The sequence below is a fragment of the Protopterus annectens genome, chromosome 10.part0 (genome assembly GCF_019279795.1).
Source record: "Protopterus annectens isolate FY-2018-M chromosome 10.part0, PAN1.0, whole genome shotgun sequence".
Taxonomy (NCBI): Eukaryota; Metazoa; Chordata; order Ceratodontiformes; family Protopteridae; genus Protopterus; species Protopterus annectens.
The window spans coordinates 1,383,755,904-1,384,044,261 of record NC_056744.1 but is presented as its reverse complement, the minus strand read 5'-3'; positions in this window follow the sequence as shown (position 1 = coordinate 1,384,044,261).

Genomic DNA, 288,358 nt, shown 5'->3' with positions numbered 1-288,358 from the left:
TAAAAATAAGAATTTACATTCTCCTTTGAAAAAATATTTAGTTTTTTTACTGTGTTTTGCAGAGGTTATCAAATATGTGATGAATGAGGTAAGCTAATATAAGGAATCTCTTAGATTTTTCAGCTCTCCTTCTCCAAATTTTCCAAGGAATTTTCTGCTCCCTCATTCATATTTGGAAAAAATAAAAAAATAAAAAAATAAAATAAAAAATAAAAAAAATAAATAAACAGACTCAGCAATATTCTGGTAAGCAGATGCTTAAAACAATGGCAGGAAGGTTCTAAAATTAAAGCAGGAACCATCCAGAACAAAGGATAGTCAAATAAGACAGAATGACTATATAAGGTACCTTGTAGGCAGCCTCCACCCTGACAGTCCCTTATCCCCTCCCAAAAGTCTGAATCTCCATTTCTCTTCCTCTCTTTGGCAACATTTTTTTTTAGACAAATAGGTTCTGAGACTGATTTGGCAGGGTAAACAGTTGAGAGTAGGAAGAAATTCCTCCTTTCTAGGAAATTATTCACATTTATTTATTTATTGACATTTGTTAACTGGGTTAGTCCAACTGAGCCAGGGGCCCATTTTCAGTGGAGACCCAAGGAGAAAAGCTCCAGATACAGGTAAACAATATTACAGAAGTATCCCCCCAAAAAATATTGCTAAAGTACCTATGTTTACACTGATATAGTTTCAAGTAGTTATACACTGGAGGCAAATTATTATACAGTTTTGTATAAGATGCGGAAGAAGAAAAAATGAAACAAAATCAGGTACATAATCAGATCAGGTAATCAGATCAGGCACATCCAGCAGACCAAACTCCTCTGTTCCATTCTGTCCTACCGCAATTCTATCCCAAGGTGTAATAGAAACAGTTCTTCCTTCCCAGCTTTTAAAATGTTTTTATTCAAGAATGTTTTGGGTGCCAAAGAAAGAAAATACATGGAAACCAGATTTGAACTTTAATTTCCTAAACTAGTATGTGATAGTGCCCAAGTTTAAAATGCTTCCACTTCACAACCTGTGACTCCTTCATCCTTCTTTGAGGTTTTGGTAACCTTCGATTTAAAGTATGCTTATTATCACATTCCTATTCCAGACTTCAGACATGTCTTAAGGTTTTATGTATTTGTATCACATTATCTGTCCTCTGTCTTACAGTTTAGGCTATCCACTGCTCTAAGAGTGTTCACAAAGTGTCCAGCTCTAGCTTTTAGCTCATTGGAGGCCATGGGGTATCAACATTTTTCTATATTTAGACAACTTGCTTACCTTTGCAAAGTCTTTTTCAAAATGCCAAGACTCTCTCACTTCCTGGCTGGAATTTTAAGAGAACATTCAAAAGTCTATTTAGACTTGTGTGCCTGGGGTATCTTCTAGACACCTCAGTACAAAGAGCTTTTCTTCCACAGGAAAAAATTGATCTATATTTAGATCTCTTTCAGGGGTTTTCCACTCAGACATTGGTCACTCCAAGGAATACCTCAGGATTCTGAGTCTTATTGTATCTATGATTCTCATGATATCTGTAGCAAGACTCCACACGAGAAAGGCACAAAAGTATCAGAAGTATTTTTAGTCCCAACATCAACACCCATTATCTTTTCAGATTTCAGTTCTGGAATTTGTGAGAAGAGAAATCACTGGGTGGAGACATCAAATATTCCCTGAAGCCAAGTTTCCCCTTCTCCTTTCCTGCTCCAAAGCAGACAGTCACCACAGACACAATATAAAATTGATGCTTGCACTTATCAAAGCACTCAATGCTCTAAATCACCAGAGATCCACAGACCAGTTCAAGTTGTTATAGATAATACCACAGTGATGTGGTACATAAATAAACAAGGGGAACCAGATCTTGCTCCCTGTGCAGATTCCCATGTTAGCATGGATATAGCTTTACAGCACAATCTCGTATCTTATATTCCATTAGAGCAAAATTGTGGGGTAGCAAAGCTGAGCAGGATAAAGACAGACTCTCACATATGGAAACTAGATCAGGGAGATCTTTCAAGATTTTATCCATCTGTGAGGCATTCCTCAAGTAGACCTTGTTGCCTCCCCTCTAAACAATCAGCTGGCAAAATTCTGCTCCATGATTCCAGGCAAGAAGGCCTGGAAGACAGATGCCTTTTCTTTTCCTTGGAGAGGAATGTTTATGTATGCTTTCCCACCCTTCTAGTAATATCCTGGGTACTTCTAAAGATTCAGAAGGAATCCCCTAAGATTATTGTGGTGATTCTCATCTGGCCCAGGCAACAATGATTCTCCTATCTTTTGGAATTGGCCAGAGGCAATTACCATAAGCTTTTTCACATACTGATCTACTCGCACAAGAACAGGGTGTTTGATACACCCCGAAGCTGACAACTTCAGTTAACTACCTGGATGATAGGGTCTCTTAATTCCTCTTAGACACCAGCTTACAAAGCACATGCAGCTGGTACTAAAGGAGGCAAAGAAAGCCTGCTACTAGAAAATCATATATAAGTAAATGGAAAAGGTTTTCTAGTTGAAGCCAACAACATATCCAGCACTCATTCAGGGCTAAAGTTTCTCTGGTTTTACATTTGTGTTTGTTACTTTCCTATGGCTTGTCTTACTCCCCTGCCACATTCAGTATGTCTGCCCATCGATCCTTCTCTTTCAGGACATTTTCATGTTAAAATGTTCCATAAAGGATTGCATAAGAGACCCACTTTCCACAGAGAAAGGGTTTCTTGGAGAAGTAATTATTTCTTGTATGCTTAAAGTGGTGTCTAAGTTTACTTTAAGCCAAACTATGAATCTCCCTGTGTTCTTCTCTGGACCCAGAAATGAGGGAGAAAAGATGCTTCATCCATTGGATGTCCACTGACAACTCATGTACTATCTTGATAGAATAAAATCTTTCAGAACTTCCAATAAGTTATTCATTTCTTGTGAAGGTAGTAAAATGAGATAAGCTGCTATTTCCAAGGAGTTGTCTCAGGCTACTACCTTTTGTTATTCCACCACAATAAAATGATTCCAGGCAGGGACAAAGCATATTCTGCTAGGGCCTTGGTTTCATCTAAGGATTTTTGGAAAGGGTTGGACTCTAGAAGCATTATAGAAGCAGCAACATGGTCCTCTGTGCATACTTAAACAGACCACTGCAAACTGGATTCCTTCCCCAGGTCTAGGTCAGGCCATTTCTCCAGGGGTTCCTGGACCCTTCCCCTTCCACCTTCCATTTGTTCTAAGCTTTGGTGATTTACCAATATATAGCTTAGGCTACTGAGGCTGTGATCAGTATAATGAACATAGTACAGTTGTGTAAATAAACTTACTATAACAGTAGATGTTTGAATGATCACTGCTACAGAAGCTACTTCCTCCCTCCCTCTATACTCCTCTTGATTTGTGGCGCACATTTATTTCTAGGAATGTCCTTTCAGGGCTCAGACTCTCTCTTTCTGTTTCTCTCTCTCTCTCTCTCTCTGTGTCTCTCTCTCTCTCTCTTTTTGTCATGAAAGCTCTGAAGGGTTTAGTGTGAAAACATGTCTTTTAGTCAACTCAAATCAAGCTGACTAATGGTTTGGGTGCATGGACGGTGCCCTGACATTTTGGAGGCTGGCTGGCTGTTGTATCCTATGCGGGATATAACCCATATAATTTATGCTACTGCAGCAGCAATCATTCAAACAGCTAATGTTGTGGTACATTTACTTACACAACTGCACTTTCCCAGGAGGAATGTATATACTTATTATACAAACGTTTCTGCTTTTATTAAGTTTTAATAATGTTATCAGGATTTTTGATTTTTTTATGGAGGGGGAATGAGGGTGATTAAGTAGTTTTTGGCATCTCCGGGAGCTTTTTCTTCTGCTTGTCTAATCTGATTATATTATAGCCTGGTGGCAGGATTTCTGAGTCCTTTACATTCTGGTTGGGCCATGGTTCATTCAGCAATTATAATGATATCTGGAGTGTTGAGATATCTAGGTATGGAATTCTGGAAGTTTGTTACGAATGCTGCAAATGCTTATGTTATACATCCTAAGTCAATTTGTTTCCTTAGGATTGTTAGTTACAGTACAGGGAGAATTAGTAGGAGAGTTTTGTTTTGGGGTTGAGTGGCCTGGATCAGGGTGAACATCCTTACATAATGTTAAGAAGCAGAAGTCTTGAAGATGTAAGAGGGAACTTTTTTTTGTTTTTGGGGTCGGGGAGTAATTTTAATAAGGGGACTGATGGTTTATGATAAATTTCTTGAAAAAGAGTAGCATTTGGCAAACAGAAAAGACTGGCAGATATATTACTCTAGCATTTTTTGTTAGTGGTTTGTTCTGTTGAGGAATTGTGATATGGAAAATGGATCATGTCAGTGATAGGAGGGAAGGATGGGATATAGGAGGGAAGGATGGGATGTAGGATAGATACTAAACAAGGGTGAGTAAAGTCACTGATATAAGAAGTATTTTTGTAGGTTGAAGTGATGGTCTGGATAGTAATTATTATTTGGTGGGATTGGGATGGAAAGTGGAGATACTGAATGGTGATTACTCGAGAATATCTTGTATGGCATAGGAGAGGGTAGAGAGTGATAGTTTGAAACTGGTAACAAGGTGGTACTGTGAGAGTGTTTTGGAGAGGGGCAGCAAAACTATAGCCCAGAGACTAATTAGTGACAGAAACTGGGAGTGGGTTGATCTGCCTCGAGAGTTATGTTAGGGGGGGACCAATGGTTCTAATAGGTATGTAGCAGAAGACTGGAAAAGGCTGGTGCTAAGGGTATGGGAAAAGGGTAGTTAATATGAACATTAATTAGTGAAAAGTTGATTTTTAGGATAGTACTGGGTATGTGATAGAATGTGGGAAGGTAGAGGGTACAGAATGAGGGATGGTGATAAACTTGTGGTAGAAGGTTGGGTGACTACTGTGAGAGACAGATGGATGAATTAAAAGTATGAAATTACAATGCTAGTTTGCTTGGTGAAGAGAGGTGTATAAGCTGATATAGGTTCATACGTTCATAGGAAATTATTAGGCTTATGACCCTAAAGAGTCTTTTTTTATCATAACCATGCTTCCCAAATGTATTTGACAGGTTTCAATACCACTCATTTTAGTGGGGGTATTGCTTGAGTATGGGTGATCATGAAATTACAAGCTTCATCTTTGTAATAGGGACATAAGAAACAGACCGGGGTAAATTTATGATTCTCCACCCACTGATTCAATAAATGCAGGGAAGAAGTCTGCTTCACATGGAAGGGAAAACTGTTCTAGAGAACAGATAGTCTCTGAGAGACATACTTGAGCCTCCAACATGTCTTATTTATTTTGCAGAAAAGGTTTAGGCCCCTAGATTGGATGTTTCTGATGCCATTTGGTTTGTGGATGTGCAGCAGGTCTATCAGAGGATGCTTTGAAGGCCAATCATAGATCACCTCTCAGCTTTCTGTATGAGACAGAGTACCAGATAAGGCTTTAAGGAGGTACATGTAGAACATGTTGTCTACACATGTATTCTTTTTGTGAAGAACTTCTGTGGATGCTCCAGTTGATGCATATGACTAGTCAAGTGCATATTAAAGGAGGCATTGTACTCGATGATTGGTCTTATGAGGGCTGAGTACAATGGAACAATGACATCTTTGGACCTAGATACCATAGCCTTGCCTATACGTTGTAGAATACAGAATGATTTTCTTACTACAGTAGACATACGATGGTCAAAGTCCAAGTCATTGTCTACATGCATCCCCAAATCCCTGACCACAGGGTCAGTTGTGACACAATGTAAGGTAATCTATTGGATTGAAGTTAGTGGTGAGGGCTGAAGGTAGCTTCTACTTGTTAATATTAATTAGGGGTTAGAGATGGCTGAGTGTAAAAGTAGGAGAGGAAGGGGTGAGTGGGAATTGGGGGTAGGGTAGGGGAGTGACTTAAGCCCACTCATGGTGAGGTCAAACAGAGTGGGCTTGCCTGTACAGAAGGTTTCAGAAAGCAGAGCATGAAAAAGAAAAAAATATCCTTTACTGAATAAGAAAAGACAAATTAATGTGAGTGATGTAATGGGGCATAAGACTGCTGCTAATGTATTATAAAGAATGGGAAGTAAAAGAAATCAAATATTAATTGTTACTTTTGCTAAACTAAATAGGATTGGCAAAGTGGGACCAGGCACAGAGGGATTCAGAAGAGGAAGCCCCTGAGACTGCTTCTGTAGGCAGATGGAGGCATGCCCAGTATGCCCAGGCCCTGGCAAAGTGGCAATGCCTAGCACACGCACTGTAGGGACCACAGGGACTGACACCTTTTTCTCTGACTCGCACACACAGTAAAATAGATGGTGCACACATCATATTACCTGTAACTTACCATGTATAGGCAGTGTACTGTGTACATCCAACATAGGCAGCCCTCAAGCACCATCCTCACAACTGCCACAGGCACAAGGTAAGTCAGTCTTCTTAACAATAAATGAATGGATTAGTATGTTTTGGTAGCATATCTATGGTAATGCTGCAGGCATGCAAGGGAATGGGGTGGCCTACTGGGATAGCAGCAGACAACTGACAGCTATGTGTGACAACAGGAAATGTCTGCACAATACTGGCTTCCCTACACTATGCAGTATCATTTAAGGTGACAAATCTCACTGCAGTAAATGTGGGGGGCCAACTAAGGGAGGGTCATAGGTCACATGCATGGATGTTACTGTGGAAATCCCATAATCACCGCTCAGACTCACACAGCAAGGCAGCCATAGAAAACCATAAAGGAATGTCTGGCAAAAGCCCACAAATGGTGACAATGATGGAATACCACCCTGCAGACTTAGATAGTGGTATCACAGCAGGCCTTGCATTTGCAGTAAGGATCTGAAGAGTAAGAAGTCTGAAACTCAATTGTATGGCATTACAGTCTAACCTGTGGTCTCTAGTGATATGCCTCTATTCTCAGACAGAGCACAATACTATGCTAAATGGAACCAAAATGTAAATCCAATATTAGCACAGTCTGCTGAAATGTGTACTGTTGACAGGTGTGCCCCCCACACCCATATTTCCATAGGAATGTAGTAACATGTAAGTTTGTAGGGTAAGAGCAGCAGAGCACACATTTCCAGGGCTGTCCCAATCAACATGATAACTTGTTGCATGTTCACAATATGCAGGAGTCAATGAGTTATGCATATGTGTGGGGAAGACTGTCAGGATGTGGCCAGCAGCTTCTCATGGCTGTTGTGTCCTAGTGGCCTAGGTGCTGTACTGTGGTAGACAGGGCTATGTTCCATGAAATGCAGTGCCAACTATTTTGCATATCAGCTACAGCTATGGTGGGAATTGTACACTCTGTCCAGATGTCAATATCCATTACTGCCGGGAAGCTGGACACGTCATGTACAGGGACACACACATATGAATAATACACAGGTTGGAGTAACCTACACACTGCCTACCATATGTCACAACTGTACAAACCTTTTGCAGAATGTAAACAGGTTTGCATCATATTTTTGATGTCTTTATTCCAAAATAGTGGTTGTCTGGCAAATCATTGGCAAACAACAAAAGTCTAAACTCAGAAAATATTGATGGATTGTAGTGTCTCAGACTTCATACCCTATAGAAAAATGCATGCTAAAGCAAAATCTGTTATTGTATCACCCTTCCAGGTTTGTAAGACCAATAGTTAAAATGGTCCATATATTTAGGCCTTTGTCACCCAATTACTCATGGCTTTGTCCAGATGTCTGGCTCGCATACGTAGAGAGGTATGGTGCCTAGTAGCACATCAGTGTGTTCTGTCACTTATCATTGTCATCTCAGGGGGGTCCACTCCCTGGCAGCCTGGGAACATATGAGTGCCAGAATGCACTTCCTTGCTACAGATGGCCTGCAGCAGTCTCACATGGCCTACAGGCCTCTGGCAAAGGCTCATGCCTCACCCATAGTGCCTTTGTAGTGAATGTCATGGGGTCCATACTACCAATGTAACACAGTCAACAAAATGCAAATGTAAGGCCATGCTGCTAAATGCTAGTAGCATACCTCTCACCCTCATAGAGGAAGAAATCTGGTCAAAGCCATACATAATGGTGGGATAAAGGCCCAACTATAGGGACACATTTGAAATATTGCTCTCATAATGTTAGAAAGTTGATAGAATAACTGAGGGGGTGTGTAGTAGCATGGATGTCATGAAGGGTGTGAAGTCTGAAATTCTAATTATTGTCATTATTCCCTGACTGCAACCCTGAGTGATTTGCAACAAATGCGCTAGAAAATCATGATGTTAAGGGAAACTGACCAGATATATGAGGCATGAATCTGGATGATCTGTGAGAATCTGTACAGTTGAGATGTATGTCCACACCAGGATATGATATGTCAGGTAAGAAGAATACTGCACAACCAGGAGATCCCCAGCCAGTATATCACCAAGGTGCTGGACCTTTTACACAGCTTCATCAGTCAATCGGCTGTAGCCACACCTCCCAACTGGCCGGATTGTGCAAGAATGTCTAGCCTTTACCTCATAATATAGGTCTGTGCATCACCCATCTTATATTTCTCTGGTAAATAACTGTGATGATCCGATTATATCTGTTAGTAGGTAATGACACAATACAGTGCAGTGTCAAACATTACATATGTCAGAAAATGTCTGCTAAAACAAACCATGTAACTCAAGCGACTCATACATTGATAAGAGCAATAGTTACAGTACCACCCCTATGTTTGGCCCATTGTTTCCCCATATTGGCAGTCTATCTCCAGATATATTGCACAAACAGGTTGGAAGGTATGGCTGTAGCACACAACACCCTGGACTGGAGTACAACTATCTCTGGAATGGATTCCCATAGTTACTATAGAGGCTCATACTTAGCATGCTCCTACACTTAGAGAACTGAAGCCCATGTCTGAAACCACATAGGACTATATATCACTGTACTGTGCAAATGTCTTTGCATACACACAGCTATGTAACCCTAACTGTCTCCACACACACCCATCAGACAGGACTACCCACAGACAGCTGTAGGTGGCACATATGTGGTTTATCTGCATCTGTTATGTGTGATACACACACACACACACACACACACACACACACACACACACACACACACACACACACACACACACACACACACACACACACACACACACACATATATATATGGGCAACATATTACAATATTTCAAGCATACACTCACACAGACATGGGGAAGAGAGGGACAGATAATGATAGAGTGAGACACACAGGGAGACACACACCTAGAGTGAATCATATACAGGGATACCCTGAATGGCATAGAGTGATGTCCTGTTGCAGACAGTTGCATACCACTTGTAACCACTGGCATGTGCCAACATGAAGATGAGCTTCATTGTCTGATGGTACTGCGGTGGAGTTTGGAATATCACATCACCTACCATTTTGTGTGTGTGTGTGTGTGTGTGTGTGTGTGTGTGTGTGTGTGTGTGTGTGTGTGTGTGTGCACATGTGTCTGTAAGTTAAACATTTTGAGCCCGTTCACACCCAGTACACTTCCCATTGCCTTACTTTAGCAGTCCTGCTGATGTCAGTCACCTTAGAAGTACCTTTGGGCAGCCTACAGCCCTATAAGCTCTGTGACACACGTGATAATTGTGCAATACTATAGTACATATAGCTAGTAAGGTAGGGGTTTTAATCTCAGTCCTGGCAAGTGTGTGTGTGTGTGTGTGTGTGTGTGTGTGTGTGTGTGTGTGTGTGTGTGTTTGTAGGTTAAAGGTTTTGAGCCCGTTCACACCCAGTACACTGACCATTACTCTACTTTAACAGTCCTGCTGCTGTCAGTCACCTTAGAATCACCTTTGGGCAGCCTACAGCCCTACAAGCTCTGTGGCACATGCTGTAATTGCTTAACACTATAGTACAAATAGCTAGTTAGGTAGGAGTTCTAATCTCAGCCGTGGCAAATATAAAAGTGTGTGTGATTGTGTGTGTGTGTTTGTAGGTTAAAGATTTGGAGCCCAGTCACACCCAGTCCACTTCCCATTGCCCTACTTTAGCAGTCCTGCTGATGTCAGTCACCTTAGAAGTACCTTTGAGCAGCATACAGCTGTACAAGCTCTGTGACACTTGCGATAATTGCGTAACACTATAGTACAAACAACTAATTAGGCAGGGGTTCTAATCTCAGTCCTGGCAAATGTGTGTGAGTGTATTTGTGTGTGTATATGCTTAGGTTAAAGTATTTTGTGGCCTCTCTCACCCAGTACATCACCCATTGCCATACTTTACAAGTACCAGTGATGTTCTTCACCTTAGAAGTACCTCGGGACACCCTTCACCCTATAAGATCTGTGGCACATGTGGTAGATGTATAACACTGTAATAGCAATAATTAGATAGGTAGGAGCTCTAATCTCAGTCCTGGCAAATATATGCACATGTGTGTGTGTGTGTGTGTGTGTGTGTGTGTGTGTGTGTGTGTGTGTGTGTGTGTGTGAGCAGTATCCTGTGTGTGTTTGTGCGAGAACCATATTCATTGGGGGGTGGGTTTTGCAATTTTTTGCTGTGGTCCACCCAGTACACATTCCAATGTCTACTTTACAAGGCCCACTGTTGTCATCCAGTGTGGAGATAGCTGTAGACACTCTTCAGCCCTAAACGCTCTGTACCACGTGCAATAACTATGTAACAGTATGGAATAAATAACAGAATAAGCAGGCCTTCTAATCCTTGGATACCATTCCCCAATCCGGAATCATAGGCAAAGACACTCAGCTAGGCATCAACCCCTATATCACTAAGTGGCTTGTAAACTGGTTCACAGATAGATCCCACAGTGTGAAAGCAATGGATTCCATGTCAGACTGCTGACCAGTCATGAGTGCAGTCCCTCAGGGTTTGGTCCTGGGTCCCCTCGTAATTGGGATCTACACCTCTGAAATCTTGCCCAACACGAAGGGACACTGTCTGACAATGTTCGCAGACAACTGCAAGGTGTGTGCTATTATTACCTCTCACGTGATGTTGACATCCTGCTGAAAGGGCTCACTGACACCTACAACTGGTGTCAGAACTCTGGACTTTAGCTCAATGCCCGAAAATGTGACGATATCTCCTTTGGGAATAACATGGTTCCCATGAATCACCACATTGATGGTAGCCCACTGAACACTGACATCATTATAAGAGAACTAAGAACACAGGTTGACAGCAAGCTCTCTGTTGACCACCACAGTGCCACTGTGTTGAGAAAGTCCTTCTATGTGGCACATCTTATTGCTAAGGGTGCTGCATCCAGGAAGTAAGAGGTCATTGTCTCCTTCTACTCTCCCCTCATTAGGCCAATCAATGAGTACAATGGCCCATTTGGCATGTACCTCACTGGACACCTGCAACAACTGGAGAGGCTGCAAAAGTACCTCACAACGAGGATCCTAGGCTTTAAACACTTGTCCTATATGGACAGACTCCAACTATTCACTGTTTCATATTGGCTACTTAGAGGCACTCTCTGCCTGACTTACAAAGCCATGTCTGACCCAGCTCTGTCAGGAATGCTACATCTAAAGAACCCAATCCATCCACACCACATGCCTCAGAGACCTCAAACCCATTTCCACAATCAACAGAACATACTGGAGGGAGAGGTTCATAACCCAGAGACTGCCCATGTTATGGAATACACTTCATATACATGTCAAGCAGAGCACCTCACTGGCCCTCTTCAAGAGAAATCTGGATGTGTGAATGGGGAATAGAAATCCCACCCTGGGGATCACTCCAGTGGCTATACTAGTTAGACACACTGGGGACTATTGCCAGGTGGCACTATGCCAGGGTATTCCCATGGGCTAGGCTTGTAGAGGCTCCATGGCCATTTGCCTAGTACACATCTAGGAACCTATGAACCTATGGATCTCAGTACTGGCAAATGTGTGCGTGTGTGTGTGTGTGTGTGTGTGTGTGTGTGTGTGTGTGTGTGTGTATTAGTGTGTATAAAAGTGTTTGTGAGTGTGTAAATATGTGGATGAAAGTAGTTTGAGGCCCTTCTCACCCAGTAGACCTACCATTGCCATACTTTACAAGGGCTGGTGATGTTATTCACTATATAGGTACCTTGGGGCACTTTTCACTCTATACTCAGTGGTGTGCATGGTAACTACATAACACTATAGTACCAATGACTACATAGATAGGGGTTTTAATCTCAGTCCTGGCAAATGTGTGTGTGAATAAGTGTGTATATTTGTAGGTACAGCATTTTGAGGCTTCACTCTCCTAGTACACTGCCCATTGCCATACTTTACAATGGCTGGTGATGATGTTCACCTTAGAAGAACTGTGGGACACTTTTCACACTATAAGCTCCATGGCATGTGTGATAAACACATAACAGTGTATTAACAATAACTAGATAGGTAGGGGGTCTAATCTCAGTCCTGGTGAGTGTGTGTGTGCAAGAACTGTATCCTGTGTATGTGTTTGAGTGAGAATTATATCCATTGGGGGGTGGGTTTTATATTTGTAGGCTGTGGTACTTCCAGTACACGTCCCAAGGTCCACTTTACAAGGCCTGCTGTTTTCATCAACCATAGAGGTATTTGTTGACACTCTTCAGCCCAATAAGCCCCATACCATATGCAGAAAATATGTTATAGTATGGACTGACTAACAAGATAGGCAGGGCTGCTAATCTCAGTCCTGGCAAATGTGTGTGTGAGTGTATTTTTGTGTGTAAGTGTGTATAAGTGTAGGTTCAAGTATTTTGGGTCCATTATCACTCAGTAAATCACCCATTGCCATACTTTACAAGGCCTGGTGATGTTGTTCACCTTGGAATTACCTTGGGACTCTCTTCACCCTGTAAGTTTTGTGGCACATGCAGTGCATAACACTATATTAGTAATAACTAGATAAATAAGGATTCTAATCTCAGTCCTGGCAAGTGTGTGTGTGTGTGTGTGTGTGTGTGTGTGTGTGTGTGTGTGTGTGTGTGTGTGCATGTGTGTGCGTGTGTGTGAAAGAGAACAGTATCCTGTGTGTTTGAATGAGAACTATATCCATTGGGTGGCCATGGTTTACAATTTTAGGTGCCATGGTACCCCCAGTACATGCCACAAAGTCCACTTTACAAAGGCCGCTGTTCACATCCATCATAGAGGTATTTGTGGATACTCTTCAGCCCTATAAGCCCTATGCCATGTGCAACAGCTATGTAACAGTATGGAATGAATAACATTATAGGCAGGGCTGCTAATGCCAGTGCTGTCAATTGTGTGTACATTGGTGAGTATAGCAGCATTTGTGAGGGTGTAGACTCATAAGTGACAGTCTAATAAGACCTTCCACACCCAGTACACCCCCCCGAAGGGCACGTGATGTTACTCACTTCACAGGTACCTTGAAAAAGTCATCACACTATTAGTTCCATGCCACCTGCGATAACTGCATGTGCCAGCATGAAGATGAGCTTCGTTGTCTGATGGTACTAAGGTGGGGGTTGGAATATCACATCACCTACCTGTGTGTGTGTGTGTGTGTGTGTGTGTGTGTGTGTGTGTGTGTGTGTGTGTGTGTGTGCTGTGTGTGTATGTGACTGTGTGTGTGGGAACAGTATTCTCTGTGTGTTTGCTCAACACAATATCCTTTGGGGGTGTGGGTTTTACCAATCTGAGGTGTGTTCCACCCACTACACTTACCATTGTCCATTTTACAAGTGCTGCTGATGTCAACCACCATAGACTTACCTGTATATACCCCTCAGCCCTATAAGCTCTGTGGCATATGCAATAACTGTTACACAGACCTGGTAAATGTGTACATATACAGCTGTACCTCAGCTCTGACATGATTGATATGTTACCACTCTGCCATACCCCTCATTGGCAATGTCGCTAGGGCCACATCCTGCTGACACACAGACATCTCAAACACAATCAGAATACAGCATGTGAGACTACATTCTGTCATCATTACTAACACCAGCAATGCATCATGGTTGAAAAGGTACACACACCCTGAAGTGTACCCATTACAAATGCCAGCTGACAACACCTTACACAGTTAAATTGTACTTAATTCACCCTGTGCATCAGAACCATATTAGCATGTCCCTGCATTGGTTGTATGGATGACAGGGATGTGGCACAGGTATCATCATATGCACAGGGTGCTATGTGGGTTTGCCATAGGCCTAGGCTGGGCTATACAGTTGACATCATGTGTGTGTGTTTGGAGGGGTGTTCTATGAACGGGCCATGCAGAGGTGGTGTGTGAGTGTGTCTGGAGGTGTCCTAGCTGTGATGTTGATGTGTGTGTTTGTATGTACACAGTCATGCCATGTGGCTGCCCTACACAGAGGTATGTTGAACCACTGTGGACCATACATGGCAGTGTGTACAGTTCACCATTTCTGGCCACAGACATGTGAACATGAACAGGGGCACAGGAGAATAATTTTTTTGGGTGGCAAAAGCCAGGGTACCTTTTTGGCTAGGCTTGTATAGGCCCTAGGGCTAATAGCCTAGTACCTACCTATGAATCTATGAACTGCTCCTACCAGAGGTCTTACTGGCACCACCAGGTCCATGGCCAGATGCAGTGCTACTCCCTGATGGTGCCTGCTGTCTGCTGGATCCATGTCCTTGACAAGACCGGCTAGGACCACATGCCTATGGCCTGCTCCATTGTGGTGTGGACAGCAGCCACCCTTCGGTACTGCTAGTGGGACTGCCACTACAGGAGTGCAAAAGTCCATGGCCATGTAGACTCTCAGCTGATGTTGGTGCTGACCTATGTCCACATGGCCGATGCCCATCTCCGACCACACACTGCAGCACTGACATTCCATGGTCGAGGATTGTTAAGGTCTCATCCCATCATCTATTCATGACCTCAGTATTTTGATGTGTTGCCCCAACAAGATCGCGTATGTCATCATGTAAGCCAGGAAGAGTTGCATCCAGCAGCCTGAGTATTTGTCTGGTGTTGCATTCACTACATGCCTGTGCATCCATGACAGCCTGATACATGCATCTGCTGACACCTGCTGTGGCACTTGCAACAGGGGCTCGATGAGCAGCAGTCGTCCTTCAAGCACTCCTCTCCACCTGCCTGTGTGGGACCTCTCCTACACTCTAACAATGGCTAGTGTCTACACTCACACTTGACATAGTCACCACACTATCCTGTTCCATACCACCACCCGCCAACTGTCCATTATTTGTGGCTGCTGGGGATGGGGTATGTGTGAGCATTGTGACTGTGTGCGGGGACAATGTGGACAACTGTGGGATGCAAATGATGGCACAAAAAGTCAGCCCCTGACAACCCCACCTGTGCCACACTGCCAAAGAGACACTGACATCAGATTTTGAGCGGGAGGGACCACGACCACCATGTCCACCTGTGAGGGGAAAATACCATATGTGAATTAATACCTGCACTATAAGGTTTGCACACACACACACACACACACACACACACACACACACACACACACACACACACACACACACACACACACACATGCACATGGACACACACATACACACACACAAACACATACAGGGGAGACCTCACAATAGCCAACTGATGACATTCACGACACACAGTCAAACCACAGCATACACACTCTGGACAGGCCCTCAATGTCATGCAGTGCAGCCCTTTCCACTTAATGTTACTACTAATATACACCTCGGGATACGTGAGTAGTGTTAGTAGGTGATGGGCCTTCACCTAGCATACACTACACCCATGTACACATTATTGCTGTTCACCTGTATAGCACAGTGGAAACTCCTACAGAACATACCTCTCAACCGTAACTGTCTAGATGTGTGACTCATATTTTTGGTCTGTTCCTCATAAATCTTGTGTTTGTCTGATACATTATTGGGGTGATCTGTGGACTAGTACAACTAATTAATGACATAATTTGATTTGTAGACTTCATAACCTGCAGTAAATGTATGTTAAAACAAAGCTGGTTACTCTAACAACTTTCTAAGTTTACAGTGGATATAATAAGTGTACACACCCCTGTTAACATGCCATATATATAACATGAGACCACAGAAATCATGTCATAACATTTCCCACCTTTAATGTGACCTGCAACCTGTGCAATCCAATTGAAGAACATACACATCGGTTAGGGGTAATATATAGTAAATGAAATGCATACAATAGGCTGGTTGCATGAGTGTGCACACCCTTCAACTAATACTTTGTTAAAGCATCTTTTGATTTAATTTCAGCATTCAGTCCTCTTGGGAAGGTGTCTATTAGCATGGCATATCTTGAATTGGCAATATTTGCACACTCTCTCTTGCAAAAGCCCTCCAACTCTGTCAGATTGCAAGAGCATCTCTTGTGCACAGCCTTCTTCAGGTCATCCCACAGATTTTCTATTGGATGTAGGAGAGGGCTCTGGCTGGGCCAGTCCAGAATATTGAATGTCTTCTGGTGAAGCTATTCTTTTGTTGATTATAATGTATGATTTGGGTCATTGTTGTTTTGAAAGGTGGAATTCCTCTCCATCTACAGCTATCTAGCAGACCCTTGAAGAATTTGGGCCAAAAGGGACTGGTTTTTGGAACTGTTCATAATCCTCTCCAACTTGGCTAAAGCCCCAGTTCCAGCTTATGAACAGCAACCCCAAAGCAGGACACTGCCATCACCATGCTTCACTGTGAGGAGGGTATTCTTTTGGTGATGCGCAATGTTGTTATTGCACCAAACAAACCTTTCAGAATTGTGGACAAAAAGTTCAAGCTTGGTCTCTTTAGACTATAACACATTTTCACACGTTTTTGGGAGCCTTGATATGTTGTTTTTCAGAATTTAGCCAGGCCTGAATGTTGTTCGGTTTGAGAAAATGCTTCCATCTTCCAACCCTACTCCACAGGCAAGACATATGGAGACTACAGGAGATTGTTGACACATATAGTACACAACCAGTACTTGCCAGAGATTCCTGCAACTCCTTTAGTGTTGCTGTAGGTCTCCTGGCAGCCTCCCTGACCAGTTTTGGTTTTGTCTTCTCATCCAATTTGGAGGGATGTCCACTTCTTCACAATGTCACTGTTGTCCCATATCTTCTCAACATTTTGATGGCTGTCTTCACCATGTTCCATGATATATGCAATGCTATAGAAATATTTTTGTACCCTTCTCCAGGCTGTTACCTTTCCACAATGAGATCCCTTTGAAGCTTTGTAAGCTCTCTGCAAACCATGGCTGTTGCTGTAGCAGGCAACTGAGTAAATGTCTGGAAAAGCCTAGTAGGACATTTGACCATTATTCGTTGTTAATCAGAGTTTCTGTAATTGATGGCAGGTGTGCACCCAAGAAGGCGTAATGCTGTAATTATATCAAAAGCTGCTTCAACAGAGTATTAGCTTTAGACTGTGTACGCTTTTGCATCTAGATTATTGTATGTGTTTTATTTTTCATACTTGTTCCCCTAACAGGTTTGTTTGTTTATCAATTGAATTGTACAGGTTATAGGTCACATTAAAGGTGGGAAGAGTTGTGAAATGTTTTATTGTGATCTCATTTGTGTATGTCACAAATACCTGGCATTTTAACAGGGGTGTGTACACTTTTTATATCTACTGTATAAGACTACTTTTCAAATATGTCCCTAGTTTTGTCCCTTTGTCCCCCCATTTTGTCAGTCTTTTTCCAGATTTCTTGCACTGACAGGTTGTGAGGTATGCTACAGATATGTTACACCTCCTGCAAATAGGCCCCTGTGATTACCACTCTAATGCAATGCAGTTAACCTCACCACAGGTGAATGCACATTTTGCAACATGGCTAAGAGTAACAGTTGTGTGCATGGTAAAATGCATGACCTTAACATGCCTGGGGTATTGGTGAGCCACAACAGGACAATACCATACTTACTGGCTTCAGGCTGCTGTCCCACATCCAGACCAGAGGAACCTATGTAGTTGTTGGGGAGAGGTATTGTCAGCAGACTCACATTTGCTGACAATACCTGACTCAATACTTCATTTTTATATTTTCAGCATCTACATATTAGTATCCCCTCAAGTGTTTGGCAGTCCTTTGTACAGACTCAGACACTTTGAGTAACATTGTTCCTGTAAAAGGCTTCAGTAATTAATATATTGCGCTCATATCCAGGCATGTCTAAAGGTCAGTTCCCTGTGCTTTCTCCTGTCAACTGGTGAACTTGGGCATCCTGAGGCAATGTAGCAACTGCCTGATGTACACAGACAACCCTCTCCTCTTACCTCCCAACACTATGACTTGTGAGAGATGCACATATATAGCCAAACTGGAAGCCAAGCACTCTCCAGCCAAGACTGGATTAGCCAGTCAAGAGAAGAAGGTTAACACTTGCACTATGCCACATTCAACACATAGCCCTCCAGAACATACACCACCACAACCCTCACATAGTAACACAAAACACACACCTACTTTTATGGAGGCTCTCAATAAAAATCTGTCCAAACAACAGAGACCTCTGAGGCAGAAATGCAAATAACCATCACACCCCAGCACAAACCATGAGACACATAGCTCACATAAACCATGTGCCACTCGACCAAAGCCCATAAGGCAAAGTAACTTACCCAATACACTAGTCATAGGTGACTCAATAGTAAGTAACAGTGATGTCCCACTCACTAGGTTGAATAAGTAGAAAGTTACGGTCAGCTGCCTGTCGGGTGCCAGGATCCACCACACAACACACGCACTTAGGTCACTCCACAACAGGTACAAATATGATTCTTTCATTGTCCATGTTGGTGTGAATGACCTGAGGTGTACCTCCCTGGACTACATGAAAAGAGTCATAGAGGAGTTCTCAGATCCTGTAGCCCAGGCAGGTATGACCCTAGCTCTGAGTAGCATCCTACTATCACCCAAAATGATACCACAGTACCAGTAGAAAATGAGACTTCAGCAATTGGCTAAGTTTCTGGTGTCATTCTAAGGGGATCCAGTATCTGTCTGCCTAGGATGACATGATCGACAGACCTCAATGCTTCACCTGAGATGGCCTGCACCTGTCACCCCAGGGATTCTGGATACTGGCCAAGGCTCTTGACATCCTTATAGTGCCTTTTTTAGGCAATGTCCTGAAGACAAAATTACCACCATAACAGCTACAAGCAAACAAAATCTGAGGGTTATGCTACTCAACACTAGAAGTCTAAATCTCAAAATGCACTTACTCGAAGTACTCCTTAAAATGGAGAACATCGACATTTGTGCAGTGATCGAGACCTGGTTCAAGGCTCCGGAGAGCACCCCAGCACTACCAGGCTATAATTCATACCACACCTTTCTGCCCCTAAACCTGGACCAAAGCACTAAAGGCAGTGGTGTCTCCATATTCATAAAGGATATGCACACCTCCAGACTAGTAGCCCAACATAACACAACATAGATACTTCAGGTACAACTAACACTGGGTAAAACTGCTATCCGGGTTGTAACCTGCCATAGATCCCCCACCATGTCTCAAGACTCCCACTCCACATTCCTAAACACATTGGAAAATATTAGGATACAACCCAATACCCTTATATTGGGAGATTTTAACTACCACTCCATTAACTGGGAAAATTACTCATGTACCAACACACTTGCTCAACGTTTTATGGAATTCATTAATTCCAACGCCCTGGACCAACTCATTTTTACCCGCATCAGGGGTAGAAACATCCTTGGCCTGGTCATTACTAACATGGGTGACCATTGCTCTATGCCAGTAATCAGCTCCTCCCTGGTCAGATCTGACCACAAGCTGATCACCATGGATATCCACATCCCACCCTCACCCCCCAAAGGAAACCACTGTAAAAAAATTCTCAAAAGCCAATTTTGGATTTCAAAAAATAGAGGTGGCTAACCCATGCAAATGGAAAATAGGTGCATGACTGAGTCATACACCAATGCACTGTATGAGCATATACACAAGTGCATGGAATGGGCCATACCAAACAGAACCAAGATGCTCTTCTCCAAAAAAGGAAGCCAATCTGGTGGTCCCCCACCATAAACAAACACTACAACAGAAGGAAAAAAACTGTTGCAGAAAAAGGTGAAGTCCCAAGACTGGAAAAAACTCCCTTGTCAGCCTCAGCAAAAAACTGAGATCCATCATCAAATCCTCTAAATCTAGCTATGAAAACAAACTTGATGCAGATTCTAAAGACAACCACAAGGCATTCTATAGTTATGTCAAGAATCTACATGGCAATACTCAGATCTGCTCTGAGTTACAGCACAATGGCAATGCATATACAGAACCAACTGATATTGCCAACATATTGGCTGACAGGTTCAGTGTGAACTTTACCCCTCTTTCACCCCCAAAAGGGCCTATCACAATACCTGAGGAATGCCAAGTCCCTATTATCATGGCTACACAGGTAAAAACTGAATTGTCAAAAGCCAAGAATACAGCTTCCATGGGATCTGATAATATCCCTGGCTGTGTTCTATATGAATTACAAAGTGAACTGGCACCACATCTGAGTACCCTGTTCAATCACATCCTCATTTCAGGCTTTGTTCCTACCGAATGGTGCACTGCTATGGTCATCCCACTCCACAAATGGGGAGCGGCTACCGATCCTGAGAACTACATCCCCATTAGCCTGACAAGTCTGATATATAAGGCTATGGAGCGCATCATCATGGACCTTATAAATAAGGACATAGGGAATCTCCAAACTCTGGACCCCACAGAGTTTGGGTTTGTGAAAGGTAGATCATACCTGCTCAGCCTGACAGACTTCTACGAGTCTGTCACCAGAGCTGTGGATGAGGGCAAGTTAATTCACACAGCCTACCAAGATCTTGCCAAGGCTTTTGACACCATCCGTTACTCAGGAATCATAGATAGACTCACTAAACTAGGCATAAACCCCTATGTCATAAGATGGGTTGCCAACTGGCTCACTGACAGAACCCACACTGTGAAAGTAGCAGACTCCAAATCTGACCGCCGGCCAGTTACAAGTGGTGTCCCACAGGGATTGGTCCTAGGTCCTTTCCTGTTTGGCATCTAGTTCTCTGAAGTTCAAGCCAACACAAAGGGACTCTGGCTGACCATGTTCGCAGATGATTGCAAACTGGGAGCCATTATTGATTCTCCAACTGATATAGACATTCAACAAAAAGGCCTCACTGACACCAATGACTAGTGCCAGAACCATGGCCTTAAGCTCAATGCCAAAAAGTACATTGTCATTCCCTTTGGTAAAAATTCAGTGCCTATGAAATACCACATAGGCGGTAGTAGTCCACTAAACACTGAAGGTGTGATAAGAGACCTGGGGATATAGGTTGACAGCAACATCTCCTTTGATAACCACATTGCCATTGTAGTCAGAAATTCCTTCTATGTGGCACATCTCATTACAAAAGGTTTCTCATCCAGGAAGAAAGAGGTCATAATCCTTCTCTACTTGTCCCTCATTAGACCTATTATAGAATACAACGCTACATTTGGTATGTACCTCACTAGACACCTACAACAACTGGAACGGCCACAAAAATACCTCACTAAGAGGATCTTAGGACTTAGACACATGCCCTATATGGACAGACTCAAAACAATTCCAGCTATATTCTGTCTCTTAACGCCTACTTAGAGGCAATCTCTGCTTGACCTACAAAGCCATGTCTGACCCAGAGCTGCTAGATATGCTACATCTAAAGAAATCCTAATCTCTCAGTGTTACATGATCCAGGGACCTAAACCTCATTACTATAATAAATAGAACATGCTGGAGGGACAGGTTCCTAACTCAGAGACTTTCCATACTCTGGAACAAACTTCCCTTTCATGTCAACAGAGCACTTCACTGGCCCTCTTTAAGAGAAATCTTGACGAGTGGATTGGCAATAGGAAATTCACCCCAGGGATCATTTCAGTGGCCTTGTTTGACAGGGGCACTGAGAACTAGCTTTGGGCAGCATGATGCCAGGAATCTTCTTGGGCTAGGCTTATATAGGCTCCAGGGCCATTAGCCTAGTACACGCTGTTAGATATTATGAATATAAGGCTGAAATTAATTCTGTTGTAAATATGCTGAAAGAAAAAGCTTGCTTAAATGCAGAAACAGAGTTTAGTAATATGTGATCAGCAACCATACTAAATTACCATGGCTTGGAAAATAAGGGACCTGCTGAATGGACATTTTTCCCTTACAGACTTAAAAACAGGATGTATGCAAGAGCAAAAATGCAAAATCTGCTTTTAAAGAATGGACAATGACACTGTGGCAATGTGTTTCCTCAAAAATATGTTTTCTGCATGGAAAACAGGACATGTTTTATCAGCATTGGCACAAGAACAGATGTTCTTATACAAAAGACAAAAAACAGGATGTTCACACTGTCAGAAAAGCTGGCTTCTTATAAATTCAGCAAAAATGTGACAAGAAACAAGGACGCTGAAAAATAATATTAAGTCAGCAGTTTGCATCAGCATCTGCAACAATTAGTACTGTTTCTACAGGATGAGCAATTCTCCAAAATAGAATACTAAGGGGAAATGTATATGTTTATGCATGACTAAAAAAAAAAAAAAAAAAACAAATAAATTATCCTTGTTTCCCGTCTTTCCTAACCTACTTTGCTGTATTCTAGACTTTTGGAAAGTTCCTGTGTTGCCATTTCCTTTCTTGGATTAAGGGAGGCTTCTTTGTTCACCAGTGGCAGTGGGGAGCTTAGAGCAGCCTATCTATCCCTGGAGGAATGTTCCCAGCACAAGAATCTGGTAGTCTATTGGCCATTTTGGGCCACTTTCTAGCTCTTTCAAATCCCCCTGTATAAAACCCACTTTGGCGAGGTATTTGCGCTTGTTACTACTCAGCCAAGCTCCTTGTGGTCCTGCAGAGTGGTGCTAGCAGCAGAGAGGCTAAAAGAGCGACTGCTAACCTGATAAAAGTGTTTTTTCCTGCTACTACCTGGGCGACTGTCCGATCTAGCTAAACTGCAAATATTTCTGCTTCTTGAACTGTTTTAAACTGTCTAAAGTTGTTTTGCACTTGCACTTTTAAAGTTTGTCCTGTTTGTTGCATTTACTTGTTGAGGCTACACACTCATGTGCTCAAGCCTGTGTTACATATTTATTGCAATTTCCTGCTGTTTGTTGCAAAAAAGAAAAGAAAAAAGTTATCCTTGTTTCCCATCTTTCCTGACCTAGAGTAGTCCAAATACAGGCTTTGCTGTATTCTGGACCTTTGGAAAGTTCCTGTGTTGCCATTTCCTTTCTTGGATAGAGGGAGGCTTCTTTGTTCACCAGTGGCAGTGGGGAGCTTGGAGCAGCCTATCTGTCCCTGGAGGAGTGTTCCCAGCACAGGAATCTGGTAGTCTGTTGGCTGTTTTGGGCCAATTTCTAGCTCTTTCAAGTCCGCCTGTATAAAACCCGCTGTAGCGCGGCTTTGCGTGATTTTGTGCATAGCGCGGCATCGAGCAGCGCCTCTTATTTGGGTTTGAGCCTTGGAATTGATCTAGTTCTCATAATAAACACCCTATTCCTACGCCAAAGCCTAGCACTTGCTCACTAAAGCAATTATATGTCAGCACTAAAAAATTAAAAGCACTACACCCTCACAAACTCCCCTTGAGTAACTTGTTCCCCATTGGCCCTTTTTTTCAATTATAAAGGAATTCCCAATACTATTCTAGCATGTCCAAAAGTCAGTTGTCAATCTCCTCTCCGGTCCAGCTGGTGAACCTGGGAATCTTGAGGCAATGTTACAACTGGCTAATGTACACAGACAACCCTCTCCTCCTCCCAACAAATTCCAACACATGTGAGAGATGCAACCATATAGCCAAACTGGAGGCTAAGCTCTCTCAACTCAGTACTGGAGTAACCAGTCAGGAGGAGAAGGAAACCACACTCACTACAATTCCAGTCTCACATAGACCTACCACAACAGCAAACCAAACACATAAACACACAAAAACATACTTGGAGGCTCTAAATAAAAATCTGCCTAAGCAGCAGAGACCTCCAAAGCAGACACCCAAGCAACCAAAACAAAATACGTGCAACACATAGCTCACAAAGCCAGTGTGCTGAACAGTTACAGCCCTTAAGGCTAAACAACACACCTGATACACTTGTAATAGGTGACTCTATCATCAGGCACACTGACGTCCCACTCACCAGGCTGAACAAGGAGAAGGTCATGGTGAGCTGCCTGTCGGGCGCTAGGATCCGCCACATAACACAAGCACTCAGGTTACTCCAAGGCAAGTACAACTATGACTCAGTCATTGTTCATGCTGGTGTGAATGACCTGAGACGTACCTCCCTGGACTACATGAAAAGAGACATAAAGGAGCTCTCTGAGCATGTAGCCCAGGCCGGTATGACCCTGACCTTGAGTAGCATCTTACCCTTACCAAGAATGATGCCACAGTATGAAGACAAGATTATCAATTTCAACAATTGGCTTAAGTATTGGTGTCATTCAAAGGGGATCCAATGCCTGTCAGCCTGGGATGACATGCTCGACAAGCCACGATGTTTTGCTAGGGACGGCTTGCACCTATCACCCCTGGGCTTTCGGATATTGGCAAAGGCTCTTGCTACCCCCATAGTGCCTTTTTTAGGCAAGGCTCAAAAGACAAACCCACCTCCATAGGTATCACAAGGGATAAGAAACTAAGAGTAATGCTACTCAACACCAGAAGTCTAAACCTCAAGATGCACGCACTCGAAACTCTCCTTAGCATGGAGAACATCGATATCTGTGCAGTAACAGAAACCTGGTTCAAGGCTCTCGAGAGCACCCCAGCACTACCAGGTTATACCTCATACCATGCTTTTCGGCCCCAATACTTGGACCGAACCACAAAAGGAGGGGGATTATCAATATTCGTCAAAGATACCCACACCTCCAGGTTGGTGGCACAGCACAAAGCATCAGAGACTATCCATGTGCAACTAGCAGTGGGTAAAACCGCCTTCCAGTTTATAGCCTGCTACAGACCACCCTCCCAAACCCAGGAACCCCACTCGGCCTTCCTGAGAACACTGGAAAATATGAAGGTCTCTCCAAACACCATTATATTGGGTGACTTCAACTACCCAACCATAGACTGGGAGCATTACTCTAGCTCCAACACCCTAGCCCAAAGGTTCCTAGAATTTATAAACTCAAATGCTATGGAACAACTTGTTACCACTCCCACAAGAGGGGAAAACATACTGGACCTGATCATCACCAGCATGGGGACTCTATGCTCCAGACCAGAAGTGTATCCCTCACTGGTAAGATCAGACCATAAACTAATCTCACTGGATATTCACATCCCGACCCCACCCTATGCCCAGAAAACCACAGTGAAAAACTTCTCTAAATCAAATTTCACACTCCTCAAAACCGAGGTGGAATCCTTCAAAGCCCTCGGGCCTGTGGATAATACGGCCCAGACCACAAAATCCTTTATAAACACATTCTATGACACCTTCAGGAATGCATGGATCATGCAATCCCAAATAAAACCAAGACCCAATCCTCCAAAGGCAGACGTCCTGCCTGGTGGACCCCAGCCATAAACAAACTATACAATAGAAGGAGGAAGCTACTACATGACAGAGCAAAATCCCAAAAAGGGAAGGCATCTCTAATCAGTATTAGCAAAAAACTACGGGCACTCATAAAATCGTCTAAGGCCAGCTTCGAGAGAAAAATTGCACAGGACACTAAGGATAATCACAAGGCTTTCTTTAGTTATGTTAGGAACCTGGGTGGGAATTCCCAGATATGCTCAGAATTAGTCCAAAATGACAAAAAATACACCAAACCCACAGACATTGCCAACATCCTAGCTGACAGGTTCAGCAAACTCCCTCCTCACCAAAAGGGCTAATATCTATCCCAGCAGAGTGCTGCCCCCCTAACATCTCAGATGCTCAGGTAAGAGCTGCCCTCTCCAAAGCAAGAAACACAGCATCAATGGGACCAGACGGTGTCCCGGGCTGCATCCTACATGAACTCCAAGAAGAGCTAAACCCAAACCTAAAACTGCTGTTCAATCTCAGCCTTACTACAGGATATGTACCCAAAGAGTGGAGTACAGCATCAGTGGTCCCTCTCCACAAAGGTGGTGCCTCAATGGATCCTGGAAACTATCGCCCCATAAGTCTCACTAGCTTGGTCTGCAAAGCTATGGAAAGGATCATCATGGACCTTATAAATAAAGATATTGGGGACCTACAGACACTGGATCCTACCCAGTTCGGCTTTGTTAAGGGCATATCCTGCCTCTTAAACCTGGTCGATTTCTTTGAAACAGTCACCAAGGCCATTGACAAGGGGAAGGTGGTCCACACAGCCTACCTGGACCTCGCAAAAGCCTTCGTTACAATACCCCACTCGGGCATTATAGATAAGCTCACCAGCTTAAATATAAACCCCTATGTCACTAGAGGGGTTGCAAACTGGCTCAAGGACAGAACCCACATGGTTAGAATAGCTGGAGCCATGTCAGACTCCAAACCAGTTACAAGTGGCGTCCCACAAGGCTCAGTCTTGGGACCTCTCTTTTACGGTATATATTTCTCGGAGGTACAGGCCAACATGGAAGGACTGTGGCTGACCAAGTTCGCAGATGACTGCAAACTGGGCGCCATAATAGACTCTCCAGCCGACACAAGCATCCTCCAAAAGGGCCTCATAGAAACAGACAACTGGTGCCAGAGCCATGGCCTCAAGCTAAACACCAAAATGTGTATAGTCATCCCCTTTGGCAAAAACAAAGTGCCCACAAATTACCACATAGGTGGTAATCCATTAAGTACAGAAGAAGTAATTAGGAACCTGGGGACCCAAGTTGATAGCAATCTCTCATTTGGCAACCACGTGGCCAAAGTGGTTAGAAAAACATTTTATATAGCCCACCTAATCATGAAGGGATTCACATCTAGATCAGGGGAGGTCATCGTGCCTCTTTACTCATCCCTCATCAGGCCCATAATTGAGTACAATGCCCCTTTTGGGATGTACCTTACCAGACACCTGCAGCAACTGGAAAGACCCCAAAAGTATCTCACCAAGAGGATCAAGGGGCTCAAACAGATGCTGTATGCTGCCCGGTTAAAGAAACTCCAGCTCTACTCAGTGGCATACCGCCTGCTCAGAGGCGATCTGTGCCTGACGTATAAAGCCATGTCCAACCCGGAATTAATGGACATGCTGCACCTCAGAAAATCCAAATCCCATCGAGCTACGCGCTCGAGGGACTTAAACCTCAGCACTGAAATAAATAGGACATGCTGGAGGGACAGATTCATAACCCAGAGGCTCCCTTCACTCTGGAATAAAATCCCAGTCCAGGTTAGGCAGAGTCCCTCATTGACTCTCTTCAAGAGGAATCTTGATGAGTGGATGGGAGATCGTAGGTTTACCCCAGGTATCACTTCTGTGGCACTGTTAGACAGAGGCTATACTAACCTTGAAAAAGGGCATAGCAAAATTAATTTAAAATGGGTGGCGAAAGCCATACACACTCTGGCTAGGCTTATAAATGCCCTAGGGCAGATAGCCTAGTATGAACCTATGAACCTATGAACCTAGGAACTAAAATTGTATATAAAGAGCTGTATGAATCCAGTTATGTTAGAGGTATGGTAGGGACTCATTTGTCCTGAGGTAAATGTTATATCTCTCACATCATCTGTACTATATGAGAAGTAAAGTTGGAACAGTACTTTAAGCTGCAACGTTAGTCTGTTTGGTTTATTATAAAAAGTTATTTGTTATTGCTCTAAGTTAATGCTGCAAAGTATATTCTCTCATCAGTGTATATTCTGCAAGTTTCTGTATGCAACAGACTGTGAATGCAAATATAACCAGGCTTTGAATTTTAGCAGAATCCAGCCAGCAAGACTGAGTGTCTTAAAAAGACTTCAAATCCATCACAGCAAGCAGTAAGCTCCACATAATTTTTCACACACCTATGAACCTATGAACATGTGGCACTGGTACAGGATGGATGCTACTTTTCTGCACATGTACAGTACAAACTCTGATACTACATAATTTGCTGTCCTTCACCATAGATGTGCACTTGTGTGCATTACAAAACCTCACCCACAAATGCAGTATGACCTGACATATGCATCTAGCTGCTCTACAGAAGCCATTATGACTGCTACATTATTAAATTGATGTGCAGTGAGGCCTTACCTGTATGCTCCTTGCCTGTTGTCTGGGTGCCACCCACCTCCACGACTTGTGTGTGTTGGTTTTTCGGCATGTGGTGGCTGCCCCAAGACTGGCAAGGAGCTCTTCCATTGGTGTAAGTGGGGTCTGCATAGCAGGACCCCCACCTGTGGTGGAACAGTCCCTGGCCACGGCAGCAGCCCTTTGCCAGGCATAGCATATCAGGTCAGTCACCTGATGCCTGAGCTGATCGTATGTGCCTCCATGGTGGCCTACATTGTTTACTCTGTGGACAAGATCATCCCACAGGGTGGTCCGTTCCTGCAGATTCTGTTGGCCACAGCCAAACATCACCCCATGGTGGCTGATTATCATCTTGGTGATGGCCGCAGTTTCAGCTGCAGTGTATGCTAGCTGCCTTGCACGCTGCATGTCACCTGGAAGACATAAACAGGGAAACACATCACAGGACCTCATACATTGGTCAATGTTATTTACATAAACGACACATCAACATTGACTAGCATTAGTCACCATTTACAACCACATCATACCCCTGTCATCTATCAGCACAGTATGAGCTTGCATTGCCCTCCTGGTGCTGATGTGTCATATTCCCCCCATGAGGGCCAGTAAATTGCATAATCCACCATTCATCATTCACCTTTGTGTAGAGGGATGACAGTGGCCATCTTCCTTGCAGATGGGATGTCAGTGGTGCTCAGGCTTTGCTTGCGTACAGTGTGTAATGGAGCTGGGGGCATATGCCTGTGTTCATGTAGGATGCAGACAGGGATGTTATCAGCTCCCATGGAGACTTACATTTGTTGCCTTTGATTAGGCATTATGGACCTGCTCTCTGATGATGAGGAGAGGGGTGTGGGTGCTGTGTGTATCCACCTATACTGATGGTGGGACAGGAGGGTGATGTTTTCCCTTAACCTGTCTGCAGCGGGTTGGTTATAGCTATGTTGTGTGTGTGTATGTGGTGTGACTGACCACCAGTGCAGGGTGGGTTGAGTTGTTGCCTCTGAGATTGAAGAGATGTGTAAAGATGGCCTTGTGATTGGCGTTGGTGGATGTGTCCAATATGTACTCATAGCCAGCCTTGCAGTAATTCACTTGTGACCCCATATGCTTACTCAGACACAGGAAGACTTGCTTCCAAGTTGGTGCCTGCTCCTACTTGGCCCTGTACAGCCAATATAGCAATGGATTATGTGGCTTGTGTATTGCTGCCGTCGAGCAAAGAGGATTACTGTACCTTGGCGGAGGCAGGTTTTATGAGTCAGGCATTGCTGAGTCCATACAGCTATGTAGGTGCTCATACAGCTGTTGTAGTGGGCATGGACACAAGGTCATAACACAGTTGGACAACTCTCCATTTTCAGCCTGATAATCATGCTTATTCTAGTACCCATGTCTGTGTCAGGGCAATACAACAACCTGTCGCTGTAGAAATTTATGTCTGTTGGATGTACACAAACTACGATTATGCACATATACAACATGTACAGCTTATTTACATGACCTTTTGCATCTCATGTCTGTTGTTTTGAGGCTTCCAGCTATACCTACTCATACATACATACATGTGCACAGGTAATACCTTATATGCAGCTCTGTTCTATGTCAGTATGACACATTGTATTTATACGCTTGCTGCTCAGCCATAACTGTCAACATGTTAGAGCAGGACATCTGGAAGACAACACACAAAAATGGGGGGCAATGGCTCAAAATTAGTGACATTTTATTAATATTGCTGTGACACACTTAAGTCAGTTGATAGCACAATAGGCTTTCCCTTCACAGAAATACCCTGGAGGATGTCCGACACACATATGTATGCTATAATGTTCTAATGTTAGTCTTCACAGATTTGTCATTGATTTGTCAGACATAACACATCTCTATGAGTAAATGACTACAAATATGAGGCAAAAAAAGTAGAAAAAAATAATGAATTCAGAAACCAGCAAGAAGAAAAACAAATCCAAATGAGACAACCACTTTATTCGAGTTGAGCGCTTTCCTCTTCACTAAACAGACTTCATCAGAACAATATGCACACAACACCCAGCCATTTTTATACCCTCCCCAATTAATCAATCAAGCTTTAATAAAAATCAACTAAAATCAAAAAACACATTATGTCAAAACCCATTCAACACTAGTACAATGAATTACTATAATCAGATCTCATTTACAGACTTAAAATTCCTTATAAAAATAACAATAAAAAACATCTTAAAAAACTATGAAAATATAAACACTGAATTCTACACAGTAAGAAGTTAGTTCAGTTAGCCTAAAATATGGTCCATTTTTAAAACACTAGATATACTTATCATTTCATTGATGCCTGGATACTGCGAGGCATTTAAATACAATTGCCACCTCAGCTCCAGTACATCCAAATGAACATCCAATATACCTCCCTGCTCTTCAATTGTTGGACCACCAGAAATTTGAATTGGTGGCCCTGTTGTTTCTGCATGTGTCTATACAGGGCACTAGTGATTCTACAATGCCTAATGTTCCCCAGGTGCTCACCAATCCTAACTTTAAATTTCCTTGATGTTTTACCTATATAAAATATAGGACTGTTTTCACAACTGGCCATGTAAATGACATTACAGCTATTATAACTGTAGTGCCCTTGGATGTTAATAACCCTCCCATTGACTCTGAACTTTTCCTTGGTCTCAGGTATATAGGGACAATATACACAAGCATTGCATTTGTAATTCTCAATCTTTCTATTGGTTTTTCCATTCTTTTTCTCACCCTCCAAGATGTTCTTTAGGGATCTATCCTTTCTAAACACGAACCTAGGGCCCTTCCCAACCTTATGTGCAATATTACCATCAAACTGTAAAATCTCACAGTTCATTTTAATAATATCAGTGATGGTATCTGCCACTCCATTGTAGGTTATGATCAGGGTTGAACTAGGGTTAACTTTGTTGTTTGCCCTTCTACTAGATCCCAAAAATCCATTGCCTATAATAGGCCTATATATACCTTGTTCACGCTTATTCAACACTTCAACCCTGACCTCTTTTAAAAGGCCATCTGGGTACCCCCTTTGCCTAAACATCTGCATAATAAATTCTATTTCCACCAGGAAATCATCATGCAAACTAACCATTCTGGCAGCCCGCACCAACTGGCCTTTAACAACTGACTTCTTTTGATGGTGCGGGTGCCAGCTACCATAATCCAAATAGGAATTGGAAAAAGTCATCTTCCTATGAATTCTGGTGATAAACCTCTTGTTTGACTGATAAGTTTCCAATTCCACATCTAAATAATTCATCTTTTCCATGTTGTATTCGTGTGCAAATTTTAAAAATTGCACAGTTCCATTAATCCATACAAGGAACTCATTCAAATCTTTCTCAGTACCCTTCCAAACAAGGAAATGATCATCCAGAAATCTAGTATAATGCACTATATGGGACATAAATGAGGTTTTCATTAAATACTCCTGTTCCCAATAGGACATAATCAGGTTGGAGAATATCAGGGCACAAACCACCCCCATTGTCACCCCCTTTATTTGCTTGTAATATTGCCCTTCGAAACATATGTAGTTGTTCTTTAATGCAACCTCCATTAGTGCAACAAATTTATTCACCTCATCCTGATGGAAAATGTTAGTTTTATTAAGCTGCTGTTCCAACCAGCATAAGCCTTCCTCATGAGGGATCATGAAAAAAAGATTGACAACATCAATAGTTACCAAAATTAACTCAGGTTCTACATCAATCCTATTGAATTTATTTAAAAACTCCCATGAGCCCTTACTGATGTAGTTGAAAATGCCCAGACATTTCTGCATATTTTGGTCTAAATATTTGCTAATAAAATAGGTCTTTGACCTTAACAGTTGGCCTAAATTTTGGATTTCTTAGGCCCTTGTGGATTTTTTTGTATCCCAAAAATGTTGGACACCCTGGGATGCTCATTTTTCATGTAATAATATTCATTTTCATCAGTTTGGGCTTGGTACAACATGTCATCCAACAATAAATCTATCTTCCTATAGGACACTTTGATTTCACTTAATGAACTTTCCTCATATGCGTCATCCAACAATAATAAATTAATTCCATCTAAATAATCAACCATGTCCATTATGACTACTCCACTACCTTTGTCAGGTTTCATGAACCTGACCGTAGGGTCACTGACCAAATCCAAAAGCAATTTTTGCTCTTCATCAGTCATATTGGATCCAAAATTGCCCTGACCTCTTTTGTTTTTACCATAAATCCTCCTTATTTATTTTATTTATTTATTTTACATTTGTTGACCAGGATAGTCCATCTGGGTGTGAGCCTATTTTCAGCGGAGACCCCGGGAGAAAAGCTCCAATAAAAACAAGAACAACATTGACAGGTACAGTGTCTGTTTTACATAGAATTTAACAGAAATATCTAGAGACAGTAAAGAAGGAACAATATACAAATGAGAAAGTTATTAAAATATAGTAAAGTGATATATATATATATATATATATATATATATATATATATATATATATATATATATATACATATATATATTTTTTTTTTGAGGGCAGGAGTCCATCTTTAGTTGGTCATTTGAGTATACTTTAATACGTGTACAAATGTATACCCTTACAAAAAAAAAAGAAATTATCTTATGTCTACTTATTACTGTGTATAATTCAGTGTTTATATTTTCATCATTTTAAGATGTTTTTTATTGTTTTTTTATAGGGAATTTTAAGTCTGTAAATGAAATCTGATTCATCATCTTCTTTCGGCTGTTCCTGTTAGGGGTCGCCACAGCAGATCATCTGTTTCCATTTCTTCCTGTCCTCTGCATCTTGCTCTGTCACACCAACCACCTGCATGTCCTCTCTCACCACATCCATAAACCTTATCTTAGGCATTCCTCTTTTCCTGTTACCTGGTAGCTTCATCCTTAGTATCTTTTTCCCAATATACTCAGCATCCCTCCTCAGTACATGTCCAAACCAATGTAATCTTGCCTCTCTGGCTTTGTCTCCAAACCTTCCAACATGGCTGACCCTCTAATATACTTATTCCTAATCCTGTCCACCCTCGTCACACCCAGTGCAAATCTTAACATCTTTAACTCTGCCACATCCAGCTCTAACTCCTGCCTTTTTGTCAATGCCACTGTCTCCAACCCATATAACATAGCTGGTCTCACTACCCTCTTGTAGACCTCCCCTTTCACTCTTACTGGTACTAGTTTGTCACAAATCACTCCTGACACTCTTCTCCACCCAATCCATCCTGCCTGTACTCTCTTCTTCACCTCTCTTCTGCACTCACCATTACTCTGAACTATTGACCCCAAGTATTTAAACTCATCCACCTTCGCTACCTCTACTCCTTGCATCCTCATCATTCCTCTGTCCTCCCTCTGATTCACACACAAATATTCTGTCTTAGACCTACTGACCTTCATTCCTCTTCTCTCTAGAGCATATCTCCAACTCTCCGGGGTCTCCTCCACCTTTTCCCTACTCTCACTACAGATCACAATGTCATCTGCAAACATCATAGTCCATGGGGTCTCCTGTCTGATCTCGTCTGTCAACCTGTCCATCACCATTGCAAATAAGAAAGGGCTCAGAGCTGATCCTTGATGTAATCCCACCTCCACCTTAAACGCATCCGTCACTCCCACCGCAGACCTCACCACTGTCACACTACATTCATACATATCCTGTACCACTCTTACATACTTCTCTGACACTCCCAACTTCCTCATACAATACCACAACTCCTCTCTAAGCACCCTGTCATATGCTTTCTCTAAGTCTGCAAAACACAATGCAACTCTTTCTGACCTTCTCTGTACTTCTCCATCAACACTCTCAGAGCAAACATCGCATCTGTAGTGCTCTTTCCCAGCATGAAACCATACTGCTGATCACTAATCATCACGTCCCTTCTTAACCTAGCTTCCACTTCTCTTTCCCATAACTTCATGCTGTGACTGATCAATGTAATCCCTCTGTAGTTACTACAGCTCTGGACATCACCCTTATTCTTAAAAATCGGTACCAAAACACTTTTTCTCCATTCCTCAGGCATCCTCTCACTTTCCAAGATTTCATTAAACAATCTGGTTAGAAACTCCACTGCAATTTCACCTAAACACCTCCATGCTTCCACAGGTATGTCATCCGGACCAACAGCCTTTCCATTCTTCATCCTCTTCATAGCTATCCTTACTTCTTCCTTGCTAATCTATTGCACTTCATGATTCACTATCCCCACATCATCCAACCTTCTCTCCCTCTCATTTTATTCATTCATCAACCCCTCAAAGTACTCTTTCCATCTGCTCAACACACTCTTCTCGCTTGTGAGTATGTTTCCCTCATTATCCTTTATCACCTTTACCTGCTGCACATCTTTCCTAGCTCAGTCCCTCTGTCTAGCCAATCAGTACAGGTCCTTTTCTCCCTCCTTAGTGTCCAACCTTTCATACAACTCTTCATATGCCTTATCCTTAGCCTTTGCCACCTGTCTCTTTGCCATGCACCTCATCTCCTTATACTTCTGTCTACTTTCTTCATCTCTCTGACAATCCCACTTCTTCTTTGCCAACCTCTTTCTCTGTATACTCTACTGTACTTCCTCATTCCACCACCATGTCTCCTTGTCATCCTTCCTCTGTCCAGATGTCATCCCAAGCACCTTTCTAGCAGTCTCCCTTACTAGCTAATCTGATTATAGTAATTAATTGTACTAGTGTTGAATGGGTTTTGACAGTGAATGTGTGTTTTTTTATTTTAATTGATTTTTATTAAAGCTTGATTGATTAATTGGGGAGGGTATATAAATGGCTGGGTGCTGTTTACATATTGTTCTGATGAAGTCTCTTTAGTGGAAAGGAAAGCGCTCAACTCCAATAAAGTGGTTGTCTCATTTGGATTTGTTTTTCTTCTTGCTAGCTTCTGGATTCATTGTTTTTTTCTACATTTTTGGCTTGTTGATTTTTGGCAGGAGGATGGAAGAATCTACTTCAAATGGTGACATTGTCAAACTACTGCAACAAATTAATGAACAGTTAGCGGTTCATACATCTCAAATTAAAACTTTGATGGACAAGGAATCCAATGTCGGTGGTACATTTGGGAGTCTTCGTCTCTCCCTCACCCAGCCAACTCCTGTGTTTGTGGAACATTTTAAATCAGTATTTCCTGATCAAATTAACACTCAAGTTGATGGAACAATGAACAGTGAAAATGACAATAATGATTTAAGACACAGTCCCTATTCGTGTCTTAATGGTAATGACAATGTATGGAAAGAAAATAGGTTCCGGTTCTATGTGGGCAGCAATATGGAGAACTTGCGTGTTCAAGGGGTTTCTAATGTGCACGAGAGACTTAAGCATTTTGAAAAGGATCTGACAGTTTTTAAAAAACTGCAGTTGGAGAATGCATACCTAACCAGGAATACTGAAATGCAACAAGTACCCTGCGGTTTGAGGCTGTGGAGGTATCCAAATGGAGTTAGTGAAAATAGTGACTTTCTAAACGAGGTGCACCTTCTATTTGATAGAGCGGGAATCGATTTAAGGAAATTAATGGTAAAATATAATCAAATTAAGTTGGAGCACATGGTAAAAGACCTAGATGAATCCATAAAAAAATGACGTTGATTTTAACCGGAATCACAGTGCATATAATAACCTGTATTTTCAGGTCAATAGTATATGCAATATGATTTATTTGCGAAAGACAAAATAAAAAGGGATATGGACAAATATAACAAGGACATTGTTTATCCGCTATCATTAGGTCACTATGACAATGGTAAATAGCGTTCTGATAATGCGGCAAACCAGGAAAAAGAAGTGGCGCAAAATGGCAGATCTTATGAAAGGGAGCGGCATCAGCAGTCACAATCAGAGGTCAATGTGGATGATGCGGTTAGGTGGTCTGATAGGCTCAAAGACAAGGTGGCCACTACAACATCAGCTTATTCTTTTTCCGGGAAATGCCAACAAGATTTTGGAGGGCAGGGTGTGAGACCGAAGAGTTTCAGATCCAGGAATACCTAGACGGGCTGCCCCTGCCACTAGTAAGTGACTATGCGTCTGGAAATCCAGTAAGTGTTGCTGAAAATAATGCTTTATCGTTTCATGACTGTGACTGTCGAGATAAAGTTGCTCTTGATGGCGAATACAGTAACGCTAATGACAATAGCATGTCAAATTTGTTTTATCGCAGCAATGGTGACTTGGGCTGTTTGAGCTTTAACATTGGGTATGGTGAATTGTCCAATACTGAGAATGGAGGGAAGCTTGCCTTCACTTTCATTAGCGGACTTATCAATTCATTCCTTTAGTGAGGTTGAGTCAAAAATGATAAATTCAAGCAATTATGATGTTTGTAATGTTGATATTTGTTCACAGTCTAGGCTAAACAATGGTGGTAATGAAAATAATGTTTGTTTAGCAAATAATGGGCACCTGGACATGGAAAAGTATCCACCAGTTATGGATAAAGTATTTGAGATGACTGATGGTTATTTAAATGATTACATTTTCAAACAAGTAGGTCATTTAAACATGTGTGACACAAATGGGGGGGTCTGATTTGGAAATTTTGATTCAATGTTTGGATGAACAGCAAACTATTGAAACTGGATTACAGCCTGTTGTCATTTTTAATAAGAAGGGTGATTTCAAAATTTATAATTATTCCCAGTCATCGTTCAACAATAGACATGCTGATTTAATGGCAAAAGGTTTCACTTTTGTACCATGTAGAGGAGGTAATATGGTGGAGTCTATTATTAACTTGAAACGTTATACTAGAAAACTGAGCCTTAAGGTTTGGTTTAATCAAGGGAATGAGTTAGTGTATTGCCCTGGAGATAGTTGTAAAAGGCCCAGTAACTTTAATCCCCCTTTAAATAAAACTTTTGATTTATTTGAGTAAATTTATGAGAAAGACATAAGGAGGATTTATGGTAAAAACAAAAGAGGTCAGGGCAATTTTGGATCCAGTATTACTGATGAAGAGCAAAAATTGCTTTTGGATTTGGTCAGTAACCCTACGGTCAGGTTCATGAAACCTGACAAAGGTAGTGGAGTAGTCATAATGGGCATGGTTGATTATTTAGATGGAATGAATTTATTATTGTTGGATGACGCATATGAGGAAAGTTCATTAAGTGAAATCAAAGTGTACTATAGGAAGATAGATTTATTGTTGGATGACATGTTGTACCAAGCCCAAACTGATGAAAATGAATATTATTACATGAAAGATGAGCATCCCAGGGTGTCCAACATTTTTGGGATACCAAAAATCCACAAGGGCCTAAGAAATCCAAAATTTAGGCCCGTTGTGGATGGTAAAAGGTCAAAGACCTATTTTATTAGCAAATATTTAGGCCAAAATATGCAGAAATGTCTGGGCATTTTCAACTACATCAGTAAGGGCTCATGGGAGTTTTTAAATAAATTAAATAGGATCGATGTAGAACCTGAGTTAATTTTGGTAACTATTGATGTTGTCAATCTTTTTTCCATGATCCCTCACGAGGAAGGTTTATGCTGGTTGGAACAGCAGCTTAATAAAACTAACATTTTCCATCAGGATGAGGTGAATAAATTTGTTGCACTAATGGAGGTTGTATTAAAGAACAACTACATATGTTTCGAAGGGCAATATTACAAGCAAATAAAGGGAGTGACAATGGGGGTGGTTTGCGCTCCCATATTCGCCAACCTGATTATGTCCTATTGGGAACAGGAGTATTTAATGAAAACCTCATTTATGTCCCATATAGTGCATTATACTAGATTTCTGGATGATTTTTTCCTTGTTTGGAAGGGTACTGAGAAAGATTTGAATGAGTTCCTTGTGTGGATTAATGGAACTGTGCAATTTTTGAAATTTACACACAAATACACACGAATACAACAAGAAAAAGATTAATTATTTAGATGTGGAATTGGAAACTGATCAGTCAAACGAGGTTTATCACCAAAATTCGTAAGATGACTTTTTCCAGTTCCTATTTGGATTATGGTAGCTGGCACCCGCACCATGAAAAGAAGTCAGTTGTTAAAGGTCAGTTGGTGCGGGCTGCCAGAATGGTTAGTTTGCATGATGATTTCCTGGTGGAAATAGAATTTATTATACAGATGTTTAGGCAAAGGGGGTACACAGAGGGCCTTTTAAAAGAGGTCAGAGTTGAAGTGTTGAATAAGCGTGAACAAGGTATATATAGGCCTATTATAGGCAACGGATTTTTGGGATCTAGTAGAAGGGCAAACAACAAAGTTAACCCTAGTTCAACCATGATCATAACCTACAATGGGGTGGCAGATACCATCATTAAGGTTATTAAAGCGAACTGGGAGATTTTACAGTTTGATGGTAATATTGCACATAAGGTTGGGAAGGGCCCTAAGTTCATGTTTAGAAAATATAGATCCCTAAAGAACATCTTGGAGAGTCTGAAAAAGGATGGAAAAACCAAAAGAAAGATTGGGAATTACAAATGTAATGCTTGTGTATATTGTCCGTATATACTTGAGACCAAGGAAAAGTTCAGAGTCAACGGGAGGGTTATTAGCATCCAAGGGCACTACAATTATAATAGCTATAATGTCATTTACATGGCCAGGTGTGAAAACTGTCCTATATTTTATATAGGTAAAACATCTAGGAAATTTAAAGTTAGGATTGGTGAGCATCTGGGGGATATTAGGCATTGTAGAATTACTAGTGCCCTGTATAGACACACGCAGGAACAACAGGGCCACCAATTCAAATTTCTGGTGGTCCAACAATTGCTCAAAGATGAGCAGGGAGGTATATTAGATGTTCATTTGGATGTACTGGAGCTGAGGTGGCAATTGTATTTAAATGCCTCTCAGTATCCAGGCATCAATGAAATGCTAAGTATATCTAGTGTTTTAAAAATGGACAACATTTTAGGCTAACTGAACTAACTTATTACTGTGTAGAATTCAGTGTTTATATTTTCACAGTTTTAAGATGTTTTTTATTGTTATTTTTATAGGGAATTTTAAGAATTAAATGAAATCTGATTAAAATTAATTGTACTAGTGTTGAATGGGTTTTGACAATTAATGTGTGTTTTTTTAATTTTAATTGATTTTTATTAAAGCTTGATTGATTAATTGGGGAGAGTACATAAATGGCTGAGTGCTGTGTGCATATTGTTCTGATGAAGTCTCTTTAGTGGAGAGGAAAGCGCTCAACTTGAATAAAGTGGTTGCCTCATTTGGATTTGTTTTTCTTCGTACAAATATGAGGCACACATATGGTCATTGTGCATAACACTGGACAGTTGAATGGTATGAGCTCAGTATATCACATGCAGGTCAACACATACTTCTGTGACAGTAGTTTACTAAGCACATACCCTGTATAGGTCTTTTTGATTTGTGAGACAAACGTGTATCATAGTTGTATTCACAAGTAACATATGGATATTTAAGACATCCCACTAGCTGGCCTAACAGTGTCACAGTCAGTATTGTTCAACAGACACTCCAGTAGTAGTCATATCTGTAAATACTTAAAAGAAGCGACTTGTCAGGCAAAACAATAAAGCTCTGAACAGTGCAAGATAAAAGGAAAACACTAGGCAGCTCGATGCACATCTCCTCACTTTAATACATAAAACACAGCACATTAACACTCACCAATACGTTTTCGTTTGAAATAAACACTTCATCAGATGTGGGCTGTCCTATAACTTAGAACTTTTATACCATTTACTTAATTAAGTTAATTAACACAATCTAAGGCTTAAAGCTAAAGTGCATATGCATAATGAAATCATTTGATCATTTAGTGTTAAAAACATTTGCTATTTAAAAAACTTTTAAGTTTGATGTTTTACTTTGAAGCAGCTGTGAACTTTGAGGTTATTGGCTATATTTTGTTCATGGAAGGCGAAGCAAGCATGAACAGTGAGGGAAGGCACGAGAAAGAGGAAATGGGGCAAACTAGAAAGTTGATTGGTCAACTTTCGCAGTTGATTAACCTGGTGTTGCCCCTTTGCCAATCGATGATGCTAGCAGCAACACAGATGCAAGGAGGGCTGAACCAGGAAGTGGGTTTTAACAACGGAGCGAGAGGATGTCAGAATGAAAACAATGGCAATTCCAGTCAAAACGGGCAGGGCAGGATAACCACAAATGGAAGTAGAAGCCCTGATAACAGCTATACTCGTACACCAAGGCTTTTAAGGAGTTCCAACCAACCTGTGGACATTAACAATGTAAATTCAGCTGGTATACCTCCAGGACAGGAATCAGGGGCTGTTCACGGAGATGTACAAAAACTGACAAGGAATGGTTACAGGTTAGTTTCTCTGCAAACTTTCGTGACAAATTTGTTAAACCTGGGGCAGTCACCAACTCATATAAAACTAAACTGAACAAACTGCAAAGATTGTTATACAAATATAAAAGTCTGGACATTGAAAATAGCTATTTAAAGGAATGCATTAGTGAAGGAATAGTCCCTAAGGGGCTAAGGGTATTTAAATACCCTAATAATGTGATTGAAGGAAGTGTGTTTCTCAATGATCTTAGAGAAGTATTTAACAGATGTGGGCTTGATATTTTAAGATGCATGATTGAAGAAAACACTAGGGTTAAAACTGAACTGTTTAAATAAATTGATGTTTTAAATGAATGTATTAGAAACAATTTGATTTTTACTATTCCTGATGAGAAAGTGAAATATGACAATATTTTTACTGAAATAAATGAAGAATGTGATAATTTAGTTAAGAGGAAAATAAAAAGCTTGAAAGGGACCTTAATGATTACAGAAATAAGGTAAGTTACCCGAACCCAAAGAAGAAGGGAAGGGCATGGGGTAACAATACCATGGAAGGGAGGTTAGAAAATGACAACCAAGACAATGCAGTAGTTAGTGAGCGGATTACAGACCACGATGATGTTTCTGAATACCCTCCTTTGCGTAGGTCCAAGAGATTAAAGAATAGAGAGGGTTATGAACAACAATATAGGTATATAAATTTTCGAGGGGGAGCAAGAAGGGGGAGGTACTAGGACAACAGAGTACCAACCACCCCGATTCAGTAACTAATTCTATTCAACAGGACGAAACAAACCCTTACAGGTTTACCTCAGAACACTTTAGTATATATAACTTTATTTATATTTCTTTAACTAAAGAACATTTTAGCCTCCTTTCAAAGGGAATCAAATTCATACCTAGTAGAAAAGGAAATTTAGATAAAACACTTATGGACATTAAAACCTTTACTAAGAAAATTAATTTTCAGGTAATTTTTGACTAGAAAAAGAGTTACGAACCTGGAGACTTGGTAAAAAGAAGTACATACAATCCTCCACTACATCCTCAAATTAAAAATTTGGGGAATATGGTGGAGAAAGAAATAAGAAAGTGGTATGGGAAAGTGAATTATAAAAGGAATTTATGCCCTGCTGAACGTAGTGTCCTTGAAGAACTAAGGATTAACACAGGTTTGAGAGATATGAAACCAGACAAGGGTAGGGGTATAGTGTTGATGAATAGTTTTATGTATGAGGGGAAAATAAATGAGCTTTTGAGAGACCCTAATAAATATTCTACAATTTCAAAAAAATGAAATAAATATTGGGTACAGAAGGATAGAGAGAAAGTTTATTTTTAGAAACATTTATAGACAAGAAGACCTTGGAATATTTAAAAGTTGACAAACCCAAAATCTCTACTATATTTGGGATCCCCAAAATTCATAAGAATGGAACAGATCCACCTTTGGGGTCAATAGTTTCGGCAGAAGGGTCTAAAACTCTACCCCTAGCTAAATACATGGATGGAAAGCTCAAGGGACTGTGGTTAAAAAGAATAAACATTTTGCAAGATTCCTGGGATTTTCTAAGAAGCCTGAAACAAGATTTATATAGTGAGAGCTTATGTTTTCTAACCATTGATGTTGTGGACTTATTCTCAAGTATCCCCCATAGTGAGGGAATATGGTACTTGGAAGAAGTCAGTTTTGAAGATGATTTGTTAACCCACGATGAATGTACTGCGGTGATGGAGCTTATAGATTTGGTCCTAAAGTTCAACTTCATTTATTTCAAAGGTGAATTTTTTCACCAAAAGAAAGGAGTAGCGATGGGTGCTGCTTGTGCATCCACCTACACCAATTTGGTATTGGCCAAATGGGAAGAGAAGATGGTAACTGAATCTTTATATAGCAATAATTGGACACTTTACAAAAGATTCCTGGATGACATATGTATTCTCTGGGAAGGGCCAAAAGAAGAAATATCCAATTTTATTGAATATATAAATAATAGTACTGATTTCCTTGACTTTACCTACAAAACAAATTGCGAGAAGTTGCAGTATTTAGATATAGAAATATACAAGGACAATTCAAGGTTTCATTCAAGGGTGTATAGGAAAAGTACATATTCTAACTCTTATTTGCACTTTGAAAGCTAAATGCCTCAAGCTAAATGCCAAAAAGTGCATAGTCATCCCTTTTGGAAAAAACAAAGTACCCACAAACTACCACATAGGTGGTAGTCCCCTAAATACAGAAGACATAATAAGGGATCTGGAGACCCAAGTAGAAAGTAATTTCACCTTTGATGATCACATTGCGAAAGTGGTTAGAAAATCCTTCTACGTGGCCCACCTAATAGCAAAAGGGTTCGCATCCAGATCAAAAGAGGTCATTGTGCCCCTCTACTCATCACTCATCAGACCTATCATAGAGTATAATACCCTATTTGGGATGTACCTTATAAGACTCCTGCAACAGCTGGAAAGACCACAGAAGTACCTCACCAAGAGGATCACTGGCCTCAAACAGATGTCCTATACAGTTCAACTGAAGAAACTCCAGTTGTACTCCGTTGCATACTGCCTACTCAGAGGTGATCTCTGCCTGACATACAAGGCCATGTCCAACCCAGAATTGATGGACATGCACCACCTAAAGAAAACCTTATCCCCTCGAGCCACAAGCTCTAGGGATCTAAACCTCACCACAACAATAAATAGGATGTGCTGGAGGAATAGATTGCTGTCCCAGAGACTTCCCATGCTTTGGAACAAGATCCCAATCTACATTAGGCAGAGCTCCTTGCTAACACTCTTCAGAAGAAACCTTGACAAGTGGACGGGAAGCAGAAAGTTTACCTCGGGGATCACTTCAGTGGCTCTCCTGGACAGAGGCACAGGGAACTAATCTAAGGGGGCGGCAAAAGTGAACACATTCTGGCTAGGCTTATAAATGCCTTTGAGCAGATAGCCTAGTACCAACCTATGAACCTATAAACCTATGAAAGTGCACACCCTGCATACACTAAGAAACATATAGTAAAGGGGCAATACATTAGGTCCTGCAGAATGACGTCCAGAGAGGAAGATTTTGAGGTGGAAAAAAGTCTGTTAAAGAAAATGTTCAAAATGAGGAAATATCCTGAAGTTTTAATTGATAAAATATAGAAGGAAGTGTCAGAAAGGAGATTTAATGATTTTAAGCCAATACTAGGGTCACTGCACTTGATACAGCAGGCCCAAGAAAAAAGGAAAGTGATAACATTGGCAGTGCACTTATTTTGGAGTATAATGCAAGTGCAAAAATGGTAAGAGAAACCATGGACAGGGAATGGAGAAAATTCCTATCCTTTACTGATATAGAAAAACTAAAAAATGAAAAGTTAGGATAGTTTATAAGAATTCAAGTAATTTAAAGTATTTATTGGAAAGTGGTATTAATGACCAGGAAGAGGAGGAGGAGTGTGAAAGCTGTGCCAAGGATTAAATGGTGGAAGTTAAAAAAGGGTGATTGTGAAGTGGAGTTTAAGGAAGAGTTAAGACAGGCACTGGGAGGCAGTGGAGAGTTACCGAATAGCTGGGTAACTACAGCAGAACTAGTAAGGGTGACTGCTAGAAAGGTGCTTGGTGTGACATCTGGACAGAGGAAGGAGGACAAGGAAACCTGGTGGTGGAATGAAGAAGTACAGGAGAGTATACAGAGGAAGAGGCTGGTGAAGAAGAAGTGGGATTGTCAAAGAGATGAAGAAAGTAGACATGAGTATAAGGAGATGAGGTGCATGGCAAAGAGAGAGGTGGTGAAAGCTAAGGATAAGGCATATGGAGAGTTGCATGAGAGGTTGGACACTAAGGAGGGAGAAAAGGACCTGTACCGATTAGCTAGACAGAGGGACAGAGGGACAGAGCTGGAAAAGATGTGCAGCAAGTAAGGGTGATAAAGGATAGTGAGGGAAAGGTACTCACAAGAGAGGAGAGTGTGTTGAGTAGATGGAAAGAGTATTTTGAGAGGCTGATGAATGAAGAGAATGAGAGAGAGAGAAGGTTGGATGATGTGGGGATAGTGAATCAGGAAGTGAAACAGATTAGCAAGGAGGAAGTAAGGGCAGCTATGAAGAGGATGAAGAATGGAAAGGCTGTTGGCCCAGATGACATACCAATGGAAGCATGGAGGTGCTCAGGAGAAATGGCAGAGGAATTTCTAACTAGATTGTTTAATGAAATTTTGGAAATTCAGAGGATGCCTGAGGAGTGGAGAAAAAGTGTTTTGGTACCTATCTTTAAGAATAAGGGTGATGTGCAGAGAGGGATAAAACTGATCAGTCACAGCTTGAAGTTATGGGAAAGAGTAGTAGAAGCTAGGTTAAGAAGGGAGGTGATGATTAGTGATCAGCAGTATGGTTTCATGCCAGGAAAGAGCACTACAGATGCAATGTTTGCTCTGAGAGTGTTATTGGAGAAATACAGAGAAGGTCAGAAGGAGTTGCATTGTGTCTTTGTAGACTTGGAGAAAGCATATGACAGGGTGCCTAGAGAAGAGTTGTGGTATTGTATGAGGAAGTCGGGAGTGGCAGAGAAGTATGTAAGAGTGGTACAGGATATGTACGAGGGTAGTGTGACAGTGGTGAGGACTGCAGTGGGAGTGACAGATCCATTTAAAGTGGAGGTGGGATTACATCAAGGATCAGCTCTGAGTCCTTTCTTATTTGCAGTGGTGATGGACAGGTTGACAGATGAGATCAGACAGGAGGCCCCGTAGACTATGATGTTTGCAGATGACATTGTGATCTGTAGTGAGAGTAGGAATCAGGTTGAGGAGACTCTGGAGAGGTGGAGATATGCTCTAGAGAGCAGAGGAATGAAGGTCAGCAGGGCTAAGACAGAATATATGTGTGTAAATGAGAGGGAGGGTAGAGGAATGGTGAGGATGCAGGGAGTAGAGTTGTTAAAGGTGGACGAGTTTAAGTACTTGGGATCAACAGTTCAGAGTAATGGTGAATGTGGAAGAGAGGTGAAGAAGAGAGTACAGGTATGGTGGAATGGGTGGAGAAGAGTGTCAGGAGTGATTTGTGACAGACGGGTACCAGTAAGAGTGAAAGGGGAGGTCTACAAGAGGGTAGTGAGACCAGCTATGTTATATGGGTTGGAGACAGTGGCATTGACAAAAAGGCAGGAGTCCGAGCTGGATGTGGCAGAGTTAAAGATGTTAAAATTTGCACTTGGTGTGACAAGGCTGGATAGGATTAGGAATCAGTATATTAGAGGGTCAGTTCATGTTGGACAGTTTGGAGACAAAGCAAGAGAGACTAGATTGTGTTGGTTTGGACATGTGCTGAGGAGGGATGATGGGTATATTGGGAAAAAGATGCTAAGGATGGAGCTGCCAGGTAAGAGGAGAAGAGGAAGGCGTAAGATAAGGTTTATGGACGTGGTGAGAGAGGACATGCAGGCGGTTGGTGTGACAGAGCAAGATGCAGAGGATAGGAAGAAATGGAAAGAGATGATCCGCTGTGGCGACCCCTAACGGGAAAAGCCGAAAGAGGATGATGATTGGAAAGTGGTATTAACCACAAAGCCCAAAGACAGAGAAAAAGGAAGAGGACTTTTAAATGTGGATATTGCTAACTTCTTCTTCTTCTTTCGGCTTTATCCCGGTTAGGGGTCGCCACAGCGGATCACCTGTCCGCATTATGGAATGGCAGGTGTTTTTACGGTGTCGAAGTTGCCCCAGCCGCCCAACCCTTCCACAGACACACACACTCACACCACACCTAGGGCCACTTTAGAGTGTCCAATCCACACAGCATGTCTTTGGGATGGAGGAGGAAACCGAGGACCGAGGGGACCCATGCGACCAACACAGGGGAGGACATGCAGACTGGAGAGACAGAAGGCACCCCAGCCGAGGACGAGGACCGAACGAGGCGTGCTGTGAGGCGGCAATGCTAACCACTGCACCATCGTGGCCGCCCAAATGTGGATATTGCTAACAGTGTACATATATTAGTAATACAGAAAGTATTCACCTAGGTAGTAGGGGAATCACCCTGGAAGGCATGGATTTTAATAATTTTGAATCCTGGGGGCTTGTGTACTTAGCGAAATGTCAAATCTGTGAAGCATTTTATGTAGGGAAGACTGAGCATAAGCTCAGGAGGAGAATCTATGAACACATGTACGACCTGCAAACAAATAAGGAGACCAATGCTTTGTACAAGCACAAACAAGATTGTGAAAATACAGAGAGCTGTGGTGAAAGATCACCTTATAGGCCAATAAACTACTGGGTCTCACTGAACACATTTCAATAGCTCCTTTCTTAAAATTAAGAGCGGCTAAACTATGAAAAGCACTTGCACTTTATTTTGAAATAATGTCTATACATTTATAAGCATTTGATGGCTTTTAATATTTATATTCACTATGAGAACTTTCATGTTTAAACTATGGTTCTGAAAATTTAATCTGTAATGCAATATAAATACATAATTTTTAACATCTTTTTAACAGTATTAAAATACATATTAATTTATGCAATAGTTTTACAGTAGTGTATTAAGTTCATGTTGTGTAGTTTTATGTATTACCCACTAGATAGAGCTCCAAGTTTATTTAAAGCACAAGCTGGTATAAAAACGGGGTTAATTCTATTTATGAATCAAGATACACTTTTAATGAGAGTTTAATTGTTTTTGTTCTAAGCTGGTTTTAAATAAGACCTGTTAATAATTCTAGCAATGTTGTATCCCAACAATAAAAGTTTTTTAAATAGTAAATGTTTTTAACACTAAATGGTTTTAACATCAAATTATTTTATTACGCATATGCACTTAAGCTTTAAGCCTTAGATTATGTTAATTAACTTCATTAAGTAAATGGTATAAAAGTTCTAAGTTACAGGACAGCCCACATCTGATGAAGTGTTTATTTCAAATGAAAACATATTGGTGAGCGTTAATGTGCTGTGTTTTATGTATTAAAGTGAGGAGACATGCATCGAGCTGCCTAGTGTTTTCCTTTTATCTTGCACTGTTCAGAGCTTCATTGTTTTACCTGACAAGTTGCTTCTTTTGGGTATTTACAAGTTTTACTTTGAAACAGCTGTGAACTTGGAAGTTAGTAGTCATATGTGTGCCATCCTTTCCTGGGGTGACTCAGGGGCGTTAGCTGTGATCTATGTCACTGCAGACAGACCCAGGTGCTATGGGCATAGGTGCTGATCAGCAATATATCAGTACAGCAAGACTTGCTGAGACATATTTGTCAAACTTCCTATTTCCCATTATTACATCCCCCATATTGCATTCCATTACATGCTTACTTGATTGACACACCTATTTCTTTCCAAGTATAGTTGGTTTGCTTCTTATTTCTGTTTGTTTTTGTTTGTCTGTCTGTCTGTCTCTCTTTATCTGTCTCATTGATGTCATGTATACATCTGTTTTGCATAGGCAGCAGCTTGCCTTTTGAAGGTAATGCTCATGAACAGCTGATGGCCTGTGCACCAGATGCTAGTTTAACATGGTTTGTGTGGACATGGATTTTCTGCATGATATTAAGTCTGACAGTGTTATGTGGTTGACATAACTCTCAATTGTAGGGCTATCCACAGAATGGCCAGAGGTTTGACTCCTATGTTTGGTCTGTTCCTCAAACAGCTTTTGTTCTTGGAAAATCTGTAGCATACTCTGGGGATTACAGTCAGTAAATGCTAACATCCATTTGTGTTACTGACTTCATATCCCTCAGAAAAGATATGTTACAACAAACTGTGTAACACCAGCAACTTTCTCAGTTTCTAACAGCAGTATTTCAAATATGCCCGTTTTGGGGCCTCTGTCCCCCAATTATGTCAGGCTTTGTCCAGATGTCATGCATTAAGAGGTTAATAGGTATGGTATATCATAATTTAGTGCCTTCATTCCTGATATCATCTCAGTGATGTAGCAGAATGCCAGACATGTTACGAGGTAGAGGCCATATATATGAGGATGAAGCCTGGATATGCTGTGGGAATCTGTACAGTTGAAAGGTCTGTGTATGTCTGGTGATTGTTAACAGACTGTCAGGATTGTGTAGCAGTGCAGTGTGTAAATGTTAGTTGGGCTGTGTAGGGGGGGTAGGTGTAAGTGTCATGGCTCCTTTTCTATCTGTGCATGCTGCTCCAGTTTCTGGTGGTCTATCAGCTGTATATGTTTGTAGGGGCAGACTGAGACATGTCCTATATCACCTCAGGATTCCTACTACACTGTAAATTTTGTCAGTATATGCAGGGGTAGTGTGTGAATGGCAAACATGATATTTTTGTTCACACAGTTGCTATACTCTAGTGTTCATTTGATTTACCGGTATGTCACTGTGACTGTGGTGAAATTGGTTGTGGGTATGTACTTTCCCACCGGTGTCTGTTTTTCACTACTGTTATAGCCCTGTAGTGCCTGATATATTTGCAAATGTATGTGTAATTCCCCATTGCTGATTTGGGGTAGTGTTGTGTCAGTCTGACTGTAGTGTGGATTGTGCTTGTTGACATGCTTAGCAGCTCAGTGTGGTATTGCTAATGTCATGTTATTTCCAGATATTCATAGGATGTTGGGTCAGTATATGTAGGGGTAGTGTGTGAATGCACAAATGCACTTTATAAGCACTTACACGAGTGCATGGATGGTGCTATCCCTAACAGAACCAAGATGCTATCCTCCAAAAAAAGGAAGCCAATCTGGTGGTCTTCTGCCATAAACAAACTACAACAGAAGAAAGAAACTGTTGCAAAAAAGAGAATCCCACGATTGGAGGAACTCGCTGGTCAGCCTCAGTAAGAAGCTGAGATCCCTTATAAAATCCTCCAAAGCTAGTTACGAAAACAACATCGCCACTGATTCTAAAGACAACCACAAAGCATTCTATAGCTATGTCAAGAATCTCAATGGCAACACTCAGATCTGCTCTGAGTTACAGCACAATGACACTAAATATACAGAACCAACTGATATTGACAACATCCTGGCAGATAGGTTCAGTGCTAACTTTACCCCCCCCCCCACCCCCTAAAGGGCCCATCTTTATACAGGAAGAATGCAAAGTTTCTGTAATCATGGCTGCACAGGTAAAAACCTCACTCTCCAAAGCCAAGAACACGGCATCCATGGGACCTGACAACATCTCAGGCTGCTTTCTACATGAACTACAGAATGAACTGGCACCCCAACTAAGTACCATGTTTAATCATAGCCTCACCTCAGGATTTGTGCCAATTGAATGGCACACCATGACGGTTATCCCATTCCACAAAGGGGGGCCACAACAGACCCTGGGAACTACCGCCTCATTAGCCTGATGAGCCTGGTCTGCAAAGCCATGGAACATATCATCATGGAACTCATAAACAAAGAGATTGGAGATCTCCAAACTCTGGACCCCGCACAGTTTGGGTTTATAAAAGGCAGATCATGTCTGCTAAACCTGATAGACTTCTTTGAAGTAGTCAACAAAGCCATAGATGAGGGTAAGGTACTTCACACAGCCTATCTAGATCTCGCCAAGGTGTTCAACAAAATCCCCCACTCTGGAATTATAGATAAACTCACTAAACTTGGTATAAATCCCTATGTCACAAGTTGGGTTGCCAAATGGCTTACTGACAGAACCCACACTGTGAAAGTAGCAGACTCCAAATCAGACTTCAGACCAGTGAAAAGCAGAGTACCACAGGGTTCAGTCCTGGGCCCTCTCCTGTTTGGTATCTACTTCTCTGAAGTACAGGCTAACACAGAAGGTCTTTGGCTAACTAAATTCGTAGATGACTGCAAACTAGAAGTCATAATCAAAACTCCTAAAGATGTGGGCATCCTACAAAAGGGCCTAACTGAGACAGATGCCTGGTGTCAAAGCCATGCTCTCAAGCTCAATGCCAAAAAGTGCATTGTCATCCCCTTTAGTAAAAACTCTGTACCCATGAACTACCACATAGGTGGTAATCTACTTAACACCGAAAGTGTGATAAGAGACCTTGGGACACAGGTGGACAGTAGTCTCTCCTTTGATAATCACATCGCCACAGTGGTCAGGAAATCCTTCTACATGGCACACCTCATCACAAAAGGTTTCTCATCCAGAAAAAAAAAGGTCATTGTTCCCCTCTACTCATCACTCATTAGACCCATTATAGAGTACAATGCCCCTTTTGGTATGTACCTCACAAGACATCTAGAACAACTGGAAAGGCCGCAAAAATACCTCACAAATAGGATTACTGGCCTCAAACAGATGCCTTACACAGGCCTTCTCAAAAAACTCCAGCTTTACTCCATTGCATATCACCTACTCAGAGGCGATCTCTGCCTAACATACAAAGCTATGTCAAACCCAGAGCTGTTGGACATGCCCAACTTAAAGAAATCCCAATCCCACCGAGCTACATGCTCTAGGGACCTAAACATTGCCACCACAATAAACAGAACATGCTGGAGGGATAGATTCCTGTCCCAGAGACTTCCCATACTCTGGAACAGACTACCTATCTATGTCAAACACAGCTCCTCATTAGCACTCTTCAAGAAAAATCTTGATGATTGGATGGGAAATAAGAAATTCATCCCGGGGATCACTTCTGTGGTTCTAATTGTCAGTGGCACAGAAAAATAATTTTCTTGGGTGGCGAAAGCCAGGGTACCTTTTTGGCTAGGCTTGTATAGGCCCTAGGGCTAATAGCCTAGTACCTACCTATGAACCTATGTCCAGTTGTTTGGCTCATATCTTTGGTCTGGTCCCCATAAGTGTTGCATATTTGTGACAAATCAGTGGGATGATGTGAGGATTTAAGTCACTAACTAATGAGAAGCAATTGAGTCTTGGACTTGTGCTATTTTAGTCAATATATGTTAGAACAGACAGTGTTACTGCAGCAACTGTCTCAGGTTATCTAGTCAAGTATTTCAGATATGTCCCTATGTTCATGGCTTTCTCCCCCTACTTTGTCAGGTTTGGTCCAAATTCGTTGCACTAAGGGGATCTGAGTATACCTGTCAACTGGCTGGATTGTTGCAGAATGTCCAGGTTTATTGCTCATATTGTTGGTGTGTTCCACTAATTATTCATATTTCTCTGGTAAATCACTGTGATGATCTGAGAATTCCTGTCAGCAAATGATGAAATACATTTCAGTGTCAGAATACATATGCTTCAGAAAATGTATGCTGAAACAAACTATGTTACTCTTACAACTGTCTATGTTTCTATTAGCAATATTTAAAGTATGTCCCTATGTTTGGCCCATTGTTCCCCCCATTTTGACAGCCTTTGCCCAGATGTCTTGCACTAAGAGGTTGAGAGCTATGGTTCTGAGGTATGACTGCACTACATGTTGTGTACATCTATCTATCTATATATACATATATAATATATATATATATATATATATATATATATATAGAGAGAGAGAGAGAGAGAGATAGATATTTTTTTAATATATTTTTTATATATATCTCCATTCATATATATCTGTTTGTCTTTTTGGCTTTTCCCAGTTAGGGCTCAACAGAGTGGAACTCCGGTCCGCTAATGATTGGCAGTAGATTTTTATTGTGCCGAGTTGCCAGCCCAATGCCCAAACTTCAGCGAAGGCACACCCATTCATGCATGTCTTCCAGAGGCCACTCGACTGCAGGGAGGACATGCAGACTCCACACAGAAGGCACTCCAGCCAAGAACTGAACAGGAGAACCTCTTGCTGTGAGGCAACAATGCTACCACTGTACCACCGCAGCTATATATACAAAACCTGAGTGACTCCATTTAGCTTTTTCCCTACTGTTGAATGACTCTACTGAATGATATGTACGGAAAAGCATCAGATATTCATGTAGCTCAAATGGTGTAGTGGTACATTGCTCTGACTATAGTGTACGGGGTCCTGAGTTTGAGACTTGGCAAAGCTGATTACTTTGTTTGTAGGCAGAACAGTGGCTGATGGAGACAGACTGATTAAAGCAGCTTTAAGTGGGTTTGCGCAATGTTTGCGCAAACTCGCTTACACCTGCTTACACCCATGCTGATTCCTTTAAAAGAAAAAAAACGGGGTTATCTATCTATCTATACACATATATATAATATATATATAAATATATATATATATATATATATATATATATATATATATTTTTTTTTTTTTAAATATATTTTTATATATAGTTAATATATTTTTATATATATCTCCATGCATATATATCTGTTTGTCTTTTTGGCTTTTCCCAGTTAGGGGTCAACACAGTGGAACTCCGGTTCACTAATGATTGGCAGTAGATTTTTATCATGCCGAGTTGCCAGCCCAATGCCCAAACTTCAGCGAAGGCATGCCCATTCATGCATGTCTTTTAGAGGCCACTCAATTGCAGGGAGGACATGCAGACTCCACACAGAAGGCACTCCAGCCGAGAATTGAACAGGAGAACCTCTTGCTGTGAGGCAACAATGCTACCACTATACCACCGTAGCTATATATACAAAACCTGAGTGACTCCACGGAGCTTTTTCCCTACTGTTGAATGACTCTACTGAATGATATGTTCGGAAAAGCATCAGAAATTCATGTAGCTCAAATGGTGTAGTGGTACATTGCTCTGACTATAGTGTATGGGGTCCTGAGTTTGAGACTTGGCAAAGCTGATTACTTTGTTTGTAGGCAGAACAGTGGCTGATGGAGACAGACTGATTAAAGCAGCTTTAAGTGGGTTTGCACAATGTTTGCGTAAACACGCTTACGCCTGCTTACACCCATGCTGATTCCTTTAAAAGAAAAAAGGGGTTATAGGAAAGAGGTGATAAAGGGGCATGCAGAGGGAAAAACAATATGAAAGGTGGCTAGGGATGTGCAGGACAGGTGTAGGGAAGGTACATAGCTGTCCATTTCTTATACAGCAAAGCTGTGCATTTATACAGAATTTGGAGATGAATTTGGACACCCAAACCCCAGACAGAGGGGTGAGGACAACAGAAATGTGTTGTCAAGCCAATTGGACCAGATTGCATGTGTCCAATGGATACCTGTGCAAAATGGACAGCTATGAATGGGGCGATAATTTTTTTGGGGACAGATGCCCTTTTTTTCTTTGTTAAGGTGAGAGTGGGATGTTGGAGAAGGATTGTAGGTATGTCTGGGGATGTAGGCTGGGTAGGGGGACAGACAAGACAGACAGGATACCAGACAGCAGTGGTGCATAACACATGTGGGGGGTAAACACCTTGGATGGGTAGGGTGTTTGGGAATCAGATGCCCATGAGCCCCCATATGGATATGGTGGGACTGACATCCCGACCTGCAGGCAGTCACACCTGCACCTTCACAGCCCCAACAGTGGCTGTGCTGGGGGCTGGACAGGAGGGGCAGCCTTCTCCTGAAGGTGCGCCAGGCAGTCCTCCATCTGGTACTGCTGGCCACCCAACTAAGAGCAGATGACACTGCACACCATACCCCAGAACTGACGGCAGATGGCAGGCTCATCTCCATACCCACGCCCATGTGGTGCAGGGCCTGCAGGAGATGAAGTTCCAGAGTGGGTCCCAGACATGCTGGGGCCCAGTGCCATGGTGAGGTGGGGCGGGACAGGTGGATCTGCTGGGATTGGCCTTCCCAAATGTTCTATGACGTTGAGGTTTTCCAAGATATATTGGTTAGTCATGAACAAAACATTTCAATATTATTTTTAAAGGCATGCACGGGTGTTCAACTAACCCAAAACAACAGACGTGAAACAGTTGCATAGCAAACAGAACACATGCATAACTGGAACAACAGTAAGCATTGTAACAGCATACCAGTAACAATGATGGCAACAGGCTGCTAACAATGGTATTTGAACAAGGTATGTTAACATGCAACCAATTAATTATATGAACAATAATGTAACACATGCAGATGGGTGGGAAAAGAGGCAACACACAACACATAGCAACATTAACAACTGCATAAGCCTCTATTTTTACAACAGTACTGCTCGATACTCGAGAGGTCTGCCCTCAATTTACAATTACCTATGGCCTACCTATGACATACCCATATGTGTGAGGTGGGCCATGTAGATGGCCTTCTGTACAATGGTGCCCACATGGTGGGAAACTGTCAGGCTGCTACCAACTTCAGTGCACAAGTTGCCTCACACCTGATTGCATGTTCAGTACATTATTACTGTCATAGTTAGTGTGGATGATATCTGTCACAGCAGGGGAGTGATGCCTCTCCTAGCATTCTGTTTGTAGTAATGCTTCTTGTAACGGTCAGTAATTGGGTGAGTGCCTCTTGGGGGATGGCCACATCAGTAGGGGAATGTAAAACAGTGGACAACTTGCAAGCGTCCATGCAACTGGGCAGCCACAGACCACTGCTATTGTCCTGTACCTCAGCTACATATATTTCAAACAGTAGAGGCCCCCAGACTGATCCTTGGTGTACACTGTTTTGGATGAATCTAATATTAGAGGTGGGTTCTAATACTTTGACTGATGGGTACTATTATTGGGCCAGTTAGCTACCCATCTGGTAACCTACAGGTTGGTGCCTAGTTGTGTAGGTATATGTATCCTGTCCACCTGGAGATTAGTGTGAGAGGATTGGGCTAGGTGAAGGTAGGCATTGTTCTCCATCTTCCCCTCATCCCTGTGTTGGTTGACCACTGCAGAGAGGTCAATCAGGTTTAACAGGCCTTATCTCCCTTTGACATGGTGTATGGGCCCAGGCATTTTGATGTTGCCGATGTCCCTGTTCATAATGTCCTTGATATTGCTTCCCATGCCCTTGCAGAGCAGGCTAGTTAGGCTGATGTGCATAATATTGGATGGATTGGTAGATTGCTCCGCCTTTGTATACAGGGATGACAGTGGCTGTCCTCTGCGCAGATGGGATGACACCGGTGCTCAGGCTGTGGTTGATTACAGTGTGGAATGGATCTGAGAGTCCATGCTTGTGTTCATGTGGGGTGCAGCCAGGGATGGTATCATGCCTATGGAGACCTCTGTGTGTTGCCTTTGAGAGGGCATTACAGACCTACTTCCTAATGATGAGGGGAGGGGACAGGTGCTGTACATGCACATGTGTACCACTGGGGGGTGGGGGTGGTGTTTACACTTCACCTGCCTGCAGCCAGTTGTCTATAGCTATGCCATATGTGCATGTGGTGTTATTGACCACCACTACAGAGCAGATTTGTGTGTTGCCTCTGGAATTGCAGACACGTGTGGAAGGCCTAGTGATTTGCCTTGGTGGATGTGTCTGATTTGCACTCAAAGACAGCCTTAGGGTACATCACCTGTGCCCTTATTTGCTTGTACAGACCAAGATGACATTGGTTCCAATGAGGCACCTGTTCCTTCTTGGCCCATCCAGCAAGTGTTTCCACCTTTTATGGTATTTGCGTATTGCTGCTGTTCACCACAGGCATTTACCCTACCTTGAGGGAGATGATGTTGTCCTATCAGGTACTGCTGAGTCCATACAGCTATGTGGGTGCTCACATAGCATTGTGGTGTGGGCATGGACACTGTTGCTAGTTCCAACAAATTGGACATTGGCTGTAGAGCTACTTCTAGCTGCTGTGAGGGGATTTATAGTAATTTGTGTACAGTTTATTCTGTTTGACACTGTAAACAGGGGGGGGGGCAGGGGAGATGGTGACCTGAACAGTGATGGCTATGTCGTCAGATATTACCAAGGGGGATGGCACTGTAGGAGTGCTACAGTGGCTACTCATGTTGGTTAGGACCAGGTACATAAGATTCCCACCTGCCATAGGAGTGTTGATTGGCTGATCCACTGAATTGCCATTGACAAAGCCGAGGAATCTATGTGCATTCATGTTCAGGTGGCATAGGTCAGGCACACTATGGTTGGGTATTTGAAGTCACCCAGGAGCAGGGTAGACAAATGAATCCTGACAGATTCCAGCAAGTCCCAATAGGTGTGGTAGGTGCCCATAGTCATGGTTGGAGGCCTGTAGCTAGCTATGATGTGAGTAGGTGTTTTGTCAACTGTTAACTGCACTCAGAATGTCACCCATGTGTCATACTGTTTGGCTAGCCTGGAGGTATGTATGTGTATGCTAATGTTTAACACTCCACCTCCTGTGGCTTTGTAGGCCTCTATTTAGGGTCTAAACATATGATGGGATGAGTGACCTGGCAAGGTTGGTGTGCTCTCCACAGCTAGAAAGCAGGTGTCAGTGACTGCACAAATGTCAGTATCCTACAAGACAAGGTATGCTTACATTGACATGGGTGTCATGGTAAGACACCTAGCTCATGTTAGAGCAAGACATCTGCACAAAGGCAGACATCAGTGGTGGGCAAAGGCCAGTAAATAGTGTCACTTTATGAATCTAGCTGAAACACACTTAGTTGCTAGCAAAGACATTGTCACATTCTCAGGTGTACTCTGCAGGATATGACATCTGACAATGAAATGTATGCTAATTTGTTATGACTTCAGTCTTTAATGGGTTGCCAGTGATGTGCTAGACAATACACAACTGTCTGAGGCATTGATGACAATTATGATGCAGGCATATGGTCAGTCTGCAAAACTCTGGACAGTTGTTAGGTATGGGCTCAGTGTATCACATACAGTTCAACACACACATCTGCTCCTGTCGTGCAGTATGCACATACCATATGTACATCTCTTACATTTGTAAGACAAGCATATGTATCAGAGTAGCATTCACAGGTGACATATGAATAATTACAACATCTCAGATAGCTGGCCTACCGGTGACACACTCAGTATTGGACAACAGAGACTCCATTAGTAGTCATACATGAGCTGACTTTTGCTGGGGTGACTCAGGGGCCAGAGTTGTGCTCCATGTCAATGCAGGTAGGGCAAGCAGAGGTGGCCATAGGTGCTGGACAGCAGCATGTGAGTCCACATGGTCTTGTTGCGGCCTAGTGCTTAATGTCCTATTTGACATCATTGCATCCCCGCTTCTGCATTCCATTATAAGCTTACATGATTGACATACCTGTTATAGTGCTCAGGAGTTCCCTCACAACAATGCAAATGGTTAGGTTTGTGTAGTCGCAGTCTGTCTTTGTGTAGATGGTTTGAGACCTGTGTTGCATAGGCAGCAGCTTGCCTTTTGAAGGTACTGCTCATGAACAGGTGATGGCCTGTGCATCAATTCGTGTCTCTCACTTGCTACTTGCATCCAGAGCAGCTGTTTGTCTTTCCATTTGGCAATGCCATAGCAACACAGTGCTATAATAATGGCCCCTTCATGCCTGTCTTGCCCCTTTTTCTTGCCTGTGTGGAGGACATTATGGAGGTGTGGGGGCTACAGCTTCACAGACAGTAGGTGGGAATACATCTCAGGAGAGGACATATGGAGACAGCCCAGCAACATGGGGAACAAAGCTCCAGAGTTGGGTACAGATAGAGGGTTGCTAGTTTAACAGGGTTCGTCTGGACATGCATTTTCTGTGTGACTTGATGTCTGATAGTGATATGTCTCTGACATACCGCTCAACTGTTCTGATGTCCACAGACTGCCCAGGGGTTCACCTGTTATGTTTTGTCTGTTCCTCAGACAATGTCTATTTTTGTAGAAGCAGTAGGATAATGTAAAGATTGTAGTCAGTAACTGTTGACATCCATTGGTGTATATATCCTTCAGGAATGTTATGTTACAACAAAGACTGTGACACTGGCAACTGTTTCAGTTTGTAACACCATTATGTGAGATATGTCTCTGTTTCCAGCCCCCTGTCCCCCAAGTATGTCATGTATTGTCCAGATGTGTTGCAGTAAGAGGATCAGAGGTATGTGATATCATTATTTAGTGACTGCACTCAAGGTATCATCCCATTGACTTAGCAGTCTCCTGGAAGTGGTATACGGCAGTGGCCATGAATATAGTCTCACACCCTGGATATTCTGTGGAAATCTGTACATGTGAGGGTTATGTATGTCTGGCCATTGTGAAGCAACTGCCAAGATTGTATAGCAATGTTCTGTGTAGATGTTTGGCTGGGCAGGGAGAGTAGCAGATGTGAGTGTCACAGATCCTTTTTTCTATCTGACTGTGCATGCTGCTATGGCTTCTTGTGGTCTATCAGGTGTGTATCTTTGTAGGGACAGACTGAGAAAAGTCCTGTAACACCTCAGGATTCCCAGTACACTGTGAGTTGGACCAGTATATGTCAGTGTAGTGTATGACTGGGAATCAGGATATATTCATTCAAACAGTTGTTCTACTCTAGAGTTCATTTGTGGTACTGGTATGTTGCTGTGACTGTAGTTCAAATGGTTGTGGGTGGACATTTATGAACCACTATCTGCTTTTCCTTACAGTTCCATCCCTGTAGTGCATGATATATTTGGATATACATGGGTAATTGCTCAGAGCTGATTTGGGTTAGTGTCATGTTGGTCTTACTGTGGTTCAGAAGATGACATGGTTGGCGGCTGTCATGTTTTTTTTCATTCTGTTACATAACTGCGGTCATACCGCTACATTGTCCGATGTCTAGACACTGTCCTGATACGTGGCTCATATGTTTTGTCTGTAGGCCACAGCAGTTGTGGGTTTCTATGAAATCACTGGGATGATGTGAGCATTGACATCAGTAAATAATGACATTCATTTGTGTTTCAGACCTGGAATCTATCTAGCTTTGTATGTTAAAGCACACCATGCCACTCTAGCAGACTTCTACGTGTATGACAGCCATATTTCAAAGATGTCACTATTGTTTGCCCTTTATCCCCACAGTTTGTTGGGCTTTTTGCATATATATATATATATATATATATATATATATATATATATATATATATATATATATATATACATCTATATCTATACATATATCTATATCTGTAAACTGACCTGTCATGTGGTTAGTGACGTTATGTAACATTGATGTGTATTCAGTGTATACTGTTGTCATTAACATTGTGTTGCTAATTTGTCTATTTTAAGCTTGACCTGCACAGATTTTTTTTAATGATAACTTCCCACTTTACTACATAAGCTCTTTATTTTGGTGACTTTTGATTGGGGAACTTTGAATTACATGCTTTGATTTTAAATAAATTTTTACTAGTAGCTTGCTCCCTTTGTGGTATAGCTAATATTTGATTTGCAAACACCTAAATAATCTTTGCTGTACTATCTCAGGCTTAACAAATTTAAAATGAGTTCTCACTTAAACCTTTCTGACCTGTGAGAACTGGGAAGTGGTAGGAATCTCTACAAACCTTGGGTGTCTTGGGAAACACTGTAGCTGACTCTAATGAAGCTGACTCCAGGAGGACAACAGAACAAGAGGAATGATTGGCTCAATAAATTTATAAATATAGTACACTCTTACTTGTAGAGTTTTTAAAAGTAATTGAGAAACATTTTATTTATTATATGGAATGTGTTAGATTATGTGCTTAAATCTTGGTACCTTGAACGAGGTGAGGATATATTGAATCATATATGTGCTATCATTCATTGGATAGTTAAACTTTCCCACAGTCTTGGAGTCTGCTGTTGGTCTTCTAACAGCAAAGCCACTGAACACAGCATTCATGTTTGACATGCAAAACACATTAATTTGGTTACACATGTAGCAATTGGTGTGTGTGAGTGCATGTGCGGATGGATAGGCACAGTAAGGAGAATGGATGATGAATGTTTGTGCTGCGATGCCTTTTAGACTTTTCCACTTTTTTAAAGGTAGATGGCACCTTTAATTCTCTAAGAATTCACTGCAGATTACTTCTACAGGTTCTATAATGTCCACTTTTGCAGGTTTGTGTACTCTGACATGGGAGCTCACTATTGATATGCATACATTGGTTAAAGTACATAAGAGTAAAGGGGGCCCGGCCCTTTAAAAGAAGAGAAGATAGAATGCTTTTGTCTAAGCAAAAAATTGCAGTTGTCGTCAATCCTATTTTGATGTAATGTCTGCAAGAGAAGAGTAAGAGTTCCTTTATTACATCCAAAGGAGGGTGAGGGAATTTCTGTTTACTGTATATTTGGATATACAGTACATCACTCACAATCAGGAGAGCCCTGTAACTCGGTAGTACCATGCAGTGCAAACATTAAGCATACTGCCAGTGCTCAACTGCCCAGATTTTGAAGAGCATCTGTATTTTTGTTTTATACTTTTTGCCAGTCCCTTGTAAAATGTGTGTTTTTCTGGTTGAGTAGTCATGACTTGAAGTCATCAAATAATGACAGAGAGACATTTGAGTTTTAGATTTAACAGCCTTCAGAAATTGCATGCTAATGCAAAACCTGTTGTAGCAACTTTCTAAGTTTATAGGAGCAATATTTTAAAAATGTCCTTATTTTCACGCATTTGTCCCCACATTATTTTTGGCGTTGTCTAGATTTCTTTCTTACAGTAAGAGGTTGAGAGATATGACCTGATGCAGTAACCAGGCCGGTATGACCCTGACCCTGAGTAGCATCCTGCCCTCACCAAGAGTGATACCATGGTATAAAGAAAAAAAATTCTCGATTTCAACAATTGGTGAAGTTTCTTGTGTCATTCAAAGGGGATCCAGTGTCTGTCCATCTGGGATGACATGCTCGACAAGCCAAGCTGCTTTGCTAGAGATGGCTTGCATCGGTCACCCTTAGGCTTTTGAATAATGGCCAAGGCTCTTGCCACCCCATAGTGCCTTTTTTAAGCAAGGCTCAAAAGACAAACCCATCACTGTAAATAGCACAAGTAACAAAAAACTGAGGGTAATGCTACTCAATGCCAGAAGTCTAGACCTCAAAATGCACGCACTCGAGGCACTCCTCAGTATGGAGAAAATCGATATATGTGCAGTAACAGAAACCTGGTTTAAGGCTCCAGAGAGCACCCCAGCACTACCAGGCTACAACTCATACCATACATTTTGGCCACAGAACCCAAACTGAAATACAAAAGGTGGGGGCGTATCCATATTCATCAAGGATACCCACACCTCCAGGTTAGTGGCACAGCACGATGCTTCAGAGATCATCCACATGCAACTAACAATGGGCAAAACTGCAATTCAAATTGTAGCTTGCTACAGATCACCCACCATGTCCCAGGACCCCCATTCCACATTTCTGGAAACACTGGGAAACATAAAGGTCCTACCAAACACCCTAATATTGGGTGATTTCAATTACCCAAACATTAACTGGGAGAATTACTCAAGTACTAACTCCTTTGCCCAACTTTTCCTAGAATTTATAAATTCAAATGCCCTGGTTCAACTGATCAACACTCCTACCAGAGGTGACAACATATTGGACCTGGTTATCACCACCATGAGCGACCAGTGTTCCACACCAGAGGTCAACCCGTCGCTGGTTAGATCTGAACATAAACAAATCAGTTTGGATATCCATATTCCACCCCCACCCCCACCCCCGGACAAGAAAACCACCGTGAAAAACTTTTCTAAAGCAAACTTCACATTACATAAGACCAAGGTGGAAAGTTTCAAAGCCCCCATGCTAAAGGATAACACTGTCCTAGCTGCAAAATCCTTTACTAATGCATTCTATGGTCAGCTACAGGAATGCATGGATCATGCCATTCCAAGCAAAACCAAGACTCAGTCCTCCAAGAAAAGGAAACCAGTCTGGTGGACTCCTGCCTTAAACAAGCTATACAATAGTAGGAGGAAACTAGTACACAAAATCCCAAGAAGGGAAGACATCCCTGATCAGTATCAGGAAGAAACTACGATCCCTCATAAAATCATCCAAGGTGAGCTCTGAAAGAAAAATTGCCAAGGACTCCAAAGATAACCACAAGGCATTCTTTAACTATGTCAAGAATCTAAGTGGCAATGGTCAGATCCACTCGGAGGTAGTGCAGAATGGCACAAAATACACTGAACCGACCAATATCGCCAACATCCTGGCAGACAGGTTCAGGGCAAACTTCACCCCCCTCTCACTCCCAAAAGGGCCCATAACCATACCAGAAGAATGTAGAGTCCCTGAAATCACAGACACTTAGGTTAAAACAGCCCTCTCCAAAGCCAAAAACACAGCATCAATGGGACTGGACGGTGTCCCAGGCTATGTCTTACACAAGCCCAAAGATGAACTAACCCCACACCTAAACACACTGTTCAAACTCAGTCTCTCCACAGGCTACGTGCCCACAGAGTGGTGCACAGCAACTGTTATTCCACTCCACAAAGGTGGAGCTACAACGGACCCCAGGAATTATCACCCTATAAGCCTGACTAGCTTGGTCTGCAAGGCTATGGAGAGCTTCATCATGGAACTCATTAACAGAGACATTGGGAACCTCCAAACACTGAACCCTACCCAGTTTGGCTTTGTTAAGGGCAGATCATGCCTCCTAAACCTGGTGAACTTCTTTGAGACAGTTACCAAGGCTATAGACAAAGGAAAGGTGGTACACACAGCCTACCTAGACCTCACTAAGGCCTTTGACACCATTCCCCATTCTGGTATTATAGACAAGCTCACTAAGCCTGAACATAAACTCCTATGTCACAAGATGGGTTGCCAACTGGCTCACGGACAGAACCCACATGGTGAGAGTTGCGGGAGCTAGGTCCGACTCTATCGGTTACAAGTGGCATCCCCCAGGGCTCAGTCCTAGGACTCCTCCTGTTCGGCATATACTTCTCAGAGGTACAGGCAAGCACAGGAGGACTATGACTGACCAAGTACGCAGGCGACTGCAAACGGGGCTATAGTTGACTCTCCGGCTGACACAGACATCCTCCAAAAGGATCTCACTGAGACGGATACCTGGTGTCAAAATCATGGCCTCAAGGCTAAATGCCAAGAAGTGCATAATCATCCCTTTGGGAAAAAACAAAGTATCCACAAACTACCACATGGGTGGTAGTCCCCTAAATACAGAAGATGGAATAAGGGATCTGAATTCCCAAGTAGATAGTAGTTTCACCTTTGATAATCACATCATGAAAGTGGTTAGAAAATCCTTCTACGTGGCCCACCTAATTACAAAATGGTTTGCATCCAGATCAAAAGAGATCATTGTGCCCCTCTACTCATCACTCATCAGACCCATCATAGAGTACAATGCCCCATTTGGGATATACCTTACAAGACACCTGCAACAGCTGGAAAGACTGCAGAAGTACCCCACCAAGAGGATCACTGGCCTCAAACAGATGCCCTATGCAGCTCGACTGAAGAAACTCCAGTTGTACTCGGTTGCATTACTCAGAGGTGATCTCTGCCTGACATACAAGGCCATGTCCAACCCAGAATTGATGGACATGCTCCACCTAAAGAAAACCTTATCCCCTCGAGCCACATGCTCTAGGGTTCTAAACCTCACTACAACAATAAATAGGACGTGCTGGAGGGATAGATTCCGGTCCCAGAGACTTCCCGTGCTTTGGAACAAGATCCCAATCTACATTAGGCAGAGCTCCTCACTAACACTCTTCAAAAGAAACCTTGACGAGTGGATGGGAAACAGAAAGTTTACCTTGGGAATCACTGCAGTGGCTCTGTTGGACAGAGGCACAGGGAACTAATCTAAGGGGGTGGTGAAAGCCAACACATTCACACACATGGCTAGGCTTATAAATGCCTTCGGGCAGATAGCTTAGTACCAACCTATGAACCTATGAACATCAGTGAAATAAACATTTGCAGTTTTTGCACATTTCTCTGTGTATGTATACATGTTTCTGTGCACGCAAGTGTGTGTGTGTGTGTGTGTGTGTGTGTGTGTGTGTGTGTGTGTGTGTGTGTGTGTGTGTGTGTGTGTGTGTGTGTGGTGCTTTGTTACTCTGTTTGTCTATCCTGTTTTTGTGCAACTTTGATATATTGATTATTATATGTCTTTTATGTCTGCCTCTCTGGAGACAAATTATCAAAAAGATTTTTGTAACTACCTTGTCTACAGACAGCAGCAACATATGAAAACCAAAGAGAATAAGATAAGCATGATGTTTTCTCAACATTGTTCTTGAATATTGCTTCCATTCTTTGTTGTAAGATACTTGCCTTTGCCCCTGTTGCTGCAGTCTTGTGTGCCCCTGTCAGTGTGGTCTGTGTTTTACCAGTGCCAACAGTATGATTAGCTGGTGGCAGAGTTCAGTGTACCATGGAGAGGTTGGAGTGTCAGAGCGCAGTGCTGCTCCTTAGCAATCCACAGGAAAGATGATTGACAGGTTGCTGTAGGAAGCAAGCTCCCCACAGGCAGGTACCAATCGTGCCATCCTTGTTTTGGTTATATTTTGAGTTTAATATTTTGTCTGTTCTTCAATTTGTATTAGAATGATGGTATCCCACAATTCCATTGGAGTGGGTGGGGTTACATAATTATGTATGCAAATTTTGTGTTAATCAGCATACAGATTTGTACGTATTTTTGATGGGCCTTTGTCCAGATTTTTGATGCTTCTAGGCAGATTATAAAGCTGAAAGCTCAAAATTCCAAAACCCCAGAAGCACGAATTTCAAAATCCCGAAGTAATGATATGTTGAATTAGCTCTTCTGGTGTTGCTGTGTGTGAATGGATAGCTGGAAGTTTAGGTAAGTATTTATGTTTAAGGGTTTTGGTTAGGGCCTTTAGTGTGTGTCAGTGTGTTTTGTTATTGTGATGTGTGTGTGCGAGGGGAATGTAGCTTGTATGATGGTATTTTCATGTGTTTGTGTAGTGCGACCTTGGAGTTAGTATATTTAAGTAGGGGAGGTATGACGGGCTTGCCCCCCCACATGGGGGGTGCAGGGGGCCCCCCTGGTTGTATGTAGTGTAGGTTTGTGTGTTTGTGTGTGTGGGGAAGGTGTGTGTATGTGTGTGGTGTATGGTTAGTGTACGAGTCACAATTTTGAAATTCGCGGTTCTGGGATTACGGGATTTTAAGGTTTTGGCTTTATGATCTTGAGATTCTGAAATTCGATATTTCAGGATATCATGACTATAAAATGAACCCCATATATATATATATATATATATATATATATATATATATATATAAAACCGTACTACATATATATAATTCCCCTTCTGTTGAATGACTGTTGTGTATGATTTATTTATTTTATTTATTTATTTTATTTTACATTTGTTTACCAGGATAGTCCGACTGGATATATGTCCATTTTCAGTGGAGGCCCGGTGAAAAAAGCTCCAACAGCCAGTAATTACAAAGATTACACATCAATTTACATAGAAAATGTAAGAAAAGAGTTATATACAAGGTTTTAGTGTTGTTCCCAAAGGGATTCACAGTTTACATGGTCAGACACATTAAAGCAGAACTCATCCGACTGGTACAGTAAATAGTTGAGTGAAGGTATTTTGCAGATATGAGCTCATTTTTCAGCTTAGTCAGGGTAGGTACATGGACAAAGCCAGGTGACTTTGAAATACTGTTTGATGCTTTTTTTGAAAAGACTTAAGGAGGATTGCAGGGTTATATGGTTTGGTAGAGAATTCCAGGTTCTGTCAACAAAGTTGGCAAACAGAGATTCCCCAGCTGAATTGTTAGCTTTGTAGGTTTGGACCATTAGTTGGTCAGCAATTCGTAGTAACCTCAAGTTGTTGTTTGGCTTTATAATATTTGAGAGTGAGGGGGTATCTTCAGGATGGTTAAGAATTTTGTAGGCTACTAAGAGTTGATTTAGTTGAATTAAGCTGGGAGGTTCTAGCCATCCTAGTTGCTTCAGGTTCTGGTAGTGATGGGTTCTATAGGTGGAGATAGTGGCGAATCTGGCAATATGGTTATAGCTATGAGAGAGCTTATTTATTTCAGTCTTATTTAGGTTTGAAAGTACTGGAGAGGCATAAATAAGAGCAGAGAGTAGGTGTTATCGGGCAATTGCAATTCTAGCCAGTGGAGTTAAAAATGACTTGTTTCAGTACAGTGATCCAAGTTTTTTATTGATGGTCTGCATGGTTTTGTTGACCTGTAGGTCAAATTTAAGATTATTATCTATAATGACCCCTAGAAGTTTAATATGGGTATCTGGCGAGATAGTGGTACCTTGCTGGATGTAACAGTGAAAGAGAATGGGGTGGATCTACGAGTGGGGGTGAAGAGCAGAAGTTTAGTCTTATTGGGGTTCAGCAGTAAACATTGGTTGGAGAGCCAGTTTTCGATGGTGTTAAATGTGTTTTGGGTTAAGATTTGTAGGTCAGATGGGGAGATGGCTGAGCAGATGAGAGTGGAATCATCTGTGTATTGAATGCAGGTGGCTTTAGGGATAGTGGTGTGGAGGTTATTGATGAAAATAGAGAAGAGTAGTGGTCCTAGTATAGAGCCTTGAGGGATGCCAAGAATGAAAAGTAGTGAGATGTTTGATATGTTTGTAAAAATATTGCAAATTCCTACAGCTCAGATGATGTAGAGATATATTGCTGTGATTATTGTGACTTGGAAGTGTTTATTTTTTTTCATTAATGTTAAATGACCAGAATTAATGATATGTTTGTAAAAATGCATTACAGATTCCCACAGCTTAAATGGTGTAGTGGTACGTTGCTGTGATTGCAGTGCACAGCATCCCGGGTTTGAGACTTGGCAGAGCTGATTATTTTGTTACCAGGCAGAGCAAGGGCTGATGGAGACAGAGTGATTATGGCACTTTTAAGCAGTTGTAAGTGGGTTTGCGCATTTTGTGCGGAGATAAGCGATGCTAACAGATGGTTAAGCCCTGTTAGCTTCGCTTAGCACTGCTTACTCCCACTTACACCTGTGCTAATTTTCTTTAAAGAAAAGAAAAAAGGGTGATAGGAAAGTGGTGAAATGGGGGCAAGCAGAGGGGAAAACATTATGAAAAGCAGCTAGGGATGTGCAGGATGGGTGTAGCAAAGGACCATAGCTCTACATTTCTTCGGCAGCAACAGCTGTGTATTAAATGTTTAGAATTTGGAATTTACAGCCTCACATCACACATGGAGGAGTTTTGACAACAGATATTTGCAGAATAATATGTGGGTTGATTGATTAGTTTCACTGTACATGGGGGCAAAATGTAGAGCTATGTATGGGGGCAATGTTTTTTTGCAGGACAAATGCCTTTTTTTCTTAAGGTGAGAGTGGGATGTTGGGGAAGGGTTGTAGGTATGTTTGGGGAGGTAGGTTGGGTGGGATAGCTTGCGTTTGCAGACAGACAAGACAGTAGACAGGGGTGGCATATGACACATGAGGGGGTAAACACCTTTGACTGAGAGGGCCCCCAAATGGATACGGAGGGACTGAGGTCTCCACCCATGAGCAGCCACCACTGCTCCTTCACAGCCCTGAAGGTGGCTGTGCTGTGGGCTGGACAGGAGGGGTGGTCTGCCCCTTGATGTGTGCCAGGCAGCCCTCAATCTAGTGCAGCTGCCCCCCCCACTCTGCTCGGATGGTGCTGTGCACCAAACCCTGGGACTGACTGTGGGTGACAGGGTTCTGTCCATGCCCACTCCCGGGGGCACGGGCCCCATCCCCTGAGGAGGTTCCATCTGAAAGTGGTGCAAGACCAGTGGATGAGGAAGTCCCAGGTTGGGTTCCAGATGTGCTGGGGCCCAGTGCCACAGCCAGATGAGGTGGGATAGGTGGAGCCATTGGGATCTGCCTTCCCAAACATGCTATGGTGTTGAGGTTTTAAAAAATATTTTGGTTAGTCATGAACAACACATTTCAAGATTAGTTATAACAGCATGCATGGGTGTTCCAATTAACTCCATACCACAGATCTGAAACAGTTGCATAGCAAAACAAATGCATGCATAAATGGAACAACAGTATGCATTGTAACAGCATGCCAGTAACATTGACCACCAACAATGGTATTTGAACAAGGTATGTTAACATACAATCAATCAAGTATATGAACAATAATAGAACACAAGTCCCAACATAAGGTTTGGAGAAAAACATACCCATAGCATATGAATTATAGTATTGATCTACATGAGGGGTGGTGGGAGAGACAAAAAGTCCATTAATAACTGTTTATGTTTCTATTTTCCACAACAGCACTACTCAATACTCTATGGTTCTGCCCTAATTTTACATCTGCCTATGGCCCATAGCTTCTGTAGAACAAACATACCTATTAAACTGTAAGCCTGAAATAGTATGGGGCAAACTGTGACAACTCTGGGTACATGACTAGAGGGGCCTCGTACATGTCAGGGTTACATATTTGGCACAGGAGGGGTACCCTGAACTGCTGTTATGTGAGTGTGCTACTGGCATACGTCAACTGGTTTCCTATCTGTGTCCAGGGTTATTGGCAGTAGTGACCACTAGCCCTGACAGAATGACACTTGGGTGACATGTATTGGGAAGAGTGCATGCTGTATGTACCTATCCTGCTGTCATTTGCAGCCATGTGGTGGGACAGTTGAACAGTTGTGCACAATTTATTATTATACCCCTCATACAGCTACTACCAACATTTCCTTACCTGTAAAACCTGTGGAGAAAATATTTGTTAACATTATCTGACTGTTTTCACATTTATTCCTGATTCCTTGTGTGTAGATATGCACACATTGCAGTACCACTCCCTGGATTTGAGCTGTGTCTGGGTGTGCAAAATTAACAACTAAGCTATTTCTCATCACACTGAGCAATGGGGAACTGCTGTTTTTTGTTTCACTGTTTTCTGCCTAATAGTCTCTTGGTTAGACAGTCTGAACTCATAATCCTGTGATGCATGCATGACATGTAGTTATTGTACTGTGCCCTAATCCTTTGGTTTACTACAATCTGAAAAGCAAAGGTTAACACAAGGCAATGTTGGATGGAACACACTTTGAAACTTTGCACATTACTATTCAGGGTTCAGAACTTAGTGCAGTATATATTTCACACTTCAGTTATATTTTGTTTTATAGCTTCACCATCTACTGTTTTTTTAACAGCTGGTTCACAGAACAACCTCAGTTAATGTATGCTGTCACAGCCATATTTGCTGTGAAGAACCTGTATAGAACCTGTATACATTCTATATGTCTACAACAACATACCAGAATAAACACAAGTTTTTTGCAGGGATCTTTATTGCACATCAATATTAGTCAGTCAAACTTTTTTATTCAGTTCACACAGTAACAGTATGCCTACTAGTAGTAATCAATGTACTCCTTCTTAGCTAGTTGAACAATATACTGCAAAATAGATTTGTATTCACCAGCCTGTTGGTGCAGCCTCAGCAGTCTTTCCGCATGGGCTTCTATGTTACTAGCCCTCTCTGCTGCAGCTCTAGGGGAGAAAAACAAACATTATGCATACCTGTCTATCACATTCGCAGGCTACTATTTGCTACAAACTACTTGATAGTGATACTTACTCACTACTGGAGCATTCCATGCCCATAAATCGTGGATCAACTGGGCCAAGAGATCCCTCTTCTTCTGCTTTAGGTCAACATAGTGATGTTGTACCAGCTCACCAGTCCAGAGGATGCCAGTAGCACTGGTGAGATCACATGTGAGACAGTCCCAGGCCTCTGCTTTGTATTGGGAGCCCTGGTACTGGCCCTGCAGCAGTCTCTCCTCATGGTTTTCTACAAGGAGTCCAGCCATGAACCTGGACTCCTGAATGCTCTAGCTCTGCGCTCGAAAGCACACTCATTCACCTACACTAGTCATAGTACCGGGACAGATGACTATAACAGATTTTGGCTGTATTCCCGCATGTGCTGTTTAAATAGGGTGATAGTCCCACGCTTTGCCATCATTGGACCATTTTAAACATGTTAAGCTCGCTAAGCAGTGCACAAATCTGTTAAGCTGAGTTGAACAGTGCTTAAAGGGGTAATTGCTGAGCACTGCTTAACAGTGCGTAAATCTGCTTAGCTGAGCTACCTACTGCTTAGCAATCATGTCTAAGCAATGCGTAAACCTGGTGAGCATAGCTGAGCATTGCTAACCATTGTTCACTTTCCTTTTTAGAAAATATCAGAATAATGGCTTCATTTAGTTAGTGTATATAATTTACTTTACATGACATCCCTCTATGTGCTTTTATTATATTAGCAAGGGGTGTGACCATACTGTATGGGACACTTGTGTATACATGGGTCGTTTCATATGTTATATGTACTCACACTTCCATTTTACACCTGCTACACTACCCTGGTTGACAAAAAACAGTTACTACATAATTTAAGTTGAAAAAAAATTTTAACACTGCTTTCTCTTATAAAAATAACTTGCCTGTTTTTGGTACTTGAACTGTGAATACCTGCATGTAAAGCCGGGACTCTAACCACTACACTATCTTAGTTTGGGAAATTGAGCTTTATATTTTTATTTATCTCCTATGGGATGTTTAAGCATTGCTAAACTGAGGGCCATAACGAGCACACCCGCTCAGCTACTCTTAAACATTCCTTAGTATGGAAAAAAATATTATATTATTATTATATTATTATATTATATAGTGACTATTGTGGTTTTCTGACAAGTCACTGAGGACTGCAGTCAGGAAATAATGGCATACATTTGACTTTCAGACGTCTATCCTTCGGAAATTCATGCTAATGCATAACCTGTTTTCTAAGTTTGTAAGAGCAATATTTAAGAAGTGTCTCTATTTTTAGGGCTTTGTCCCCCTCATTATTTGTGCCTTTGTCCACATTTCCTGCTTTAACAGGTTGTGAGGTATCGTATGGCACTTTTACAATGCAGGGGGTGTGTCACAGACCCTGTCACACACCCCTGCATTGCTTTCCTGCTCCCCTATGTATTTCAGTGTTCGCAGACACTGAAATACTCATTTATTTCATTTCAGTGTCCGTGGACACTGAAACACTGGCATAATATTATAGTAAATGTTACTTTTTCTAAATTAAATAGGATTATCCAAAGTGGGAACAGTTTCCTTTTGGGCAGAGATGTTAGGTAGCTAACGGAAGAACTGCCATCTACAACTGCCTAACATTGTCAGGATTATTGTAAAACATTATCATTAAACATACACTGTGATTTTAATTTTCACAGCAAGTTGTTCTGACTATGGGTGTCATGGATGAGGTGATTCTGCCTCCCGAGACTTGTTTACAGTTAGACTTACATTAATAGAGAGAAAGGTAGCATTCAGGAGACCAATTGATGTGTTTTGTGCAACAATTGTAGATAAGAACATAAGAGCGACCATGTCTTTGCAAACAAGAAGATGAACTATAAGTGTAGGGAGAAGAAAGAGAAATAAATGGCTGCTTGACATTTTGAAAAATAAAAATAAAAACATACTAAATGTTAATGATTTGCTTAGAGATGCTATCAATGAGAGGAAACAGAAGAACTGGATAAAGTACAGAGTAGTATGGGAGGGAGAGAGGGTGTTTTGACTGATTTTAAATATTAGATGAAAGATGGGAATAGGTGAGTAGCAAGTAAAGTGATTCTGTGATATTAGTAAAGTTGCTTTGTGAAGTATAGAGATTGGATGTCACAAGAGATAGGTGGAGGTATGTATAATGCTGGAGTAAGATGGGGTGGGTAGGAACTGGGATAGGGTAGGGGAGAGTAGGGTAGCTGGGCTCCCCTGACCTGGGATGCCCTTTATTTCAGAAAGAAATCAGTTTATAGCTGTTGCTGAACTATTAGCATGAAAACATAAAGTCAAACAGGTTTTTTTCAGGTACTGAAAGGAGAGACCAAGGAGGTAGGGGGAGGATGTAACTGGTTTAGACTGTATAATCTAGTGGCATGTGAATGGATAACGACCAATTTGGTCAGTGGTCTCTAGAATATAAGGAGTAATCCCATGGGGGATATCACAGCTATTGTCCAGCACAGAGCAGGAAATATCTGACCATTCTATTTTAATATACAGCTTGACTCCTCTGGTTAAACTTGCTTACATTATCCAGTAACAAATAATTCCAGTAGACTGCTGCTTACAGGTATAGCTTTTGCATAATGTTAGTTCTCAGTGATGTGACATGCGGCAGCGCTCCTGTTATTTGAGTGACAGAGAACATAATCTGATGTCCATGGGATCTGAAACAAAAGAAAAAGAAAAAAAAGAGAAATAACTATAATACTGAATAAACAGGAAGATAGCTTACTCGTAGAGATGATATGAAGGAAGAAATGCAGTGAGGCAAAGTAAGAGAAGCTAGGCTGTTCTAAGAGGATGTGTAGCAAGTATTGAAGGAGGCTAAAAAAACAGAGTGGATTCATTTTTCAGCTCAAGAACAGGCTTTGCTTGAACATTCTCCAGGGGGATCCTGAATTCTTAATTTCCTTCATCCTCTCTTTTTCGTTTCTAGCTATGGTAATCCATCTCTGCAGCTTAAGCTACTGCAACAGTGATCTAATGTTTAACATAGTACATTTGTGTTAAGTAAACATATCATAACAGTAGATGATCAACTTATAGACAACTTTTGCCGTAGCCTAAGATATTTGAGTCTTACCCTTTGTGACTAGCCAGCATTCAAAGCTTAGGGACATCTTATATGCACTCTGTGAAGAGCTCAAGAAGAGCTCCAAGTAAACAAGATTAGAGAGCATATATCCTCAGATCATTTTTACCCCTCAAGATCTGTCCTTTGGTGGGCCCTTTAGAACTGTCGGTCAGCTAGCGATCCTTCCTGACTGGGCAGATAAGTCCACTAAATATATTATTTATGAGGAAAGCTTATGTTTTTCTGATTGAAATATTGGGTTTGACTAGGAAACTTATTGTTTTTGGGACTGTCACTGCATTTCTAAAAGAATTTATATGTAAATGCCTATGTGAACATTTTATGTGAAAAGTTTTGAATGAATTTCTAATCAGAATTTGTGTATTCGGAGAAGGGTACTGTGCTTGTGGGGAACTGTCACTGAATTATGTACCACAGAATCAGCTGATATTCATCATTTGATCATTTTTGCAGCAGCCTTAGCTATATGGGTTATATCCTGCATAGGATATAATGGCCAGACAGCTTCCACAGGTTAACTTCACCTTCTGTGTGCCCAAAACATTGGTGGGTCAAACAGACCTGAAGAAAATCAATGGTTTGGATACCAAGCTCTTCAGACCTTTCATGTCAACTGACAGAGGGAGGCTAAAGCCCTGAACGAGGTCAAGGTTAGATAAATAAAAACAAAGGCCTCACCCAGCAAACAAAAGCATATACAAAAATAAGGGAAAAGGAGGGAGGGTGTGGCTACTGTGGCAGTGAACATTTGAATATCTAATGTTTTGGTAAGTTAACTTACACCACTGTACTATATTCATTTGATCACTGCTACAGTAGCTTTAGCTATATGGCTAGACTAGCATAGCTTATACTAACACGGAGGAGGAAGGATGAGGATCAAGGAGCCTCTGGAGAATGTTCATCAACCTTGATAGAGGAGTAAGAAAGGCCAGAGCATAATTTTTCCCACAAATTTTGCAGAACCAGAGACATACTAACCTTAAAAGGATCCTCTTTCCTGTCTACTCACCATCTAGAAGAGCTTTTCCTTTTAGTAGTATGTGATTTCCTAGTAGTAGGTTTCTTTGCTTTCATTAATACCTGCTGCATGTCCTCAGAAAACAGGTGCCTATAAGGTATTAAAACTCTATCATCCTGGCAGTTAGTTGAAGCTGTTTCAGTCTAGGGTGTTCAACAAACCCTGCCTTGTGTGAGTAGGTCTAGTCTTTGGAGAGCTTGTGGTAATTGTCATAGGCCAGTTCCAAAAGAAGGAGAACCACTGCTGACTGGGCCAGAAGGCAGTCACCACAATGACCTTTGGAGAGTCCATCTGAGTCTTCAGAGTAATCCCAGATATTAGTGGCAAGGGTAGAAAAGCGTGCAGGAACATTCTTGTCCAAGGAAATTAAAATGCATCCCTTTTTTAGGTCTGCTTGCAAGGAGTTCTGGAGCAGAATTCTGTCAGTTGTTTTTGGGAATTTAGGTCTAAAGATCTCTCTGAGGTGTCCACCCAACTAGATCAATTCCTGAAAGCCCCCCAGTTCAGTTTCCATTTGTGAAGGTTCTTTCTTATCTTGTCTGCCAAAAACATTTGCTCTGATGTGATGTAAGATGATGTAAGATGCCTGTAGACTGAGAAGCTGTGTCCCAGACTATCGTGGCTAGTCTGCACAGAGGGAAAAGAGTGAAAAGCTGTATCCCAGACTATCACGTCTGGTCTTCACAGAGGGAAGATCTGGTTGTGTATGTACCAAATCACTACTGTAATGTCTTTAATCACTTGTAATGTCTATGGAACCACAGATGATAAAAAGTGTTGAGAGCATTTATTACTGCCATCTATTTTACACTTACATGTGCTTTGGTCTGTCCTTTTAGTTCCAAAGAACTTGCATTTTTTTCTCCTATAAACACTTCTCCCCAAGCAATGTCTGGGATGTATTTTATTACAGATGGTGATAGAAATGAAAAGTAAAGTGGGAGACTGGGATTCTGATAAAACTGGTCTTTCCACCAAAGTGGTTCCTTTCTTTACAAATCCCAAATCCAGCTACATATTGTACTTATTTTACTGCCTGCATTTTAACAAAGTCATTTTTGTGTTTAAATTACCTGTTTAACTGTTGTAGGCTACATACTCAAGTGTGATAGCCATTTCTGTGCATTTAAAGTGATTTTTTTATTGTGCCTGCTTTATTTTCTGAAAAAAAATACTTGTTTCCCACCTTTCTAAGCTAGTATAGTCCAGTTTTCAGGTTAGTGCTGAATTCAGGGCTGTGTTACAAATCTCTGTGTTTACCCATACCTTACTTGGATAGAAGGAAGTTTCTCTGTTCACTGTGAGAGAGGGGATCTTTGAGCAGCCTGACTGTCCCTGGAAGAGTGGTTTCAGCCCAGAGATTAGTAGTTTATTGGCCATTTTGGGATAATTTCTATCTGTTTCACTTCCCTGCTATAAAAAATGCATTTGCCTGGCTTTGCGCGCCAGGCAGTGCTGGTTAGCAAGGGCATAAGTATTCCTAGCTCCACAAAGTCTCCTCTTCAATTTTTCGCTTGGAACTAGACAAACTTTCAACTTAAGCACTCAAGCCATTCATTTCTCAGCCTGGCACTTGCTCAAAGCTCATAGCAAGCACTTATAAACCCTAGCACTAGACCCCCCTATACTGTACAGAAGGACAAGGCTCTCTATTCACCTTACCAGCCATTCAGTAATACAGTTCAGTGTACCTATCCAGGCATGTCCAAAGGACAGTTTCAGGTGTACTCTCCAGTCAAACTGGTGAATCTGGGCATTTTGAGGCAATGTTATAACTGCCTCATGTACACAGACAACCCTCTCCTCCTGCCACCAAATATTAATACATGCAAGAGATGCAATTATACAGCCAAACTGGAGGCTAAGCTCTCTCAAACCAAGACTGGATCAGACAGTTAAGAGGAGAAGGGAAATACTTGTATCACACCACCAGTCTCACATAGACCCATTAAACCAGCACTGGCAAAAAACACACATAAATACACGAAAATATACTTGGAGGCTCTAAATAAAAATCTGTAAAAGCAACAGAGACCTCCAAAGTAGAAATCCAAGCAACCTCCACCCCCCCAACACAAACCATGAAAAACATGCAAAACCAGTGTGCCATGCAATCACAGCCCTTAAGGCAAAATAACATACCCAACATACTAGTAGTAGTTGACTCTATAGTCAGGCACACTGACGTCCCACTCACTAGGCTGAATAAGGAGAAGGTTACTGTTAGCTGCCTGTTGGGTGCCAGGATCCGCCACATAACACAAGCACTCATGTCACTCCAGAACAAGTACAAATACGACTCTATCATTGTCCATGCTGGCATGAATGACTTGAGCTGTACCTCCCTGGACTACATGAAAAGGACATGGAAGAGCTCTCTGATCACGTAGCCCAGGCCGGTATGACTCTGACTCTGAGTAGCATCCTGCCCTCACCAAGAATGATACCATGGTGTAAAGAAATATTTATCAATTTCAACAACTGGCTAAGTTTCTGGTGTCATTCAAAGGAGATCCAGTATCTGTCCGCCTGGGATGACATGCTCGGCAAGCCACGCTGCTTTGCTAGAGATGGCTTGCACCTGTCACTCTTAGGCTTTCGAATACTGGCCAAGGCTCTTGCCACCCCCATAGTGCCTTTTTAGGCAAGGCTCAAAAGACAAACCCACCACCATAAATACCACAAGTAACAAAAAACTGAGGGTAATGCTACTCAATGCCAGAAGTCTAAACCTCAAAATGCATGCACTCGAGGAACTCCTCAGTATGGAGAAAATTAATATATGTGCAGTAACAGAAACCTGGTTTAAGGCTTGAGAGAGCACCCAGCACTACCAGGCTACAACTCATACCATACATTTCAACCACAGAACCCGAGCTGAAATACAAAGGGGGGGGGGCATATCCATATTCATCAAGGATTCCCACACCTCCAGGTTAGTGGCACACTACAATTCTTCAGAGATCATCTACGTGCAACTAACAACGGGCAAAACTGCAATTCAAATTGAAGCTTGCTACAGATCACCCACCATGTCCCAGGACCCCCATTCCATGTTTCTGGAAACACTGAGACACATAAAGGTCCTACCAAACACCCTAATATTGGGTGATTTCAATTACCCAAACATTAATACACAAGTACTAACTACCTTGCCCAACATTTCCTAGAATTTATAAACTCAAATGCCCTGGATCAATTGGTCAACACTCCCACCAGAGGTGACAACATATTGGACCTGGTCATCACCAACATGGGCGACCGGTGTTCCACACTGGAAGACAACCCCTCGCTGGATAGATCTGATCATAAACAAATCACTTTGGATATCTATATTCTTCCCCCACCCCCAGACAAGGAAACCTCCATGAAAAACTTTTCAAAACCAAACTTCACGTTACTTAAGACCGAGGTGGGAAGTTTCAAAGCCCCCCATGCTAAAGGATAACGCTGTCCAAGCTGCAAAATCCTTTACTAATGCATTCTATGGGCACCTACAAGAATGCATGGATTGTGCTATCCCAAACAAAACCAAGGCTCACTCCTCCAAGAAAAGGAAACCAGTCTGGTGGACCCCTGCCATAAACAAGGAATACAATAGAAGGAGGAAACTAGTACAGAAAAGAGTAAGATCCCAAGAAGGGAAGACATCCCTGATCAGTATCAGCAAGAAACTACAATCCCTCATAAAATCATCCAAGGCTAGCTTCAAAAGAAAAATTGCCAAGGACTCCAAAGATAACCACAAGGCATTCTTTAGCTATGTCAAGAATCTAAGTGGCAATGCTCAGATCTGCTGGGAGTTAGTGCAGAATGGCACAAAATACACTGAACCGACCGATATTGCCATCATCGTGGCACAGGTTCAGTGAAAAATTCACCCCCCTCTCACCTGCAAAAGGGCCCATAATCATACCAGAAGAATGTAGAGCCCCTGAAATCACAGACACTCAGGTTAAAACAGCCCTCTCCAAAGGGAAAAAACACAGCATCAGTGGGACGGGACAGTGTCCCAGGCTGTGTCCTACATGAGCTCAAAGATGAACTAACCCCTCACCTAAACACACTGTTCAAACTCAGCCTCTCCACAGGCTATGTACCCATAGAGTGGTGCACAGCAACTGTTATTCCACTCCACAAAGGTGGAGCCACAACAGACCCCGGGAACTATCACCCTTTAAGCCTGACTAGCTTTGTCTGCAAGACTATGGAGTGCATCATCATGGAACTCATTTAACAGAGACATTGGGAACCTCCAAACACTGGACCCTACCTAGTTCAGCTTTGTTAAGGGCAGATCATGCCTCCTAAACCTGGTGAACTTCTTTGAGACAGTTACCAAGGCTATAGACGAGGGAAAGGTGGTACACACAGCCTATCTAGACCTTGCAAAGACCTTTGACACCATTCCCCATTCTGGTATTATAGACAAGCTCCCCAGCCCGAACATAAACCCCTGTGTCACAAGATGTGTTGCCAATTGGCTCACAGATAGAACCCACATGGTGAGAGTTGTAGGAACTAGGTCTGACTCTAATCCACTTACAAGTGGCATTCCCCAGGGCTCAGTCCTAGGACCCCTCCTGTTCGGCATATACTTCTCAGAGGTAGAGGCAAGCACAGGAGGACTATGGCTGACCAAGTTCACAGATGACTGCAAACTAGGGGCTATAATTGACTCTCCGGCTGACACAGACATCCTCCAAAAGGGTCTCACTGAGATGGATACCTGATGTCAAAATCATGGCCTCAAGCTAAATGCCAAAAAGTGCATAGTCATCCCTTTTGGAAAAAACAAAGTACCCACAAACTACCACATAGGTGGTAGTCCCCTAAATACAGAAGACATAATAAGGGATCTGGGGACCCAAGTAGATAGTAATCTCTCCTTTTATAATCACATTGCCAAAGTGGTTAGAAAATCCTTCTATGTGGCCCACCTAATCACAAAAGGGTTCTCATCCAGATCAAAAGAACTCATTGTGCCCCTCCACTTATCACTCATCAGACCCATCATAGTGTACAACACTGCATTTGGGATGTATCTTACAAGACACCTGCAACAGCTGGAAAGACCACAGAAGTACTTCACCAAGAGGATCACTGGCCTCAAACAGATGCCCTATGCAGCTTGACTGAAGAAACTCCAGCTGTACTCAGTTGCATACCGCCTACTCAGAGGTGATCTCTGCCTGAATACAAGGCCATGTCCAACCCAGAATTGATGGACATGCTCCACCTAAAGAAAACCTTATCCCCTTGAGCCACACGCTCTAGGGATCTAAACCTCACCACAGCAATAAATAGGATGTGCTGGAGGGATAGATTCCTGTCCCAGAGACTTCCCATGCTTTGGAACAAGATTCCAATCTACATTAGGCAGAGCTTCTCACTAACACTCTTCAAGAGAAACCTTGACAAGTGGATGGGAAACAGAAAGTTTACCCTGGGGATCACTTCAGTGGCTCGGTTGGACAGATGCACCAGGAACTAATCTAAGGGGGTGGCGAAAGCCAACACATTCTGGCAAGGCTTATAAATGCCTTCGGGCAGACAGCCTAGTACCTACCTATTAACCTATGAACCCTCTTTACAGACTTTCCAAGTTATCCTGGAGACAGTAACTCTTCTCATCTTAACTCTTCAGGCTTCATACATTCCATGTGAGCAGACATGATTGCAAACATGCCCAACAGGACCAAGGCAACCCCTTGAATAGAAATGTCATCCTGGGGACTTCCAAGTATTGATCCAGCTGTGGGGAATACCTCAAGTCAGAACAGACAACTAAAGACATTCTGCTGCAAGATTCCTTGCAAACAGGCCCAGAAGACAGATGTTTTCTCATTCTTATGGGCAGGAATATTCCCCTATGCCTTTCCATCCTTTCCACTGAAATCCAGGCTTCTTCTAAAGATCCAGAGGAACTCTTCAAAGGTTGTGGTGGTCAGTTGCTTTTGGCTAGGAAATAGTGGTTCAATCTCTCTCTCTCTCTATCTCTCTCTCTTTCTCTCTCTCTCTCTTTTTTTTTTTACAATCTGCCCAAGTTGAACAACCGTAGGCTTCTTCACAAAGTAGATTTGCTCAGACAAGACAGGGGTTGCATGATATACCCCAACCTGAAAGCTATTTGGCCAACTGCCTAGGGGACATTCTTTTGATACCTTTTAGACACATAAGCAGGTACTAAATAAGGTAAAAAAAAACTGCTACTAGGAAATCATATATGTGCAATTAGAAATTATTTTCTAGTTGGTGCCAGAAAAATAACCAAGACCCTCTTCAGGTCCAGCTACCTCTGGTTCTTTTCTGTGTGATTTACTGTCCTATGGCCTTTCTTACTTCTCTGTCAAGGTGTATTTGCCAGACATTTCTTCTTGCCTGCTCTTGGAAGACCTTTTTCTAACCTTACTCAAGTTAAACAGTTTTTGAAATGAATTTAGTTGCCATGCACTTTTCTTTGTGCCATAATGGGAATGAAAAATTCTTCAGGGTACCATATTAGAAAAGGTAAAAGTTTTTATAGATATTGACTTAAAACAGAAGTTGCTTTTTAAAGAGAGTTTATTTATTTTGAAGTGGGAGGATGGCATAATGGTTAAGGTGTTTACCTTCCAGACACAGGGTTTGAGTCTCACATGGGGTAACTGGCTAGGTCTAAAATTCCCCATAAGGGCAGTTAGCCTAGTACTAATCTATTAAAAATATGATACACTGACTCCTAATGGTTGAAATTTAAAATGCAATTGGAAAGTGTTTCTATAAAGTATAGGGTTCTTGAACTGAATTGTTTTATTTTACTTGACTGTTTTTTTATTTGATTGTTTAACTGAATCATTTTTATTGGTGTTATTTTAATGCAGTGATGTGTTTAATTGTTTGCTGGTGTTGTGCTTTTTGACTCTTGAAAGGCCTTTTTGACCAAGGTGCTGGAGCTTGTATTGTTTTTTGTACATTTTACATTAAAGTTTGGGTCTGTTGCACTGGCCTTTGCCGTTATTTAATTGTTTTTGAAATGAATATTGTATATCTGTTCATCTAGGATACAGGTGGCTCCTGCATGGGATCTTAACTTTGTTCTTAAGAAAATGATACTTTTTTTTTAAACCTGCTCATCAGGCTGGCTTGAAGTTTTTCATATGGAAAATGGTGTCGCTCATTGCTCTGACTTCTGCTAGAAGGGTATCTGAATTGCAAACACTTACGGTGAATAGGTTTTACCTCATTTTTCACAATGACAAGGTTTATTTGAGAACGAATCCCTCATTTATGCTTAAAGTGGTCTCAGGGTATCTTCCCTGGACCCATGAACAAGGGACAAAGGATTTTTCACTCTGGATACCCACATACAGCTCCAGTACTATCTAATCAAACTCAAATCTTCAGGAAAGCTAAACAGATGTTTGTCTCCTATGAAGGTAAGAGGAAGGGGCACTTTCAAGATGGTTGTCTCATGCTAGTACCTTTTGTTATACTCACCATAACAAGCTGCTTTCAGGCAAGGATACAGCCCATTCTGTAAGGTAGATAGCTTTATATGTGGCTTTTTGGAAAATGATGGACTCTAGAAGTAATCTAGAGGCACCAACCTGATCCTCTATACCTACTTTTACAAAGCACTACAAACATGATTCCATTTCCAGGTTTAAGATAGACTTTGCTATGACAATTCTAGAGGTACTTCTAGACCCTTGAATTCCTTCCTCCTCCCTAGAGATTTATAAAGTAAGGTAGTCTACCTATATAGCTGAGGCTACTGCAACAGCATTCTAAATTTTGAACATAGCACAATTATGTAAGTAAAATTACCATGTTCTAGCAGATCATTATTGTAGTAGGCATCCCTTTCCTTCAGCCCCCCCCCCCCCATTTGATTTATGGAATATATTGTCAGGGTGTGGATATGTATACCCTTGTGTTTATACTTGTTGTTTGGTTGTTCCTAACATTTTTTCCCTCCAGGGCTGTAGCCTTCCTTCTTGGAGCAAGAAAGCACTGAAGCTGTTGGCACCCTGCCTGCCTTTCATATTGCCATGCTTGATCCAGTACTAGTTTGTGCATGTGGAAGGTTCCCTAATGCTTTGTATGCTGGCTGGTGGCTATATACTAAGCAAAAATATAATCCATATAGGACTTAGCTGTAGTGTGATGAATAGCACAGTTATATAAATAAACTCAGCATAATAGTAGATATTCTAATAGATCACAGTAGTGACAGCCTGTCATCCCTTAAAATCTTTATGATTTGAAATTTCTTCTGGCTAAATCATTGATTCTTAATATTATTCTTCTGAATGTTAGTCTTACTTCATTTTCATAGTTTGTACCTTAAGGATTAGCTTTGCTTTAGCTTCCTCTTATTTGTGATGTTTATGCAGGTTCCCTAGTGTTGTTTTGCTGTTAATAAAAATCTGTCTAGTTAAATATTTTTTCTAAAGCTTTTTTGTTGCACGGATTTTCTGTATTCTGCATAGCTTGGATAATTTAGCTACGGATAAAACTTTTAAACAGTGTCGTAAATGTGGACATAGAATTACCCCTGTGTCACTCATGATTTATGCTTAGTGTGCCTGGGGCCTGAACACCTAGACACTGATTGTAATATTTGTAAAGGATAGGGGCCCAGGTCCATTACCCAACATGCACAACAAGTTAATTATCAAAGGACTGTTTCCTCCAGATTCTCACTTCAGTCCCTCCAACAAGACAGTGAAGTGGAGAGACAAAATAGAGATAAGTACCCTAATAAAAGTACAAAGAAGTAGGTCCTTCATCTAATCCTAAGATGCCGAGAAGAGAGTCTGTGCTAACATGCAAGTCTCCCCCTTTGAGACTATTATTATAAGACAATTCTACCATTATGACTTTCAGTGAGCACACTTTAGAAAGGGAGCAGTCCCATTTTTTGACATTGAGACCTTCCTCTGCTGCAACTTTTAAGTCTGAGTGATCTTTTCTTAGCACCACTGAAGCAGATTTGAAGCCTAAGATGTGAGCATTCTTGAATTTGCAGGTAGATTTGGGTAGTATCTCATCCCTGACTGTTTCTAGGGTGAATCAGGTTGGTCCCACTTCACCACTCTGACCTCTTTCCCCAATTCCATTTTCAGTTCTGGTGGCCTTGGAGTTGGTTATCACAACAAAAGCCTGTCTGTATAGTGCCAGTAAGTATTATTACCTCACTGCTGACTCACATGTACTCTGCCTTCGGTTTCAAGTGGTTGGCTGGATGGACTGGGCACTTGATAGCATGTCCTTGGTACTCACACTGATGGCAACTCATTTGGAACCATTCTCTGTGTCTGAGTCCATGGCCTTTGAGCAATTGGTACTGGTCTCCACCTTGGGGACATCTGGGTCCTCAGTATCGAGAGTTCCATCTTTAGTATCACTCTATTCTGTTTTGGTGGGGGATCCAGTGATGGTTTTATTGATGCCATCAGACTCTGGATCTGTCTTTGAGGCAGTGAAGATGAGGATGGCCTCACCTTCGAGGCAAATGACAAAACCTCCACCAGTATCAGCAGCACCATATAATAATATTCTGTTGGCTCTTCAGTCAGTACAGCATGGCTCTCAAGGACAGAGCAGAGAAAGGAACCTCAAAGGATCACAGCAGGTGCATGTAGAATCTTCAGGAGACTCCAACCAGTCACAGCCCGAAATCCACAGGAAGACATCATGTAAAAGGAAGCGTATTGACTATCCCTCAGTCTTTCACATCAGACATGGAGTTTGATGAAAGAGATGGCTCCCTACAATACCCTCCTGAAGATGTCATCTTTGGTGAAATCCTTGAACTGGTGAGACAGAGGGGACCTTGGCCAACAAAACTGCCTTCTCAGGATGAGATTGTGGATGTGCTGTTTTAGGCATACCACTCTACACTGTTTATCTCTTGGGTGTTCCTTCCAGTAGATCATTTTATAGATTTGATCACCAAAAGGGCATGGCAGGATCTAGACACAACTGAAACAATACCCTGCAAACCAGAAAAGGTCATACACCCATCTATATATAGGCAATATTGATCAAAAGATCATCTGATGGATTCTATGATTGTTGCATCAGCCACCAAGAGAGACCTCATGAGTCTTCCACTGTCCATTCCCCTTGCACACAATCTAAGGTGGTAAACAGGATAGGAAAGTATGTTTACACCTTGGGCATCTTTACTCTGAGAGTCTTAAATTATCAAGCTATGATACTTCACATAAGCCTACCATGCTAGATAAAAATAAATAAAAATAAATAAATAAAAAGCTTGCCATGTCGGAGTCTACAGAACTATTGTAGACAACTGTGGGTACAGTGCTGAATATAAGAGATCTCTCCATGAATCTGTACCATAACACAACTGATGGGGTGGTAAGCAGTAGGTATAGGCATCACTCTCTGATGCCACACCTGTCTTTGTTTATGTGACTTTGTGAACAACTTCAAGGCATCATTCAACAATGCTTCATTTGATTGTTCCACACTCTTTGGACTTATGATGAAGGAAAACTTTATGAGAAGTAAACAAGAATGGAAGACACTGTCTGCCATAAGCATTAGATATGAGAACCCTCAGTGAGCCCTCACCAGAACCAAATGAGTTCTAAATCCCTTTGGTTTAGAAAAATCACAGCATCAGCCATTTGATTCCTCTTTAGACATGAGCAACTGTGGCAGAGGAGGCCCCTTCAATGGATTCAGACCATGTGACTGAGGGGGTCTGCATAATTGGTGTTTTAGGGGCCCCTTCTCAGGTAAACAGACTTAGCATCCCTGAATTCTTACCCATCTGCCTACCTCTGGAGGCAGTTAAGGAGTGTTTTTCTCTCCACCATGCTGGATGGATTGCCATCATCCCAGACAATGTGAAAAAAGCATCATAACTAGAGACTATACCATTCCACCCCCCCAAAAAAAAAAAAAATGAATCAGTGTCTGCCATTTCCAGATTTTCCAGCCCCATTAGCTAGAGGTGGCCAACAGAAAGGTTTCTAGCCTCTTGCTAAAAAAGTGCCATCCAAGAAATCTCACCAGACCAGAAAGGGTCAGGACTCTATTTCAAATTATTTTTGCTTCCAGGAAAGAACAAGGACCTCAGGCCAGTTTTGCACCTCAGCAGCCTAAACATCTATATAAAAAAGACCCCTCCTTCAGAATAGTCAAGGTGTCAGCAATTTTGCCATGCCTCAAGGCAACAACTTCTCAATATGAGCTTTAGGATGCGTATCTTCCCATACAAATCTCAAACAAGTCCAAAAGGTTCTTACACTTTTGGCTAGGAACCAGTAACTACCATTTCAAGGCCTTGCCCTTCAGCTTCACCTCAGCCCTTAGGTGTTCACCAAGTGCATGGGAGTGGTCACAGACCATCTATGACTAAAAGGGATACATGTCTTGCTATATCTAGAGGACTGGTTCCTCCCTCCATCAATCAGAGAATCAATACATGCTGCCAGAGATTACTTTTTACAGATATGCCTATCTTTAGGTATCTCTGTAAATCACAAAACTTGCATCTGCAACCAACACAGCAGATACATTTTATCAGCTCCTATCTGGACATATACACATGTGAACTAAGTCTCACTCTGAGTAGACTACTACCCCCTCAACTACAGTTCAGATACAGTTATTTATTTATTTATTTTATTTATTGACATTTGTTAACTGGGTTGGTCCAGCTGAGCTTGTGGCCCGTTTTCAGTGGAGACCCGAGGAGAAAAGCTCAAAAAAAAAAAAAAAACCAAGACATTTTACAGACATAAAACAGATAACATATACATTGACATTTTCAGAAATTGAAATTATACAATAATATTTAAAAGACAAAGTAAAAAATTTTAAACACCTGTAGTTATGTCTATCATACGTGATCAGAGTAGTGATTTATTTACATATTTACAAAAATAGTTAGTTCAGATCAGATATGAGTATAAAGAAGAAATAACTATCCTCAAATAGGTAGAATACTTTGCTGAGAAGGGGGTACTGAGAGGGTCACCCAAGGAGGGGAGAGAGGGGTTACGCTGGGGCTTGACCAAGGAAAGATTCTGGAGTTAAGCAGATGGAGTTTTAATTTTTCTTTAACGTGGGATGGGTGAATGGTGGAACATGTCTCTAGGAAGTTTGTTCCAAGTTTGGGCGATGGAGTATTTATGTAAGAGTTTGCCTACTGCCTTTTTGGGTTGGTAGGTGTGTAGTAGTTGCTGATTTGAGGTACGAAGCGTACGAGAAGGTGTGTAGATAGAGATGAAGGAAGATAGAGCAGTGCAAGATGAAGGTTTATAGAGAATGAAGTGTAACATTTGAAGTTGTGATAGCAACAATAGGTGGAGAACTCAAGCCAGTAGAGGGATGTAAGGGGTAGGCAGTGATGAGTATTGTATGGAGAGTTTGTGATGAATCTAGCTATCATATAAAAAGTTTGTCGGAATCTGTTTAAGGTTGCAGCTTGAATGTTGGTGAACACAGGGGCAGCATAAAGAAGGGAGGGGAGGAGGAAAGCTTGAGCAAGAGAGAGTCTAGCATTTGGAGGTAGACATTTTTTGTTACGATAAAGTAAACCTAGTTTCTGGTTTGTCTTCTTTATGCATTGGAGAAGGTGTATATTAAATTTGAGTTTATCATAAATAATGACACCTAGGTGTTTAGTGTGAGTTTCAGGTTTAATGATTGTGTTATTAGAGGAAGTAATAGAAAAGGAGGATTTGTGGTGAGTAAGAGAGTGGGGAAGAAATAATAGGAGTTTGGTCTTTTTAGGGTCAAGGATGAGTAAGTTACTGGTTAGCCACTGTTTGGTAGATAAAAAGCTATGTTAAGTGAGTGTAAGGAGTTCAGTGATGTTGTCAGAGCTGGAGATGAGAGCTGAACTGTCGGCATATTGTATGAGGAAGGATTGTTTGCAAGATATATGGAGGTCATTAGTGAAGATATTGAACAAGAGGGGACATAGAATGGACCCTTGCGGTACTCCTGTTGGGACAGGTAGTAATGGAGAAGGGGAAGAGAGCCATATAACAGACTGTTGCCTGCAGGATAAGTAACTGAAGAACCAGGAAATGGTGGAGGAAGATATATTGAGACTAGCACGTTTAGATAACAGTAGGGGATGAGAGACAGTATCAAATGCTTTGGAAAAGTCTAGGAAGAGATAGGAGTAAGTTTGTTGTTATCTAGGGCCTCAGCAATGCTATGGGTAAAGGATAGGATGCTGTAGTTGTGCTATGGTTGGGACGAAAACCATGCTGGGTGGGTGTGAGAAGATTGCTTTGGAGGAGGTGTTTTAGCAGTTGTGAGTGGATGCATTTTACAAGAATTTTAGAGGGGGGTAGGATAGCTAAGGGATGGTAGTTAGATTGGTCAGTAGAGTTACCATCTTTGTGAAGGGGAATAGTGAAAAAGGATTTCCAGAGGGTAGGTACAGTGGAGTCCTGAATGGACCTATTGATTAGTATAGACACTGGGTAAGCAATTGAGTCAGCAGCCAGTTTGAGGAAGGCAGGAGGTAGATTATCAGTGGAAGGAGAGCAGGGTTTTAGCTTAAGAAGTAGAGATTGGATATAAGAAGTGGGAACAGAATGTAAGGAGAAGGGGTTATCGTTAGATGGGTAGGGAGGGGTAGTTTGAGTTGTAGTGTTACCATTGGATGGTAAGAGTGCCTGAATAGTGTTTTTAAAGTGTTTATTAAGTAGGGTAGCTGTTTCTAGAGGGGGTGTATTAGGGTAGGGGGAGGGGTTAGAGGGGAAGCCAGGAGAAAGAATTTTATTTATAGTTAACCATAACTTATCAGGGTTAGATTTGCTATTCAGTTGAACAGAGTTAAAGAAGGGCTTTTTATCAGCAACGGATTGTTTTTTAGTGAGATTTCTGATATGTCTATAGTTATGAAGGAAGAGTAATTCTTTAGTTGTGATCCAGGCTTTCCAGGCTTTATCTCATTGGAGCATAAGGGACTTAGTGTCTTTGGAAAGCCAAGGAGCATAGTTGGATTTTATTTTTATCTTTCTAGAGGGAGCAAGGGAGTTCAGGGTATTCAGGAAGATGTTATTGAAACTATTTACTGCTTCATCTAGTGGGATTTGTTTAAGGAATGACCAGTCAGTGGAAGATTGAATTGGTTAATGTTGAAGTTAGAAAGTTTTCGACAGTCTCTATAAAGATTAGTTTTGAGAGGTTGGGAGGTGTATCTAAGGACAGAGCTGGGAAGGTGGTCACTAAGTTGGTCTTGTAGAGTAGTGGGGTTGTGATAGAGGTGAGGGAAGTTGGTAAGTAGCCAGTCAATTATGGGGCTAGAAGTTAGGTTTTTATGGAGTTGGGTGGGGAAGTTATTAGTTGATGGTAACCACGTAGATTTATACTGAATTGAGGGGAGTCAGTTTTGAGTTTGGACCAGTCTAGGTTGACATCACCTAAGATGAGGGTTTCATAGGGAATACTGCGGGAGAACCAAGATAGGATTTTTTCTAGGATGGGGCAAGTTGCTTCCAGGAGGGATGTAGATAGGGGCAATAGCTAGTTTTTGTGTGGGTTGAGGTGGCAGTTTGTGATTAAGAGTTCTGCTGGGTAGAAGTCAGGGATGGGTGCATAGAAGGGTGAGAGGCTTAGGCTATTAGAGTGAAGGATGGCTACACCACCACCTTTTTACGGGATCTATCTGAGTGATAGATATTATAGCCTGGTGGGAGAATTTCATTGTTAGTGATATGAGGCTTAAGCCAAGTTTCAGATAAGCAAAGGATGTGAGGGGTTTTGTAGGCTAACCAGGCATGGAACTCAGTGATTTTTTTAGTTAGGCTTTGAATATTTAGAGAGTATATGGCTATGTTTTTAGATGTAGTTGCGTTCAGTGTAAGAGATTGAGGATGGACAAAAGTAGTAGGAGAAGAGGGGGAGGTGGAGGATAAGGGAGATAGGTGTGTATGTAGAGAGGGGGAGTGGCCGAGATTTGGGTGGATGCCACCAGATATGAGTAAGTTATTAGAGGATTCAGAGAGTAAAATGATATATAAATATAGCTTGTATAGCTTGGGTTTAGATTTGTAGGTAGGAGGGAGTATGTGCAATCTAGTTAGCTTATGAAGACAAGAGTTGGGGAGGTTAAATAGAGCTGGGGAGATATTATAGAAAGATGCTGTGAAATGAGTATCAAAGGTATTGGAGGTGGGAGAGTATAGCAGTGGAGAAGGAAGATGAAAGTGATATGAGGTTAGAGTAGTTAGAAGAAAGAGGAGTGAGATTGTAAAGATAAGGTATTGCATGTTTGAAAGAGGGTAAAGGGATTGGAGAATTGGTATAGTAGGAAATTATGGAAGGAAGAGAAAAAAATATAAAAGTTAGGTAGTTTGATTAGTGGAAGTTGGGGACAAAAAGGTGGGACAGGAAGTGATATCTATAAAGTTTGACAGGAAGTTGCTTGTGAGTGGTCAGTGGGGGAGGAAGGGGAGGGAGTGGATGGTATAAAGAAAATTGCAATGGGTGGATGGGAATGGGGGCAGGGTAGGGGTGTGAAGTGATCCCGAGCATAGCGAGGGTGAGCAGAGTGGGGCCCACACCTGGAATTGAGGATAGTGCAAAAAACAGTCAGTGCAAACCAGTTGTAGGGGCAGATTGTGCCATGTATTACGTGAGAAATAGCAAGGTAGAATCTGCGAGGGGAATGAGCAGGCAGTAGTTCTTTCAGATTAAAACAAGGAAATTCAATTTACTGAGAGAGTGTAATATAATAGTTTTACCAGGAGTTATAAAAACAGGCATCCTTAGTTTTCAGGGCCCAAGGACTTATGGTTACGTTCACTGTCATGGTTACAAATGCCCTATTTTACATACAAATTCTTCACTGGATGTTCTTACAGTTGTCCCATCTGTCAGACCATGCATCATCCTAAATTTGCCTGACCTAGGCTTGCAAATATCACTTAAAGTGATGGTTGACATAATCAACTATTCACATGGGGCAACCCTTTGTGAAGCCATTTCCTTCTAAAACAGAAACCAAGGACCCCCCTCTTTCTGAAGTGAGGGCATTTGGAGGGGAGAATGGTCCAAGAAATATGCAATCAACCACTGGGCAATCTTCATATCAACATCATAGAGATAATGGCAGTGTTCCTGCATTGAAAGGATTCCAGACCCTCCTTCCTCTGGAAGTGAAAAACTTGCAATCAAACAACATGTTGGTCAAATAGCATGTCAGCAAGTGGAAGGAACTCAATCTACCCTCTTTACAAAAAGCCCATGAGCATGTGGCAATGGGAATTAGATTCAAGTCACTTTCTAGTTGTAATGCACATTTTGCAAAAAGTCAACTGGCTAGTAGATAGATTCAGCAGGTTTATTCTGGAGCCTTATGAGTGGTCCTTTATTCCAGCAGTGACTCACAAAACTTTCAGTCACTGAGGACAGCCTTGCTGTGACTTGTTTGAATCCCCTTCCAACACCAAGCACAAAAGCTATTTTATCCTAAATTCTCCAGAGCGGTAGTCACAGTCAGCAGGGAATGCTGTATTCCATCAGTGGATTCCTGGACTCCATCATGCCTTTCCACTGGGCCCCTGAATTTCAATGTTCCTACAGAAAACTTTAACTTGAAAGTCTGAGGCAATTCTCATTGCCTTATTCTAGCCCAGACAAATCTGGTTTCTATTGTCCCATGCCTCACCTGAAGAACAACCTTTGTTTTTTAGATATACAATTGGATCTTCTTTGTAACCTATCTGGTCTGCCTCATTCAGACCTTCACAACTTAAAGTTGACTGCAAGGTTTCTCCAATTTCTATAATTACCTTTCTTGTCTTCACTTTCAAGATGGCTGCATGCTGATCAACAGTTTAACTTTAGTTCTCTTAGTGTGAAAAGAGAAACTTAAAAAAAAGGGAGTGCCATTGAAACTGTTTTTGGTAAAATTCAGTTACTGGCTAGTAAGTACACTAACTAGATGTCAGCAAAGAAAAAAAAAAGAGACCCTAAAAGAAAATCTACCAAAAAAAGGTGAAGAGAAAACACACTGCCTGGGAAGGAGATAAGTAAAAGAAATGAAACACTGAAGGAATATATCAACTCAAGTACCAAAAGGCTGTAAAAATGGAGGAAGCTTAAATTAGCAGTTCAAATAACTGATAAAACTGCAAAACTCAGAGGGCTGAAATGAAGAAAATATTGGCTGAATATGAGGCTTCTCAAGATGAGCTGCTTTAAAAATATTAGAGCTATAATTCAAAGCACCCAGGGAAGCCTGAGATTTCCTGCTGTACTAGAAAAACTAGACGGAACATACTATATTAATTTTTGAAAGCACAAATAAGTAACTGAACTAGTGATCCACAGCAGGATTCATTAACTGAAAGGGCACATTGAGTGTATGATTCAAACCTGACTATGATAAAGCAGCCAGGACCATTATTAGTAAAGATGCAATCATACCAACAGAAAGAGTTGATCTTGACAAAACTGTGGCTGAAGAGAAAAGTATTAAAAATCAGAGACAGTAGAGTGTTTCTGGAAAATGATTATTCATTGTAAACCAGGCAGAAGAGAAGCAAATTTATTGTAGCAATCAAGAGGTATTGAGAGGCAGGTGTGAAATTCAAGCTGCTATACTCAGCTATCATCAGAGTATTTTTTTCCTAGAGAATCAAAGACATTTTTGATGCAGAACAGGCTAAGGAGAAAATAAAAAGGTTTTTCCAACAAAAAGTGATCCAGCAAGCAGAAAGAGAATCTCTTCTCATTCTTTGCCAGTGAACCATTTTCCACCATTTTCCAAAGGAAAATGCTTGACAGACAGAAAAAAAGCACAGGAGTTGACTAGAAGAATATGGAGTACATTGAACTTGAGCTAGTATCTACTGTTGGGAGATGGAGATGAATATGAAGAAGACCAGTAACAGTGAAATTAGTGAATAAATGGGGGACTGTAAAACATCAACGACATTTGTGAAAGATGGTTTTGCAAGACAAAAGTGGCTGAACAAGGCTGGACCTTTATTGACTTTGTTAAATTTGTGGTGGACTGTAAAGCATATACCCCACTTTATGTCAATAATGTTTAGAAGGACACTAAAATCGGAAAAACAGTAACTGTAAGTAAAACAATTTTTGTTCTTATTAGTATTTGTATAAAACATTTCAAGATATAAACTGCATATTATATATAATAAAGCAATCTTGTGTAGCATTGTGTAGCATTTAAATGTTGGCAATCTTTTCACTGACTGTTGAAGATATTAAATAAGTACCTTTTAGTTGTAAGAATATAGCTTTTATAGTATAACAAGAGAAGAAGGGCTGAACAAAACAAGTTTCATGGTAATATGCTGTGATTCTGGACTTCTGGGGGGTGTAAAAGTGCACTGATGATATTATTTTATATGTAGAATTAAGATATTTTCTCTTATTTTTACAAGGGTGACTGTCTATATTAATGCCCTTGGCTTAAGTTATGAACAAGGGTTTCTGTGATTAAGTAGGCTTTAGAAATAGGACATGATGAAAGCCTTGAAAAATAATATGTTTCTTACATCAGCATAGATATTAGCTAGTTTTTACATTAACAAATGCTAATTTAGAGACAAGAAGAATGTATCTGAAGACAGATGTGCATTTTGTTCTGAGTGAAATTGACAAGGATTCATTGCTGAGTACCTTTCCCTGGAGATGGGCTGTCTGTGGGTGCAAGCAATTAATCTTCAGAGTTCCAAGCATTCCAAGCATTCTTTGCTAAGGAAATGCAAATTTTAAAGGTCAATGGCAAACATTTCAGTGAAAAATAAAGTTTGAAATTATTGGAAGTTAATAAGAGATAGTAGCCTCCCTAGCAGCCTTACTACTTTAACGCATTTAATAGACAAGTGTACAATTTAGTTTTATTTATAGATAACCAGTGCACTACTTTGTCAGGGTAAAAGTTAACATTTTCTGAAAGCATACAAGCTGTTTTCACATTTTTTATTTATATTTGTTGACCGGGTGTCCGACTGGGGTAGGGGGTCCATTTCAGCAGCAGAGCCGGGAGAAAAGCTCCACAGTTAAAATAAACAGACAGTAGTTACATTGGATTACATAGTGATTAACAATTTACATAGCAATTACTTACAACATATTTACAGATGAAGAACATAGTACATCAGCAGACAACTAGAATCTTTATCTGTGAAGTACATAATAGACATTAACAAATGTTAAAATAAGAAGTTCCTGCTGTGTAAGTTTTTAGGTGTGATTTTAGTAAAGTTTTGAAGTGGGTGCATGATGGTACAGAGGTAATTGTGGGGTGGGAGGAGTTCCATAATTTTTGCTATGGTGAGAGAGAATAGTCACCAGCAGCAGAGTTATTGGCTTTAGTGTGATGCAAGTGATTTTTTTTGCTGGATCTTAGTGGTGGTGTGGTGGTTTGAGTAGAGGAGGGAGGGATGAGGGATGGGATGATGGGATGGATGGTTTACTAGTTTGTGGGCTAGTGAGAGTTGATACCATTGAAGGAGGTGAGGGAGTTCAAGCCAACCCAGTTCAGCAAATGAGACAGTGGTGACTATGGTAGGATGCCCCTGTGGCGAATATAGATTTGAAATGAACAGACAGCAATCAGTTTCAGTGGGAAGATAGGATGTAGCATGCGGTTTAAGATGGGTAACCTTAATTGTAGGTTAGATAATGCCTGTAGGTGCAGATGTCAATTTGGGGTAGTTGTTCCTATCTGGAGCATTACACTTCATTTTTGAAGATGTGCATTGTTTTGTGTGTTTATTCTAAGTTAATAGGGGTGGGGATGTTTTGAAACTGTATTTAGTTTTTTGTTTGAGGGTTTTCATTAAAACAAAAAATTTTAAGAATGTGATATAGGTTCAAATGGAAAAGAAAAGAAACAATTGTATAAAAGTTCAGCCTGCCAGACATTAGTGTGTGCATGTAACAAAAAAGTCGGAAGCACACATTTAAAAATGACATGCATAATAGGTGGGAACAATAGCTTTTTATCATGATGGCTATGCTATTCATAATATCTTGGAACATAAATGGCCATACAGATGGAGACAAAAAGGAAAGAGTTTTGAATTATATTAAGAAATGCAGAGTGCAAATAGTTTTGCTGCAGAAGACACATTTAGAAAGAAATGGGCATGTGAATTTGACAAAGAAAGGATTTCAGGATGGACATTCAGCAGAATATCAGGGCCAAAGAAAAAAAAGGAGACATAATCAGCTTTTACTAGAGAATATTACTTATAGCTAGGGACTGAAACCAGATTTGCAGTAAAGATGATGTACCTGGAGGACCTAGAAGGGAAAATGCAACAAAAGACGGTAGATTTCTGCAGAAATTAATGAAAATTCTTGGTATGGAACATGTGAATTTAGTAGTAGGAACTCAGACAGAATTTACATATTATTCCACAAGGTACAATAACTGGACTAGACCAGACAGCAAATATATTTCACATAAACATTTGTATTTAATTGAAAGCTTTAACACACATCCAATAACTATTTAAGATAATGCACCAATAAAAATGCAGGATAATGAAGTAAAAATGAGACACCTTTGCTACTACTTACATGTTAACAACAGAGGAATTTAAGTCATTAACACCTATGTTGTGTGAAATGTCACACCTCTAGCAGCCTACACACATCCTTGCATTCCACAGCATTTTCTGAAAAATCAACCTAACAAGCATAAGACAAACAAATGTAAATACTTTTTTGAACAATAAATGTCATTAAACTGTACAAACAACAATGGTATCATTAAGAAGTATTCTTTACAGTGCTAATATTCAGTGCATTCCCAGTCTTCCATAAATATATAATATATTATAATGCACACAAACCCAGAATTATATTTTTGCTAAAGCTTCACAAACAGATTGCCATATATTGGAAACTACAACTTAAACATATATTGTTAGAACCCTTTTGTTAACCAGACATAAGCTTTTACATGACAGCAAAAATTCCTCTCTGAGTTCATGTTTATTGAGATATTGACAGAAATATGAAAATGTTTGATTGTATAATTAGTAATATAAATAGCACTGAATATTTTCAATTTTCTTCAGCAACTAAGGTTTCACCTGATGTTATATAATAAGCTGTAAACCACTTGTTTTTTGAAGTATTAAGTCATATGGCAATATGACTTTTTTTTTCATTACTGCTAACAATCAACTAGAAATATCTCCAATAAATGGATTGACAATTATTTTTTCCTGTCTCCCACAATGGCATTTCATACCACATAACTCAACAAAAGAGGTTCTCTGGTTTGATTCTCAGCTGGAGTGCCTTCTGTACAGTCTGCACATCCTCTCTCCATTCATGTGGGTTTCCTCTGGGTGATCTGGTTTCCTCTCACATTCCAAAGACATGCATCTGGAGCTTACTCACTATGCTTCCACTGAAAATGGGGTCTGTCCCAGTTGCACTTTCCTGGTAAACAAATGTTAAATAAAATAAAATAAAATGAATATACATATGTTAATCAATAATAATGGGAAGTGATTAATTTCTCTACTGCAGAACATCATACATTAAGAATTTTGTAGTCTGTTGTTAGTTACTCCTTGCCCATTCTAATATTGCCTGTTATTATCTTGTAATTTACTTACTTAAAGATATCAGCCTCAGATATGTCTGGATGCCACAAGGCAGTATGGGTGTTAACTGTAAATATACAACAAGGCATTATAGGCTGAACGAGTTAAGGAATGGGTAGTGGAAATTATCTGAGAATTATTAGGGAAATAGAAATATTTTCAGAAGCTATAGTTAGTGATTGAGATAAAGTGAAAATGGAGCTTAAAAACAGAGTATAAATAAAAGAAAAAGAGATATGATTAAGAAGTAATAGGAATTATTTAGACAAACTGACAAAGGTTAAAGTATTGCAGAATAAAGGGAATTTCACAGAACAAGAAGAAGTACAAATGCAGGGAGCTGAAGAGAAAAAATAAGGGAGCATCTAGATAATACACATGAGTTTAGAAATAGTGAGGTTAAGCAACTATTTTTGATAATATCTCAATAGGACAAAACCTTTTAGCACAATGACTTGAGCAGCAGAAAGTAGAAAGAATTGTTGCCAAATCTAGGAAGCATATAACAAGAAAAATTAACAGAGATCTTACAGAGGTTTAAGAAATATTTTGGACAGTTTATGAAAATCTGTATAAAGTATAGAAATGTGGAAATCAAGAAAGACCAAAAAATGAAATTATTTATGGAAGACTTAATTATGCCAAGGTTAGAGAAAGATGAGGCTCAACAACTAACAGTTAAGAAAGGAGGGGATGAGATAACAATGATGATGTATAACCAATCGTCTGGAAAGTCTACAGCAACAGATGGTATTCCTGGTATTCCTGTGGAAGTTTAGAAGTTAAGAGAGAAGAAAGTGATATAAAGATCTGTAAGATTTTGTTTAACAGTATTTTAAAAAGAAAAGAAGCACAACATCTTGAAAGAAAACTGTGGTGGCTATTATTACTTAAGGATGGTAAAGACCCAGCTTCATACAGATCCATTTCAATTTTAAACCATGATTATAAAGAGTTTACATTTATACTAGCTAATAATGGCAAAGATGAAATTTTCAAGATGGCTACACACAGATCAGTAGCTTAATTTCAGCTCTCCTGGTGTGAAAAGAGAAACTGAGAGATAAGGGGCAGTAACTACTCTGTCAGTTTTAGTAAATGTGGTTATGGCTAATTAATATATTGCCTCAATGCCAGCAAAGAAGAACATTAGAGAACCTGAAAGAAAATCAATTTGAAAATTAATCAGTTTATTTTTCTTCCTTATTATTTGTTGTTAACTTCTTCCTTTCTTTCTTTTTTTTGTTTCCTTCTAAACAAACTGGATCCTCAGACTGCTGAATACTTGCATCCAGAATTCCAGAGATGTCAGGGGCATCATCTTGTTTTATAGGGGTTGAATGATCTTTGCAGACAATAGCTGCATCATTTACTAAATGTGCTCTATTTGCTCTCTGCCTAACATTATTTATCTCACCAGTCCAGTCTTTACTATATGAAACAACAGTTCTCCAAGCTGTGCCAATTGCATAAGTGCAATCATCATCATTAAGTCTAGACTTAACTTCTAAAAATGGTAAGCAAATCATCCAACTTTTGACACGAGGAACACATCCCCAGTGTTATCAGCTGTTACCTTTAAATATGCATAACATTTATTACACTGTACAAACATTTGTGCATTAGCAAATCATTAATTGCATACTCAGTAGTAGAAAATATGTGAGAATTTACATATTCTCCAAGGTACAATAACTGGGCTAGATTAGACATAAATTATATTTCACAGGAACATGTGCATTTAATTGAAAGCTTCAACACACATCCAATAACTATTTCAGATTGTGCACCAATAACAACTATGATAAAAATGCAAGATAATGAAGGAAAAATGAAACACTGGTGTTACCCCACCTACCTTTTAAAAAGAGATGAATGTATGGAAAGGGTAGTGGAAATTATTTGAGGGTTATTAGGGAAGATACAAATTTCTTCAGAGACTATAGCTAATGAGTGGAATAAAATTAAAAAGTTTAAAAATAGGTTGGATGTGAAAAAGAGATGTGGTTAAGAAATAAAGGGAATTATTTAGAGGGGCTGACAAAGGTTAAAGTATTGCAGAATAAGTGGAATCTTAACGAACAAGAAGAGGCACAACTGTAGAGTGCTAAAGAAAAAATAAAGGAGCATTTAGACAATATGCATGAGCTTATATAGATTGCTATTAAGCAACAGTTTTTAGGTAATAGCTCCAAAGCTGAAAACTTTTAGCACAATGGTTTAGGCAACAGAATGCAGAAAGGGATTTTGCTAAACTTAGGGAATTTATAACAATAAAAATAACCAGAGATCCTGTAGAGGTATTAGAGATATTTTGGAAATTTTATGAAAACTTGTATAAAGCATAGAAATGTGGAAATCAAGAAAGTGCACACAGGGAAATATTTATGGAAGACTCAAGTATGCCAAGATTAGAGGTTGGTAAGGCTGAACAATTAACAGTTAAGATAGGAAATGGAGATGTACAATTAATCTGCAGAAAAGTCTCCAGGAATAGATGGTATTCCTGTGGGAGCTTGGAAGATAGGAGGAAGAAAGTGGTTAAGCTCTGGAAGGTTTTGTTTACAAGTATTTTAAAAGGAGGGGAAACGCTAACATCCTGGAAGCAAGCTATGGTGACTGTGATACCGTAGACCCATCAGACCCAGCTTCATAAAGGCCCATTTGAATTTTAAACATGGTTCATCATCTTCATTATCATCATTGTCGTCATCAAGCACTTTTTTCCCATTTTCTACATGGAGTCAGGCTGTCATGTAAAATGTTGCCATCTTTCTCAATTCAATGCACTCTCCTACCTTCTTCGACACTCATGCCTGGCTGTTGCAAGTTTTCTCACACACAATCCATCCACCTCTTTGTTGGACACCCTTGTTTCCTCTTGTCTTCTTCCCGTCTGTCCCAAGGGTTCTTCACCAAATTGTCTTCTGCTGTTCTGCACATGTGCCCAGACTGCCGTACTCTGTTCTCTTTGAACTTGTCTGCAATTGGAGCTACTCAGCTTCTGCTCTGATGTCCTTATTTTTTCATCTGTCCCATAGTGTGCATCCTACCACATATCTCAGGCATTTCATCTCTATCACCTGTCACTTCCTCAACTACTCTGCCTTTACTCTCTGGGTTTCTCCACTATACAGTGGTGCTGGTTGCACCACTCTTTTGCACACCTCACTTTTCAGCTTTTTTGGCATTCTTCTATCATATACTGCCCCTCACACTCTGGGCCAGTTGGCTGCAGCCCTCTGATTCTTGCTTTTACCTCCCCATTCAGACTTCCTTTCTCCTCACCCACCCCTCCCAGATGCTTCTTACTATCACAAATTTCAGCTTCTTCTGATTTCCCCCATTTGCTACCATTACAACTGCGTTATCTATGCTCAGTTTCAACCCATGTGCCTTCCGTTTTGCATTCCATTGCTCTATCCTTTGCTGAAGTTCTTGCTCAGAGTCTGCCTATAATACCAGAGTGTCTGCATACAGAAACTTTGTTGACCTGACCCCTTCAACCTGTTTGCTAATTTAGTTCATCACCAGTATAAACAGCAGTGGACTCAGAGCTGAAACCTGACACACACCTACTCCCACTGGGAACCTCTCTGTGAATCTAAATGCCATTCATACTTGACTCATTGGGTCTTTGTATATTTATTTATTTCAGTTTGATGACTGGGGAAGTTCACTGGGCTTTGAAATGCCATTTTCAGTGGAGGCCCGGGGAGATAAGCTCCATGACATAATTACAATAACAATTGCAAGTCAATTACAAGTCAAAAAAAAGTCAAAAATATTTAACAATAGTAAATTAGATCCATCAGTAAGAGAAAATTGTGCAGATCAGCAGACATATAATACATATTACAGTACAGCTTAGTGAATTTAGTATAAGTAGGTGTTAGAATAAAGTATAGGTCTAGTGGTAGTGAAAATTTGTTCTATAAGCAAAGCGAACATAGTAAAGTATTTACAGAAATGGTGTTAGTAATATAGAGGATGCAAGAGATGAGCAGAGTGATGTGTGAGTGATGAATTACAAAGCGGGAACTCATGTGAGTGAAGAGCAGGGGCAAATCCATTTGGAGGATAGGTGTGAGTGAAGGAGGTATTTAAAGTTGGTGGGATTTGCAGTGTTTCAAAGGGAGGGAGGGAGTTCCAAAGTTTGGCTAGATAGTAAGATAGCAGGAAGTGGCCAGGGGACTGAGAAGGTTTGTGGATTTGTAATAGGTTTTGGTTTTCTGACCGAAGTGGGCATTTGGAATATAGGGGGGTAAGGTAGTGGAGAGAGCTGGACAGCTAGATGGTTTGAAGATGAGTTTGTGAGCTATGGAGAGTTTTAATAGGTTTAGGTAGTTTGGTAACTCAAGCCATTGTAGGGATTGGAGAGACAGGCAGTGATGGGATGAATATTTGGAGTTGATGGCAAATTTGCTGATTTTATTGCAGCAGGATTCTAACCTGAATTGTAAACTGAGTTGGAGGTTAGTGAGCAGGGGAGCACCATATGTGAGAGAGGGGAGAACGTAGGAGGAGGCTAAGGTCTTTCTGGTTGCTGGAGTGAGGAAGCAGTTATGTCGATACAAGAGTCCTAATTTCTGATGAATTTTTTTAATATAGGTATTTATATGGATGTCAAATTTTAGGTGATCATTGATAATGACACCAAGGAGCTTTGTATAGGATACAATTTTAATGGGGGTGTTGTTTTGGGTTAGTATAATGAAGGAGGAATTATCAATGGCGGAAGTTCTAGAGGGAGTAAATACCATTAGTTTAGTTTTGGTTGAGTTTAGGGCAAGGTGGTTGTTGTGCATCCAAGTTTCAATTTTTGAAAAGGCTAACTGGGTTTTTAATAGTAAGTCAGAGGGAGTGTCAGCAGTGCAGATGATAGTGGAATCATCTGCATACTGAATTACAGAGGAATCGGGGATGGAAAGATGAAAGTTGTTAATGAAAATGTTGAAAAGAAGAGGGCCTAGCACAGATCCTTGTGGTGCACCGGTGGGGGTATGTAGGAAGGAGGAGATTGAGGATTTCCATTTTACTGCTTGATGTCTTTCAGAGAGGTAACTAGAGAACCAAGATAGTGTAGAGGGAGAAAGGTTGAGAGTGGAGAGTTGAGATAAGAGTATGGGATGGGAGGCAGTGCTGAAGGCTTTAGATAGGTCTAGGAATAAGGAAGATACTAGTTTGCCTGTGTCACGAGCCTGGTTGATGGATTCAAGGATGGACAGAAGAGCTGTAGTGGTACTGTGGCCAGGGTAGAAGCCATGTTGGGTAGGGGTGAGGAGGTTATTGTGGATTAAATGTGACATTAGTTGGGCATGAATACATTTTTCTAGTATTTTTGAAAGTGAGGAGAGAATAGCAATGGGCCTGAAGTTGGTGGTGTCATAGATTTTACCGCCCTTCTGAAGTGGAATGATGAATGCGTGTTTCCAGATAGATGGGACTTGGGATTCTTGGATGGACCTATTTATTAAAATGGAAATAGGTAGGGCTATGCTGTTGGCTGCAAGTTTGAGGAAGAAAGGGATAAGTTGTCTGGTGCAGTAGAGCAAGGTTTTAGTTGGGTGAGGAGTTTTTTTATTATGCTTGTGGGAACAGGGTTGAGTTTAAAGGAGGAAGGGTGTTGTGTGCTGTCAGGAGGGTGTGATGAGGGTGGAGAGAGAGAGCTAGGAGGAGGGTTGGGGAAGGAGTTGGTTAGTTTAGCTATACAGTCCATAAAGAAGGAGTTGAATGATGTGGCAGTATCAAGTTCAGAGAGATTTGGGTTGGGGCAAAAGTTGTCTTTGTTACCAGGATGGAGGAGGGAAGAGACAGTATTCCAGAATTGTTTTGTGTTGGAGGGGTGTGCAGATTGGAGTTTGGTGTAGTATGATTTCCAGTCTCTAGTTATTATTTTATTTATGGAATTTCAGAGCTGTTTGTATTCTACTAGGGTAGTGGGTAGTTTGTTGTTGTGGAATTGCTTCACTTTTTATCCCTTGGCTTTAGATAACCAAGGAGACATTTTAGATTTGACTCATTTACACCAATTCTACCAATGTTCCTAGGACTTCAAACTACTACAGGACTGCCCAAATCAGCTTTCTTGGGATTTTGTCATATCCTTTCTCCAAGTCTATGAATGTCCAATTGGTCTCATTGCTCATTTCTAGATTATCAGCCATCTGCCTTACTGCAAACATCAAGTCAGTTGTGCTGCATCCTGACCTGAATCCAAACTGCTCATCACTTATCTTACTTTCTACTACTCTTTGTATTCTGTTATCAGTCACAATCTCCAGGATTTTTGCTGCAGACTAACATGAGTTTGATACCTCTACACTGCTCACAGTTGTGAATTGTCCTTTTTTCCTTGTTCACTGGTACTAATATAAGTATTCTCCAGCCATCCAGGATATGTCTTCTCTCCATACTGCTATGAGAACCCTCAGGAGCAATTTCTCACCTATCTCACCCAATATCTTTATCATATGTGCTGTGATCACATCCGAGTCTGCTGCTTTCCCTGACTTCATTTTCTGCAATGCTGTTCTTACTTTTTCTAGGGAGGGCTCCTCTACTTCTTTCTTCGTAGGCTGTGTCTGGGGCTGTACAGCTTTTGTGAGGTTTTCTTCATTCAGAAACTGCTTGAAGTACTCCTTCCATCTGGTAAGGAGGTTGTTATTGGCATCCCTTACGAAGGGTGCCTGACTATCTTCTTTATCTTTCTGTCTTTGCCTTGCAACCTGACAGAGTGTCTTTGTGTCATTTACTGAGTCACTTTCCAGAAGCTGAAAGAGTGTCTCTGATGCCTTGATCTTTGCTTTTGCAACTCCTCTCTTAGCCCCTTTTGTTAGCCAACCAGCAGTCCTTCCTAGCCTGGTCAGTCTTTTCTGTCTCCCATTTCTTCCTGTACTCCTTCTTTCTTTTGATGACTTCCTGGACTTATGTATTCCACCACCAGCATTCCTTATGCACCTTGCTTCTACACCTGGCTCAACCATGATCATGAAGTGTTTATGTTCATATTAGCTAAAAGAATGGCAAAGGTGTTGCCAAAATTGATAGATATAGATCAGTGTAGTTTTTGTGAAGGAGAAGAAAACATTTGACAACATTAATAGAACAATGATGATCCAGAGGGAAGCAGAGTATAAGAAAATCCTACTGTTGTCAGTGGGTCATGAATGATGCAGCGTAAGCATTCGACAAAATAAGCTGTAATTTTATGAGTATTTAAATGGAAGCATTTACATTCCCTGATGCAATAATAAGGTTAATTAAGTGGCTATATGCATGATCGGAGGTAAAAATTAAAGTGGGAGAGCTCAACTCTGATAAGTTGTGTCTGAATTAGGAACCAGGCAGGGGTGTCCTCTTTCACTTTTATTTACTTTACAGTTAGAGCGACTGGTAAAGAAAATAAGGGACAATCACAAATAATGGTCGTACTGTGTTAACACTCTAACTCTATTATTCACACCAAATCTTTTAATGCATTAAAAGATTTGGCGTGAATAATAAAGAAAATAAGGGACTCAGAAATTCACGGATATAAATGGTATGGCAATAAAAAAAAGTTGGCTTTATTTGCAGACAATATTATTTATTTTATTTATTTATTTGTCATTTGTTAACCGGGTTAGTCCAACTGAGCCAGTGGCCCGTTTTCAGTGTAGACCTGAGGAGAAAAGCTCCAGACAGTTATTACAAAGTTGCAAAAAAGAAAAGCATCTGACAATGAAGTTTTATGCAAACATTACAATAATGTGCTTTACATGAGAACATTAGAAATTTACAAAAGGCCTGAGAATAAAGTTTACATAAACATTGCAATAATGTGCATAACATGCAGTGCAAAGTTAGACTTTTTTTTAATCAACAAAAAGAGAAAGATGGAAATGAGATAGGACACTTGCAATAGGTGAGTTGTAAAAGTGTGAGCGGTAGTAAGGTGGAAAGGTGGGATTTAAGTGGGATTTTTTGTATCTGATAAAACCAGAAAAGGACAAGGCAGTGTTGTGGAGCATCTTGAAACAGTTTCAAGTCTTTTCTGGATAATGAAGATAAAACAAAGTCTATAGCTGCAAACTATGTACCCACTCATGAACTGGTCCAGCAGTATCCATATTTATGGGGACACGATAAAATGAAGTATTTAGGACTATGGATTAAAAAGGATTCTGCTATGGCAGTTAAGGACATGTGGGAAGAGACAAAACAAAAGATAATACAAAAAGTGAGAAACTGGAGGCTCTTGTTCCTTGTTCTGAGGAAGTCCCCGAGGTGTATACTGGGGAAGAAAGTGCTTAACAATAAAGAGACTGGAGTAACATACTCTTTGTGAGCATTTTGTTTCATGTGTTGGGCTTATGGTGTAGCTACTTTTTCATATTGGCACCTTCGAAATTTTATTAGTCATTTTTTTGGTGCCTTATCAAACGGATTTGTTGTTATTAAATATAGGAGGATAGTCACATCATATTGTACTGTATAGATTCCTTTGGCTGGCAAGAGAAAACCACCCTTGTTGATTTCAGGTAAAGAAGCAAGTGAAGGTCCTTCATTCAGCTCGGATAGAGAATCTGCATCTGAGATGATTATGCCTACTAGGGTACAGACTTTTCTCCAGAGGGTTTTATAGGAAAAGTGAACATAGTGTGAAAATCTTGCCTTTTCCTGTTTCTATTTCTATGGACTGGAAATATTTGTCAGGATTTACTAAGGAATGTGTTTCTGCCATTTCCTTGCCTATTTCTTCAGAAAAAAAAAGAAAAACAGTTCCTGTCTTTCTGACTTTGATTTTCATTTAGAAGAGCAGGCATTACAGGGTGTTGATTGTACTTCAGGAATTTCTTTTCAGTCTGAACATTCTGATTTTGTGGAAAATATTGTTTCAGATTTCCCTCTTGAAGATTTAGCCTTTTCTGAGACTTTTCTAAGATGAAAGAAGTTTTTCAGTGGGAGTAGATAAAATCCTTTTGCACCGAAAATGTATTGATTTGTTGCAGATGGATATGCCTAAGTCTGCAGTTATTCATCCTCCTTTGTCTGCTTTAGAGAATGTTTTTTTCACTGCTTCAAACTTGCCTGATAGTCAGTCTCCTACCCTCAGAAAGTTAGACTGATAAGTTTCTATTTTCCAACCCTAAACGAGATCTGGCAGTGATTTCCCTATCCAAAACTGTTCTTCCAAAAAGTTTCCTCCCGCTAAACCCAACAGGACCCACAAGCAAAATATCCTGCTCTGACACAGAAACCTACAAAACCTTAAGGACAATTTCATATATATATATATCTATCTATCTATCTATATATATATATATATATATATATATATATATATATATATATGTGTGTGCGTGTGTATATGGGTCCCTTCACATGGTCGACCATATGATCTACATTCGAAATGTGGAACATGTGGAACTGGCATCTCCATAGAGTGTGGAATGGAAAGATTTCCAACTTCCACACTGTAGTGCGATCTCGGAGTTGGTATATTTAAGTTATGGGGGTGTGGGGGGAGCCCCCCATGAGGGGGTGCAGGAGGGCATAGCCCCCCTGCTAGCAGTGTGACGGTAAGTTGTTGTGTTTTTTTTAATTGCATGGTCGACATTTTGAATGTCGGTCATATAGTCTCGGCCATATGGTCTTCGACATTCTGAAATGTCGACCATGTGAAGTAGACCCATATCTATATACGATATATATATATATATATATATATATATATATATATATATATATATATATATATATATATATCAAACTTTTTTTAAAAAAAAGTTTGCTTAAGCATTCTCTGGAAAAGAGTGTGAGTCCAAAAACATCTAGTTTCCTAGTAAACTAGCATTTTAGTCAGAAAAACACATTTTCCACATAAAAATAGAGGTTGGTTTTCCACAACAAAGGACTTATCTGCTCAGACATGAAATATTGCTAGCCGACTGACAGTTCTATGGGCCTGCTGAAGGAGCACACTTTGGTGGCAAGAAAGCTCTGATTATCTTGAAGCACTAATTATCCTTTTATATGGACCTCCCCTTAAGCTCTAGACTGTTAGAGCACATAGACAGTGTCCTTTACCTTTGAAAGCTGTCAAGTCAGTGGAAGTAAAATAAAATCCTTTTGCACAGAAAATGTATTGATTTGTTGCAGATGAATATGCATAAGTCTGCAGTCATTCCTCCTGTTTTGCCTGCTTTAGAGAATGTTTTTTCTCACTGCTTCTAGTTTGCCTGATAGTCAGTCTCCTGCCCTTAGAAAGTTAGGCAGGCTATACAGTGTACACCTGACTGATAAGTATCTGTTTTCCAACCCCAAAGCAGATCTGACAGTGATTTCTCTATCCAGAACTGTTTTCCCAAAAAGATTCCTCTTGCAAAGTAATTTCCTCTGACAAAGACAGGACAAGACCAACAAAAAAAAGTATCTTGTTCTGACAGACAAACCTACAAAACCTTAAAGAAAATTTCATAAAAGAAAACCTTTTCACAAAAAAAGTTTGTTTAAGCATTTAAACCAGAATGGCTCACACAGACTCTGCTGCAGTTTGCTGTGAGGGCAAGGTTAGTTTTCTTTTTATTTGTTGTATTACTTTAGTGCCTTTTTCTGTTTTGAATACTGTGATTTGTTTTATTTACCTTGTGTTTTACTTGTATTCTGCTTTTAACTGCATATTAAAACTTGAAACGAGACCACAACTCTATCTCTTGTGTGTGAGGCAGAAATGTTTTTCCACACCCTGCCGGTTACTGTAGTGTTCTTAAATATCACTGTCTTTCTAGTTGCCTTCCCCTTATGTTAATTTGACCATATATCTAATTTCCTCTCTGATTTTACTGGCTTGTGTAAGCACAAAATTATCATTTTGTGAAATCACTCCCCTTCAACTATTTACATTTATTGGCCATCCTACTGTATTCCATAGTACCAGAATACAAAAGTGACCACCCCCTTTCAATCTATCTTGTTGTGTTAAAATAGTGACTCTCCACTAAAATTTAACTTTTTAGACAGGTAAAACTTAAGTTACCTACTTTCAAATCTAACTCCTCTAGTGCACACTGCAGTGTTTAGGATAAACCATTTTTTTCATCTTACCTTTAAACATCCCTGTGACATCACTTGCTTTAAAACCTGCTGGAAAGCACTAGGAAGTCCTAAACTGATACAAGCACTCAACTCTCCTTGTTAATAAGGAGAAATTAATCGTAGGCACTAAACAACCTATAATTGCAAAGTACCTTGCTAAGGTAAGGGAAAACAGCTCTTGTACTTTAAAAAAAAAGTACCAAACCAGGCATGTCCAAGGGTCAGCTTCCGGTGATTTCTCCTGTCCACCTGGTGAATCTAGGCATAAATACTAGGGCAATGCAGCAATTGCGTCATGTACACAGACAACCCTCTCCTCCTACCACCCAACACTACAACCTGCAAGAGTTGCACTAACATAGCCAAATGGAAGCAAAGCTCTCTCCAGCCAAGATTGTGCTAGGCAGTCAAGAGGAGAAGGTTAACACCCACGTTACACCTCAAGTAACACACAGCCCTTCTAAACCCACTCCACCAATACCCACACATAGCAACACTAAATCCACATATGTGGAGACCCTTAACAGTAACCTGCCCAAGCAACAAGGACCTCTGAAGCTGAAACACAAACAAACACCAATCACAACCAAAGTGTCATATAGCTCACAACACCAGTGTGCCACCCAACACCTAAGGCAAGAGAATGTACCCAACACTTTAGTCATAGGTGACTTGATAGTCAGGCACACTGATGTCCCACTCACCAGGCTGAACAAGGTAAAAATTACAGTCAGCTGCCTGTCGGGTGCCAGGATCTGCCACATAACCCACATACTCAAGTCACTCCACAACAAGTCTCTGTCATTGTCCATGTTGGAGTGAATGACTTGAAATGTACCTCCCTGGACTACATGAAAAGAGACATGGAAAAGCTCTCAGATCATCTGGCCCAGGCAGGTATGACCCTAGCCCTGAGTAGCATCCTGCCTTCACCCAAAATGATACCACAGTATAAGGACAAAATGATTGACTTCAACAATTGGCTAAGCTTCTGGTGTCATTCAAAGGGGATCCAGTATCTGTCTGCCTGGGATGATGTGATCCATAGACCATGATGCTTTGTCAGAGATGGTCTGAACCTGTTGCCCCTGGGATTCAGGTTACTGGCTAAGGCTCTTGCCACCCCTATAGTGCCTTTTTTAGGCAAAGTTTAAAGGACAAAACCACCACTGTAACAGATACAAGCATGCAAAATCTGAAGGTAATGCTACTTAATGCTACTCAATGCTAGAAGTCTAAACCTCAAAATGCACTGTCGAGGCACTCCTAAAAATGGAGAACATTGATATCTGTGCAGTAACTGAGACCTGGTTCAAGGCTCCAGAGAGCACCCCTGCAATACCAGGCTACAACTATTACCACACTTTTTTGCCACCAAACCAGGACCAAAACACTAAAGGTGGAGGAGTGTCCATATTCACCAAGGATATTCACAACACCAGGCTAGCTGTCCAACACAATGCATCTGAAATTCTCCAGGTGCAACTAACACTAGGTAAGACTGCAATCCAAATTGTAGCTTGCTACAGATCCCCCACCATGCCCCAAGATTCTCACTACACCTTTCTAAACATACTGGAAAATATTAAGATACAACCAAACACCCTAATACTGGGTGATTTCAACTACCCTGCCATTAACTGGGAAAACTACTCGTGTACCAATACCTTTGCCCAACGGTTCTTGGAATTCATAAATTCAAATGCCCTGGATCAACTAATCCTTAGTCCCATCAGGGGCTCCAGTATCCTAGACCTGGTCATTACCAACATGGGAAATCGATGCTCCACACCAATGGTCACCCCCTCGTTGGTCAGGTCTCACCATAAGCTAATCACCCTTGACATCCACATCCCACCCCCTCCCCCCAGTAAGGAAACCTCCATAAAAAACTTCTCCAAAGCCAAATTCATGCTACTCAAGTCAGGAGTGACAAACTTCATGACACCCATGCAGATGGGAACTGAAAGTTCAAATGCTGAATCCTGCGTTAAGGCACTGTACAAGCACATCCACTTGTGCATGAATCGTGCCATCCCCAATAGAACCAAGACACTCTCCTCCAAAAAAAAGGAAGACAATCTGGTGGTCCCTTGCCATAAACAGACTTTACAACAAAAGGAAGAAACTGTTGCAGAAAAGAGGAAAATCCCAGGATGCAAAAAACTCCCTTACCAGCCTCAGTAAGAAGTTGAGATCCCTCATAAAATCCTCTAAAGCTAGTTACAAAAATAAAATTGCCAATGATTCCAAAAACAACCACAAGGCATTCTATAGCTATGTCAAGAATCTAAATGGCAATGCTCAGATCTGCTCTGAGCTACAACAGAATGGCATTAAATATACTGATCCCAAGGATATTGCCAATATCCTGGCAGATCGATTCAGTGCAAACTTCACGCCCCTCTCTCCCCATAAAGGGACATCTCAATACTGAAAGATTGCCAAATTCCAGTAATAATGGCCACACAGGTGAAAAACACACTCTCCAAAGCTAAGAATACAGCATCTATGGGACCAGATGACATCCCAGGCTGTGTACTATATGAACTACAAAATGAACTGGCACCTCACCTAAGTGGCATGTTTAATCATAGCCTCACCTCAGGCTTCGTGCCCACTGAGTGGCACACAGCTACAATTATCCCACTCCGTAAGGGGGGATCCACCTTGGATCCTGGGAACTACTGCCCCATCAGTCTGATGAGCCTGATCTGCAAGGCCATGGAACTTATTATCATGGAACTTATAAACAAAACATTGGCAACCTTCAAACACTGGACCCCATGCAGTTTGGGTTTGTGAAGGGCCGATCTTGTCTCTTGAACCTGCTTGACTTCTTCGAATCAGTCTCCAGAGCCATGGACAAGGGTATGGTGGTCCACGCCGCCTATCTGGACCTCCCCAAGGCCTTCAACACCATCCTCCACTCTGGAATCATAGATAAATTTACTAAGCTGGGAATTAATCCCTACGTCACTCGATGGGTTTCCAACTGGCTTACTGACAGGACCCACACTGTAAAAGTAGCTGACTCCAAATCCATCTCCAGACAAGTGACAAGTGGAGTACCTCAGGGTTCAGTCCTGGGATCGTTCTTGTTTGGCATCTACTTCTCTGAAGTACAGGCCAACCCTGAGGGACTCTGGCTAACAAAGTTCGTAGATGACTGCAAACTGGGAGCCATTATTGAATCCTCAAATGATGTGGATATTCTACAAAAGGGCCTTACAGAAACAGATGCTTGGTGCCAGAGCCATGGGCTCAAGCTCAATGCCAAGAAATGTATAGTTATCCCCTTTGGGAAAAAACATGTACCTGTGAATTATCACATAGGTGGCAGTACACTAAACACTGAAAGTGTGATAAGAGACTTAGGGACACAGGTGGACAGTGGTCTCACCTTCGATAACCACATCACCACAACTGTCAGGAAATCCTTCTATGTGGCACACCTCATCACTAAGGGCTTTTCATCCAGAAAAAAGGAGGTCATTGTCCCACTGTATTCATTAGACCCATTATAGAATACAACACCCCATTTGATATGTACCCCTCAAGACATCTGCAACAACTGGAAAGGCCGCAGAAATACCTCACTAAAAGAATCACAGGCCTAAAGCAGATGCCCTATATTGACCGTCTAAAAAAACTTCACCTATACTCTGTCGCATATCGTCTACTCAGAGGCAATCTCTGCTTAACATACAAGGCCATGTCAAACCCAGAGCTGTTGGACATACTACACTTAAAGAAATCCCAATCCCTCAGAAACACATGCTCCAGGGATCTAAACCTTGTCATCACAATGAACAAAACATGCTGGAGGGATAGATTTCTAACCCAGAGACTCCCCAGAATCTGGAATAGACAGCCCATACATGTCAAGCAGAGCGCCTCTTTGGCCCTCTTCAAAAGGAATCTTGATGATTGGATGGGAGATAGGAAATTCACCCCAGGGATCATGTCAGTCACCCTGCTAGACAGGGGTCCTGGGAAGTAAATACTGTGGGAAGAAATAGCCAGGGAATTGTTATGGCTAGGCTTGTATAGGCCCTAGGGCCGATAGCCTAGTACCAACCTATGAACCTATGAACCTAAGTGTGAGAGTCCAAATACATATTTTAGTCAGAAAAACAAACATTTTCCACTTAAAATAAAAATCGTGGATGGTTTTCAACAATAGAGGACTTATCAGCCCAGCCATGAAAGATTGCTTGCTGACTGACAGTTCCATGGGGCAGGAGGAGCACACTTTGGTGGCAAGAAAGCAACTGTCCCTTTACATGGACCTCCTCTTGAACTTCAGACTGTTAGAGCACATGGAGAGTATCCTTTACCTTTTAAAGCTGACTAGTCAGTAGGGGAGTAGGATCCAAAAAGCTTAGGTTACTGCAGCAGTTATTTATCAGAACATCTACTGTTATGGTAAATTTGCTTACACAACTTTACTTTCCTGGAAAATTTAATGAAGCAAACACACAGATTTTTTATTGCAGTAGCATCAAATAATTTCTAATCAGATAGTAAAATTTTCTCATTGCTCATTAAACAATACCAAATTAATTACAAAACCTTAAGAGAAATTATATTTACAGTATAATTAAGAAAATCAAATATTAAGCAAAGTGGAGAGACTTGTGCAGGGTAAAGAGGGTCTAGGAGAGGGGGAAGATTTCAGCAGGAGAAATGAAGAGAAATTAGTAAAACATATTGGAATACTGGGAAGATAGGGTTTGGATAGGAGGAGATGGAAGGCTGATTAGCTAATAGGCTAGTAAACTAACAGGAGAAATTATCAAATCTGAGTAGAACCAAGCACAGATTCTCCTCCCTCACCTTGCATGGTATTCTCTAAAAACAATCAGGTAACTGAATGCAATTCAGCAGTGGGAAGACTGGGGTAGTATGAATCAGTAAAGGGATATGAAGAGAATAGTAAAAGTGCAGTGAGATGGTAATACGAAAGAAAGAATGAAAATGGAATTCAAGAGGGAACTAGACCTCAGCCCAAAGTGCAAGGGGCTGCCTGGAAACTGTTGCAGTTAAATAAAGGCAAGACAGATTCTTAAAGGTATTAATGTTCCCCTTGCTTAGAGAGCAAGAATGGATGCTTTAAATAGAACGGAAACCAGCAGGACAAGAGTGTTGGGAGATTTGGTCAAAGAGGCAAGTAAAAAATATAGCAATGCAATGGAAGGACAAAGCACAGATTATGACAGCTAGTGGGAGAGGGAAGAGAATCAGATACTTTTAAATTAATAATTACTGCAAACTTACAAGGAATCATGAGCATCCTTAACTTGCTGCTCTGCTCTTACTTAAAGCAGTAAGGCAGGAAAATGTCTGTGTGGTTCTTTGATATATGCAATCCCTGATCTATGATCTGGATAGTGAATGGACCTTTGGGTACACAGACATATGGGCCGCCATGGGGACACTTGATATGAAGTTCCTTTCTTAAACCTTAGAGCAGGCAGACAGATGTCTGCTTAGTTCTTTGATAATTGCAATCCCTGACCCATGATTTGGATAATGAATGGACCTTTGGGTACACAGACATATGGGCCACCATGGGGAGACTTGATATGAAGTTCCTTTCTTAAACCTTAGAGCAGGCAGACAGATGTCTGCTTAGTTCTTTGATAATTGCAATCCCTGACCCATGATTTGGATAATGAAGGGAGCTTTGTCCACACGAACACATGGGGACACTTGCTGTGAAGTTCCTCACTCAAACGTTAGAGCAGGCAGGCTGATGGCTGCTGAGTCCTTTGTTAGGCGTAATCTCTGGCACATGATTATGAAAGTAAGGGAACCTTCACCCACACAGGTAAATGTTGGCTCTTAGAGTAGAGAGGCAGAAGGTCGCTGTGTCTTTTGATAGATGCACTCAATGAGAGGCCGAGTTGGATCCGAGACCCATTTGTCCCATTCATTGAAGAAGAATGAAAATGGACAACACAGATGCATAGTTATGGTGAGTACATAACTTTAATTTTTACACTTTATTGTTCTGTCTCATATCTATAACAAATGTTAGACCAGCCAGTCTATACATGTTCTATCTCTCACTTTTTTGGATCTATCTAAATTTATCTTTTGCATCTTATAAAATAGGAAGTCACCAAAATTGGGCCATAAAGTGATCCTGTTGCACTAATTTTCCTACCTCTACTAACTGCTCCAAGGATCAAAGTGTTTGATATCAGTTCAGGCTTTTATTCAAAACGTCAGTGTCATGACCTCTTTGTAAATATCTGTGCAATGTCATAACTTCACTATTCCAGCTTGAAGCCACCAAGATATCCATGGCTCATTCACTTTTAAAAAATTGTGTTAACAAAGATTGACTAAACTGATTAAGTTCCTTGCTTAAATCAGGAAAAGAAATGTGGTCTACCCCTTCATTCTTTAACCCATTTCTACAGATGAGGTTTCCATGCCACCTCATACATAGTGTTGAACCAAAAATGAAAAATGTTAATTGTACGGATCTTCAATAAAGAGGCAGTCAGTGAATGGAAGCCCCCTCTAAAGTCTGAGGTTAAGCATCATTTTGTCCATTGAGACCCTCTTGTCTTCCTCTGCTTAATAAATTCTAGAACTATATTCTTTATTATACTGAAATGTTTCTTAGGGGAGGTGCAAGGGTGGCCTGTAGTTATATGGGCCATGGGGCAAAATAAACACGTGTATTAACTAATCACACTGGTCAAATTTCAGAAGCAGATTTCTTCTCATAATGTCTCACAGGAGGCAGCTGTTTACTTCTTATTTTGAGCACCATCCATATCCTAGGATATTTAATATTTTCTTCATGGCTGCAACAATAAGAATACTCATTAACCAAAATTTAAGACAATTCATGTTTACCCTGACTGCATGAGTCTTAATCTTGTTGATTTTAGAACCAGAATAAATTTTCATAAGTTTCCCACATCTCAAAAGGTTTAGCAAGTCATTCTCTGGGTCTAACAAAGCAAATAACACTGTAAAGGGACTGTTTAACTTTTTTGTCTGTAGATACATCTTGCATGGTTTTTGACCTTTAGATATACTAAAGCAACTTGTACCAAACTTGTAAAAGAAAAACGACTCCAAATCCACAAATCGCACCAGCAAGCGTGAAATTGTTCTAAACGCAAGAATAATTTATTTGTAACACCAAGTACAGCAATGGCTTCCTCAGAGAAACATGTTTTTCCATTTAAAACCTCAAAACTATTTATGCACTGTGCTAGCAAACGTACATACGTCACTTCCTAGTCTTACAGCTGTTTTTCTATACATCTTAAAGGAATCATGACCAATATGTACTATTTAAACAGCAGTTATAAAGTCGTTTCTTTAAAAAACAATTTTAAAAGGATCCATTTTCAAGGAACCATTTTTTAAAAAATCCGTTTTTAAAGGTCCGTTTTTTATATATAAAAAACAAAGAAAAGAAAAAAGAAAAGCATTCAAGACACAAGTCTAACATAAGTAAAAATAAACTTCTCTGTTAGTACCTTCAATTCCTATCATACAAACATTCCTAACTTATAAAACAATCAGCCCCGAGGGGCTTAGAAGTACCTTTTAGATACATTAGTCCGATGACCTAGTTGTTGTTACTAAGTGGTTTTTACATTAAACATCACCTACCCCGTATTCATTACTCCAAATATATCCCATAATACTCAGTATGTATGTAGTTTTCCAAAACATATATTATGAGTGAACAGTGTAGCTCTTTAATAGTAACCATATCTTATTGCCCCCCCAAAAAAATTTTTTTTTGACCTTTAGATATAAGTAAGGAGAGAAGGGAAGGTGTAATAGAAGACACCATTGCATTGTACCCTTTGTGAGGGCGGGAGAAGTACAGTCGGTCTGTCAGTCTGGTTGAGAGGTGAACCCACTCTAAGTCAGTCAGTCACCACCATTGCTGACATAAGGGGCAGGTACAGTCTCCAATAGTACAATGGTCAGGGCTGGCCAAGTACACTACTCAATGAAACATGCAAGAAGATACGTTAACATGTGAATCCGGGTGTCAAGCTGTCAGACCACCTCCCTCTATGGCAACTGCTACACCTCTTGCCATGTGATCCATTGTCAGAATATATATTGATATATTTCTGTTCAACACTGGACCAGACCAGCAGGCCATCTGTACCATTGTACCTCTTCCTCTCCCCATCAATTTTCCCTTCCTTGTGTTTCCCACTCTGTCCCCTGTTTATTTTATTTGTTATTTATCTGTCTTATCTATCTGTCTATCTCTATCTATCTATCTATCTATCTATCTATCTATCTATCTATCTATCTATCTATCTATCTATGTGTGTATGTATCTACCTATCCATTTATCTATCTATCTATCTATCTATCTATCTATCTATCTATCTATCTATCTATCTATCTATCTGTATATCCTTTGTTGACTATTTTTTCCCCACTAGGATAATAGTTGTTGTATTCCAGTCCTCCATCTTATCAGTTGTAAGTCCTTTGTCAGTCTCTGCCACTTCCTTGTTGCCCCACATATGTGTGTCTCTATCACTTCTATCTGTTTTTGTATATATATTTTTTGTGTGTCCTGCCAGCTTACTTTACTTCTTCTACCCAGTGGTATCTTATTACTCACCTTCCCTTTATCTGTCCAAAAAATATGACCCCTCTCCCAATCCCACCTATCTCTCCCTCATATTATCCTTCTGTGTCTTCCTGTACTTGCTGTTTCCTCATTTCTGATTGTTCTAACTCCTGTTTTCTCCACTTTCAAATAATGAACTTCCAGGTCAATATGCTATAGTGCCCTTATGTGGAGTATGGGAAGCATGTAGCAGCAGTAGGAAACCTTTCTGGACACCCTTCAGTGCACAGAAGCATTGGGCATTGTGATGACTCACCACTGGACCAATAATCAAAGAGTCTCAATCCTCAACATTGGCATCAATCAACTCCTTATCAGCTACTTTAAGGCCCTTATAAAGGGTGTCTGACCTTACTGTGTAATATTAATATTAATATTAATATTAATATTAATATTAATACAAATGGTTGTTTAACCAAGAGCAAAGGTATTAGAAGTGGCCTGCAGTGTCACCAAATAAATATGCAAATACTCTCAAAACCTAAGTATCTTTACAAAGATCAGCCACAATGAAAGGTTTAAATATATTTAATAATAAATAATAAAAGAACAAGACAATACTAAATATATATTCACAGTGACATCAGAGTTCAAAACCACAGAAATATTTAAAACAACATTGTAGGAAAGTCTCAAACAAATAAAGAAAAATATCTAAACTAAGCTTTGCTATATTCCTGACTGTATCTAAGAGAATTGCTATACCCTAGTTAACTTACTTAAGGGCAAGGCAGATGTGGTGAATGGATCTTCTAATTGTTGTCCAGTTAAAGACAGAATACAAACTGCTGTGTCTCTTTAACAGACTTCTTAAATTAACATCTCAAATATTACTGCTGGGATAGCTTGCAGAATGACATCATTTTGTCACCCAACTCTATCCCAGGTGAAACCCCTCTGCTGAAAGCTAGCATTATTTAGAATCTACCTATGAAAATACATAGAACTCAGATATTTTGGCAGATGCTGAAAGTCATAAAACAATTTTCCTCCACATTTAAAGACAATACAGAAATCTCCCTTGTACAGACATTATTTCTCCCCCTGCAGTGAAACTGAAAGATAACATCTTTTTATAGCCTAGCCATAAAGTAATTTAATTTCAGTTATTTTTCTGAAGTTAAGCTCCTGTATTCTAGTTTCCACCATTAAAATATATACATTTAAACAGTTAGTACATTTCTGTTCTATTCCAGTAGGGCACACTGTGATTGCATTTTAAACAAAAGCACTCTACAAAATATCTTCACAATACAAACACCTGTATAGAGCAGTCTGATATACACATAACATACAGTTCTAATACATCCTCTACAACCTCCCTCCAAGACAAACAACCACTGTTGATATCTTCCACTCCCATAAACACATTAACATCATTTCCATGCCCTGTTATATGCCACCTCAATACCATCGATGTACACACATAAAGCATAACAACCTGATAACAAAGAAAAGGGAAACTCCTAATTAACTATTCACACAACCCCATATCTAAACCACTAAGCCCTATCTTAAGGGATGGTGACATACACCCTAATCCAGGCCCTACCATAGCATCTACAATAAATATCCACTGCACATCTTACCTAAACCTGCCTACCTTAAGCAAACTCTCCAACTCTCTACTTATAGCACATCCCAATACCCACAGTATCAATAACAAAATTGCCCACATTCATGCTCTCCTTGATACTCACTCCTTTGACATTTTCTGCCTTACAGAAATATGGTTAAAACCAGGAACTAAGGATAATGAAATTATTCCTCCTGGCTATAACATATTGAGACAAGACCGCTTAAAACGTAAGGGTGGGGGAGTCACACTCCTCTACAAAAATGGACTACAGATCTCTATAACTGAAAACCCACCCTTGCACAATAAGGCTGAAGTCCTAATCTCCAAACTGCAAATCAACCCAAACAAATCCCTCTATGTGATCTGTATCTACCTACCCCCTGGTAATAACAACACTATAATAGAAGATATTCTTAGCTGGGTGTCCTCAACTTACCCTCAAGAAGCAATAGTACTAGGTGACTTTAACACTGACTGGAAAACCATTAATACCACTAACCCTTCCACACATATTAATCTCCATGGTTTTATTCAAACTATCAACTTAACGACCAGAATCAACAAACAAACCAAAAAAAGAGAGCACCTTAGACTGGATACTTATAAATAAAGACCCGCATACTTATAATGTAGGTACCTTACCAGATGATCTAAGTGATCATATGCTAACTTATAGAATGATATCTCTATCACTCCAGCCTATAGGATAACATGAACAAAGAAACACTTTAACCCTGTACTCTTCCAAAATGAACTCAAAAGCTTGTGACTGGAAACCTGTAAAAATACTCCCACTAGATGAAGCTGTCAAATATTTTAACTCTAAATTTCTTGCAATCCTTGATGAACATGCACCCAAACAATCTATTAGAATAAAATCCAAACCAGCCCCCTGGCTAACAAAAGAGACTAGACAAAAAATACTACTTAGAAATAAAGCTTTGGACAATTGGAGAACTAACAGAACCTCCCCTGAAAGACAAACCTTTAGACAGCTGAGAAACATAACTAAAAAGGCTATACTGCCTGACAAAAGGAACTACTGTAGTAAGCTACAACAAGCACACCACAAGAAGCCTCAGAAATTTTGGACTAACATCAATAGACTCCTCAAACCTGGTCAGTCTAGCACACCATCCCCTCATGCTGCTGATCATAACACTCCACTTCAAATAGCCAACAACTTCAACACCTATTTCACAGAGACCATACAGTCCCTAGCTAGTCAGCTTTCCACTGATAACATGAGGCTCTCTTCTTCTACAGCTGGATCTATACCAACTTTTAGATTTCATCCTATTTCAACAACTTTCATCTACAAAATCCTACTAAAGCTTAAGCCTTGTACTCCTTCAGCTGACCAGTTACCTTCTGAGTATTTGCAAATAGCAGCGAAAATTATTGCCTTTCCCATATCCATCCTACTCAATAGAACCATTAATGAAGGCATCATCTCAGACATCTGGAAAATCTCCCACATCATCCCCTACATAAAGGTGGTAAATCCAATGACTACTCTAATTACAGACCAATAGCTCTCCTATCACCCTTAGCTAAAGTCATGGAAAAATGCATTCACCATCAGTTACTCAACCACCTAACTAAACACAATATTCTGGCTGCATGCCAGCATGGCTTTAGGCCATTTCATAGCACTACCACTGCCTATCTTTCACTGACACCATTAATAAGAACCGTAATAACAACATCCTCTCTTCTGCTCTCTTCATCAACCTTTCAAAGGCTTTTGATATGGTTAATCATCCCCTACTTATAAATACTCTTGAACTTCTTGCTCTAGACCTCCCAGTTATACAATGGTTCAAGTCTTACCTTAACAATAGGCAACAGGCAGTTCTCTGGGAAAATAAACTATCATCCCTCCTACCAGTCACCCTTGGAGTCCCCCAGGGCTCCATTTTAGGACCTCTTCTCTTTCCTTTATTCATCAACAACCTTCACATAGCAGTCCCTAAAGCTACCTGCATTCAATATGCCGATGATTCCAAACTTATATGTTCTGCTAACTCCACATATGAACTACTCTATATAACTCAAAAAGTATTTAACTTAGTAGAAGACTGGTTCCTAAAATGCTGCCTTCTTTTGAACGCCAAAAAAACCAAGCTTCTACTCTTTGCACCCACCAGTAGGTCCTCTCCTATTGATTTCTCTATTATATCTAACAACGGTACCCTTATCTTTCTCGAACACACTATCAAACTATTAGGAGTCACAATTGATAACAACCTTAACTTTGATATGCATATAAATAACACCATTCAAGCAGTGAACAGAAAAATTGGCTCCTTATACAGAATCAAACCCTTCCTAACTCCTCTAGCTAGAACCACCATTGCCCACTTTCACTTAATCTCAACTCTTCTCTATGCTTCTCCTATTTATACTAATCTAAAAAAAAATAATCTTCTCAAACTATCAAACTCCTATAACAATATTGCCAGGTTTGCCACTGGCAATGCATTTCAAACACACCACTGTCTGAATCTTAAGCAGCTTGACTGGCTTGAACTCCCTAACATGCTAACTTTTTCCCAACTCACCATTGCTCACAAAATCTTTTACCAACCTAATAATACTCCAATTCTCGCTAACCTCATTACCCCTTATAACAATCTGATTTCTCTCCTTCAGGTAAATTACTTGCTAGTATAAGTCCAATAACTTGTCAGGCGACAGCATTTTCTCCAATACTGTTGGGAAACACTGGAACCTTCTACCTACTAATCTAACTCTACTTCCATCACTGTCATTCTTTAAGCAAAATCTAAAAATTCACCTAAAATCACACTGGTTATGTCCCTGCACTAACCCCGATTAATTAATTAATTAATTAATTAATTAACCACCTTTCCTTTTTTTCTTTTTACTGCCTATGGTTCTACATCTTACTTTATATACCCCTCTGTATGCTAATATCTGGTCTCCGAAAACTTATAACCACAAGTGTTTATGTTAACCAACAATGAACTATAGTGTATCTCGCTTATCAAACAATCTCACAACTGTTATATTATTGACCTACTTGTATTTTTACTTTGAGTATGCCTTCTTTTGATTGTATATACCTCTTATTTTTTTTTGTACTTGTTTTTGTTATACAATTGCATAATACTGTTTGTACTATGTTGGAGCTTTTCTCCCCGGGCCTCTACTGAAAATGGAAATATATCCAGTTAGACTAGCCCGGTCAACAAATGTAAAATGAAATAAAATAAAATAAATTTGTAATACAGGCATCTTATATAAATCATGTTGATATTCATAAATTACATATAATTATTTACAAAATTCCAGATATCTGTGCTGGCAATATCCCCTTTCATTACAGGCATGTGACTCTCATGTCACAAACCCATTGGTTCATGTAATTCCTGTTTTGCTGGTTGTGTTACAGTGCATCCACTGATCATTGTCCAAGTGTGATTCTCTCACTGAGCATTTAAAATTAACTCATTTGCAAATGTTGTGTGCAGAATATGTACATGTGCTACACCATCTTTACCTCTTCTACTCATTTATTTGAAACCTGTTCATTAGTATGGTTTTATTTATTTATGTATGTATCTATCAAACCTAAACAATAATCAAGTCAAAATAAATAATTCGGAGTCAAACACTTTACACATACCATTTTTTTGTTTATTTGTTAACATTGCCCCTGTACTGAAAATTGTGTTTTAATAAATTCAGTGGTAGAATGTAAACTCTCCACTATCATTTGGAGTGTAGCGTTTGCCACTGCTACTGGCTTACCCATGACTAGGGCCTCTGATGCCAGTTCCTCAGATGTCTACATTCTGGCTCCTAAGAAAAAGAAGACAATTAAAAAAGTTCCAGATGTGGCATTTACTTCACTCTTTCTCCATACCCCTGACAAATGACTATGCTGTAGCTTTATGGGAGTACTTGGACTGTCTGTCTGTCTCTTGCAAACCCTCTGTTGCTGATCCTAGGGTTGCCACTAAATTTCAAGAGTCTGGTGCCTCCTCTAGGGCATGACATATGCTTACCACTAAGATGGAAGAACCACACTTGGTGATATTGAGTGGGCCAAATGGTATCCTTCAAGTGCTGGTGAAGGAAGAGGTGCAGATATCCTGTACTGAAATCCAGTCATCTGAAAAGACTTGAAATTTATCTTTTGACAGTCCCAAAAAGAAAGGTCAGAAAACAAAACATGTCTGTCTTCCTTCACCTCCATCCACCAAAGAATATCAGGAGGGGTGACATGCCTTTGCTAAAGGTCTTTTTAAGGCTTTTCAGTCTGTTACTGTTTCCCTTCCATGCTTCTTTTCATCTAAAAAGGAAGAGATCTACTTCTGATATAGATTCACATCCCATATTCTCTCCTGACTCCATGGAGTTAAAATCTGAAGGAAATATCTAGCCAACTGTATTAGTTATGCATAGCTATGCATGGCTTAGATCCCACAATTTTGCCTGAAGATATAAAAGCACACATTCTTAATACTCCCTTGGACAAGGAAATACTGTATGGAAACTCTTCAGCAAAAGATTTGAAAAAGATTTGATGAGAAGTGGAAATTCATCCAAGGTGTTAAATATAAATTTCAATCTCCTATTCCTAAACTTAACATAATTTACCCTTTCAGTCCTTTGCCCTTCTACAGGAAACCTTTTAAACAACCCTGACAAATAGGGGAAACAAATATACAAAAAACAATGGCATGTAACTCAAAAGAAAAAAGGAGATGCTGTCTAGTCCCAAGAACATTCCAAAAAATGGCTCTCTCTTTTCCATCTCATTTACTCTCCACACCCTGGCCATCCCCTAAACCATGTAGGCAATCTTTCTCCCCATCTTCCTATTTGGAATCAGATCACACCAGACTCCTGGATGCTGGAAAATATCCAGAACAGATACAAGTGTCAGTTTGACTCCTTAGAGGTTCAAAAAAGCCCAGAAAATCAAACCCATCTTTTTCCTACCATTATTCTCATATGTTATCTCAAGAAGCCATATAAGAACCCCTTCCAGATTCTCAAAATGGAAAAAGATTTTAAAGAAGAATTTTACTACTGCCCCCAGAAATAGGGAACCTGGCGACCTGCACAGGACTTGTCTTTTTTAAAGCTTTACATAAAAGTACCAACAATGAAGAATGCCTTGGGGACCTGATCACTGGAGCTAAAGCAGCATGAGTGCATAGTCTGTGGTTCTTTTTCTCTTTTCATTTTGCGTTTATTGAACCCTATCTCTACCGTTATTTCTGTCTTTGCCCTTAGACAAAGGTTAAAAGCTAAAGAGGACAGATTACTGTGGTTCAGGTAGATATGGAGAAAGGCAGAAGACAACCTCTTGAAGAAGATTTAAGACAGACAGGAAGAAGGCATCCAGCAAAGAGGTGCATAGATTGTGTGAGAGAAGACTTGTGACAGTCAGGCATGAGTGTTGATGAAGGTAGGAGAGTGGCATTGAGAGGTGGTAGCAGTTGACACAACACCCCAACCCCATGTAGAAAATGGGAAAATGGGTGTTGATGATGATGATGATGATGATAAAAATTGCAAAATGCAAACTGTTCATTGTTTAATTTCTTTTTCCTGTAATTTCTCCTCTAATTTTCTTGGTGACTCTGGACCTAAAGATGCACATTGTCAAATGCCCATTCACAGGAACTTCTGACTCATTTTAAGATTTTCTGTTTCAGGAAAGTTTTCCTTCAATAAAACAAATGGCTTCAGGATTTAAAAAAGTGTCTCAAATGCCGACACAAAATCCATTCTCAGGATCTGCAGTTGTGATTTGGACATTGCTTAGGACCTGACCACTTGGATGTGACTTGTGATATTTACTCAGCCTTTGGCCACTGGACCCTTTTGGAAAGAAAAAAAAAAATAAATACTTTGATGCCTTTTCCTGGGATCAGTAGGGAATGTTACTGGCTCATCGGCTGAAATATTACCCTGTCAGCTTCCCAAAGGTACTGAGAAGCAGGTAGCTAATTTGTCTGATAAGTACAAAATTATAGAAAAGGAAAAGATAGGCCTAAGGACAAGGACAGAAATAAAAGTAGAGATAGGTCAAGAAAAGCAGATATAAAAGTCAAAAAGAACCACAGTCTCCATGACTCATGCTGCTGTAGCTCCAAAGATTGCAAAGTTCCCAAGGCATTCTTCATCCTTGGTGCTGCCTTTTTTGAACTTTCCCAGCCCTGTTCTCCAGTTCCCTCATCGAGCAACCCCATGATTATCATTTCATATCATTCCCTGAAATGGCTTTTGTCTCCAGGGTTTCAGTCCTCAGATTGAGAGGTCTCTAGATCTTTGATCTCAAGACCACTCTCTGCATTACCCATTAGGTCTATCAGATTCTCCAGAAGTATAGTTGACATAGGTTGGGATAAGTTGATAAGAGCTGTTGAACTCCCAGTATTGCACTGTTCTGGGACCACGATATTTAAATTAAAAATAAATACCTTTAGGAATCAGAAAGACAAATAAAAGCATTGGCAATTGTAAATGGAAGATCTCTATCCTGTTGAATGTCACCTAAGACTCAAAAGAAAAGAAGAGAAGTAAAGAGAGGAAAAAATCATTAGGAAGTCACTGAGAAAGGCTACCTGAAGGAAAGCAGGAGAGAGCAAAGAACAGTAACCTAAATATGGTATGAGAATGAGATACAATGACGGAAAGTGTCTCTTCAAGATAACCTGATCACACAGGAGAAAAGACCATCCAAACTGCAAGAGGGACTTAATGAGCATAGCAGAGTAATGCAATCATTAAGCAGCAGAAGGACAAACTCAGCGCCTTAAGGAAAAAGCAATTTAATTGGTAGATAATACACAGAGAAAGAATTTAAAAATCACAGCGGTGCCAGAAAAATATGAAGGACAGGACTATGTTAAATATGTCATGGAATCATGTGCTAAATGGGCAAATATTCTTGGTGAGCAGCCAAAAATAGTCAGGGCATACTGGACTGCTTGGCATCCATAGGTTCATAGTTTCATAGGTTGGTACTAGGCTATCAGCCCTAGGGCCTATACAAGCCCAGCCATAACAATTCCCTGGCTATTTCTTCCCACACTATTTACTTCCCTGAACCCCTGTCTAGCAGGGCGACTGACATGATCCCCGGGGTGGATTTCCTTTCTCCCATCAAATCGCCAAGGTTCCTTTTGAAGAGGGCCAAAGAGGTGCTCTGCTTGACATGTATGGGCAGTCTATTCCCGAGTCTGGGGAGTCTCTGGGTCAGGAACCTATCCCTCCAGCATGTTATGTCTATTGTGATGACAAGGTTTAGATCCCTGGAGTCTGTGGCTCTGAGTGATTGGGATTTCTTTAAATGTAGCATGTCTAACAGATCTGGGTTTGACATGGCCTTGTATGTTAAGCAAAGATCGCCTCTGAGTAGACGATATGCGACAGAGTATAGCTGGAGTTTTTTTTAGATGATTAGCATAGGACATCTGCTTTAGGCCTGTGATCCTTTTAGTGAGGTATTTCTGTGGCCTTTTCAGTTGTTGCAGATGTCATGAGAGGTACATACCAAATGAGACGTTGTATTCTATAATGGATCTAATGAGGGATGAGTACAGTGGGACAATGACCTCCTTTTTCCTGGGTGAAAAGCCCTTAGTGATGAGGTGTGCCACATAGAAGGATTTCCTGACTGTTGTGGCAATGTGGTTATTGAAGGTGAGACCACTGTCCACCTGTGTCCCTAAGTCTCTTATCACACTTTCAGTGTTTAGTGTACTGCCACCTATGTGGTAATTCATGGGTACATGTTTTTTCCCAGAGGAGATAACTATACATTTCTTGGCATTGAGCTTGAGCCCATGGCTCTGGCACCAAGCATCTGTTTCTGTAAGGCCCTTTTGCAGAGTCTCCACATCATTTGGGGATTCAATAATAGCTCCCAGTTTGCAGTCATCTGCAAACTTTGTTAGCCAAAGTCCCTTAGTGTTGGCCTGTACTTCCGAGAAGTAGATGCCAAACAAGAGCTGGCCCAGGAATGGATAGACACTAGTAGGTCATGGTCAGTAATAGTAAGATTTCCTTCCTTTGAGTTTAAGGAGATAAAATACTTGCAGAAGTGTGGAAGAAAGGCAAGGTGTGCACAATAAATGGAGAAATGATCCTCTTTAATCAAGACTATTCGTTTGAGACCAGTAGGAGAAAGAATGAATGTATCCCTCTAATGAGGATCTCTAGGGAAAAAGGCATCTGTTGGAGATTACTTTATCTGGCTCTGTTCAGGATTCACTTGCAAGGGATTGTTAAAACCTGTATGGATCCTGGATGGCAGTGAACCTCTTTCAAATACCTGCTTAGAATTGTAGTGGTATTGGAGCAGAAGAGTCACGTAAAGGAACAGATATAGAAGAAAAAGAATGTGAAGCAGACTGTTAAGGGGAGCACAAGAAAAGTTTTTTTCCCCTTTATTTATGAAATGGTAATGGCTAAAATACAAGATGGACATTAATCCAGAAACATTGAAAAAGGCTGTATAGGAGCTATAGAATTGTTGAAGAAAGAATGGCGCAGATTTGGAGTGACTGAGAATTGAACATTAAGGTAAACAGAATGAAAGAATGGACAAGATGGACAGTTAGTAGGACTGATAGGACAAAGAGGGGAGGAGTAAAAGTGAATAAACTGACTTATGGTGAATGAGTTTATAGGGAAGGCAGTGCTATCACTGCAGACTAATAACATGTCCTAAAAGTAGGGTGAACAAGTTGAGCATAATTATGTTAATTCTATAAACAGAAGAATTTGTGTTGATAAAAAGCAATACCTGCTTTTTGTTCTTTTGTTTCCTGCATTTTTTTCTGTTCTCTTCCGATCCAGTGTTCCAGTTACAGCTTTAGAGACAGTAATAATGAAATAGGAATAGAATGCACAATAATGTTGTGGCAGAGGGGAAATGGTATGTTTGTAAACAGTATCAAAATAAGATAAAAGGGAGGAGACCAGACCGCAAAATACATAGGAACATATTTGCAACTATGATTTGCTTGGAAGTGTGGAATTGTAGTACAGAAGGAAAGGACCTAAGGGGAACAGCCACATGAATCATTATAACGCCAGCTGGAGGACACTAAGCAGCAGACAGGGACATACTATATCAAGATAGAGGGAAAATGCAACGCAGAATGGAAAAGAAAGTTTGAAAAAGTGCACAGAGAAGGAGGAGAGGGACAGAACTAAACAAGCATACGTAGAGTCAGGGAATTAAAAAATCGTATAAAACAGTAAAGTTATTTCGGGTCTAAGGGGAAATAGAGCTATCTAATAGAGAAACATACAATGTCATAGGGATGAAAGTGTGACCAGAGAGAGAATGAGTGAGGAAAACTGGGTTTATATAGTAGGAAATGTGAGAGAATAGACTAAGATTAGAGAAGGTAGAGGATTCGTTCAAGATAAGGAAGGGAATACAGGGTTGTAAGTGTAAGGCCTTATGTGGAAGTCAAAGGAGGAATTAAATATAAAGAGCATGGAGCTTAATGATTTCAGAACATAACATGAAAAAGAAAGTCAGTGCATGTGAGGGGAAGTTTAGAAGGAGTTGGGAAAGAGGAAATAATTCTAAAAAAGATTTTAGGCAAAGGACAATAGAGTGCAAGGATGGTAGAATGAAATGAAGTATTAAATGGTGAGGAAGGTTGGAGGGCAGGGATAAAGCAACAGAGTCTTCAAGTAAAGGGGCCAAAAAGGAATAAGGAAAAAGTAACATAGGAGTGTGCGGGGGAGCCTTAATGTGTTGTGTGCTGTCATAGTAATGACAGAAGAAGGTGCCAAGGCACAGGCAGTGCCATTCAGAGGGAATAAAACTCTGAAATGGAAAGAGAGGTTGTAAATTTCTATATACTTGTATGGGGAGAATGCAGGGAGGGAGGAAGGGAGAACTAGATTTCAGAGTATTAAAGTGGCAGCAGTGGGGATTTAATTTAAGGGGCAGCGATATATGGCATTAGAACACAGGAAGACAGGAGGAAATGGGGACACATAGAAAAGAGAGGACCAACAACAGACAAGAATTATTTAAAACAGATGCATGGATGAAAAAATTGAAGTAGAGATTATGGCTTGGAATGTGAATGGATTGAGGAACAAAACAAAAGGGGAAAGAATTCTAGCCAGTATCAGAATAACAAAAGCAACAGATAATTATGCTTCAAGAGATTCATTTAACAATAGAAGAACATAAAAAATAAAGACTAGTGGGTATAATGTAGGTGCTAGTTCTTCATGGTGGAATAAAAGACAGAGAGGAATCATAATACTGTTGAATAAGACATCTCCTGTATAAGTGAGAGTCCTGTATAAGTGAGAGGGAAAATAGAGGACGATAAAGGAAGCTCTACTGGTACTAAAGGTCAAATTGAAGGGATAATGGTTTTCCATACCAGCAATATATCTTCTACCTACAGCTACAATAAATGAAATAAGGAAAATATTAAGAGAAATAGTGAAGCTGCAAGAAGGGATAGTTATATTTATTATTAATTGGAATATTACGGCTAAGAAGGATCAGACAGAGGGAGGACCAACAGCAAGAAGCTTATTTGGGAGACAGTCTTCTTGAGAAAGTACATGCAAATGGCAGGTTGGGTGGATGTTAAGGAGGTGGGAGAGGGGAAGGGAATAGGGGGAAAATATACTCATTACTAAGTGGAATATAGGATGAGGTCCAAAACTGACTGGTGTTATATAGCTAAAGAGCATTTATCTATATAGTTAAGCAGATTAGTACACTTATCCTGACTCTGAGAGATCATACAATGATAAGAATCAAGCTTCAAGTTAGTAAAGAAGCAAAGAAGCAAAGTTAGAAAGACATTTGAGAATCCCATAATTCTTTGTGGAGAGTAAGAAAGAGAGAATATAAAGCCTAATAAAATAGGCTTTGGCAGAACATAAAAGGGGAAGCAGCAGAGGACAGGGACAGGATTAAGGAACATTTGTGGTGAATATTGCAACAATAAGAGCAGAAAATAGAAATTTTTAAAGAAAATGAAAAAGACGTTGATAGATAGTCAAAGGGATTGGAGGAAGCAGAGCAAAGACAGGAAAGAGAGGGAAACGGTGCTGAAAAAGGTAATGCAGTGGGGGAAGGATGAGATGATTTGGAATAAAAGGATAGCAGTAGAAAAAGTTCTAAGGCCAGAAAATCACTGGCAGGATAGCTGAGACAACAAGGAGTTGAACAGGGAGTGTTTGAATTAAGGGGAGGAAGGGAAGAGGTGGAATCATTAAGCCTGGAAGAAATTCTGGAAGGTTTTAGAGAATATTATCAAGATCTATATAAAACTGAGAGGGTAGAAAGGCAGGAGAGGAAGATGAGAGGGATTGGGTTTGGATGGAATCAAGAAAGCTGACAGAGAAGGATGGAGGTGGTACTAATACAAGCAACAAAAAATAAGTTGTTTTAAGAGCATGGGATAAGATAGGGAAAGGAAAATCACCTGGTGGTCAAGGATTGACTATTGAGTTGTAGAAGAAATAGAAGGAAGAAAATGCGAAGAGGTGGTTAAAGCTATTTAATAACATTCAGGAGTGGGTCCTGTACTAGAGTCATGGAAACAGGCAGCCATAACATGATACACAGAGACGGAAAGGATCCTTTTAGCCCATACGTATGCAGACCAATATCAGTATTGAAACATGATGTTAGGCAGATTGAATTATAGAGCTCAAACAGGGTCTGTAGGAGGGAGACAGACAACAGATTACCTGATAAGAGCAGTGTTAATAATTCACGATGCACAAATGATGGGAAAAGAGGTGGGGTGAATCTCTTTAGATGCAGAAGAGGCATTTGATAGTGTTGATTGGACATACTTTTTTGAGACTGCAAAAAGTAATGGATTCCCCAAAAGATGGATAAGGATTGTTAGGGACATATATAATGGGGCTATGGCAAAAGTGAAGATAAGAGCTAAGATATCAAAAGATACTTACATTGAAAAGGGAACAAGACAAGCATGCCTTGCCTCTCTCCCAACTATCATTTGCATTACCCACAGAGTCATTTGCAGAAAAATTAAAGAACTCTAACATCGCTGGATATGACTGTGAAGATAGGGTAAGGAAGATTTGGGTCTATATTATAACCGCGAAAGCCTGTTTAAGCGAATACGTAAATGTTGACACATATTGTGTGAACCGTGAGTACACAGAATGCCCTAAACCATGAAATTCAAAATCTTGAATTGGCATAGTTGGCCCTTCGGCGATATAGCGCCGTAAGGTAAGTGTGCGATAGTTACAGACCTTAGTGTTAGGGTGCGGGTTAAGGTAAGTGCATAGATAGTAATGTATGTAAGGTTTAGTGTAGGGTTAGAAGTAGGGTTTTCTTTAGTGTATGTGTGTGGATTATTTATTTTGTTTGGGTATAACTCATTAAGGTGAGTGTGTGATAGTTATGGACCCTAGGGTTAAGGTGCGGTTTAAGTTAAATGCATAGATAATAATGTATGCAAGGTTTGGTGTAGGGTTAGAAGGAGGGTTTTGGTTAGTGTATGTATGTGGTTTATTTATTTTGTTTGGGTGGGTAGTATGTAGCGAGTGGTGGGGTTGGCCAACTATGCCGGTTCGTAATTTTGAATTCCACGGTTTAGAGCGTTCGGTGTATTTGCAGTTTGCGCAATAATTGTCGACATTTAGGTATTCGCTTAAATGGGCTTTTGTGGTTATAATATAGACCCGAAGATTTTACTTTATGCGGATGATGTGGTGCTGACCTTCACCAGGTACAGGAAAAACAGAAAGTCTCTACGGGAAGTACTAAGGAGTTTTGCAAAGGAGTCTGGATATAAGGTAAGCAGAGAAATAATAACAAATAATGGAATACTGAGGTTGTAAAATACAATAAATAAATAAATAAAATGAAATGCATACATACATACATACATAAATACATACATAAAATTGACCATTTCAAAAGTTTAATATCAAACAAACAACTTCATTCAGTAAGCACATTCATCTTAAACAAGATTTCATCAGACTGAATGAACTACATTCTCAGATATCTTTAAACAACTTTAAGTCACATGATTAAAAACTTGCTATAATCAATCAACTAATTAATGTCTAAGCCTTTTTTATTTTTAAGTAACCTTAAAGTTCATAGGTTCATAAGTTCATAGGTAGGTACTAGGTTATCTGCCCGAAGGCATTTATAAGTCTAGCTGGAATGTATTGGCTTTTGCAGCCCCCATAGATTAGTTCCCTGTGCCTCTGTCCAGCAGAGCCATTGAAGTGATCCTCTGGGTAAACTTTCTGTTTCCCATCCACTCGTCAAGGTTTCTCTTGAAGAGTGTTAGTGAGGAGCTCTGTCTAATGTAGATTGGAATCTTGTTCCAGAGTATGGGAAGTCTCTGGGACAGGAATCTATCCCTCCAGCACGTCATATTTATTGTTGTGGTAAGGTTTGGATCCTTAGAGCATGTGGCTCAAGGGGATATGGTTTTCTATAGGTGGAGCATGTCCATCAATTCTGGGTTGGACATGGCCTTGTATGTCAGGCAGAGATCACCTCTGAGTAGGCAGTATGCAACCGAGTACAGCTGGAGTATCTTCAGTCGAGCTGCATAGGGTATCTGTGATCCTCTTGATGAGGCACTTCTGTGGTCTTTGCAGCTGTTACAGGTGTCTTGTAAGGTATATCCCAAATGGGGCGTTGTACTCTATGATGGGTCTGATGAGTGATGTGTAGAGGGGCACAATGACCTCTTTTGATATGGATGCAAACCCTTTTGTGATTAGGCGGGCCACATAGAAGGATTTTCTAACCACTTTGGCAATGTGATTATCAAAGGAAAGACTACTATCCACTTGGGTCCCCAGATCTCTTATTACGTCTTCCGTATTTAGGGTGCTACCACCTATCTGGTAGTTTGTGGGTATTTTGTTTTTTCCAAAGGGGATGACTATGCACTTTTTGGCATTTAGCTTGAGGCCATGGTTCTGACACCAGGTATCTGTCTCAGTGAGACCCTTTTGGAGGATGTCTGTGCCAGCCGGAGAGTCAATTATAGCCCCTAGTTTGCAGTCGCCTGTGAACTTGGTCAGCCATAGTCCTCCTGTGCTTGCCTGTACCTCTGAGAAGTATATGCTGAACAAGAGGGGTCCTAGGAGTCAGCGCTGGGGAATGCCACTTGTAACCAGTTGAGAGTCAGACCTAGCTCCTGCAACTCTTACCATGTGGGTTCTGTCCGTGAACCAGTTGGCAAACCATCTCATGACGTAGGGGTTTATGTTCAGGCTGGTGAGCTTGTCTATGATACCAGAATGGGGAATGGTATAGAAGGCCTTTGCAAGGTCTAGGTAGGCTGTGTTGGACCACCTTTCCCTCATCTATATCCTTGGTAACTGTCTCAAAGAAGTCCACCAGGTTTAGGAGGCATGATCTGCCCTTAACAAAGCCGAACTGGGTAGGGTCCAGTGTTTGGAGCTTCCCAATGTCTGCTAATGAGATGCATGATAATGCACTCCATAGCCTTGCAGACCAAGCTAGTCAGGCTTATAGGGTGATAGTTCCTAGGGTCTGTTGTGGCTCCACCTTTGTGGAGTGGAATAACCATTGTTGTGTGCCACACTATGGGCACATAGCTTGTGGAGAGGCTGAGTTTGAACAGTGTGTTTTGGTGAGGGGTTAGTTCATCTATGAGCTCATGTAGGACGCAGCCTGGGACACCATCTGGTCCCATTGATGCTGTGTTTTTGGCTTTGGAGAGGGCTGTTTTAACCTGAGTGTCTGTGATTTCTGGGGCACTACATTCTTCTGGTATGGTTATGGGCCCTTTTGGGGGTGAAGTTTGCAATGAACATGTCTGCCAGGATGTTGGCGATATCGGTCGGTTCAGTGTATTTTGTGTCATTCTGCACTAACTCCGAGCAGATCTGAGAATTGCCACTTAGATTCTTGACATAGCTAAAGAATGCCTTGTGGTTATCTTTGGAGTCCTTGGCAATTTTTCTTTTAAAGCTAGCCTTGGATGATTTTATGAGGGATCATAGTTTCTTGCTGATACTGATCAGGGATGTCTTCCCTTCTTGGGATTTTACTCTTTTCTGTGCTAGTTTCCTCCTTCTATTGTATAGCTTGTTTATGGCAGGGGTCCACCAGACTGGTTTCCTTTTCTTGGAGGAGTGAGTCCTGGTTTTGCTTGGGATAGCACAATCCATGCATTCTTGTAGGTGCCGGTAGAGTGCATTAGTAAAGGATTTTCCAGCTTGGGCAGTGTTATCCTTTAGCATGGGGGCGTTGAAACTTTCCACCTCGGTCTTAAGTAACATGAAGTTTGCTTTTGAAAAGTTTTTCACAGTGGTTTCTTTGATCGGGGGTGGGGCGGAATGTGGATATCCAGAGTGATTAGTTTATGGTCAGATCTGACCAGCGAGGGGCTGACCTCCGGTGTGGAAGACCGGTGCCCCATGTTGGTGATGACCAGGTCCAATGTCTTGTCACCTCTGGTGGGGGGTGTTGGCCAGTTGATCCAGGGCATTTGAGTTTATACATTTTAGGAAATGTTGGGCAAGGGAGTTCGTACTTGAGTAGTTCTCCCAGTTAATGTTTGGGTAATTTAAATCACCCAATATCAGGGTGTTTGGTAGGACCTTTATGTTTTCCAGTGTTTCCAGAAATGCGGAATGGGGGTCCTGAGACATGGTGGATGATCTGTAGCAGGCTACAATCTGAATTGCAGTTTTGCCCGTTGCTAGTTGCATGTGGATGATCTCTGAAGCATCGTGCTGTGCCACTAACCTGGAGGTGTGGGTATCCTTGATGAGTATGGACACGCCCACGCCTTTTGTATTTCATTCCAGGTTTTGTGGCCAAAATGTATGGTATGAGTTGTAGCCCGGTAGTGTTGGGGAGCTCTCTGGAGCCTTAAACCAAGTTTCTGTTACAGCACATATATCGATTTTCTCCATACTGAGGAGTGCCTCAAGTGCGTGCATTTTGAGGTTTAGACTTCTGGCATTGAGTAGCATTACCCTCGGTTTTTTGTTACTTGTGCTATTTACGGTGGTGGGTTTGTCTTTTGAGCCTTGCCTAAAAAAGGCACTATGGGGGTGGCAAGAGCCTTGGCCAGTATTCAAAAGCCTAAGGGTGACAAGTGCAAGCCGTCTCTAGTGAAGCAGCGTGGCTTGTTGAGCATGTCATCCCAGGCTGACAGATACTGGATCCCCTTTGAATGACACCAGAAGCTTAGCCAATTGTTGAAATTAATAATTTTTTCTTTATACCGTGTATCATTCTTGGTGGGGCTAGGATGTTACTCAGGGTCAGGGTCATACCGACCTGGGCTACGTGATCAGTGAGCTCTTCCATGTCTCTTTTCATGTAGTCCAGGGAGGTATGGCTCAGGTCATTTACAACAACATGGACAATGACAGAATTGTATTTGTACTTGTTCTGGAGTGACCTGAGTGCTTGTGGTATGTGGTGGATTCTGGCACCCGACAGGCAGCTAACAGTGACCTTCTCCTTGTTCAGCCTCAGTGTGCCTGACTATAGAGTCACCTATTACTAGTGTGTTGGGTATGTTATTTTGCCTTAAGGGCTGTGGTTGCATGCCACACTGGTTTTATGTAGTATGTGCTTCATGGTTTGTGTTGGGGGGTGGTGGTGGTGGAGGTTGCTTATATGTCTGCTTTGGAGGTCTCTTTTGCTTTTGCAGATTTTTATTTAGAGCCTCTGAGTATGTTTTTGTGTATTTATGTGTGTTTTTTGCCTGTGCTGGTTTCATAGGTCTATGTGAGACTGGTGGTGTGATGAAGTAATTCCCTTCTCCTCTTGACTGTCTGGTCCAGACTTGGGTTGAGAGAGCTTAGCCTACAGTTTGGCTGTATAATTGCATCTCTCGCATGCATTAGTGTTTGGTGGTAGGAGGAGAGGGTTGTCTGTGTACAAGAGGCAGTTGTAACATTGCCTCAAAATGCTCAGATTCACCAGTTGGACCAGAGAGTACACCTGAAACTGCCCATTTGACATGCCTGGATAGGTACAGTGAACTGTTTTATTGACTGGCAGGTAAGGTCGAAAAGACAGCTTTGTCCTTCTCAACAGTATGGGGTGGGGGTCTAGTGCTAAGGATTATTAGTGCTTGCCAAGAGTTTTGAGCAAGTGCCGGGCTGAGAAGTGAATGGTTTCAGTGCTTAAGTTGAAAGTTTGTCTACTTCCAAGGGAAAAATTGAAGAGCAGACTTTGTGGAGCCGGGAATAATTATACCCTAGCTAACCGGTGCTGTCCAACGTGCAAAACCGTGCTAATGCAGGTTTTATATCAGGGAAATGAAAGAGATAGAAATTAGCCCAAAATGGCCAATAAACTACTAATTTCTGAGCTGAAACCACTCCTCCAGGGAAAGATAGGCACTCAAAGCTCCCCTCTCTCACAGGTGAACAGAGAAACTTCCTTCTATCCAAGTAAGGTATGGGCAAACACAGAAACTTGAAACACAGCCCTGAATTCAGCACTCACCTGAAAACTGGACTATACTAGCTTAGAAAGGCGGGAAAACAAGCATATATATATATATATATATATATATATATATATATATATATTTTTTTTTTTTTTCAGAAAATAAAGCAGATACAATAAAAAAAAACACTTTAAATGCACAGAAATTGCTATCACATTTGAGTGTGTAGCCTACAACAGTTAAACAGGTAATTTAAACACAGAAACAATTTTGTTAAAGTGCATGCAGTAAAATAAGTACAATATGTAGCTGAAATAAGCTTTTTAAATCACAGAAACTCTAATAAATCAGCATTTTAGGTGGAATTAGCTAAAGGCAGCAAGAAAATGCAGAAAAATGATACTTAATCACTCCAAATTCTCTCTTTTGTCTCTCTGCTGCTGTAGAACTCTGCAGGGCACGAGACAGGAGCTTGCTGAGCTGTATACAAGCGCAAAAACCTCTCAAATGTGGGTTTTATAGAAGGGAAGTGAAAGTGAGAGAAATTAGCCCAAAATAGCCAATAAACTACTTATTTCTGGGCTGAAACCTCTATTCCAGGGAGAGCTAGCCTGCTCAAAGCCCCATCTCTCACAGGTGAACAGAAAAACTTCCTTCTATCCAAGTAATGTATGGACAAACACAGAAACTTGTAACACAGCCCTGAATTCAGCACTATCCTGAAAACTGGACTATACTAACTTAGAAAAGCAGGAAAACAAGTATTATTTTTTGCTTCTTTGTTTTTTTTTTCAGAATATAAAGCAAATACAATCAAAAAACACTTTAAATGCACAGAAACAACTTTGTTAAAGTGCAGGCAGTAAAATAAGTGCAATATGTAGCTGAAACAAGCTTTTTAAATCACAGTAACTCTAAAACATTGGTGTTTTAGGTGGACTTGGCTAACAGCAGCAAGAAAATGCAGAAAAATGATACTTAATAACTCCAAAGTCTCTCTTTTGTCTCTCTGCTGCTGTAGGATTCTGCAGGGCACCAGGCAGGATTTGCTGAGCTGTTCTACCCCTACCATTTCGAGCAGGGAGGAGAAAATCTGTGGAACAGGACATTTACAGGGGCCAGAAACGGAAAGCTGCACCAGGTCAGTTACAAACTCACACTTTGAAGAAAATGTGGGGGTATGGGCAGGCAGGGTTGCCACCTTTTAACAAGGGCAAAGTGGGGCATGGGGGTGTGGTCAACAGGATAGGGGTGTGGCCAACACGGCACTGGCCACACCCCCACCATTACATCACCAGAGTTGTTAAAGGAGATGCAGTATTATAGAGGAATGGAGCAAAAAAGAGTTTACAAACAGTTTGAAAAAGGTCAAATAGTAAATGAGGTAATGTAGGGGGCATTTTGGCCATTGAAGACTAACATTAACACAGCTTGTAGAAAATGAAATGCATTATTTTTACCACTGAACATGCCCACCACACCCCACAAGACAAAAAAGTTAACCATATTCACTGAACCAAAAAACAGTAAAATGAATGAGAATGCACAGTGGATACCATAGACCTAATTTAGCTTTTGACCACAGCAGTTAAGAAATGTATGGCACTAATTTACACAGCGCAATGATCTATTAATAAACATGCCCAACAGCTGCACTGGTCATAATCTGATTATAATGAAAACGGTAAATAAGTATGTTGAAGACATCACTAAAACACAAAATAAAAGTTTTGCTACTTAAACTACCCTGTAACATGGTTTAGCACAATCTCAAATACATTGCATTAACTTCAGAGCATCCATCCACAAAAAAAAATAAATGGGAAAAATGTCCAAACATTTTAACTTTTAAAAATACTTCTTGCAAGAGAAGTAACAAACTACAATGTACAGCAGACTCCATGGGCTCCTTTTACCTCAAAACATAGCAATTAATCCAGCACAGCAATGCAATAAACAGGCCCAAGTAAAAGTAACACACCCATATTCACATTACAAGCAAAACAGTACATTTTAACCTTATTAAAATGCATAATAAATTAAATGCACACATTTACAAGTATAAATGAAAACAATCTTGAAACAGCTTTGGCTACCTACTAGAATAATAAATGAATTACATTAACTGTTAACATTCCCCTCAAAAGGTAGACTTGTACCACATAGACATGGACTTGCAGGAACAGGAAAAATTACCTAAACAGTATAAAACAGCATTATAGTGCATATTTCCATACAAAAAGTACAAACTATGCTCAAACAATTCCTATATGCATACAGACAATACCCAGAAAAAGCTACGACAATAGAAATGCATCACACTAAGTTTATATTTCACCCAACAGAAACAAACAACTTCTATACACAGTTCAGCCTTTTAAAAGTAATGCTTCCAAATCATACCCCAAGCATAATAACAATTACATATACATTCAGGTTTTATATCTTTAAAAACTACTACTCAAAATATCAAACTAACTACTACAGATTTAAATATTCACCATCTGCCTTTAAACATTAAAAAATTAAACCACAATATATTCCCATTTTAAACTAGTACAAAAGTCTCAAAATAACCACTGCACAGATTTAAATACTACATACTACATCCCCATCTACCTCTAAACATTAAAAACTTAAATAAAGCACACTATTCCCATTTTAAATAACTAAAGCCACAAAATGCAATTATCTACTTACCACTCACAGTTATTGCTGGGCTGGCTGGCTCCCTTGCTGGCTGGGCTGGCTCCCTTGCTGGCTGGGCTGGCTGGCTGGGCTGGCTCCCTTGCTGGCTGGGCTGGCTGGCTGGGCTGGCTCCCTTGCTGGCTGGGCTGGCTGGCTGGGCTGGCTCCCTTGCTGGCTGGGCTGGCTGGCTGGGCTGGCTCCCTTGCTGGCTGGGCTGGCTGGCTGGATTGGCTCCCTTGCTGGCTGGGCTGGCTGGCTGGGCTGGCTCCCTTGCTGGCTGGGCTGGCTGGCTGGGCTGGCTCCCTTGCTGGCTGGGCTGGCTCTCTTGCTGGCTGGGCTGGCTGGGCTGGCTGGCTGGGCTGGCTCCCTTGCTGGCTGGGCTGGCTGGCTGGGCTGGCTCCCTTGCTGGCTGGGCTGGCTGGCTGGGCTGGCTCCCTTGCTGGCTGGGCTGGCTGGCTGGGCTGGCTCCCTTGCTGGCTGGGCTGGCTGGCTGGGCTGGCTCCCTTGCTGGCTGGGCTGGCTGGCTGGGCTGGCTCCCTTGCTGGCTGGGCTGGCTGGCTGGATTGGCTCCCTTGCTGGCTGGGCTGGCTGGCTGGGCTGGCTCCCTTGCTGGCTGGGCTGGCTGGCTGGGCTGGCTCCCTTGCTGGCTGGGCTGGCTCTCTTGCTGGCTGGGCTGGCTGGGCTGGCTGGCTGGGCTGGCTCCCTTGCTGGCTGGGCTGGCTGGCTGGGCTGGCTCCCTTGCTGGCTGGGCTGGCTGGCTCCCTTGCTGGCTGGGCTGGCTGGGCTGGCTGGCTGGGCTGGCTCCCTTGCTGGCTTGGCTGGCTGGCTGGGCTGGCTTCAATGCTGGTGAAAAAAATCAGATCTTTTGTCGCAGCTGCTATAGAGCTTAGTGCTCTACAGCTGCACTTCAGAAGAAGTTCCGCCCCTACAATGGCTGCAGCCAATTATACCACCCGGACCTAGCAGAGAATCCTCTAACTGCAGGTCCGGTGGTTATTTTCGGCTTTTCCATGGCAATTTTAAAGGGAAAAACGGACTTTTAAAGTCCCACGCTTGGAGCGGAGGAAGGGGATGAGAGCACTCAAACCGTGAGTGTCCCGCTGACAACGGGACGGGTGGCAACCATATGGGCAGGAGAGTTAATATGGAATATTTCCAAATATGAACTGTCTGCAGCTGAGACTTCTTTATTAAACAGAGGTTTAAATGTTATACCTTTGACTAAAATGGACATTAGTGAATTTCTGTTATGCCTACGTATGTTTACTAGAAATGTAACATTGAAGCAACAATTTGGAAATGGCAATGAGGCAAGGGATGTTCAGTTTAAGCAAAAACGTCTGTATGTACCAATATTGCCACATAATACAGAACCCTTCTTAAAAGCTTGTGAAAATGCCATTTATAACACAGGAAGCAATAGTTTTTTAGAAGAAGGAAAGTATAATTTGACAAAGAGTGAGCACAAAGCATTGTATGACTTGCAGACTAATGATAGCATACTTATAAGACCAGCTGATGAAGGGGGACCAGTGGTGATATTGAATGCTGACTTTTATAATACAGCTATGCAAGAAATGTTATTGGATCCAAATGTATATGTTGAAGTACCATGTATATGTTGAAGTACCAACAACAATTGTGTTTGAAATGAGTGAACAGATTGCTAGTACTTTATATGAATGCATGTGTATGGAACTATTAAGTAAAGATCTTTTTAATTATTTTACTGTTGAAAATCCACTCAAACCTCAAATCTATGGCCTCCCCAAGATACACAAAGACCCATATAACCTGAAATTTAGACCTATAGTAGCAGGGGCAAGATGGCTAACAGAACCTATCTCTATATACCTGGATAAGGAATTGAAGACAGCACTCAATGAATATGCATATGTCTTGAAAGACACAGAACAGTTTTTAGTGGACCTTTATGGGGCAGTGAAGCAAATGGGAGCAGCAGATACGGGGATGGTGGCCACACTAGATGTAGTGTCTTTATTTACAAGTATACCCAATGACCAGAGGATAAGCATGGTGAAATCAGTGTTGACAAGGCAGGGAAAGTTCTCTAATACTAAGATAGACTTTCTCTGTATGTTACTAGAATTGGTACTAGAGCACAACATATTTATGTTCAATGGCATATGCATTAAGTCAGCGGTTGCCATGGGCACAAGTTGTGCCAACACATATGCAAACATGGCTATGGTTAACTGGGAATATGAACATCTGTTAGGTAATCCCCAAATAGCCTTTTATAGGTGTTTTGTAGATGATCTTTTTATTTTTTGGAAAGGTGATGGTGAATAACTTAAATCCCTGTATGCATACCTAAATACTACTAGTGACTTTTTAAAGTTTATGATGAACTGTTCTGAGATGAGTTTAGACTTTCTGGACGTTACCATATACAGACAAAATAAACAATGGTCTACGAAATTACATAGGAAACAATGCTACAGACTATCTTTTCTACACAGAAACAGTATGCATAACCCTAAGATTTTTCCTAACATAATCAGAGGTCAGGCAATAAGAACATTTCGCCTATGTTGTCAAGATGAAGTGTATAGAAATGAGTTAACTAAGCTAAGAACAGGTTTCATTAATAGGGGGTATAGTGAACATGAAATTGATAAGGTGTACCATAATGTACACAAAGAAAAGAAAGGTAAAGCTAAGCCCTACTACTCTGATAGAGCAGGTAGTGACAGGGTAGGTATTAGGAATAGTCTATTACCATACATTCCGATGGTTTTACCATATACAAGGGATGTGAAAAGGTTTGAAACTATCATACGACAAACTTGGCATATGTTGTTAGTAGATGAGGATACTACCAACATAGTGGGTTGACAACCACATTTGCATTTAGAAATAAGAAAAATCTGAAACAGCAGCTTTGCTATGCAAGGATACCTGCTCTGATGGATAGCACAGTGAATGGTACCCATAGATGTGGAAAATGCACACAGTACATTTATATAGATGAATCAAGGTTTTTTAAGCACCCTGAAATAGGGTGTCTATGAGAGCTAAGGAATTCTGCTGATTGCAATACTAAGAATATAGTGTATGTAGCTCACTGCACAACGTTTCCATTTCTATGTTGGCAAAACTAACAGTCACCTTAAGGAATGGATAAGGGATCACCTTTACTGCACTAGAAAAGGCAAGTGTATAGTGCTTTGGCTAAGCATACATTGGATAAGGGGGATGACCATACATTTTTGTTTCAGGTTTTACATATTCAGAATGTCAGCAATAGGATGGGGGACATAGTCAATACTACTGAAAATATGGAAGTAAAATGGATTTTGCGTTTAGGAGCACACAGAGGTTTGGGTTTGAATGATGATGTTCCATTGGAGCTAGTGCTAAAATCTAGAAGGTTAAAATAAAATACAAAATAATACTATTTTAACAAGAGAAGAGTACATAAACACATGCAGGGCTTTGAGTCAATATGACAGTATTTCTTGAGCTGCTTCTAGCATAGATATCACTAAAGACAAGCATTTGTTGAGATGTATGTATTAAAGCATATGTATTTACTAGGTGGACAACATGTGCATTTATTAGGCAGAATATATGTATTAAGTTGTTGAGTGTGTACTGCTTATACTTTTATATATATTTATATATATTTTTATGCTTTTACCCACGCACATAAGTAGTTACTAAATGGGGAACATGAGTATATGTATTTATTCATTGACTTTTTATGTATTTTATTTATATTTATCCACATGTTCTTGTCTTTACATTTTGTGCATGTGGTTTTTAAACAGAGTTTTTCTGACTTCAGCAATTAACTAAGGGCAAAACATAATCATAGTAATTAATTGATTGCTGAGTGCTGAATTAAATTTGAATGGTAGGATTGGTTGTTTTATTAATGAATTAAAGTATTTAAGTGCTGTTGCTGTTTGAATGAACTGTCTGATGAAGCAATGGTTACCATTAAGAAAGCGCTCACCATTTTGCATTAAAAAAGATTTTCCTTTGTCATGGTTCAGCTTCTTTATTCCAGCTACCTTCCTACTGGGCATCCGTGTTTCAACAAAAATAACTTTGTTAAAGTGCAGGCAGTAAAATAAGTACAATATGTAGCTGAAACAAGCTTTTTAAATCACCGAAACTCTAATAAATCAATGTTTTAGGCGGAATTAGCTAAAGGCAATAAGAAAATGCAGAAACATTATACTTAACCACTCCAAAGTCTCTCTTGTGTCTCTCTGCTGCTGTAGGACTTTGCAGGGCACAAGGCAGGAGCTTGCTGAGCTGTATCTTCTTCTTCTTTCGGCTGCTGCCGTTAGGGGTCACCACAGCAGATCAACTGTTTCCATTTCTTCCTGTCCTCTGCATCTTGCTCTGTTACACCAACCACCTGCATGTCCTCTCTCACCACATCCATAAACCTTATCTTAGGCCTCCCTCTTTTCCTGTTACCTGGCAGTTTCTTCCTTAGCATCTTTTTCCCAATATACGCTGCATCCCTCCTCAGCACGTCCAAACCAACGTAATCTTGCCTCTCTGGCTTTGTCTTCAAACCTTCCAACCTGGGCTGACCCTCTAATATACTTATTCCTAATCCTGTCCATCCTCATCACACCCAGTGCAAATCTTAACATCTTCAACTCTGCCACGTCCAGCTCTGACTCCTGCCTTTTTGTCAATGCCACTGTCTCTAACCCATATAACATAGCTGGTCTCACTATCATCTTGTAGACCTTCCCTTTCACTAGTTTGCTGAGCTGTATACAAGTGCAAAAGCTGACAAATGTGGGTTTTATAGCAGGGAAGTGAAAGAGATATATATTGGCCCCAAATTACCAATAAACTACTAATTTCTGGGCTGAAGCCACTCCTCCAGGGGCAGATAGGCTGCTCAAAGCTCCCCTCTCTCACAGGTGAACAGAGAAACTTCCTTCTATCCAAGTCAGGTATGGGCAAACACAGAAACTTGTAACACAGCCCTGAATTCAGCACTAACCTGAAAACTGGACTATGCTAGCTTAGAAAGGTGGGAAAACAAGTATATATATATATATTGTGTTTGTTTTTTTCAGAAAATAAAGCAGATACAATCAAAAAAACACTTTAAATGCACAGAAATGGCTACCACACTTGAGTGTGTAGCCTGCAACAGTTAAACAGGTAATTTAAACACAGAAACAACTTTGTTAAAGTGCAGGCAGTAAAATAAGTACAATATGTAGCTGAAACAAGCTTTTTAAATCACAGAAACTCTAATAAATTGTCGTTTTAGGCAGAATTAGCTAAAGGCAGCATGAAAATTCAGAAAAATGATACTTAATCACTCCAAAGTCTCTCTTTTGTCTCTCTGCTGCTATAGAAATCTGCAGGGCACCAGGCAGGAGCTTGCTGAGCTGTAAACAAGTGCAAAAACCTCACAAATGCAGATTTTGTAGCAGGGAAATGAAAGAGATCAAAATTAACTCAAAATAGCCAATAAACTACAAATTTCTGGGCAGAAATCACTCCTCCAGGGACACATACGCTGCTCAGAGCTCCCCTCTCTCACAAGTGAACAGAGAAACTTTCTTCTATCCAAGTAAGGTATGGGCCAACACAGAAACTTGTAACACAGTTCTGAATTCAGCACTAACCTGAAAACTGGACTATACTAACTTAAAAAGGTGGGAAAACAAGTATTTTTTTTCAGAAAATAAAGCAGATACAATAGCAAAACTGTTTAAATGCACAGAAATGGTTATCACACTTGAGTATGTAGCCTACAACAGTTAAACAGGTAATTTAAAATAATAACTTTGTTAAAGTGCAGACAGTAAAATAAGTACAATATGTAGCTGAAACAAGCTTTTTAAATCACAGAAACTCTAAAAAAATTGGCGTTTTAGGCAGAATTAGCTAAAGGCTGCAAGAAAATACAGAAAAATGATACTTAATCACTCCAAAGTCTCTCTTTTGGTCTCTGCTGCTGTAGAACTCTGCAGGGCATCAGGCAGGAGCTTGCTGAGCTGTGTATTTCTTTGTCATTAAGCCCAGGAGGATTGCAAACATCTTATTTTACTTCCCAGCAATACTTTCTACTGTTCTAATTCATCTTCAGCATCAAACCATTAAAAAAATCCTTCCCTTGATCGATAACTAAAAATCTAAAAGAAGTTTGACATCCATTCATTAACATTTCCAATTTTGATAGCATGCATATGCTCGTAAATCCTGTGATGTAATGTCCTTGTAGTTCTGCCAACATAATAAGCAGAACAGGACATATAAATAACTAAATAAACTAAAAACCTGGATTTACAAGTAAAATATCTAGGAATCTTAATATATATATCTTTGATAATAATATCAGCTGCATCTGAACACAAATACTGACAATAATTGCAGTTCAAACACTTTAACACCCCGCTTTTATTAACTTTTATACTCTTGTTTAAACTGTTTAATTTTGACTGAAATGTGTTTAAAATTTTTCCTCTCTTATTTCTTCCTCTCTTGCTAACAAAAACCGGCCCCTCTACAACTTTCTTAACATCTGCAAGCTGCTGAATATTCTCTGATTACCTCTAATGATATTGTTAATATACTTCTCATCTAAAGAACTTCACACCAACATTCTGCTCTTAAAATTGTATCGACCTTCCTTTCTTTTATTATTGATTTCAAAACCTACCCTTCTTTTAATTTTAACTTCTTTGAGTCCTTGTATTACTATTGTTTTCAGGATACCCTCTTACCAAATGCTTTCTACATGACATTTTACCTTCTTTAACAAATTCATTTTCATATTCTGTTAATCTACTTGCTAACACCAGTTGACCTTTGACAATATTAGTCTTCATTCCCTTGGGATTCATGCTACTGTAACTGAAGAAGGTGCTGTTTTGCACTTTCTTTTTATAAGCTGGGGCAACAGCTTTCTGGGCCTGGATTTGTGTTTACAGAAAAGTACCATGCTTGCAACAACACGCAAGCCTAAGATGAACTGCATTAAAAAATAGTTTTGTTCTTCAGTTACTGTACTGTTTGATTACTTTAAAGTTGCTCTAACTTTTGTGAATGAAGTTTGGCTTGATTTCCCCAATGTTTTAGTTAAGGAATGCCATGTTAATTGTAGAGTGTGGCTGAGCTATGTTTATCAAGCAATTGTGCATTTCAGTGCATGTTACCCTGTTGTAGTTGACTACTGTGCATGTTGTGCATAGTACAGACATCTTGCATAGGAGTTTACCAAGCATTTTTACCAAGCATCTTAATGCATGTTTCAAATTCTGAAAGTATTTATACGTTCTGGTCTTGTGAAATAGTGCATCCCCTTTTGTTAGTCGGTGAGTCTTTTTATTTCAAGTGCATGCTTTTTGCTGTTCTGCAGGTGGGAACTTGAGGGCACCGACGTGTTTTACAGGTGTCATGCTTATGGTTTTCTGAGTTTTTTTGAGTGGTGACACGTGGTTATCACTGGGACACACCACAGTGATGCTTCATGCCTGTAGGGTTATATGAGGTTTATTAGTTCTTGTAAAGACTAAACGGTACTTTTCTGTGAGTGGCAAAATTACAGTTTCAGCTAGGAGGTGCATGTTATGGCAAAGGGCTACTTATGTATCATTACAACTTTTTATCAGTTACCTTTAGCACCTCACAGAGGTAAACAGTTACGTCTTACTTGATTTTAGAGTAACTTCACAAGTTACATTACAGCCGGAGTTTATAGCAGTGTAACAACTCCAGTCCTTGTATTTTGCAGTTACATATTTGATGAGCGATAGATAAAGCACAATGCTATTGACCTGTGTACACTTGAAATTCAGGTACTTTTCAGTTTAGGCAAATCCAGGCCCTGAAAGCTGTTGCCCCATTGATGGAAAAGTACCATTATTTTTATAAACTTCAACATCTAAAAAATAAACACAATTAAAATTGCAGTGGGATGTAAATGTCAAATAAGGGCTGACAACATTAATATATTCATTAAATATTTAAAAACTTAATAAGTCACCTCTCTATACTAAAATAGATCATCAATAAAACATTTATAAAATACAATATTACTAAACAACTCATTATTAATAGCATTTTCTTTCTCCCAAGCCATCATAAAAACATTTTCATAACTCAGGGCCATAGCTACTCTCATGGCTACAGCATTTACCTGTTGAAAAAAATGAATTAAATTAAAAAAAAATTATAACTGAGAATAACATCTAGCATCTCCATTATCAAGCAAATCAAACTATCAGAAAAAAGCTTCAAGCATAATAATTAATTTCTAGCCAAATCAAGTCCCATGTCATTAGGTACTGCAGTATAAAGTGACTGAATGTTCATACTCATCAAATAATTAGAATCCATTAGGACTATTCCTTCAGCCTCATGTGTAAAGTCAAAGGTATGTCAAATAAATTATGAACTTTGTGTCACAGTCTTTTGCAGATGCCTATCAACGAAAATGGCCATAGACTCAGTCTTACTACCTCCACTTGCCACAGTGGGTCTCAATGGGGGGGGGGGGGCATCCAAATTGTTATGAATCTTAGGCAAGCCAAAAATCTGACCTATTCTTGGGTTAACAGTCAAAAGGTTAGCAACATTGTTGCACATAAAGCCATCACACAACAAGCCTTGAATAAAAGTGTCTGTATATACACAGACTTTATTGATATCAGCAAACTGAACCTTCTTATAAAACTTCTCTTTCAACGTCATGGCTTACATTTTATTAATATAAAGTTCTCGTCTAAAACCACCAAGGCATTACCTTTATCAGCCTTAGTAACTATGATATCAGACTCAATAAGCTTATCCAGTGCTTTTTTTCTCCACAGCTGTTAAATTATAAAACCTGTAGTTAGGCTTTTCTTTCAGTAAACATCTTATTTGCCTCTCAGTCATAGCTAGAAACTCCTCTAATTCAGGTCCCAGTTGTGGATTAAAAACACTTGGCTTGAAAAAGCCATCTCCTATATGAACATTTGCATTTAAATAAAACTTCAAATTTAGCTTTCTCAAATAATCTCTCAAACAATTAATAACATCACACAAATCAGCTCTTGTTGCTGGGACAAAGGTCCATCCTCTTCTGAGAACCTGAACATCATTAAAGTCCAAAAGTATGTTAGACAAATTCACTATTTTAAAACAACATTCTGGAGACATAATACCTTTCAATTATTTACACTTTTCTTTCTCTTATTCCACCATTTGTTCTTGTTTGGTTGTTTGCCCACAGACTCTTTTAGTAACTGAAAATACCGATACTGGGCCCATGTCCTGTTCCCAGTACCTGTATCTTGATAAACATTCACTGGATAAAAAAACCTGAGTAGATCTACAATTATTGTCTCTTTCCTTGTAATAATTATAAGATTTCCCTTGTTCATCACCATTGCTACTTGTTTCCTTACAGACCAGTCTCTCAGACCTTCTTAAATCCACTTTGCTCTCACACTCGGCTGCAGCTGAAACATTATCTACTTCATCCTCTTCATCTCATGCTGAATGATCCTCTTCATTAATATCAAGCCCGGAATTATTATTTTCATTAGCGTCAAGCCAACTCACATGGTAAGCCACACCCCTTTAATATTCAGCACAGTCTGTTTGAAACTTCATTAACTTGCTTTTCTTTGGAACTTCACTTTCTTTAATCACTTTGGCCTGTATGAGACAAAACTTAGTATCAACATTTTCAGCTGCAGTACTACTTTTTAGTTTAAAATAATTCATCTCTTAATGAGTTCCAGAATCCTCTGTCTGTTGTAACCAATCAGGATCCCCAGATACTGCATGCTCGTCTTCTGATTAAGCTAGATCCGCCTGAATCAAGTCCTTTGGCAAATCCCTGCCACTTGGCATCTTCATGATTCTTAAACCTTTGGGGATCCTTTTCATAAGCAAACAGTTTTCAAAATAAAGAGTATTCCACTGCAAACATTTAAACTTAATTAAATCTTTCTCCACTTCAGCATAAGATTCCTTAATATTCTTTTAACTCCCTCTTTTATAAAAACACTGGTTTTGTCCAAAGGGTTACTTGGTGCAGCTAAGCAGTTGGCTAAAATTATATTATGTTGAAACGTGGAAATGGACACAGTACACTCATAGGCTTATCCTTTACAGTATTAGTTTGGCTAACATACCCTTTTTGTTTCAACATAATCGAACCACTATGCATATCATAATGTGACACTCGATTGTATGACCATGAAACAAGATTCAGGCTGGCTCCCCATCATGCATAACAGCTCAAAATGGTTTTGAACAGAATATAAGAGCAATAACAAATAACAGAACACTAAGATAATAAAATCAGATAACTAACTAACTAAATAAAAAATGACAGGACTAAAGTTTGATATCAAACAACTCTAATTTGACTTAAAAAAATGGAAGCCATGCTGCTAGCAGATAAGTTTTATAAGAAAGTTTATAGCTATATAGGTTCATAGGTTCATAGGTAGGTACTAGGCTATCGGCCCAAGGGCCTACGCAAACCTAGCCAGCAAGGTACCATAGCTTACGCCACCCAAGAAAGTTATTTTCCTGTGCCACTGTCCAGCAGAGACACAGAAGTGATCCCCTGGGTGTATTTCCTATTTCCCATCCACTCATCAAGATTTTTCTTGAAGAGTGCTAATGAAGAACTTTGCTTGACATAGATGGGTAGCTTATTCCAGAGTATAGGAAGTCTCTGGGACAGGAATCTATCCCTCCAGCATGTCCTGTTTATTGTGGTGACAAGGTTTAAGTCCCTAAAGCATGTAGCTTGGAGGGATTGGGATTTCTTTAGGTGTAGCATGTCCAACAGCTCTGGGTTTGACATAGCTTTATATGTTAGGCAGAGATCACCTCGGAGTAGGCGATATGCTATGGTGTAAAGCTGTAGTTTTTTGAGGCGGTCAGTATAGGGCATTTGTTTGAGGCCAGTAATCCTCTTTGCGAGGTACTTCTGTGGCCTTTCCAGCTGCTGCAGATGTCTTGTGAGGTACATTCCAAAAGGGGCATTGTACTCTATAATGGGTCTAATGAGTGATGAGCAGAGGGGAACAATGACCTCTTTTTTCCTGGATGAGAACTCTTTTATGATGAGGTGTGCCACATAGAAGGACTTCCTGACTACTGTGGCGATGTGACTATCAAAGGAGAGACTACTGTCCACCTGGGTCCCAATTTCTCTTATCACACATTCGGTGTTATGTTAAGTAGATTGTTGCCTATGTGGTAGTTCATGGGTACAGAGTTTTTGCCAAAAGGGGTGACACTGCACTTTTTGGCATTGAGCTTGAGGCCATGGCTCTGACACCAGGCATCTGTCTCAGTGAGGCCCTTCTGTAGAATGTCCACATCATTTGGGGACTTGACTATGGCTCCTAGTTTGCAGTCATCTGCGAACTTCATCAGCCAGAGGCCTTCTGTGTTAGCCTGTACTTCAGAGAAGTAGATACCAAACAGGAGAGGTCCCAGGATGGAACCATGAGGCACTCCACTTGTCACTGCCTTGAGGTCAGATTTGGAGTCTGCAACTTTTACATTGTGGGTTCCGTCAGTGAGCCAGATGGCAACCCATCTTGTGACATAGCAATTTATACCTAGTTTAGTGAGTTTATCTATAATTCCAGAATGGGGGATGGTGTTGAAAGCCTTGGAGAGGTCAAGATAGGCTGTGTGAACCACCTTACCCTCATCCACGGCTTTGGTGACTGCCTCAAAGAAGTCGATCAGGTTCAGGAGGCATGATCTGCCTTTCACAAACCTGAACTGGGTGGGATCCAGAGTTTGGAGGTTACCAATGTCTTTGTTTATGAGTTCCATGATGATACGTTCCATGGCCTTGCAAACCAGGCTCATCAGGCTAATAGATCGATAGTTCCCGGGATCAGTGGTGGCTCCCCCTTTGTGGAGTGGGATAACTGTTGCTGTGCACCAATCAGTGGGCACAAAGCCTGATGTGAGGCTATTATTGAACATGGTGCTTAAGTGGGGAGCCAGTTTGTTCTAAAGTTCATGTAAAATGCAGCCTGGGATGTTGCCCGGACCCATGGATGCTGTGTTTTTGGCTTTAGAGAGTGCAGCTTTTACCTGCATAGTTGTGATTACAGGGACTCTGCATTCTTCCTGTATAGATATGGGCCCTTTAGGGGGTGAGAGGGGGTGGTAAAGTTAGCACTGAACCAATCTGCCAGGATGTTGGCAATATCAGTTGGTTCTGTAATTTTCATGCCTTTGTGCTGTAACTCAGAGCAGATCTGGGTGTTGCCATCTAGATTCTTGACATAGCTATAGAATGCTTTGTGGTTGTCCTTGGATTTAGTGGTGATTTTGTTTTTGTAGCTAGCTTTGGAGGATCTTATAAGGGATTTCAGCTTCTTACTGAGGCTGACCAGGGAGCTCCTCCACTCATGGGATTTTACTCTCTTTTGCAACAGTTTCTTCCTTCTGTTGTACAGTTTGTTTATGGCAGGGGACCACCAGATTGGCTTCCTTTTTTGGAGGATAGCATCTTGGCTCTGTTTGGGATAGCACAATCCATGCACTCGTGTAAGTGCTTATAGAGTGCATTTGTGTAGGATTCAACAGTTGTAACTGTATTGTCCATCTGCATGGGTGTCATGAAGTTCACCACTTCTGTCTTAAGAAGCATGAAGTTAGCTTTGGAGAAATTTTTTACTGTGGTTTCCTTAATGGGGGGTGGGGGCGAGATGTGGATATCAAGGGTGATAAGCTTATGGTCGGATCGGACCAATGAGGAGTTGACTTCAGGTGTGGAACACCGGTCACTCATGTTGGTAATGACTAGGTCTAGGATATTGTTGCTCCTGGTGGGGGTGTGGATAAGTTGATCTAGGGCACTGGAGTTTATGAATTCCAGAAAGTGTTGAGCTAAGGAGTTGCTACATGAGTAGTTTTCCCAGTTAATGGTGGGGCAGTTGAAGTCGCCCATTATTAGGGTGTTTGGTTGAACCCTAATATTTTCCAGTACATCAAGAAAAGAGGAGTGGGAATCCTGGGGCATGGTGGGGGATCTGTAGCAAGCTACAATTTGGATTGCATTTTTGCCCAGAGTTAGTTGCACTTGTATAACCTTGGATGTATTATGCTGAGCAACTGGCCTGGAGGTGTGGATATCCTTAATGAATATGGACACACCTCCGCCTTTGGTGTTTCAGTCCAGGTTACATGGCTGAAAAGTGTGGTATGAGTTATAGCCTGGTAGTGCAGGGGTGCTCTCTGGAGCCTTGAACCAGGTCTCAGTCACTGCACAGATATCGATGTTCTCCATTTTAAGGAGTGCCTCGAGTGAGTGCATTTTCAGATTTAGACTTCTAGCATTGAGTAGCATTACCTTCAGTTTTTGTTTGCCTGTTCCTGTTATGGTGGTGAATTTGTTATTTGAACCCTGCCTAAAAAAGACACTATAGGGGCAGCAAGAGCCTTAGCCAGTATCCGGAATCCCATGGGTGACAGGTGCAGGCCATCTGTGGCAAAGCATTGTGGTCTGTCGACCATGTCATCCCAAGCAGACAGATACTGGATCCCCTTAGAATGACACCAGAAGCTTAACCAATTGTTGAAGTCAATCATTTTGTCCTTGTACTGCGGTATAATTCTGGTCAATGGTAAAATGCTACTCAGGGCTAGGGTCATACCTGCCTGGGCAACAAGATCAGAGAGCTCTTCCATGTCTCTTTTCATGTAGTCCAGGGAGGTACATCTCAGGTCATTCACACTAACATGGACAATGACAGAGTCATATTTGTACTTGGTGTAGAGTGACCTGAGTGCATGGGTTATGTGGTGGATCCTGGCACCCGACAGGCAGCTGACAGTAACCTTCTCCTTGTCTAGCCTGGTGAGTCGGACATCAATGTGCCTGACTATAGAGTCACCTATGACTATTGTGTTGGGTACGTTGTTTTGCCTTATTGGCTGTGGTTGAGTGGCACACTGAGTCCGTGGGCTATGTGTCATTTGGGTTGTGTTGGGGGATGAAGGTTGCTTGCATTTCTGCTTTGGAGGTCTCTGTTGCTTAGGCAGATTATTATTGAGAGCCTCTGCGAATGTTCTTGTGTTACTGTGTGTGGATTTTGGTGGTGTAGATTTAGTGAGGCTATGTGATGAGTGTGGTATGGTGCGAATGTTTACCTTCTCCTCATGACTGTCAAGTTCAATCTTGGTTAGAGAGAGCTTTACCTCCAGTTTGGCTAGATAAGTGCATATCTCACAGGTTGTAGTGTTGGGTGGTAGGAGAAGAGGGTTGTCAGTGTACATGAGGCAATTTCTACATTGCCTCAAGATGCCCAGATTCATCAGATAGACAGGAGAGAACACTGGGAGCTGACCCTTGGACATGCCTGAATAAAAAACTATTTTCCTCTAGATAAGTGAGGAAAGTGAGTACAAGAGCTGTTTTTCTCTAAGCAAATGAGAAAAGTAAGTACAAAAACTGTTTTCCTCTAGGTAATGAGGAACATAGAGTGCTATATAATTAGTAGCTTATTTAGTGCTTACCGGTTCTGAACAAGTGCTGAGCATGAACAAGCAAATTTAAGTGCTAAAAATAAGAATCTTTTTATTTTTTTTATTTTTATTATTTTACATTTGTTAACTGGGAAAGTCCGATTGGATACATATCCATTTTCAGCGGAGGTCCGGGGAGAAAAGCTCCAAGCAGATAAACATTTAAAATGCAGTATACAGTAATATTTAGCAATTAACAAAATCAAAAGAAAAATACACATAGGTTACATATTTAAGAGAATGGTCTGAGTAAGGTAATATTTACAGAGATATTAAGCAATTTATCAAAAATAAAAATACAACTACAAATAGGTTCCATAATGAAAAAGGTTCAAAGTAAGGTTTTATTTGGATAAGAGAAAGTCAACAACAATGTGGGAGGTGGAGGGAAACTATAAAGGGAGAAAAAAATTAAACATATAAGAGAAATGAGGGTATAAGAAGAGGAAAAAGGTAAAGGAAGATCATTTATAAAGAAAGAGAGGAAGAATGAGATAAGAGAAGGGCAGGTTAGGTAGAAAGCAGCAGAGGCTGAGAACGGAGGTTACAGTTCTGATAATGGAAGCTAGAGCTAATATAAAGGGGTAGAATAAATTAATTGAAGGAGGGTACGGAGAGAGAAAAGGGAAATTCTCTTAGATAGCTAAGATGGTTTAATAGATTATATGAGTAATGTCGAGTTAGACTCGGACTAGCTAAGACTGAGACAAGCTTTAGTTGAAACTCAAGTCAGTGAAGTAACTCAGACTGAATAATTTGAGTTTTAGTCAGGATTTAGACAAGGACATAGCCAGTTATTGTACATGTGTGTCTTTAGTGATATTTTGAAGTGAGGCAAGGAGCAATTTGTGGTTAGTTCACCAGGAAGGGAGTTCCATTTTTTACCAGCAGTGTTAGAGAATAAGGAATCTCCGGCAGAGTTGTTGGCTTTGGTAGGTTGTACTAGCATTCTGCTGGAAGAGTGAAGGGATGCTAGGTTGCAATATGGGATAATGAGATTAGCTAGACTGGGGGTGAGGGAAGGTTGGTGGAGGATTTTATGAGTTACTATGAGTTGGTTATAATAGATCTGGTTGGGTAGCTCTAGCCAACCTAATTTTTGAAGATTGTGGCAGTGGTGTGTTCTGTATTCTGAGCCTGTGGCAAATCTCGCTATATTGTTGTAACATTTAGTGATTTTGTTGAGATTTGATTTGGATAAGTTAGTGAGGATGGGTGATGCATAGAGAAGGGATGACAGAAGATGTGTGCGAGCTATGGCTGTTCTGGCAGCTGGGGTTAGAAATTTCTTAATCCTATACATGGAGCCTATTTTTTTGTTTACTGTTTTTATAGTTTTGTCTATATGGGCATTGTAGTTTAGATTATTGTCAATGATTATACCTAGCAGTTTAGTGGTTGGTTCTAGAGAAATTATGGTGCCATTCTGAGAAGAGACTGAAAATGTTGGTGGTGTTATCTTACGGGTGGAGGAGAATAATAGAAGTTTGGTTTTGTTTAGGTTCAATAAGAGCTAACGATTATTAAGCCAGTTCTCTACTTTGTCGAAGGTTGTTTGGGATAGGGATTGTAATTCTGTAGGAGTTGTGGCAGAGCAGATTAGCATGGAGTCGTCTGCATACTGTATAGTAGTAGCATGAGGGATAGCTTTGGGCAGGTCATTTATGAAAATAGAGAAAAGGAGGGGACCCAGAATAGAACCTTGGGGTACTCCTAGAGTGACAGGTAAAAGAGGAGATAGATGCTCTTTCCACAGGACTGCTTGCTGCCTAATGTGCAAGTAAGAGTGGAACCATTTGATTGCAGGGTTTTCTATGGACAGGGATTTGAGAGAGTCTAAGAGTAGGGTGTGGTTAACCATGTCAAATGCTTTTGACAAGTCAAGGAAGAGGGCAGAGGAAAGCAGGTTTTGATTGTGGTTTTGGTTTATTTTGTGGGAGAATGTGAGAAGGGCAGTGGTAGTACTGTGGGCTGGTCTTAAACCATGCTGGGATGATGCTAGGAGATTGTTGTGGGTCAGGTGGTTTAAAAGTTGTTTTTGTATGCATTTCTCCATTATTTTGGCTAGGGGAGGTAGTATGGGGATAGGTCTATAATTAGAAAGTTCAGTGGAGTTTCCACCTTTATGAAGTGGAATAATATGAGCTGTTTTCAAAATGGGGCGGACGTAGGATTCCTGGATAGAATGATTGATTAAGATGGAGATAGGATAAGCTATTACATTGGCAGCTTTTTGTAGGAACTCTGCGGGAAGTTGGTCTGCAGCCAGGGAAGTAGGTTTTAATTTCTTTAGTAAGGATTTGATATAGTCTGTAGGTATATAATCAAATTTTAAGGGGGGAGGGAATTCAGCTGATTAGCTGTGCTAATAGTTGAGGAGCAGGAAGATAGATTATTAGCTAGGGATTTTACAGTTTCGGTGAAGAAAATGTTAAAGGTCTTAGCTACAGAATCAGGGGGTAGATGTAAGGTTGTTGATGGGATGAGGGTAGCAGATTTACCTGGGTGTAGTAGTTTATTCAAGCTTGACCAAAATTTTTGAGGTTGATTTTTGTGTTTTTGCTGTAAGTTGACATAATAGCTTTACTTGTCTGACAGGATTGATCTTTTTGCTTAGTATCTGCACTAGATGGGTTACAGGACAGAAACAAGTGCAAATGCAGGCTTTCAAATCAGAAAGTTGAGAGAGATGGAAGAGATTGCCCAAGCGGCCAATAACTACAATTTCTGGGCCAGAACCACTCCTTATGTGGTAGACAGGTTACCTAGTGCTTACCACTCCCACTGATAAGCTAGAAGGCTTCCCTCAACACAGAAAGGCTTGGGGGGCTCAGAAGCTTACATACAGTCCTGGATACAGCAAATCTGTATCTGGAATACTAGTTACAGGAAAGGTAGGAAACAGGCTTACAGCTTTTTTTTTTTTTTTTTTACAGAAAAGTAGCAAAAGCAGTAGTAAAAAACAATTCACATGCAGTGCAAGCTAGCACACTTGAGTATGCAGCAATATTTGACCAAACACAGTTTAAAAAATGCAATTAAATTAAAAAGGACTAAAAGCAAGTGCAGAAAGAGTTTATTAGGTAGAATCTGGTAAAGAGATGGGACTGGGGGAGTGTCCCAGATCAAATCTACAGTGGGGCGGGCAACTGCAAAAGCCACCAAATTTAAACTACAAACAAAAAATAGGGTGGGTTGGACAAAACAGTTTCAACAGAGATTTAAGCAACAATTAAACTCTATAACCAAAAAATATATACTCAGCTCTGTATAATTGCAGATAATCTGTAAGGCAGTCTCTCAGAACACAGGTTCCAGCAATTTGAATGCAGCTGTTACTATACCAACTGAAGACACAGCAGAAAATGGGGATGGGGTGGGGAAAACAGCTTCAACAGAGATCTAAGCAACAACTAACAGTACAAACTTTAAAACCAAAAAAATATTCTCAGCTCTGTATATTTGCTGATCAGTCTCTCAGAACAGTGAGACAACAGTTTCAACACAGATATAAGCAACAATTAACAAACTCTATAACCAAAAAATATATACTTAGCTCTGTATAATTGCAGATAATCTGTAAGGCAGTGTCTCAGGACTCTTTATTGAAGGCTGATTGTGTGATGACGTAATTAGCAGCAATGGATGGATGTAAAACTTCTTTTAGTGTTTTAGTTATCGATCAAGTGAAGGATGTTTTCAAAAGGTTTGATGCAGAAAATGAATTAGACTGGAAAGAGTATTGCTGGCAAATAAAATTAGATGCCTGAAATCCTCCTTGGCTTAATGACTAAGAAATCATTAAGGTTTACTTAAAAAGAATAAGGCTTAGGCATTAATTAGTTGATTAATTATGTAAAGTTTTTAATCACGTGGTTTAATGTTATTTAAAGATGTCTGACTATGTAGTTCATTCAGAGTGAAGTCTTGTTTGAGACAAAAGTGTTTACTGAATGAAGTTGTTTCTTTGATATTAAACTTTTGAAATGGTCATATTTTATTTATTTAAACAAACAGAAAGCAAAAGTAGTATTGATTAATGGAAATGAAGATGAAAATTTAGATGAGGAATTAAAAAGCATGATAGGGAAAGAGATTAAATCTTTAGGTTTGAAAACAGGGAGAATAGTAAAAGACTCTAGTAGAATACATATGAATTTGAATATTTTACAGTGAAAAAGAAGTTAAAAGAGGGGAATATATAGATAAAAGAATCCAGATATCAAAGATGTGTATAATTCCACAATTTGTATATCCTGGCCAAGCTTTTGGGATCTACCAGGGATCGGCCTGTTGAAGTAAGTGAAATGAATGTGTACAGATTAGATTTGGGATGAGGAGAGACCCAACCTGGCATGTTAAAGGCTAACTGTAACAACAAAAGGAGGGTTAGGGATACCAGGACTTAAAAGGAAAGCTTGAAATCCTGTGTAATAGCAAATGTGTTAAGATTGATAGATATGGACTATAAGGCAGACTGGAAACAAAAGATCATGTGTAAGGAACAAGGGCTAAAAGAGGGGAAAGGCTATATCACAGATAATTACTGAATTCCCAGTGGCACAGATTAGCCTTAGCTTGGACAAAACAAATACAAAAAGACTGCAATAAGGTTTGAGGGAAAGGTGGGGGTGAAGAATGGAAAAGGAGAATAACTCCTGTAGGGAGAAGTAAGGAAGAATAGAAAAAAACAGTAACCTGGAGATGGGAAAAAACAAAATCATTTTAATATTGGGACCAAGTGTAAGTAGGGCTAGGATGAAGATATGAGAAGAACTGAAGGAGGACTAGGAAGAAATCCAGAATGGGAATATCAAGGCAATAAGAGGGTATGGAGGAAGATGGAAAGATAGTGAGATCTATTCATTAGGACTCTAGAGCTAATACAGAAATATAAATGTGAAGAGTGGAGGAATAAAAGATAGGCAGTTGATAATGATAATGAAGAAATGGATGAAATGGAAAAATAATGGGGAAATTAACAAATTAAAGACATTATGGGAAAAAGAACGAGAAATACAAATACTGGAAGAGGAATGGGCAGAAAATGTACAATTACCTAGGATATATTGCAAAATCTCAGAAATTTAGAACTTTTGCATAGAAGTGCCTATATAAGTATTTTTACAGCCCAGTAAGAATGGCTAAATATTCCCAGCTGGGGAGGGTATATGTTACATGTGTAAGGAGTAGGAAGGGACATTGACACATATGTTCTGGGGTTGCAAAAAACTACATAATTAGAAGCAGAATTAGAAGAACTGATGTGAGAGAAAGACAAAGACTGTGAATTGTTATCTAAAGAGGTACTCTCATTAGGATATAAGCAAGAGATTCCAAAGAATCAAAAAGACAAAACTCAGGATTAATAGACTGCTGGGAAGAAAGTGATCAAAAATGGAAGAAAGAAGAAATACTGAGAGGAATAGAAGTGAGAAAATGATGGAAAAGGTACTGAAAGAAGAGTAGAAGAAAATACAAGAAGGGAATTAAGTCGGAAGGATGGTTAGGGGAGAATGGATGCCAGTGAAGGAGAAGCTAAAGTTAATAGCTTGTCTCCACAAGAATAAGAAGGAGATATAATGTGGGTATGGGTATAAAAATATGTAAATAGTTGAGTGAAAAAGCTACAGTCATAGACACATAGAAACATGCAAGCTGGTGGAGAAAAGAAAGATCAGGAATGACAATAATTGGGTGCATCAGAATAACGCATAGAAAAAGAAAAATATTTAATTATTTTAAAGGTAGGCTGTAAACATGTAAAAATAAAGGAAAACAAGAGAATTGATAATAATGCAAAAGAAAAAAGGAAACATACGAAGGAAGAATGGTAATGATGGAATGGTAACTGTTGAAATATGCTAGTGAGTCTGGCGTACTAGGTCTACATATACAGGAGAATATTTTTTTAAGAAGTTGCCAGCAATAAGCACAACTGGGAATGGACCGTGGATATGCTACATCGATGTAATGAGTGAATAAAGAAGTATGTAGTTTAAAAGAATTGTAAGCCCTTGTTAAAGCTAAACCATTTGCATTAGGGGAAGGGGGTCCTGACATTGAACAGTTAACCACCATGGCAGTGGTACTGTGTATCACAATGAGGATTGCACAGAAGTTGTATAGGTTTGTTTGTTTTTTGAATAAAAAGGTGTTAAAAAGATGATGAGAACTGTTGTGAAGGCTGAGATCGATATGTAAGTCATTTCCTCACTTTTGACTCTGAGAGTGGAGAGAGTTGGCCCATTGGCTCCTCTCCTTCTCAGGTCCTGATTTTAGACCTAGTGTTTTGGAGTAGAGATTCAGCCCTGATCATCCCCTACTGATGTCAACATCCTGAGGGTCTTCAACACTGAGAGTTTCTTTGGTCCATTCAAATCTAAAGTCTTTAGAGTCAGTGGGGTCTCAGAGCTGACAGACTGATGGCATTAATCTGGGGTCGGGGATGACTCCAATATTATCCTTCCTTATCACTGAGGTCTACAGCCCTTGACAGTTCAGCTTCTGTCTCAGCCTCAGATTCAGTCAAGTTATCAGCTGGAGGGGTTGTTGCCAGCTCCACCAGGCTTGGATTCTGGGCTAGATTGGAGGCTACTTCACTTAGTACTGTCATCTCTGTTCCAGCATTCAAGGCTTTTGTGAAGATTTTAGCCTGGCAATAAATTCTGGAATGGAAAATCTCTCTTATTTTTGGCACTTCTTAGAACTCCCAATGCCTCTATGGCATCAAAAGTCATAATTTTCCCAGGAATAGCTCATTTCAAAACTCTTCTACACATCTTTTCCTGCGGTAAACTAGAGACATTTTAACTCTATCCTTCCCCACCTAAAGAGCACAAAAATGTAAGTGCCTGAGGAGGCACTTGGAATCCCCTCAGGAGTCACTTATCAAGGACACTGACCTCCATGAATGAGAGGGGTCCCTTTCTCCCTTTGAGGACACCTTCTTTGGGAGTTAATGGAGTTTAGATAAAAGGGGACTCATTCCACTGATTTCCTTTCTTTAGATGAGTTGTTTTTTTTTTTTGACTTTTGGAGTGGGTCCATCTATCTCCTACATGGTCCCACCTGCTGATCGACTTATTGATGTTGTTTTGCAGAGGGTTTGGTGATATTCTGAAGTGATGAAACTGATCCCATACAAACCAGATAAGGTGCTTGTCCCTTGCAAGTTTTGACAACACTGGAGCAAAGGTTCTCTTGTGGATTCAATAGTTATTACAGCAGCCACCAAAAAGGAGCCATATGAGGACTGCTCAATGCTGCATATGTCTAACAGGGAGTTGAGAGTGGTGGATTATTTGGGAAGCATGTTTATGCTTCAGGAACTTTTTCTCAGAGTATTGAGCCACATTTCTCACATCATCAGATACCTGAGGGGACTAGCTAGTGAACTATCAAATTCCCTCAGGAGGCCTCAAACAACAGAAATCAGAAAGACTATAGTATCACAGCTTGCTACTATGTTGTTAAGCACTACTGTAACCATGAGGATGATTTTTAATGCAGCAGATGGGGCATCAGGAGCAACAGGTACAGGTATTATTATTTATTGCCATGCTTGGCTGCTGCTATGTGACTTTATGAAGAATTTCAAGGCATTCTTCTTTAATGACTCTTATGATGGGTCATCTCTCTTTGGGCCCAAAGTCAAAGATATTTGTCTATGAGAGAACAAGAGGTTAAAATGCTGTTTGCCATGGGAGTTTATTTTTCTAACCCTCAAAGACCTTTCTCCAGGGATCGAAGGGGAGGAAAGTGTATTTTGTTGAAAATGTCACAGCCATTTGTCACTGTTTCTTCCTTCAACAGAGACCCCCAAAACAGAGGGAGAACTACAATGGATGCCAGTCCAGGGGAAGAGGAGGCCTGCAAAATCAAGAGTTTAGAAGTTCCTTTTCTGCCAAACCCTTTCAGAGTTCCTGAAGAATTGCCTGCCTACTCCCTACTGGAGGCAGTAAGGGAGTGCTTACCTTTTCATCTGCAAAACTGGATGGCCATTACTCAGAGCTCTTTGGTGAGGAGAATCATATCAAAGATACTACAAATTCCATTTTAGTACAAAAGGAAAACTCCAGCAAAGCTAGAACCTCCACTAAGTGACCTCCCAAACCTCTTGTTTTAGTTTGATGTTTGGGATTTTTGCAGTGACCCTAATGATAATGGACATCAGCTGGGTATAACACCCCGGGATTTTTAATACTTAGTCAAACACTCTGCTTGTGTTGTGCTGACGAGGTCATAACAAGGCCAAAAATATGCATATCCACAGCTAGTGGGGTTTGGCTTTATTGGCCTGAAATTGTCCAGTAAAATGATGAAACAAGTCATGGGTATTCAGAATCACCAATGAGCTGAAACACCTGATGTTCATAAGGATCATTTGCATATATCCCATGTGCCTCTGGTACAAGAGGTTTGGGAGGTCACTTAGTGGAAGTTCTAGCTTTGCTGGAGTTTTCATTTTGTTTTTACTATTTTAGTACAAAACAAATCCTTCTTACAAGATCCCTTGCAGATGTTCCACCTGAACAAAGAAAGACTGCAGCCCAAGAACTCTTGCAACTGTTGGATAAAAAGAGTAATCCATGAGGTTCCACCAGACCACCAAGGATTTGGAGTACTCTCAAGATTCTTTAGTTCCAAAAAAGATCAAAGACCTCAGGCTCATTTTGGACCTCAGCAGTCTAAATGTGTTTGTAAATAAGGCCAATTTCTTGATAGTTACAGTGTAATGCATTTTTCCCTTCCAGAGAGAAAGGGCATTTGATGTGCTCAATAGAAATTCATGATGCTTATTATTATGTTAAGATTACACAGCAGTCAAGTATGTATCTCCACTTCCTGCAGAGGCAAGTCAGTATTAGTTCTGGGCTCTGCTATTTGTACTCACCACAGCCCCTTGGGTGTTCAACACATGCATGGCATTAATGGCAGCAGGATCTATATTACATCATCGAACGCTTAAATAAGCAAACAATGATTAATCGACCCCATGTAAGCGAAAGCTTACAATGTAGACAGCCCTGAACAAACAAAAAAAAAATTTAAAACAGTACATAAAGTGGGGGGCCTCACCCCCCACACCCCCAATGTGAGGGGCTGTGCCCCCCACACCCCTTACTTAAACATACCAACTCCAAGATCACACTACAGTACCGAAAATGACAAAGTAACAGAAGCGGCCAAGCAAATTCTTTCCCAAGGAAAGAATTCGCTTAAAAGCAGCTTCGCTATTTTGCATTTTCATTCTTTTATGGTTGATCAAGATGCATTCGACAGAATGCATCTTCAATCACATAATAGGAACCTGTGGCAGCATACCCCTGGTTGTGGGGGTTCTGTGTGTTCCCATATTCGGATGACTGGTTCCTTACTGCAAGAAGAAAAAAAAAAACTTTAATATAATCAAGTGGCGATCCTTGAATATCAAAGTTAAGGACGAAATGTCAAGTTTGCAACCCACTCACTTCCTGGACTTTATAGGTTGCCATTTAGACACATTAACAGAAATTGTAAGATTATCACTTTTAAAGCTGACTTCTATTCGCTTGCAGGCACAAGACATTCTCAGTTCACGCATTCCACCAGCATCTCTGATCCTTCATTTACTAGGGTCCATGGTGCTCTCAATATCATTGGTTCTTCATGAAAGATTCTTTATGAGAGTTTCACAGCAGACCCTTTCAAACCAATGGCCTCTGATAACACATCTTCTTCATCATCTGTTCAGTTTGTCCTCCCAATGTACCACATCTTATCATGGATAACTTCCCCTCTGGTTTCACAAGGCTGCCCATTTGATCCTTCCACAGTCACAATGACTGTGGACATCTCCCCATTAGAGTGGGAGTATATTGAGGAGGAACAGTTCAAAAAATGCAGTCTAGCCAGAGATCCATCTTCACATTAAAGTTCTGGAGGTGAAGGTGGTCCTACTGAACTGCAGGCACTTAAGAACTTCCTGAGACTTCTATCCAGACAGACAACACTTCTGTGGTCTGGCACAGCAACAAATGTGGGGGAGGGGTGTTTATACCTTCTGTGAAGAGAGGCTATGAGAGTGTGGCAATGGACAATGTCTTTATAATACTTTCTCAGAGGTTTCTCTGCCCATACCATATCAAAGTAATGTTCTTGTGGACAAGCTGAGACACTGAATTCTCTTGCCTAACAATTGGTCCCACAACAACACAGTGAGACCGGAAATATTTAGTTGGCAGGATAAGCCCTGCTATGACCTCTTTGCTTCTCCCAGCAGTTCAAAGTGCAGTAGCTACTTATCCTTCATCCCTCAACAAAGTCAGTCACCAAAGGACGCTATGGTCCATACTTGGCCAAATGGTCTCCCATATGCCATTCTGCCTCTTCTACTGATAAGTTCCTAAAGAAAGTCTCCATCTGCAAGATAATGGTAGTTCTCATTTCTTCATTCTGTTCCTGACAAGTTTGGTTCTCTTACCTATGGCCTCATCTACTGCAACCTGCATGGGTCCTGGATCCTCTATCCATATTTTCTGCCTCATCTGTCAGGCAAGCCAAATTTCAAAGCCCTCAAACTAAATACATGTTTTTCCAATTCCAGTGATGACCAAAGGCTCTTCATTGACATCTAGAGTGTTGCATATTTTAGCAGCTTCACAGAAACCTTCCATCTGAAAAATCTACAAGAGTAAATGGGAAACAATTCTCCATAAGGGCACTAAAGAATGGGATTGAACCTTTTTCTTCCCCAATAACATCTATGCTGGATTTCTTGGCAGGTGTTTTCCATCTGAGTGCAAGTTATTGTACCATTAAGGTTGAGTTAACAGCTACCTCTGATTTTTACATGGGATCAAATCCTTCATCTGTAGCATCCCTAAAGGCCTCAAAAGCTTTTCTTAAGGGTACTTTCTTGTTGAGGTCATCTATGAAAGATCCAACTCTGTCTTGGGATATTTGTCTAGATGTTAGAAGTTCTCACAAACCTTCCCTTTAAGCTTGCCCTATGATCTGTAGCTTTTCTGTAATTTTAGCATCTAGTAAAAACTACAAGAAAAACTTAACCATATTGTTTTCACTGTGTGATATGTTATACCTCCTGGAATAGAGACCCATGGAAAATATGCAAAATGACCCCTTAAGGACATGAAGTGTTTCAGCTATATGGCTTCTGAATGTCCGTGACTTTTTCCTTTTTCCTTTTTAAGTCTTTATGGACAGATTCAGGTCAACAAAGCGCATGTCTTGGGATAAAGACAGGTCAAACTAAATTAGTGACTACATCTTAATGGATTCACACAGCCTTCAACTGTAGTTACTACATATAATAAAAGAACAGACAAAGCTAATACTTGACTAGATCTAAACCTGGAACTCTAAAATAAATAGCATATAAGACCTTAGTCAATCACTTAAGTGATCACAGGTTGCACACTTTTGTGATATCGAATGACCACAATAAGAAGTCTCAAAAACCTGCATGTGGTAAGTAGAGGTTATACCTTACTTTACTTATTATGTGTTCATTGTATAAGTAGAAGTTATACCCTATTATACATATTATGTGTTCCTTGTATAAATAGAGGCTATACCCTATTATACATATTATGTGTTCCTTGTATAGGAAGAGGTTATACCCTATTATACATATTAGGTATTTCTTGTATAAGTAGAGGTTATACCCTATTATACTTATTATATGTTCCTTGTATAAGGAAGTTATACCCTATTATACTTATTATGTGTTACTTGTATAAGGAAGTTGTGATGCCCGTGCACTGGCCCAGAATCAAGGAGCCTCAATCCTCACCACTAACATCAGTGAGGGATGTCCATATAGGGAAAGGATAATAAATGCACAATAATGGACAATTTCCCCTTAAGAGTACATAGAGATCACAGTCAGTCTGGGGCTGGTTTCTCCCTTTCTCTCCAGATCACCAATAAGACTCCCCACTGGCACAGCTATAGGGTCCAGATCTCAGTCTGGTGGGCAAGCTAAAACCTCCAGCACCCTCTCTGTCCAGCCCATGCTTCATGTCCATGCCCAAGTAGCTGACACACACACACACACACACACACACACACACACACACACACACACACACACACACACACACACACACACACACACACACACACACACACACACTTTGAGATAAGAGTTATATACAACCACACAGACACTCCTGGGGAAGGCTGGTACAGGTTCTCCAGCTGTGCCCCTTTTACCCAGACTATACAGCAGTACCACTTGCCACCACCCACTAATATTTATCAGCTACTCAAAGGCCTTTATGAAAGGATGTCCAATTATACTGTGCAATATTATTATCCAAATGGTAAGTACAACTGAACAGTCAAGGTTTATTTGGAGTGGCTTGGCCAGTATCACTATATACATGCAATGTACTCTTAGAGCTTAAATTATCTCTATAGAAAACAGCCACAGTTGAAAGGTTTAAAATATTTAATAATAAATAATAAAAACACAAGACAATACTTCTTACTACACAGTGCTAGTCAAGAGTTCAGAGATCACAGGAAAATGCTTAAAATAATACAGTAGAATAGTGCTGACATCAATACAGAAAAAATGAATCTAATCTTCCTAGTTCCTAGCTATATCAAAGAGAAAACACAGTTCTAAAATAAACTTACATATAGAACACAGGCAGTGCTGGTGAGTTGGATGTTCTCAAGACACATGCTCAATGCCCTCTGATTCTCTCTCTTTAAATTGATAGCACAGTGCTACTTCACATTTCATCATTCTTAACAATTTTCTGGTTTTCCCAGGCTAACAGAAACTCAGATGTTAGCCCTATTGATCTTGCAGCTGGTCAGGAAGCCAGAGCAATAAAAGGCATTATACATGCACATTCTAACAATTAACTCTGGTCTCAAAACAATAGCGAGAATTCATTCATCCAGACATCTCGGCTCCGGGTTTTAAATCAAAGACTTATACCATGCTTGACTTATAAGCTTTCCTCCAGCAGAGTGCAATGTGGTTACATATTTTGAAGTTCAGCATTTAGCAAAGAGACAAGCATGCAGCTTACATTAATATTTACAAATGACAGAATTATCTACAAAATTCTATCTGGCCAGGCTGGCAGCCTTCACCTATCTTCACACATCTGCTCCCCTGGAGAACTCAAGCTAGTTTTTCAAGTGACCCCCGAGAGACATTGCTTGAGAGGGTTAGGTCTATCTGAGTATACCTTACCTCATTCCCTGTCTTGAGAGCCCATCTGCATTGGCATTGCTAATCCCAGTGCGGAGCTGCACTGACATATCATATGCTTGCAACCCCAGGCTTCATCTTAGCAACTTGGCATTCTGCTGGCTGACTCTGTGTAACCATGTTAGGGGAGTGTGATCTGTCAGTACAGTGAATTTTCTTCCATACAGATAAGGCTGAAGTTTCTGCAGTGCCCACACCATAGCTAGACATTCCTTTTCTACAGCTGCATAACATTCCTCTCTGGGTTGGAGCCTACGACTGAGATAAACCACTGGGTGCTTTTCTCCCTCTGAAGAAATCTGGCTAAGTACAGCCCCCACCCCATGGTTTGAAGCATCCACCTCCACAACAAATTCTTTGCTGTAATCTGGACTGGCTAACAAAGGGGGTCCTTTGAAAGCTTCTTTAAGTTTCCACAATGCCTGCTCACATGCTGGGGTCCACACTACCTTATCTGGCCTGTTTTTCTTTGTCAGGTCTGTGAGGGGAGCAGCTATGGTACTATAACTGGGGATTCACTTTTTGTAGTACCCTGCTGTCCCTAATAATGCCCTCACCTGCTTTTTGTTAACAGGTGCAGGCCATGCCTGAATGGCTTCTACTTTGGCAGATTCTGGTCTGATCTTACCACTCCCCACTCTATGTCCCAGGTAGGAGACCTCTGCCATACCCACCCGAAATTTGCTTGGCTTAATGGTCAACCCTGCTCTCTGTAGTCTGCCCAGCACCCCCTGACATGTTGAATGTGCTGTTGCCAGGAATGGCTGTAGATGGCAATATCATCTAGGTAAGCAAGAGCAAGCCCTCTTGCTCCTGCTAGAATATGATCTACCAGCCTCTGGAAAGTTGCTGGGGCATTTTTCATCCCAAAAGCCATCTTTGTGAACTCATGCATGCCAAAAGGAGTCACAAAGGCTGACTTCTCTCTAGCAGTGGGAGTCAAGGGCACCTGCCAGTAACTCTTGGTAATATCAATGGTTGTAAGATACTTAGCCCCACCCAGCTGCTCTAGGGCCTCATCTGTCTTATAAATGGGGTAAGCATCTGACTCTGCATGACTATTTAATTTCCTGTAGTCCACACAGAACCTGGTGCTGCCATCCTTCTTTGGCACCAGTACTACTGGGGAGGCCCAGGGACTGTTGGACTCTTGAAATACCCCTAGTTCCAACATCTCCTGTATCTCCTTCCTCAGAATCTGGTTGACTCTCTCAGGCACCCTATAAAGGGCCTGGCTAATAGGCCTTTGGGGCCCTGTATCCACATGGTGCTCCACCAGATGGATGCACCCTTGTTTCCCAGTGAACATGTCCCCAAATTCATGTAACACTGCTTGGATTTCTCGAACTTGAGTAGAAGATAGATGCTGGGACATTGCTACCCTTTCCACTCAGGTGTCAGTCTGAGCCTCACTGAGGAGATCAGTCACCAGATCACCCTCAGACTCCTCCTGCAATCCACTGCAAATACTCAGCACAAGGGCCTCCCTATCCTGGTAAGGTTTCATCATGTTAACATGGTAAAATTTGTGCCCCTGCCTTCTGCCTAGCAGTTCCACCATGTAGTTGACATCACTTACCTTTCTTACCATCTTGTAGGGTCCCTACCAAGCTGCTTGCAGTTTGTTGTGTCTGATAAGAAAGAGAAACATTACCTGCTGCCCTACAGCATACTCTCTAGCTTGAGCATTCCTGTCATACCATACATTTTTCTGTTGTGGGGCTTCTGCCAGGTTCTCCTGGGCCAAGCTCATAAGTTCCCTGAGCCTTGTCCTGAGGTTTAGGACATATGCCACAACAGACTTCTTGTGAGATTCACACTCACCTCCCCACTCATCACGGATTAAATCTAGATGTCCTCTTACCCTATGTTCATACAACAACTCAAAGGGTGAAAAAATCTGTGGATTCCTGGGGAACCTCTCTGAGCAAACAACAGATGGGGCAAATATTTGTCCCACTCCCTCTTAACCTGGTCTGCAAATGTCCATAGCATAGACTTGGACTTGATTGTAGTTTAACCTCTCAACCAGACCATTAGTCTGGGGATGGTAGGGGGTGGTCTTCAGGTGCTTCACCCCACAGTGCTACCACAGACAAGCCAGCAGGTCCAACATGAAATTAGCACCTCTGTCCATCAGTATTTCTTTTGAGAAATCTACCCTGCTGAAAATCTCTAACAAAGCATTTGCTGCCTCAATGGAGAACAAAGTTAGTACCTCAGGGTATCTTGTAGCATAATCTACTACCACTAGGATATACCTATTGAACTTGGGGTACTCAGAGGCCTCACAATATCCATAGCTACCCTCTGAAATGGCTCCTGAATCACATGCAAAGGCATCAAAGGAGCTCTCACCTTGTCTCCTGCCTTGCCTACCTTTTGGCACTGCTCACAAGTCCTGCAGTACCCTGTTACATCTCTGGAAATTCCAGGCCAATAGAATTTCTGCATAATATGTCTCTTTGTACATTTTATGCCCATATGACTTGCAAAGGGAATATCATGAGCTATGGCTAGAAATGCCAGATGGTAGGCTCTAGGCACTACTAACTGCTGTACCCTCTCACCTTCTAGCTCTCCCTCAGGGGCTAACTCTCTATACAGTAACCCTTTGTCCCAGTATACAAATTCCCCCTTTCCTTGCAAATCAGGTCCCTCACTAGCTACCTCTCTCAGGCCTTGGAATGTAGGGTCTGAGAGCTGAGCCTGTCTCAACTCCCTCTCTTTGTAACCCTTCCCAGCTCCCCTTCCACAGGAAATCTGGCATCCTCTGACAATGGTGCCTCACTGTCAGCCTGGGCACTACTACTCATCTCTACCTTGCAGTCACTCTGTCCAAGGAAACATCAGTACACACAAGCAGCTGTGGCTCACCTACAGTCTCACTGCTACAGCATAGCTTCCTCCTTGAAGTAACCACCTCATCAGTCCTGGTTGCAAGTATGCAGTCTGTTTGGGTCTCCCCCAAGCTACCAGACCCACATGCTTTTCTCGAAGCCTGACTGGCCGTAACTGCATTAACACCTAGTACTGCCTCATCAAAATGCTTCCCTATCAGGACATCTGCAGGATGGTAATTTGGTACCCCTGTTGTCTCAAGACAATCTACTATTGGCATTTTCTCTTTCCCACTTACTGGCTCTCTCACCTATTGTTGCCCACCTTGCCTCCGTGGACAATTCTATGCCACATGGCCCCACTGGTTGCATTCAAAATATTTAACCTTAGGTCCTGGACTTGTACCTGGACTAGTGGCTTCCCCTGCTACTGGTAGATTCTGTTGGGGCAGTCTGGGCTACCCATCATGGGTTCCTTTAGACACATGAGCAGTACTGGGGGGGTCTCTTTCCTATGCAGGGATGCCCTGCCTGCTAGGTATAGGTCTGCCTTCTTCCCCAACTTATCTGAAGTAGCACATTGTCTGTCAGCTAACCAGATCCGCAAAGTGCTAAGGGCTTGTTCCCTCACTAAAAGGTCTGCCAGCCCTTCAGAAGTGATGACCTGACATCCACTCACCCACCTATGCAAATACGTGCTTAGTTCAGCAACATATTCACACACGTTTTCATCTGCCTTGTGTCTATGCTCACAAAACTTTTTCCTATACATTTCAGGTGTTAGCTTAAAAAAGTCTAACAAGCAGTACTTAACAGTAGTATAATCAAAACATTCCTGATCAAAAAGTGTTAGACAACACAGTTACAGCTTTATCATGGAGTAAGGGGGTGAGGAAATGTACCCAGAGCCTTTGGTCAACATCATACTGTTTACATACCCTCTCAAACATATGAATGTTCCAAAATTATCCATCTCTTTAAACTGCAGAAGAAATGTACTGACATTTTGTGCTTCTTGGGTCCGATTACTCCCTTCCCCATTATCTTCATGACTCTGGTGAAGAGTCAGCATCTCCTTTTCATGCTGCTTCTACCTTTCCTTTTCTTCAGCTCCCAGGTGTAGCAGTTTCTCATTCTCCTCAGCCTGCAAATGTCACAGTTTCTCATTGTCTTCACTCTCTAGATGCCTCAGTCTCTCAGCTGCTTCTACTTTCAAATGCCTGGCCTCCATCTCAAATCTCTTTAGCTCCAGATGGATTTTTAAGTCCTCTGGAGAAAGGTTGAAATGTCCATACTCTGAGTGTGGTACATCTCCACTGCCAGAGTGCTTGTCCTCCTGGTTGCTGTTTTCTTATGCAGCTGTGAGCAAAGCTGCAATCATGTCTGCCTTAGTCAGGTTTCCATGCACCAGTCCGCTAGCCTGGCACACCTCAGCCAGCTGGCTCCTTGTCAGCTTTCCATACTCCTCTGCTGACATGCTGCCTGCTCTCCCTGACTAAGCTAACAAAAGAAATAAAACAATTGTGATCTGAACTCTGAGTATTCACTGTGTGGCTGATTTTAGAGTACAAAAAACACCCTCGGTGATCACTGTACACAATCTACAGGAATTCACACTACCCACACCACTACAAGCCAATTAGTATTTGCCAACCAATTAATATGTGGTGTAGCTATCCCACCACTTCCACCAATTAATATTCAATGCCCATGCACTGGCCCAGCAATCAAGAAGTCTCAATCCTAACCACTAACATCAGTGAGGGCATCCATATAGGGAAAGGATAATAAATACACACACAATAAAGTACAATTTCCCCTTAAGAGCACACAGAGATCACAGTCAGTGTGGGGCTGGTTTCTCCCTTTCTCTTCAGATCCCCAATAAGACTCCACACTGGCACAGCTATAGGGTCCAGATCTCAGCCTAGTGGGCAAGCTAAAACCTCCAGCACCCTCTCTGTCCAACCCATGCTTCGTTTCCCTGTCCAAGTAGCTGACACACACACACACACACACACACACACACACACACACACACACACACACACACACACACACACACACACACACACTTTGAGATAAGAGTTATATACAACCACACAGGCACTCCTGGGGAAGGCTGGCACATATTCTCCAGTTGTGCCCCTTTTACCCAGACTATACGGTAGTACCACTTGCCACTACCAATATTTATCGGCTACTCAAAGGCCCTTATGAAAGTGTGTCCAATTATACTGTGCAATGTTATTATTCAAATGGTAAGTGCAAGTGAACAGTCAAGGTTTACTTTGAGTGGCTTGGCCAGTATCACTATATACATGCAATGTACTCTTGGAGCTTAAATTATCTCTACAGAAAACAGCCACAGTTGAAAGGTTTAAAAATATTTAATAATAAAAAATAAAAACGCAAGACAATACTTCTTACTACACAATGCTAGTCAATAGTTCAGAGATCACAGGAAAATGATTCAAATAATACAGTAGAATAGTGCTGACATCAATACAGAAAAAAAAACTAATCTAATTGTCCTAGTTCCTAGCTATATCTAAGAGAAAACACAGTTCTAAAATAAACTTACATATAGAACACAGGCAGTGTTGGTGAGTTGGATATTCTCAAGACAAATGCTCAATGCTCTCTGGTTCTCTCTCTTTAAATTGATAACACAGTGTTACTTTATATTACATCATTCTTAACAATTTTCTGGTTTTCCCAGGCTAAGAGAAACTCAGAGGTTAATAGCCCTTTTGATTTTGCAGCTGGTCAGGAGGCCAGAACAATAAAAGGCATTATACATGCAAATTCTAGCAATTAACTCTGGTCTCAAAACAATAGTCAGAATCCCTTCATCCAGACATCTCGGCTCTGGGTTTTAGATCAAAGAATTATACCATGCTTGACTTATCAGCTTTCCTCCAGCAGAGTGCAATGTGGTTACATATTTTGAAGTTCAGCATTTAGCAAAGAGACAAGCATGTGGCTTACATTAATATTTACAAATGACAGAATTACCTACAAAATTCTATCTGGCTAGGCTGGCAGCCTTCACCTATCTTCACAGAAGTTATACCCTATTATACTCAGTATGTTTTCCTTGTATAAGTAGATGTTATACTCTATTATACTTATTATGTGTTCCTTGTATAAGTAGAGGTTATACCCTATTATACTTATGTGTTCCTTGTATAAGTAGAAGTTATACCCTATTATACCTATTATGTGTGCCTTGTATTAGCTCTTTACCTGTTATTACTACTCTTCTGGGTTTCTTCAATTCAATAAATGGCAACAAGATATCATGGATCACCAAGAAGTCCAAGAAGCCATGACAGTCAAAGGTAAGGCCTAAAAAGCACATAAATCTCCCAAGGCTGAAAATACCAGACAGGCATACAAAGCCCAAGGAAACAAATATCAAACAGTTATAAGAAATACAAAAAGGAACTCTTATACCACCCTGCTGATGAGCAATTCAAATCACCTTACAAATGAGCAATGCAAAACACCTATTCCATTTTTGTAAAGGAATTTAGAGCTTAATGGGGAAATCACACATGAGATCATATAGCTCTCTTTGCCTTAACTCCCATTTAGCTATGGCTGAAACTTTCAAAGATTATTTCGCTGCTATTATGGATATATCAAGAACAGCTATTCCAAAATACAGAGGGCAAGTAGGCAATCTTAATTCAACAAATGATAATACTCAACATAATGTCTTAAGAAAAATGAAATCATGTTGGTCAGCATCCATGGACCGGATACCTGGATACCCTCTGTATTTCTTAGACAGATTGCTGTTTACATTGTGTTGCCTTTGACTATGACTGTAAACAGAATCATTAAGGAAGGCATTATTCTAAGTACATCAAAAGAAGCTGAAATCATCCCTCTGTTCAAAAGCTGAGACCCCCAAAGTCAACAGTTGATGACCTATCAATATAGTAAGCCCACTAACAAAAGTACTAAAGGAAATGGTAGCAGTACATAAGTTATCAAGCTGTGAAACAGAAGACAGTTTATTTATTATTTATTTATATTTATTGCATTTGGTTACTGGGATGGTCCGCCTGTGTCATGCAAAACCCATTTTCATTGTGTGTAGCAAAGATAAAAGCCAAATGTAGTCACAAGCACCAAAGGTCCACAAGCAAACTTCACCAGCATATACGTTGGTGCTTGTGACTACTTTTGGCTTTTATATCTGCTACTGCTATTGTTTAGTGTGTTGGGTTTTCCTTGGTTCCATTTTCATTGTGAGCCTTGGACCAGCCGTTTGACACCCCCACAAGAGGTGATAATATCCTGAACTTAGTATTACCCAACATGAGTAACCACTGCAGCATCCCTACAGTGTCATCCTCCCCAATAAGATCCAGACACAAAGCAGTCACTTTCTAAGTCTCCACCCCCCCCCCAGTTAGGGTCAAACAAAAAAATTGTTCCAAAGCTGATTGAAACCTCCTGAGGGAAGGTATAAACAGCTTCACAGCTCCCTCCCCCTCTGTAGGAACTGGCACAAATGTCCAAACCTACACCAAAGTACTATATGAGCATTTATATAGCTACATGGAATCAGGAATACCCAACAGGACAAAATCCTCCTCCTCAAGGAACAGTAAACATTTCTGTTGCTCTTTTGCAATAAATAAACCCTATAATAAAAGAAAAAAGTTGCTGGCAAAGTCCAAGAAGGAGCAGGGGCCTAATTGGAAGCAAATAAGAGCACTAGTGAAATCCTCCAAATCAAGCTTCAGGTCCAAACTGGCTATGTCTATTAAAGACAATCATAAGGCCTTCTTCACATTATGTCTGCAATCTCAAAGGAAGCACTCAGATCTGCTCAGAACTGGTGGTCAAGGACACCACATACACAAATACCGTAGATATAGCCAACCTGCTGGCAGACAATTTCAATGAAAACTTCACCCCTCTGTCCCCCATCAGTAAATCAGGACATCCCCAGCACCTGCCTCCCTCTCCTTATTTCTAGGGAGCAAGTCATCATTGCCCTCTCAAAGGCAAAAAATACACTCTCCATGGGACCTGATAACATCCCAGTCTGCATCCTACATGAACTTAGGCAGGAAGTTGCAGCACCAATAGTCACCCTATTCAACCAAAGCTTGAGTACCGGCTTCATCTCAGCTGAGTGAGGGACAGCCAATGTCACCCCTTTGCACAAAGGTGGAGTGTCCACCAATCCAGGAAATTATAGATCCCCTCAGTCTAACTAGCCTGATCTGCAAGACCATGGAATGGATTATCATGGACCTCATTAACAAGGACATTGGCAACCTTCAAACAATCGATCCCACACAGTTTGGTTTCATCAAGGGGAGGTCATGCCTGTTAAGACAGTCACCAAAGCCATGGACAATGGGAAGGTGGTGGGTGCTGTCAGCAATTCCCCTAGTGATGTGGACATCCTCCAAGAGGGTCTCACCCAAACAAATGACTAGTGCCAGAAACATAGCCTCAAACTGAATGCCAAAAAAATGCATCATCATCGCCTTTGGGGAGAATGATGTCCCCACAAGTTATCACATTGATAACAATGTCCTAAGCAAGCAATCAGTCATGAGGGACTTGGGCACCCAGATTGATAGCAACCTGATTTTGACCACCATATTGCCTCCATTGTATGGAAGGCTTTCTACATGGCTCACCTCATTAGGAATGATATCTCATCCAGAGGCAAGTAGGTCATAACATTCCTTTATTCTTCCCTTATAAGACCCTTTATTCAGTACAGTACAGTACAGTACAGTATAGTACAACTCCCTTTTCGGCATGCACCTCAAAAAGCACATGCAACAGCTGGAGAAACCACAGAGCCTCCTCATCAGGACAATCCAGGGCCTCAAACATCTACCTTACACAGATAGGCTAAAAGCCCTGTCCCTTTACTCAGTCTCATACAGATTCCTCAGAGGTGACCTCTGTCTGTCATACAAAGCAATCTCAGACACTGCCTTGATGGGACTGCTGCATATCTGCAAGTCAAGCTCCACTCGAGTAACCCACATGTGTGGTGACCTCAACCTGGTCTGTGACATCAATAGGACTTGGTGGGACAGATTTGTATCCCAGAGACTCCCTCTTCTGTGGAATAGATTCCCTCTCCATGTCAAGCAGGGTACCTCATTATCCCTTTTTAAGCACAACCTGGATAACTAGATGGGGAACAGAAAATATACCCCTGGGATTCCACCTGTGTCCCTGCTGGATAGGGACATCAGGCACTGACTTGTCAGAACATGGGCTAAATTCTTGGTTAGGCTTGTAAGGGCCTCAGGGCTAATAGCCTAGTAACTTCCTATAATGCTATGATGCTATGATCCTATGGAGCCCTGAGGAGAAAATCTCCACTTAAAAATAGCTTTCCAGTGGGTGCATAGTACAGTAAACTATTTTATAATGGTGGACATGTGTCTGGAGAGTATAGTAGTTTGGAGGTATAAATGTATCTCCAAACACCATTATATTGGGTGATTTCAATTACCCAAATATAGACGGAGAAAATATACTAGATCTCATCATCACAAACATGGGGACAAAATGACTTCTCTAAAAAACTTTTTACACTACTCAGACTGGGGTGGTAGCCAGTGGAAACCACAACCCAAGCTGTGGAAGCCTTACAAATGCCTCTCTCTACACACACCTCAGACTGCATGGATCAGGCAAATCTAATAAAACCTAAACAAACTTTACAATAAGAGGAGAAAGCTGTTACATGATAGGCAAAATCCATAAAAAGAAGAGACACCTTTCATTTTTATTAAAAAAAAAATATGAGCACTCATAAAATCATCCAAGGCCAACTTTGAGAGAAAATTGCCATAGATTCAAAAGACAATATATAAGCAACTATTTTAATCTTAGCCTTACCACAGGATGCTTAACAAGCCTGGTCTGCAAAGCTATGGAGGGGATCATAATGAACTCATAAAAAAAAAGACAGGGACAGGCCATTGAAGAGGGAAGGCAGTCCATACAGCCTACCTTGACCTTGCAAAAGTTTTCACACAATACCCCATTACTGAAGTTAAATGCCAAAAATGTATAGTCATACCCTTTCGGAAAAAACAACCCACCCTAAGCTACCATATAGGTGCATCCACAAGTGGTTAGAAAAACCTTCTACATTGCCCACCTGATCATAATCTACCAGATCCACTAGAGCAGCGACTTAAAACCTTATACGCATATATATAAAGGACATGCTTGACGGTGGATGGGAGATCGTAGGGTTTACCCCGAAATCATCTCTGTGTCACTGGACACAGGAGGCAAACAACTAATGGGCACAGTTTTTTTTTTATACATAAGGGGCGTAAGCCACAAAAACTCTAGCTATGGTTAATGATTAGTTATGAGCATGTCAGCTGGTCTGGAAATTCAAACCAGTTTAATCATTTTAATGCAAGGCAGTGGTGTGTTTTATAAGGTTGGTTGGTTGCACATTTCACTATTTTATAGTAGCAGGAGGCTAGTTTAGTTTTATATGTAATGTTAGAATAGGGGAAGTATATAACAGAGAAGGAAGGAGGTATATTACAGCTAAGGTTATCCTTGCTTGATCTGTCGGGTAATCTTTAGCCTTACAGAATGAAACACATTTTTGATGAGTTTTCTTGATGGAATGAAGTATGTGGTGATCAAATTTGAGGTTGTCACCTATTATGACTCCGGGCAGTTTAGTTTGTCATATGGTTTCTATTGATCTGTTATTACTTGAGGTAATATGAAATGTGTTTCTGGTTACAATGTCATTTTCGAGTAAATAGCACAAGTTTTTTTTTTTTTTTTTTTAGGCATTAAGCAGCAAGTTAGAATTTTTTAGTCATATTTCAATGTCAGTTAAATATTTTTGAGTGATTTTTTGTAATTTCATTATGGATGAGGCAGATCAGATAAGGGTTGACTCATTAGCATATTGTACAAGAGTGGCAAGTGTTTTAGTGGTATGAAGTTTATTTATGAAAATATAAAATAGAAGGGGGCTGAGTATTGACCCTTGGAGAACACCAAAAGAGACTGATTGAAATGCTGAAAGGTTTTGTTGGCATTTAGGCTCCTGCTGACGATTGCACAAATAACTGTGAAACCAGGAGAGGGGAGGGTAAGTGACATCGAGTGTTGCAAGTTCAGAGAGGAGCTTTTGGTGGGACACTGTGTCAAATTATTTGGAAATATCTTGGAAAAGTGAAGAGACAAGGTTATCATTATTTTTGTATTGGTTTACTATGTTGGTGAAGTTGAGGAGGGAAGTAGCAGTAGTACTTAAGTTGGGCCTGAAACCGTGCTGGGTGTTGGTGAAGAGGTTGTGTTTGGTTATATGTTTCAAAGCTGAGAGTGAATACATTTCTGGAGGATTTTAGAGAAGGGTGATAGGATAGCAATAGGTCTATAGCTTAACTCTGTTGAAGTACCTCCTTTGTGAAGGGGTATAATAGTGGATTTTTTCCAGATGGATGGGACATATTTTTCAGTTATTGACTGGTTGATTACAATGAACATAGGTAAGGCTAGTGCTTCTGCACTTATTTTGAGGAATTCAGTGGGAAGATTATTGGCAACTGAGGTTGTTGTCTTTTATTTAGATAGTCATGTTTTATGGTTGATGTTGGGATGGGCTGAAAACTAAAAGACAGTGTGTTGCTTTTGTGAACAGTTGGAAGTTGGAGGGGTGAAGTGAGGTGGTCATTGATTAATGATAGAACTGGCTGGATAAAATCAGTGTTAAACTGAGTGACAATGGACTCTTTGTTGTTTGAAGTAGAAGGGCAGGGCATATGGCCAGGGTGTAATAGCTTATTTGGAATGGACCAAAAAAAAAGCTTGGGATTGTTTTGGTGCTTTTTTTTTGGAGATTATTGTAGTATGATCACCCCTCCAACTTCCAACTGTTCTCAAAAGACCACAGAAATACCTCACAAAGAGGATTACTGGCCTCAAACAGATGCCCTATGCAGACCGTCTCAAAAAACTACAGCTTTACTCCATCGCATATCGCCTACTCAGGGGCCATCTCTGCCTAACATACAAAGCTATGTCAAACCCAGAGCTGTTGGACATGCTCCACTTAAAGAAATCCCAATCCCTCCGAGCTACATGCTCTAGGGACCTAAACCTTGTCACCACAATAAACAGAACATGCTGGAGGGATAGATTCCTGTCCCAGAGACTTCCCATACTCTGGAACAGACTACCTATATATGTCAAACAGCATTAGCACTCTTCAAGAAAAATCTTGATGATTGGATGGGAAATGGGAAATTCACCCCGGGATCACTTCTGTGGCTCTGCTCGACAGGGGCACAGGAAAATAATTTTCTTGGGTGGCGAAAGCCAGGGTACATTCTTTGGCTAGGCTTGTATGGGCCCTATGAACCTATGATTTTTTTCAGATTTAACAAGGATCTTGGGACGGTTTCTAATTTCTAAAAATTTAACAGGCTTGATGTGTTTTATTCTTATGCCTTCATTTCCATGCTTTATCTCTTTGTAGCATTGGCTGTTTTGTTTCTTTTGTCAGCCATGGCGTTATGTTAGGTTTTACCCTTCTTGTCCTAACTGGCACTAAATCATTTAGTATTTTTGGAAGGTCTAATTGAAGTGAGTAACAGCTTCATCTAGGGGCATTAATCTTAATACATTCCAGTTGTAGTTGAGAAAGGGCTGTAACAAATGTGTCTGTCAAATTTGATTAAATTGCATACTTGTTTATTGATTATTTGTTTGGGTGAACCATATAGTTGTCTGATTACATAGGTTGGGAGAGGGTCACTTGTAGTATCTGGTAAGCAACGAGAACATTTTATATTATGGGGTTTGTTTGTCAATATTCAGTCCAGTGTGGACTGCCTGTTAGTGCTTTTGTTGATTCTGGTGGTGGAGCTTACTTGTTGGGGTGAAGCCAAATAGGTGATAGAGTCCTTGGGGTCCTACTGTTTATGGATTGCCAGTCTATATTTAGGTCACCTAAAATGAAAGCTTCCTGGGGATGTTGTTAGATATCCAGTGTAGCATATTTTTGGCTGTGATAATGTTGTTGCCTGCTGGGATTTATACTGCCAAAATACACATAGATTTGTTTTGGTTGATTTTGAGGTATGCAATCAGATGTTCAGCATTAGTAAATTTTGGGATATTTAGAAGGGCTTGAGTTATTTCTAAGTTGTTTTTTCAAATAATAGCAATATCATCTGTTCTTTTAAGATTTCTGTTCATTCTGAGTATGTTAAAACCTGGGGGAATAATTTCATTTCAGGTATTTCTTGTTTTAGCCAGGTTTCAGTAGTGATTAGAATGCCTGGGGAGTAAAAATCTAGACATGCATAGATATCATGAATTTTGTTGCAGATACTTCTGAGGTTAATGTTGAAGAGAATAAGGTTAGATTAATTACTTGATGGGAGAATTGTGTTTGGAGCATGGAAAATAATTGGTTGGCCATAGTGGGTAGCTGATGTGTGGTTCTCGGGGTTAGGGTGAATATCTCCACTAAGTTTCAAAATGGATATGAGGTGAGTAGAGGTACAGAGCCATTTGTATTTGTGTCTGACTTTCAGCACTGCTGACAAAAGTGGTATTCTTAACTTTAACTGTAAGAGAACAGATCTGATCACGTATATTGGTACAGAGGAGAGACAGACCAGGAGAGAAAGAGGGTTTGTGATGTAATGTATGTGTGTTTGTGATGGACTTGGGGTATTATGTGGGAATATTGTGGTAGTTAGTGAAGTGAACTACTTTTGTAAGTGTACAAAACAGTACTTTTCTGTATTTGGGATAGCAACTTAGAGATTCGTTTTAGGTGAGTCTCTATATAGCATCTGTTTTTTGAGTCTTGTTTTCAAATCTACAACAGGTGTTACTTTAATTTTTGTATTCATTTGATTCTGTTAGGTTATTTATATCTCTATTGCCTGTTTTCATATCTGATTTTACTGATTTTTATGTTCGTTAGTTGCACTTTTATCCCAAATATATACTGTATTTAATAGTCATTAAAGTTGTATAGAAATTACTGATATTCATTTTTAGTGAAATGCGTCTTAAATGCTTGGTTGCTTCATTTACCCTCCTGGCTTGTGGTATGGAGTGGTAATTAAACCTGAGTCACATGCAGTATAGGATGATGTACTTCTCCTGTGCAGGCAGAATGGCATTTTTAGGAGACACTGTTGGACATGAGAGTTTATTTATTTGCTCTAACATTGTAGGAACCACATTAATGGACAGTGGTAGGGGAATTAGTAAGAGTTATACTGCTAGCTGGTGCAATGCAATCTCTTTTGTTTCTTTGTAGTTTCAATTTGTTCTAAAGGGGACCTTCTTTTCCAGAAGATCTTTGAAAGCAGCTCCAAAGTATTCATTAAAGATCATAAGTATTGTATGTCACAAGTCATGAAGAATATATCACTTAGATAATGCTCTGAGTTTCTCTTTGTGCAAGAAGTGATGTCAGGCATACATTAGAACTTTAATCATGAATGCTTTAGTATGCATGCTCTCTTACATGTAATCTTACACATATGTGAAATGGGTACACATGCTATTTATTTTTTAAGCATATCTTTGATGCAATCTTAAAATATGAGGGTTCAGTGTTATTTATTTTCTGATTGTGCAACATGTTAATGGTTTAATGCTTTGCAGCATATGTAATGTCTTACTAAACAGTATCACTAATGACAGGATACAGCAGAACAAGAGGAAATGGAATATCCTTGAAAATGAACAGGCTTTACAATAAATTTAAAAGGCAGGTTTGCTTGCCAAAGTCCAGTTGCTGTGCAGGAATCTGTTCAGTATTAGCGGGACATAGTTCAACATAAGTCTTATTACATGTAATCTAAGGGTGGTGAATAGTCTCCGGGAAGCCTCAGTAATGATTAACTATATACTCTCTCACAGAATATGCATTACAGAAGTTATACATTATTCCATTTTTATTGCATGTTGCTACTAATTATAATCTCGTGTCCGACGTTTACTTTGTTTATGACTCTGTGTGGGAACACTTCATTTGTACTTTGCCATCATTATGTTTTCCCATAATCTTCTTAATTATCCTTTAATCTTATCTAAGAACCTGACATGCTTTCAAACAAGTTATAATGCTGTTCTGCTTACTATATTCGGGAAGAAGTCTCGGAATTCTCTGCTTCCTTATTATGTTTCAGAGACTGTCCATATTGAAATCTGCTGAATGGACATTATAAGTAACTTTAATGAAATCTGATACAGAATATTTTGGTGTTCGCTTCTTTTTCCAGAGTGGGTGCCATTCTCCAGCCCCACTACAGCAATCTTTCCCTTAACTTGATTATGGTCCCCCTATAATTTCTCTGACACAGTACCATTTTTCTACCTTGCTATGGTATATCCTCTTGCACACTACCCAAAGAAGGGCTTTTCATCTTCTGAGAATGTAATATGTAGGATGCCGGGCTAGTTGTTGATATTTCTTAATCTAGAATAATAAAGCGAGATGAAACCAATGGATCAATTAAAATCAATCAGTAGGGGCCATCAGTGTCTATTTCTTTTCTGTTTTTTTTTCCATAGAACAACACAGACATAGTAAGAAGTAAGACATCCCTAGCTACAGCCTTTTGTATGAATATCCAGATTTGATGAAGGGTCAAAAGACAACAGGTCACAACTTCCTTTAAATTTTCATCCATCTGAGGGATGAACTGCTAAAATTCATTTGTTTTACATCCTGCTAATCCAGTTAGTAACCCAGGGTACTCTGCACATGATTTCATGTGTTCTGCATGAGGCACTTTGTTTCTACAATTCCCAGCCATAATATGAAACAGTATGCTCTGGTTTTGAAATGCTGTATGGTATATAACAACTGCTGCTCAAACTACAGAGACTGCACTATAATTCATGTCAGAAGAAGTCAAAGACTTATTTTGAACATGAATGTGCTAATCACTATATTATTAAAGGATTTTATTTTTAAGTTGCATTGTATTTCATTCTGTGATTTACAGCTTTTACAGCGTTTGTAGCCCGTATCCACCTAGTTCAGTGTGCTGCCCTTTCCTGGTTTGTTTCCTTGCATTTTTAATGGTTCTGTTGCATGCTTTTTTGCAGCAAGGCTGCCAGGACCAGTACGGAACTACAAAGCCAGAATTTATTCGAAGAAGTGAATTTATCGAGTCTACAACTATCTGTGGGTAATCTTATCCTACTTGTCCAGCAACTATCACAATGAAAGGATAGGTTTTCTTCTCTGCCTCATACACAGTCAAGCAAACTGAAAGACAACCACAGGCATCCAAATTCCCCTACATCTGAACATTTGAATATGACAATTTGTAAAGCTCTGATCCCAGGTAACATTTTTGTTGCAAATGGTGTGTCTGACAAGCATATGTCGAGACTGGCTTCACATAGTTATTTTAATGGCCCTTCTGTTTTTGAATGAATGGTTGTAACCCCATTTTAGACTAACTTTAAACCAACACATTGAACCCAATACTATCATTGATAAACTTAGCAAATTTGATTATAAATGTCTAAAATAAAAAGGTTGCAGCTGGAAAATGCATACTTCTCAGAATGTGTGAGGGCCAATATTGTACCAAAAGGCCTGCGAATGTGGCGATATCCCACTGGCGTTTTTGCAGGTTCTGCACTACATAAAGATTTGATTGATCAATTTGACCAGCAAGGATGTGACTATATGAATTTATTGATAAAACATAATACTATACTGATTGAAGAACTGATACAAGATATACATTTCCTGGATTCCCTGATTACTCAAGATACTCAGTACGAAGTTCATAAATTTCAACACATTCATGAATTTTTAGAAGCATTGAAGAACAAGTGTAAACCATCCAGAGCAGCAGTATTCCAATCAAAGGCATGATATATTGAATTACAGTAATGACCAATACCCACAACAGAGCAACCATCATGAGAACAGGACAGGGAGCAACAGCCTGGGAGGTTGGAGCATATCAGGGAGAGGCAGCAGCACTTCACAATTCAACCCACAAACTGATCTTACACCAGCCCCTTAGGGAGGGGCAGGTCAAGAGGCCAGTACTGGAACCAGAGGAATCAGAATTGGTAGTTCACACTGATACACAAGATTTAGTACATGGAGGTTTGGTTGTGTCCATTGTCCATAATACTAGTGGGGATGTTAATGTCTGCAACTGTTCCTCATATCAGACTGATATGATATGTCCTGACCTGCTTGCAAGTGGTTTTAGCTTTGTTCTGAATAAATGTTTGAATGTAGCAAATATACTTATGGATCTAAAATTGTATCTGAGTAAACTTAATTTTAACATAATGTTTCAGCATGTTGATGAAGTATTGGGTACCCTAAGTGTTTCAGGCACCTATAACCCCCCTCTTCACCTTGTTATTTAACTCTATGAGAAGATGTGCAAGTTGGATATTAGGAAGGAATTGAGTTTAACCCCCAAGTTCCAAAATTACAGTAATTTGACCAAGGAAGAAACAAACAGGTTACAGGAACTAAGGAACAACTCCGAGACTCATTTTATAAAACCTGATAAAGGTGGAGGATTTGGTTGTCATTGATAAAACTGATTATTCCAATATGATGAGACACTTTTTAGAGGAAGACACCTATTGTAATGCTTCTATTAATGAAATTCTGTTAATAAAATGAATAGTGCCTTCAGGAAAATAAGAAGTAACCTGCATGATTTGTTTATAGACAAACAAATAATGTGGATGAGTTAAACTATTAAGTGTGGCAACCCGTATGACCCCCTTCATTTTTGGGTTGCCTAAGATCCACAAGAATTTGTGATTCTTCTGTGATTTCTGGAGAGAAAGTACAACAGTTCAAGGAATTACTCAGGGTTCTAGCACCCCAGTTCAAGGAATTACTCAGGGCTCTAGCACCCCAAGAAGAGGAGGAAATATGTGGAGTTGAAGAACAATTGCAGCACTTAAAAACAGCATATTTTAGGACTACAGAACAGATATGTGGCTGAGTCAGGTATGGAAATAAAGTACATAAGGAAAGCTGGCGGTGTAATGTAGAAGTCCAGGAAGTGATCAAAAGAAAGAAGGAATGCAGGAAAAAATAGTAGATAGAAAAGACTGACCAGGCTAAGAAGGAATACTGGTTGGCTAACAAAAAAGCTAAGAAAGGAGTTGCAATAGCAAAGAATAGGGCATCGGAAGCACTCTAACAGCTTTTGGAAAGTGACTTAGTAGGTTGTACAAAGAAACTATATCAGGTTGCAAGGCAAAGACAGAAAGATAAAGAAAATAGTCAGACACCCTTTATAATGGATGGCAGCAACAACCTGCTCACCAGGACATCAAAGGCAGATGGAAGGAGCATTTCCAGCTTCTGAATGAAGAAAACTCCACAGAGGCTGTACTGCCCAGAAACAGCCTATGATGAGAGAAGAGGAGGAGCCCACTCTAGAAGAAGTAGGAATAGCACTAAGGAAAATGAAGTCAGGGAAAACACCAGGATTAGATAAGGTCACAGGAGATATGATCAAGATGCTGGGTGAGATAGGGGAGAAATGGCTCCTGAGGGTATTCATAGCAGTGTGAAGAGAAAGGTGTATCCCAGATGACTGGAGAATAAGCGTACTTGTGGCTAGTATACAAGAACAAAGGGGACATCCACAACTGTGGGCAGTGCAGAGGCATCAAACTCCTATCACATTGCATGAAAGTTCTGTAGAAGGTGATTAATAAGGGTCTATATTACATCATCAAAAAGTCAGTTCAGCGAACGTCACTTACGTTGAACATGCCATTCATTGAATTCCACTCTTGTTGGGGGCTGTGCCCCTCATACCCCCACTAGTTATATATACCAACTCTGAGATTGCACTACAGTGAGGAAAGGGCACATTTTCCGATCTTCATTGTGCCATGATCTCACTATGAATGGTTCAATGAATGGCATGTTCAGTGTAAGTTCCATTCACTATACTAACTTTTTGATGATGTAATAGGGACCCGATTAATAAATGGATATGCAGAGTAGTAGACTGGAAGATGGAAGATGAGCAGTTCGGTTTCAGATCAGGATGCAGCACAACTGACCCAATGTTTGCAGTAAGACAGATAGTTGAGAAGAACCTAGAGATGAGGAAAGAGTCCATCTGGGCATTCCTAGACTTGGAGAAAGCATATGACATAGTCCCAAGAAAGCTGATCTGGGCAGTACTGCAGTGGCTTGAAGTCCCAGAAACAGTGGCGGAATCAGTGCAGGCTATGTATAAAGACACAATGACTCAAGTACGAACAATGTTTATCCTCACAGAGGGTTTCACAGTGGGAGTGGATCTACAGCAGAGTTCAGCTCTGAGCCCACTGCTGTTCATACTGGTGATGGACTACATTAGCAAACAGGTTGGAGGGGACAGATTAACAACGTTACTGTATGCATACAATGTGGCATTGCAGGCAGACTCTGAGCAAGAACTGCAGCAAAGGATAGGGGAAAGGAATGCAAACTGAAGGCACATGGGATGAAACTAAGCACAGATAAGACACTGGTCATGGCAGCAAATGGGGAAATCAGAATAAGTTGAGAATTGAGATAGAAGGGAAAATAGTGAAACAGGTAAATAGTTTCAAATATCTGGGAGGGATGGTTGTGGAGAAGGGAAATCTGAATGAAGAGGTCAAGGCTAGAATCAGAGGCTTGCAGCCAACTGGCATAGAGTCTCAGGTGTAGTCCATGACAAAAGAATGCCAAAGAAGCTGAAAGGTAAGGTGTGCAAGACAGTGATGCGACCAGTACTACTGTATGGTAAGGAAACCTGGGCAGTAAAGGCAGAGCAGATGAAGAAGCTAGAGGTGAGGGAAACTACATGCCTGAGAAGGGTGGTAGGATGCACACTGTGAGACAGACAAAGAAATAAGGACATAAGAGTAGAAGCCAAACTACCTTCAATTACAGAAAAGATCAAAGAGAACAGATTACGGTGGTTCGGACACATGTGCAGAAAAGCAGAAGACAATCTGGGTGAAGAAAATTTGGGACAGACAGGAAGAAGGCAAGAGGAAATGAGGACATCCAGCAAAGAGATGGATGGACTGTGTGAAAGAAGATCTAGGGCAGTCAGGCATGAATGTTGAAGAAGGCAGGAGTGTGGCACTGACTCAAGAGAGATGGCAACAGTTAACACAATACCCCAACCCCATGTAGAAAAATGGGAAAAAAGGGGGCTGATGAGGATGATGATAAGCTCCGCAAGAATACTGAACAAACCCCAATGTGACCGATAGTTGATGCCAGAAGTTTGATCCCCCACCTGTGCGCAAAATTTCTTGATGAGAAAATGAAAATGCTAGTTATGCAAGAGGATCATGTCTGCCATGACTCATGGGAGTTTTTACACAAAAGAAATCCTATACCATTCAAAGGTTCCTAAATTTTCCTTGTGATTGATGTGAAGGATTTGTATACAGTCATCCCGACCTAAAGGTGTATCAAATGGTTTACCGAATTTTTACACGATAAGGGGGTGTAAGAGGACCATGTGAACCTTTACGAGAACTTGTTAGAGATTGTTTTGAAAAATAACTACTTTATCTTTGAAAAAAAAACTGTATTTACAGATCAAGGGGGTCCCTATGGGTTCGGCATGCAGTGGGTTGTTTGCTAACATTGTGATGATTCAATGGGAAAGAAAATATCTGTTCCTCTCCCAGTTTTTTTCTTTTTGTAAATTTTATACACAGTTTTTGGATGATATTTTCATTCTCTGGGATGGATGTAAGGAATACATTCCAAGGTTGCTGAATTATATCAATAACAGCACCGAGTTCCTCAAATTCACACATGCATGTGATGATGTCAGTATTGTCTATCTTGATATCTGGCTTATGAAGGACACAACTAACTGCATGTTTCTATCTAAAATCCACAGGAAGGCCACCTATTCCAAAAGCTTTCTTCATTTTTCCAACTCCCATCAGCTGCCACAAAAAAAGCTGTCATCAAAGGGCAGTTTGTAAGAGCTGCCAGGTTACCTTGGATGAAACATTTTGGGATAAGTGTTATGTGCTGAAAGATATGTTTAGGGTACATGGGTACCTAGTGGATTTCATTGACAACTTAATGTATAAGGCAATCAACAAATGAGAACAGAAAGTGTTTATCCCAATTTTAAACAACAAGATGATTTTACCAAACAACAGTAACAATCATACTCAAGGCATCCAGTCGATCATCCACTGCCATCATCAAGGGCCTTTCAAAAATGCCTTCATCACAATTTTTTCAGTGGATAGTTATTCAAATAAGGATGTTTTGGTGAAGAATTGGCCAAATATGAGCAGTGACCAGGGGGTCAGAGAAAATGTGGGGACATACCCACATATTGTTCACAAAAGGCGGACAGATCTTAAAGCATTTCTGGAAAAAGGGGTGGTAAACCCAAGATGGGATCAAACAATAAGGTTATGTATGAGAAAGTATGGCCACTGCTCCCAATGCCAATACATGCTGGTAGACAAGGAGTGCATCATTTTTAATAATGCTGTTATAATTAAAGGGTCTTATGATTGTAATACACAACGTGTAGTGTATTGCGCACTTTGGTCATCATGATCTAGCTTTTATATTAGCAAGATTGAAATAAGACTCAGAGAAAGGGTTTATGAGCATATGTACAAAATTGAAAAACAGAAAAAAAATGCACTTTTTGAGTATGTGCAGTAAAACACTGGACACCAGTTTAAATTCATGATTTTGGAACAAGAACCAATAAATGATAGAGGGGGCCCATGGACACTTACTCTTGAAAAACATGAGTTGTAGTGGCAACTGTCTCTGAAAGCAGACCTTTGGCCAGGTTTAAATAAGCAGCTCCTATCCACTGCATGCTTACTCAGGTTTAAACCACTGCAAAGGTAAGCTCTATCACTTTCAAATATAATATTGCCCTATGTTTTATATATATATATATATATATATTATATATATATATATATATATCTAGTTTAAAGCTTATTTTGCTGTCCAATTATAAATTACTTTTAAATTACACTACACTGTTTATTTATTTATTAAGTTTATTTTAAGACAGTTGTTTTAGGTCATAAGGACTATAGGTGAATAATTTATGAATTAGAATGTTTCATGAAGGGGTTGTCCCATTCATGAGGCCTGGCTATCACATGATGTATATCTCTAACCAGTAAGAGTGAAAGGGAAGATCTACAAGAGGGTAGTGAGACCAGCTATGTTATATGGGTTGGAGACAGTGGCATTGACAAAAAGGCAGGAGTTAGAGCTGGATGTGGCAGAGTTAAAGATGTTAAGATTTGCACTGGGTGTGAGGAGGATGGACAGGATTAGGAATAAGTATATTAGAGGGTCAGCCCAGGTTGGAAGGTTTGGAGACAAAGTCAGAGAAGCAAGATTGCGTTGGTTTGGACATGTGCTGAGGAGGGATGCTGAGTATATTGGGAAAAAGATGCTAAGGATGAAGTTACCAGGTAACAGGAAAAAGAGGAAGGCCTAAGATAAGGTTTATGGATGGGGTGAGAGAGGACATGCAGGTGGTTGGTGTGACAGAGCAAGATGCAGAGGACAGGATGAAATGGAAACAGATGATCCGCTATGACGACCTCTAACGGGAACAGCTGAAAGATGATGATCTGAGGAAGGTTTTATTTTGAAGATGAAAGCTCTAATCACTATATTATTAAATGATTTTGTTTCTTAAGTCACAGTGTATTTCATTCTGTGATTTACAGCTTTTATAGCTTTTGTAGCCCGTATCCACCTAGTTCAGTGTGCTGCCCTTTCCTGGTTTGCTTCCATGCGTTTTTGAGCTGTTTCATTATCCAAGTCACCCTGCACATAATTTCATGAGTTCTGCATGAGGCACTTTGTTTCTACAAATCCCAGCCTACTATGTAACAGTATACTCTGGTTTTGAAATGCTGTATGGTACAATAACAACTGCTGCTCAAACTACACAGACTGCACTATAATTCGTGTCAGACAAAGTCAGAGATTATTGCAAAATGTGGGGAAAAAGAGAAAAAATGCTAGGGTTCTACAGTCAGCATTTTTAATGAATTTCCAGTAAAACTAAACGGAATTCTTATGTAAGGAAAGATGTAGCTTTAGCCACTTATGTACCATTTTCTGCATTCTGTGTTAGAACAGGTTGCCTGTTTACTACAAATTATACCATGATCTCGCACGCTGATTGGATACTAATGGAAAAGGTCCGTCCCGGACTTTTCCATTAGTATAACATGGGTTTAACATATGGAGACAGCTTAAAATAAGCAACGGAGATTTCCGCTGTTTATTTTAAAGCTGTCTCGCCATGTTAAACCCATTTAACATAGCGAGGCAGTGTTTTAAAATGGAGAAAGCAAGATCTCCGTTGTTTTTTAGTTTTTTCACTATAAATGAGTTTAAAATAAGCAGCGAATAACGGAGATGTCCGCTGTTTATTTTAACTGTCTCGCCATGTTAAACTCATTTAACATAGCTAAACACTAAAAAGCAACGGAGATCTTGCTTTCTCCGCTGTTTTCCACATCAGAACTGCCGGATGCCAGACATCTGCGGAAGGGCAGTAAACAGGCATTATACTATGCCATTATTTAAGAAAAGTAATAGTTTCTTAAATAATGTCATAGAGACAGCACACGACGCGCCGGGTGTTAAATGTTACACACTGTTGCTATTGCATTCCCTCTGGCTTCGCCGACCAAAACCACACCAACTACCCACACCCAGGCGTGGGTTATTGCTATAATAACACATTTTCTGATCAGCATATGCCCTGTTGAATGTATTGGCATGCTGTTATACAGAATGAAATGAAATGATTCTGTTATATACTGCAGCATGGGAGTGCTGTGTCTTTGAAATGGGAACAATTAAATTCCACTTCATGACTTATGTGAGGTATAATGATGACTAGTCTTGGACACAGACTACCTCCAAAGGAATGTCAGCAATCCGAGGTACACAGGGATCAATAACACACTGTAAACCTGAATTTTTTTATAAATACCTACTTCCTGAGCCAGTATAACAAAAATAAATAAACCTCTACATTGAGATTAGAAAACATAAAGGTGGCAATGCCATACATGCTGGGATACTTTATAATACAGTTCTTTTCCTGAGAAGACCAAGCTTTTGTTATCTTCCTGGTACAGGTTTTAAAATGATTTCCTGCATAGCTCTAGTTCCCATAGATAGCATGACTAAAACTTGACTCCAGAATGTCAATCTTTGCTGCCCAGCTGGCAGGTAGAAATATAGCTTTTTTTTCTTTTCCTTTTTTAATTTTATTTAAAATAATCAAGCTTACAAAGAGTGAAGACTTATGGAGGGACACCATGAGAAACAGAAGGGTAGAAGAGACCCATGTCAAGCAAAAATAAAATATTGTTTTTAAGTACATACACAACATAAGGATGCAAGCATATAATGACATTGTTATTCTGTATCATTAGACCACATACCAGCTCAAAACAAAAACTTGACACATGATATACCTATTATAAATTTTAGATAAAGATCTTAACTTAAATCAATTTCCATCTGCGGCACTATGTCTTCTATTTCCAGCAGGTATTACCCTTTATGTGAATTAAATATCTTCCAACAGGGTTCCATACTCTTCCAAGTCCTAGTAATATACTCAAGTGCTACAGCAAAACCCTAAAACAAACCTGACTGGGAATATATTCAGGAAGTGGACGATTAAAAAAGCTTCATGGAGGTAAGTATGCTAACAGCTCCTCCCCAGATGAGGCAGCATTTCTACTCTACCCCATCCCATGGAGTAGAAAGCTTAGGACAGGTGAAATGACATGTAGTCCATTACCCAAAGTATCCAAGGTGCACATCTAACACTGGTCAGAACACACAGGAAAAAATACTATAACCAATGAGGAATTCAAAAAGAAAATGAATAGTGCACTATGTAAACAAAAACGAACCAAGAAGAACAAATTAGGAGGCAGGCAGCCAAACCAATACCACGGGTACGTGTAGAAACAAGCATAGGTTTGAAGATGATGTGGACATTGCTGAGGATAGTAAGACATCTTTGTTCACCTAAGACATTTCTACCCAATCATAATCGCCAGCCTTTTGACAGAAACATGAAATGACTGCATGTACTATGCCTCAGCTAGCTATATATAAGAGACCACAGAAGTACCTCACCAAGAGGATCACTGGCCTCAAGCAGATGCCCTATGCAGCTCAACTGAAGAAACTCCAGCTGTACTCGGTTGCATACTGCCTACTCAGAGGTGATCTCTGCCTGACACACAAGGCCACGTCCAACCCAGAATTGATGGACATGCTCCACTTAAAGAAAGCCATATCCCCCTCGAGCCACACGCTCCAGGGATCTAAACCTCACCACAACAATAAATAGGCCATGCTGGGGGGATAGATTCCTGTCCCAGAGACTTCCCATGCTCTGGAACAAGATTCCAATCTACATTAGGCAGAGCTCCTCACTAACCCACTTCAAGAGAAACCTTGACGAGTGGATGGGAAACAGAAAGTTTACCCCAGGGATCACTTCAATGGCTCTGCTGGACAGTGGCACAGGGAACTAATCTAAGGGGGTGGCAAAAGCCAACACATTCCGGCTAGGCTTATAAATGCCTTCAGGCAGATAGCGTAGTACCTACCTATGAACCTATAATGAACGCTGTTTAGCATTATCATTCATAAGCCTTCCTGACCAAATATCAGTTGTAGGGGGCTAAATGGAAGCCCTAATTATCAGCTAATGCCATATATCTGTGCTATTCTTCCAAAATCTGAGAAGCACCCTATTATAAACTAGCTAGTGCTAAGGCCAGCTCCCTACTGAAATGTCAGAACTTGCAATGCAAAGTCCTGAAAGGGAGGGAAAAGTACTGAAAATATAGGAGAAAATTAAATATTGACCACAGCTCTTCTCCTTTCAGCTCCTTTTTCTGCAGGAGAGGCAAGTCCACTGCATCCACACTCTGGTGGACAAGCCTCCAACCCCCTAAACGTATATATACTAAATCTGAGATGACCATACCTTTGAGAAAAGGGAATATTCCAAAAAATAGTAGTCATGGACTTAGTTTATCTAAGTCCAAATTGTTTGTCATTCAGTCCCCATATGCTAGGATTCATATTTCAAATTGTTACTCTAGGCCTCTCCCAAAATTTACCTGAACTTCCTGAAATGTTACTGTTGCCCCTTCCTTGAAAGTAACGCTTAAAACTTTACTCTGAACTCATAGCATCTCAAAAAATGATTTTTTTTTTTTTTGTGGTAATCTTGACATGAGAAGAGGATAAATGAGGGCTTCACATCCTCTTGTGAAATGTTTCTTTTTTTCTTATGTTGTGTAGTGCATAATTGTGCAAATCTAGTTTTACTTTTGAGTATGTGTTTTGATGTTATGTGCACTCAAGCCAATAGTTTCATTCAATTGACGCTGTGCAATTTTGCTTAGTGCAACTGTTCATTGTTCACATTGCCTCAGTGGCATATGGGTTCTATGTGCCTGCAAAAACCCACACTGGCAGATTTCAAGAGCTCAAAATCCCTTACTCTGACTCCCTGTGATGGGTGATTGGCAAAGTCCCTCCCATCAGGAGAAGCCTCACCCCTGTCACATAAAGTCATTCAGTCATTTACTGCCAGCTGTAGGACTCACATAGTTGAATCTCCTCAGCAGCCAACATTAGTGGGTTCAATACTCAGGTAAGATCCTTTGGGAACTTCCTTCCTCTTTATTATTATATACTTTTGTTCTACTTCTGTTTTATTAAGTAAACACACACACACACACACACACACACACACACACACACACACACACACACACACACACACACACACACACACACACACACTCACACACAGATATATGTATGTTAACCTTTTTCTTTTAATATTCTTGACATTTAGTACATGCTTAATACTACTTTTATGCAGTTATAGGGCTTTTCTAAAGGGCTTTATGACTTGTACTTTGGGGTGTTGAACATTAGGAACTGTCTTGTGCATGTAGACCAAAAGGCCTGTTGTTTCTGTTAATCTGTTCATTTTAAAGTTAAACTAGAAGCAAATATTTAAAAAGATTTGCTATTTCCTACCAAGGTCAACGAATTTAGGAATTTATTTTTAAATAAACACACACCTACATATGCGGAAGTCCTCCACATAAACATACCCAAACAAAGGAAACCTCCGAGGCAAAAACACATACAATCTCCACAGCCCTCCACACCACATACCATGCATATTCCGCACAACTGTGCCTCACAAAGCTTCACCATAAACCCAGCATATTAGTCATAGGAGACTCCATTGTGAAACAGACAGATGTACCTCTCACCAGGCTGGAAAAGGAGAAAGTCACGATTAGTTGCCTGTCAGGTGCCAGAATTCACCATATCATATACGCACTCAAGTCTCTCAACATCAGGTACTGTTATGACTGTCATAGTCCATGTTGGCATGAATGACTTGAGACATACCTCTCGGGACTATATGAAGAGAGACATGATTGAGCTCACTGATTATGTGTCCCAGGCAGGTATGTCCTTAGCCTTAAGCACCATTCTGCTGTCACCCAGAATGATGCCTCAATACAAACAGAAAATTATTGGCTTTAACAATTGGCTTATTTTCTGGTGTCATTCCATGGGGATCCAGTACTTGACAGCCTACCTAGGAAGATATGATCGACAGACCACGATGCTTTGCCAGAGATGGCCTGCCTCTGTCTCACCTGGGCTTCAGGCTTCTGGCAAAATCTCTTGCCTCCCCTATAGTGCCCTTTTTTAGAAAAAGTGATGAGGTTAAAACTACCAAAATAAAAATTTTAACAAAACACAAATTAAAGGTCTTATTGCTAAATGCTAGGGAGTCTAAACATGAAACTGCACTCATTGCAAGCATTCCTAATGCTGGAAAATGCTGACATCTGTGCAGTCACAGAAACCTGGTTCAAAGCTGCGGAGAGCACCCCAGCCTTACCTGATTACTCATCCTACCATACATTCAGACCCCAAACTGTGGGCAGTAAAGTCAAAGGAGGTGGAGTTTCAATATACATTAAAGACATACACATATCCAGGCTGGTCAAACAGTATGACACACATGAGACACTCTAGGTGCAGTCAACCATTGACAAAATAACTATTCAAATCTCAGCTAGCTACTGGCCCCCAAATCTGACTCAAGATTCCCAATCCGCCTATTTGGACCTGTTCAAATCTATCAAGATTCAACCCTTTACCCTGATCCTGGGTAACTTTAACTAGATTGGATGAACTACTCATGCCAGCACACAAATGCCCAGAGATTCCTTGATTTTGTCAATGCAAATGCCTTGGAATAGCTAGTCAATACCACCACAAGAGGTGATAATATCCTAGACTTGGTATTAACCAACATGAGTAACCATTGCAGCATCCCCATAGTATCATCCTCCCTGGTATGATATTTTATTTATTTATTTACATTTGTTGACCGGGAATGTCCGACTGGACGCATGTCCATTTTCAGTGGAGGCCCGGGGAGAAAAGCTCCACAAATTAAAATATTACAGACATAGTTACAGATGAAGAATCCTAGCAATTAAAATATTGCAAACATAGTTACAGATGAAGAACATAGTACATTCATTAGATAACTAGCATCTGTTCTGTCCACAAAGTCATAGCAGATATTAACAATTGTTACAATAAGAAGTTACTGCCATATAATAAGTAGATAGGCATGGAAGTATCAGAGCTTGCTGTAATCAAAGGTAGTTAGTGGGGTGGAAGAGAGGTAGAAGGTATTTGGAGTGGGAGAAGTTAGAGGGGAGAGTTACAAGGGCAAAGCCAGCATATTTTTAGGAGCACTTTAAGTAAAGCTTTGAAGTGGGTGCATGATGGTAGAGAGGTTATTGTGGGGGGGAGGGTGTTCCATAATTTGGCTATAGCGCTGGAGAATAGTGCTTCTCCAGCAGTATTATTGGCTCTAGTAACCTGTAATTGATTTTTGTTGCTGGATCATAGTGGTCTGGTGGTGAGATAGGGTTGTAGTAGATACTGGAGGGATGGGACCTTTAGAGGATGGTTAACCAGTTTGTTGGCGAGTGCGAATTGAAACCATTGAAGGAGGTGAGGGAGTTCTAGCCAGCCTAGTTCAGTAAGTGAGAGACAGTGGTGACTGTGGTAGGATGCCCTGGTGGTGAATTTGGCGATTTTGTTGTAGCAGGTCTCTAGTTTATTTAGATCGCATTGCCTTAAGTTGGTATATATTGGAGAGGCATACAGTAGGGTGGAGATAAGGTGCAAATTTACAACTGAAATCCTAGCTGCTTTGGTGAGGAGTTGCTTATTTCTGTATAAGGCTGCTAGTTTTTGGTGGACTTTGTTTATGGTCATGGATATGTGAATGTCAAATTTGAGATTGTTGTCTATTTCAACTCCTAGCAATTTGGTGTGATCTGTCGGGTGGATAGTGGTGTTGTCTTTTGCTGTGGTGTTAAAGTGAGAGTTGTTTTGAGTATGTTTGGTGGGTTTGAAGATGAGGAGTTTAGTTTTGTTTGGGTTGAGTATTAACTGGGCATCGGATAGCCAAGTTTCAACAGAGAAAAAGGCATCCTGTGTGACCTTTTGCAGTTCAGGTAGGGACTGGGCTGAGCAGATGATGGTTGAGTCATCTGCATATTGTATGAGTGTGCCATGTTTGGTGGCAGAGGCTAGATTATTGATGAAAATAGAGAAGAGTAGGTGTCCAAGGATGGATCCTTGGGGAACACCAATAGAGACAGGTAGTTGGGGAGATATGTCATTTTGCCATACAACAGACAGGTAACTCTGAAACCAGTTGGTGACTGATTGAGAAAAGGATAGGTTATTGAGTACAGAGAGGAGTTGTTTGTGTGGGACCATGTGAAATGCTTTAGATAGGTCTAGGAAAGTAGCAGAGGAGAGATGGCCATTGTTTTTATGGTGAAGGATAGTGTTAGTAAAAGAGAGTAAGGCAGTCGTGGTGCTATGGTTTGGTCAGAAACCATGTTGAGTATTAGAAAGGAGGTTGTTAGTAAGGAGGTAGTCTGAGATTTGAGAGTGAATGCATCTCTCTAGTATTTTGGAGAGTGGAGATAGAATCGCTATGGGGCGGCAGTTGGTTAGTTCTGTGAAGGGGCCACCTTTGTGAAGGAGAATGATGTGTGATATTTTCCATAGTGTAGGGACATAGCATTCTGACAGAGATTGGTTAATCAAGATGGATACTGGGTAGGCTAGGGCATCAGCTGCAATTTGTAAGAATTCACTTGGGAGGTTGTCTACTGCTAAGTTTGTGGGCTTAAGTTTAATTAAGAGTTTTCTTATGTTGGAGGTAGGAATGGGAGAAAATGAGAAGAGTGTGGGGAGATTACTGGGTGAGGGTGTAGGGTGTAGGGGATGGGGGGTTGTGTTGTCTAGCTAGTGATAGTACGGTTTGTGTGAAGTGTGTGTTGAATGAGGTAGCAGTATTTTCTGAGGAGTGAGGAATGTTAGGTGTAGGGGTATTTATTTTATCTGGGTGGAGGATGGAGTTTATGGAGGTCCAGAATTGTTTGGGGTTGTGTTGGGAGGAGTTGAGGGCACACTGGTAGTATTGGATTTTGTCCTTCTTTATTAGCTTTTTGACTCTATTGTGTAGTTCTAGGAATTTCTGTATAGCTGAGTGGGTTTTGGTTTTGCACCAGTGTTCCCAGGCTTTATCTCGGTATTTCATTTCTGACCTAGTGGTTTTCTGTAGCCATGGGGAGGGTTAGACTTTGGTTCTGGTAAGTCTTATGGGGGCATGGTTATTTAGTATGCTTAGGAAGGTAGTATTGAAAAATTGGACTGCGTCATCTAGGCTGAGATAATTTAGAGGGTGCCAGTTACATTCTTTGAGGGATGAGATGAATGTGATTGGGTTAAAGTGTAGTTTTTTTATGTATTTGATGGTAGATGACAGGTTTAACTTGGTATAGTTATTTTCTGAGTAGGAATGTTGGGGAATGATCACTGAGGCTATCTGACAGGCAGCCTGCTATATAGGACTGGGGAATCTTGCTAACTAGTATCCAATCCAGGGTAGTGTGCTTGTTGGAGTTTTTATTTATTCTGGTTGGTGACTGGACTAGTTGGGTGAAGCCATGAAGGTTTAGATGCTGGGTTGGATGGTTGCCGCAACAGGATTGCCAATCAATATTGAAGTCACCTAAAATTATGGTCTCTTGAGGGAGATGGTGGGTAGTCCAGCAGAGGAGGTTTTCTAGTGGAGGGATATTTTGGCCAGATGGGAAGTAGCATCCTGTTATGCTGATGGTTTTATTTTGGTTTATTTTCAGGTTGGTATATATTATTTTTTCATTGGCAATTTGGGGAGCTGATGAGTTAAAAATCTGGATGTTTAGATGCTGTTTAAATATTATAGCTATACCACCTCCTTTCTTTTTTAGTCGGTCTAGTCTTAGTATGTTGTAACCATTAGGGAGGATTTGCTCACTGGTAATGTGAGGTTTTATCCAGGTTTCTGTCAGGATGATTATATCTGGGAAGTATAAGTCTATGGTGGCATGGAGTTTGTGGACTTTGCTGGCTATACTTCTGATATTTAGGCTTAGCAGAAGGAGGTAATTTGGTTTTCTACTGGTTGGGATTTGGGAGATGTGGTTGTTAGTCTGATTATTAGAAGTGCGGTTGGAGATGGAGTGGCCAGAGTTGGGGTGGATGTCTCCACTGAAGGCAAGTTTTGATATGCATGAGTTTATTAGTTTTATCAGTTTGTGAAAGAGTTTGCATTTTAGGGAAACTTTATGATTGGGTGCAGTTGGTAACTGATGTGGTGGGAGGGTTATTTTGTTAATTGTAGGGATGCATTTAGTTTTAGTATTTTAGTTGATAGAATATGTGGGGGATGCATAGGGATGGTTCTTGAGTTGGTGGGAGACGATCAGAATGAGAGTGAATCATGAGTGATGGAGTGAATAGTTGTACAGTGGAAGTGGTTGAGTGGGGGTATAATGAAGTTTTGGTAAGATGTAAGATATGCGAGGAGAGGGAATGCAAAGAGTATAAGTATGGTATGCTTATTCATGTTAGCAGAAGAAAAGGTGTAGTAGTGGGAAGATGGTGGATTTAGAATTGGGAGTAGTGTTGTGGTTGGTTGTAAAAATGATGGGAGGGGTTTGTTTTAATAAAGGTAGGACCACCGAGGGTGGGTGGGAATTGGGGGCAGGGTGGGGAGCGAAGCAGACAGAGACCCTTTAGCTGCTCTTAGGAGTTGTTGCGGGCTGGAAAAGAATCAGATAACAGAGAATACAGGCCTTTATATAACTTCTGTCCTATGCATTCCTAGTGGGGGAGGAGGGTAGGGACTAATTGCAGGAGGAGTCCTGTGGGAGTGACTGACAGGTCTCTCAACCAGATTCTGGAAGATGGGCAATTCAAGCAAAAACAAACAATCAATTGACTCAAACTGTAGGTAAGTGATATGGAGAGAGTACCAAGAGAATAGATGAACTGCAGTTAAGTAAATGGCAGTACAGTTCAAGGGGGGAACTAAACTAGCACAAGTTAATTATTCCTGGTGTTACTAATTCTGGGGTAGTGCAGTTTAGTTTGGAAGTGGATAACTATTGCCATACAAAAATAGTCTAATATTGACTGGTCACAGATGAAACTGGGGAAAAAAGCACAGCTGGATGTAAAAGCCATAGATAAAAATTTACAACTTTGCCTTGCTACTTGGAGAGAGAGGTACAGAACCCAGCAGTGTGTCATCAACTAGAGTCTGAAATGGGGTCTTACAGGATTGGAGTTAGGAAAACTGGGATAGCTAGACAGGCCTCTGCAAGTGTGCATGCTTTAAACAAATAAAACCTCAGTATATAAAGGCATTAAAATTAAGTCTTTATATTGAAAGTTAAGACATACATTGCATTTAATTTGAAGAAAAGCCATGCTTGCAGAGAAGCCTTTGTAATATTTTCACTGGAATTGCACTTCAGCAATAGTACTTACTCAAGTTTGGGGGGTAGGGGGGTGCACCTGCAGCCCAAGACGTTTAAACAGCTGTAAGGGTGAAAAACAAAAAGTTATTAGGAGATAACAGGTTTACAAGGCATAGAACATTACAGATTGTTAGTAGCAGGCAGGAAGGGTATGTTGGGGGGGGGGTGGTAGCCAGAGCAGAAGTCAGCTAACAGTCTAGTGAGAGAGCAGACAGCAAGGGGGTAGGAACAGGTTAGGTAGGTAGTTACAGGGAGAAAGAACAGTCAGAAAGTGAGTACCAAAATATAGAAATGCAATTATACTAGAATGCAGTCAATAACTGTTTCTACTATATTCATACACAGTACAAGTCCACAACCATTTCTAAATAAAGTACTTGTAGTTTTTCAGTTAAGTCTAAGCAGCCTAACTAGAAAAAATGCACTCTTGCATATAACATTTATCAATCAGAAAACCAACTGTAAGAAATATAAATCAATAAAAAGCCTGTAAAATACAGTCTAGCAGCTGCCTTCATAAAATCAGTTACATCAAACAAGTGGCTGTAACAAAAACAAATAAAAAGCTAGTATTACATTCTAAAAACCTGCCTACATGCAATCAGTTCTTAATTCAATCAAAATGTCTAAAATGTTCCAGAGTACAGTGGTATCAGTTGTTAAAAAAACACTTTACTTACAGTGAGCACACTTCACAGAGAGGGGAGATGACTGCAAAAGAGAAGTATTAGTGTGTTTTAAAGATGGCGCCATTATCAGGCCCTTATATAACTTCTGTCCTATGCATTCCTAGATATGACCACAAAGTGGTCACTTTTGAAGTCACCATCTCCCCCAACTCCCCTCTAGCTATGATCAGACATACAAACTTCTCCAAAGCTGATTACAGCCTCCTGATGGATGGTATAAACAGCTTCACAGCACCTTTCCCCTCTGTAGGAACTGGCACCAATATGCAAAACTACACCAAAGCACTATACAAGCACTTATATAGATGCATGGAATCAGGAATACCCAACAGGACTAAATCATCCTCCACAAGGAAGAGTAAACCTGTCTGGTGGATATCTGCAATAAATAAACTCTATAACAAAAGGAAAAAATTGCGATCCAAGATGAAGAAGGAGCAGGTGCCCAATTGGAAGCAATGTCTCCTTAGCCTGAACAAGCAAATAAGAGCACTAGTGAAATCCTCCAAAGCAAACTTTGAGTCCAAATTGGCCACCTCTACTAGAGACAGTCATAAGGCCTTCTTCACCTATGTCCGCAACCTCAAAGGAAGCACCCAGATCTGTTCAGAACTGGTGGTCAAGGACACCACATATACAAATGCTGTAGATAAAGCAAACTTGCTGGCTGACAGATTCAGTGAAAGCTTTACCCCTCTGTCCCCCCAATCAGTAAATCAGGACATCCCCAGTACCTGCTCCCTTCCCCTTACGTCTAGGGAACAGGTCATCACTGCTCCCTGAAAGGCAAAAAATGAAGCCTCCATGGGACCTGATAACATCCCAGGCTGCATTCTTTGTGAACTCAGGCAGGAACTTGCAGCACCATTAGGCACCCTATTCAACCAAATCCTGAGTACTGGCTTCATCCCAGCTGAGTGGAGGACAGCCACTGTCATCCCTTTACACAAAGGTGGAACATCTACCGATCTGGGAAATTATACACCCATCAGCCTAACTAGCCTGATCTGCAAGGCCATGGAACAGATTATAATGGACCTCATTAACAAGGAAATTAGCAACCTCCAAACACTTGATCCCACACAGTTTGGCTTCGTCAAGAGGAGGCCATGTCTGCTAAATTTGGTTGACTTCTTTGAGACAGTTACCAAAGCTATGGATGAGGGGAAGACTGTGCACACCAGCTACCTTTACCTGGCCAAACCTTTTGACACTATTCCCCACTTGGCATAATAGATAAACTCTCTCAACTAGGCATCAGTCCATATGTTACCAGATGGGTAACAAACTGGCTCACTGATAGAACCCATGGCTCACTGATAGAACCCACATAGTTAAAATAGGGGAAGCCACCTCAAACAGTAGATCCATAACAAATGGCATACCCCAGGGTTTGGTCTTGGGGCCTCTGTTATTTGGGATATACTTTTCTGAGGTGCAGGCCAAAACCAGTGGGCTATGGCTGACCAGGTTTGCAGATGACTGCAAGCTGGGTGCTGTCATCAGTTCTCGTAATGATATTGACATCCTCCAAGAGGATCTTACTCAGACAAATGACTGGTGCCAGAAACATGGCCGCAAGCTGAATATCAGAAAATGCATCATTATCCCCTTTGGGGGTGATGATCACATTAATAACAATGTCCTAAGCACGCAATCAGTCTTGAGGGATATGGGCGTCCAGGTTAATAGCAAGCTGACTTTTGACCACCATGTTGCTTCCATTGTATGGAAAGCCTTCTACATGGCCCACCTAATAAGTAAGGGTATCTCATCCAGGGACAAGGAGGTCATAACATCCCTGCATTCTTCCCTTATAAGGCCCATTTTTGAGTATAACACCCCTTTCTGCATGTACCTCGCAAAGCGCATGCAGCAACTGCAGATACCACAGAGGTTCCTCACCAGGAGAATCCAGGGGCTCAAACATCTACCATACACAGATAGCCTAAAAGCCCTATCCCTCTATTCAGTTTCATACAGGCTCCTCAGAGGTGACCTCTGTCTTGCATACAAGGTGATCACGGACCCCACCTTGATGGGACTGCTGCATATTCGCAAGTCAAGCTCCACTCGAGTAGTCCACATGCTTGGCCTCAACTTGGTCTGTGACATCAACATGACTTGTTGGCGGGACAGATTTGTGTCCCAGAGACTCTCCCATATATGGAATAGACTCCCTCTCCACATCAAGCAGAGTACCTCTTTACCCCTTTTTAAGTGCAACCTGGATAACTGGATGGGAAACAGAAAACATACCCCTGGGATTCCACCCATGTCCCTGCTGGACAGGGCTATTGGGTGCTGATTTGTCTAAACATTGGCTAAACTCTTGGCTAGGGTTATAAGAGCCTCAAGGTCAATAGCCTAGTAACCTCCTATAATACTATGATCCTATGAAATGTTGAAAAGAGTGCATCTGTTATAAAAGATAAGAAAATGAAGAAACTAGGTAGGGATCAAAAAGAATACACTAATGATTTGGCTTGTCCTACAACTAAAGGATAGTTTGTGGATAACAATAAAAACAATGGGAATTATTATAATGCCAGCAATGTTAGAAATGGGAGCATAAATAATGAATCAGGGGCCCCTTCAGAATATTCCACAGTGAGAAGATTGGAGAGAATTTTACAGCAGAGGGGAAAGAGAAGGCCAATTAAACACCTCCTGGAACCAGGATGGGAGTTTTTCCCACAGGGGGAAAGGGAGGGGGAGTGGGATAGGGATAGTGTAATTGCAATCATGAATTCCATTGGAGGGCCTGAACTGGTAGTTAACACTAAAGGTGATTTTACTCTTTTTAATTACAGTTTAGTGAATGTAACAACACAATGGGCCCATTTATTAGAAATAGGGCTTGATTTTGTACCAGCAAAGAGAGGGAATGAAGTTCAGGCTATAACTCAATGTAAGTTATATACAAGGAAATTGAACTTGAGCTTTGCTTTTAGGGACCATGATTTGAACCCTATAACATCTGAGGTAAAAAAGCCAAGTACTTTTATTCCAACCCACCACCCAGTGTTCAACACTGTTGAAAAATTGCGTAAATGGCAGATAAGAAATTATCTTTTCAGAAATAAAAATAGTAATAGTGAAGTAGGAATTAATCCAACTAAGGATGAAACAAAGTTACTGGGAGAAATTGTTTCTAGCAATCTTATCAGGATAATGAAGCCAGACAAGGGAGGGGGTTTAGTTGTAATGGATGGGATTGACTATGTTGACAGAGTGGGCCTTATTTTGTTTACGGACACATATGAGGAAGTGTCAAAGAATGAATTGAACATTGGCTTTAGGAACATTAGGTTGACCTTAGACCAAATGCTTATTAATGATGAGGTAACTCTTTAAGAATATAATTTTTTAACTGTTACCCTTCCAAGGATACCAACCATTTCTGGGATCCCTAAAATATGCAAAAATATCTATGATCCCCACCTATGTCCTATAGTAGATGCTAAAGTGTCTATTACTTTTTCTGTCGCAAAACTTCTGGATCATCATCTTAAATATGTTTTGGCCAAACATGAAAATATTTATAAAGGTTCCTGGAATTTCTTTTCTAAGATTAGTCAGGATATTTATTCTGATGACTTAAACACTATTGATGTATGTGATTTATTTTCATTTATACCCCATCAAGAGGGAATGTATCTGTTTTTTTTAATTTATATGTGAGAATACTAGTTTTTCTAGTCAACTGGCTTGTACAATAAGAGCATTAATGGACTTGGTTTTGGAAAACAATTTCTTCATTTCTGCCGTATAAACAGATTAAAGGTGTAGCAATGGGGGCAACATGTGCCCCCATTTTTGCTAACATTGTAATGGCCCAATGGGAAAAATTACATGTTTTCTTTCCTCTAGATAGAGTGATTGTTGGATATTGTATGGGAGATTTTTGGATGATATAATTATTTTCTGGAAAAAGGGGGATGCCTTATTAAGATAATTGTTTGATTACATTAACCCAATTTCTAAAATTTACTATGGAGTTTGATACTTTTAGGGTTAATTATTTGGATGTTACCATCTATAAAGATACTGTACAAAAGAGGTTTATTTCTACTTTATATCGGAAACCTACATATTCCAACTCACTACTACATTTCTCCAGCTCTCATCCACCCCATCAAAAGAAAACCCTTGTAAAGGGGTAATATGTTTGACTAGCTAGGATGGTTTCTAGCGAAGACATGTTTATAGAACAATGTTCAGTATTAAAGAAGATGTTTTGTAAAAGGGGCTACCCTATGGAGTTTTTGAAGGATATATTTGAAGAGGTAGAGAGGAAAAGACATACCCCTGGATTCATGAAGCTTGCGCCATGTTCCGGAGTAGCGTCAGCGATCTAGCACCAAATATGGCCGTCGAGCGATTCAGGTAAGAGCTGTTTCCACGTGCACTACCAGCATACACCAGAGCTGCGCAGCTCCCAGTGCATGTATGATAATTACCCCATGCGCAGCAGTGTAGCATGCAAATGAAGGCATATAGTGATTCATGAAGTTGTGCAGGCGTAGCGTAAGCATGTAGAAATGTAAACCAAAAAAAAAACGGTTTACATTTTGTCAAACATAAAATCGGAGCAATGAAAGTGGACCAGACTTACGTATTGTAATGTTAATATATGCCAATGGCTAAATATATAGCCAATGGCATAAAACAACATGCACAACATATAAAAAATAACATTTAATTTCATGGCCACACCAACACAAAGTAAAACCGCAGTGCATGGGTGCACAAGCAGGATCATAAGGAAAATATATTTCGATGTAATAAAACTGTAATGTAACGCAATTCATGATATCCCCATAATAGTCAGTGGCATGCATACTACACCACAACCATGGCGCAAGGGTTGCTAAGGGTCTGTGAGAGTGTTCCATGCGGTAATTAGGAATTAGCAGTCAATGCCATGCAAATGAGTCAAGTAATTCTGAATCGCAAATGCCCCGCCAGTGTAAGGATGTACTACATGGTGTAGAATTACAACACCGAGGAGTGGCCTGGAGGTAAACATAACATCAAGAAAGGGCCGCCACCGTAGCTGTAAGCACATTGGATCATTGCTAGTCCATATTGCGTGTTGCTAAGCAAAGCCACAAGATAGGGGTGTGGAAGTAGCCATAGCTTTGCTTAGCTGACAGCTAACAAGGTAACCGAAAGTTCATGTGAACGTGGATGAAAACGCACACGAAACCCGGTAAATGGATGTGCGCGGCACGCACCACAGCTGAAACAGGAAGGATATGGGAAGACAATAAGGAAATGCTGCAGCATGGTAATTGGAGTACAAATGGGTAAGTAACACCTAGACACTCACAGTGGGCCATAGACAACAGCTAACAAGGCTGCTAGCAGCTACCTGCAGAACAGGAAAGGGGTGGTGCCATACAGCAAAGAAAAGGGAACTGTCACAGCAGAACAAAGCAAACTTGCAGTAGATCAGCTATATAATACATTTCCCAACACAATCCTGGGTTGTGGATGCACAAAACAAGAAAGGCGGCAGCTGGATGCATGCCTGACAATGGGAGGTGAATCGGGTTGAAAATAGAAGTAAAGGGCAATAGATGAATCACTGCAGACAAGCATAAGTCAACACCAAAGGCCCTACAACAGCAGTACCTGCTGTAAAACCAATAATTAAGATATCCTGCAGCTGGAATAGCACAAGTACACCCAATTACACCAGCATCATCCATTGCACAATAGTATAAGGTTTGAAAGCCCCCCACACACACTTGTGTATTCCCAGACACTCTGCACCATTGGTGTATACAGGTGGGGAAATTTTAACATGTATATGTTAGGGGCTGCCATAGCTTTGATTCACCAGCATGTGTTGGAGACTGACGGCGGTGCGGAGGATGATGCTGACAACCATCTCAGGCACCGGAGGAGGAGGAGACAAGTGTTCAGACCCAGGGTAACCTACCAAGGACTACATGATCTGGAGATAGTAGAGCATTACAGGGTGGACAGGGACATCATACAGCAACTTGTTGAGCTGTGCTGGCCATGCCTCAGAGCCAGAAGTAACAGAGGGGAACCCATCCCAGTGGACACGTAGGTATATTTAAGCTTGAGAATACTAGCCACAGGTACCTTCCAAAGGCCAACTGGGGATATCACGGGGATCTCACAGGCATCAGCATCCAGGTTACTCCACCAGTTCCTGGATGCCATGTTACCACATGCCAATGAGCACATATACTTCCCCCAAATGCAGGAGGAGTTGGCCAGCAATATGCGTCTTTTCCACTGTGTGGTGGACTACCCGGAGGTACTGGGATGCAATAGACTGCACGCACATACACATCAAGTCACCACCCGGTGAGCAGGGTAGGTGCTACATAAACCACAAGGGATTCCCCTCCATCAACTGCCAGATTGTGTGCAATGCCCATGGCATTATCATGGATGTGTGTGCTGGCAGTCCTGGACGCTATCACATCTCCCACATCTGGCATGCCTCACAGCTGTATCAGATATTTGCCGGGGGGACATCCCATATGGTCACCTGGTGGGGGATGCTGGCTATGCACTGGAACCATGGATGATGACTTCCATCAGAAATGCACACACAGCCATGCAAGAATGCCATAATGAGGCACACGCAGAAACTAGAATCATCACAGAGCATGTGTTTGGGATGCTAAAATCATGGTTCTGTTGCTTGGACATATCTGGTGGAGCCTTGCAGTACTCTCCAGGAACATGTGCCCACATCTTCATAGTATGTGCCATGCTACACAATATGATCCTGCGGAAACAGCTGCAGTAGGGACAGAATGGTGAAGGCCCTCACAGTCCACCACCATTGCCATGGGACCCACAGGCACAGGGGGACTCAGACCACGAACACCCTGTGCTAGCCCCAGTAGGCAGATGGAGGCATGCTCAATATGCCCATTCCTTGGCAAAGAGGGAACGTATAGCATACACACACTGACAGTGTAGGCACTCATGGACTGACACCCTTCTCCACCTGCACACACAGCAAACATGGATGGCACACACACACAACCACCTGTAAATTGTCATGTATAGGTGGTCTACTGTGTGTATCCTACATAGGTAGCCCTCAACTATTGTACACACAACCGCCACTGGCACAAGGTAAGTCGATACCTGAATAGTAAATTAAGTTATCAGCATGTGTCCATACTGTATGTACAGGTTCATAGATACATAGGTAGGTACATGGCCAACCGTCGAGGCCACTCATAAGCATAGGCAAAACATGTCTGTTGTCACCACCCCATCAATCAAATAACTGTCCCTTTGTGGAGAAGAGCCACTTGTGGGATCCCTGGGGTGTAGCTACTGTTCACCACCCACTCTGCAAGGATTCCCTGGAGTGTCAGTGAGGGGTTTTGTATAATGTAATTAGGGATGTAGCTCCAAATAATGGGGAGTATCCCTGACAGGAATCTTCACAGATCTGTACATGTTACATAGTACACCTTAAACGCAGCGTACATATATAAATAGTTCTCTACAGAATAATAAACATGTAGAACACACAACTGCTGAAATGTGCATTAATCACCCTTGCACCACCAGTGCCTGCTCTGAGAGGTAAGGTATCACTGTCAGGATTAGAACACGCAACCATGTTACGCATTCATCCTAATAACATACCACTAAGCTACCTGAGATGTACCAATGGCAGTTGTGTAAACTGACAGGATAAAACACAAAAGGTAGGAATGTGTTGAAATAGGACAAACCGGCATGTACACAATGAAAGGTGTATGTTTTATATATATATATATATATATATATATATATATATATATATATATATATATATATATATATATATATATATATATATATATATATAGAGAGAGAGAGAGATGTCAATATATGGGGATATACATATATATGTAGATATATAGATAGGTTAACAACATCTACATAACCATGGAGGTACATATAAATGGGATACCTACCACATACTGACTGCCTTACATACCGACGTGCGTAATCCTGAGGTTTAAGGTCTGAAAGAACACAGTACCAAAACACCAGATGCGCGAGGTGTAATCTCACAATGTTAATGGACAGTTAGTCAGTGCTTCTGGTGTTGCGGTTTGGGTAGGTTACTGTGTGCACGTGTGTTTCGTAGGGCTGTAGTGTGTGTAAGTGTGTGTTCTGTGTGTGGTGCGTGTTCTTGGGTCTGTAATGTGTGGTTGTGGATTAGCTTTGTGAGTCTGTTTGCGCGACCTAGGATGTAAAATATTAAAGTAGGGGGGTGGTGTGGGGGGCGCAGACACCTACATGGGGGGTGTAGGGGGGCTTGGCCACCTGCTCATACGTAGTGTAGAATGGTTTATTTGGATGTGTTGGGTAGCAGTGTGTCTGTGTGTGCATGTGTGTGTTCCATGTTCATGTTAACTTCGCGAGTTACTGTCGATGTCGGTAATGTGGGGTATGGGAGTTTGGTCCTGGTACTGTGTGCATCGAAACACTGTGGTTTCAGGATTCCGTAGATCTCCCATATACAGCAGTTGAAGTGTTCACACATGTGTATAACATAGACCATAGCAATCACACATTCCACCACTACTAACCTTTATGAACAAAGGATATGGAGAGTATATGCCTATACACCATTACAAATATTTGCTATGGACATGAGCCAATGATAGTGTTAACACCTGTCCCACTTTGCGAGGGACATTCCCTCTTTGGGTGGTTGTGTCCTGACCAAATATATTAAATGTGGCAAATGTCCTGGGATTGTAGGACATAATTATGTCCCATATGTACTGTAATGTAGGTTCATAGGTTCATAGGTTAGTACTAGGCTAACTGCCCTTGCGAGCCATTTTAAGCCTAGCCAATTATCCCTTGAGAGACTCAAACCATGTATCTTGTGTTTGTAAGGCAAACACCTTAACCATTAGGCCACCCTCCCAACAATAGTTATTTCTGTATCTAAAATACCTACATGTTACAGGAAACAGGATAAGCAACTAAACTGCTACAAGAATAAGCTTATAATTAGGCAAGAAAGAAAATTTCTATCCCTTGTACTGACCGTGGGTTTGTGTTGGCCTGTAAAATCAGATGTGTGTCCCGAAAAGGACCCACTATGGCCATATGAAAAGGTGGCAACTCTAGCCAAAGAGGGTCAGTCACCAACACAACTACAATGACTGCAAATACCTATGACAGAAATACACAGCTATCATGTATCAACACTTTATTACATTCTGATGTATTTCCGAAGGTATTCAAGGACTAACATCACCTACATGCTATACAGGAACCACATAAGAGTGCCTTAATGAATCAGCCTGCAATTACCATTGTATTAGTCCATGAAAGGATAGGTGTTCAAATAGGGAAGGAACCCTCACGCACATTGCAATTATGTATAAAAGCAGTCCCAACACACCTGCATCTGCTAAGCACACCCACCAACATCACCCCTACACCCAAACATATTACAATACAAACTGTAATAACATCACAAATCATTCACACACTGTACGACATTTGCAGAAGCCTTAACATACCTTGTCAGAGACACACTAACATGGCCCTATGTGAAATAGCTGCTGTTATACAATGGAACAGCTGCTGATGTAATAGGGTTTGTTTGCACTAATCCCGTTTCAGAGGGTTATGCGTACACCGGGATGTGTTAGCAATTAGTGAGTAACAGTACAGTATGCTACACCAAATCAAGGATGTCTGGTGAGTACACTGTACACCACATAACAGTTCATGCATAGCCATACGGCCTTGAGCTGGCCAAACATCCTTGCCAGACTTAAACATCTGCAGAAGTATCAGGTACAAACAAACCCTGCATAAGTAGCACTGTTCCAAAATATAACAGCTGTACTCACATGTAGAACTAAATCGTCTAACCATTACACACAGTCCACGGGAGTCATGAAGCTAATATATCTCTGTGTGTCTCCATATAGCTATTGAAATATATTGCAATAACACATCTAGGGCGTCTCCCTCAAAAGTAAGGCAAATGGACAACGTCCAAAAGGAGTACTCACTTATACACCACTGTTGCCATGGTATTGGCTCATGGAGTAGCTGCACAGCTGATGTGCATCCAATTAACTACTTTGGAACAGCAACTGGTGGACAGGATACCACATGTTACCGATATGTAACTAGAAAAGGATGTGTTATCACACATTCAAACCATCCGTATATACCAGCGGAACGTTACAAAGAACATTGAAACACAAACCGAAAAGGATTGAATCAACAGTTAATGACACCTCGGGTTACTAATAAGGTATGTAGAGCAGTCAGTATGTCTGTGTATGTAGTACTATTCTGTAGTATTTAAAGTGCATGCAATCTATATAGTGGAAACAGTTATCTTGTAATGACGTATTACTGGGCATAGTAACGCTTGTAGTATTTGTGTGTACTGCTGTAGGTCACAAGGCAAACATCGCATACACCACAAGAAATGCTATATAAGGGCTTTGAACAGAAATACTCCTCACTAGCCGATGTCAGTGGCAGGGCTGGTCCAACAAGTATGTGCTATAACAGGGGATAGTATATGTTGATATATTGTAACTGTAGCCATATGTATGGGTGTATTACAGAGAATAACATGTGGAAGGTTGGGTCACTGTGGAAGTATGTTTTGCATTGTGGGATATTGTGCCAATAACTTTGTAATGTACAGTATTGTAGGCAGATATGTATTACAAGCTACATAGCATTACTGTAATGTTAGGCAAACAATACACAATAACAGGATACATATGTCTTTTAGTGAGCTGACAGTTTATCAGCATGATAGCAAAGTAAAATGGAAGAGCTATTTAACTATCCATGCACATAAGGCATGTAATATGTGCAAAGGTAGGTACTAGGCTATCTTACCAAGGGTATCTGTAAGCCTACCTAGCATGTGTTGGCTTTCGCCACCCCCATAGGTTGGTTCCCTGTGCCTCTGAATGGCAGAGCCAATAGTTCCCTGTGCCTCTGTCCAGCAGAGCCACTGCAGTGATCACAGGGGTACATCTGTCTCCCATCCACATGTCAAGGTTTCCCCTGAAGAGTGCTCATAAGCGGCCCTGCCTGATGTACATTGGAATCACATTCCAAAGCATAGGGAGTGTCCGGGTCAGGAATCTATCCATCCAGCACGTCCTACTCATCGTTGTGGTTAGGTGTTTATCCCTAGAGCATGTGGCTCTCAGGGGCTTCTGTTTAGGTGGAGCATATCCAGCAATACAGGGTTGGATATGGTCCTGGTGTGTCAAGCAGAGATCACCTGTGAGTATGCTTTATGCAACTGAGTACAGCTGGAGTTTCATAGGTTGGGCTGCATAGGTCATCTGTTTGAGGTCAGTAATCCTCTTGGTGTGGTACTGGTGTGGTCTTCCAAGCTGCTGCAGTTATCTTGGAAGGTATATCCCAAATGGGGTGTTGTATCCTTTAATGGGTCTAATATGACATGTGTAGAGTCACAATGGCCCCTCTGATCTGGATGCGAACCCATTAGAGATTAGGGAAGCCATGTAGAAGGATATTCTAACCACCTTGTCATTATGGGTATCGAAGGAGAGATTGATGTCTACTGGGGTTTTTGGATCCCATATTACCTTTTCTGTATGTAGGTGACTAGCACCTATGTGGTCGTCTGCGGGTAATTAGTTATATCCAAAGGGGATGACTATGCACTTTTAGGCATTCAGCTTGACGCCATGATATTAACACCAGGTATCCATCTCAGTGCGACCCTTCCAGAGGGTGTCTGTAACAGCTGGGGAAACAATTATGTCCCCTAGTTTGCAGTCATCTGCAAACCTTTTTAGCCAAAGCCCTACTGTGCTTGTCTGTATTTCAGATAAGTATATACCGAACATGAGGGGTCCTAGGACTGAGCTCTGGGGGACGCCAGTTGTAACTGGTATACAGTCGGACCTAGGGTATGCAACTCCCACTGTGTGGGTTCTGTCTGTGAGCCACTTTGCAAACCATCACATGATGTAGGGGTTAGTGTTCAGGTGGATGGGTATGTTGATAATACCAGAAGGAGGAATGGTGTTGAAAGCCTATGAGAGATCTAGGTAGGCTGTGTGGACCTCCTTACCCTCATCTAATGCTTTGGTAATTGTCTCTAAGAAGTCCACCAGGTTTAGGATGCATGGTCCAGCCTTAACAATGCTAAACAGGGAGGGGGTTAAAGGTTGGGAGGTATCCAATGTTTCTGTGGCAGTGATCCATGATGTGCACCATAGCCTTCCAGATCAGGCTAGTCAAGCCTATAGGGAAATAGGTCCCATGGTCCATTGTGGCACCACCTTTGTGGAGTGGGATAACTGTTGCTGTGCACCATTCATGGGGCACTATGCCCGATGTGAGGCTATTACTGAACATGGTGTGTAGCTGGGGAGACAGTACGATCTGAAGTTCGCATAAAATGCAGCCTGGGATATTGTCCAGTCCCATGGATGCTGTGATATTGCCTTTAGAGTGTGCAGCTTTGAGAGGGATCTGCCAGGATGTTGCCAATATCAATTGTTTCTTTAATGTTTGTGCCTTTGTACTGTAACTCAGAGCAGATCTGGTTGTTGACCTCGAGATACGTGACATAGCTATAGAATGCTTTGTGGTTGTTGTTGGTATTAGTTGTGTTATAGTTTTCGTAGCTAGCTTTGGAGGATCTTATAAGGGATCTCACCTTCTTACTGAGGCTGGCCATGGATCTCCTCCATGCATGGTATTGTACTCTCGTTTGCAACAGTGTCTTCCTCCAGTAGTTCAATATGTTTATAGCAGGGGACCACCAGATTGGTTTAGTTAATTAGGAGTATAGCGTCATAGTTCTGTTTGGGATAGCACAAGCCATGCACTCCTGTAAGTGCTTATAGAGTGCATTTGTGTAGGATTCAGCAGTTGTAACAGTACTGTCCATCTGCATGGGTGTCATGACGTCAACCACGTCTGTCTTAAGAAGCATGTAGTTGGCCTTGTAGACATATTATACTGTTGTTAACTTAATGGGAGGTAGGTGTGGGATGTGGATATCAACAGTGTTCAGCACATGGTCTGATCGGACCAACAAGGAGTTGGCTTCACGTGTGTAGCACCAGTCACTCATGTTGGTAATGACTAGGTCTAGGATATTGTTGCCCCTGGTGGGTGTGTGAATATGTTGAGTCAGGGCATTGGTGTTTATGAATTCCAGAAACCATTGAGCTAATGTGTTGGTACATGAGTAGTTTTCCCAGTTAATGGAGGGGTAGATTCAGTGAGACTTATGTGATGAGTGTGGTGTTGTGTGACTGTGTACCTTCTCCACATGACAGTCAGGGTCAGGCTTGGTTGGAGAGAACTTTACCTCCAGTTTGGCTAGATGAGTGCATCTCTCACAGGTTGCAGTGTTGGGTGGTAGGAGGAGAGGATTGTCTGTGTACATGAGGCAATGTGTACATTGCCTCAAGATGTCCAGATTCATCAGATAGACAGGTGAGAACACTGGCAGTTGACTCTTGGACATGCCTGTATATAGAACTACATTCACCTAGATAAGTGAGGAAAGTGAGTACAAGAGCTACATTACTCTACGCAAGTGAGAAAGGTATGTACAAAACCTGTTCACCCTTACCTGTAGGTGATGTGGAAGATTGAGTGCTATAGTAATTATTAGATTATGTAGCGTTTACAAGTCCTGAACAAGTGCTTAGCATGAATAAGCAATCCAGATAGGGTCGTGGATAATATAAACACACGGCCCCCTCCCCCAACAGGTATACAAGCATATATCCAAGTACACCACAGGGCCCCTGTACCCACAACTATGCAGGTACAAGCTGCACTCAGTCTGCATGGGACCTGCCCACATCACAGGTTGTATCATACACATATAACAAAACAAGATGCTCTCCAAGTACACATCATGTAAAATATAGCTCCATGTCAGGTTGTGTACACACTGACTGCTGCACACCAACAGGTATCACAACCCACAAAGGGGGAGACACCACTGCTAATGGGAAGTACTGCACTACTACCCTGCTGAGCCTGGTCTGGAAGGCCATGAACCTTGATCACTTAAGTGATGTCAGCAGTACAAATGTAGATGACAGTATGGTTGATGTCACACTGCATATCATAACCTTGCCAGGTCATAGGACATCATCACCCATACTGTGTACCACCTACTCGGTATACTAGATGTACATTCCTATGTCACAGGAGTGCTTTGCAACAGGACTGCTGGCAGAACCAATGCTACAGAAGGTGTCTGAATAATACGTGATCATCACACCAGTGGCAGCTACAGTATGTCAGGGTTAATGAATTCTATTCCCCCTCATTGTAGTCCATACCTCACAGACAAACAGAAGGCATCTGCCTATTGATGTATGTGAATGACTATGACCTAGGAGCAATAGCTGACTCGCATTGTCACCCCTATGTTAATAACCCTGTACCCATGAACTACCACCTAGGCAGCGGTCAACATAATGGACACTTGTGTGTGAGGGATGCAGCTGGGCAGTTGTCTTTCCTGTGATAGCTATGTCACCACACCTGTCAGGGAGTCATATGTGGCAACCCTAATAATGATAGGGTGCCATTCATGAATATAGAGATCATTGTCCAGCCATAGAGAACACTCATGTGACCCATATCAGATCACATATTTCCTTTAAGGGGTATTGGCCATGTGCAGATGGCCTACACCAGCCTTCCCATTCCCCATCTCGACTATGTAGCATGATGCATACCCTGAATAAATCCATGTACAACCCAGTGATGTCAGACATGCTACACGTACTCATCCTGATCTCGAACACATACTTCATGGACATCCACCTACCACATGCTGGACAGATCCTTGTCCCATACACTTGACATAGTCCTGCCATACTATGCATTCCTGTCCATCAAAGCTGCACATCGCTCCCCTCTCAGACATGGTGTGATGACCGCATGGTATATGTATCATTAACCCTGTGGCTCAGTAATGTGGCACTGCTCCACCTGGCCCCACAGACCCACCTGTTGGCTACTGCCAGGTAACCTTTCATCCTAGATGCATACATGGCCCATGGCATATAGCCCAATAGTTGACTTTGACTGTACATGCTATAGTTGATATCAACCCCTGCAAATACCATCTGGCTAGCCAGTGTCCCATGTGTATCACATGTGCAACACAGGTGATACATGGCAGGATGTTGAATCACTGTACAGTGCTGTGTAGATGTATATGGCAGAACACATACATGTAAAACCTTATGTGAGCATGTCTGCAGGGTCACAGGTCATGTCTGTTAAGGCAGTGTAAGTCTTTATATGTGACATATACACTGCATCAAGGTCGACTGCATTAATGTGGACACATCCAGCCATGTGTTGATAGGTAGGAACACCAGTACAGGCAAACAGACATGCACACATCAAGACAGCAACCACATGGAGTATGAGCAATGTAATCAGGTGACACACACACATATATGGTGATAATATTCACTCAAAACCGAGTGTCACATGTGTGTGACACAAACATGTCAGTGTCATGTAGGTTTGCAAATACAACTATTTAAACTGAATTTATGCGATACACATGTATGTTCAGCTGTAGCTCTGTATGTCTCTGAGGTACTGTGACCTGTCTCCATCATTATGTCTTCCAGGTATGCAGCTTGCATGTGTGTATACAACATAGTATAGTCTAATGTACTGGTGTATGTGTTATGCACATTGCTCCCTGTAGCCTTTATACAGGGGTGGATTATGCTCATACTGCTGTGTTACTCCTATTTAGGTACTCTGGTGTTCCGCTGTGACAGCAGCCCATTGCAGGTGAGAGTGTTATTATTTATCAGGAACCATAATGCACAAATCTATCTGCCATGTGGCCATTCATAACATGTACACATAATGTATGGTCCTGTCAAAATATACAGGTCGGACCTGCAATGCATCACGATGACTACCCATATGCAACACTTGCAAACTATGTGAATCATCTCACCGACATGAATCCTCACAAACTTTATTGCCAGATGTGTTGACAGCTGTGCATACAATGGTGGAGGTGCTGTTCACTTTAGGAACGTACAACAGATCTGATCTACACATATGGTGAATACAAACAGTACTACACAGTGGGCTGTAGTATGGCCAGCACACAGGTTTCACCGGTGTGGATCATAGTCCTGCTATGAATGTCACACAATGTGATGTGCTATCTTGACATGTCCATGACATCTATTGGCCTGGCTGCTACACTGCCTACCTAACCTGAAAACATATCCCACATACCACCCTTTATCTGCATAACCCTGTTGTCAGTGGAGCATATATGTCATATGAGACAACACAGACATGTGAAATAGATGCCCATCACAATAATTTGGAGAACACATGTACACACATGGCCATAGAGGATGGACAGAGACATGGAGCAACACATACAGTAGACATGTTGTGCTTGTGTGTACACCCTGTCGTACAATAGCTACACATGGTTCGGCCGTGGCTTTTGTATAATGGTCATAATGTAGATGTGGAACACTAGACATCCTACAGGCCTGTGCACATCTTGTGTAGGCGTAACATCAATCCACCACATAAGATGTGTTGAACATCTTGAGGGTGTTGCAACATGACAGCAGTCACCTGTACAGTATCCACATCAGGCCACAGATACAGTACATTCCCGTTGCTGGTGATGGACATCAATGCCATACTAGCTCCTTGTGTGTGTGTGTGTGTGTGTGTGTGTGTGTGTGTGTGTGTGTGTGTGTGTGTGTGTGTGTGGGTGGTACACATATGTCATGTGGACATGGTGTACCAACTTGTTCGCCATGTCTGGCCATAGTTGCCAGGCTACAGCAATATGGTTGCAGATGTGCAGGATTGTCATCCGTATACCTATCAGTGACCTGTGTTACAACTTTCATATCATGGTTTAGTGTGTATACACCTGAGTGACATGGATCACATTCCACAGTATATATGTATTGTATCTGAACACAGTCATGGCTATGAACCCTGTCTGTAACTCACACTGTATAGCACTAGAGATGCCTCATGATTCTCTGCAATGGCAATGCACATCAGCTAAATTTGCAGTACATCTGTAGGGTGGATAGACAACACTGAATTGGTACACCATTGCCCCACTGTATATTTGACAGGACACCATTGTGTTAAACATGTATGCATGTCATTGCACATGTCAGCAGATCACATGTCATACTACATGTGATTATCAAGGTCATATGCCACACATCAGGCAGGTGCACTGTTAACCTGTGCTGGTCCACATTATGTAACACAGGGATGTATGCTAACCACTACTATGATTGTGTAATTTGCATGCCATCTGCTATGACACATGCATGCTGTTGTGTGCAACCTAGGGATGTATGATAACTACCACTATTATTGTCTGCGCTGCATGCCGTCTGCTGTATCACATGCATGTTGCATGCCTTCTGTCATATCACATGCATGTGTGTGTGTGTGTGTGTGTGTCTATTGTATAGATTGTAATGTACAGTTCTTGTCTGCCCTCACAGGTGATGTAGGTGCATTGCCCTCCTGCGGTACATCAGATGTTAGTGTCCCCACAGACTCTAGCAGTGATGATGAACGTATGATTGGGACACAGGCAGAGTTGTCAGGGGCTAAAACTGTGCCATTGGTTGCCATTCTATCTATATCCACCTCATCTTCGCACACAGATCCCATACCTGCACATACCCCATCACCAGTGACCATAGAGGAAGGACAGTTGGCGCATGGTAGCTTGGAACAGGAAAGTGTGGGGGCTATGGAAGGTGTGCCTGCACACCATGGTGTCAGCCAAACTACTGGTGGTGCCCCACACAGGCACGTGGCCAGTGCTGCTCATAGGAGGACCTCTGGCCAACATGCTCCTGCATGACAGAGCACAGCAGCTGGTGTCACCAGACGCATGTTTCAGGCTGTAATGGAGGCACAGGCATGTGCTGAAGATCAGAGGCTACAGAGGGCTGCTGTCTGTTCTTTAAACAACAGCATCCAGGCAATGGTAAATGCTCAACAGCAGATATCTGATGCTTTGGATAGATGGTTGGGTGACATGGTTGGAGTCCTTGACCAGGGCATAACAATCCGTGAGTGTGAGCTGTCTGTGTTGGAACATCTGGTAGGATTGAGGCATCGGGCATGTGGATGTAGGCCTGCTACATCACCTGTGTCAGATCTACGTGTACGAGCTACCTCACATGCCCGCTCCCATAGTGGCGGTAGCAGCAGCAGTGCATCTGGTGCTGTGCTGTCCACACCACAACACAGCAGGCCATGTGCATGTGGCCCAGGATGGTCCCAACAGGGACACGGTTCCAGTGGACTAGTGACATTAGACAGTACCCAATCTGCACCTCTGTCTGGTCGTGCCCATGCAACCCCTGACAGGCACAGGTCACATGTCCGTGGCCGGACACAGTGAACTGTAAAACCTCACCTGTACAGTCTGCAGCTGTCAATAATACCTCTGTGTAGGCCAGACACATGGGAGAACTGTGTGCAGACGTACACGCACACACTGGACACATATGTAGGGCACCGCAACACACACATGCATAACATCCACACACACCCATTTAGATCAAAGGCCCAAACCCACACACATGATGTCATCCAATGGTGCAGCCTAGGCCTCTAGCAAACATTAACACCCTGTGTAGTTTACAAATATTGAGGACTGTTGACAGGCAGCAGATATACCATGTAGTACAGGTGTACAATACTGTTAACAGTATGTGTCTTGTGTAACAACAATGCAGCCTAGGCTTTCAGCAAACATTAATACCCTGTGCATATGATGATGCCTGTGCCGCATCCCTGACATCCACACCATCAGTGCAGGGACATGCTCATATAGTCTGATGCACAGGGTGAACAGACTAGGATGATATGTGTAGTTACAAATGTTGAGGACTGTTGACAGGCAGCAGATATACCATGTAGTACAGGTGTACAATACTGCTAACAGTATGTGTCTTGTGTAACAACAGTAAATGCATGTTGGTCATGATGTTCTGCTGTCCTTCTTCAGGTCTAATTGCAGGTGTCGGTGGATGTCAGTGTTTGCAGTTATGTGTCCCATATGTCAATGTGGACTACTCACAGGTATGTATGAATATATACCAGCATGCACCGTGTAGCTGCCACATACCAGTGAGAATGTCCCACGTTACAAACACGTCTACCATTCCAAGAGTATGATAGCTGTGTATTAAGCTACTGTGGCCACAGATGTGACATCCATAAAGGGTGACATCACAGGTACAGTTACATGGAGTGGTGAGGTAAGAGAGTGGTCTAGCTGATTACAAGGGTAGAGGCCAGTGGGAAGTGTGATGCCTCAATGGGAATCAGTAATACATGTTCCCATGACAGGATGCCAACACACAACTGCACCCACACACTCAGGTATTGACACACATGTATTCAGTGACACTGTAACACACACACACACACACACACACACACACACACACACACACACACACACACACACACACACACACAGTCATGGCTTCACCAACACAGTAACACACACTTGCACACAGTTGCTACTGGTGGGATGAGGACCCCTGCAAATGTGCAAATTATCATTACAGTACTGTGCACCTACATGATGCGCCACAGTGAATACACATGTACAGGTAGTCAGTACGGCCTAAGATTGGGGACATCAACATGGATAGTTGAATGCATTGCCTGGATAGTGGGAGGGGTCTTATCAGTTCAGTATGGTAACATACATCCTCACCCCACGGACCAATCAGCCCTACATACACACACTGTGGCATTCTGCAATTAATACACTTATGTCATGCACATACAGATACCTCACATGTGATGCATGCCACCGTCTATGTCCTGTTTTCTACACTGCAGTCTGTACAGATGTGTACACTAGTGTACAGGAGGGTGAGTAACAATTGAGATGTATTCCCCACAATACGTGACATATATGGACACACATGTAACCACACATGCCAGTACTGTGAATCTCAGACCTGCCTAGCTCATGTTATGTATGTCATTTGTACAGCAGTACTGCACACGTTACAAACTGTACTGACACTTCCTGTGCCAACAGTGCTGATATATGCACTAGGGACATCATATCTATTAACAGGTGTCAAGTGATTTACCTTCGCTGTCACCCTGACCGTTGTCTAAGGTTTGTGTTATGTCCTTCAATTAATGAAACCATTGCTTACAGGTTACACAGGGTATTGTAGAACTGCTTGTGACACACCTGTGAGCTGTCCACAGCAAGCATCCATCTGCAAAGATGCCCCGCCACTTAGTTATTTCAACACATCTGTCCATACCTGTGGTGCATCTTTCTGTACATTCAGCATATCACCATATACAGTTGGCAATGTTGAGGCTGCATTGCAGCTGCATGATGTACTAGGATACACGCCACCTGCATACATCAGCAACTGCACACGCATGTTATCTGAATGCACAACACTACATGTACAGGTGTGTAGGTCCTACAATCCTGACATTTGGTCATGTTTGTAGGCATTGCAATTGGTGGATATGTGTAATGACACATGACACATGGACTGTTGTATGATATGATGGGTGATCAGTACAGAGGGGATGTTACCTCTGTCAACATTGATATCACACCTTATGTAATGTTAGCATTCTGCAGCCATGGACCTACATTCCATGTGCATGTGTGTAATTGACTACAACAGCTATGCTATTTACAGGTATGTTGTGTGTGTGGCATGAACATACCCAGGGCAGGTACATGTATGTCATATCCATACATGAGGATGTGTACTGGTGTACAGCAACAGACATCTGCTAATGGTGGAAAGTACCGAGGGCTCTTAGTATGTGTACAGCTGATCTGGTCACAGACAGTGGTATCATTGCATTGCATTGCATTGCATAACACATGATGTAACTGTGTCAGTACATGTGTACTGTCTACAGTTGATGTAGAGCTTAGTACAGTACACAGGTCAAGGGTCACATGGTGGTGTACTTGTCTGTCATACAGCATGTATGGTTGTGTGTTGGTGGTCTGAGGGCATGGTGGTGTCTGCAGTTTACATCCTAGAATTCAGCATGTGACACTGTGTCCTGCACATGGCTCATCTGTGATGCCTTTCATGGGGGGACCAGTCAGTACATGTGACTGGCCTTTATGCATGTGGGTACACCACTTGGAGTGGTCCGTACCTGTGTTATGGCCCATATGTCTGGTTCTGAGGTATATGGTGGTAGTGCTAGGTTATGAGGTATATGGTGGTAGTGCTATTGTGCACTACAGAGACATCAGCCAGGTGTTCCTCACTGCACAGATGTTAGTACTCCCCCACTGTTGGATCTACAGTGGCCAGCTGTGAATATGGACGCTACACATCTAGCACTAGTTAGCATAAGAAAACAATGCAGTTGTCCTGCAGGTGTATGGCAGTTAACCTGTGTTTAGGACATTTGCCTTGGAATGGCACTGTGTGGGTGGATGCAATTTGGGTAATATCCACACTCTCTTGTATCATGGATGCATGTGATATGTAACAAAGGCCTGCCTACTGTCAGCCATGTCATCCCAAAATGACAGCTGATGTGTAAAAGACCGGTGTCAAATATATGTAGAGCAGCGTTCCCGCTAACAATGACAACTACTAACACCAGAGCCAATTACAATGTGTTCTTTACATCTACCTGTAATAGCATGGCCACTATGGCCCTCCGTGTTTAGCATCAGAGTGCATCCCAGTCAGTCCTGTGCTACTAGGAGTATGAGCATGCCCAGTATGTCCTTGTGTAGATGGACACATAGTAGTGCATTCTGACCAGCCCTGTGCTACTAAGTGTGTGAGCATGCCCAGTGACACTTTGTGTCAGTTATGTGCCTCTGTGTATGGGCATGGCCATTGTAACCCTGTACAGTGGTAGTAGTCGTCCATTCCACAGATGGGCATACTCCAGGTCAGGATGGATTCCTACTTTAAACACACAGGTTCACAGGTATGTACATCTTAACTGCCAGCATCCCTGTTTATGTCTGCATTCCCAAATGGTCATAATGATAGTCTTGACATGTGTAGTCTGTGTGGCGCAATTCGTAAGTATATAGTATTGTAATAGTAATCTGTAAATAGGCAGGTGTTCCGTACCCAAAACTGGCGTATGTGTGTATGTCTGTCCCCATTTGCCGGTGGACTCTAAATTGCTTTTAGAGTGCCCACACTCCATACATTTCTCATACTCACTGTTAGCAAGGCCGATGATGTCACCCATCTACAAATACACCTCTGGGAGTGCTGTGTCCCAGTAATCTCGGTAGCACGTTCTGTAACTGCAAAATGCTGTAGTGTAATAAAGTAATTAGGTCAGTGTTCTAGTCCCTTACTTGCTGTGTGTGTGTGTGTGTGTGTGTGTGTGTGTGTGTGTGTGTGTGTGTGTGTGTGTGTGTGTCTCCCCGTTTGCCTGAGGACTGAGTAATGCTTTTATACTGCTCACACTCCATACATTTCTTATACCCACCACTAGCAAGGCCGATGATGCCACCCATCTACAAATACACCTCTGGGAGTGCTGTGTCCCAGTAATCTCAGTAGTGCGTTCTGTAACTGCGTAATGCTGTAGTGCAATAAAGTAGTTAGGTCGGTGTTCTAGTCCCACACTTGCCGTGTGTGTGTGTGTGTGTGTGTGTGTGTGTGTGTGTGTGTGTGTGTGTGTGTGTGTGTGTGTCCATTTGCCTGAAGACTGAGTAATGCTTTTATACTGCACACACTCCATACATTTCTTATACCCACTGTTAGCAAGGCCGATGATGTCACCCATCTACAAATACACCTCTGGGAGTGCTGTGTCCCAGTAATCTCAGTAGTGCGTTCTGTAACTGCGTAATGCTGTAGTGTAATAAAGTAGTTAGGTCAGTGTTCTAGTCCCACACTTGCCGTGTGTCTGTCCCCGTTTGTCTGAAGACTGAGTAATACTTTTATACTGCTCACGCTCAATACATTTCTTATACCCACCGTTATTAAGGCCGATGATGTCACCCATCTACAAATACACCTCTGGGAGTGCTGTGTCCCAGTAATCTCAGTAGCGCATTCTGTAACTGCGTAATGCTGTAGTGTAATGAAGTAGTTAGGTCAGTGGTCTAGTCCCACACTTGTCATGTGTCCCCCCGTTTGCCTGAGGACTGAATAATGCTTTTATACTGCTCACATTCCATGCATTTCTTATACCCACCATTATCAAGGCCGATGATGTCATCCATCTACAAATACACCTCTGGGAGGGCTGTGTCCCAGTAATCTTGGTAGCGCATTCTGTAACTGCGTAATGCTGTAGTGTAATAAAGTAGTTAGGTTGGTGTTCTAGTCCCACACTTGCCATGTGTGTGTGTGTGTGTGTGTGTGTGTGTGTGTATGTCCCCATTTGCCTGAGGACTGAGTAATACTTTTATACTGCTTACACTCCATACATTTCTTATACCCACCGTTATGAAGGCTGATGATGTCACCCATCTACAAATACACCTCTGGGAATGCTGTGTCCCAGTAATCTCTGTAGCACGTTCTGTAACTGCATAATGCTGTAGTGTAATAAAGTAGTCAGGTCGTGTTCTAGTCCCCCACTTGCCATGTGTATGTGTGTGTATATCCCTGTTTGCCTGAGGACTGAGTAATGCTTTTATACTGCTCATGCTCCATACATTTCTTATACCCACTGATATCAAGGCCGATGATGTCACCCATCTACAAATACACCTGTGGGAGTGCTGTGCCCCAGTAATCTCGGTAGCGTGTTCTGTAACTGAGTAATGCTGTAGTGTAGTAAAGTAGTTAGGTCGGTGTTCTAATCCCAGACATGCCAAGGGTGTGTGTGTGTGTGTGTGTGTGTGTGTGTGTGTGTGTGTGTGTGTGTGTGTGTGTGTCTACCTGCATGAGACAAGTACAGTGCTTTGTAGTATTCGCTGTAGCGTGTGCCCTAAATGCGTGTTGCTGCAGTGTGATACGGTAGGGGTTTGTATACAGAACATGGCAAGTGTGTGTTTGTCTGTCAGAGCCTGTGTAGAGGTGGCCATGATTGTCTTACCATTGGACATGTTTTCCTATATAGTATCCATCTTATGACACATTGGCCACCTCACGAGGAGTACAGCTCTCAGTCAGCCACGGCACTGTGTTGGCAAGCCATACCCATACATCTGGCAAAAGGGCTGGTGAACTAAGTATGCAGCCCTACTAGTACCCAATATATGTCCTGCACCCATGTGCCATGCACATACAACCTTGCCTAGGATATCCCTCTATGTTGCTAGTAACATGCACGTTGAGGACAGATAGTAGGCATGGTGTGACCGCAGTGGCCTGCAGAGGACATGGCACCCTGTACAGTGGTACAATAGGTACATATATGCGGACATTGTGCCTTCACTATGTTCCACACTGAATGGCTGCAACATATGTGGTGCCATCATATGTGATCCACTAAGGCCAGACAATGCTTTACACATGTGCCCTGTATGGACCCATGCCATTGACACCACGGAATACCTATCCATTCTATCCATGCAGGTGCAGGGCTGACCTACTCACTATAAGCAGGTTTCGCCACACCAGGCCAGTATTGGCATATCAGGTATAACAGGCTGTGTACACTACATGTGTCTGCCAAACCAGGTACACCTGTACATGTCACTGTACAGTATTGTGGGACATGCACATCCCAGGTAATGTCCATGTGAAGGACTATCAATCACAGACTTGGCATGCATTGCAAAGCTATGGCCCTACACATTGGTAACCAGGATGTCAGGCCAGATAATGCAGTACCCATCTGTGTGGGACATTGCAGACACTACACTCCTGCACTGCACACCACTGTCAGGTAATGCAATGGCAGGGATTACCCCTCACCCAGCCTTGTACAGCCATCTTGCACAGCCAAACACTACACACCCATGGAGCAATGCATATTTGCATGACAGTACTGGCACCCTGTGTCTGCATGTGGGTTGTGATGCTCCCAACCACAGTCACTCCCAGTATATACCTTGTTGGCATACCAACAGTTGTCGAGCACTTTTACATGGCCTAGCCCATAGAACCTCCAGATATCCTCTGTGGTGCATGTGGTCCTGTGCATTACTGCATGTGGCAAACTAAGTAGTTACATTATGTATTTGCCGCCCTGGCAAAGGTGTCAATGTGTGTCCATTAGAGTGTGGTTGTGGTGACAATGGCATCCGTTCACATGGACTGACATATGTGCCACACCTAATGTATGTCTACTATATCTGTTGCAGAAGGCACTCACTCACCTACGCACATGCTCTTACAGCACTGCAACATGCCACCTCTGTGGCACATGTAGTAAAGTCATGCACATGTAATAGTAATGAGTAGTCAGGGGTTTGCCCCTGTACTATTCAGTGTGTGGCAGATTATGGTTAAGTCTCCAAGCCCTTCCCTGGTGTACATTGCCCGCACACACACACTCCCTGGTGGATGTGAAGGTGTACACCTGCACAGCAGCAGCATGTGTATTGTAACAAATGAAAATGGTCAGGTGATGGCCTCTGCACCTATTGCAGTCCTCCTCTAGCTGACTGCATGTGGTACAGCTGTGATGGTGTTCCCATAGCCATCCGCATGATAAACACAGTACACTATCTAGGGATACATGTTATTATCCGGCCATGACAGTCGCTGTGAGTGGTACCTGGATGTGGTGTTCTGACACGGCATCGCAGATGATATCTGGATGTACCTCAATCATTTTCAACAGTGGGAAATAGCCTAATGACAGGAGGGTGATGTGCCACACAACTACAGCATGTAAGTGTAGCTATGCTGCACTGAGACTACTGCCTGTTTAACATGTGTGTGGTAATGACTATTCTGCATGTTAAAATACAGACATGACAGTACTCTGTTCAAGAGGGAACCCCATCTGTAGGGCCATCTGTGAAGAGGTCAGTGTGTGCAACCATTTGTTTCCTGTGTTACACACTGAACACACTTCTGTGCACAACAGAAGCATGGTGTGGGGATTGCAGACAGTACATGATGATAGGGATGTGCTACTGTCATTGCATCCCTGACTGGACATGTGTCACATGAGACAGTGGTATGACTGACACTGTGTGGGATTCCCAGTGACAAGCCAATGATGGGCAAGTGTTCATAGCTGCGGTCACACTTCTACTACACATTGTACAGTTGCCATGCAGTATATATGCATGTGTTGTGCTCCCTCTGCAAATGTATACCATCTGTTGTGATATCTATGCATACTGTTGTAGGTAATCCTGTTTGCTGTTGTCTATCACTAAGCCATATGTGGGTTTAAAACACAACACCATAGGCTGAATGGGTTGGTAGGTCCCGGCAGATCCTCCTGTCCCACTTCAGCTGACCATGGCACTGGGCACTAGCACATCTGTGGCCCAGCCATTAACATCAACCTCTGTTGACTCTGCACCACCTTCTGGTGGTACCACCACTGAGGATGGAGCATATCCCCCTTGGGAGCAGGACCAGACAGGTACATATCTGCTGTCGTGCGGTCCCAGACATGTTGCGTAGGTGACTCCCTAAGAGGTTATGAAGCCAGGTACGCCAGTTCAAGGGCAGAGTGTCACATTTACAGGGTGATGCTGCCCCTCTTGGACAGCCACCAGCACTGCCTCCTTTGCAGCTGTGTAGGTGCAGTGACAGTTGCCCATGGCTGGAGACCTCCGTCCCACTGTTCCCATGGGCTTTTGAATGCCGAAGACCCATCCCCATCCAGGGTGTATCCCCCCCACATGTGTCATATACCAACCCTGTATGCTGTCATTTCTGTGCTCCTACTTATCCTCCACGGCCATACCTACACTCCTTCCCCAACATCTGACCCTCACTTACGGACACATAAGGCCATTTGGCTCCTAGGACACCATCTGCCCTATACATAGCTGTCCATTACCCACACATGCCCACTGGACACATGAAACCCTTGTAATATGCATCATAACATACTACTGTTATCCTCACCACTGTCCCTCAGGCGCATGGTCCTGGTATGCACATCACTCATACATGGTCCAGGTACATGTGAGGAGGATGACCCCATTGTACACAAAACACTACCGGTCCCTCTACGATTGCCTCATTTACCTTTATCATGATGATGATGTTGCACACAGCACATTGCAGGAGTACTGTTCACACATAATTATTGTACAGGTACTGTTGTGTTAATGTACATTACATGCACAGAGTGATGTATACGGCCAATGTACAACTATTGTCTGTCTGAGGGAGTCTTGTGATCACATAGAGCAACACCACTACATAATACAGGCATCACTGGTGTTTCTCATTTCATTTGTTTGTAATGCTTTGTTGCCACATGGTATGTCACTGATACATCTCTATATATGTATGTGCCTATATGCTGGACATAAACACTCACATGTACATCTACATGATGGGATACATTCCTATACTGTTGAATGATTGCGCTGTATGATATCCTCTGGTTACACCCTCTTACACTTGATTAGCCTCTACATTGCTTAACCAATGCAATACTCGCATACTGGTAGCCAAACACTCTTACACCCGCTCGATCCCGCACTTGCTAATGCACCGGCATTGGTCCTTGCATCTGTCACTCACACCCCTGGGTGTGACCGAAGACCACAATATTACCTTGTGATGCCTATTACATCGTACTATATGACTTCAGTATCAGGATTGGCCACCCATTAGGCAACAGCATCGTGTTCGACTGTATGGAATCAGCGGCCTGACCAGTGACACAATCATATTTGTGTGTACCTCATACAATGTGCTCCCACCTTGTGATGCCTATTTCATCAGAATACATGAATACAGTATCGGAAATGGCTGCCTATTAGGCGATGGCATGGCATTCGACTGTACGGAATCAGCGGCCTGTCCGGAGAATTATTCATATTCGTGTGTTCCTCTTAGGCATACCTTGTGATGCCTATCACATCGGACTACATGACTACAGTCATAGCTGGCCTTAGGCATAGGCCAACTAAGCAGCTGCCTAGGGCACTGTTTTAGTGGGTGCACTTTATCAATATTTATTTGGTGTAGGTAGACCAGGATGGGGGCACTGGGTGGTGTGGTGAGGGGGTGCCGTTCTGCCCTCTGATTAGGGCACCAGTTGACCTAAGGCTACTCCTGACTACAGTATCGGGAATGGCTGCCCATTAGGCGACCACATGGCATTCGACTGTATGGAATCAGCGGCCTGTCCGGTGAATCATTCATAATTGTGTGTTCCTCTTACAATCTGCTCCCACCTTATAATGCCTATCATATCGGACTACATGACTACAGTATCAGGAATGGCTGCCCATTAGGCGACGGCATGGCATTCGACTGCACGGAATCAGCGGCCTGTCCAGTGAATTAATCATATTTGTGTGTTCCGCATACACTCTGCTCCCATCTGGCTGATACATGGGAACCGAGACCCTGCATTACAAATGAGTAGTTGGGTTGTGGTAGCCACATCCGTCGGACGGGTCACGCTACCGCATACCTATTATAGGTTTGTCACCTTCTCAATTGGCCAAGATAGGACTTTAGGGTTACCACCTGTCCCACTTTCTGAGGGACAGTGTGAAAATAATCAAGAGATAGCACATGTCCAGATTACAGAACATTATTATATTCTACATTTCATTAATAATTGCATGCAACAGTTATTTTTTATATGACACTTCTATATGTTATGTGAAGTAGCATAAGCAATTCAAATGCAACTAGATTAAGCTTTTATTTGTGCAAATAAGTGTAATCCTGTACTATGCACGGCTGTAGGTATGTTTAGTCCTGGAATATCTGACATTTCTACAGAACATGTCCCACTCTCTCCATTTGGAAAGGTGGCAACCCTATAGGACCTGTATGTAGAGGCATTAGACTTTGCAGGTCAACACACCCACAGCCAGTAGAAAGGGGTGTACCTCACTGTTTCGCCTAAATAAAAGGTTACTCTTGTAGCATTATAGTTGCTTATACTGTTACTTATAACATTTAGGTGTTTCATGCTACTACTACAGACAATATAGGTAGTCTTTGCCCTAAATCACAGGACATTTGCCTTAATTACAGTTATTATGCAGGACAGAACTGCCCACAGGGGAGTGTCCCTCGCAAAGGTGGAAAGGTAGTAACCCTGAACCTATTATTCTATCAACTTTCTAAGGTAGTCAGCGGAACATGCACTTTCTCTCTCTATCAGACCTCTCATACGAATGGAGAAGAATAAACAATGAATCAGGGACACTGTATAACGACCTCAGGGACACATTTAGAAGGTTGGTGCTATTAACCTGACACATTGACTGACACAGAGCACATATGTATTCTTACACATTGTCTGAGGTGCATGCAGTTTATGACTCTTACATGTTGTCATTATTCATTACATGTATTCTGCCACCTTTCCTCTAAATATCACTAGTTCTAGGATGGTTTAGTTGAGACTGTGTTAAGATTCTGATTCATAATCACGGACGTCCTTGGTAATCGGGGACAGTTCAATTATATGGTCCCTATGTATTCCCCCAATGTTTTACGGACTGTCCAATAGATGTGCTCTTATAGTTTGGGAGGTATGGGCGTCTGCGATACCCACATCGGAATATTACTTACACCCACTGGGCGGTCCTAATACATGTCTGCCAGCCAACACCTGCATGCCTAGCCCCATAATCACATACCCATAGTTCCACCACCTGCCACTACCCTACAGCACTCATCCTTACTGAGGGCGCAGGCGGATGCAGGTGCGATATGAACACACCCCTACAAACTGCCCACTCTCCCCGTGTCGGGACACATGTCGTATGTTGTGTCAACCCATGTGTTATCAGGCTTGCACAACCTACTGTTCCATGTACAGCTACATCCTGGTCATAATGGTGTTCCTCCATTGGTTGTAGGTACCATATTTTTGGTGTCCCGCAAGGGACGTTGCTGTCCATGTTTAAACTGTAGACCTTTTCGATCTCTCCCACTGGTAGTTTCCTGCCAGTGGTCTGGGAAGCAGTGCTGTATTTATCTTTATTGATGTCTGTATGTCTCACCGGCCTAGCTGGGGGGGGGGGGTGATAGGTAGACATTTGTTGAGTGGACCTCCCACCAACATATGCTCGGTCTAAACATGTTACCTGTAACTGCTGTAACATAACCTAGGTATATACATGTGTATATTTACTGTAACATATATATATCTATTTACATTAATATATACAGACATATCTGCATATGTATTCATACATGTATATTCATATCTTGCTGTCATATATATATATATATATATATATATATATATATATATATATATATGTGTGTGTGTGTGTATATATATATATATATATATATATATATATATATATATAATTATTATAGGTTTACTATTGAAATGTCGAACGGCACTACATCGACTGTACTATAGTTGAACATGGAAGTTGGAAAATAGTAATGTCAACGACAAAAAAACAATCTAGGAATGGTTTTAACATGGGTCGAGGGAGGTGTTCAGTATTATTCAGAACTACAAACATCTCCCCTACCTCAACCCATGTTAAAACACAGTCCTAGATTGTTTTTTTGTCGTCGACATTACTATTTTCGAACTTCCATGTTCGACTATAGTACAGTCAATGTAGTGCCGTTCGACATTTCAATAGTAAACCTTATTATATATATGTACATCAGTGCGCCAATACATTCCCCGCTCGTACTCACTTACACATGCGTAATGGTGTTTATAAGCTTCACCAGCATACTAGTGCCTTATTCATTATAATACATATATATATATATATATATATATATATATATATATATATATATATATATATATCAAATATATATATATTTCTCATGTATGTAGATATATATCTATACACACATATATATGTGTGTGTGTGTGTGTGTGTGTGTGTATATATATATATATATATATATATATATATATATATATGTATATGTGTGTGTGTGTGTATATATATTACATCTGTACCTACAAACATACATTTCCTATGCTGGGAGCTGCTTACACCCATGCAGGCACACTCGCCTATGCTTACTGTGCGTTACATATGTTTACTGTCGTTTATTTATGCTTATTTGTGCCTTATACATTATGACACTAATACTTTGGCTTGGCAATTGGTGATGCGCTAACATGATCCATTTCACTTCCACTTGGTATAGCTAGCGACACTACAATGGAATACGGGCACAGGGTTTTAAATATCTTTGTTCGAGGGACGGGCACTCAATATTCAGCTACGTGCCTTCGTGTTTATTTCTTATTGTGGTGTTTGCAATGATGTCTTGTATGCTTTGCATACATTTCAGTATCCATGGAGACTGACAGGAGTAATTACTATTAGAGGGAGGCTGTACTAGTTAGCATTTTATGTTGCACATATGCAGCCGACATATTCACGCCTCCGTGCAGCACTTGGACACCCCCCTGCACTCGTACACGTTTCTTATGCACGTGGCCATTATGGCATCGAGCCTTCATAAATATGCATGTGGTGATGCTGCGCCATCTCTACGCTGCATGGTCGGCGCAATGCTAATGCTGTCCTTGCGCCAAGCTCCATGAATCCCGGGGATAATGTAATTTATCAGCCCCTTTTAGGGTCACAAGATAGGTTCTGTGATGTAAAGAAGGCTAATATTAATGATGGAGACACATTATGGAAAAAAACATGTATTATTCCATTCAATCAAGAATTTTTTAATATTTTGAGAATTCTCAGACAATTGGAAGTTGTTTAGAATTATTTGGATAACCTTAAAATAGTAGGAGAAAAGCCCATGATAGTCTATAAAACACAAGTTTTAAACAGATATTGGAGAGGACAGGGGCACTGTAAAGAAAGGGAAGATGTCCAAATATGGAAATTGTGCTCAATGCATGAATATTTTAGTAGGGAATGTTGTTAGGATTAGGGGAAAAATGAATTTCACCATCCAGTATAAGTTTTATTGTTGTTCTAAAAAAGTGGTTTATATTGCTAAGTACCAGATGCGTGAAGGATTTTATATTGGAAAGACAAAAATGGCATTAAAGGACAGAATTTATCAACACTTATATGAAATTAGGAGGAAGGATAGTAAAAATGCCATATATAGATGCATCATGGATAATAATGACGACTTTTTTAAGTTTAATGGTATAGATCATTGTGATCCAGGGCCCACGGGTAGACCCAGTGAGGAGTTGTTAAGAGTACTTTGAGTATCAATGGATTATTCGCACTAATGCTACAGAGCTCCCTGGATTAAATGAACAAGTTTCTATTGGTAGTTTATTGAGATTGAAAGCCTAATTTATGCTATGAGAAATTATATATATATATATATATATATATATATATATATATATATATATATATTTATTTTTTGTATAAAATAAAAACAACTATTGACATGATTTTTTGATTGAAATGATTTGTTAAAAATGTTAGATGTTATTTATAGTTTTTGTAACATTTTTGTAATACTTTTTGTAATAATTTTTTACCTTGGTGGGTTTTTATGACTAGTTGTGTTAGCGTTTCTATGTTCAGTTGTGCTAGCACTTTAAGAGGTTAATTGGTCAATTAGACGGGTAAAGAAATGTATAAAATGCGGGTTATGAATTGATTTTTATTACTCTGAAGAAGTCCACAATACTGGGATGAAGGTGCTTAATTTTTAATAAAGACTGAAGTTTGCTGTGGGTCCCTTCTGCCTCCTTCATTGTTATTTCTTGGTTGGTTGTTGCAATTGTTTATTCGTTTTAAAGTTCTGACAGGAAAATATTGCATTAACACTCCTTTTGTTCATGTTTATGATATTTATTATTCATTTAACACTGATATAGATGTTTTGGCGTTTATATCAGGCTATCGAATGATGAAAATAGCGAATGCTATTACATGTTCACATAGGCAGGAGTTTTACACATCCACACATGGGCTTTAGTTTTAACAGTGCCCATTATGCAGATTGTAAGACATCCAATGTTGTTTATTTCGTATTGTGTCATATGTTTTTCTTTCTACATTGGCAAAACTAATAGGTGGTTTAAGGATAGGATATTGGAACACTACAGAGACATTAGAAACAGTAAAGAGAGTAGTGCCCTTGCCATGCATAATAAAAATGAAAGGTCCAATCATACATTTAAATTTCTAGTTTTAGAAATTCTATTTGATATTAGAAGAGGGAGGGATTTGATGAATGACACTGGGGCTACAGAACAGAAATGGATAATGTTGTTCAATGCTGATAAACCTCCTGGCCTGAATAACAAGGTGTCCTTGAAATCTTTTTTAAAAGCTTGGCCATTAAAACATTAAATAAGCCATCAGTTGCTATTCTATGCTTATTTGATAAGTGTTTTTTATATATATTTATATTTAAGGTATTGCACACAATTTGACTATACTCCTATGAGTACAGCTTAGAGGTTATTTGATGTTTTTTTATATATACGTATATAAACACAGGTATACATGAAGTAGTTCTATTGCACACCTCATGGTTGATTTTAATAGATTTGTATGTTCTTAGTTTTTTTTGTGTGACCACAACATTTTTATATGTTGACTGTTTTTAATAACTTTATATGCAGTGTTTTGCACATTTTTTATACATAAAATTGTTATGATTCTGTGTTTTTTACTATAGTTATTATGCTTAATAGAATAATGTTACTGTTTTTTTTAAGGAAAGTTAATTGTGCTTAATTGATTTCACTATAAATTGTGCAAGGTATATTCACTTGTTGTCTGATGAAGGGGTTGAATCCCTGAAAGCACTTGATATCTTAATAAACTACATTGCTGTGGTACAGCTGGTGTTTCTTCTTTTGCTGGATATGCTCCTAGTTAGAATGTCTATGGGTTTGTCTTCTAAAAAGATCAGTGTAGTATTGCAGGTTTTGAGGGGGATTCTGAAGCAGACAATAGGGAACCCTCTGCATCCATCTAATCTGATTATTCGAAAGGTGAACATTTTCAAAAACCTGAAGCAAGTTTTCGCCTTTCCACATGTACTAGCTAGGTTTAGAGATGTAGTTGACTGGAAGCAATCTAGAGTTATGCCAGAGATTGGCAGAGTTTATGATCTTAGTGAGGATCAGTTCCAAATGCTTTGGCTGGTCCTCCTATATTATTGGCCTTAGAAGATGTCAATAAAACTGCATGTAAAACCCGTTTGGCTAGTGAACAGTTCCTAATAAGGCTAAGATGAACAACAGGCTCTAGAACAATCTTGCAGCTCACTTTGCTCATTTTTAGCTGACCCAGCTGGGTTTTTCCCAGCTGCCAACTCTAACAAGAGGGCTTCAACTAGTTCTAACCCTACACCACTAGATAAAATTGGCAAGATGTTAGAATCTCAGGGGGAAAATTGTCTTAGTTTAGTAATTTAGTGTGAATAATTCAGTGAGAATACTTTTGGCAGGGGGCAGAAAATCTTCCTCCCTTCAGGGTAATTCTCCCACACCTGCCAGACTAGACTCATCTGTTCTCATTGGTACTGCTTCACAAATTGCAGCAGGCATTATAGAACCAGTTCCTGCACCACAAAAAGGAAAAGGATTTTTCATCAGAATCCTTTTTTTGATATCCAAAAGGAGCAGGCGTGAAGACCAGTTTTAGATTTATCGTACCAAAATACCTTTGTGAAAGAAACCAAATTCAAAATGATGAACATTCGACAATTATGTAACTCCTACTTACCTGTTACATGAGATGCTAATATTTCACACTGCCTCAGTGACAGACCCCCCCTCCTTATTTTGTATATAGTTCAATGGTGTTGAATCTTATTGTTTTTTTTTGGTTGGCTTTTGTTATTTATGTTGGTGTTTTGTGGCTGTGCATTGGTAGGTTTCAGAGAATTTTTGCTTCTGATATTTTTGGTTCTTCCTACTTGGCACTAAAAGTCTTAACAACTGACTTTTCATGACAGAGATTAGGCTTCTGCTGATGGGAGGCCAATCCCCTATCACATATCACAGAGAGAGACAGAGGAGAGGATTCTAAACTCTGGAAAGCTGTCAGTGTGGGTTTGTGTAGGCACACAGAGCCCATATGCCACCGAGGAAGTGTAAATTTGAAACATCTACAGTTACAGGTATATAGGACTTATGCAACTGTAGTTTTTATGCAGTTTTGGTTTGATAACTATACAATTGCCTCTCTAAAAACAACTTAACTGGTTAACGTAAATATAAAAATGTCTAAATGAGTAAAGAAAGCTGAAGCAGGCAATATCAAGAGCGGTCTTCTAAAGCCCTAAGATACATATAGAAGTTTGGCTCCAAAGGACCATACAGCACACAGTTACAGAGTTAGAGCTCTGACCAAGATAAGAAAAGGGGCATTCAACCAAGAGGAAGAAAAATATTCTGCAAGGGAATGATCAGATCATGGATTTCTTGTTGTCTCCTCTTACCACTCAGTTCAAAACAGAAAAGGTAAACACTTTCTCTACCAGTTATAAAATCTGCATCACATTTACTTCAAAGTTTGGTATTGTAATAGTCCAGATCTGGAAGGAAACCAGATTCAAACCCAAGAAGACTGAGAATGCTCACATGCATTTATACTTAAACAGAAAATGCCAATTAGGGAAGCCAGCACTAAGCAACATTAGTTAATGTGTTCATAGGGATGGGGAGCCATTATCTAATTTAGAGCTACCCAGAAATCCACTGCTCATATTATTCTGTCTAACCTTAAAAAGTTAAATGAAAAATCTAATGCAAATCCAGCCATGGCATAATGTGTTGATTAATCTCAGAATCTACTATCATTTTAAAATTTCCCTTCCTTGTTTGTCTACACATCACTTTAAATTACCCTAAATTTCATCATTTATAGTTGCTTCTTATATATATTCCTTTACCATATTTTTGCCTGCTGTGGCACTTCCCTCTGCATTTTTTGCCTTTCCCTTCATACTGCTCTTCCAGTAGCATCACTACCTTTTCCATCTTTATCCTTTACTACACTATCTGTATCTAAAACCTACTGCACCTCCAATTTCCATCTTTCCTCCCCCAACCTCTCCTCCATTCACTACATGTTCTACAATTACCACCTCTCAAACATTCCCTTCACAACTCTATCGCCCCTCATCACCTTTTCATCTCAAATCCTTCTCGAAAATTCCAAGACGTCTCCTCCCCGGCCATCTGTTTAGTATTCTATCCCATTCTCTGTCTTCCTTAATGCCCATTTTCCTTCTTTCCGAAACCTCATTCTTTCTGTCTTCATCAATTCTGTTGCAATCATAATTTCAAAATTCACTTCTTTTGGCCATGCGTACTGTTTCTTCTCAATCTCAGATATATAAAACCACCATCTTATCTCCACCCTCTTCTGAGATATCTCTTCCCAAGTCTTAACAACACTTTTATCTCCAGACACCCACTCCCTACAGACACATAGGTTATCACCTTCCTTTTCCCAACAATTTCTGCACTTTGCTTCTTCCCACCATTCTTCCATCCCCAGCATTATATGAGTAGGATACAACCTTTCCAGGAATATTTTTTGCAAGTCATTTATTCTACCCAGTATCATATAGCTACCTGAGATTTTCTATGCTTTGTCCAATATACACCAACTTCCCAAAGTTCACTTTTCCTTGCCCATCTATTTCTCAGCTATTCTTTTTAATTCTTTTCAGATCCTTACATAATATCACAGTAATTGCCATACTTCTATTCCTCAGTCTGTCTATACTTTTTGCCTTTTCCATAGTTTCCTTTTCCCCTCTGCAATTCTCCCATCCTTATCTGTCTCATTAACTTTTGATTGCCTTATACACCAATGAATCATTTTCTGATATCTCACAACTTTCGTCTGGCTCCTGGAATTCCTTAACAAATCTCCCTCGGTTTCCTTCTTCCACATCTTATCTGTATCTTAGTCCCTCTTTTATTTTATTAAGCTCTTCCTTATCTTATTTTACCATTTTATCCTTGAAAAAATCATCAGTGTCCTTATATCCACCCTCTCCACATTGAGTTCTCTCCAAACTACGCATTTGTATGGCTCACAATACCCTTTACATCTTTACAAAAAATCTTCCCTTTCTGATAATTCTATTATTGCTGTATTATCCTCATATACTCTTAATCACTGTACCACACTGATTGCCACTTAATATCTTCCAAAGTAAATCATCTTGTATTCTCCTCCCCTCCCCTCTCCCTATATTCTTTCTTTTCCTGTGCACATAATCTTTCCATTCCAACTTAACTTGTCACATGTATTATATTTAACTTTTTCTTTTCCACCCTGGACTGATCCCATTGTGCCGCAACATATGCAGCACCAGCAGTGAAACCATCACCTGTACCGCTTCAGTTCTATCCCAAAACATCCCCACTTTCTCAAGCCATCTATCCAACAGCCCCCTTTCCTTCTGTTGCAACTCTGTCAATATGTCTCCTCAATCTGTCTAACCATGGGGTATACATTGATTCTTAGATATTTCACACAGTATTTTAAGATGGGTGAAGCTAAAACTCCCTCTACATATTTCTGTACTATCGCAGTGAAAGATTTGTCGATATTTTATTTCAGATGCCTCCCAAAATTGTTTAAATAACTCAGTGACATCTGACAGCATTTTTATTACACCTCCAAGCAACAACATACAATTACCTACAAAAAAGATTACAGCTACTCCGTTTCCTTGCTCTCCCAGATACATTCATATCCTCTGTGCTAATTTTCCATCAGCAGCAGGAATACAGAAATGGTGGGCATCCTTACTTGATTCCGTAACCAAATTTTTACAAATACCTTATTATTGCGTTAGATCCCTAATCGTGGGTGTTGACCTCATCACTGTTGCTACCTTTGTGAAGTTCCCCTCTGCTGCTGTTTGGTTTAAGGAAAATATCAAAACTGACGGTATCAAAAGTTTTTTGAATGCCAACAAGCACCATCTCTGCTATTATTGGGGATTTCACCTCCCCTGTTTCACACCCAGTTGCACAAATTGATCAAGAAAGCATAACTAAACAAACAAAGAAACAGTCAGGAAAAACACACAAATTAATCAAGAAAGCATAAGTAAACAAACAAAGAAACAGTCAGAAAAACAAGCAATCAAACAAACTACTACTGTGTCTATAATTTCTGGCAACACACTTCTTGGTCTGTCTGTTAAGATACTGGCAAAAATGTTAACACCTACATTTTCCAAAGAGGTCCTAAGGAAGGTTCACTTGGTCCTGAAGTTCCCACTTCCCTTTAAGTAAAATCACCACTGTAATCTCTGCATTACTTAATGCAGAATTTTTCTAGAGGGCCGCTAAATCCCTCACCATTGTTTGTTGACCTCCATTCCTACCAATTTATAAAAAACTCTTTTCGAATCTCATCCAGTCCTCCCGCCTTCACTCCTTTCATACGCTGTTTGTTGCTACTGTTTCCCTAATATTGTCAACACATTTCCCTTTCCCTTTCTTCCTTACCCATTTTCGGCTTCCATTTATAAAATATCCCTTTCTGCCGCCTCTTATATATATTTTATAAGAAACCATAAAACTCTGTATAATAGATGCTTTTCTAATGTAGTTAAACCCGTTATCCTTTAACACTTGCAGCCGTGCTTTGTGTCCTTCTTGAATTTTCAAACCAGATGTTTTACTTCATTTCTATTCAAATGACCTTCCATGGATTTCAGTATTCTTAAATTATTTCATCTTTCTGCTTTTACTCTCATTTTCCTCTCTATTTCCATTATATTCTGTAAGACATGTTTCTTCCATTCCCTTACCGTCATCTTCAGAGATTTGTTGTATATCACCATATGTGGCATTATTGTTCTTCTCCATGTGCCTTTTTTCACACTCACCTAACCTTCAGTTTCATGTACCCTCTCTTTCTGGCTGTTCCCTTCTACACTTACATAACCATACCTTTCAGACATCTTATCTTTGCCACTTTCTACCAGTCTTGGTTTTATCTCCAGCCATTGTTCCTTTTTTCTCTTTTCTCTAGTTTCCTTCTCATCAAAGCATGATCTAAGACTCTGTCAACTATATCTACCTTCTGCATTGTCCTTGCCATATTCTAGTTCTCCAGAAACCTTACCAACATGTTCGTCCATCTGCCTTCATCTCTTGAACAGGTATATTCCTCTTTCCCTTTTTTCCAGCCATTTCTACCTCCATATATTCAGTACTTTCATTTTTTCAATGTCCTATTTAAGCAATAACCCATGCCTGTGTGTGGGTAATTCTGGATTTACCCATGGATGGTGTGGTTTGGTCACGAGGGCAAAGCCCGAGTGACCAAACGAAGACAACTGTGGGTAAATCCAGCATTACCCACACCCAGAATTGGGTTATTGCTATTATACAATGACATTATTTAAGAAAAAAAATACTTACTTTTCTTAAATAATGGCATTGTATAATGCCTCTGTGCTGCCCTTCCGCAGCTGTCCAGTATCCTGGGGCAGTTCTGATGTACTGCGCATTAGTATGCTTATGCAGTACATCAGAGCTGTGTGTAGAGGAAGCAATGGAGAATGGAAGATCTCCGCTGCTTTTTTTAAAGATATCTCGCTATGTTAAACTCATTTAACATAGCGAGATTACAGCAATGGAGCTCTTCCATTCTCCGTTGATGCCTAACACAAAAAAAGTAAATATTTATACTAATGGAAAAAGTCCAGGTGACCAGACCTTTTACCATTAGTATAAGTGGGATTTACAATGGGCACACTGACCAATCAGCGTGCACGTTTTGGAATATTAATAGGGGTCATTGTATAATTAACTTTCTTTTGGCATTCAGTATGGAATTCTACTGGCATACACAATCTATCATTCTCTTCATTAAAAACAATATTAAATTCCTTTATTTATCCATGTTTTGCTGAAGGCAGTAATCCAATTTCCTTGAAGAACTCCATAAATATACTCTCCATCATTATTTGGGATGTAAAATGAACTTAGAACAATGATATGCTCAGAAGCATTGAGTTGATATCAGGATTTTGTCACCTCAGAAGCCCATAAATAAACCAAATGAAACGAAAATGACTTTAAAACATTTCTTCACAGCAGTTTGCCCCCTTCCCTATCATACACCAGTCTGTAAATATACTAACGCAGCACTCATACCAGCTCAGAAAAAAAGAGACTTAAATTATTTCCCTTTTCAGGAAGTTGATGCAACCTTGGAGGTAGTGTATTTGGAGATGATGGTGTGCCTCTCACATATATCGCCCCCTGCAAAATACCTTACACTTCACATTATAATAAGTTTAGTGCATCACAATGGCCTCACAGGTAGTGATACACTTCTGCATTGGGACTGATTCACTGAACTTAAACAAGTCAGGTTAGATCCATTCTTCTCTCCTACATCTCCTCAGCATTAATCTGCCTCACCTCTTGTTACCATCCAATCTACCTCCAAAGCTATACTGCTCTGTATTAGCATCATTGCTCCCTTCTATTTCACTTCACACAAGCTGTACCCACTACCCTTTATCTGTTCTTCCACAACCCTGCCAAATCCCTGCTCTTCTGCCTTAATTATTGCAACATTGTTACCTCTGCCCTGCCTCCCTTCCCAGTCTCCTTAACACCCGTGCCTTTAATCAGGTTGTTTAGCTCTCTACATTACATGTTACAACTTGTATTCCATAGTCCTGTTTCCCCTCCCTCTTATCACCTAACTAATATACCCTTGCTACTCTGAAGGAGCTACACCTATATGGTCCTTGAGTCCATCTTTTGGACCACTTATGCTTTCCCCCACAAAACTGAACACGTCTGCTCACTGCAAGGCATCCCATAATCTGGTGCCACATGTGATCAGTAGTTAGTGCACCACAAACAGTGCCACATGTGATCTGACATTATCCACTCCACTATCTTCTTATCTCCCCCCCTCAAATTCAGACTTCTTATATTCCCTTTCACCAGCTCTTATCTCTTCCCCTGCACTTTTTACTGACTGCACAAAGAATTTTACTCTCCTGTCCTTTTCATATTCATTTACAGTTCTCCTTATTCTATTCCCATCTGCTTACTACCTTGCCATCCATTTCTGCCACTGGACCACTATAGTTTCTCATCCTATACTTGGGGATATAAAAACTGAAGCTATGAGTTTACAGAGCCTTCCACACCCTTATTTTTGCTAACTTTCCATTCTTCACATTTCTCTTTATTTCTTGCTGCAACCCCCAGTTCCTTTCAAATTTTCAAAACTGCCACCCTTAAGAACTTTGTTCACATTTAATGTGTATCAAACAAAGTTTTAAAAGGCTCCCTTTTGCAATCATGAGACTCGCATAGCTGAGTCTTAAAAGACCCAAAAAAAAGTCCAAAACTACAGGAGAAGATCAAATATCAAACACTGTGCTTCTCCTTTAAACTTAGTTTTTGGGGCCAAGCCCCCCTGCACCACCCCATATGTCTGAAATTGCCATATATTACAGAAAAAGGAATATTCAGTGAAATGCAATCTGGGACAGTTCCCTATTAGAAGACCGAAGACGCATTCTTTCAAATGCGTCTTGGTCTAACTCAAAAGACTAAAACAGCAAAATATCAAAGCGGCTTTTAAGCAAATTCTTTCCCTGGGAAAGAATTTGCTTGGCCGCTTCATTACTTTGCTGTGTCTGGCACTGTAGTGCGGTCTTGGAATTGGTATATTTAAGTGGGAGGGTGTGAGAGGCGAAGCCCCCCACTTAATGTAATGTTTAAAGTGTTTTTTTTTTGGAACAGCTCGCTGTTCTAACAGTTTGAAACTGTAAGCTTTCACTTACATAGGGTCGATTAATCACCGTTCGCTTTTTTAAGCTTTTGGTGATCTAAAGTAGACCCTCTGGGACACAATACATATAAGTCTGAAGTTTTGACCATGTGTCTCCACATTTCGGGATTTGGCAATGTGAGTCTCAAGATTTTAAATGGTTGCCAAATAAACTAAAATGTATTCACCTAGTAATTTTTACCTTGAGAAACCTCAGCTTATGCTTTCCAGCTTGACTGGAAGTTTTCAATAAGACTGTGCCCTTCATTAACATTTCTAAGATATTTTTCATTTAACTTAGCAAACCACCAACATATGAGAAATGCAAATGATAACATTTGAAATTTTCAATAATCATTTTTCCACTAGTTTTTAACAGCTTACCCCATATACACAGGTGATATCCACTTTGCTGTTTGTTTATTGATCATCTTGAATACCTCTAAATCCTTATCTTACACTTTGATCTTCAGCCCCAATGCCCCACTCTTTCTGTTTCCTTGCATCAAATCCCCTATTCATATTACAGCATCACCACCTATTTACAGTTTGATGCTGCTCTAATTGTATATATGTATAGACCTTTACCCTGTAAGCTCCCCATCTCAGAAAGCACATCTTTTAACTTTCATGGCTATCTTCTTATTTTCTAAGGGATTCCAGACTGTATATGATTTACCTGACTTGCTCTCCCTTTTTGCACCATATATTGAGCCCCTTTCCTACACCATTTACTGCTTGCTTCCTTATTACTAAATCTTCCTTTTGATCATAATGCATTCCTTCTCACTTTTCTTTTGATATCTGCTTTTTATCCTTTTGCTAAAGCCATATAATTGACTATACGGCCTCGCAATCCTTTGGTATTTCTAATCTACTCAATACACAGATGGCAGTTATCAGACAGTGCTCTTTGGTTGTCCTTGAAAAAAGGCTTACATGCACTGTAGTTGTACCTGGTTAGCAAGTAAAAAAAACAAAAGTTCAGCTTGAGCATCAGTTATCCCACGCTTCCTGATTAAGTAGTGTCATTTATTTTAAAGGCATTTTAAGCAAATCATGACAAAGTGGTTCCTACTTTTATGCTGGGAAAAACATTAAATTCCTGTTCAAACATTACATGCAATCATGCACTTGATGTACTTACTAAAATAGTAAAAGAGAGCCACCTCCTGTTTCACCTGAGTTTTAACTATGCATCTCCTTTCTGAATGCCTGAATTATCTTACCATCTCTAAGGCCTTATTTATCCTTACATCTTTAAATGGTACAAAGCAGAGTAGCACTTTCACTATTACATAAAATACAAGTTTACTTTGTCACATTCGTTCCTCTCAGAATAACAAACTCTGCATTTCAAGCAAAAAAAAAAGTATGTTTTACCGGCTTATATTTGCATTGTTGAGAGCAGTTCTACTAATTACACATAACCAAGATGAGGTAGATTAGAAAAAAGTTGCACCACTTGTTGAACCTGAAGTTAACAGTAAAAGTAAAATTATAGGCATTTTAGCTGTTGGTAAATTAAAAAGGGCACTCAAAATTGATTGTTACTAAATTGTCAGAATTCTTGGGACCATTTTGTAGTACCCTTTCTCATAGTACCGGGCAACGTATTTTTCTATCTGTCTACTGATCACTAACATTTTTCACTTTAATGTTATAATCAGCTTCAATACAAGACTTTCAAATATGATTTAAGTAATTTATTTGTGCCCTTGTCAGTTTACTAGCATTAAAAGTGCAATTATAGAATTATGACTTGTACTTTAAAAGTTATCCCAGCTCCAGCCAGGAGTTATTTTTTTAAATGTTATCATAGTCTGTGATATTAGTCCCCTCTTTATCCATATATATGTTTAACACATCTTTTGTAATCTGGGATTACAGAATTTTTACCCATCTTGACTTGTCCCACTTTCCTTGGCTGGCATATTGGTCAGACACCATCAGACAGGATTCAGTGTCATCCTCCTTACTCAATGTTCAGCAATTCATCCATGGTTGCATACAGGGAAACATGCCAGAAATATCAATGAACACAAAAGTCTTAATAGTTAGTTAGTGCACCACAAACAGTGGCAGAAATGCCTCATGGAAATATTATGAACTTTATAGGATAATGTTAGCTCAAACAGGTTTTGTACTTAGGATTAGAGGCATTGTGAGGAATGGTATATTAGCTAAATCCTTGGCAAACTGCCCACTTTCTCTACCAATGTGAGTCTAGAAGATACTATAGGCACACTTTATATTAAAAATGTTTGTTTTGTAGATATTGTTAGAAAAAACAGGGATTAAAGTTCACTTAGCTTTCCTCAAAAAAAAAAAAAAAAAAAAAAAAAAAAGTACCTAGGTTATTTCCATCATGACAGTGTATGTCATACAAGCCTTCCAGTGAAACAGACTGTTTGCAAAGAACTCCCATCTCTAGGCCCTTCCAGGATTCCCCTTAGATCAACTACAAAAGTGTCACCTGAGTTTAGATGTTCAACACATGCACTGTCTACTAGCATAATTAGCACCATGCTACTTTCTCTCTGCCAGTGTACCAAAGATCACAGTAGTTCCCACTGCATGTCTGTGGGTGTGATGGCTCAATGACCTGGCAGTAGAAGGACTGCATTTCAGAACACAGACAGGACCCTTTCAGTTTTCTAGTGTCATAGTAGGAGAAGGATCTCCCAGAAAATGACTCCTTACCCTGGATAGCTCCATCTGCTGAGCTCAGATAAGAAATCTTTTTGGGTTTTTATTTCCTCCCTCTGCTTTTTCTATCATTGTTTGAATAGTGTATTCTGCTGATTAGAAATTTGGTATATACTTCTGTTTTGACTAGCACAGTACGGCCTGTGATGTTGACTAAAAGCTTCAATTTGATGTTTTGACAGACATGCTTGCTGATATTGCAGATTTTGTCTGTGGGGTTATGATTATCTGAGGTGATTGAGGAGGATTATAGCATTTTAAACACATTTTTTTCATTTACATCCTACTTTTTGATGCCATTTTAACATTTCTGACAGAATTTTTAATCAGTTTATGATTTATTTCTTGTCTAATACTGTTTTAAGCTGTATCCATTCATTTTGACTGAAATTAGTCTTTTTGTTTTTTACACAATTAGGGATATTTGTGCATGTATTTTGTGCTTGGAACTATGTTATTGAAACTACTGTCATTTTATTCAATACAGTCTTTACTAACCCCTGCAAAATAGTCTTCATATTGCTTTTGTTGCCATTTTGCATGCTCAACATTTCTGACAGAAATTTTTCATCAGTGTATAATTTATTTCTTGTAATACTTATAATACTGTTATAGGCTGTATCCATTCATATGGACTAAAACTAACTTTTTAAAAAAAGTTAGGGGATTGCTGTGCATTGATTTTGTGCTTGGAAATGTTTTACTGGAACTACTGTCATTTTATTTGGTGTGGTTATTAGAATTGTAACCTCTGCAGAAGTAGACATCAGATTGTTTTTGGTGCCATTTTGTATGTTAAACATTTCTGACAGGAATGTTTCATTAGTTTATTATTGTTTAATACTGTGTCAGGCTGTGTCCATTCATTTGGGCAGAACCTAGATTTTTGTTTTACAAAATCAGGGAACTTTTGTGCACATATTTTGTTCTTAGAACTAGATTACTAAAACTATTGTCATTTTATTCAGTGCAGTGTTCAGAATAATATCCATACAGAAAAAGATTGCAGATTGCTATTTAGAGGGAGAATAGTGGAATTTCTCCATTTTTACTGGGCTGTCTGTGCAGTCAGTATTTGTATTTGACCGTTTTTTTGTCCCCTGACTTGATGTACTCAGATATGGTGCCCTCAGTCTACCTCTCGTGCACCTTTACAACATGGAAATACATCTGGAAATATACCTTGTGACTCCACAGTAACCTTAGGCAGGCTACTGGACCACTTGCCTTCTTTTGCCTCCAGGTCCTCTGATATGGTTTTGGTACCACAACTGTGCATGATATGAGAGTCAGACACATCTTCCAGAACTGTACCATTGCCTGGTTCAGGTACAGGAGAACCAAACTCTTTAGGTGCAGGGGAAGTCTGGGTACAGAATCTGTCTGTTAATATGTCTCCCCCCATGGAGTTTTCCACTAGTGTAGTGCATGCAGAAAAGAGACAGACCCACCACATTGCAGTGCAACAGTCTTTAACTGTGTTTCCACCTGAGATGGTGGCTATAGCTAGATCCATTGTTCAGGCAGTTGATTACAGGGAACAGACTTGGATTATGAGTAACACCAATGCTCTCACTCCCCTTTAACCACCCAGGGATCCTGATTTTGAAGAGGATCTTGAATCTGAGAATTTGGAAGTGTCAAAGTCTGTGGATGAACAGGTTCAGAAACTTAAACAAATGTTTTCATTTTCCCAAATTCTGGCAAGATTAATGGATGCATTCAGTTAGAAGAAATCTTTGGCTGCCATGGAGATCAGCACGGTATATGATCTCTTAGGGGTTGAGGACGCAGAAATGGTGACCTTCCCTCCATTGATTCCAGCAGTGGAGGAAGTTTTTAAGAAATCTTGCAATTCTTCTCTGCTGAATGAATCTCTGCCTAAAAAAAAGTATTTAAGAAATTCAGGGTGTGCTTTACCATGCCTAGTCTGCAAGCCTGCCTTGTCTGTGGATTCTGCTTCTTGTCCCTACTGACCTCTTCCAATAAAAATACTATGTCTTTATAATACCTAGTCCATTCAGGTAAGCTAGGCAAGTGACTAGAATCAAAGAGAAAGAAGCTGGTGCAGACCAGCGCAGTAGCTTTTAAGGCCTTAAACTACCAGTGTTTTACGTGGAAGCTTTTGTTGAGATTATGAATACTCCACTTGATTCTGATTGTGTTTTTGGTACAGCAGGTAGATGGGTGTTTGATACAGCAGTTAGCTAAATCCTTACACACTGGAATGACAGAGGTAAACTGATGCAAGGGGTGTTGAAAATTTTCCATATTCCTAAGTTTCACCTCCATTAAGCAGGATAATTTTCAGTGGCTCAACAAACAGAGGTCCCAGATGTACAAATAAACAAGGCTCCAAAAGGAAATGACAGGACAAAGCTGCAAATTTAACAAGAGTGATTTTCTTCACAAAAAAGATAACCTCCCTTTTACCCTATGACTATGCTGAGGTGTGGTACCCATCTTTCCCAAGTTCCTCTCAAGGTGCCCTGTCTCGAAAGTTAGCTCTCAGCAAGGTGGCCTGGCCATCAAAGGTTTCAGACAAATGGTTCTCAACATTACTGGCAGAGGTTACAGGTGGCAGTAGAAGGAACATTCACTGCCATTCAAGGGAGTTCTCCCTCACTTGCTGGACTAGACTCTATTATTTCTCCTATAGTCTGGCAAATGCTGGACTCAGGGGGTCATAGAACTGGTCCCTTATTCAGAAATTAAAGGTTTCTACTCCAGAATTATCCTGGTTCTCAAAAAATAGTTGTCATGGAGACCGGTGTTGGACCTATCTTTCCCGAATACCTTTGTCAAGGTCCCCAGGTTCAGGATGCTCACCCTGCAGACAGTGTTTTCTCTTTTGCCGGACCATTGCTTCATAGTGACTCTGGACTTGAAGGATGTTTATCACCAAATACTCAGTGCTCATCGCTATGGGTGATATCTGAGATTTGTTGTGTCTGGTTCACACTGTCAGTGCAATGCATTGCCCTTTGGGCTATCCACTGCAACTCAAGTGTTTGCCAAATGCTTTGCTACAGTAGTGGCCCACTGTCATACTCTTGGTATTTGCAATTTTCCTAACTTTGATAACTCACTGATCTGTGCAGACTATGTATCCAGGTATTTGGAATCACTAGAGAAGATATCAACCTTACTTTCCCAGTTAGGATTCAAGTTGAACATTTAGAGGAATGTCTGAAGCCCTTGCAAATAATTGTCTTTCTGGGTGCTTAACTGTCATTCACAAAAGAATGTACTTTCTTCCTGAAGATAAGGTTCTGTCTTACCACACGGTGTTTTAGAAATTCTCCTGGAGGAAAGGTACCTTGGCAAGAGGTTTCCTAAAAATTCTAGGACTGATGGCATCCACGATTCTCATGATACCACTGGCCTGTCTTCATGTGAGAAAAATTCAATGGTATGTCTGGAATAGTTGGACCCAGCAACTACATTCCCTGGAGTCTAAATTGCTGGTACTAGCCTTCACCAGATGAGCGTTACAATGGTAGAGAGTTTAGCTGAGTATTAGTCTACAACTTCCCTTCCCCCTCCTCTTCCAGCTCAGTCTGTCCAGGCAGATTAATCTATCATCATCTGGGGAGCTGTGTCAATAGAAATGCAAGAGCAGGCCACTTGGGGGCACAAGGACTCATGGAAAAATATCAATATCAAGGAAATGTTGGCAGTGATCCACACCTTGATAATCCTTTGCCATCCATAGGTTCAGTGTCCTGTTCTGGTGCTTATGGACAACACCACAGTGATGTGTTACCTCAACAAATAAGGGGGGGGGGATACGGTTATACTCTATGTGCCAGTTAGCAATGATGGTTGTACAGCATTTGCTGACTTTTCGGGTAGCATACATCCTGTCAGAGCAAAATGTCATGACAGACAGACTAAGCATATCCTGGACAGACCTGCATGAGTGGCAGCTGAAGTCAGGATGTTCCAGGATCTAGTCCAGATGTGAAGAGCACCTCAAAAAGATCTGTTGGTCTCCTTTCAAAACAGACAGTTGGAGAAATTCAGTTCTATACATTTTTGCAGCCATGCTTGGAGAACAGGTGCATTTTTGCTCACTTGGACGGGAATGTTCCTGTATACATTTCCATCCATTCCACTGATTCACAAGGTACTTCTGAAGGTTCCGAAAGAATTGTCAAAGGTCATTGTGGTGACTCCCTATTGGCCCAGGCAGTCTTGGTTCACCTTTCTAATGGTATTTGATAAGGGCAATTAAACCAGACTTCCTCACACTCATGATTTTCTCACACACTTACAGGGGTGATTGGTGCATCCCAGTTTGAAGCAACTATAACTGACAGCCTGGATCTTGACTCCATTTAGGTACTTTTTTCATGAAGATGTGCAGGAGGTGTTAAAGGAGGCCAGAAACCTGCTAGTAGATAATATGTTTATAAAGGTTTTCTAAGCGGTGCATAAATGGGAACAGAGGTTTCCTTGAGGTTAGCATCCCTCTAGTATTGACATATTTGTGTGAGCTATTTCAGGATGGCTTATTGTATGCATCCATTAAGGTGCATTTAATGACCATCTCTACTTATCTGCCAATGGATTCCCCCTCTTTCTTCTTTGAGTTTGGTAAAACATTTTATGAAAGGAGTATTGCATATGAGACCCCCTTGCAAGCGAATTCCTCCTTTGTGGGATCTCAACTATGTTCTGGAAAAATTGACTTTATCACCTTTTGAACCAGCTACTCAGATTGATCTGAATTTCTTAACATGGAAAACTGTTTTGCTTATTGCTCTAATTTCTTCAAGGTGAGTTTTTTGAGCTGCAAGCTCTCATGGGTGGACAACCTTACCTGATTTTCCACAGGAATAAGATTGTGTTATGCACTTAAGCCTTTTTTCACACAGAACATAGCCTCCGGATTCCCTTAATCAGTCTATTAACCCCCTGTGTTCTTCACAGAACCAGTGACTAAGGGAGAGAGGATACTTCATACCTTGGCTGCATTAGTTGCTTAGGCACTGCCTTGACAGAATGAAACCCTACAGGAAGGCTGCAAGGCTTTGTATTCCTTATACAAGGTCAAAGAAGATTCATCCTGTTTCTAAGCAAACTATTGCTCATTGTTTGTTGTCTGGTATTATTTTTTGTTACACCCACCATGGCAAGGTTAATCCCGGCAAGGTAAAGGTGCATTCCACCAAGGCCTTTTCCTCTCCAGTGGTGTATGGGAAAGGAGTGGACTCTAGAAGCATTCTAGAGGCAGCAACTTGATGCACTGTCCATAGCTTTATGAAGCACTTCAAGTTGGATGCTTTTTCTCAATCCAGAGCTGGCTTTACTAGGAACATTCTTCTGCGGCTCCTGGACCCTTGTCCTTTCTCCTCCCAGGTTGGCTAGACTTTAGAAATTTACCCACACACCAGTAAGGCAGTGTGTTTGTTGAACATAGTACAGCTGCTTAAGGTCTACTTACCTGTAACAGTGAATGACCATAGAACACCCTGCTTTACTGGCAGTGCCCACCTACCATCCTCCTTTTTTGGATGTACAAAGTTTAGTGTTTGGAGTTAGCAGCCATTACTGTTTTTGTGTGTGTGTGTGTGTGTGTGTGTGTGTGTGTGTGTGTGTGTGTGTGTGTGTGTGTGTGTGTGTGTGTGTGTGTGTGTGTGTCTGTGCATGTGTTTTTTTGTTTGGAATATAGGTGTTTGCAAAACTTGCATTTTCATCTTCTCTTCTTGCTGAACCATAGAAAACCAAATGGGTCTTGTCTGTGGGTCTGAAAGGCATTCCATGTACTACCAGCTGATTGATCCCTCACTCCCACAGGCAGGCAGTGGGAGGAGCTCTGACCTTTGCCAGACTGCCAGTGAGAGGGTAGCAGGACACTACTACCCATATGACAGTAAGGCAGTCTGTTCTACGAACATCTACTTTTGCTGGCAAGTAGGACTCAAGCAACTATTCTTTCCTGATTGCAGTTATAAGAAACCCTGATTGGGACTGTTGAACTCCAGAAGTATTTGATTTTTCAGGTAAAGGCCCTGCTTTATCCCACTCTGAACTCTCAGTTGAAGAATTCCTGCTGTTTAGCTACTGTCTTTTTCGCGATTACTTACAGGGCATTATTTATGTAATACAGTGAACTGTGTCTCTAATATTCATGTGAACAAGTTTCACATTTAAACATTTAAACACTTAAAGGTAAACTCCACATTTCCATACCATGTGTATTAATTAAAAAAAAAAAAATGTGTTTGGCTAACATCTGTTTAATTGATTGCATTTGATCAACTAAGCAGATGGTCGACAGGTGTGCAAGAGCACGCAATTCTCAGGCTGGGGAATTTTCCCTTTCTCTGATTTTGTGCAATCTCAGCATTAGCATATATAATTAGCAGGGAATGTGGGGGTGCATGTTTTTTGTTGTTTTTTTCTTTTAAATTTTGCATGCGCTGACATTGTTTTTCAGTGCATGGTGCATGGGTAGCAGCATGCTGAAGTTTTGCACTTGGTGTTTGGAATGTGAACACTTTTGTGTTTTGACGAAAAGGAGTATAGTCCTATACTATATATATATGTGTATATATATATATATATATATATATATATGTATATATATATATATGTATATATATATATATATATATATATATATATATATATATATATATATATATATATATATATATATACACACACACACACACACACACACACACACACACACACACACACACACACACACACACACACACACACACACACACACACAAACACACACATACGTTATATGAGTGCTGGTGATCTAGTCAGATGTGTATTCAGTTGACTACTGCCTATTCATCCACATATGGTCTGCTAGGCAACTGATTGGCAGGTGTGCAAGATCACACAAATCCAAGAGGTTGGGAAATTTGCCCTTACCCTGTGTTTGTGAAATCTCGGAGTTAGTATATATATAGTTAGCAGTTTTTTTTTTTTAAATAAAAGATTGCATTCACCAAAGCTATGTAATGTAAAGTACATTATGGAGAAAAAGTACAAAGATAAATAAATAGAAAATACAACAGCCAGTGATATATTAAAGTTGTGGTCAAATTACAATAATGTTTTGTTAAACACATAGCAGAAAAAGAAAAAAAAAGGTAGCAGACGCAGGCTTAGTTTTTTGAGCACTTTTGTTGTGTTAGTAATTTAGTACTTCATCAGAATAAAAGTCACCAAAAGCTGTCTTCAGTCAGCTTTTCCAAAAAAAAAGAAACTTTTTAAAACAGACATATAAAACAGAATGCTTCTAAAGTGCATTAACCTTTTCCACCTGATTTGATACTACATATTTGTTCATACATGCACAGTTGTAGCTTTCTCTTACTTTTTCTAATGTAATGCACATTTCATTGTAAGCACAAAATAATATAAACCACTCTTGCGATGCAAGACATTCTGGACAAGATATACTTCTTGTGTAATTCCAGATAGTCACATCTGGGCCTTCTAAAACGTATCTTAATTGTTTACTGGTCCCACATTTTAACATTATACCATTGGTGTCTAAAGCCTGGCTTCTAATTTAAAAGAATTCCCTGAATATTATATGCAGACTTGTATGTAAACCTCAGTCTATGTCCCACTTTATGACTCATTAAGTATCAATGAATGATGTAGAACCATAGTTTTAGTAAAATTCCTATTGCTTTTTGCTTGCTCTTTCCTAACAACACTCACACTAGATTTAACTAAAACAAGTGTAAATTGATCTCCCCTATATTTATTTACTTTTTTTTTAAACGTTATCAATCAAATCATCAGGATAGTCTCTACCCAAGAGCATACTTTTCAGTTTTATACACACCTTCTTAAATACACCATTATTTGAAATAATCCTAGAAAAAATGCACAAGTTACCCTTTCCTATAACTTTCGTCTTTACATATACTACCAAAGTGTAAATAATTCAACATTTATTTTTTCTATAAATAGTACATTCGTAACACAACCCTTCAACAATCTTCTACAAAACATTATCCAGGAAATTTAGTTCATTGAAATCTGCTGTAAAAGTAAATTTCAAAAATCATTTGCCAAATTAGATTGAATGCTTGGGTTTTACTAGAGTTAAATGAACATGCTTATTTTGCTCCATTACTCAGAATATAAAGTGTTACGTTATAGGGTGGTATTCGACACCTTCTTGTTAATTAATGCAGCTCTTGATGGAGTTTGTTCTGATGAAGTTCTGAATTATTTAAGGCATGAAAGTGCTCAATAAACTCAGTCTGTGGCTACTTTCACTGTTTTTATTTTTATGTATTTATGTATGTATGTATGTATGTATGTATGTATGTATTTATTTATTTATTTATCTTTGTTTGGTTTTATGTTTTACACCTGGCTGGTTTGGAATTGTTTTTATTTAGATGTTACAATCAAAGTCCATCCACTCATACATCCATTGCTGTTGAGATAAATCCAACTCCTGTACTTACCCCATAACATAACAAATACACTGCTTGTCTGCCATATGTTTCATATTACTCTTTACTTTAAGTGATCCTGTGAGCTTCTTAGTGTCTGTGCATCTTCCACTTGGGTATGACCCTTATCCTCTTACCCTTTTCTTGCACAACATTCTCTGTTGGCATTATGTGTGTTAGTACTTCCATGCACCTGCTGTAGACGTATGCTGTTGTATCTGTAAACAGACTAGTCAGCAAGATTTACTGTACTAGGACATTTGCGCAAACCTGACTCACTGCTTCGCTGCCTGTAATAACATTTTCTGCACATAAGTAGCCTGATTAACTTCCATTGGAGTCAGACAATATGGTGCATTTTGCTCTTCTCCCACCCCAACACCAGACATCCTACCTTTCTCCACCGTTACATAGTTGCTCTCCCACCCCAACACCAGACATCCTACTTTTCTCTACCTTTACATAGTTGCAACTTTACACACACATACACACATACACACACACACACACACACACACACACACACACACACACACACACACACACACACACACACACACACACACATGCACAAACAATATCTATTGTATGTCTCTTACTTATAGTAACATGTTGCACATACTTTTCTTCATTTGGATTTCTACTTGCCTTTAACATCATCTGCTACGGAAACAATAATGCCTGACAGGGTGTGTGTTAATGTGTAATTAATGCCCACCCAGGGGTGTTATGACATCCCTGTAAGAGCACTAATTACACATTAGCACACATCTTGGAGGGCATTATTGCACTTAGACAATGAGCTCACTGGAAAATTGTTGTGTTTTACTTGCTTATTTTAAGTACTATATCTTTTATATATATTTTTAATGTAAAATAGTTCCTCCATCTACTGTTTCAAACTTGCTGTAGTATATGTTAATGGTATTGAAGGAAATATTTTACATCAAATATATTTAAAAAAATAATATAGTGCTTAAAAAACATAAGCAAGTGAAACACAACAATTGTACATACAGCCCATTCTCTCTCCCATACACACATACACAGTCTCTTCTGCTTTCACACGCATACATATACATACAGAGTCTCCTCTGATTTCATACACACATTCACTCACACAAGATCTGTTTCACCCTCTTTCTCAATCTCTCAGTCTCCAGCTGCTTTCATACACACATTCAGCCTCACTGTCTCTCGATCTGTCTCACAGGCAGTCTCCTCTGCTTACATACATGCATTCACTCACACATCACTCTCACTTTCTCTCTCACTCTCTCCATCCATCTCTCTCTCTGTTTCTCTCACACACACACACACACACACACACACACACACACACACACACACACACACACACAGCCTCTCTGCTTTCATGCACCCATTCACAGACACATGGAGACAGAAACACACATACACACACACACGCACACACGCACACGCACACACGCACACACACACACACACACACACACACACACACACACACACACACACACACACACACACACACACACACCACACACACACACACACACACACACAGCCTCTCTGCTTTCATGCACCCATTCACAGACACGGAGACAGAAACACACACACACGCACACACACGCACACACACACACACACACACACACACACACACACACACACACACACACACACACACACACACACACACACACACATATACACACACATACACACACACACACACACACGCGCACACACACACACACACACACACACACACACACGTACAAATGTACACACACGCACAGGCACGCACACACACACACACACACACACACACACACACACACACACACACACACAAACACACACACACACGATCACTCTCTCTCTTACTCACACACATACGCTGCATTTTCTTTTTTTTTCTCTTTTTATTTTTACACTCGCTAAACAGCAAAAGCACTGCTTAGCGAATGTAAAATAATGACTCAGTCACTCTCATTGACATGCACGCATACACTCACACACAGACATAAACACACACACACACACACACACACACACACACACACACACACACACACACACACACGTACCATTTTGCCTTCTTTTTTTTTTATATTTTACACATGCTAAACAGCAAAAACGCTGCTTAGCAAGCTAAAATAATGGCGACCATTCTGTTTCCTCAGTCTGAGCTCTATAGCGGCTTGATAAGCTGCTGTGAAGTGGCGGACTCGTTCTCAGCGGGCATTACCTGTACATCAATACCCTGCTGGGGAATGCTCGTTCTCCAATCAGGGTATTGATGTACAGTTTGCCATTTGTCTAAACTTAAGTAATTCCTTCACTCTACACCTTGTACACCATATCTGTAGCAGAAGTTACTTTCCTTTGCAAAGCTTTTCACAATCTGTACAGTGTTTTTACCCCTGTTTCACTGCTCAACTAACTATACACTCCACCTTAGAATAATACTACTAATAGTAATGCTCTAACAATTCTAATTACATGAAATCTTCATTAAAGCATCATTTGTTATTCTCTGCAGGACCATTCACCACTGTTATGTCTTTACCCTTCTTCAGCAGTTGTCAATCAATCATTGCACATTGACCTATCCATTGCCTTTATATCTGCATAATAAATATTTTTTTTTGCTTCACAGGATTAGCCCAATAGCTCCCTTTCTTCCTACAATCATCAGGGCAAGAAGCGTCTGCCCATTCATTCCCCATTGGAGGCAAAATGTGGGTTTTAGAGAATGGGACAGTCTGCAGTTGTGGACTGTCTTATCCTCATCCCTTCTGCAGTCTGTAAGCTCTGCTATAGCTGCCTTAGGTGGTCCATGTGCACTTCCATACACGTGCAGGCTTTCAGCCAAGAGGCATACTGTTGGCAGGATGGGCAGACTAGGTGCTTCCTGCAGGTCTAATACACCCGTGTTTCTGTAGGTGTCACCAGTGCAGTGTGCCAGACTTTTTTTTTCTCCTCCCTTGGACAGGTGAATTGGTATCAGCTACTCAGTGCCAACCTATCCTGTTGTAGCCCACCAGTGCTCCTGTGACTGGTCAATCACCACTCATCTGGGGTACAGCCAAGATTTTCTTCCTCTGCACCATGGAGCTGGATTAGCATACCATACTAAATATTCATGACCTTAAGTTAGCTGCCTATTTGCATTCTTCACATAATTACCAGACACAGTTTCCTTTGTATACAACATCTCACTCCACCAAGAACTTAACCTAAGGTTCAACTTTAACTTTCATACTGACTGAAACATTTTTTATTTGCTCAGTATCTAACTCTTTCGCTTTCAATTATCTTACAACGATATTTTATTCCTTATCCAACTTCTCCCTTACTGACTAATTAATTGAATTCACATTGCCCCTGAGTTCATTTCCTTTTGGTTTTCAGTGCATTTAGTATACTAATGTTGGATACATCTTCCATTTCTCATCATCCGCTACCATGCTCCTGCATTACTCTACCTAGCTAAACAAACATGAATGATTTCAAGATTGCCTGCACCAACAGGTGTAATATTCATAACAGCCTTGCTGACTTTGAAATATGGCTTATCACAAGCAAATATGATATTGCTGGAATAAATGAAAGCTGTCTTAAACTTGCTAAAATATTTCTACTTTCCATCTTATCAAACTATACCCTACATCACAGCCAGGCACTGGGATGTCATACCAGTGGTAGAGTTCTTCAGCTTGTCAGGATCTATATCAGCAAGCCACTTAATGTATCTTCTCAAAATAGCTCTGAACAGGAACCCAGCTAGACTGTTATTGAAGTGCATCTCAGGAAATGTTCTAAAACTGATAACTGGAATAATATACAAGCCCCCTCCTACCTCACAACAGTGTGTGTGTGTGTGTGTGTGTGTGTGTGTGTGTGTGTGGGGGGGGGGGGGGCGGTGGTGGTTTACTCCTGACAGTACTGAGTAAACACACTAGTAAGGGCTCATTACTTATCAGGAATCTCAGTCTTATTTGGGAAACTCAGGGTGGTTTACTCTTATTTTTACCCTCTCAGGGCATATGTTTTTAGGAATGGTCCAAAAATCTACCCATTTAAAACATCCAGTCTGTCAGCAAGCTTTATTAGATTAGTTTGTACTAAATGATGCACCAGATTCTCCACTTCTTATATAGACTTCTACCTACTTCAATTTCTACTGCTTATTTTGGTCCACTTTTCCAACCAAAATAAGTGAGATACACAGCTTTAATAGCCAAATGCATGGCAGCAGAAGAAGTAATGAGTGTTGTGCTGCTGTACAGTACATATATACTATAACTACAACATGTAGAAGTGGTGTGCACAGCATGGAGGAAATCTTGCAGGCTACTGTAGTCACTTATTATGTATCCAGCGTATTTTTTATTCCTAGATGTGAAGTGAAGGGATAGTGGTCCACACACACCATATAAAAGGCACTCATTGTGCACGCCATTTTTTACTGCCACTGCATGCCCTCTGGGCCAGCCTGCTGCTGATGCCTACAATATTGCCTGCTGCTGTCTGTTCCCTTGGCCCATGGGGCATTGACATTGTTTTCCTGTGCATTTTTATTATAGTGGTTGTGGGCAGCGTATTTGTATGCTTCTCTTGCCCACCAGGGAATTTGCAAGCTGAATATCAGCTGCTGCTTGAGCCATGTGTCAGTGTGTGTATGTATCAACGAAATGTCTTGGGAAATGTCTTGAGATACTGCATAAGACCATAACTTATCATACCCTAAACAAAGAGAAAGAGACCTTATTCAGGACATAATTAGCAAATCTTGTCTGATCTCCAGTACTGGGGCGAGAAGGCAGTTGTACTGGCTTACAAAAAACATTCTTCTGTTGTTGAACAAGTATTGCTCAACCAAGAACAGACGGTTTACAGGAAACACGCCTTCCTGGCTATCTGAATAACTGAATAAACTGCCCTGTTCTCAAAAGTTAGTCTGGCACACATACAAATGTACTGAACACTAAGAGGATTATGATGACTACTCTTCATTATGAAGAAAATGCAAACACCTGGTTAATAAGACAAAAACTTACTACCTGATAAAGCATCAGGGAACCTTACTCAGAAATCCCAAAGCTTTCTGGAAGGAAGGAAATTAACATTTCATGGAAATATAACTCACTACATTTCAATTTACTTATGGCAAATGATTTTCTTTAACTAGTATCAAAACTGGCTGGGAATGTTCTCAACTAAAAAGGCTGGATTGTATGGTCTGCTTCCCAAATATATCAAGGCCTTTATTGCGTTTCCACTGCAGCAGCACATTAATGTATACTGTTGACCAGTGTATGTCCAGAACTTTGTAAAATAGCTAATGACACCACAGTTCTCAGACAAGTTTCTAACTCTAATTTTGACTCCTGTGGACTTGTCATATCAATCATCAACATGGGTTTAGAAAATACTGTAGCACAAACACTGCACTATAACTTTGGTATATGCAATTTGCAACTTAGTGAATGGTAAATGTCTCGGAGTGGCCATTTTCACAAAATATTTGACCCCTTGCCAATCATCTCTCTATGCCTTACTGCTATCACATTAAAATGGTTCTATAAATATGTCACTGGCAGATTCTTTATAATTATTCTTTAACATGCCCTGCCCCCTCCCCATTTGGTGTTGTCAGGATTTCTACAATGCTGTCCTTGGATCACTACTATTTGCTACCTATATTAATTCTGACATCCTCACACAGAAGGAGCGATGATAAAATCAGCAAGCAAAGGAGAGTAATATTGCTGGAACTGAATTTATCCTCAAGTCTTGGTGAGTACCTTCATGAGGTAGACCTGTTTTTACAAAATATCACCATAATGATGCTGATACATAGACTGTATTTTATATAGCACATGTCACGGACAGAAGTAGGTTAAAAATAAAAAAAAGACAGCTGGGTGCACAAGTCCAGGATAGAAAAGTGCCCAATCCTGTTATTCACACTGGTGCCAGGACTGGAAAAATGACAGTGTAGAATCCTCAAGACACTGAAACATTCTTATAATGGGATTAGACCATGCTGACTCCCCTGTTGAAGAAGGAAGTAGTCTGCAAAAAACACAAAAACTGACAGGCCAAAAAAGAGGTATAAAGATGACAGAGTAGACTACTAAAGATAAGATAGAATTTATGTATTGTCAGTATTAAGCGAGAAGCCCAGAATTTGTGAATACCAATACATGTAACTCCATATGAATTGCAGAAGGAGTCAGTTCTGAGCATATTGTGGGTGCTGCGAAGAACACTTTTGGCTAACAACAAAGATTGAAACTATACTAATTTCATGATCTCTAATCATAGTTTGACTTATCCTTAATAGTTTATACTATCACCTTTATGGCTCTTTTTTGGTCCATTCCCATAATGGTATTAGAAACCCAAAAGACTTGGAGAAATTAAACCGAAAGACTCACAGTATCCTACTATATGCTAACAATTTTGCCAAATCTATTTTATTTATTTATTTTATTTTACATTTGTTGACCGGGCTAGTCCAGCTGGATTTATGTCCATTTTCAGGTTAAATCAATTTTAGAAATTCACAAAAAGACATAGTACAAATGTATTATGCAAAGGGAAAAATAAAATGTTAGTACATATATTATAGATCTTAACTAAAAAAAATAATCCTAAATCAGAAAGTAATTAAGTTAGATGATACACAATTTTTTTTTTTTTTACTATATTAAGTTAAGTAATATTTACAAAGAAAATGGATAATTTGTCAATTGAGGTAGATGAAAGGTTTATGATAGAGTAAGGTGAACACAGGTTAGTCTGGGTTCTAGAATCTAGAAATTCGTTAACTGTTAATTAACTGTTCTATGGCTGATTTTGTTCCATGCTTGTAAGAAAGGAGGCTTCAAGATGAATCTCAATAAAATCAATGCAGTGTATTTTGGCAATAAGCATATCAATCTATGTAAGTCCAAATAGAACTTTACTGATCCCAATGATGGCACCCTGAAAACAGGCAAATTTGAAAAATGTCTTAAAAGTCTGTTTATACCCTATACTAACCTCTGCAAATGTCTACAAACCAAGTCATGAACTTATATGACTGCCCAATAGATGCTAAAGGATCTCCAGTCTTCTAATAAAGGACGAAGAGTAATTATCAGCAAAGCTTCTTCTTGTACTTGGATACTTCCTTCGCATTATTGCTTCACTTCTGCCAAAAGTACTCTGAATCTATAAACAATGCAGAACTGCAACTGTATTTTAATTGCTAATGGAGGCAACAAGCAGCATCATAGTGTTGCATTTTAAGATGTCAGATTGGGATGAAACGAATGACTAAATAAATGATAAAATAGCATCTACAGTAATGAATTTCAGTTTGTTGTTGTCAGATACAGAGTACAGCTCATTGGAACCCCCACCCACACACACAGATATGCTCACCAATTGCAACCACTTTATTGCCTCTGCGAATATCAGATATCTGATTATGAATATGTAAATAAGTAACCAAATAACGAATTAAATAGATACATACATTCATATATACTTATATACATAAGCAATAGTCACAGTAAAATATTTAACTTGTTTATTGTCAGGCATATGCAGTGCAATATAGTGCAAAACACATGACTACATACATACACACACACACACACACACACACACACACACACACACACACACACACACACACATGCAGAGATGCACACAAATGTGCATTCCAAAAAACAATTATTGTATTGATTCTATATGTGTCAGATGGCAGAGGTCAAATGTATGGTTAAATAAATGAATAAATAATAGCCATAAACCTGCATTTCATTGTGTTGCTTTCAGATGTATAAAGTGCACCCCATTGCTTCCTGCCCAGCACACAGATATGCCCACCAATTACAGTCACTTTTTTGTCTCTGTATACCTTTGATATATGATTGTGAATAAAAAAAGAAATACATAATCATAGTAAGGTATTTCAGCTTGTTGGTGTCAGACACCTACAGTGCAAGATACTGCAACTCTCTACAACACACACACACACACACACACACACACACACACACACACACACACACACACACACACACACACACACACACACACACACACACACACACACACACACACACACACTTTAAAAGTACAAGAAAAATTGTAAACAATCATACTGCAGGCTGGCTGGCAGTGGCACCATTGAACAGGGTAGAGTATGATTTAATAAAAAAACTATTTAATAAAAATAGTATGCTTCCACCTTGCTCTCCTTTTATTATTCCACATTTTTTAATTCCTTCTTTTATTATTCCACATTTTTTAATTCCTTTACAAGCTGCCACAGGCACCAGTCATCTAAGGCAGTCTGAGACAATAGGAAAAGACTGCTCAGTGCTTCCTGTAGTAGAGCCCACCCAGCTGACATTCCAGTACTATTGTTGCCTCCCAAAATGGCAAGAGGAGCTGTGATAAGGTGTAACCACATTATTTTTATTAAGGTGTACAGCTCACGGCTGACCTTTTTACCTGTTTTGAAATCAGCACAATATGCCTCAAATGAGTAAGCCAACCTTTTTCTTTATACAGAAATCAGAGTTCAGTGCATGTGCATTAACATGTGTGGTGTTTGTAGTGTGCATGCCTATAGTTCTAAATACCAAAAAAGGGGAAACTGTTTATTTTTTTTAAATAAAACAAAATTAATACAAGAAATAAATAACTCATTTTTTTTTTCATTTGGAGAGGTTGCAAATCAGCAGCCTTGTACTAAAAGCCACTCTGCTGAAAAGGGGCCCCAATGGGCCAGTTCATGTAACTGATCAATCAGTAGCTACATAAATAACTGATATTTTTCATAGTGCATCATAAAATTAATTGTCCAGCCCTTAACAACTCAATACAGTATTACTCCGTCCAACAGAATTTTATGCTCTAGAGAAAAATCCATAATCACTATAAACAAATCATATAATACTTCATGTAGCTTTCTTTATTCAAATTGTGTAACTAAACTATTGAACCACAGCACACTACCACTGAAATCGATTCAGGATGCAAACTTGTTAAAATGCAACTAAAACTTCACCTATCAAATCAATGGATTTGCCCCTGTACATCTGTGGGATAAATGCCATTGCTATCTTCAGCTTGCCATATCGTCAAACCATTTATCTTCATTCATAATCATATTTCCTACAACCAGTCTTCACCAATACTTGAATAGTTTTACTAGCATCTTTCAGCCATATGCATAGTTTTGGGGTCTATATTAAATTCTCGAAAGCCAACAATGTTGAATCTGACATTGTCGACACGAGAATAGCGAAACTGCAGAACATTGAAGAGGTAAGCAGAAATCTCTGTAAGGGAAGATTTCCATTTACTTTAATGTAGTGTGGTCTCGTAGTTGGTATATTTAAGTTGCGGGGGTGGTAGGGGGTGCAGGAGGGCTTGCCTCCCCTACCTACACCATTTAGTTTTTTTTGTTGTTTTTATTTTTTTTCGGAACATTCGATGTTTTAACAGTTTGATCACTAAGGGTTGACCTTTAGTGATTTGAACTGTTAAATATTCGATGTTCCAATATAGACCCATAGTTTTGTGATACTGCTCATTCCATGATAGCCACATAATATAATTGTCTCTGAATCTGCTTTATTCCCCACCTCTTAACAACAGTATTGGCATTTTGTGTCCCACATAGATCCTTTCCTCACCTATATTTCTTTGAATTTCTAAAAAAAAAAAAAAAAAAAAAATAGTCACATGATCCATTATCTATTTGACAAACCCACTAATACACCTATTTAGATGCTTAATGGTAAACATTTAATGCACAAGTATCTTTTATGCTATGATAGTTGCCTTTATTTAATATGAATGCATCTAATTAGCAAATGTATGTATAACTGTTAATAGGACCATAGGATCACAGGAAGTTACTAGGCTAATGGCTCTAGGGCCCTTACAAACCTGGCCAAGTTTTTACTCTTATTTCCATGATCAGCACCTATTGTCCCTGAAGAACACAGGTCACCTATCCAATCATTCAGATTGTGTTTGAAGAGGGCCAAAGAGATGCTGTGCTAGATATGAAGTGGGAGTCTGTTTCAAAGGTGTGGTAACCTCTGGGAGACAAATCTGCTCTTCCAGACGGTTTTCTTAATGTCACGTACCAGGTTAAGGTCTTTAGAGTGAGTAATCCATGTACCATTTGAGTTATGGATATGCAGCATTTCCAATAAAGCAGGGTCAGAGATTGTCTTGTATGGAAGGCAGAGATCACCTCTGAGTAATCTGTATCAAAGAGAATAAAATGATGATTCCCATAGGACAGATGCTGAAGATCTTGAATTTTCATTGTGAGGAACCTTTGTGGTTTCTCCAATTGCTGCAGGTGCTTGAAAATGTACATACTAAAAGGGGAGTTGTACTCATTTATTGGCCTGATGAGGAAATAGTATAGGGAGATTATAACTTCTTCTTGGAGGCCATGTCCTTACTTATAGGATGAGCAATATAGAATGCCCTTTTTACCACTGTGGAGACATGGTGGTCAAAGGTAAGGCTGCTGTAAACCTGTGTGCCCAAGTATCTCACCACTGACTGTGTACTTAAGGTGTTGCTACTGATGTGATAGTTAGCAGGAACATTGTTTTTACCAAAAGAAATGATAATACATTTTTTGCATTGAGTTTAAGGCCATGACTTTGGAACCAGTCATTTGTTTAAGACCCTCTTGTAGGATGTTGACATCATTTGGAGATTCTATGACTGCTCCCAGTTTGCAGTCATCAGCAAGCTTTGTCAGCCACAGACCTTTAGTTTTAGCTTATACTTGAGAATTAGATTCCTATCAGTAGAGGTCCCAGGACTGATCCCTGTGAAACACCACTGGTTACAGGTCTGCTCTCGGAGGTGGATTCCCCTATTTTGACTCTATGAGTTCTATCAGTGAGCCAGTTAGTGACCCATGTAATGATATAAGGGTTGATGCCTAGTTGAGTGAGTTTGTCAATGATGCCTGAGTGGGGGATAGTGTCAAATGCCTTGGCTAAGCCCAGGTAGGCTGGATGTACAGATTTCCCTTTGCCTATGGCCTTGGTGACTGCCTCAAAGACTTCCACCAGGTTTAACAGGCATGATCTCCCTTTGACAAATCCAAATCAAGTAGGGTAAAGTGTTTGGTGATTACCTACATCTTTGTTGACAAGGTCCATGACCTTGCAGATAAGGCTAGTCAGGCTAATAGGTCTATAATTCTCGGGGTCAGTGGAAGCACTACCTTTACGCAATGGAATAATGGTGGCTGTTTTCCATTCAGCTGGTATGAAGCCGTTGCTTAGACTATGATTGAAAAGAGTATGCAATGGTGTTGCTAATTCATGTTGGAGCCCATGTAGGGTGCAGCCTGGGATGTTATCAGGTACCATAGATGTTGTGCTTTTGGCCTTAGAGAGGGCATTTATGACCTACTCTTTAGAGATATATCGTAGGGAACAGGTGGTAGGGATGTCATGGGGTAGTTGTGACGTGGATAGGGCAGTGAAGTTTTCACAGAACCTGTCGGCCAACAGGTTAGCTATGTCTACAGGCTCAGTATATGGGATACCATTAACTACCAGTATAGCACAAATCTGGGCCTTTCCTTTTAATTTATGGATGTAACTATAGAATGCCTTGTGGTTGTCCTTTGTTGAGGAAGCTAATTTGGACTCATTGTTTGCTTTGGAGGACTTCACAAGAAGCCTTATTTGCTTGTTTAAACTGAGGAGGGAGTGTTTCCAGTTTAGGAGGTCTCGCTTCCTCTTACTCTTAGACAGCAATTTCTTCCTCTTATTATAAAGTCTGTTAATGGCAACTGTTCACCAGGCAGGTTTACTCTTCCTTGAGGAGCTTGTTTTAGTCCTATCAGGTATGGCTGAGTCAATGCAGGTATATAGGTGTTCAAATAAAGCATTGGTGTAGAGCTTGGCATAGTTGCTAGTCCCAGATGAAGGAGGAGGTGCAGTGAAGCTATTTATACCATCCAATAAGAGGTTATAATCTGCTTTGGAGAAGTTTTTTAGTTTAGTTGCTGCTGGGGGAGGGGTCAGGTGTGATAGTTACTTTGATTGATACTGATTTGTGGTCAAATCTCACCAGGGAGGACCTCACAGTGAGGATTCTACAGTGGTCCACCATATTGGTAAGCACCAGATCAGGGATGTTGGCACCCCTTGTGGGGATGTCAACCAGCTGGTCCAGGGCACTGGAATTAATGAAGTTGAAGAACCTTTGAGCAAGTGAGTTTGAGCACAAGTAATTTACCCAGTCAATGGATGGGTAGCTGAAGTCACCCAAAACCATGGTGTTCAGATGTATGTTGATAGACTCAAGTAGAACCAAATAGGTAGCATAGGTGTCCTGATTCATGGAGGAGGTCCTGTATCTGGCAATGACTTGAATAGGTGTCCTACCAACAGTTAATTGCACCTGATGTATTTCCAGGGAATTGTGCTGTTTAACCAGTCTGGAGGTGTATTTATCTTTAATGAGTATTGATATACCGCCCCCTTTAGTTTTCATGCCTTCAGTTTGAGGTCTGAACATGTGGAAGGAGGTTTAACCCGGTATGGCTGGGGTGCACTCCACAGCCTTAAACCAGGTCTCCATGACTGCACAGATGTCTGCATCTTTCAAGGTGAGGACAGTAGAGAGGACAGCTTCCAGTGAGGATATTTTACTTAATGTCTATTCTTGTATATTACTGATATTTGTTTAAAAATGTTTGCAATATGTTGGAGGTTTTCTCCCCAGGCCTCCACTGAAAAGGGGTGTTTGATTTAACCCAGTCGGCCAAACCTAGTAAGCAAAAGCAAACTAAATAAATGAATACGTACATAAATACATAAATAAATAAAGACAAATATTGAAATGATGAAACAGCAGCTCTGCTGTCCATGGTTACATTATAAAATGCAGTTTAAAATGTCAGGAATCTAACTAGAGTTACAATAAGCTAAAAAGGCAGTGTGCAATGCTAAAAGGTAGTCTGCCACATCACAGATGTTAATTCCTTGCTTCCATCTGTAGTCATCTGAGCTTAGGAGTTAAAAGTAGGTAAAAGACTAGTACTGGAGCTTTCTCACTTTTATTGAGGTAAAGATTTAACAGCATTGAAATAACTATTGAATAATTTAACTTCACATCCTTCTCCACTTTGACCCAGTGATCCATCTGTTAGGGCTACACTATAACTGAAGGTATCAAGTTCCCAGAACATTTTAACGGCTGACTTGAAGCAATTCCTGTGAAGAATAGTTGGCAGTGTCATGTAGTCACCTACTTTGCCGGCACTGATTGAAGAAATAGAAACAAATAATTCTATATTTCAAAATGGTCTTGTTTTTGTTTTTCGTCTGTTGGGTGACAATGGGGGTAGGTGGATCGGTCTATGAATTACTGATTCCCACATAAGTCCACCCTCCCCATGCATCATACCACTCATTTTGAATGCTAATACACACATTTACCTGTTTATTACTGTGGAGATAGTTGTAGATTTGCTTAGTATGGTGGATAATGGTAAAAGCTACATATATTTTGAAAACATTGAATGTATCCCAAGAGACATTTCAGGTATAGTATAGTATTCAATTGTCATGATGAAGATGGTGGAATTGCATGTTTGATAGCACTTTTTGAAACTTAGGCATATCAGTTATTATGATCCTTTGCCTTCTTCATTCATTAAGTCAAAATTTAATTAGCAAACACTACCCAGATGGTAAGGAAATTGAACTGTCCATTGTTATGAAAAATGTAGATGGCTTTGTGTGAACTGGTTAGACTTCAGCCTGTATAGGCAACAGCAACTACAGCTGCAGGTTTTGCAATGTTTTAGCTTAGGATGTATGCAAATGGGACTCCTGAATTTGGTTAAAATGCTTAAAATGCTAGTTGGTCAACACCTGACTGAATGACCACACCTGGTTGATATATGCACATGCTCGAAAGTTATGTTCTCGGAAATAGTATATATAATTAGCAGGGGTTGTGGGGGGTATGGCCACTGCAAAAATATGTTTTTCTTTTGTATGCAGCAAGAATTTTCTTGGTGCATTTGCAATTAACTATCAATGTTTGTAATGTCGACCTTTTGTGGTCAACGTTATTGACATTGGCATTTTGCTGTGTTGTTTAATGTAAGTAATCCCATATCAGTTTGTGGTTTCTGCCTGTGCTCACTGATTTGCAAAACATTATAGTCTCAATTCTCCTTCAGGAGCTAGGGTTGGGTTTACCCTATCTGTATTACATGGCTTATTGAGTATTACTGACTTCTCCCTATGGCTACATTTGGGTTCGGTTATTACCATGCTGATAGTCTTGCACTGAATATTGGGTGCACGGTAGTGGCATTCATTTTTTTATACTAAAGGTATAACAATCAGTCTTCCTCAAAGTATCCACTGACATTAGACCAATTACTGATCTAAGATCAATGGGAAAAAGTATTTGAGTACTTTAATTATTCCTAGCTAGTGCAGCATTTGGGTATGTGCAACCTCTTTTTTCTCAGGCAACATGAGTTTAGAAATGGGTTTAATACCCTATTATCTACTGCATGACGGATACCGTATTTTGTAATAAAGAAAATATTTTATAAACAGAAGCCATCTTCTCCGATTTAAAAACATCACACCTCCAACATGATGTAAGAAAGCAGCAGACCTTGGAAACCTTTAAAAAACACCTACAGAAGATCTGTACAAAGCAGCCATGTACACATGCTTTCATGATAATAGTTGAGTAGGCATTCCTCATAATGCAACATAAACTAACATATTTATTAATACATTTCATTCTGATACATGCATACAGATTGAAATGTGCACATTTATTGTATAAATTGAACATAGTTTATTTTTTATTTAATATTGTACTATGACTTTATTCAGTATATTCTTTTTATGAATACTATACCTACAATATTTTTTTCATTCTGGGTACTCTGCCTATATAATTGTTTCTGATTATTTCATGAATGGTTGATAAGCTAAAGGTTTGAAACATTAAAATATTGAAAAAACATGTTAACCACTCATAATCTTAACAACACAAATCATCAAAAATGTTATAAATGTCCTATAATGTGCTAACTTTACCCACCAACATTCAGCACAAGTTTGTCTGAAGAGTGATAGTGTTATAAAAAGTTTTTTTTTTTAAGGTAAAGTGCATGTTTAGGGTTAGATGCTTGGCGTAAGGCTACCGTTAGGATTAGCATTCATTACTAAGGTCAGCAAGGGGTTTCACCCCCTGATCCACTTTAATAATGTTAACTCTAATCCTAGACCTGCTAACCTTAACCATGCATTACTGTAAAAAAATTATCACTACATAAGATAACACACACACACACACACACACACACACACACACACACACACACACACACACACACCACTAAATCTATCCCCTTTCAGTATCCTTACTTTAATCTTAATCCACTCATACTCACACATGCACTAAATCTATCCCCTTATCTGACCCATTCTATAACTCTAACCTGCAAACACACACATGCACTAAATGTATCCGCTTTACCTAATCTCAACTCTAGCACTAACGTGGAGATACTTTCATGCAAACGTCCGTCCCTACCAAAAAGCCACTTACCTTTGTTGATCAAGCTGTCACTTGCTTAATCAGTCACACAGGTGTTACTCCATTTCACTTTATTGACCAAGTAAGCATTTGATCAAGTGAACTATAACCATAATCCCTTTGTACTTTCTATTCTTGCCTTAAACTATTTATACTTACTGTTTGAGCTTAAGTTGTAGCTGAAAAGTGTCAGTAGACCAGCCCATCAACCCAGTAAAGAAATAAATAAAAATAAACAAATAAATAAATACATGTGACTCTAAGAACCATTCTGTGTTACTAATAAAACCAAAGAGATTGACTTTGGTGGTAGACCAATCCATTACTTTAGTTACTACCTGGAAGATTGGCACTTTTTAAATAATCTTACATTCAGTTACCTCAGAGATAGGGACCTTCAAGGCAGGTATCTAATAAGGTCCAGTGCTTGCAACAATAATATTTTGACTGTTCATCAACAACATAGCTGTGGTCTTATGAGACCTAATGCACGTTCTGTATGTAGATGATTTATTGCTAATCAAATAAGCTTGATTTAGAAAAGAGGTTAAAAAGATGATAAAATCTGAATTTAATAAGCCCTTGTGCTGCCTAAACAACAACGTTCTGATGGCAAACTCTAATAAAATAAAATGAGTGTTACTCAGGACTTTTCAAACATTAAGAGAGAAGGACGTGGTCAGGATTTTCAATTTGTTCATAGAACCAATAGGCTTCACATTCAACCATATCAGTATTTGGCTATAGCCTTGAAATGACCTCCTTGGGAAATGAAACCCCCTTTGGGTTTTTTTTTTAAATTAGCCCCCTTTTTTTTTGTTTTTAAAACCCCCCTTTTTTTTTGGGTCCGAATTTTTTTGGCCTTTAAAAAAGGGGGCCCCGGGGAGCAAATTGGCTATTCAAACACTGTATTGGCTGTAATCCATTTTTCCTCATATTATTTGAAAATGGAGGGGGTACATAACTTGAAAGCATATGTTGTAATTTTTTGAGGATGGTCCCTGCTGGATATTATCTTTGTAAGCAAGCCCCACAGATGCTTAAAAATGAGCATAAAACCAGATCAAATTTTGCATAGTTTTTTTTTTCAAAACCTGGAACCCCCCCCCATATATGAATGGGAGTTCATTACTGGAAACAATGGAAAGAGCATTGCTATTCCAAATGGACTGTATTGGCTGTGATCCAGTCCTAAAGAAAATGATGTAATAACAGTATTTTAATTTTTTTGAGGAATTCACATTCTGATGTGGGATAGGCTGTCTCTCCATCGAGGGATAAAAACTGAAGAATATAAAGACCCTTAGCTGAATCCTTCCCTGAAGGAACAATTGACAGAAAGGAACCAGGCTTAGGTAAAAAGGATAAGTACAAACAAGTCAGCTCACTATCAAGAATTTATGTTATTCCAGAGTGACAGGAGACCTACCAACGCAGCAATTTTCTTTTATTTGGAAAAAAAACAAATGATCCTAGCAAATCATCCAAGGGTATATAGAAATCTTATCAATGAATTAACAGGGGACAGAGACAGCAAAAAAAGTAAGAAAATATGAGAGAAGACAATAGCAATTAAAATGTCAAAAAGCTTCTGGACAAGCTGAATCCTAACTGTAGTTCAACACTAATGGCCTTGCACTTTTCTTTCCTGCCTAAAGGTGGCAGATCCTATTATAGCAAAATATGTGGCAAATGTTTACAGTGTATTACTTTAGATCTAGAATAATACTTACATTTGTTAAATAGGCTCCAACAATTTCCCAGTCAAAGGTGGCTTCCTCAAAGTATCCACTGACATTAGACCAATTACTGATCTAAGATCAATGGGAAAAAGTATTTGAGTACTTTAATTATTCCTAGCTAGTGGAGCATTTGGGTATGTGCAACCTCTTTTTTCTCAGGCAACATGAGTTTAGAAATGGGTTTAATACCCTATTATCTACTGCATGACGGATACCGTATTTTGTAATAAAGAAAATATTTTATAAACAGAAGCCATCTTCTCCGATTTAAAAACATCACACCTCCAACATGATGTAAGAAAGCAGCAGACCTTGGAAACCTTTAAAAAACACCTACAGAAGATCTGTACAAAGCAGCCAATTACACATGCTTTCATGATAATAGTTGAGTAGGCATTCCTCATAATCCAACATAAACTAATATATTTATTAGTACATTTCATTCTGATACATACATACAGATTGAAATGTGCACATTTATTGTATAAATTGAACATAGTTCATTTTTTATTTAATATTGTACTATGACTTTATTCAGTATATTCTTTTTATGAATACTATACCTACAATATTTTCTTCATTCTGGGTATTCTGCCTATATAATTGTTTCTGATTATTTCATGAATGGTTGATAAGCTAAAGGTTTGAAACATTAAAATATTGAAAAAACATGTTAACCACTCATAATCTTAACAACACAAATCATGGAAGCCCGGTTTATCAAAAATGTTATAAATGTCCTATAATGTGCTAACTTTACCCACCAACATTCAGCACAAGTTTGTCTGAAGAGTGATAGTGTTATAGAAAGTTTTTTTTTTTTAAGGTAAAGTGCATGCTTAGGGTTAGAGGCTTGGCGTAAGGCTACCGTTAGGATTAGCATTCATTACTAAGGTCAGCAAGGGGTTTCACCCCCTGATCCACTTTAATAATGTGTGCTAACTCTAATCCTAGACCTGCCCCTAACCTTAACTATGCACATTACTGTAAAAAAAAAAAATTATAACACTATCACTACATAAGATAGCTCAGACACACACACACACACACACACACACACACACACACACACACACACACACACACACACACACACACACACCACTAAATCTATCCCCTTTCAGTATCCTTACTTTAATCTTAGTCGACTCATACTCGCACACCACTAAATATTTCCCCTTCCAGTATCCTTACTTTACTCTAAATCCATTCATACTCACACATGCACTAAATCTATCCCCTTATCTGACCCATTCTATAACTCTAACCTGCAAACACACACACATGCACTAAATGTATCCCGCTTTACCTAATCTCAACTCTAACACTAACGTGCACATACTTTCATGCAAACGTCTGTCCCTACCAAAAAGCCACTTACCTTTGTTGATCAAGCTGTCACTTGCTTAATCAGTCACACAGGTGTTACTACATTTCACTTTATTGACCAAGTAAGCATTTGATCAAGTGAACTATAACCATAATCCCTTTGTACTTTCTATTCTTGCCTTAAACTATTTATACTTACTGTTTGAGCTTAAGTTGTAGCTGAAAAGTGTCAGTAGACCAGCCCATCAACCCAGTAAAGAAATAAATAAAAATAAACAAATAAATAAATAGATGTGACTCTTAAGAACCATTCTGTGTTACTAATAAAACCAAAGAGATTGACTTTGGTGGTAGACCAATCCATTACTTTAGTTACTACCTGGAAGATTGGCACTTTTTAAATAATCTTACATCCAGTTACCTCAGAAATAGGGACCTTCATGGCAGGTATCTAATAAGGTCCAGTGCTTGCAACAATAATATTTTGACTGTTCATCAACAACATAGCTGTGGTTTTATGAGACCTAATGCACGTTCTGTATGTTCATAGGTTCATAGGTTCATAGGTTCATACTAGGCTATCTGCCCGAGGGCATTTACAAGCCTAGCCCATAGTTTTGTGGCTTACGCCACCCCTTTAGTATGGGGAACTATACCCATTATTTTGGTGTGCCTCTGTCGAGCAGTGACACTGAGGTAATCCCTGGGGTATATCTGCGATCTCCCATCCATTGGTCAAGATTTCTCTTGAACAAGGCCAGCGAGGTGCTCTGCCTCACATATACCGGAATTTTGTTCCACAGCATAGGGAGTCTTTGGGTGATGAATCTATCCCTCCAGCACGTCCTATTAATAGCCGTGTCGAGGTTTAAGTCTCCGCCCTTGTGGCTCTGACGGATCTAGATTTTTTGAGGTGAAGCATATTCATCAAATCTGGGTTTGACATGGCCTTGTATGTTAGGCAAAGGTCACCTCTGCGCAAGCGGTGGCGACTGAATAGAGCTGGAGTTCTTTCAGTCGGGCAGCATAGGACAGATGTTTGAGACCCTTTATCCTTTTGGTGAGGAACTTTTGCGGCCTCACCAGCTGCTGCAAGTGTCGGGTCAGATACATTCCGAATGGGGCATTGTACTCAATCATTGGTCTGATGAGTGATGAGTATAGGGAGACTATGACCTCACTTGATCTAGATGAGAATCCCTTCATGATAAGGTGGGCAATGTAGAAGGTCTTCCTAACTACTTTAGCTACATGGGTGTCGAATGACAGACTACTATCAACCTGGGTCCCCAGGTCCCTGATAACTTCTTCTGTGCTCAATGGATTGCCACCTATTTGGTAGCTAGGGGTAACCTTGTTTTTCCCGAAGGGTATGACTATGCATTTTTTGGCATTTAACTTTAGGCCATGGCTCTGGCACCAGTTATCCGTTCTGTGAGACCCTTCTGAAGGATATCTGTGTCAGATGTGTTTTCTACTATGGCAGTTTGCAGTCATCTGCAAACTTTGTCAGCCATAGCCCTCCTGTGTTTGCTTGTACTTCAAAAAAGTAGATGCCAAACAAGAGTGGGCCCAGGACTGAGCCCTGTGGTACACCACTTGTGACAGGCTTTGAGTCTGACATGGCGCCAGCAACTCTGACCCTGTGGGTTCTGTCACTCAGCCAGTTTGCAACCCATCTTGTGATGTATGGGTTAACATTTAAGCTGATGAGTTTTTCAATGATACCCAAGTGGGGTATTGTATCAAGGCCTTCGCCAGATCGAGGTAGGCTGTATGGACTGCCTTTCCTCATCAATGGCTTTGGTGACTGTTTCAAAAAGTCAACCAAGTTTAGAAGGCATGATCTGCCTTTGACAAAGCCAAACTGGGATGGATCCAAAGTCTGCAAGTTCCCTATGTCTTTATTTATGAGGTCCATTATGATCCTCTCCATGGCTTTGCAGATAAGCCTCGTCAAGCTAATGGGCGGTAATTTCCAGGGTCGGTGGAGGCACCGCTTTGTGAAGTGGGACCACAGTTGCAGTGCGCCACTGCCTGGGTACCTATCTAGAGGTAAGACTATGATTAAACAGCTGTCCTAGCTGTGGGTTTAATTCCTCGTTGAGTTCGTGGAGCACACAGCCGGGACACCATCAGGTCCCATGGATGCTGTGTTTTTGCTTTGGAGAGAGCAGTTCTCACTTGGGAGTTGGAGATGTTTGGGGGCTGCAATCGCTTGGTATAGATATCTCTCCTTTTGGGGGGGGGAGAAGTTTGCACTGAACCTGTCAGCCAGTATGTTGGCAATGTCTGTAGGATCAGTAATCTTCACATCATTTTGAACTAGTTCTGAACATATCTGGGAGTTTCCTCCCAGGTTTCTAACATAGCTAAAGAAGGCCTTATGATTGTCTTTTGAGTCTTTAGCTATTTGTCTCTCAAAATTTGCTTTGGATGATTTTATGAGAGCTCTTAGTTTTTACTTATAGTGATCAAGGGTGTCTTACCTTTTAAGGATTTTGCTCTATCTTGTAGTAGCTTCCTCCTTTTGTTGTAGAGTTTGTTTATGGCTGGTGTCCACCAGACTGGACGCTTGCCTTTGGTACAAAGAGTCTTTGTTTTGCTTGGGATTGCCTTATCCATGCAGTCCTGCAGGTGCTGGTAGAAGGCATTTGTAAGTGATTCAGTGGCTTGAGTACTGTTTTCCGCCGGCTCGGGAGCCTTAAAGGAGACCACACTAGTCTTTAGCAGTGTGAAGTCAGCTTTAGAAGTTCTTTACTGTGGTCTTTTATTTCAGGTGGGGGTGGGATGAGGACCTCCAGCGAGATTAGTTTGTGATCTGATCTCACCAGTGAGGGGTATACTTCCGGTGTTGAACATTGTGCTCCCATGTTCGTGATGATGAGATCAAGTATGTTTTCTCCTCTTGTGGGGATGGTGACTAGTTGTTCCATGGCATTTGAGTTTATGAATTCCAGGAACTTTTGGGCTAGGGTGTTTGGGCTTGAGTAGTGTTCCCAGTCTATATTAGGGTAATTGAAGTCACCTAGTATGATGGTGTTTGGTGATACATTTATCCCCTCTAGTGTTTTCAGGAAGGCCATGTGAGGTTCCTGAGTTTGTGAGGGTGGCCTGTAACATGCTACAATTTGCAGAGCAGTCTTGCCTATGGTTAATTGCACCTGGATGGTCTCCGATGCATCGTGCGTTGCCACCAGTCTGGAGGTGTGGGTGTCCTTGATGAATATGGATACCCCCTCCTTTCTTGGTATTGTCCGGATTTTGGGGCGGAACGCATGATATGAGGTAAAACCTGATAGTGCTGGGGTGCTCTCAGGAGCCTTGAACCAGGTTTCTGTCACAGCACAGACATCGATGTTCTCCATACTGAGAAGGGCCTCAGTGCGTGCATTTTGAGATTTAGACTTCTGGCATTGAGCAGCATTACCCTTAGTTTTTTCCTTTTTGTGTTCTAGGGTGGTAGGTTTAGAATTTGAGCCTTGCCTAAAAAGGCACTATGGGGTGGCAAGAGCCTTTGCCAATATCCGAATCCCAGGGTGACAGGTGCAAGCCGTCCCTTGCGAAGCAGCGTGGCTTGTCCAGCATGTCATCCCAGGCAGACAGACATTGGATCCCCTTTGAATGACACCAGAGTTTAAGCCAATTGTTAAAGCTGATCATCTTATCTCTGTATTGTGGCATCATTCTTGGTGAAGGTAGGATACTGCTCAAGGTCAGGGTCATACCTGCCTGGGCTACATAATCAGAGATCTCCTCAATGTCTCTTTTCATGTAGTCCAAGGAGGTACGTCTCAAGTCGTTTACACCAGCGTGGACAATGACTGAGTCGTATTTGTACCTGCTGTTGAGAGACCTGAGTGCTTGCGTTATGTGGCGGATTCTAGCGCCCGACAGGCAGCTTACTGTGACCTTCTCCTTACTCAGTCTGGTGAGCCGGGGCGTCAGTGTGTCTGACTATGGAGTCACCAATGACTAGTGTGTCTGGCATTGTGTTTGGCCTTAAGGGCTGTGACTGTTTGACACTCTGACTGTGAGGTCTATGTGTTGCAGGTGTTATGTTCTGAGGTGGTGGTTGTTTGGGTGTCTGCTTTGGTGGCCTCTGCAGTTTTGGTAGATTTTTGATCAGAGCCTCCGAGTATGTCTTTGTGTGTTTATGTGTATGATTTGAGGTTGTGATGGTACTATGTGAGACTGGGTCTATAGTGTGTGTGGTAACCTTCTCCTCCTGACTGGTCTTGCCAGTCCTATGTTGAGAGAGCTCAGCCTCCAGTTTGGCCGTATAGTTGCATCTCTCGCATGTATTTGTGTTTTGTGGGAGGAGGAGAGGGTTGTCTGTGTACATGAGGCAATTGTAACATTGCCTCAATATTCCCAGGTTCACCAGCTGAGCAGGAGAGGACACTAGCAACTGATCCCTTGACATGCTAGATGGACTAGACAAAAAAACTTTAAAAGAGATTCCGGGGGACGTGGGTGACCGAGAAATGGGGGTTTGCCTTTTTGGGGTGCTATCTATAAGAGTGCCGTATCAAGGCAATAAGTACTGTAGGAGCAAGTGCTAGGTTTAACAGATAGAGAATAGTCTACTTGGAGTCAAGTAGAGATGACCTTTTTAGTTATAGGATACGCTGATTAGATCAGTAGTATAGTTCGAGGAAGGTAGTTTTAAGGGAAAATTTGAAGAGTGGACTTTAGGTAGCCCGAATAGTTTAAACCTGCTTAACGGCTGCCCTAGTGTGCAACAGTGGCAACTCGCTAAATCGCTAATGCGCTAAAAGCGTGCTTTATAGCAGGGGGCTGGAAAAGACAGGAAATGACCCAAAATGGCCAATAAACTACAAGTTACTGCCTTAAACCACTCCTCTGAGGACAAACAGGCAGCTCAGTACTCCCTACTCCCACTAGTGAGTAAAGAAACTACCCCTTGACCAAACAAGGAAAATGGAGAAAACAGGAACCAAGACAAAGCCCAGGGATCAGCAAAATCTGATCACTGGAACAAACTATTAGGAAAGTATGGAAAAGATGATTTATTGCTAATCAAATAAGCTTGATTTAGAAAAGAGGTAAAAAAGATGATAAAATCTGAATTTAATAAGCCCTTGTGCTGCCTAAACAACGTTCTGATGGCAAACTCTAATAAAATAAAATGAGTGTTACTCAGGACTTTTCAAACATTAAGAGAGAAGGACGTGGTCAGGATTTTCAATTTGTTCATAGAACCAACAGGCTTCATTCAACCATATCAGTATTTGGCTAGCCTTGAAATGACCTCCTTGGGTCAATAGCCTAGTAACCTCCTTGGGTTGATAGCTTAGTAATTTCCTATGATCCTATGAGCCTATGGATGATTGGCATGACTAAACCCTTTCATTAAGAATTTGTGCAAAAATTAGTGTGGAAAAAGTTCTTAAGCAGCTCAAGCTCATTTGGAATTATGAACTCACTAACCTGCTTACCAAGCCATAGGGACCAATGTACCATTTCTGAAGTCTGAATTAACTGTAAAAATAAAAACAGAAGTGGTTCCACACAGCAGGAAATTGTTGCAGAAGAAATTTATTGCAAAAAGTAAGCGCTTTCACGAATAACATTCACTTCTTCAGACTGTTTAAAAGACAAAATAGCACCCCCCCTTATAAATGCTCATTCAACCAATCATGCTGCAAATAAAGCCTAATTGCTTTGACTTACAAAATGCCAAATTAGTTAAAAGCAGCACACTGCAAATATTTTAAATACATAAAAAATATATGTATAAAAAACATGAAAACAAAATGCTATGTCTAAATTGCAGAGAATAAACAAATGGGCTTGTCAGTTGTTACATAACATGATGAGCTATACTAATTGCTCATAAATTCCAGTTAAATATAACAGCAGTACAATGATAAAACTAATATACATACAACAAAATACACCTCTAAAACATGTCTCACTCAGGAATTGCAAAGCAGAGTCTATTGTGGGATTATACCTAATATTATACAGAACCATTAATCAATGTTTAAGGGCTCTCGCCTTCAAAAAGGGTTTAAGATAAACCTTATTATTTAGACCTGGAGGTTAATAATAGGGTTTCACTTAAACCCCTTTTGAAGGCGAGAGACATGTTTTCTTCTGCAATAACTTCCTGCCGTGTAAAACCACTTCCATTTTTATTTTTACTATTACTGCAGTGTGGAACCACTTCTGTTTTTATTTTTACTAATATTGATCTACTTTAGTTGGTTCCCTTGTCTACTCAGAGGCTTGCCTGTTTTTTTTATTTTGAATTAACTGTGCATGTAATACAGATATTCCCAGATCACTCTCAAAAACATTTTGTAGGTTTATATAACTTTCTGACCCATGGGAGCACCCCATGGATATGTCTTCAAAAAACAAACTTCTGCAAATCACTGTCATAGCCACTTTACTACTGCATTCTCTGAAAAGTTAAATCAAGAGCATCACACCCATCACTGGCACATAACCTTGGGGATCCTGACTCACTGCTATACTCTATGAGCTCAAAATCAAGAGTTCCAAAGTGTGGGAGAAGGTATTTTAGCAAGAGCCCTCCTGCTACTAAGGAATAACTTTCCACACATGTTAGAAATGAATAAAACCATGCATTATTTAAATCAGCATTCATTCATGAGCCATAACTGCTAAAATTTAAGAGATAGGAGAGAGAGAGAGAAAGAGAGACAGAAAGAGATGACAGATTCTGATGTAAATATATATAATATAGATTTTAAGGTGTTTAACAGTTGCAGTACTCTAGCTTAGGGTAAGAATGGTCTTATTCTGTTGTGTTTTTGCCCCGTGTTAATGTCTTAAAATGAAATTGTCTTTCTTTGTAACGGAATGGATTGATGTTGATGCATGCATGTTACATATACTTCCTTCATCTCTTCCCTGTGCCACTTGATACTGATTATAGCTGAAAGATGTTCAGGGACTAGGCCACATGCACAGTTAAACAAAAATAAACAAGCAAACCAACAAATGAGATGATAAAGTGGCAGGTATCTCTGATGAAGTGGTCAGTGTAGTGGTCTGATCTACTCTTTTACAGATCTAGAAGAATCCACATTTACCAGTACAAAACTACTCATGTTTTTCCCACCTTTGAAGACAGAACATATTTTTCATGTTGTTTGTTGATATGTTTCTTCTGCCTCATGTTTAGCTGATGTTTATCAATGAGAATAAATACTGTCCTATTTATATGGTTATGTTCCTGTTGTGTTTGGGGGGGTTTGTCCATTTACTTGAAGTAGCTTGCAGGCTGTACTACTTTAGCTATTATTACTGGTTGGTTATGGGGTGCCTGTTGTAAGTTTAAGGACTGTAAGAGGGATCTGCTGAGATCTGACTGTGATTTAGACAGAACTATATACTAAATTGAAAACTGCAGTATTATGGTTGCTTTCCTATTCTCTACACCATTTGCTATCTTTGCAACAAAATAAAATCTTTAGGAATGTGCCTGTTTGATTATGAGCATTGTTTCTCAAACTGCTTGGAGGAGACACATAGGACGGCTGACTACTCTTTTAGTTAAGTGGCATTTACTCTGGCCAGTTGTCCAGTAGTAGGTAATAAAATTGTAGGCATTGAGGATAAAGTGGAACTATTAAACTGTCTATTCATGTAACAGCTTATGCATAGCACAGTCTTCTTTGATAATTATTTTTGCTTGGAGATGTCTCGAAAAAACACATTGCAATGTAGTTAATGCTTCTTTTTATGGCTGATGTATATCACGGTTATCTTTCTTTACTCTTTATATGACATGTACTCTATATGGCAATAAATATTAGCAAACACAAAAAGGGAACTCTGATCCATTGCTGAAAATTCTTCATAGCACTCAGTCATTCTCCATATGGTGTACAGTGGTGGAATATGATTGAGAAGAAACTGCTACTATTTCCTTTTGTTGTGTATCTAGTCATGTGCTAAATTTATATGTTCTGCTAAACCTGAACTAGTGAAGATGAACACTTCTCCTTTTAAAATGCTTCTTGACCAAATGGGAGTTATGTATCTCATGCAAATTATCTTCTTCAAACAAAAACTGCCAGCATGCACATCTGGTTACAGCTATCATAAAACGGTGGCAATATTCGTTTAGCAACCTCTAATTTTAGAAGTACTTAGTTCTGAACTCAGGTGACAGCTTTATCCCCTGAACCGCTTGTCCCTGAACTCAGCATTTTTATTTTTTCCTGATAAATTATAAAAAAAATGCTATTCAAAAATACAGGTCCGGGAAGAGCTGAGGGAAAAATAAGAAAAAATAAAGTGCATTTCCTAATTCAGAAACATATATTAAATCATCATATTCTAAAACAACTGTTTTAATTAAAAAATATTCCAAGTTTGTATGTCCACTGCTGATATCTTATAATGGTTTGCACTTTTAGCCTTCAATAGGGAATTTAAATCAGCATTTTGATTAACACAGGCACTTTAGATAAAGCAGAACTACAGCATTAAATGACAGTTAAACCCACAGAAAAAGCCTGATGATGTCATTGGGCCACTCACAAAGTATAATCTTTCTACAAACTTGTGTGTGTGAATGTGCATGTATGTTTCAAAGGGGAGCATCAAGGGACAGCTTCAGGAAGTTTTATATATATTTTCCCTAGCTCACTACTGAAAGTGTGAGACCTACAACTGTGAGTTCTGCACTACATAAAGAATGAGTAAACTTAAAAGAATTACAGGGACTGATAAGGCAATGTTTCAGTTTATGGCACACTGGTCCCTGGCCATGCTAGCAGAGGGCTGGGTCAATTGAATAGCAGAATAATTTAAATGCGGGCACATTTGAGTGACAGGATTATATATGCTGTCAGTGCCTGCATGTAGCTTCCTTGAGAATTCAGATAAAGGTTTGTAAACTTCTTGTTTCATGGGAAGACTATTCCAGGTGGTAGATCCGAATTGAGGAAAATACTCTTTCACCTACACTATATAAGGGATTTTTAACAAGACTGCCTGTATGGCATTTAAAGTTAAGGGTAAGGGGTAGAATCCAGTATGAGATCTGAGTACTTCTATCTGAAAATTGCTACCGGTCCCATGGCCAGTCCATGGTATGGTGACATTTCACATATATGTGATGTCACTCAGTTGTCTCCACCCCCTGCTGGCTCGGCCACGGAACAGTGTGCTCTAAACTGAAATATCGCCACTCTTGAAATTTGCTGCAACCTCGATAAATCTTTTTTGGCAGTACGTATACAGATATTTTTTAAACATATAAAAACTGACATAGGTACACATGAAGTATATATATATATATATATATATATATATATATATATATATATATATATATATATATATATATATATATATATATATATATATATGATGTTTATCATATTGATCACTGCTGCAGTAGCCTTAGCTATATGGGTTACATTATATCCTGCCTAGGATATAACAGCTGAAAAGCTTCCAAAGCCTCAGGACACCTTCCATACACCCACACTGTCAGGCAGCTTGAAGTGAGCTGACTAAAAGACATGTTTGGATGCAAAGCTGTTCAGAGCTTTACTACTACTGAAGAATACACTTAGCTGAGGTTTTCAAGGGTTTGACAGTCAGCTTGTGCTTTCCTTTGCGGGGTAAATAAGTTCCCTTTGGAAAAAAAAACTTCCATTTTCTTAATTTTGTTGATTTTTTTACTTTCCTCTTCACAAAGGTTATTTTAAAGTTAGGAGTGTTGTGCCTTAATGGATTGTCTTGAGACTGCAATGTTCTTTTAAATGAGGTGCTTACTTTTTCTATCAGTTCAAAAGTGGTATAAAGTAACCAAAAGACTTTTTTCCATGGACAAATTGTGCATCAGTAGCATAGCAAGGGTGGGGCAAGAGGGGCAACTGCCCTGGACATAAAGCTTTGGGGGGCGCGGTCAGCTGATCCTGATTTCTAATACAGTACACGCTTTTAAAAGCCGCTATCGCATTTTCCTCAAACCTGAGCACTGTAACACTCTGCACATGATCTAAACTGTAGCAAACCAATTGCTATATTGCAGTAAGTGGTTTGCTACAGTTTAAAAGTTAAAAAAAAAAATCTCCTTTGTTTAACTAAAACTTGAGCACTGTAGCACTCCTCTCAGGCAGAGTGTATCATGTAGGAAATGTTTGCTACATTTGTAGCAAGCAGTTTGCTACAGTTTAAGAGAGGAATACACTATTATTATTATTATTATTATTATTATTATTTTTAATAAAATAGAGGAGGGTCAAGAGCAGGGCACAGAAATGAGACTTGAATGGCTGGGCAGGGGGTGGGGTGAGGATTGTGATCTAGATACCTGGTTGGTGTGGCAGTAGAAGGAACATCTTTTTTTTTTTTTTTTGCGTTGAGACAGCTACACTTCTGGCTGGCATAGTGTTTTAAACTGATTTTACTGCATTTTTCTGTCAAAAAAGTAACTTTGTGGACTGGTAATGTTTACTGGCAATTGCTGCTTATTTTCCCTGGGAAAGAAGCAGTATTTTGGCTTCACGATGAAACATGCTACTGCTCCCATGGCCAGTCCTTCTTCCAGCCACAAAAAGAAAAAAATGAATCAAACAGCCTTTGCACCACAGCAGGCTAACAATTTCCTTCACCTGCAGGTGGATGACTTTGCATTGGCCATTTGTTACACCTCAGAATATCTTTTACACTGGATACCTTTGGTGTAGTCCATATCACTATTGACTGGGGGTTAGTCACATCCTTTGCCTCTGTTGAGGTCACCTCACTGAGCAAGGTAGAAATACTGTTGTTGGTTATGGGAGAAGGAACAGGAAAGGTTTCCTTATTGTGTCAGAATTCCCTGGGGAAGCTACTGCTGCCATTAATAATAGCACTGGCCCCATGTTCCTATCAAAAAGAAACAGAAAACCAAGCATGATTCTACTCTTCTTCAATTTTCTTTGGGTAGAGTAATTTACAGGGTCTGGCTCATGGTTTAATTCAGGCTATATATCCTTCTTGTTAACTAGTTTCTGGTAATAGAAAAAAAAGGATTCCTCTTTTCTTGAAGAAAATCAAGCACCTATCCAGGCATGTCTAAGGGTCAGCTCCAGGTGTTTTCTCCTGTCTACTTGATGAATCTGGGCACCTTGGGGCAATGCAGCAATTGCCTCATGTACGCAGACAACCCTCTCCTCCTAACACCCAACACTACAACCTGTGAGAGATGCACTTATATGGCCAAACTGGAAGCAAAGCTCTCTTCACCCAAGACTGGACTAGACAGTCAAGAGGAGAAGGTAAGCACTTGCAGCACACCACACTCATCACGTAGTTCCTCAAAACCTACACCACCAAAACACACACATAGAAACACAAAACACACACCTACATTCGCGGATGCTCTCAGTAAAAACCTGCCCAAGCAACACGGACCTCCAAAGCAGAAATGCAAGCAACCTCTACTCCCCAACACAACCCAAATGACTCCTAGCCCACAAACTCAGTGTGCCACTCAACCACAGCCCAGAAGGCATAACAACATACCCAACACTCTAGTCATAGGTGACTCTATAGTCAGGCACACTGATGTTCCACTCACCAGGCTAAACAAGTAGAAAGTTACTGTCAGCTGCTTGTCAGGTGCCAGGATCCACCATGCACTCAAGTCACTCCACAAGAAGTACAAATATGACTCTGTCATTGTCCATGTTGGTGAAAATGACCTGAGAAGTACTTCCCTGGACTACATGAAAAGTGACATGGAAAAGCTGTCTGATCTTGTAGCCCAGGCAGGTATGACCCTAGCCCTGAGTAGCATCCTGCCATCACCCAGAATGATATCACAGTACAAGGACAAAATTATTGACTTCAACAATTGGCTAAGCTTCTGGTGTCATTCTAAGGGGATCCAGTATCTGTCGGCCTGGGATGACATGATCAGCAAACCATGATACTTTGCCAGAGATGGCCTGCACCTGTCGCCCTTGGGATTCCAGATACTGACTAAGGCTCTTGCCACCCCTATAGTGCCTTTTTTAGGCAAGATTCAAATGACAAATTCACCACCATAACAGGTACAAGCAAGCAAAATCTGAGGGTAATGCTACTTAATGCTAGAAGTCTAAACCTCAAAATGCACTCACTTGAGGCACTCCTTAAAATGGAGAACATCGACATCTGTGCAGTGACAGAGACCTGGTTCAAGGCTCCAGAGAGCACCCCTGCATTACCAGGCTATAATTCATACCACACCTTTTGGCTACCTAACCTGGACTGAAGCACTAAAGGCAGAGGCGTGTCCATATTCATTAAGGATATCCACACCTCCAGGCTAGTTGATCAGCATAATGCATCTGAGATTATCCAAGTGCAACTAACTCTGGGCAAGACCACAATCCAAATTGTAGCTTGTTATAGATCCCCCACCATGCCCCAGGATTCCCAATCCTCATTTCTTGATACCCTGGAAAATATTAGGGTACAACCTAACACTCTAATAATGGGCAATTTCAACTACCCCAACATTAACTGGGAAAACTACTCATGTACCAACTCTTGTGCTCAACGTTTTCTGGAATTCATAAATTCCAACGCCTTGGATCAACTTATACACATCCCCACCAGGGGCAGCAATATCCTAGACCTGGTCATTATCAACATGGGCAACTGGTGTTCCACACCAGAGGTCAATTCCTCGTTGGTCAGATCCGACCACAAGCAAATCACCCTAGACATCCACATCCCACCCCCACCCTCCATTATGTAAACCACAGTAAAAAATTTCTCCAAAGCCAACTTCACGCTTCTTAAGACAGATGTGGCAAACTTCACGACACCCATGCTGATGGACAATAGAGGTACGACTGCTGAATCCTATACACGTGCACTTTATAAACACTTACACGAGTGCATGGATCATGCAATCCCTAACAGAACCAAGATGCTATCCTCCAAAAAAAGGAAGCCAATCTGGTGGTCCCCTGCTAGAAACAAACTCTACAACAGAAGAAAGAAACTGTTGCAAAAAAAGAGTAAAATCCCATCATTGGAGGAACTCCATGGTCAGCCTCAGTAAGAAGCTGAGATCCCTCATAAAATCCTCCAAAGCTAGTTACAAAAACAAAATTGCCACTGATTCTAAAGACAACCACAAAGCATTCTATAGCTATGTCAAGAATCTCAATGGCAACACTCAGATCTGCTCTGAGTTACAGCACAATGGCACTAAATATACAGAACCAACTGATATTGCCAACATTCTGGCAGATAGGTTCAGTGCTAACTTTACCCCTCTCTCATCCCCTAAAGGGACCATCTCTATACCAGAAGAATGCAAAGTTCCTGTAATCATGGCTGCACAGGTAAAAAACACATTCTTCAAAGCCAAGAACACAGCATCCATGGGATCTGACAACATCCCAGGCTGCGTTCTACATGAACTACAGAACGAACTGGCACCCCACCTAAGTACCATGTTCAATCATAGCCTCACCTCAGGCTTTGTGCCCACTGAATGGTGCACAGCAACTGTTATCCTACTCCACAAAGGGGGAGCCACCACGGACCCTGGTAACTACTGCCCCATTAGCCTGATGAGCCTGGTCTGCAAGGCTATGGAACGTATCATCATGGAACTTATAAACAATGACATTGGTAATCTCCAAACTCTGGACCCTACCCAGTTTGGGTTTGTAAAAGGCAGATCATGTCTCCTAAACCTGATAGACTTCTTTAAAGCAGTCACCAAAACCGTAAATGAGGATAAGGTGGTTCACACAGCCTATCTAGATCTCGCCAAGGCTTTCAACACCATCCCCCACTCTGGAATTATAGATAAACTCACTAAACTAGGTGTAAATCCCTATGTCACAAGATGGGTTGTCAACTGGCTCACTCAATGCCAAAAAGTGCATTGTCATCCCTTTTGGTAAAAACTCTGTACCCATGAAATACCACATAGGCGGTAGTCTACTTAACGCCAAAAGTGTGATAAGAGACCTTGGGACACAGGTGGACAGTAGTCTCTCTTTTGATAATCATATTGCCACAGTAGTCAGGAAATCCTTCTACATGGCACACCTCATCACAAAAGGTTTTTCATCCAGGAAAAAAGAGGTAATTTCTTCCCCTCTACTCATCACTCATTAGACCCATTATAGAGCACAATGCCCCTTTTGGTATGTACCTCACAAGACATCTACAACTGGAAAGGCCATAGAAATACCTCACAAAGAGGATTACCGGCCTCAAACAGATGCCCTACGCAGACCGTCTCAAAAAACTCCAGCTTTACTCTGTCACATACCGCCTACTCAGAGGTGATCTCTGCCTAACATACAAAGCTATGTCAAACCCAGAGCTGTTGGACATGCTCCACATAAAGAAATCCCAATCCCTCCAAGCTACATGCTCTAGGGACCCAAACCTTGTCACCAGTATAAACAGAACATGCTGGAGGGATAGATTCCTGTCCCAGAGAGTTCCCATACTCTGGAACAAACTACCTGTCTATATCACACAAAGCTCCTCATTAGCACTCTTCAAGAAAAATCTTGATGATTGGATGGGAGATAGGAAATTCACCCAGGGGATCATTTCTGTGGCTCTGCTTGACAGGGGCACAGGAAAATAATTCTCTTGGGTGGCAAAATCCAGGGTATCTTTTGGCTAGGCTTATATAGGCCATAGGGTCAATAGCCTAGTACCTACCTATGAACCTATGAACCTATAAACAAGAAGATGCAGGAATGGAGAGAAGTTTTTTTCATGAAATTTCTGATTAAACTCAGAGAAGAGCTCAGTTTCTGATTCTTCACGTGGGGTTTCTCTTTCTCTAAGAATATTGCTAGATTGTGCCAGTGTTTTTAGTTGGAGAGCTGTGAGGTTTTTCAGTATCTCAGAAAATAATATGAGTTGTTACAGAGGGATTTTCCAGAACCTACACCCAGTCCTCCTGTTCTGTATGTTTTAGATGATGTGTGTGTTACTGCCTGCAGTTTTCTTGATAGTCAGCTGACTGCCCCTAAAAAGGCAGATAGAATGTATAAGTCTTTTAAATTTTTCTACACAATTTCCAAACCTGACACAGTAGCTATAGCTTTAGTTAATCCCACTGCTGCTAAGCACTTTAATTCCACTTCTACTCTTTCTGATAATGATGGGAAATTACTCATAGATATGGGGAAAAGGTGTATATTTCTACAATTTTGATTTTCATAATTTTGAATTTTCTGGCTCACGTTAAAGTTTATTTTGACAAATTGTGACAGTATGAGGAATGTTTTATCTGCAGTTTCTTCTTGTGCGGAAATATTTGCTTTAAATAACTTAATTTCTTCTATTGCACAGGTCACTACTCATTGTTTACAGGGTGTGTATGACTGCTGATACTTCCTCCTGGGCTTTGGCCAGTGGTACTGATTTGAGAAAGCTTGCATGGCTGCATCCTCAGAACATCCCAAATGATGTTAAAAATGAGAATTTTAACTTTCCCTTGGATAGAGATTTAGTGTTTGGCCGCTGTGCTGCAGAGCTGATCAAAAAGTGTGGTGAAAGGGGCAGGCTGATCCAGGAAATCTCTAAGATTTTTCAGCCCTACTTTTCCAAATTTTCAAACATATGTTCTAGCTTCTCGTTCAGTCTTGGCAAAAATCAATATAAAAAGTCCTAACAAAACACAGGAAAACAGATGTCTAAGAAGGAATTTCAGGGGAGCGGGAGTTCCAAACAGAAGTCTTGAACCTCTCAAAGCAAAGGACAGTCCAACAAGTCTGAATGACTATTCAACAGGCCTTTTTTTCTGCAACAAAGTCTAAATCTCCATTTTTCTCTTTGGCAACAAATAATTTCAAACAAATGAGTTCTGAAAATCATTTATCAAAATTACAGATGACAGTGGGAGAATAATCCTCTTTTCCAGACAGTCATTCTTCATCCTCCAGATCAAACTCTTTTTTTTTTTTTTGACAGATTCTTCATCATATGCTCTCCCAAGGAGTGACAGAACCAGTTCCATCTTCCCAAGTGGAGAATGATTTTTATTCAAGGATGTTCCTGGTGTCAAAGAAAGAAAATTCTTGGAGAGCATTTTTGGATCTTTCTTTCTTTCCTTAACCTGTTTGTGAGAATGACCGAATTAAAAATTATGTCATTTCACAGCCTGTGACCTCTTCTTTCTCCAACAAGTTTCCTGACAACATTAGATTTCAAAGATGCTTAGCATCATATCTCTATTCATTCAGACTTCAGACAATTTCTTAAGGTTTTACGTATCTGGATCAAGTTATCAGCTCTCTACCTTACACTTTGGAATAATCATCTGAAGCTGTAGGATGTTTGTTGGCAAATCTGGCACTGATGAAAATATCATGCCTTACACAGGTTTAAACCCTATTTCTAAAGTAAAAAAAAAACAACATTTGTTAGAATCATCAATTCTGCAGTTGAAGAATGCTAGGTAGAACTATTTAAGATTTCAAAGTTCAGAGGTCTTTATTGTTTCAGCATTGTTAGAAGCATAAAAACAGCCACACAATATAATTTTTTATTCAGATTAAATGCTTTTTTAACATACATAACATACATGCTCATAGTGTTATGGGTTGGCATAATGGTTAAGGTGTTTACCTCACAGATAAAAGGTGCAAAGTTTGATTCTTACCTTTGAAGGGAAATTGATTAGGCTTAAAATGGCTTGCAAAGGCAGCTAGGCTACTACTCACCAATGCACCAATGGAGCATACTGATTGCACTCCAAAATCAAGAAAAAGACAACCTTATTATGTGTCTTTCTGACATTAAAGAGGTGCATAACATGTTTTGCAGTACAGGAAGCATGCTAATAATGCCCTGAAATTCAGAAAAAAAAATACATGGTTGTTATCCACCCCTTTGATGCCAAAAATTTGATGCCAAAAAGGTGCATAACAAAATAGCTTTCATGCACCAAAAGGCATTATACAGTGTTTAACAGCTTTTAAAACAATTCTGACTGCTGTGTGACAGCAACAAGTGTTTTATGGCTTTTGAAACAGTAAAGCACTTCATGATCCTACTCTTTTTTTTCTTTAACTAGTAGTGGATCAGAGCTGTGGAAACTGCAAATACTATAAAAAGTTATGGTTGTGTCCATCCCATCATAACTAAGTAGTTCTGACATGGATGTCAAGATTCATATCTAGTTCTTTGCTTTACTCCACTCCTGAAGTGAATTTCTTAACATCCATGTCTTAAACACTTAATAACTTGCTTTATGATCACTGACCCAGGCATAATCCTCCATATCATAAAAACTATAATTCTATTTTGCATTAAATATTGGTGGTGCTAACGTATCCCTATGTTTTAATGTTATCCATTATTTCTGAGACATATCTATCATCATAGCCCCTACTTCTAAATTCTCTTAACAGAGCCCTCATTTGCTCCTCACACTTTATTACATCTGTATTCAATCTACTAATCCTCAGAAACTGACTTTTCACTATGCCTTTGAATACATGTTTGGCACGCATGCTTTTTGCATGTGTGTACTTGTTCACATGAACCTACTTGCTATACACACGTTTTTACCTCACCCAACTCATTGGCTAACTCGACATCCAAATAAGAGATCCTAGAACTTGAATAATTCATTGTAAACTTCAAGAATGTTGTAGTAGTATCTAAAAATTGATTAAACCTAATTAAATATTGCTCTTCCCCTTTCCAAATTAAAAAGCAGCCATCCACAAATTGTTGTTAAAAGGGAATATTCTCTCTAAAAGGATTTTGGTCAGCCATAATATAATCCTTCTCCCACTGACTTAGTACAATGTTCGCATAGGTATTGGCATGGGAGTACCCATGGCCACTCCTAACACCTGTAAAATTGGTGTTGCATTAAACAAGTTTAAGAATTCAGTTGTAAAACTTTAATCTTTGGAACTAACATCATCAGACAAAAGTCTGTTAGATAAAGGACTGCAGTTCATTCCCTGCAATAAAGACACTATCGTTGAAGCATTGACAGATCTTAAAGTTTTTGTTAGAAATCTGTGTCTGAAATTAATATTCAAAGACTCAGAAAGGGCAGAGGCATTGCCTTTTAAGAAAGCAGACATTTATTCCAAACAACTGTCTGATTTTGAATGCCTTCATGACTATGTGAGGATGAGCTGAAATGTCTATATAATGAAGCCTATAAGAAATAAATGTTTTAATTTGTCGCATGATGAACATATGTCTTTTAAAAATTATGTAAAAATAATGACATAGTGATTAAGCAGGCTGACAAGGGGAGATAAATAGTATTGTTTGATAAATTTAAATATATTGAACTGATGGAAGATTTGTTTATCAGATGAAACAACTTTTAAGGAGGTTACCTTTAATG